The sequence below is a fragment of the Pseudonaja textilis genome, chromosome 10 (genome assembly GCF_049901715.1).
Source record: "Pseudonaja textilis isolate UNSWEBS1 chromosome 10, rPseTex1.2, whole genome shotgun sequence".
Classification (NCBI taxonomy): domain Eukaryota; kingdom Metazoa; phylum Chordata; class Lepidosauria; order Squamata; family Elapidae; genus Pseudonaja; species Pseudonaja textilis.
The window spans coordinates 11,279,717-11,537,352 of record NC_141999.1 but is presented as its reverse complement, the minus strand read 5'-3'; the positions used below and the strand labels follow the sequence as shown (position 1 = coordinate 11,537,352).

The following is a 257,636-nucleotide window of genomic DNA, read 5'->3' as shown; positions in this document are numbered from 1 at the left end:
AAACATGCATTCCATGCCATAATATGTATGACAAACAGGATTGTCGGGACAATGGCACCATGTCCAATGTTCTTCATAACTTACTTAATAAAACTTTTTGGGGGGAGAAATAGCGTGCTGCCTGGAATTCACATTAGGTTCCCCAGCCCCAAACCACAGCCAGATAATGCCTACTCACCCTGTCTTACTATCCCTGTTTATTTGTAATTTACTCCCTTGTTCTTGTTTATGTTCATACTTATACTTGTTACCATGCACACCTTTGACAGATAGATAGATAGATAGATAGATAGATAGATAGATAGATAGATAGATAGATAGATAGATAGATAGATCAAACAAGGTACTAATACCACTCTATAAAGCCTTAGTAAGACCACACCTAGAGTACTGCATCCAGTTTTGGTCACCACACTATAAAAAAGATGTTGAGACTCTAGAACAAAAGTACAGAGAAGAGCAACCAGGGTGATTAGGGGACTGGAGGCTAAAACATATGATGAACGGTTGCAGGAACTGGGCTTGGCTAGTCTAGGGAAGAGAAGACCAGGGGAGACAGGATAGCAGCCTTCCAATATTTGAGGGGCTGCCACAGAGAGGAGGGAGGGGGTCAAGCTATTTTCTAAAGCTCCTATAGGCCAGACAAGGAATAACGGATGGAAACTGAACAAGGAGAGATTCAACCTGGAAATAAGAAGAAACTTTCTGACAGTGAGAACCAGTGGTAAGGGTTCAAAATTTTTTACTACCAGTTCTGTAGGTGTGGCTTGGTGGCCGTGTCAGGGGAAGGATACTGTAAAATCTCCAGTCAGAGGTGGGATTTGCCGGTTCTCTGAACTACTCAAAATTTATACTACTGGTTCTCCAGAACTGGTCAGAACCTGCTGAATACCACCTCTGGTAAGAACAATCAACCAACAATCAACCTTCAGAAGTTGTGTGAGCGCCATCACTTGAGACTTTCAAGAGATTGGACTGCCATTGGACCACCATTCAGAAATGGTGTAGGGTCTCCTGCCTCCTGCAAGGGGTTGGACTAAATGACCTATAAGGTCCTTTCCAACTCTGATTATCTGTTATCTGTTAAGATGGATAAATGTTAAACTAAACCAAGGTAATGCAGACGTTGGGCTTGGGTGCCCAATGTAAGTGAGCCATGCCTTAAGTGAGGCTTCAGGCAGTGGCGGATTAAGGCTCACTGGTGCCCTAAGCACTGGCAAATCTTGGTGCCTCCCCCTGCTTTGTATATACTGTACAAATGAAGCCAAGCTTAGGCCACATAAAAGTTTTTGTAGTGCCCCCTTTGGGCCTGGTGCCCTGAGCATGGGCTTAGTCTGCTTAATACACCATTGGCTTCAGGGGTCTCGGAGAGCGGACTAAAGATGCGAGGGATGCCCACATTTTTTTTCCTTCAAGGGCTCTCTGAGAAAGGCATATTAGTTCTTCTTCCCGAGGATAAAAGGAACAGAATGTTCTATTTTTTAAAAAAATTTTAGGTCCGTCCGTCCGTCCTCCGCCTTTCCTCTATTCTGGAAAAGCAGGGCAGTTTAGTTGGGAATAGTGTCATCTTCAGAAGCACCCTGTAGTAGGTGGTAGGAAGTAAGAGTAGGACGATGTGGTTGTGGAAACTGGCTTTTCCTGTACGATTGTTTTTTTCGTTTAACAACAGGGAATTCGTAGGGAAAACAGCCAAGTCCTCAGTGTACCAGACATATAAAATTATGTGGAAGTGGTAGCATGGCTTCACCACAAAAATCTTAAGATCTCAGTTTCAAGGAAAGAGCTATTTTGTGCTTGGCTTGAAACATACAACAGGGGTAGGCGATTATGGCCCCTTTACCAACCTGTGGACTTCAACTCCCAGAATTCCTGAGCCAGCCTGGCTCACTTCATCTTTCTTTCAATTCCCAGACCTGTGAAGATGGTAAATGCAAGGATTGGTGATAAAGCTACTTGGCAGCATGCATTGCCTTCTGGGTGCTGGCATGGGAGCCACTGACCTATACCGTACTGTTCCTTGGGTGTATAGGTGGTGTTCTTATATACTGCCTAGAGCAGGGGTGTCAAACTCACATTGTCACGGCGATGGAGTGGTGGGATTCAAAATATTTTACTACTGGTTCTGTGGGGGTGGTTTGGTGGGTGTGATGTGGCTTGGTGGGCATGGCAGGGGAAGGATACTGTAAAATCCCGCTTCCCTCCCCACCCCACTAACCTGCTTTCCAGCTCAGTTCTCTTGTGTAGGGCAACAAAAGAAGACCCAGCCAATCAGCTGAGACTCAGGAGGCGGAGAAGAGATGGGGGCGGGGCCAGTCAGAGGTAGGATTTGCCAGTTCTCCCAACTACTCAAAATTTCCGCTGCCGGTTCTTTAGAACCGGTCAGAACCGGCTGAATACCACCATAGGGACTTTTTCCCCCTTCACTAAGCCAGGCGGAGGTGGGGCCAGCACGTGAGGCATCTGGGCCGCGAGTTTGACACCCCTGACCTGGAGTCTCTGAGACTGAGTAAATAAGAACACTGCAAAAGTTCATCCTTCTCCTTGGTGTTTAAGCTTTTCCCAAGCCGTAAGAGGCCATCTCAGAAGGCTCAGCCATCCTACAGCACTCCTCTCGCTCTCTCTCAAGAAAATTACAACCCTTTAAAAATAAATGAAGCTATTTTACCTGAGCTTTCAGAGCTCACCTGGCCCCTGTGATCAGCTCTATCCACTGAATCCTAATGCGCTATTGGGGACAGGATGCACTGCTAGGCTGCAGGGAACGTGACAGCAGTATATCAGTTTGTTAAAATGTCAAATGTTTTTTTCCTAACTTACCCAGAACTCATAGAGGAGGGGGATCATGGGTGGGCTTCAAAAATGTTAGCCACGGGTTCTCTTGCTGGGTGGGCGTGGCCATGGTGGGTGTGGCCTAGTCAGCCTCCTGCATGGGGATGGGGGGGCGTTCATGCCCTCCCCTGGCTCTGGAGGCTTCCCTTGAGCCTCCAGGAGGGCGAAAACGGCCTCCCTGGGTTCCAGAGGCTCTCTGGAAGCCAGAAACAGGCCCATTTCCGACCCTCCCAAACTTCTGGGAGGCCTGTTTTTGCCCTCCCGGAGCCTCTGCACTTACCTGCATCCAAAATGGGCCACGTGGGGACTCCCGGCTCCAGCCTCTGGGGAGGGTGCGTGTGTGTGTATGGTGTGTGGTGTGTGCATTCATCGTGGCCAGTGTCCCATAATGTGTTCCCGGTGGGGGCTGCGGGCGGCAAACTCCGGCCTTCTACCCAGCCGGCCCCGACTGACACTCCAGTCCCAATCTCTGTAAAGATTCCCCAATAAATGGTACCAAATGGCAAAAAAATTAGCTAGGGGCTCTCCCAAACCCCTGCGAACCCCCAGCAGCCCAGCCCTAGAAGGGGAGGAATTGAATATTTCCATAGCCTCACACACCTCCAATCTTGACTACAGCTCAACCACCATCAGGGTTTGGAGAGCTGTTTAGCTATGAGACTCAAGTCTCTTTGCTACACGAGAGCCAGGGACAATGAGATGGAAAACCACCATTCAAAAGTTCTGCCTGTAAATGGATGCACAATCATAACAATCAATTTGTTGCTTAATTCACTATGGATGGGTGACTTTCATACACCCGCTTATTCCTTCTTATGGGTCTTTTTATGTTGGATTTTGATTAGACCAGTGTTGCCTCAACTTCAGCAATCTAAAGATGTGTGGAACTTCAATTCCCAGAAGCTGTGCTGCCTGGGGAATTCTGGGACTTTAAATCCACGTATCTTCAAGCTGGTGAGGTTGAGAAACACTGGATTAGACTGTTCCTCAGAGATACAAGCCCTTCAAGCAGAGGAGACCCTCATCAACCACGCTGCATAGAAAAATCAGTTCAGGTAAAGAGAAAGCAAAAACATGCATAGAATCATTGGGTTAAATTGTTTTTACTATGACATTTTTTTCAATACAATAAAACAATGTTGTACCAGATGCTTGGCAGCCTTGGAAGTTTTTAAAAAAAATCACGTGCTGAAGTCTTGAGCTGATGCCTGCCCACATGTTATAATTTCCTAAGATTGGACACAATACAGTTGAGAAATTTTAATTTCTATTAATTCACCAGCTGCATGCCTAAGTTAGGGGAACAAATGCCAGTTTGAGAGCCCAATCTATACTTGCATTTGAATTCTGCATCTGGGGCTCCAACTTATTTGATCAACCTGGACGTTGGACTTTATTTACTTCACAAAACAATAGCCAGTGTTTCTCCACTTCAGCAACTTTAAGATGTATGGACTTCAACTCCCAGAATTCCCCAGCGAGCCAGCTTCCAGGCTCATGCTACACCCATCAAAGTCCATGCACATAGGATCATCCTTTTAATGCTAAGTTTGTATCCTGTTGGTTTAATTCAGTGGAATTCATGGAATGAATTAAGCCCAACAATTTCTACCTTCATACACATTCCTTCTACTGTCACACATGCCAAGTCACTTATGCTTCTGAATTAAGGCAGTGACTGCTCATCTGTAGTTTACTTAACTCTGGTTTCTAAAAAGCACATAGATACACAATTGGGTGTGCTCACACAATATATTCATATAAAATCACAGTCCACAGTTGTAAAATCACATTGGCTAGTTCGCATAGCCTGTAAGCCATAAGAGGAGTAAACCAGATCTCATCTTAGTATGCTTGTGAATCAAGCTGGTGAATTTCACACAGGCCCTGCGGAAAACATTGATATGTAGAAAGTCAAGCAGTTTGATCCCTATAATGACAAGTCAGATTCCTTTAGGATGCTCACGAGCAGGACTTAGTTTCAACCATCTGTCCTGTTGTTGATCCCTAATCAGAGATCTACCATTTCTGAAGGATAAAACTTTGCTGCAAGTGAACACTTGGGTGGACTATCCAGATTTCTGGTATCCCAAACAGTAAAGTCTTCCTTGCAGTTCTCCCAGGAATTGAAGATAAGGGAGTCAAGATTACACCTGCTTTTTCTTAACCTACTGCTATTCCACCTCTTCTATAAGATCATAATTATTGGCACACTATTGTTCTTCCTTCACATAATGTTCCATCTGTCTACGAAGAACAGGATTTCTGAACCTGAGCCACTAAGATGTATGACCAGAAATTTTCAGAATTCTGGCAACTGCTGTCCACACATCTTAAAATGGTCCAGGGTGAGAAACCCCTGGTCTAGAGTACAGAACAAATGACAAACCAAAGTCCCACTGTAACTAAGGAATCTGTTTCCTCCACAAACAATGTTGATAAGTGGTCTCGTTGGTATAGAACAAAATAAAATTCTCTTAGTTAAGTTTGACTGCCAGAATCCAGGACATCTATTCTTCTAGGAATCAAAATACTGTATTTGAAGACATCAGGGTTTTGACTTGCTTACATTTATAGAACTGGCACTAAAAGAATGCAATCGTTTGTCCCCAGTTAGTCAAACCTCCTAGAGAAATTCCTTGTGACTAGGAAAGGAAATTCCTTGAATCCGCACAGATTTTAATCTATAAGTTCTTTAAAATTTAGGTTTTTTTAATGGAAATGACATCTCCAAGCCACAGGCTTTGTTTGAAAAAAGATGCCATTGCAAAAAATTTACTGAAAACGATCTGAGGTCATATGTCCACTGATGAGATTTGTGTGATGCGGCGATCAGAATCCATTTCGTAACGATAGTGGTACTCCTCCATCAGATTCTGGCAAGCATCCCGTAGACCATTCATCCAGGTCTTGATGCCCTCACGATTCAGGTAAAGCACAAAGAGGAAGATGATGCCAATTATCCCCAGAACTATACCCAATGCAGCATATGAGGACTGAAGAACATTTTCACTGTGTTGACTGTAGTGGCACTCCAGATCTGCCCCCACTAGATCCACCAAGGAGGTGTTCTTCAGATCCTGGGGGAAAATGCAGGCTAGTTTTTCCACATCTGCTACTTGTCGGCTTTGGTTCAGCCAGTTGACCAGTTCTTCAATGTCACAATTGCATACAAAAGGGTTGTCTTTCAGAAAGAGGCTAAGGTGGGATTGTCTCTCCAAGGCAAATAAAGCTTCCCTCCTCAAAGTTTTCAAGGCGTTTGAGGTCAAATCAAGGTACTTGAGGTGAAGTCCAGAAAAGGTAGAGTTCTTAATATCTATCAAGGAATTGTTCCTCAAGTCTAAGTACTCAAGTTTAGGGAGGCTGGATAACATTCCAAGGGGCAAGTAGATGATCTTGTTGCTGGTGAGCTCGAGCTTGGAGAGCTTCTGGAAGCCCCCTTGGACAAGGGCAGCTGCCACCGGGTGGATGGCAGAGAAGTTGTACAGTGAGTGACTGAGATTCAGCTCCTGGATGGAATTGTTCCTAGCACTGAAAGCATCAGGATGGATGGTGACTAAGTGGTTATAGCTCAAGTCCAAGTAGCGCAGGTTCTGGAGATTGGAGAAGGCGTGGGACTCCACAGCATTAATCCTGGCAGGTGAAAAGGGACAACACAGGCATCATTCAAAAGTAACCTCATCTGAAATATATCTTGAAATAGTTCTTTAATCTTTTTACTGCTAGGTCCCCTTGTAAAACCGGTCAACAGGAAGGCGAAGGAACATTCCATAGAACTCAAAGGAGATCTCTGGCCTATCTAATTCAAAGGACCAGGCAGTGGCTAATCAGGAGAAAAATGTTGATTGACAGCTGATAACAAAGATGCAGTGCAGGCAGTTTTAATTTGTAGGGTTTTGCTGGGAAAAAGTGCAGGCTGCTTAAATTGCTTTCCTTCCTTGAGCTTATAAGCATCTGCAAGCCAGGGGGATTTTGAAGAGTTCACATAAAGAAAAGAGTAAAGCCCATTTATTTTCATCAGCATGGGGACATTGACCAGAAGGAATTAAGAAATTGACCAGATCAGGTTTTTCTGATAACATGAGGCATGGAATTACAATCAGAGAATTTGCAAAACACCAAGAGAACGTAGAAAACTGATGTTCATTCTCCTATTTGGTTTCTTCAAGGACTGACAGACAGGAAAACTACAGCGAAGGTCCAGGAATGACGCAATGAGGATTATAATTGTATAGCTGGACTACATAAAAATTGCACATTAGACCACACAGGGCTGAAAAATACCAAATTATTGGCAGTCCAGAAGGCTTGGCACATTTATGAAATGCAGGCCTCATGCTCATAATTTACATCAATGTTTTTCAAACTTGACAACTTTAAGATGTGTGGACTTCAACTCCCCAAATTCCAAATTCCCCCAGCATTTGGGAATAATACTTTAATCAAGATGCTTCATGCACAGCACAGGCCATGGAGTCAATCTAATTCTGATACAAAGGCAGCTTTCCATATATTTAAGATTCTGCCATTTGTATCTCAAGGCTTTGAGTACATTCAGTTACAGACACCAGGCTTAAACATCCTGCTTGACAGATAGATAGATAGATAGATACAGAGGTGGCATTCAGCAAGTTCTGGCCAGTTCTGGAGAACCAGTAGCGGAAATTTTGAGTAGTTCGGAGAACCGGCAAATCCCACCTTTGACTATGACAAATGCCCCCATCTATTCTCCACCTCCCAGGTCCCAGCTGATTGGCTAGGTCTTCTTTTGTTGCCCTGAACAGAACAATGGAGCTGGAAAGCAGGTTAGTGGGGTGGGGAGGGAATGGAGATTTTGCAGTATCCTTCCTCTGCCACGCCCACCAAGCCATGCCCACAGGATCAGTAGTAAAAAAATTGAATCCCACCACTGGATAGATAGGTGGATAGATAGGGAGAGAGAGAGAGATGCATTTACATGTGTACAGTATGCATTTTTCTTATACATTTCCTACATTTTATGTGTGTGTGTGTGTGTATTTTCCAAGTTTTCGGGTACTTGCATGTATGGTATTCAGCTTTGTTCGGGTATTTTCCCACATCATTATAGTTGTGCTTTTAAAGTTATAGCAACATTTCAGCAGAATCTCATCTGCTATCATCAGGCTTCTTTATTGTGTTCGAACACAATACAGAAGACGAACACAATACAGAAGCCTGATGATGGCAGATGAGATTCTGCTGAAATGTTGCTATAACTTTAAAAGCACAACTATAATGATGTGGGAAAATACCCGAACAAAGCTGAATACCATATATATATGTATATATGTATGTATGTATGTATGTATGTATGTATGTACGTACATACATACATACATACATATTATATTCTCTCTCTCTCTCTCTCTCTCTCTCTCTCTCCCCCTCCCCAATGGTCTCTCAACATTTGGGCAATTGGCAATTGGCATGCATTTATGATGGTCCCAGTGTCCTGATCTCCATTTGCAACTTTCTCAAGTGACTTTTCAACAAGAAAAGTCAACGGAGGAAACCAGATTCCTTTAACAAATGGGTGATTCACTTAAGAACCACAGCAAAAAAGGTCATTAAATTGGGCACGACTCACTTAACTGCCCCGCTTAGTGACAGAAGTTCCAGTCGGGTCTATCTAGGCCAACTTGTCACTACGGTCAACTCACCGCAGACAACTTACTGTGGGACAATTTGCCATGGCCAATCCAGAGGAACAAGTGTTACACTTAATATTGAAGAAATGGTCGGATATAATCATTAAAGAAAGGATGTCAAAGGAGGAACAACATGAAATGTGAATCTCAAACTAAAATTATTTTAAAAGTATTTTAAATAATTAAAATGAGTTGTTGAATTGTTCCATGGCAAGTTGTCCTGTAGTGATTTGGCCATGGTGACTTAGCTGTGGCGAGTTGTCCCATCCCATTCCAGTCCAACCCTTTAGCCTTCTTAAGCCAATAATAACAAGGGCGGCCCTGCCTCCTATCCTATCTGACTCTAGTTTCTCACCCATCAGGAAGCTTTACCTGTTGTTAGCCAAGGAGAGCGTGACCAGATTGTGGAGTCCTTGGAGATCCTGGATACCAACATGGGCAATTTGGTTGCCGGTTATAAAAAGGTTGCGGGTGTACCCAGGAATACCAGCTGGGATGGAGGTTAGTTCCTTTTGGACGCACTTCACTGTACGAGCTGGTTCAGAACATTCACAAGGAACAGGGCATGGATGGCAGGAAAGGGGTGCCAGAACCAAGGAAAGGAGGGTCCAACCACAGTAGAAGCCTCCAGGGGTCATTTCCAATAAATTCCAATTGTAGCAATTCCTGGATGACGAAGAAAAAGATGGTCGGAATCCATAAACAGAATCTATTACAAGATAGGGAAAGAATATAAGATAACTAGTTCTATAGCGGTGCTTCGCTATGAAACTATGTGGTTGGGCTTAGATTTTTTGGGAGGTAAAGAAGGAAAAGAAAATTCTGCCTCTGCCTACCAGCATCTATCGCTATTCATCTGGCTAGCGTCCTGTCAGTGTGTGAGAGAGTTGAAGGCTGTTTGGAAACTGAAAGACTATTTATTGTGTGAGCAAGGAGGCAGCAAGGAGCCTGGGCACGGCTTAGCTCAACTGTTCTGTACTAAAGCTGCTTGGTGCTGTGAAACTGAAACTCCTCTCCTCTGCTTCTGTTTTGCATTTGGAGCAGATTTCTTTTCAGGTGGAGAGAGGGAATAGATCTCCTTAGCATCAGAGCATGTTAATAATATCGGAAATACTAATGCTCTGATGGTCATTTTGAAAAATCCTTTCTTAGTGAGCACCTAGAAGCCAAGAGGAACATATGTGCCAAATTTCAAGTTTGTAGGCTTTACAGTTCTGGAGATTTTGTGAAGAAGCATGAGTGGTATTTCACTTTTATAAAGATAGATTTGACCTATTCCTTTTAAGTTACAGGATAGCAAATTTCAGTGGAATATTTAAGAATTTTGCAGTGGCAAGAACTGTTTTTTAGAGGGGAATAGCTTCCCCTTCTCTAGAAGTGTTCAGATAAACTGGACAACTCTCTGCAGGACTACTAAAATCTGAATTTCTGCCCTAAATAGGAGATTCCATTCAGTGGTTTGAAGTCCCCTTAAATCATGAAATCTAAGGAATTCTAACTACCGTTCTTCTTTCTCTTCCACAGTACGGAACCCAAAGACTTTCCATCCCAGCTAAAACTTTATTTACACAAACATTACAAAATCTTTAACTAAATTTTCCTAAGCTGTAAGTTTATCCATTTACATCAGTCTGAAAGAAGTTTATCTTTTGCAGTCTGGCCACCCTAAGCTCTCAGGCTTTGCACGCAATTCTCACACCCAACATTTCTGGTTCAATGAATCAGGTAGCATATGAGAACCAAGCCATTCCTCTATAGAGTCTTTGAAGAGCGTAGTATGGGTGAGGATAGAGCATGCCAACTTTCTCCAGTGCCAGCTTTCCAGCTGTGTGGAATTTCACTGTTAACATTTTTGACTGTCCAGTTAGTGAAATGTTGAGACTCTTGAGATGAGTGAGTGAAGTGGGAGACATTACTTTTTGTAGCTGCTTTAAAAAAAACCCACATCATTACCTTTTCCTCAAAAATAAAGTTCTGGCTTGTTCTCCCTTATGCATACGGGGAATATTTCATTGTAGTTGAATTGGGATGTCCATTCTGGAAAGTCAGAACTGGATTGTCTCATTTGCCTTCATTTTGGGATGGGAACTAATGGGAAGAGTCCAGGCTGGAGAAGACAAAGTAAATGAATTTGGAAGAGGGTTTACCTTACAATACCTCATAAATATAGATAAAAGGTAAGGTTTGAACTCTAACTCTATTTTAATCATTGAGATCCCGGCCTGTTCAAATATCGGTCATAAAGCAAAACTTCTCTTTTTTTTAAAACAGACTTTATAATAATTACTCGACTATCAAGATAATGGGAGAGTTTGACATTCCTCATCTTGGGGGTTTCCATCCACCACCACCCCACCTTGGCAATTGTCATCAATACACCTTTGGGCCACACCTGCTTACAGAATGAAGGGGGAAACGAGACAATCCAGTTCTAACTTTCTAGAACGGACATCCCATTTCGACGACAATGGAAGACAGTCCTGAAATATTTCCCATGGGCATTTGAACTCCTTGCAAGCAGAAAGCTAGCATAAGAGAAAACAAGTCAGAACTTATTTCTCAGGAAAAGTCTTTTTTTTTTTTAAAAAAAAAGCACCTATAAAAGATGATGTCCACTCATACATCTGAAGAGTCTCAACATTTCATTTTTAAACCCTATTCCTCAATTCCAGACCACCCCTTTTTGCCAGAGTGGATCCTGGAGAACCTTTTGTGAGAAAATTATTATTAGATTTCCATCCTATTGCAGTATCCTTAGTCCTCAAAAGGCACACACACAACAGGAAGATAACAGGCATAGAAATCATTATTCAATCAAGGTAATAAAAAGATAAGCAAGCACCCACCAGTGAAAAGCTATTGTTGCTGGTAAATCAGATTAAAAGCTGGACGTCTGTCTGCACATAAGGGGCTTCTCTCCATCTCTCCAGGCTGAAGTTAGCTGCCCGCTCGCCCCTCTGCCCTTTTTCACTGCCTCCCACCCACCCGCCCGACCAAATCTTTGGGGCCAAGCAGCCAATCAGAGGACAGGTCTGCCACCCCCACCCCACCCCGTCCCCAACCCAACCCTCAATGCAACCCCTCCCCAAAACGACCCCGTCTCCCCCTCTGCTTTTCACAAATGCACCCCACTAACGGCTTCTCCAGACGGCTGGACACCCGCACAAATCAAAAAGCGCCATTTCTTTAAAAAAAATGGGGCGGATGAGGGTGGGGGCACACGAAACTGAGGCAAACTTCTCCCGGAGGAGCGGCCGTGCTGCTTGCGTTCCTCCCTTCCCCACGGCCCCCGCCTTCCCAGCCCGGAAAACAAAAAGAGGGGGAAGATTAGTCCTTCCCCTTCTCCCTCCGCCGGGCCAGACAATGGGATGCGATGGTTCCGAGGGGCGAAGAGGGCAAAGCGGGGGGGGGTCCCGCCTCGTTTTCCCAGCCTTCCAGCCCGCCCCCTTAAAGACAGACCCGCCCGTCTGGCAGAGCTCGGGAGGCTCCTCCGCCCTCCCTCGCCCGTTTTAGTCTTCCCCTGCTCCTCCCTGCGCCGGGGGTCTTACTCGCCCCAGCAACAGCTGCCAAAAAAAAAAAAAAAAAAGTGAGGGGGGGGGATTTATATGGTTTCTTCCTCCCATCACATAACAGGGCAGCATCTTTCGCGAAGCTGCCCTCAGCTGGTACCCTCCAAACGCGATTGGTGGCGGTCCTTATCGTGCCCAGCAGCTCGCACATCTGGGGGAAAGGTGTCTGCTGCTTCTGGAGAGGAATTCTCCCCTTGGTCCTGTGGACAGCCATCAATCTGGAATGAGCTGCAGTTATTTTAAAGTTCTACAGAGGAATTAGTGAGTCTGCCCTCTGCACTTTTATAACTGTCTGGTTTGGCTCTGCAACAGACACAGACTTCAGAGGATAATTAGAACTGCAGAAAAAAAAACAATTGCTACCAACCTGCCTTCAATTGAAGACCTGTATACAGCAGGAGTCAAAAAGAGGGCTGTGAAAATATTCTAGTCATAAATTGTTTTAACTCCTTCGCTCAAAACAACACTATAGAGCACTGCACAACAGAACAACTAGGCACAAGGACAGTTCCCCCCCACCCCAATGCCATCACTCTGCTAAGCAACTAATTCCCACAATGCTGTCAAATTACTTAAGACTGCATTACTATTATTCTTCTCATCCTTCCTATTACCTATCTCTTCCCACTTATGACTATAACCGTGTTGCTTGTATCGTTACAATTTATATTGTTTTATTTGTTTCCTAGTATGATTTGATTGCTTATTAATAATCTATGACTATCACTAAGTGTTGTATCTTATGATTCTTTATTAATGTATTTAATTTTTTCCTTTATGTACACTGAGAGCTTATGCACAGAAGACAAATTCCTTGTGTGTCTAATCACACTTGGCCAATAAAGAATTCTATTCTATTCTATTCTATTCTATTCTATTCTATTCTATTCCATTCCATTCCATTCCTCTATTCCATTCTATTCTATTCTATTCTATTCTATTCCATTCCTCTATTCTATTCTATTCTATTCTATTCTATTCTATTCTAAAGCATCCATCTGAGGGTGGAAATTAAAGACTGGGTTGATTGATTTGATTCTCATTCATGCAATGTGTGTATCTGCCCATCTCAAACCAAAGACTCTGGGCAGGGGACAACTCCCCTACTCCCCACTAAATTGGTTAAAACACTATGCAAAAGAAAATAAAAGAAATTAAATACAAATAGCAGCTAAAAGATAAAATCTAACAGTGTCAACACAACTAGGAAAAGTGGCTCTTCATACAGTAGGGACCTCAGCCTGGGCACATAGCTAGGTGGTCTTCAAGACCTTTCTAAAGACTAGCAGGGTTGGGGGCAACCTAATCTCTGGAGGGCAAGAGAGAGAGTGGGAGCTACAGCAGAGAATTTCTCCTGGTCGCTGTTGTACAAGCTCACCTATTCTCCAGTTCTTCTTGACTGTCCATTGTGATTTGTGCCACTCTGCTCTTCATCGTCCCAGGTACAATGAGATTAAGGCCAAATTATTGGTGGTAGGTGAATTTAAGGGCTCTGATCTGGGGAAAAAACCCGAACACTTCTCTTGTAAGATCTGTTTCCAACCATCAGCAATCAAGTTGCTACTTTTGCCCTGCTGTCGTGTAAAACTTGGAAAGAACTACTTAAGTTCTTAACTGTTGCCTTAGCTTTATTTTGATGTTTTTTTTTATATGTACTCCTCCTTGTATTACTTTATTTTACAATGTTTTACTGTTTACTTTATTGCATTTTATGGCATATCTTATTGTATTATGTTTGATGTTATATCCTGTGGATACAACAATAAATTTATTTATGATGTCTCCAAAACAGCTAAAGGACATCAAGTTGCATTTTGTAGCTTTTCCCTTTTTCCAAAAAGTTAGGACATTCTCCCTTAAAATTTAGGCAAACCTTTTTTCTATTAAAAACTTCAACATCGTTTCATTTTTGAAAGGGGAAGGCACCCCTTCATTCTTATTTTAGAATTACAGAATAACAGAGTTGGGAGACAACTTGGAAGTCTTCTAGTCCAGGGATCTCCAACCTTGGCAACTTTAAGACTTGTGGACTTCAACTCCCAGGTTTGCTGGCTGAGGAACTCTGGGGGTTGAAGTCCACAAGTCTTAAAGTTGCCAAGGTTGGAGACCCCTGTATCTAGTCCAACCCCCTGGCTCAAGTAGGAGAGCCAATATCATTCTGGACAAACGGCTATCCAATCTCCTTCAATGCACCCCCAACTTCTGGAAGCAAGCTATTCCACTGACGGATTGTTCTCACTGACAGAAAAATTCTCCTTAATTCTAGGTTGGATGTCTCTTTGTTAACCTTCCATCCTTCTTGTCTTGCCCTCAGGTACTTTGAAGAATAGCCCCTCTTTTGTGACAGCCTTTCAAATATTGGAAGACTGCTACCAAGTCAACCCTAGTCCTTCCTTGTTAGACTAAACAAACATTTCCCACAAACATTCTCCGTACTGTTTAGCCTCCAGTCCCCTCATCATTTTTGTTGCTCTTCTCTGAACCCTTTCTAGTGTCTCAACATCGTTTTTGTATCCGTTCTATCTCTTTGCACACACTCCTTTCTGACTTTTCTTTCTCCAAGAAAAAATATACAGTTCTTATAAGCTAAATCCTAGATGTAAGCAAAGAGAGGATGCTTAAAGTTACATTTTGGAGAAAGAAAATATACCTAAACTGTCCACCTGGTCCCATTTATTTTGTGACATGCTATCTTGCAAATTTTGGTTTCTTTTTGAAGATACACCGGTAGAGGATAAAAACATTTCATTTCTGCACTTTTAAAGGCTAGCTTTGAACGCAGCTCCCTCCCCGCAAATATTATGCAGAGTTTTACAATCAGAACCAAATCTTGGTAGCCAAGATTAGAGAGCTGGCAAGGATGAAAGAAACATGAAGCAGGCGACTTGAGAGTTTGGAACATGTTATCTGATGAGCAGATGGGAAGCTCAAGCAAGAGGATAATTAAGCAATGCAGCTTTCCTTGGATAAACAACAGCGGAAGGAGAGAGCAAGAACGGGAAAGTGGCTAATGAAGCAAGGCAAGCTGTAAATCTTGGCATTCGTTTTCATAGCAGGCAAAATGTGTTTCTCTTTAGAAAGGACAACACTGTGCCTAAAAGGATTGACTTCCCGCACCTGTCTAGAAGTACTTAAATTGACAAGAATGGTGGATATAATCAGCCAGATGAAAGCTTCATAGTATATTCAAGTGTCCAATTTGTGACTGAATTCACACATAACGTAAAACCATAGTGAAAGTTTGACTTTGTTTCAGACTTAACACAATATTATCCTTCTCATCTTTCCTACTACCTTCCTCTATTGGTATCTTATGATTTATCACTTGTTTGTATCATGTGATTTATGGTTGTACCTTGGGATTTATGATCTATGATTGGTCACTTTGTTGTTTGTCTCAGTTGGTACACTGAGAGAGCTTATGCACCGGAGACAAATTCCTTGTGTGTCTAATCACACTTGGCCAATAAGGAATATTCCACTGTATGTCTCCAGCTATGGTGGTTTATAACATCATGCCTTTTGAAACTCGGCCATTGGTAGTTTTACTCAATAAACCATGGTTAAAGAAACCCCAGCTTCAGTGCTATAAGAAATCCAATGCATATATTGTGGGAGCTTCATCACTGGAGGCTTTCAAGAAGAGATTGGGCTGCCATTTGTCAGAAATGGTGCAGGGCAAGGATGTCAAACTTGTGTCATCATGGCATCGTCATGTGACGGATCAGGCTAAACTGGGCAGGGGTGGGGCCACCACATGACACATCCGGACCACAGGCTGTGAGTTTGACACCCCTGGTGTAGGGTCTTCTACTTGGGGGGTTGGACTAGATGACCTACAAGGTCCTTTCCAACTCTGATAATCTGTTATCTGATTTATATTCCAGGTTCTAAAACTGCTGGTGGTTTTGGATCTCTCTCTCTCTTAAGTCCATTTATGATGTCCATTTATGATGTCCGTTTGATTTGTATCTCTCTTTTATGTCTTATGGTTTTCTCATTTGCAATGTATAGCTGTGAAAGTTGGACCATAAGGAAGGCTGAGCACCAAAGAATGGAGGCCTTTGAACTCTGGTGCTGGAGAAGACTCCTGCGAGACCCTTGGACTGCAAGGTGATCAAACCAGTCAGTCCTAGAGGAAATCAACCCTGACTGCTGTTTAGAAGGTCAGGATCTGGCCTTCTAAAGAGGAAATTCAAAGACTTTGGCCACCTAATGAGAAGGAAAGACTCACTGGAGAAGAGCCTAAGGCTGGGAACGATTGAGAGCAAAACAAGAAGAAGGGGACAGCAGAGAAGGAGGTGGCTGGATGGAGTCACTGAAGCAATAGGTGTGAGCTTAAATGGACTCCAGAAGAGGACAGGAAGGCCTGGAGGAACGTTGTCCATGTGGTTGTGATGGGTCGGACACGACTTCTCAACTAACAACCAGAACAACTTATGTCCACACATGCATGTTTTGCTTGCTTGCTGTCTTGTAGCATTAGAATGAGTTGGACTCCCTGACCGCCTCTCTATTTGATCTTAGACTCTGTTCAAAAAAAAAAAAAGGGGGGGGTGGGAGCTACTTAGCAGAGCATCAGGCCACAGTGGGGGAGGTGAAGGCAGAAAGGAAAGGAAGATGAAGCAACTGAGACCGCTGTCATTTCAAAAGCCCCGGAGGCCCAACAGCTTAAGTGCAATTTGATATCATTGCGCCAGGAAGGCCTTTGATGGGGAGGAGGGGGGAAGAGATGGCTTGCAGAAGGAAAAAGACACCCTCCCCATCATCCAGCTGTGACCAACCCTCTCTTCCCACATCAAAGCATGCCTGGCAGCTGGATCCTGTGGGGACAGGCCTTCCTCCTTTGCAAACTCTTGCTTTCACAGGCTTTCCTGCTGGGTGGGTTCTTTCCCTGCCTTTCAGCCTCTCTTTCTGTCCTCCCGGAGAACCACATAGTTTCCCCCTAAATCCTGGAATGTTAATTCCCTGTTGCTGGGATCTCTTTCTTTGGCTCCCCGCTCCCCCTTCGCCCCCTCCCCTTTTTGGATAGAGAGAGGGCCCCAAGGCAATGGATCCTGCGGGAGGCAGGGAAGAGAAATGTCCAAGCCAAGGAGGATTAGGCAACCTCAGTGATTCCGATTAAAGGCCTGGTTTGTGCGCCTAACTATAGCGGGTGTTATTGACTCAGTCATAACCAAGTTGGTCTGCATCTCACGTTGAACACACTAAGATCCAATCCAACAACACACCTTGCAGCAGGGGTGTCCATCCTTGGCAACTAGAGGTGTTCCAATATCTCAGGGGCTGCCACAAAGAAGAGGAAGTCAAGCTATTCTCCAAAGCACTTGGTGGGAAACTAATCAAGGAGAGAAGCAACTTAGAACTAAGGAGAAATTTCCTGACAGTTAGAACAATTAATTAGTGGAACAACTTGCCTCCAGAAGTTGTGAATGCTCCAATATGGGCGTTTTTTAAAAAGATGTTGGATAACTATCGGTCTGAAGTGGTGTAGGGTTTCCTGCCTAAGCAGGGGGTTGGACTGGAAGACCTCCAAGGTCCCTTCCACCTCTGTTATTCTATTCTATTCTATTCTATTCTATTCTATTCTATTCTATTCTATTCTATTCTATTCTATTCACTTTAAGACCTGTGGACCTCAACTTCCAGAATTTCCCATGCTGGCTAGGAAATTCTAGGAGTTAAAACCCGCAGGTCTTAAAGTTGCCATAGTTAGACACCTTTGCCTTAGATTACCTATTGTGAAAGCTCAGGTATTGTATCAGTGAAATGTATTTCAAATAAGTCTGTGCACTCTGTGGAGTCTTAGAGACAGGGGAAGTCCTCCCCATTTCAGGCAGCACACCAATGTTGTCTCCACAAACCTTCTCCAGAAGGTAAAGAAATGGAACAGGCAATTTCTCCATTTATTTTTATATCAGAGATGAAGTAATTGAGCTTCCTGATCCACCTCTAATCCAAATACTAGACAGATCTAACCAATCAAGTCCAGCAAAGATATCTCTAATGAATAGCCTGTTGCTATAGGAAACACCTAGGTATCTGAGATTAGGTAAGCGTGCTGAGAAAAACTTCCCCCCAAAAAGGGGGAAGGAAAGGGAGAATAGGAAAACAGGATGACTTCCTCATTGTGAGAGTTTTGCCCATAATATTACAAAGTATAATATTTTAAAGATCGGCCTAAGGCAGTTTGCTAACCTTGCTTTTAAACCTGTTGAAAAAAAATTGACGAGAACTGCAGTTAAATCTTTCTTGAAGAATGGTTATCAGAAAAGATCCTTCAATCCACTCCAGAGGTATAAGTGCTGGGACACAGATTGATAAGGATGATAACAGCCTGCAGGCTATTCTGTTATACACCTGGTCCTTGACTTATAACCATCCATTCAGTGACGGTTTGAAATTACAACTTTACAATGAATTATAGGCCCATTTTATCACTTCCTGTAATACCGGAAAAAGTGACAAAATGGGCCTATAATTCGTCCTGAAAAGTCTTGCAGAGGCTTTTTGGAAGCCTCTGGGAGGCCAAAAAAGGCCTCAAACCAACTGAAAAAAATCAGCTGTGAGGCACGCTCATGCGCAGTGAAGGAAGTTTGCCTGCGGCTCGCGTGCCAGCACAAATGGTTCTGCATGCCACTTGTGGCACATGTGCCATAGGATCGCCACCACGGCCTTAGAGTCTTGTGAACGAATAAAGTGGAACAACAATTGACGGCCTCCTTTTACCGGTCCACAATAGAAAGCATCCTCACATATTGCATTACGGTGTGGTATGCTGGCTTGACAGCCACGGATAGAAGGACATTACAGAGGGGAGTGAGCACTGCACAAGACATTGTGGGCTGTTCCTTGATACCACTAGATGACATCGCTGGGGCTCACTGCCTTAGAAGAGTGAGGAAAATCTCGGGACAACTCACACCCTGGCCAGCACTTCTTCACTCTTCTACCATCGGGTAGAAGATATAGAAGCATAACCAGCCGCACCAACAGGATAAAGAACAGTTTCTACCCGTGGGCTGTCAGATTTCCAAATGGAAAATAATTTGATGTCAACAAAGTATGACAGACTTGCGGGGCCAACGCGTTGTACAACAAAGCCACATTGGGAAATAAGATTAGGGCTGGGGTTAGGGACTTCTGTCCTCACTGTGAGTTGTGTGTATGGGGGGATAGGGGTGCACGAAGGGAGGCTCAGCCAATCTCATTGTACACATGTTGTACTTTGACAATAAAGGTAATTAATTAATTCAGCTCCCTGCCCCCAGCAGATATTTGGTGCCCATTAAGAAAGACCAGGCAGTCTGTCTACAAAACAAAAGACCTTCAGCTCCAGGGTGATGGGATTGTCCTTCAGGGAGAAGCCATTCAGCCACAATAGGACCTGCACAACAAGCCCCTTCATGGCATCTTCAACCAAGCTTGACTCAGAAAACCTACAAGGTATGACCCCTACTAATAGTTTGCACAGGACCAGGAAGCTCAATGGCAGGAGAGGATGTAAATAACTCGCACTCCATGTGGTCAGCTACCCAGAATCGCAAGTCCTGCTTGGTGGTTCTGCTTTACCGTTAAACCATCTTTCCAAGCAGCCTCCCGTGTTTCCAGTCCCTTTCTCCTCCCTTGGAACTGAACCGGATGGATATTTGTTCCAACAATGTATTTACGATGGCTGCAGTATCCCAGAGATATGCCTATGTCTGTGCAAACTCTCAATCCTCCAGTTCATGATTGTGGCTTTTGTAAAAGGCAGCTGGACTTTCTTATGTTTTTTTTTCCTGAAAACGTTTTGCTTCTCATTCGAGAAGCTTCTTCGACTCTGTGATGAAGAAACATCTTGAATGAGAAGCCTAACGTTTTCAAAGAAAAAAAAATAATATCCTGTTGCCTTTTGGAAAACCACCTTTGAGATCTCAGGGACACGCGATTGCCATTTCCAACCTTCCCCCGATGACTCCCGACAAGCACAGTCAACGGGGGAATCCAGGTTTGCTTAATAACCCTATTATTCATTTGTATAGGGTAGTGACTTGCTAAACCATCCTGGCGAAAAGGTTGCAAAATTGGGGGTGACTCATTTAACCTCCTTGCCTAGCAATGGAAATCGTGGTCTCAATTAGGGTCATAAATTCACAGAAAAGGCCTCAGAAAGAATCCGAGGGAAGCCTCTGCAGAGGGATAAGGATGGGGAGCTGGGTGGGGTCTTCATCTAAATTCTTATCCAACAAAGGACTATAAAATAAGCAGGGCAATCCCAAATGCAGCCAAATATGTTTCCTGCATACCAAAGAAAATAATTAGTCTTACTAGTTTTTGTTTAAAAAAGGATTGCCATTTCTGGAACTCCGCTTTGAATTTCAGACTATCTTGTGGAACAGATGGTATGCTTGCTCATAAAAACCAGGTGAGGCTTCAGTCATAATGAGTTGTGATGTGGGAGGCATTTGATTAATGAATAATGTCACTGGCCACTATCTTGATTTTTTTTTTTAACCACACCTCGCACATACCCCTTGTTTAAGAAAATAAGGAAGCCAATTCATCACAGATAGTTTTAAGCCTTCCTTGCAAAGAGGGCTCCGTAATAGGGAATTATGATGAACATCTGCCTTTGATCTTTGGAACCAGATTATATTATAATGACATATCTAAAGCTCCAACCATACTTTTCAGGGGTGGGATTCAAATTTTTTAACAACCGGTTCTGTGAGTGTGGCTTAGTTGGTGGGTGTGGCTTGGTGGTCATGTGACTGGGTGGACATGGCTTGGTGGTCATGTTCTCGGCTGGAGGTGGCCAACTCAATATCACTCACATCTCCTCGCCTGGCCTCTCATGACTGTGGGGATGCTGCAACAGTCGCAAGTGTGAAAAATGGTCATAAGTCACTTTTTTCAGTGCCATTGTAACTTTGAAAGGTCACTCCACACAAGCAAAGTACCAGAGGGGAAAAAACTCCAGAGAAGTTCCTGAGACAGGAAGTCTAGTCCTGCCAAGAATGTAATAAGGGTTAACAGAGAGGCAGTTTCTGTAAGCAACACCAGAATGTTTCCCTCCTGCCTATCTTACAGAATTAGGCCAGTAATTTCTTCTAACAACCGGTTCTCCGAACTGCTCAGAATGTTAACAACTGGTTCTAGAGAATAGGTGCGAACTGGTAGAATCCCACCCCTGATACTTTTGTGTTCCTAATATACTAGATCTGTGTCATTCTTTCCCAGGGATGGGCTGCTGGGGATTCGCAGGGATTCGTAGAGGGCCCGTAGCTAAGATTCTGTGCAGTTCGGAGAACCCCTGACTCCCACTCCTGGATGGCCCTGCGCACCCCACCCCTCCCAAGAGTCCCCACGCGGCCTGTTTTGGATACAGGTAAGGGCAGGGCATGCGTGGAGGCTAGGGAGGGCGAAAACGGGCCTCCCGGAAGTTCAGGAAGGCTGGAAATGGGCCTGTTTCCAGCTTGCAGGGAGCCTTTGGAGCCCAGGGAGCAGAGGTGGTATTCAGCAGGTTCTGACCAATTCTGGAGAACCGGTAGTGGAAATTTTGAGTAGTTCGGAGAACCAGCAAATACCACCTCTGACTGGAGATTTTACAGTATCCTTCCCCTGCCACGCCCACCAAGCCACGCCCACAGAACCGGTAGTAAAAAAAAATTGAATTCCACCACTGCCAGGGAGGCTGTTTTCGTCCTCCCGACTCGAGGAAAGCCTCCAGAGCCCAGGGAGGGCAAAAATGCTCCCCCTCCTGCCATGGTGCAGGAGGCTGACTTGGCCACACCCGCATGGCGATGCCCACCGAGCAAGCCTTTGCTAAAAATTTTGAAGCCCACCCCTGTGACCTTCACCCCCCCCCCCATCCAAAATAGTTCTGCTTTCCTTTCCCAGTTAAAAAACGAAGGCAACTCAACGCTAGTCCCATTTCGCAGACAGGAAAACCCGAACAACCTGGCTGAGATCTCCCACACACAGTACAGTATTTCTGATCAAGCCCAAGCTGTCAGTTGGCTGTGGGCTTCTCAGCTTTTGGCTTGCCTCAGCTGAGATCAAAAGTCAGCGGTAATTGTCTAAGGACCCTCGTGTCAGCATGAACACAACCCAGACTTCATCATCAATCAAGGTTGTGACAGCAGAGGCTGGAGTGGTGGCAACAGACACCAGTCTCAGAGGGGGAGAGAGTGCTTGTGGGTCCAATGAGACAAAGCCTGAGAGGAATTTAATAAATGGAAGCCGCAGGGATTCGGGCTGGAGCTGCCAGCCAACTAATAGCAACCTGCTTTTAATTAGAGGACGTTCTCACGAAGTCAGCTCCTCCGATGGGGCCCTGGCGTTGATCAGTTGAGGAGTTCAAGAGAATCAACAGCAAAAATTGAAGTCCCAACTGCTCCGCCTGTAACTACAGAGACCAAGTCCTCTCCCCTTCCAAACTAAATGCAACCCTCTTTCCTATCCTGCCTCTGGAGAGGGAGGGAGGGAGGGAGGGGGAGAGAAAGAGAGAGAAACTCCTTGTAACTACATTTGTGATTTTCAAAAGTTCTTTCAAGAGGACAATGCATTCAGAATGGAGAGTGTTCTGACCCAAACCCTTTTCCAATAAAATAAACACGAACCAAAAGGAACAGAAACCTTTTAATGATTCTTACAAATCCCTGGTTAAAAAGCTGCTGCAAACTAGTTAACTTTGATAGGCACAAGCCTCGCCAAAACTGTGCAAGGCTGCCAAGAATAACAGATAAGAAATATTTTACAACACCAGAGTCTTCAAATACCAACTTAAGATACTGCAATGTACACGCAACTCGAGTTTCAAAACGTCTTTGCTTCCTACAAAGAACGTTCGCTTCACAGCTGGCTTTTATCTTCTTGAAGGGGCCATTACCTTGCAGCCTTACTCCCGAGTCGCCCGTGCTGTTGCAGCTGCTCTTTCCTACGAACAATCCTGTGCACATGTGCCCTTGGCACAGGCTCCTCGGGAACCTCCTCATTGCTGCTGCCAGCCCCCACAATCTCTGAAGACAGCAGTCTACTCCCTGATGGTCCTGGTCCCTCATCTGAGTCCTTGCTCTCTTCAGCCGTCCGCACCTGCTGCCAGCTAACCACAACAGAGAGTTAGATTTTACTCGCAAAGGAGAGTGGGTGCCAAAAATGCTTCCAAACCTGATCGTTTTTGGAAAGGAAATCCCCATTCAAAGCAGACCTAGCTTCAAGCTTTTACTTTCCCAGGATCACCTCCCTCTTGCTCGATTGCAGCTTCTTCTCCCTCATCCATTCCAGCATCAAAACTAGACAAGATTCAAAATGCTGATTGAAAGAGGGGAGATAGGTACACCCTGGCGGGACACCATTCAAAGCTCTGAATGACTGCCCACCATCAGTTTTACCCAGCTGTTGAATAGCATAACAATAGCTAAGGGATACCAATCCAATGACTTAAAGCAGGGGTCTTCAAACTTGAGAGCTTTAAGACTTGTGGAGTCTTTCAACTCCCAGAATTCCTCCTCCAGTCATGTTAGCTCAGGAATTCTGGGAGTTGAAGCCCACAAGTCTTAAACTTGCCAAGTTTGAAGACCCTTGACTTAAAACATTGAATTATAGTTCCCTCCAGCCCCAAGGACTGGAACCTTGCAAAACAGTGCTTCTCTATCCAACAGACATTATTGAATCAGAATAGAGGTGGAAGGGACCTTGGAGGTCTTCTAGTCCAACCCCCAGTCAAGCAGGAGACCCTGTGCCATTTCAGACAAGTGGCTGTCCAGTCTCTTCTTAAAAACCTCCAGTGATGAATCACCCACAACTTCTGGAGGCAAGTAGTTCCACTGGTTAATTGTTCTCACTGTCAGGAAGTTCCTCCTTAGTTCCAGGTTGCTTCTCTCCTTGATTAGTTTCCATCCATTGTTTCTTGTCCTGCCTAGAGGTGCTTAGGTAAATAAGTTGACCCCCCCCCCTCCCCTCGGCTTTGTGGAAACCTCTCAACTACTGGAATGCTGCTATCATGTCACATCTAGTCCTTCTTTTATCTAGGTCATGGCGTTGAAAGCAGGCAGAACAGAATTATCGGAGTTCCAACATAGTTTTGCCATAAATTATCTACCAAGGTAACACATCATCAAGAATCATAAGTTACAACTCTTAATAATAATCATAGGGTACAATAAGCAATCAAATCATACCAGGAAACAGTCAATAAAAATAGGATACAAGTGACAAGATTACAATCATACAGTCACAAGTGGGAGGGGATGGGTGATAAGGGGTGACAAAAAGTTTAATAGTAAGAGTAGTGCAGACTTTGTAAATAGTTGGACAGTGTTGAGGGAATTGTTTAGCAGAGTGATGGCTTTCGGGGAAAAAAACTCTCCTTGTGTCTAGTTGTTCTGGTGTGCAGTGCTCTATATATGTCCGGGATGTGAGGGGGCTGTAGATATTTTCACAGCCCTCTTTTTGACTTGTGCAGTATACAGGTCCTCGACTGAAGGCATGTTGGTAGTAATAGTTTTTTTTGCAGTCCTAATTATCCTCTGAAGTCTGTGTCTGTCCTGTTGGGTTGCAGAACCAAACCAGATAGTCCTAGAGGTGCAGATGACAGACTCAATAATTCCTCTGTAGAACTGGATCAGCAGCTCCTTGGGCAGTTTTGAGCTTTCTGAGTTGGCACAGAAAGAACATTCTTTGTTGTGCTTTTTGATGATGTTTGTGGAAAAGTACAATAATATATATATATATATATATATATATATAATTTTTATTGTGCTTTTCCACAAACATCATCTATATATACATCATCTATCTATCTATTCATACATATATATATATTCATATATATATATATATACACACACACACACATCTATACATATATATATACATCTATACATACATACATACATATATATATATATATATATATATATATATATATATATATATATATATATACACATACACACACACACACACACACACACACACACACACACACACATATATATATATATATTCATTCTTAAGTTTTCACAAGTACTTACATGTATGGTATTCAGCTTTGTTCGGGTATTTTCCCACGTCATTATAGTTGTGCTTTTAAAGTTGTAGCAACATTTCGGCAGAATCTCATCTGCAATTATCAAGCTTCTGTATTGTGTTCGAACACAGTACAGAAGACGAACACAATACAGAAACCTGATGATGGCAGATGAGATTCTGCCGAAACATGGCTACAACTTTAAAAGCACAACTATAATGACGTAGGAAAATACCCAAACTGACAGCAAACAACACTCATAGTAGCATTGATGATGTTACCTAATTTAGGTCAAGAGACCCAAGAGAGTCCCTTGCATGCTTCCATTTCTGCTGTAGAGTCTCAAGGAAAACCTCTTACGGGGAGATGGCTCCCACTGTGGTCCCCCAGGAATAACTCCCAGCTCCATCATCAGCATCTTGACTTAATTCTAAGCAGGTTATCACCAAATGAACGTTGAAGTTCCCATGGCAGGACGAGAGACGTGTGCCAGGATACAACTTCCCTTTGTCAACAGCACAAAAGCTGTCAACTCTCCTTTTGCTGAAAGGGGCCGCTCTCTTCCATCGATGTGGGTGTCTGCTGATTCAAGACAACACCTGAACACTGACTGCCATGCAGGACTGTCAGGCTTGTTCAGTTGTTGACATAATGAGGACATGGTCAAAATGGAGGGGGAAAAAAAAAAACCTTTCCTTGGACCAGTTAGTAGTTTAAAAATTCTTTATCATTATCGGAACAGAGCAGGTAAGTGGAACGAATGTATAATAATGGCTTAATTTAAAGACCTAAATGGGACCTGCAGCAAAATAATGCAGTGTAGAACCACCTTTTAGTGTACCGGTCAACTATCCTCTATTTTAGCAATCTCCATGCCCAATTCACTCTGTTTTTTGTACTCTGATCTGTAACAAACTATAATGTCCGATGATCAGGCATAGCCCCAACCACGTTTGTTTGGGGTTTTCTCCTTTCCTAAGTCATTTTCTTTACCGATAGTCTGTGTGATATCTCCCTTAGATGACTCCTCAGATTCTTCCTCGGAGATTGGCTCAAGGGAGGATGAGCTCATTCCTGGCCTGTCAGGAACTGGGTTAATTGATGACTCTGAACTGGCATGTCAAAAGAGATTTATGGGAACCTTTGGCTGGGGACAGCATGCAGGGACCGGTGGTCATTGAAGAGGAGCTGCCTTCCTTGGTGGATCCGAGAGCACACAGGGCAGAGAAGAGACAAGAGCGACAGAGATCTGCCAGATTATTCAGAAGGCCCCACCTGTCTTGATGGGTTAGGGTTAGGCATGTGGTGGGAGGCATTGCTGGGAACGTGTTTGGGTTTCTAGCTGTGTTTGTTCCTCATGCTTCCTGCTTGACTTTGTGGCTTGGAGACTCTGAACTACTCTTTCTGAGTGAGCTTGTGGGTGTATTTCAGTTTGGCCTGGTGGATTTAAGTTTGTTTGATGGACTTAATTGTTGGAGCGACTTTCTGTTGTTTTATGGACTGTTGGTTATTGCCTTGTGAACTAATCTTGGCCTGTTTATGGCGGGATTTATTTGGGACAGTTCTAAAGCTGGGGGAAGGGAATTGCTGGGGAACATTAAAAAAATATCTAAACCACATTTATGTGTGTGTGTAAACGAGTGGGGCAGCATAGTCCTTGATTTAAAACAGTTCATTTAGTAACCATTCAAAGTTACATCAGCACTGGAAAAAGTGACTTTGACCACTTTTCACACTTAAAACCATTTCACACTTTGACCACTTTTTACACTTAAGACCATCCCACATGATCAAAATTCAGACGCTTGGCAACTGACTCATAGTTATGACAGTTGCAGTGTCCTGGGGTCATGTGATCCCCTTTTGCAGACTTCTGACAAGCAGAGTCAGTGGAGAAGCCTGAGTCACTTAAACAACCATGTTACTAACTTAACATCTCTGGTGATTCACTTAACAACTGTGGCAAGGAAGATTGTAAAATGGGACAAAATTCACTTAGCAACTGCTCACGTAGGGACATAAATTTGGGGCTCAGTTGTGGTTGTAAGTCAAGGATTACCTTTATAAAGGTAGTTTGGATTTCTTCAAATTTCTGGCATTTGTTTGGCTGCATATGTTCCGGAGCAGGGGTCTCCAACCTTGACAACTTTATAGACTTGTGGACTTCAACTCCCAGAATTCCTGGCTGAGGAATTCTGGGAGTTGGAGTCCACAAGTCTTAAAGTTGCCAAGGTTGGAGACCCCTGCTCCAGAGGATGAAAGTCTCCATTTTGGAGAGGGAAGGAAAATTGTAATCCCACCCTATTTCTCTATCATACTCTCCAATTTCAGGAGGAGTAGAATAGCTAATGTGGCACTTTCAATACTTCTGTACAAAGGATTTACTTGTTCTTCTATCTTGCCTTTTCTTTGAGACTTAAGGCGGAATACATAGTACCCTTTCCTATAACTTTTCCCTCAACAACACTGTGAGGTGAATTAAACTGAGAAAATGGTCCAAAGTCAGCCATGGAACTGAGGGTGGATTTGAATCTCAGGCCTTCCCAGTGTGAATCTAATATCTGAACCACTGTATAAGCTGACTTTCAATTTCAGATATGTTTATTTATATTTTTATCTTGCTCTTATTTTTATAAATAACTCAAGGTGGCAAACATACCTACTACTCCTTTTGCCTCCTATTTTCCCACAACAACAACCTTGTGAGGTGTGTTGGACTGAGAGAGTGACTGGCCCCAAGTCACCCAATTGACTTTCATGTGTAAGGCAGGACTAGAACTCACAGTCTCCTGGTTTCTAGGCTGGTGCCTTAATCACTTACAAATCACTAACACAAAATATATTTGAGTCGCTCATTCTGAACGCAAACTTCTCTTCTTCCTGGAGGAAAAGAAAGAACAGCCTTTGCAGCTTGCTGGAATACAGAAATGCATTTATTTTTCACCATAATTGAGATTATGAAATTACAGCAGCAGACTTTGGTATTTACAAAGGAATCAAGCAACTGGACCAGAAGACCATCTAGGTAGACACCAGCAAAAGAAAGAAAGAACAGGCAAATTGATGGGAGTTTTACAGAGAAATCTATACAAAAGGCAAAATGGAAGGCAGTAACAACAACGAAACGATGTAATGGAAAAAAGTAAAGAATGAAAACTTTGGAAAGTACTTTGGACTTAACCAAATTCCTACAACTAAGATACTTCAAGGCAGATGTGAATGCAGAATACAGAATTCACAGATGATGTCACTAAATAGAGATCTGGGCATTTTACGCCCCCACCCCCACCCCGGGGCACATCCAACTCTTTGGCTGTCCCTGCCCAGTTCACTTGTGATTGCTGGAAATTAGAAATCAAATGTAAATAAGCGTAGGCCAAGCTTACTAAACAACTGCATCACTTTTATTTTGAAGGTGACTTTTTTTCCAATTTACATATGTGCCTGCATGCCTACGCACTTTCCCAGTAATGTGTTGGTCCTACTGGTTCCATGTTCCACAGCAGTCCCAGTTTCTCACATGGTCCCTTGGGAAAATAAGTTGCCCATCCTGACATACAGGGTTTCTCACTACACCTACTCAACCAAGTAGTAGTATTTTTTTTCTTTTTGTCCCCACAATGAAAGCTAGTCAGGGGACTGTCTGCAAACATGGCCAGACAGGCTCCAATCAAGATTTAAATCATCAAAATTCCTACCCAGAAGTGTGTTAATGAAGATTCTCGGCCATCCAAGCAAAGGTGTATGGAAACTGGACTAATTTTTTTGTTAGTTTTTTGTTGTTGTTGTTAATTTTTTTTGAGACGTTTTGCTGCTCATCCAAGCAGCTTCATCAGCTTTACGACTTCGACCCAGAAGTGCTTCCCATAGATGATTTTAAAACACAGTAAAGAACTGAAGTCATTAACGTAGATTCTGAAAGATGAACCTTTTCATGCGGCTGTTAAACAAGATGAAACAACGTAGGTTTGGCTGAAATATTCGAGATATGTTTGTGCAAAGGCTAGAAACTGCAACGGACTACTACAGCGTGTGCACTCCACTACCTGCCTGCCTCGCTTATGCCACATTTGTTCCAAGGTCCTGCAAACTTATTTTTGGCTTCCCCCAGTCTCTGGAACCCCAATAAAGCAGATTTGCAAATATAATGTAGGGTAAAGGCACCCCTAACCGGCGTTACCATAAAGGGTGTGGCTCAGTTTTTAGAAGTATTAGCAATTTGTAACAGAGAAACTACTTCCCATCCTAGTTCTACTGGCTAGGAATGCTAGGAAATCTCTGCTTGTCAAGTGAGCAAAATAGCAAAGCAAGCAGAATTGGCAGCCTTAGCTCTTCCATAGCTTTAAGTCTCCCCCCCTCTTCACTTCACCCTTTCCTCTGAGCCTCCCTACTGATCGATCATTCATTGGTAGGTTCACAAATATAGGCTTTTTTAAAAAAAAATCCTGTAAGGACCAAAATATTGGAAAGGGAGGGGAAGGAAGAGATGTTGAGAACAAGAGGAAAAAAAAATCACAGTCACCCTCTGTGATTTTTTTTTTTTTGGCTCCTCCAGCAAGCTTCGCATTTTGCTAACGCTTGTACAGTCATACGATGTCAGAAAAGCATTTTCTGTTTTGATTGAAAAGATGAGCTTAGATCAGTGCTATGATAGAAGGACAATTGGCTTTTTAAGTTCCAGGTCTGGGAAAAGCTTAGGTTTCCTGGAGCTTTTTTTCTTTTTGGCAAGTCACGGTGAGAGCGGGGGGAAGAAAAAAAATAAAAAGGAAAAAAAAAAGTTGACTAATGTGTGCGTTATTAATTCAGTCTATTATTTCCATAAGAACTAGAATCCCTACTGGGACGTAAGCGAAATAGCCCAGGAATAGCTTGATGGAACACCACAAGGTCTCACTTTGATGTAAGACCTTTGATCTCTAATCAGCCTACAGCTTATGGATCAGTTTTTCTACAGCTGCCATCATTCACGCTTGAAATGGCTGAATGCAACGAAGACCCCCAAGACCTGCTAAGCCACAGGTGCCTCTCTTGTACACAGCACGCATCTTTGGCACTGCAGCGGGAACAAAAGGAGGAAGGCTAGCAAGGGAGCAAGAAGGAGGGAAATGAAAGGAGGGAACGGCGGGTTGGGGCTTTGTGTTTTGTTTTTTTAGGTCACCTTCGGTTAAAAAGAAGAGGGTGTGCTCCCCCCCCCCCCTTTTTTTCCCACACAACAGGCAAGGAAGGCCATAATCCCAAATTAAATTAAAAATTCATCTGAGCAGCTATTTGCTCTTCCGATACCTGGCCACAGCAGGGAAAAAGCTGAGCCCTAAAGGAATGATTCATGTTTCCTACCAGCAGACATGACGCACGTATGGCTTCTCGCATCCAACCCTCGCTATAAAAGATGAATCGCTTTTAATGGCCGCGGGTTACGTTTCTAGTGACTTCTAAGGCACAGTATCCATAGATGAAGAACCCAGGTAGAGGGAGGGCTTTGGAAATTCTATAAGTCTATCAAAGGAATGAGGAAGTCTTACCAGGATTCTCGAGCCCAGCTCCTCAAAGACAGCAGCTTACATTCTTTAGCGGGTCTGTGACAAGGGGCAGTTTATAAGCTGACAAGAAAGTAACGAAGACCCATTGGGATCAACTGCCTTTCGAAGGCTGGTTCCTGTGAGACGAGACTTAAGACACATACAAACAAAGAGACAGACTTTCTGTGTGGTGGGTAAGAGGAAAATAACATTCGTCCTTAGTTAAACTCCTGTCTGCAGCAGAAGAAACTTAAAATTAACCTCCTCTCACGCAAAGCCCTGCATTCTGCCATTTTGAGGCCACCATAATCACTGGAAATCCCGTCATTCAGTGCAAACAAATATTACCCTATCCCAGGGTGGTGGCCACAGATAGCCACTTTTCATTTAGTGCCCATTAATCACCCCCCGGGGGGGGAAGATCAGAGAAAGTTACACCCTCCTTAAGACACCTCACCCAAGGTTAACGACACCCTCCGTTCATTGTCTTATCGACCCATACCCTATTTGGGATTTCCACGTGGGAACCTTTGGTCACAACCCCAAAACGTTCCGAGGCAAGTCGGTTGAAAGAAACCATCCTCATCGAAGCAAAGAATCCCAGGGGATAACAGCGGAGTTGTTATTACAAAATACAAAAGGAGTTCTTTTTCCCTTTTTTTTTTTCCTTTAGGGCTTCCACACCATGCAGCTCTCCGTGCCTTCCTGGGTTGAAAAACCAGGGATTCCACCGCTTGACTTCAAAGGGGACAAGGGGAGGGAGAGTGGGTGGGTGGGCGGGCGGACACACCAATGCCGTCCATCACCGCAAGTGAAGAGTCAAGATGACGATCAGGATAATCCCCAAAAAGAGGAAGAAGGGAAGCCAAGTCTTCACAAAGCCTCCTATGCTGTAGAAGAGAGAGAAAAAAGAGATTTCAGCCCATAACTCACTGAAGTGCAGCCACAGAGGACCAGGGATAGAAAGAGAAGGCAGCTGGCTGAGAATAAGCAGAACAGAGCAAAGGAAAGGAAAGGGACATATTAAGTCAGGGTGTCCAACCTTGGCAACTTTGAGAGCTTGCAGATCTCAATTCCCATAACTGGCAGAAGAATTCTGGGAGCTGAAGTCCACAAGTCTTAAAGTTGTCACGGTTGGACACCCCTGCATTAGGTCTATATCTCTTTCGGCAACCAAACCTAAGCACTATCTAACTGAATAATCCTGGTGGAGCCCTGTTTCTACCAACTTTTCTATCTCTGCCAAGTTTCATTTGCTAACTCTTTGGAAGAAATGCTGGCAAAGAACCATTCACACTCATGGTCCATAAGTAATAACAATTAATCCTTCATTCGTCTACTTTAACTGGCATATAGATAGTATAAAGTACGTGGCATGTTAAGAGCTGTAACCGCACAGATGCACAATCTGGGTGACGTACAGTAGATTTCCAAGGGTTTTTTTGACTCCCTGTTATTTTATAATCAAATGATATTCTGCCATCTGTCAATTTCACTGATAAAATTATGAATATTTCAACAAAGTGGAAATGGACCTTTCAAAGAAATAAGTATGCAATGTCTTTTTCACTCTGATATTTGATATAAGCTCCCAGAATGCTTTTTTTAAAAAATTATATTCTAGCTAGAGGAGTTGAGAATTTTATTAAGACAATGATTACTACTTTACAAGCCTGACAGTTGTCATCACTGCATTTTTGACAGGACTGTACTCTTTCACAGACTGTTTAGTAGCACAATGTAAAGCTATGTAATACTATTTAATACACGAACAGTATTAAATTAAATATTAATATTAAATAATAGTTATAATTTCTGGAATGATAACTATCTGGGTCAACAAGTCAATGGGTTGAGAAATGCTATTTTGTGAAAAGAGACTTATTTCTTCCTTCTATTGGCACCATTTTCTACATCATAATGAGCTAGCACAATGCATCTACAAACACTTAGGCCAGACACTGAAATAGCTTTCAGCAACCTGAGAATTTCAGCTCTTAAAAAACAGTGAAGTTACTAGCCCTTAAGGTTACTGACATAACAGTGTAAACCAGGGGTCTCCAACCTTGGCCGCTTAAAGACTTGTGGACTTCAACTCCCAGAGTTCTTGAAGTCCACAAGTCTTAAAATGGCCAAGGTTGAAGAACACCCTGGTGTAAGCAATGTCAGAAGACAAAAAATGTCAATTGCACTTGGTTTTGTGTAGCCTTCTGTCTTTCCACATTACTATAAGAATAAATTATGCAAATAGAGAAGCATTAGAGGCTTTTTAAAAAAAAAACATGCAGAAGTTCCTACTGGACTGTGTCTGCTAATCCTATACGTATAGCAGTACAAGAATAGGCATTCAATACAAGGACTTGCAACCTTGGGGTTGTACAAATAATTTGCAATGGGGAAAAGAATTCTACACCACAAGCATCAATGGATCTAAACTAAAGCATCTAGGCACAAGGGAAGCAAAAATGATCTGCATATTACATACATGAGATGTTTAAGGAAAACCCAACCCTTGATTAAAATGTTCTCTCTCTCTTTTTCTCAAAGACCACAAAAGCAACGGAGTTTTCTACTCACCTTACATACTTTCCATACAGCAAGGAGCAAAAACAAAGTTTGATCATATTCCAGGAAGTACTGTTGTCGTATCGCATGAGGTTTAAGGCTAGAGCTACGTGAGAATGGCAATTGTCACAACAGAGGTTATGCTATGAGAGAGAGAGAAAAATGGACAATTGAAGGTATTTCTACTTCAAATATCTTCTCTAGGCATAAACAGTGCTGGGAAAGAGAAGAGGTCCACAAACTTAAACTGAAAACTGCACTTTACTCACCATTCGGTGCTTATATTCCTCAGAGGCATCATTTACAGCGGTATCCCAAGCATTGGGGCCACAGGAATAGACTTTGTTGGGATCCAGCTTCCAGTATCTGACAGAAGGAGAAAAGGGCGAATCAAAATTATTTCCCCACTTTCATCAAATGGAACACACTCACCTTTCAAAAAGTTACTAAAGTATTGTTGTGTCAGACTTGGACAGTGAGGAGGTTGGGGAGGAACATGGGCCAGTCCTGGAGTCTGGGGAAGGCTCTGACAAGTGTTCTGTGTCAGAGGCAGGGATGGGGCCAGGCCTGTCCGACCGTTATCAGCTGCCTTCTGAGTCGGAGATCAGTGGGGCAGAAGAACAGCTGGAGCCTGTTTTCCCAGTGTGCGCATGCACAGAGCTGCCAGGAGAAGGGAACAGTTAAGGAACAAGGGTCGACTCGGGAGTAAGGGCACAGGTGGACTGTGAATGGCCCCACCCATAGGGAATAAAGAGGAGCGAAAGGGGAGTGGTGTTTGCAGGAGACGATTAGTTCAATTCATTAGGGTGAAGATCTGTTCCAGACTTCTTGCCAAGTAATTGCTGCTACAGTGTGGCGTTTGGAAGATATCAGCCTGGCAACTCTCCAAGCCTGATAAAGGTCTGTAGTTGTGAAATCTCATGAAAGACTGTTTGCTGGGACTTTGCTGGAGAGGAATTCACTTTAACCTAAATAAAAGGGGTTTTATCAGGACGAGGAGTTGGCTTCATGATCTTGGGAAGCCTAGGTCAGAAGTATTCAAATAACACAATTCCAAATACAGGTAGTCCTCAGCTTACAACCATTTGTTTAGTGACCATTCAAAGATACAACAGCACTGAGAAAAGGGACTTACGAGTGGCTTTCACCGTTACAACCGTTGCAGCCTCCCCATGGTCATGGGATCGAAGTTTGGACACTTAGCTACTGGCATGTACCGATGACGTTTGCGGTCACCTTCTGACAAGCAAAGTTCAATGGGGAAGCTGGATTCACTTAGCCATAGGGTTACTAATTTAACTGCAGTGATTCACTTAACAACTATGGCAAGAAAGGTCATAAAATGACATTTTTGCTCCTTAACATGCTCTACCTGGTATATGCATTTTTTGTTTTGCTGCATTATCTTCGCTGTATCATACATTGCTTTTTTCCCCTTCAGTAATAGCCAGAGACTGAGAATGAAAAACAAAGCACTGCAACATACAGACTCACATTTCTTAAGACAGCAACTGACAAAAATTTAAACTACTAAATTACAGTTTAGGAGGATGTCAGACATACACTGAGTAAACTAAACATGAAAAAGCTGTATATAATAGCAGAACAAACACTATGATATTTATATTGGTTGTCTGAAACAGTATCCTTCAATTGCTTTTACCATTTTAAATCACAGAGCCTGGTTGTTAGAGGCAACCCCTTAAAGATTGTTTTTAATCTAATAGGTTCCCTAGAACCCAAATCCCCTAGAAGCAAACTCAAGATTATTTCAGAGTTTATGCGCACAGAATGCTACTGTTCATTTCTTCTTCTTTTGTGACAATTTATGGTACTTTAAAATCTGCATTGTTTTGGTCCACACAAAAGAGTGGATGCAAGCAGGCAGGCAGGGCTAATACAAGAGAAGAGCCAACATTTGGATAGACAGAAGAGACACTTGAGATCACGAAGTACAGGTAACCACAGAAGCTCAGATGATTGTGAATACAAAGAGGTTTAATGCTATGCTGCCTTACTGGTGTACACTCCAACAGCCAACTGTAATCTGGTTATTTTTGTCTTCCTAACTGGAATATTTTAGTTTCATTTAGTTTTACTGTCATTGAAAGCATCTAGGCACAAGGGAAGCAAAAATGACCTGCATATTACATACATGAGATGTTTAAGGAAAACCCAACCCTTGATTAAAATGTTCTCTCTCTCTTTTACTCAAAGACCACAAAAGCAACGGGGTTTCCTACTCACCTTACATACTTTCCATACAGCAAGGAGCAAAAACAAAGTTTGATCATATTCCAGGACGTACTGTTGTCGTATCGCATGAGGTTTAAGGCTAGAGCTACATGAGAATGGCAATTGTCACAACAGAGGTTATGCTATGAGAGAGAGAGAGAGAAAAATGGACAATTGAAGGTATTTCTACTTCAAATATCTTCTCTAGGCATAAACAGTGCTGGGAAAGAGAAGAGGTCCACAAACTTAAACTGAAAACTGCACTTTACTCACCATTCGGTGCTTATATTCCTCAGAGGCATCATTTACAGCGGTATCCCAAGCATTGGGGCCACAGGAATAGACTTTGTTGGGATCCAGCTTCCAGTATCTGACAGAAGGAGAAAAGGGCGAATCAAAATTATTTCCCCACTTTCATCAAATGGAACACCCTCACCTTTCAAAAAGTTACTAAAGTATTGTTGTGTCAGACTTGGACAGTGAGGAGGTTGGGGAGGAACATGGGCCAGTCTTGAAGTCTGGGGAAGGCTCTGACAAGTGTTCTGTGTCAGAGGCAGGAATGGGGCCAGGCCTGTCTGACCGTTATCAGCTGCCTTCTGAGTCGGAGATCAGTGGGGCAGAAGAACAGCTGGAGCCTGTTTTCCCAGTGTGCGCATGCACAGAGCTGCCAGGAGAAGGGAACAGTTAAGGAACAAGGGTCGACTCGGGAGTAAGGGCACAGGTGGACTGTGAATGGCCCCACCCATAGGGAATAAAGAGGAGCGAAAGGGGAGTGGTGTTTGCAGGAGACGATTAGTTCAATTCATTAGGGTGAAGATCTGTTCCTGACTTCTTGCCGGGTAATTGCTGCTACAGTGTGGCGTTTGGAAGATATCAGCCTGGCAACTCTCCAAGCCTGATAAAGGTCTGTAGTTGTGAAATCTCATGAAAGACTGTTTGCTGGGACTTTGCTGGAGAGGAATTCACTTTAACCTAAATAAAAGGGGTTTTATCAGGACGAGGAGTTGGCTTCATGATCTTGGGAAGCCTAGGTCAGAAGTATTCAAATAACACAATTCCAAATACAGGTAGTCCTCAGCTTACAACCATTTGTTTAGTGACCATTCAAAGATACAACAGCACTGAGAAAAGGGACTTACGAGTGGCTTTCACCGTTACAACCGTTGCAGCCTCCCCATGGTCATGGGATCGAAGTTTGGACACTTAGCTACTGGCATGTACCGATGACGTTTGCGATCACCTTTGGTGACCTTCTGACAAGCAAAGTTCAATGGGGAAGCTGGATTCACTTAGCCATAGGGTTACTAATTTAACTGCAGTGATTCACTTAACAACTATGGCAAGAAAGGTCATAAAATGACATTTTTGCTCCTTAACATGCTCTACCTGGTATATGCATTTTTTGTTTTGCTGCATTATCTTCGCTGTATTATACATTGCTTTTTTCCCCTTCAGTAATAGCCAGAGACTGAGAATGAAAAACAAAGCACTGCAACATACAGACTCACATTTCTTAAGACAGCAACTGACAAAAATTTAAACTACTAAATTACAGTTTAGGAGGATGTCAGACATACACTGAGTAAACTAAACATGAAAAAGCTGTATATAATAGCAGAACAAACACTATGATATTTATATTGGTTGTCTGAAACAGTATCCTTCAATTGCTTTTACCATTTTAAATCACAGAGCCTGGTTGTTAGAGGCAACCCCTTAAAGATTGTTTTTAATCTAATAGGTTCCCTAGAACCCAAATCCCCTAGAAGCAAACTCAAGATTATTTCAGAGTTTATGCGCACAGAATGCTACTGTTCATTTCTTCTTCTTTTGTGACAATTTATGGTACTTTAAAATCTGCATTGTTTTGGTCCACACAAAAGAGTGGATGCAAGCAGGCAGGCAGGGCTAATACAAGAGAAGAGCCAACATTTGGATAGACAGAAGAGACACTTGAGATCACGAAGTACAGGTAACCACAGAAGCTCAGATGATTGTGAATACAAAGAGGTTTAATGCTATGCTGCCTTACTGGTGTACACTCCAACAGCCAACTGTAATCTGGTTATTTTTGTCTTCCTAACTGGAATATTTTAGTTTCATTTAGTTTACTGTCATTGCACCTCGTACAACGAAATGAAATGCGATCTTCAATGTGCATTATAACTATAAAAATAAAACACAAACACACATCCTTTGCATTCTGTACAATTGAATTGAAACCTATTATTACATTAATATTGCACTATACAGTAGAATTCAGTATAGTTACTGCCCTGGGATAGAAGCTGTTTTTCAGCCTATTTGTCCTTGTTTTTATTATCCTATTATTTATTATTATTCTATTATTTATTATCCTATAACCTATTACAGATATATGGTATCTATTGTTCTGTTTCAGCCACAAAAATACATTTGCAAATTAAAATGTGAAGTGGGAAATAACACTTACTTCACAGGCTTTCCAAAAGCCATGTTGTCTTCCTAAAGATAGGGAAGAGAGAGGAAAAAAAGCACATTTCAGTTATAAAATCAACTGTACTTGTGATAAAATTATTCTGCTTATGTCTTCCAAAATTAGCTGCTGTACTGACTTTATATTGACCATGTATATCACACTAAGCTACTGTTTAACCATAGTTTACTGAATATACTATACTTGGTGGAATCATAAAGTTTAGTTTATCAACTGCAAGAGTTAAAACAATATGCAGTGTCAAAACTCAAACAAAAATTCCAAATCCCAATTTGTCTTGGTGCTGAGAAAAAAGACACAATTAACTTCTTTAACCTTCCCTGGGTGAGGACTTAAGATTCCTCCCTCTCTGGTGTCCTCCACAACTATCAGGTGAGAATGTTGAAGAGTTGTACTCCCATACATCCAGAGGTACTAAGCTGAAAATGGCTGAATTTAAATCTTTTGTAATTTATCATCTAGAACAGGGTATCTCAACCTTGGCAGCTTGAAGATCTGTGAACTTCAGGGTGCCAACTAGGGAATTCTGGGAGTTGAAGTCCACAACTCTTAAAACTTGTCAATGTTGGAAAACCTTGTTGTAGAGTAACAAACTTCTACTTACAGAGACATAGTAAGGCCCTGCAAAATCTCGGATGACGCCTGCAGAAGTGCAAATGCCCATGTGGCCAATGATTGGGAAGAGCCATCTGTAGAAAGAAGAAAAGCATCAATCCTCACATTGAAAAAAAAGCTATTTTCAGGAATCTGTAGAACCAGTTGTCCATGGTCACACTGGATAGAACCAAAAACAGACAAAAAAATCAAAAGAAGTTAAATATATTTCCTCTTAACCAAGAATGTATCCTTCTATCTGCAAAACTATACCTCAACTCCCTTGCAAATCCTGCTCTCATTTATATATATATATATATATATATATATATATATATATATATATATATATATATATATATATATATATATATATATATATATATATATATATATTATATATGTTCTTTGGTTTTCTCCCGCGTAAGATTCAAGTATCTAGGCAACGTTTCGATGAAGTCTCATTCATCATCTTCAGGCTTCTGTCTGCGGCTCTGTGCTTCTCAGAGAACTTCATCGAAACGTTGCCTAGATACTTCGAATCTTACGCGGGAGAAAACCCGAACAACCAAAGATCCACATACAAATACCCGCGAGAACCTCAGAAAACATATATATATATAATTTATTTATTTATTTTCTGTATAAATATATAAAAACACACATAAGAATAGGATACTATTAGAAGTATGCTTCAAATCCTGCCACCTTAGATGCATTTTCTCATTTTTGTAGCAACAGCAGCAGCTATGCAAAGGTTAATTTTGATCAAAAACGTAGCTCTGAGAGACTTTCTACGGTTTTCCAAATCTAAATTTAAGTCCTTAGTCAATTAGCCATGTGTGCGTGTGTGTGTGTGTGTGTGTGTGTGTGTGTGTTTATGTGTGTGTAAAAGAAGAACTGGATGGAAGAAAACAAATCCATCTTCTCAGGTCCAAGTTGGAGCTCACCACCACCATGCTAAAGTCTAAGTACCTGAGCCGATAGAAATGCTCATGGCACCTAAGACATTTACAGGTAGTCCTCCACTTACGACCGCAATTGAACCCAACATTTCTGTTGTTAATTGAAACATTTAAGTGAATTTTGCCTCATTTTACAAACTTTCTTGCCATAGTTGTTAAGTGATCTGACCCAAGCCCTGTTCCAAGCAAAAACCAGAGATAAAAGCAAAACCTTTTTAATGATTCTCTGTGAATTCTATTCATTCACAGTAAAAACGCTATTAAAACTAATTGTCCTGGATAAGAACAAGCCTTGCCAAGGTTGTGCAAGACTGACAAGAACAACTAGATAAAAATTGCAAGGAAATATTCAAAACCAAAAGTCTCCAAACACAAACCAGGATAGTCTGAACGTCCACAAGGCTTGAAGTGCAAGAACTTCTTTGCTTCCTGCAAAGAGTGCCACCTCTGAGGGTTGGCTTTTATCCCTTAAGGGAGGGGCCATCACCTTACAGCCTTACTCCCGAGTCGCCCATGCAGCTGCAGCTGCTCTTTCCTTCGAGCAGCCCTGCGTGCATGCGCACTGGGCACAGGCTCCTCGGGGTCCTCTTCATCCCTGCTGCAGCCTCCACAGTCTCCAAAGGCAGCATTCCACTCCCTGATGGTCCTGGCCCCATCCCTGCATCACACGCAGGCTCCTCATCTGAGTCCTCACTCTCCGAGACCTTAGCTGTCCGCACCTGCTGCCAGCAAACCACAACTTCAGTGAATCACTGCAGTTCTTAAGATAGTCACACACTTGTGAACCTGGCTTCTCCATTGACGTTTCTTATTAGTAGGTGATCACATGACCCCAGGACACTGCCATGGTCATAAAGACGAGTCAGCTGCCAAGTGTTATTGAATTTTGACCATGGGGATGCCGCAATAGTCATAAGCGTGAAAAGCAGTTATAAGTCACTTTTTTTCTGTGCCACTGTTAACTCTGGTCACTAAATGAACTGTCATATCGAGGACTGTGCTCTGTATAAGCTAAAGAGGAACAGGACAAGAAAATCCTACTGGTGATGTTACCTAGACTGGTCACGTTCAGAAACTAAACTGAAAACAAGCTTGGAGAGCAAACCACACTGCAGAAATGTTTAGTTTAGTTTAGTTTATTGTCATTGCACCTCGTACAACGAAATCAAACACCATCTTCAGTGCACATCATGACCATGGAAATAAACACAAACACACATCCTTCACATTCCACACAGTGAACCGAATACCCCTGACACCGCACCAACACTGCACTATATAGTATAATTCAAAAGAGCTACTGCCCTGGGATAGAAGCTGTTTTTCAGCCTATTTGTCCTTGTTTTTATTATTGTCCTATACCGTCTGCCAGATGGTAATAGTTCAAAAAAAAAAAAGGGTGCGCAGGATGAGATGGATCTTTGAGAATGTTTTGAACTTTCTTGAGGCAACAGGAGCTCTAAAGCTCTTCCAAAGAGGGGAAAGGGCAACCCATGATCTTCTGGACAATGACGTTCATCCTCTGGAGTGCTTTCCTATCTGCCATTGTGCAATTGGCAAACCAAACAGAGGTGCAGTAAGTTAAGATACTCTCTATGGTGCAGCGGTAGAAGATTACCAACAGTTTTGCATTCAGTTTTTTTTTTTCAGGTAGTATAATCTCTGCTGGGCCCTTTTGAGCAGGGCTGCAATGTGGGCACCCCCAGGTCAGGTCCTCTTTTAGAGTAACACCCAGAAACTTAAAACTGGCCCCTTGCTCCATTCGGTCTCCCCATTGATAAGCAAGGGCTGGATGTCTGATCTGTTCCTTCTATATAGTCCATTATAATCTCCTTGTTCTTATTGGTGTTGAGGACCAAGTTATGGTCTCCACACCACCAAAGCAACCGGTCCACCTCATCTCGGTAGGCAGACTCATCCCCCACCCCATGAGTCCCATCACACGTTCATGCTGCAACCGAAGCACCAACACGGGAGGTGGGCTTGAGCTCGGAAGAGCCTGGGCTTGCACAACCACACAACCAATTAAACACGCAAAACAACAGCAACCATGAGAGGAGCGGTCGAGATTTCCCCCACCTTGTTTACGAACCGGTTGGATGGGGGCGCGCGCGCGCGCGAGAGAGAGAGGAAGACCGCGCCGGGGTCTCCTGCAAAAAGCAGCCGGAACTGTCGACTCCCCGACCCATCGTCCCCAACCCCTGCTCGCCGTGGGATCCCCTCTTCAGCCCTGCGCTGCCCCAGACTCACGTGAGAACGGGGATGGGCGTCCACACGACGCAGTAAGGGAAGCGGCTGCGTTCCGGATCCAGCGCCGCCCCAAGGGACCCGCCGACCCCCACCGCCACAGCACCGTGGAACTGCTTCATCTTCCCCCCCGCGGCCTCCTCTTCCTCCATCACCGGTAGGAGGGGGGGGGGGGAGGAGGAGGTGCCCTAAATGACATCACTTCCTGGAGACGGGCATCTCGCTTCCGGACAAGGGCGGGGCGGGGACGGCGCGGCCTTTGAGCTGGGTGTCGGGGACGGGGGGGGCGGGTACTTCCCCCCCCTCCCAAAAGGCGGCTGGAGTTTGCTTTTTGCTTGAAGACGTTTCGCTTCTCATCCCAGAAGCTGCTTCAGTTCTGTTCTAAAGTTCGGGTGGCGGGGAGTGGGTGGATGGGTGGACGGGCAGACAGACACACAGACAACTGGATGGATGGATGGATGGATGGATAGATAGATAGATGATAGATAGATAGATAGATTCATAATATGTCTTGGAGCATGTCGACTCGTGAAAAATTTGGAGAACTGTGTTAAATATACTGTAAATGGATGTTCAATATTTTTTAAAGAAGTTGCAGATAACGATGGGAAAATGGACAGAAGTAGACAGTAACATTTGTGTACAATGGTGAAGAATTTTAGGAAAGGGAAAGGTGGAGGCTAAATATATTTTGCTATGACTTCTGAGAATCTGATTTTGTCAATAGTGGCCATAAAAAACCTCCTTTATTTCTGAAATAAAATTGAAATTGAAAACTTTGAGTTTTATTCAGTACTTCATTAAGTTTGACTTGGCTCAAAAGTCAGCACTGCTGGTTTGAACACCCGATCAGACTTTTAGCAGCAGGTTGAATGGATTTGAAAAAAATTGAAAGCTAATTTTTTAGATGGCAGTATTGCTTTTTCTAAATGATTATTTGTGTGTGAAATATTACTGTCTGAGAAATCATTGCACAGTATCAGAAATGAATTTATGTTGTTAACCATCATCACATGTCCTAAAATAGCTTTTTCCATAAATTTGTCCCATCATTTCTTTTTAGAGCATCCAAGTTTGGGATTATCTCTGCATCTTGTGAAACCTGTGCCAGGATTTATATAGGCCTTACACTTTGATTCTCAAAATCTGATGGCCTGATCTCACATCATAGTCTCATCACTGGAGTCCCGTTTGTGAATAATACTGAAGGAGGGACTGCTGTAAACTGGATATCAGGTTGAACAAGTAAATAATCCTTAATATGCTAATCTTTCAATCAGCAGAGCTGTCAGAACAATAGAATATGTATCCTGGTTATTACAATTCTGGCCCCTTGTATGGAGAGGATTAAACTGGTTCATGTTAATCCCATGCACTTCAGTAAAACTCTGGCAGGTCACAAACAATTTCCAGTATTATTTAAGTTTGACCCTTTGAAGTTACAACCGCACTGAAAAATTGTCTTGTGACTGTTTTTACACTTACAACCATTGTTGCATCCCCATGGTCCTGTGATCAAAATTCAGAGGCTCATATTTTTGATGATTGCAGTGTCCTGGGATCACATGATCACCTTTTGCAACTTCCTGACAAGCAAAATCAATGGGGAAGTCAAATTCAAATAACTGTGTTCCTTACTTAACAAGTGCAGTGATTCACTCAACAACTGTGGCAGGAAAGGTTGTGGAATGGGGCAAAACTCACTTAGCAACTGTCTCACTTAGGGACAGAAATGTTGGGCTCAATTATGGTCATAAGAACTACCTGTAACACATTTTTTTTAAAGTTTGTAATCAAGAGCATGCCTTGAGGAATCATTCATCCATGTATGTATAAACATTCAGAGTTAATGTCCACAAATCTTTGCTTAATGCAGCTGCAAAACACAGACAGTGACTTACAACAGGTCAAACTATCCAGCCATGTAAATCACATCTATTTGCTCTTGACTGATATCATCTTTCCAAGTGTAAAAAAAGCAGAGATCTTTTTGCACCACTTATGTCTATTCCTATTAAATAAAAGCAACACCCGACTAAAACTAGGATATTCTGCATGTGGTGCCTACATTCTGTCACTGGATGGAAGTCATGTTTTGGTATAGCTATGAAGATACACCCACTGTTTCCATCCTAAATAGCAAAAACTGTAACCCAAAATTTCTTGCATGTGGCACAAAACATTAAAGAGGCATTAAGAAAAAAAGCTAATCAGTTGTCTGTGTGTATAATGTCCACAGATGTTATTCTGCCAACACGTAGTACAATCCAGTAGTATCTCACCAATACTGGTTTTAATAAGTATTTTCATCAATACGACTGAGAGTACATTCTAGTATTTTTTATTATGGCTAGTATAATTTTAGTAATATCTCACTGCTATTACCCCTATTACTTCACAACAAAGCTATTTGTATACCCGGGCACTCTTAAATACAGGTCCTCTGGTTTGTTTGCCTTATTGAGAATTCAAGTAACATGAACAAAAGACAATCAACTTCCATTACACTATTTATAGATTTATGCACAAATACTGTATATATGCGTGTGTAAACACAAGCTAAAATTAGGCTGTAGGAAGTGGTGTTCTGTAAACACATAGAACTTTAAATGTGCTTAGAAACTACTTCAAAGTACTGTGGGAAGTAACAGAGTCAAGCAAGCAAGCAAGCTGTACACGATGACCAGCTTGATACTACATAGCCTTTAGCCCCTTTGAATCACGTTTGGTTATTCCTGATAATCTGATCAATAGAAGTTGAAGGTATGGGGTTTTTTTAATAAAAAAGGAAGTAATGTAAGGTACAAGAGCTAATTTATACTATGCTTTTAATGTATAATCACATTCAAATTCACATGTCTCAACTAGAGAGGACCCAATACCTAATTATTTATTTCTAAATGATACATTTAGAAACTTTAAAAAGCCAATAAAAGGAAGACTTAACTTTCATAAACCTGGAACTGTATAGTTTTTAAGACTTTAGTGGTGGTGACTGATATAAACTCTTCTTGGGCAAGGAATACAATCAACAATTAAATTCTCTATTTTTTATATAGCACAGTTGCAGCTTTTAAATGGACAAGTAGAAATGAGGAATAAGTAAAAAATAAACTTTAAGGTTTATTTTTGCCAAACTGGAAGATTGGCCTTTAGCTAACATATATATTAAATCACCAATAATCTTTATAAAAGGCACAGTAGATAATCACCAGGTCCAAACTGTCTCAAAAATAGAAAGACACCAAAACTAGAACAAAGTAATGTTTAATTGCTTAATCCTTTCTCTTCCAGAAACCAGAAAACAGAAACATGCCACTCTGAATAACAACATCTAAACAGAAGACTAAGGCTGGTTGCGAACAGTGTTTCAGGAATAAAATCTTACTTGGAATGCCTGAAAAGTTATATAAAGCAACCATTTCACCAGCAACCCAAATTAAGACTTTTCTTTATAACTATTATATACTGGAGCGATTTCACTACTAATTATAAAAATAGCTTTGTTTTGGCTTTTTAAAAAAGTAGTAATTAGCCAAAAGGTAAAAGTAGTTCTCTCCCATACTCAGTAATGGGACACATGCCCAAATCTAACCATAACCGTTCCTCTTTGAGAATTTTCTACCCTCAGTTCTATATAATGATCCTTTTTTTCAGAAATAGAATGAATGAAAAGCATTCTGGAATATGGGGAATGAAGCATTCTAATATATGGAACTGTTTTTAGTCCACTCTTTCTGCCAAGGAGCCACCAGTTAAAACAAACAGAACTTGGTGCTTTAATATCAAAAGCTACACAGTGAAGCAAACGTTGATTCTTTTCACTAGAACAAAGTAGACAATGTGTGATGTAACCTTCCATCTAATTAAAGTTTCTTTTAATTCAAAATAATAAAAAGGAAGCAAGCAGGCTGCAAAGCAAAATACCAGACTTCAGCATCCTTTTTATTCGCAGCAATGTCGCAGGAACCTAAAAAAGTACTGTAGTGAAAACTGTAGGGAGCCTACAGGCATTGTGGAAACACAATGAAGAGGTCAGTGTTTTGCAATATGCCACTCTATTGCTGTAAATGTCTTCTTAACCATTTGTGACTTCCTTTGTTCTGGTGGCTGTTCTGTGAACTAACACTTTTACCAGGGTATCACTTTTATGAATATGGCTACAGCAGGGCCACGAAGGCAGATGTACACATTTTTTTAACACGGGTGTAACCCAAATCAAAGGGAAGCATTGGATAGAGAAATTTCAGGCTATCAAGACTTGTTCAAATAAGGCAGGTGTTAAGTGGGGGCTTGTGCACCCCAGTACTTCTCTCTACAACCTGTACGTAAAACACTTGTCTTCAAAATATAGAAAAATAAATTAGTTCTGAAGAACCCAGTTACACATAAAATTCATTCTTCTTGCTGCTTTGAATATTTCATACATCTAAAAACCACTGAGCAGGAAAGGAGCACAATAGTTTTGTTCCATGAACAATGGCAATTGGTTTTATAACTTTCCACCCCCAGCATTTTTCTAGGTCAGGAAAAGATCAATCCAACCTAGTGTCTTATTCTCTACAAGGGGTGGGGAGAAGCTATTGGTAGCCCTCTAATTATTGCTGAATTCCAATTCGCAGCAGAGATTAAACTAGCACAGCCATTATGGGGGATCATGGGAATTACATCAACAGCTGGAAATCACAGCTTTCTTATCCCTACACCTTGTAGGCTGGAGAAAATGCCTTACCAATGCAAGGTGATTGAATGAGCCAGTATGACACTGGTTGGCACTAGCAGGTATTTGGGAAGAGGAAAAAAACCTCAGGTTTCCTAAGGTGTGAATGGATTCCTCCCCTTCCAGATTAACAAAAGAATTGAGAGTAACCAAATGGGAATTGAAAGGATGCCGAAAACACTATAATGGGAAGAGATAATCTAGGGCAGTGTTGTTCAAACTTGCCAACTTTTATGATGCATGGACTTCAACTCTCAGAATTGCTAGGGAATTCTAGAAATTTAAATGCATACATCTTAAAGTTGCCAAATTTTAAAAAAACAACCCTGGTCTACACTGATTTTCTTGGGTTAGAAAGACCACTGCTAAATGTATACTGCAGGGTATTCTTTGGCCAGAATAAGCAAGCAGAAAGAGACCAAGGGAAAATGTTTTGTGGAACTACAGACAGGTATACAAATGATGTCACTTACATACCTACACCAGGCATCCTGATGTACTAATCATTTGCACAATCATAGTTCGTTATGGACATTACTGACGGGGATGGCGACTTCAGTCACACTTTCAGATTTCTAGCATACACATCATCATGCTAACTATGATTGTTAACCAAGATATTTGGGGAGAAAATCTGCTGTGATTTCTTAACTCCATTACGAATCAGTAGATGTAAACACAATACTACCTTGGTTTGCTTTCAGTTCCAACTGAATTAAGCCACCGAAAGCAGGAATGATCTCACTTGCCCCATCACCACTGCATCCCAAGTTGTGTAAGCAGCAGTACTGATGTCATTCTCTGTTCTAGAAAAACCCTTAATGACATAACGTGTTAAGGGCTGATTTTCCTAAAGATGAAAGTCCCACCCGACATACAGTTCCTCCCAAAAGATTTGGTTAAGATGTGCGCCTTTGCCATACATCTTTCCCACATTCACTCAAAGGAAAGAAGGCTACAACATGAAAAGAATCAGGAAATAGATGAGAAAGGAAGCTCCTATAGATTCTTTTAAGATTTAATGACAAAGAAAAGAATAAAAAGAATTGTGCAGTAGAGGTCACAGCAGCAATAAGGAAAGAGGCAGCTTTATCCCAAATTTTTGACCAGTTCATTATCCTATTGGTACTGTATAGCTTTGTTGAAGGTTGGTCTTCACTGGCAAGGACATTTTTCTTCTTCCAGAAAACGCTCCACTCCTTACCCACCGAGAGATGGGAACTTAGTTAATTAGGAGAAAGGGAAAATATGTTTTCCAAAAGCAACCACATCAGATAATTTTACTTGCTCACATTATATAAGATGCCAAGCTTCGTGTTGTAGCTTCCCACAAGTCTTCTCTTGGTTTCTTCTATATGCAGACAGATGGGAAGTATGAGGTACCAACCAGAGTGAGGCTCTCTGCCCAATGCCAACTTTCTGTACTTTCCTAACCATGTTCACTGAGGGAGCCCATGTATTAAGCGACCTTCGCGTGGTCGTGTTTTCGATGCGTGTACATGTTCACCAGCTGTAGTGTGGGGGTTGAATTACAAACTCGTGGCATGGCGGGCAAGCTGAGTTTCGGAGACAGAGATCGCAGCATTGAACATTATTCCATAATCCCTGCCCTAGTTTACATTTTATTGAGCTTTCACACAACCTCTCTGCAAAACACACTCATGTAGGCAATGCTTCCCACCATCCAGCCACACTGGATGAAGGGACAGGTTACCAGTTGTACACTGCTCACAGACAATGTGGAAAAGGAATCCCAGTTTCTGCTGGGAGGGCAAAACTCAACAGGCCACATTACCATGCTGCTTAATAGTAGAACAGGGAAAGGAAGAAATCGTAGCAGCAGTCAAAAACCCAGTCACTTCTGCCCTCGCTGGCATATCCCATTCTGTGCATAGTGTGAAACAGTGCAGTCCTTCCAAGTTCAAATGGAGCAAACTAGATTTCCCTTCAAACAAAACAAAAACAAAACAAAAAAAAATCCCCAAAAAATAAGGAAGGAGAGGCCATTCAGCTTTAGCTGGTCCGGCAGTGGACCTGATTCTCAGAGCTGTCTTCGTCATCCGAGCCTCCAGACCCACCACCAGTCATTCCTGTGATCCGGTAGCCCATGTTCATCAACATCACCTCCAAGGGATCCGCATTCATCCGCCTCTGGTTGGCTTGGGAAGCGCCTTCCATATCTTCGACCACTCGCCCGTTTAGTGCTTCGCTCTGTGAAACAAAACGGAAAGAGCAAAGCCCCCAAATTGACTATTTGATGGTTCCACTCACAAGTGCCTTTCTACACACCATTCAGATAGCCAACCTACAGCACAATAGGAGAAGCTTTCAAGACAAAAATTGGATTGTTTGACTTGGTGGTGTAGCATTGCAATGGTCATGGTTTAGAACTAAATTATAAGGAAATACAGAAGCAACAAAAGGAAATATTTATTTACCCAACATACAGTTATACTTGTTGCCATCAGAGGTGGTGATGGCCACTGATTTGGCAATTTAAAAAGCATCTGGGTAAATCTACAGAGGGTCAGAGCTAGCCATGATCTAGCCATGGTTCTGATGCTGCAGAATATATTTAGTTGGCTGCTGTAAAAACTAGAATGCTGGTCTGATCTAGTAAATCTATTTTTACATTTTTGTGGTGTATGGATTTGCACAGCCAATGGTGGTTAATTTAACACAGCAAACTAAATCCTTGTTTGTTTTAGTAGGGCATGTCAACCTAACAATACAGTTAGATAATGCTTCCCTCTACCAGATGGATAGCCAGGATTTATGCATAGTAGGCCTGTTATCCTCGAGCATGGAAATATCATTTAGAAATCACTCAGATAGCGGCTTTTAGTTCAAGATGCGGTAAAGGTTATTTCTGTGTCAATATATGCAAAGGGACTTGATGCTTTTTGAGCCTGATGAGGAAAACAGCTCCTTTCCCCATGTCACTAAAGAGTCAATATTAAAGCATACTTGCCCTAACAAGAACAAAAATCACTGTTTTGCTTAAAGTAAAAACAAACATTGTAATACCTGAAATAAAGTTGCTAGGTGTGTATAGGATATTCACTGGGTTGAATATTTTATACACAGATCCAATACTGCCCACAAAGCCATAACTATTCGGATTAGCAAGGTTTGGTCTAATGAAGGATAATATTTGTAGCTCAGGGTTGACATGAGGGGTCCTAGGTGATCTTGGAGCTTGCTTGTTTTTTTGCAGACATTTCATTACCCAAACTAGGTAACATCATCTGTGCTAGTAAGGTGGTGCAGTTTGCTGTCAGTTTATATTCTGGTGGCTTGCCTTGCCAGTGTTGGTGGGAGCAAGCAGCACCCAGATCAGCATAGATTAACATCAGACCAACAATCAAGTAAACCATACCCCAATCAAGGAACTGCCAAAGAGCCAACAGTAAACAGCCCACTTAAGACACCCCACCACCACTAACACTTACCTAATTTGGTTAATGAAACGTCTGCAAGAAAACGAACAAGCTCAGAGAGCACTAAGGACCCCTCAAGAATTGTCTATCAAGATACGTAGGAATCTTGCATTAGGAGATTTTTCACAATGATAGCCCATCATTCTACCACTTAGACTCCAGAAAGAAAAGCATATCAGGAACAAACCACCAAGTCCAGGAAAACTCCCAAATCCCAACCAGTAACACCACTCTATGAAGCATCGTTACAGGCGGTCCTTGATTAAAGACTGCTGATTTTATGACCGTTTGAAGTTTTGATGGCCATGGAATGGCTGTGTTAAGGCCAATACAGAACTTCCAGTCATTGTAAATGGCCACGCTGCCCGTCCAGTCTGTAGCCACACATCTGGCAGATCAGCTTTATGACCTGTTCTGGAATTCCACAATCATGTGATCATGACTTTTGTTGGCTTTTGCCATTTTTTTACTGGTTTCGGGGTGGCGGGGAGTGGAATACCCATTCAAATAAACAGGTTTGCTTAACAACCGTGGTGTTTATTTAACAACCACCATGAAAAAAGCCAGAAATTTGCTTCTGGTCATTTGGTTGCCTCAATTTATGATCATAGCTATTTATGACCATATTTCCGGGCTCAATTATGGTCATAAGTCAATTCCACGTAAAACGATTAAAAGAAGTAAATATTTAAGATACCTCTGAAAGTTTTGTTCTATTTCTAAGGGGGAAAACGGAGCATTTCAGAGCCCTGCCACTATAGCTGGCCATAAGCTTTTTCTTCTGTTGAGGAGGCTTCTTCAACTTGTTCAGAAGTTGAAAGCTTCCTCCGTTGCAGAATAGCACCAACCCTGATCCAAAAGGACCTCAGATTCCAACCCAGGTAGAACCCTCTGCCCCTGATCTTACTTCTGGCCTGGGATTCCAAAGCCGTACCACTGGATCGATGCCGCTGGTGGCCAGGAAGCAGTAGCTCGGGTGGGGCTGGAGGCAGTTCACAATCGACTCATCTCCCTGCAGCACTCGCACCAAGTTAGTTGTTTCTTTCTCCCAGATAAAGAAGGAACCATCGTCGGAGCCACTGATGATGTACTGAGCATTGCTAGAAGGAAACCAAAACGAGGATGTTTAGTGGTGGGTTACATTTACAGAAAGGTTCCCTCCTCCCCCGAACCATGACACTGAGTAGTACTAATTAACCAACACTTAAGACTTCTATACAACTTCGTATAGTGCTTTACTTAGAACAACTCTATTGTCACTTTGAATGTACACTAATCGGCACACATTAACATGAAATTTCGTGGCATACAGCCTGTGAAAAGCCCCCGGTAGATGGGAAGATGGCTGCCGTGTGACAGCCCCTTTTTAGTGAGCTCCTTATCCTGCTGTTATAGCTACTTTTATATGCCTGTAAGATAGTTTATTTTTATTTAACATTATCTATAAATTAGTTAAGTTAGGTTTTTTTTAATTAGGAGCAGTAATATTAGGTTTTTAGATTTAGGATTATATAGGATTTAAGGTTTTAAATTACAAGTTCTGGAACTTCTCAGCATTTCCCGATGCTGTGGGAGTATGTTTTTAAAAAAGCCCCGGAAGGAATTTGTGGAGACAGCAACACACCACACAAAAACCCAACGCCCCTACCATGCAGTGGTGGGATTCAGATTTTTTTTACTACCAGTTCTGTGGGTGTGGCTTGAGGGATGTTAGGTGTGGCAGGGAAAGGATACTGTAAAATCCCCATTCCTTCCCCACCCCACTAACCTGCTTTCCAGCTCCGTTCTCCTGTGCAGGGCAACCAAAGAAGACCCAGCTGATCAGCTGGGACTCGGGAGGCAGAGAATAGATGGGGGCGGGGTCAGTCAGAGGTGGGATTTGGTGGTTCTCTGAACTATTCAAAATTTCCGCTACCGGTTCTCCAGAACTGGTCAGAACCTGCTGAATATTACCTCAGCTGCCGTGGGTTCTTGAGAGGAGGCTCCCTACCTGCCGAAGAAGTTGGCCTCTTTGATATCCGTGGTGGTGTTGCAGTGGCCGCAGTATCTGAACTTGTAGTCATAGCTACGCTCCCTCAGCACCATTTCGTCCTCTGATATGGAATCCTTGCGGCCAGTTGCTCGCAGCCAGATGGGGCCACTCCCTTTCTTGTCTTCCCCTGGAGAAAATGAAATTGCTAAGTTACTTCTTTTTGGATCTTTGGGGAGATAACAACGAGGTGAGTTGCAGGAAAGTGATATGGGAGGCATTTTTTTTAAAAAAAATCTCTCTATATAAAAGTGAAATATCACTCACACATCATCACAAAATCTCCAGAAACGTAAAGCCTACAAACTTCTAATTTGGCACATATGTTCCTCTTGGCTTCTAGGTGCTAAAAAGGATTTTTTGAAATGACCATCAGAGAGTTAATATTTCCTATATTATTATTAACACGCTCTGATGCTAAGGAGTTCTACTCCCCCTCCCAACCTGAAAAGAAATCTGTTCCAAATGCAAAACACAAGCAGAGGAGAGGAAATTCACTTTCAGTTTCACAGCACCAAGCAGTTTTAATACAGAACTGTTGAGCTAAGCCACACCCAGGCTCCTTGCTGTTTCTTTCTTGCTCACACAGCAAATACTGTTTCAGTTTCCAAAAAGCCCTCAACTCTCTTACATGCTGACAGGATGTTAGCCAGATGAATACCGATGGATGCTGGTAGGCAGAGGCACAATTCCCCTCCCCTTATTTTCCTCCCCCCAAACTAAGCCCAATCACATAGTTTTGCAGCGAAGCATGGGTATGGAGCTAGTAAGTAATAATTGAAGAGACCTGCAAATAGCAAGAGAAAGAATGTGGTCAAATAAAGCACAGGTAGTCCTCGACTTACGACCACAATGGAGCCCAAAAATTCTGTTGTTAAGTGAGGCATTTGTTAAGTGCCCCAAGACCCTTCTTGCCTCAGTTGTTAAGTGAATCACTGTATTTAATAAAGTTAGTCACCCGGTTGTTAAGTATTTGTTTAAGTTGACCTCATTTGCCTAAGTATATCATTATGGAAAATTTATATTACCTGTTCATGCAAACAATGCCAATTTATGCAAATAATTCCTGCAGTTTTACAGTAGTGCAGAAGCTATCAGAATATCCAGATTTAATTCATTACAGGTAGACCTCAACGTACAACCACAATTGAGCCCAAAAAATTTTGTTGTTAAGTGAGGCATTTGTTAAGTGAGGCATTTGTTAAGTGCCCCACTTTATGACCTTTTCTTGCATCCGTTGTTAAGTGAATCGCTGCAGTTAATAGTTAGTCACCCAGTTGTTAAGTGAATGTGGCTTCCCCGTGGACTTTGCTTGTCAGAAGATCGCAAAAGAGGATCACGTAACTCTGGGACACAGCAACAGTCATAAATATGAACCAACTTGCCAAACATTTGAAATTTGATCACATGACCATGGGGATGCTGCAAAGGTGAAAAAACGGTCATAGGTCACTTTTTCAGTGCCATTGTAACTTTGAATGTCACTAAACGGACTGCTGTAAGTTGAGGACTACCTGTCATGGTTCCCAGGAATACTGCTAACCATTTCAAGACTCCGAGGTCTTGGCTTCTTCAACCATCCTGTTTATTGGGTACATCATATCGGCACGGTCAAAGGTGAAACCAACTGAGTAATTCCTGCCATGTTTTGTATAATTAAAGAATAGATCCTGGCCACCCCCACCCTTGTGTCACATTTCATGTTAGCCAAGCAAGCAGGTGATGAACTTCTCAGCACTCCTGTCAGCTTTGGAAGCCCTATTGACACCGGACGCTTCCACACTGCCACATTCTTGAGCCTGGGAAAATGGGAGAGGGGCAGTTTCTTGGAGTGTATGTGGCTAGACATAATAGCATTCTTCTTCTAAGTCAAGGTCATGTTATCTCTGCATCTGGGTGAGGGGGGCGTCTCAAATGGGGATGAATGCCGATGGGGACATGTGATGCGATGAAGGGTGCAGGGGGTGGATTTGTAGCTTTTACTTATTGCAAGGAAGCCTGGAACTTTCAGATTCTGGATTCCTCAGATGTGCCAGTTTATTATCCAAATAAAACAGAACTTTGGAGAAGATGTTTGTCTCGGAGTTATTTGTCAGCGTGGAGGTTTCCTGGAATGCTGACAACTCCCTCCTGCTGTTGCTAGGGCACATTGATCTGGCCTTGGTTCTCAGGAGCCTTATCTGTGTTATGTCTGGCACATTGGAGGAAAACATTCTACATTCCATAAGCCTCCCTCCCCCCTCATGAGTATGGCAACTAAGAAACGAAGCAAGAAAAATTACGGCTTTAGCTAGAGTTATTTTGAGAGTTGATACCAATAATCACGGGTGCAAAGCAACTGGAGCACCGCTTGAACACCATTGGCACTGGCAAATTCACCATTAGTCAATTGCAAAAGGCAGCTTTATTCAGCTCACATCCTTTGATGATACCGCTAACACCATGAAACACAACACCTGCTATTCCAGGTCCTTGGAAAGGACTTGATAGGTGGATAAAAATGCCAAATCCTGTCTGAACATCTGGTGGCTATGTGATGATCCAAAATAATTTCACAGGGACACTTTTCTATACCATCCTCTCTTTCCCAACTAATCTTGCAGACATGGAACAACATTTTGTAATATAGCAACTTCACTATAGCCATACAGTGAATTCAAGGCTGAAAAGGAGTGTGAATTTAGGTCTATCTGATCCTAACTATCACTATTCTCATCAGTTTCTTTTCCAAAGCTACACTCTAGGCTCACCGCACTAAATGATCAAACTGTTTTTCTTCCGATTTTTTCCCCCAGATTTAAATAGCTGATCCCCACTCACTAATGCTGCCCTGTAGCTTTCTTAGTCGCGGCATTTTTAAAAAAGATGTGTGGACTTATCCCTTTCACAGGGGTTATTTTTTCCCCTCCTAAAATGTTAAAAGCTAATACCATGGTACACACACCCTTGTGTCTCTTAAAAATCTGACCCTTTTAAGAACAATTGATTTTTTTTTCACACTTTGGGCAAGAGCTCAAGATTTGGTCTTTTTAATCCTCACCATTATCACTTTTGGAGAAAAGGGCAGCATTGATGTCCCGGTCCAAGGCATCGCAAGCGCTGCTGTGGGCTTGCTCGGGAAATTTTCCTTTGAAATCATCCAGACACTCCAGGGCTTCTGCTACATACTTCAGCTCAAAGAGGCAGCGGGCCAGGCGGAAGTGAGCCTTCAAGTGGCAAGGATTCAGGGAGATGGCCCTTAGGCAGTCTCGGAGCGCATCATAGTGATCTCCATCCCTGCAATCAATCAAATTGGGAATAGTGATGTTTATATTCTCTCACCAACCAAATACATATTTGCAAACTGTTGTAGGAAAGCGCCTCTGATCTATCCAGCTCAGCATCTGTCCAACTGATTAACAGAGGAACGAAAGGAGTCCTTGTGGAATTTACTCCGCTAGTCACTGGCTCTAGGGGGTGACGCTCATCTTTGTTTCAACATCATTGAGTCAACGCATTCAGAAGACATTTCGGCAGTCATGTGGCCAGCATGATGTCAGGGAGCGCTGTTTCCTCCCCACTTGAAGTGGTACCTATTTATCTACTTGCATTTGCATGCTTTTGAACTGCTAGGTGAGTAGGAGCTAGGCCAGAGCTGTCAAACTCCTGGCTCGCGGGCCAGATATGTCACACACTGGCCACGCCCATGCCCGGTTGAGCAAAGGGGGGAAAAGTCCCGATAGGTCATGTGACGACGCCAGGACATGAGTTTGACATCCTTGAGCTAGGGGAAGATGGCGCTCAGCCCATCGTGCAATGTTCAGGTCTTAAGCGCTGCATCTTAATTGTTGAGCCAACGCGCCTCCCAATTATTAGAAGCCAGCCAGTATTTCAGAATCCTATCTGGAAGACCCAGTGGATTGAATTATGGATTCCCTATGCCTAAATCACCAAGCAACACAGGAAACCGGATGAGATACAGTGGATGTCCAACTTCTCTCAGTAGAATTCTCTTGGGCTGATAGAAATCTTGTAGGAATGCAGAAATTAATATTTCCAATGCACAATGAATCCCCATCAAGCCCCTCTGATTGCAGACCAAACCAGAAAAGATTCCACAGACCTCTAAAGTTATACTGAGAGCCTCTTATGGAAAAACACGTCCACATAACCTGAGATCTAGAATCTGGATAGAATAAGTCTTGAAGTTCAGTGCCAATTGGCTAGAGAAGTTATTGCCAGGCCTCCCAGGAAGGGAGAGGTCACTTACCACTTGCGCTTCATGTAAGCCGCTGCTCGGTTCCCATAGAGCATGGCATTGTTGGGGGCTTTCTGGACAGCTCTGCTGTAGAGCTGGATGGCTTGAGTCCACTGCTGGCAAGCAAAAGCCTCATTGGCCTGCAGCTTAATCTTCTCGAGATAGGGAGGTAGCTCTACCTGTGGGCTGCAGAAACCAAGACTTGGTTCACACGTCATTCCAAACCATGTTGGCTTTAGCCACGGCTTATTCCATCAAGTATACCTAGCTAGATTGACATAACGCATTAAGCCAGATCAACCAATCAGGGTGCATACTTAAGTCCTAACAGACCTTGGCTGGAAAATGATGTTGTGGTGGGTTTAGGGGACATTTTTCTAGAGGGCCTTTAAAAAAAAAAAAAAGACAAATATTTTCATTTCAGACTGTGGCTTTCTAATATGGGGACTATGTATGTGCATGGAGGAAACTCAGCTTTTACAGTCCTCCCCCATCCCAAAATAATAGGGTTATACAACTGCTTCTTGCTAGATGAAACAATTCTTCCTGGTTCTGGCAACCAGCACAATTCCTAGCCGAGAAGTCTCTGCACGAACATTTCACCTAGGCAAGGAGGAAGGGACACAGCACTATATACTGTGGGCAGAAAAGGAAGAGACCTTACCTGACATGGGCTCGCCCCTCAGACAGCCGGAACCCATTGCTGTGGAGATGGATGCCATTTGACACGCCATTGGCCGACGTTTTCCCATTCTGCACCTCTGAGGGTCATAAAAATGAAGTCAGCTTCCATTTTTGTAGTTATGGCTTTAAACGCTGGTTTTATTGGAATGGTTTATTTAAGCTATTTTTACTGTGCTCTCACACGCCACTCTGAGCACTTCGGGGAAGCAAAGCAATATAGAAATAAAATGATAGAATCGTAAGGAGTGGAATAAGGCTGAACCAAGGGTAAACTGCAAGTGGCTGATAAGCATTCTTCTCTACAGTGCTGTTTTTCAATTTGGAGGAAATTAGCAACCTGGGAGAAGACCCAGCACTGCAAGCAAAAAAAATGCTTAATCATCCTGACATCTAATACTTTAAGAGATGGTAGACTAGGTAAGACTGGGTTAGGCAATGGCTAAATTGACCAGCGAAGATAGCTCTATGTTATTGGAATCCATCAACCTATCAATTTTACCTTGAATGCAATAACAGATTAACAGTTGGATTAACAGTTAACCTTGTGGATCATCTAGTCTAACCCCCCGCCCAAGCAGGAGACCCTACATCATTTCTGACAGATGGCAGTCCAATCTCTTCTTGAAAGTTTCCAGTGATGAAGCTCCCACTACTTCTGAAGGCAAGGTGTTCCATTGGTTGTTTGCTCTCACTGTCAGAAAATTTCTCCTTATTTCTAGGCTGAATCTCTCCTTATCGGTTTCCATCCATTATTCCTTCTCTGGCCTTCAGGTGGAAAATAGATTGACTCCCTTCCTCCTTTCTATGGCAGCTCCTCAAATATTGAAACACTGTTATCATGTCTCCCCTGGTCCTTCTCTTCGCTAAACTAGCCATGCCCAGTTACTACAACCGTTCATCGTATCTTTTAGCCTCCAATCTCCTGATCATCCTCGTTGTTCTTCTCTGCACTTTTGCTAGTCTCAACATCTTTTTTATAGTGTGGTGACCAAAACTGGATGCAGTATTCTAGATGTGGTCTTATTAAGGCTTCATAGAGCGGTATTAGTACCTCACTTGTTGGAGCTAGGATGTTATTGCCCTGTTCCTCAGTTGCAACTTTAGAAATACAACACCAAAATGTGTTTCCAAAATCTTAATTAGCAACCACAAGGACTTGAAATGGAAAAGAAGGGGCAAGCAAACAAAAATGTCTTGAAAAACAATGCAATGCACTATCTGCCTTTTAAGAAAAGTACAGCATTCTTACCCCCTGAAGTATGGCATTTTTTTGGCAGGAGAAAAGTGTATGGCCGCTGCTTATATGTCAGGTCGAATAAGTAAACCTAAAAAATCAAAGAAAGGCAATGAATTTACAAACTACATAGGAACAGTAAATTTTCAGCCAGAATTACTCACAAGAAAACTCTAACTTGTTGCTGATTAATATATGTAAGTCTAGCGAAAGCTATTCAGTTTTTTTGTAGGGCGAAGGAAAATGTGCGTTTAGAAAAAGTCTCCCGTTCTGATCGACAGTCTATGGTTCCTTGTTTGTTATCAATATTGGTGACATATTTACAAATACATCTTATTGCGAGTATATAATTACTACCTCTTTTACATTTTATGGTGTTTACTAATATATTTTCTATTTCTGTTCTGTCCAGTCATACCAGCATTCCCAGCTTCTATAATGCTCTGATGTTTCTTTTTCCTTAAGTGCTAAGGGTTTTTAAAAAACTTTTTTTTTCTTTTTCTTTCTCTGTGTTGTGTATGTGTTTGTTTGACATTTTAGTTGTATAATCAATAAAGTTTGTTTGTTTTTTAAAAAAAGAAAAAGTCTCCCATAAAATGGGATTCAAAACTGCATGAAAACAGCAGAAGATTTAGCTTCATCTAAACCTGGGAAAAATCAGTTTCAGTTCTTCGAAATCTAAAGAATGACTCATCTTTTGGCTGAGGAAGCAGCTCCAATGATCAGGGCAGACCAGGCTCCCAGTTTTTGGTATTAACGGCTTCCCACACCTCTCTGAAACTATATTCATGAGCAGAAGAATGGTTACCTAAGGCCAGTGGAGGAAGCTGGATTCGCTTAACAACTGACTGCATGATTCATCTAACAACTGCAGTCATTTGCTTAAGAACTGTGGCAAAAAAGTCATAAAATCAGGTACTATTCACTTAACTGCCTTGCCTAGCAACAGAAATGCTGGCCCCAACCGTGGTCATAAGTCAAGGACTACCTGTATGGAGTTGAGGCAAAAGATCTGCAGCCAAATCCTGATCTGGGGAACCTGATATAGACTGTGATAGAATTTCATAATCATTTATTTTCTGGCTAACTCTTTATAGACATTAATCGGCTTTTGCGTCTGCAGTAGCTATTACAGGAACAATTTATTTGAGAAAGCAACAATTACGGGGTGCAATATATGAAATTCAATACATTGGTGATGGGTGTGGGATGGCTAGAACAGCTTTGAAGCCATGGGGAATTTATAAATGGATTGAAGGCCATCTGAGGTTGACCATTTAAATATCCTGATAATATTTCACAATGACCGAATCAGCCTGAGTGCTGAAATCAGCTCAGTGAGATCCTGAAAGCAGAAGAAGATTAACAGAATAACAGAGTTGAAAGGGACCTTGGAGGTCTTCTAGTCCAACCCCCTGCTCAGGCAGGAGACCCTACACCATTTCAATCAAATGATTGTCCAATCTCTTCTTAAAAACCTCCAGTGATGGAGCACCCACAATTTCTGGAAGCACGTCATTCCGCTGATCAATTGTTCTAACTGTCAGGGAATTCCTCCTGAGTTCTAACTTGCTCCTCTCCTTGATTAGTTTCCATCCATTGTTTCTTACCCTGCCTTCAAGTGCTTTGGAGAATAGGTTGACACCCCACACCTCCCTTCTTTGTGGAAACCCTTTAGATATTGGAACCCTGCTAGATTACCTGCTCTCCTCCCATGTTGACCAAGAGCTCTGTACCATCTGGGCTGAAAGTGACATAAGTAGCTACCAAAACTCTCAGCCGGTTATTGTAGTCAGGTAATTTCACTGGAAGATGCCCTACAGGAAAAGAAAGAAAGAAAGAAAGAAGCAGTTAATAAATACATCTTGACAGAATGGACCCTGCTTTAGCTAAGCATTTGCAAGGAAATAGAAAAGCCTTTTTTTTAAAAAAAAAAAAGCTAGGTTCATTTATTGTGCAGATTCTACTTTCAGCAAAAAAGAGCCATCAACTACTTTGCAGCAGAAGCAATCAAGGGCTAAGGATCCCTCTTTACTCCACCCAAGTGCAAGTTAACTCAAATGTACTTTCATTTCTTCACCATTATAGGCTCCCCACCCAAATGAATTCTGTTGAATGCGCTAAAACCATCCCCTGGACAGGGCACCATCCAGAGATAATTTTACCTGCTACATAGTATTGAGCAGCGCCATCTGGGAGGGGTTTCTGTCGATCACAGAATGTATGGACGCCAGCTGCAGGGTTCTGTTTCATGGTTTTCCTAAGGCAAAATAGAGAGGAAAATTTATATTTGAACGTATTTGTCAACGTTCCAAATAATATATCATGCCATTCAATAAGAACTCCAAGGCAGAAACATTCCTCAAAGAACATCTTAATGGGACATATCAAATTGTCACAGACTTGGTGGAAAACCAGCTCTAAGTTCCCGCTGGTTTTACATCAAATTAAAAGTAAAACTTTGACACTTCCCTCCCCACTCCAGTCTCCAGTCACATGGTCCAATCAGCATGTAGTCCAGTTGCTAGGTGACCTCAGTCTCTGCCTTTCGAACACCTGCACCAATGTCCTTGACTCCCAGGGGAAAGAATTTTATTTAGACTACAACATCCCAGCTATCTCTACACCCCTCCCTGGCCCCTTTGCTCCCAGGCGGTGTCAGCCCTGAAGCAATGAGAAGAGAAACTTTACTAAAAAGAAAGGCACAAAAAGAAAATTAGTTAGGCCAACTTCAGGGTTGACAATATTTTCTTCTCAAGACATTTCTTCTTCTATTTATGAGGAGAAAAACTTATGACAGCCCAGGCATATTAGAGAGGTAAAGTTCAAATAGTTATGTCAACATACCGAAGAACTGGTAGATTTTGTAAATTTTACTGCAACATACAAAAGATTCATAGCATCTCAGACTACCAAACTGACCAGAGCAGAATATTTTTTGAACTGAACTTCATGACATCAAATATTATTTTGAACTACAAGAAGCTCTCGACCTACAATTGCTTCATTTAGCTAAAGTTCAAAGTTATGACAGTCTAAGAAAAAGTGATTTGCCATTTGTCCTCATCCTTGTGACAAGCGTATCATCTCTGCAGTCACATGATCACAATTCAGGTGCTTGGCAATTGACTTGCATTTACAACTGGTTTCAATGTCCTGTGGTCATGTGATTGTAATTCGCAACTTTCTTAGCCAGTTTCCAACAAAAAACATCAATTGTGGAAACTGGATTCACTTAATGATCATGGATATCTATCTACAAAGACACAAAATATGCACCCACGCAACCACCTAGAGATAGATGATATCTAAATTTAAAGAGAAGTAAATGCAGTCTTTTATCCCCTGCTTTTTTGCCCCTATTAACTGTCTATATTTTCTTCCAGCCATAAATGGGATATCTCTCACTGTTAGATAGTTAAAAAGAACTAAGACACGAGGGGTCCTTGGTGCTCTCTGAGACTGTTTATTTTCTTGCAGATGTTTCATTACCCAAAATTACCCTAGCACTGATAATGTTACCTAGTTTGGATCATGAAACATCTGAAGAAAACAAGCCAGCTCAGAGAGCACCAAGGACCCCTCATGTCAATCGTGAGCTACAAATATTCTCCTTTATTAGAACTATGACAATGTGGAATTTGAACGTGCTGCTTGTTAGATTACATTCAAACAAAAATGCTCCTTGTACCTCAGAAGTTAGCCCTCTTAAGTTATCAGTCTTCACTTCTGTTACCTGTGGTTGTGGATCATGCGTATGTCATAAATCCGGACAAAGGGCCCACTGGCTCCCACAGCGAGATAGTTATTATCCTGGGGATTGACTGTGAGACACTTTGCCTCCACAAGCTGCCCACAGTATTCAGTCAGGTCTATCAGAACTTCTGAGTGTTTGCTATTCTCTCGTAAGTCATACTGTCTAAATATAAATAAAAATAAGGAAGAACGAAAGTATTAGCAGGCCTTCAGAAATCAGAAGCAAGCAGCATCACCACACTTCAATCCCACCAAGGAAAAGTGAACTAAGTAATTATAAAATTATTAAAAATAAGCAATATATTAGTGGATTGCTCACTTCTAAATTCAATGAAATCATGCTTTACAGCAAGGGTCCCCAGCCCCCAGTCTGTGGACTGGCATCGGTCCACATCATGCCAGCAACTGCCACACAAACAAGCAAAGCCCCATCCGAGAGATGCAAGCAGCACACGAAATCACATCCCCCTCTGGTCCATGGATAAACCTCTCTCCACGGAATCAACCCCTGGTGCCCACAGTTTATTGGTTTGGCCATAACATTTTTACAAACACGGTAATTAAACAGAGCGGAACCCTAAGCTGTGTGTCAGCATTCCAAGTAAGGCACCCATTAGAAAACAAACTCTGAGGCACTAAAGTTCCTCAAAGAACAGTTTACTGGATACATCATATCTGTACAAATTGGTGAAAGTCGACTCTGAAGTTTCTTGTGGCTTTCACCTAATTAAAAGTAAAAGTTTTCCATCCCCCCAACCCCCAGTCATGCTGCCCAATCCAGCTGCTGGCCGGTTGCTAGATTACTTGCTCCTCCTCTGTCCAGCCACCTGTGAGAGTGTCCTTGGTTCTCACAGGAAAACTTTGTTTTGGCTACAAACCCCCATCTAATTATTTCCCCGCTCCCAGTGCTGTGTGGCAACACCGAAAGCCTCCGAGGTGGCTTCAGCCAGGCTCACTTCAGGGTGGGCACTGTGTGTTCACTCGGAACATCAGAGAAACCATACCTGATTAGCCCATCTTCTGCTGCGCTCCAGAAGGTGTTGGGCCACATCGGAGCTGTGGCAATACGCTTGACTCTGTTTTTGTGATCCCCAAACATATGGATCGTTTCTTTGACAGTCAAGTCGTGGACGTGCACTTTGGAATCCGCGGCCCCGGTAATAAGTATCCGGTCCTCTGCATGTGGCAAGAACTGTGGAAGAGTAAGCATGACATCTTTCATGGCAAGAAGGCCTTCCCCACCGACAGATAAAAAGACATCTTTGGAGGAACATGTCACTTAACAGCCACAGATTATTGGCTTTGTAGTCAAATATCTTACTCTTCCCAACCTTAACATTTAATCCTTGACACAACTATAGGTGGTCCTCAGCTTATGACCACAACTGAGTCCAACCTTTCTGTTTTTAAGCAAGGCAGTTGTTAATTGAACTTTGCCCCGTTTTACAATATTTTCGCAACAGCCGTGAAGTGAATTACCACAGTTATTGAGTTAACCATGTGGTTGTTAAGTGAATATGGCCTCCCCCGTTGACTTTGCCGGGCAGAAAGTTACAAAAGCTGGTCACATGACCCTGGGATGCTGCAACCATCATAAACATGAGCCAGTTGCCAAGCATCCAAATTTTGATCACGTGTAACTGAAAATGAAAAAATGGCCGTCCCTTTTTTTTAGTGCCGTTGCAACTTCAAACGGGGTCACTAAATGTCAAGGACTACCTGTACTTAGTATTTTACCACCTACTTCCAAATCCACCCACCTTGACAGAGAATATGTTTGCCGTATGCCCCGTGTGCATGGAAAGGAGTTTCTTATGGTGCAGAGGATCCCACACAATGGTGTGCTGGTCATCAGAGCCAGAGGCCAGCAGGCTGAAAAGTCAAGAGAGACACAAAAGCATACTAGGAAACAATTGCTATAAACTCACGTCTTTCTGCATTTGTTTGCAGAGATCTCATAGAGTCAAGGGGCAACCATCTCCTAGAGAGGCACTGTTTCCCAACCTGAGCCATGATACTCCAGCCAGCATTGAGATACATACCTGGAAAGGGCTAAGGTTGGGAAACAATGAAAGCAAGGGTCCCCAACCCCCAGGCTGGGGCCCACTACCGGACCACGGCCTATTTGGAATTGGGCCACATAAGAGGCCCAATGCATGCGCGCATGCAGCTCAACTTGCATGAGCGGCGGGCTGGTGCACACATACACAGCTGAGGTGGAGCAGTGGAGCTGTGCATGCATGTGTGTGCACACCGGCCCGTTGCTCACATGGCCCAGTTTCCCTCTCCCTCCCCCCCAGCTGGGCCATAAGCCACAAATGTAAGTTTCAGAGCACAGCAAAAAAACTCTCAAGGACCAGCTGTCAATTGTATTTGTAACTTTGTTCACCAGGAATCTATTAACAAAGCTGGTAAATCAACACTATACACCTCCAGGAAATGCTATTAGAAATTCTCCCCTGGGCTACATAGGTTTTCTACAGGCATTCATTGAAAGTGCCTACTCTTTCTTAAGGATACTTTCATATTCAGATTAAAGCCTGAATTAAACATAAGAGCCATCCTACTCTTGCCAGAACCCATAGGCTTTGCATTCTTCATGCAAAACGTTTCTTCAACCTTCAGCAGAGCCTCTGAATTATATTATGTAATCCTTGACACACGTGGTTATTGTATGAGATACTTAAAGTACGTTCTGCCTTACTGTGTGTTACTCTTCCTAAATGCTTGAACACAGAATTGGGTGAAGTAAAATTTAACAATGGTATTTTAAGGTCAGCCTTAGACTGAGAATAACTTTATTGTCAGTTTGAATGTACACTAATCGGCACACATTAAAATGAATTTTTGTTGTATACAGCTCTCAAAGGGTCACCACATCCAATATACATGACTAAATAAATAAATACAAAATTATGCATATACCCATATATATGGCACCGAAAAACAATTCAATCTAGTTCGGATGTATACATGTACATGGCGAGAAAAACAAATCTTGTGAGTTTACCAGATGGATGGCATTGGGAACAAAGCTGTTACAGAATTTGGTGGTCCTGCTAGACATACTTTGAAACCTCCTCCCGGAGGGGAGTAAGAGAAACAAACTAAGGTGGTCCAGCAATTCCCAGGCCCATCTCTTAGCTTTGGAGACAAATCTATTTTCAGAGACATACTTACTTTCCCTTTTCATTCCATTCAAGGCAGTTGACACAGCCAGCATGACCCTACCAAAATAAAAATAAAAATCAGAGCTTTACCAATTTCAGATTACGCACTCAGAAGGATAAAGAAAAATCTACCATATTCTGACATGTCCCATTTTTCTTGCTGTCTTAAGCTTTCCAGAACTTCTTCTGATCTGTGAACAGTGTTCTATTTTGCTTCCATTGCTAATCCTAAATGCATCCAAGCCTATGTGTTATCTTCTGAACAAATCCTCGAATATCATATTATTGAAATAATGTGACTTAATGTATGGGCAATGGGAAATGATCTCGGCTTACCCTGAGCTAAAGAGAGAAGAGACGAATTCTAGAGCACCTCCTGGTTTATTCAATGCTATTTTTTAATTGTATGATCAACAAACTCCATCCTTAATACTTATAATACCATTTTTGTAATAGTACTGCAAACAGGATGATACTTTAAACCTCGACTTAACACTAAAGCACGATTAATATAGAAAAAAAATACACACAGGTAGTCCTTGTCTTATAGCCATTTGTTACAACAGCACTGAAAAATTGATTTGTGACCCCTTTTCACGCTTATGACTGCTGCAGCATCCTCGTGGTCACATTTTTCAAAATTCAGATACTTGGCATGAATTTATGACAATTGCAATGTTCCAGGATCACGTGATTCACCTTTTGTGACCTTCTGACAAGCAAAGTCATTGGAAAAGGCAACAACCATATTACTAACTTAACAACTGCAGTAATTCACTTAACTGTGGCAGGAAAGGTCATAAAATGGGGCAAACCTCACTTAACTACAGTCTTGCTAGCAACAGAAATTTTGGGCTTAATTGTGGTTGTAAGTCAAGAACTACCTGCAATTTTACCCCTATACAGGGTTACCTACAAAGAGTTTGGTCAGTTGTGGAGGTCTTTCCAACCTAATAACTTCTAAATACTGATTGAAGCTCCCGTCATTCTCACTCCCACAGATCATAAGGACACCCAATTGCCTCCAGATTATCACAATATCTCAACAAAAGAGGGATAATTCAAAATAAATTAGATGATGATTACTCCTATTCCATTAGAATGATTTTTTGTTGTTATTTTTTCCCATCGGGGAAGGTATTTTTGATCTCAACATTTCGCCAGGAAGGTAAAAATATTGCATCCTGACCCAGCTTGTTCCAATTCCATTTTGAAATTGCTTCTATTCTTCCTGGATTCAGCACAGACCAAACTGGACAATGTTGTTGGCACATCTAAATGTGGCCCTAATAAACAACATGGCAATTACAGAATTCCCCATAACAACCTCAGGCCTAACAATCCAGTGACACTGAAGTTTGACAAGCTGCTAATTAAATTTTAAAAATGGTTGGGGGTTAGCAAGTTTTTCCTATTATCTTTTCAACCTGTTTAATATGCATGAAATACATAATAGGGGAAAATAAGGTAAAACAGCTTAGTAATAATTAACCTCCAGTAAGCTAGGAAATGCTTTACAAATAAGAAATTATTATAATTTTGCTACCATGACTATCCTCTACTTACTTGCAACTCTGCTTCCAAGCCCAGACGCTGAATGAATGGGTCAGTAACATGATAGTGTCGCTCAAAACTGAGGGCACCCTTTTCCTATAAACAATAGATTAAATACAATTAATGGAGAGGCCTTAATATTCTACATTCAACCATAATTTTTAGCGTAAGACATCATGAAGGAGAATAGATACTTCTGATCTCCAAATACGCATACAAAAATAATAATATCCAGGCCCATCTAACTTGCCTTTCCCTGATCTATTCTACTGACTGAATTTTTCCTGATATGCAACAATCAGAACTGGATGAAATATTCAAAATGAGAATAATCAATACAGACTTTAGTGAAGATAGATTTTCCACACAACAATTATCTTACTAGATTTATTATGGTCACCCAGTCAAAAAGACTCTGGATGGCTTTGATTTGGGAACCGGATTTTTATGAATGTAGCTTTAAACTGCATCTTAAAATATCAGTTTTTAAATACTGACATATTGATTCATATTCAGCTTGTTAACAAGTGAAATTGCAGAATCTTTTCTCATCTATTCAGGTGACCCTGATGATACAGATAAACCACCAAGTGGCTGCAACAACTCTCAGAAAGAGTGCTAATGACTAGATGACAGCAAGAAATATAAGTCCTTCCATTCTCCACCATTCATTCAGAACTGAAGAAGCTTCTTAGATGAGAAGTGAAATGTCTTCAAGCAAAAACAAAGAAACTCCAGTTGCCTTTTGAAAAAACATCTTAAGGATAACCATGACCTGCATGACTGAGACTCTCGTTTCCATCTTCCAGAGCATTAGTTATCCCTCCAATTCTGTGTCCTCTGCAAATTCCTTCCCACTCTTCAGAACTTCATCTATCTATTCATCTATCTCTAACTCTTCATCCAAGACATTTAAAATGTTGAACATTATGGACCTTAACCCTAAACAATGGGACACAACATTTGATGTCTTTTGCATTCTGATGAAGATAGATGAATAACATGGTTTTCTAACCAACTTAGGAAACATCTCATAGAAATGGCCACCCAGTCGGTGTTTAATGAGCTTGCAAATTAGAAGATCACAATAAGCAATAACCAATTGGTCAAGTCTCAGGACAAAACCAGGGAGAATAATTTGAGTGTATGATAGCAGAAGAGGATCAATAGAAAGGGTCTCCTGCTAACTGCTCAGTATTTCTAAAGATGCAGAGTGAGAAAAGGATGAATAAGGCTCAACAGCTTGTTCCATTCATCTTGGGCATGGCTTCTGGCAAAGACACAAAGCAGCCTCTGATGAAGAAGACACAAACAGACAGGAGCAACAAGAAAATTAGCCCCCAAGATGCCTCTCTAAAAGCTTTCCTCCTCCACTTCGGCTCACCCTCTAGCAAAACGCTGTTAATGACTCTTTAAGACAAGAAGTACCTTGAGCTGCCTGCTAATGAGGTCTCTAATAATATTTGCTTTTGCCATCTTTTCACAATAGGGCCTACGAAAGCAAGTTAGTGATGGTGTTGCTGTGAATCCAAGCATTCCAGCAGCGTTCGTGTCCATTGAGAAGGCATTGAAATTACCTGTAATTTGGAGAGAAGAGGGGGAGGAGAGAGGAGAAAGCTTTGAAATTATTTATACATAAAATTATGGAGCTGTTCCAGCTGAAAAAGGAAATTTTAATATGAGGTTTTCAAATATTTCCCTCAGTTGTTTGATTTCTAAAGTTACGTACATACATCCCTCTCCGCAGATGGAATCTAGGTCTAAATTCTTAAATATAGTTCTCAGTGGATTTTGAAAATACTCTCCCCCTGCCCAGTAGCTTTCAGAAATTTTAACTGATCACACAGGATCTCATTTTAAGACATCTACCAATTTTTAAGATAAACAGTTTATAGGGCGATTACAGGAACCATATATAATAAAAAGCATATGACTGTTATATGTACAATATAAACCACTTTGTAGCCAGGATTGTTTTTCCACCTAAGCTGCATTCAAAAATAAATAAGAATTTTCTTTCAATGTTTAGCAATAGCACAACAATGCAGAATGTCAATCGAATATAAGAAATCTTCAACATCAATGGTTAACAGACACCCAAGAAAACTCAGTTAGGTTTTAGTCCATTGCAAAGCTGCTCCCCAAAACATTATTGATATCAAAGAACATCATCCCATCCTGCCATAGGGACGTACAGCCGTTCAGCCATGCCGTACAGTTGATGAAATATTTGAGGACTTCTGAAATATTAAAGATGGAAACTTCTAACAACTACAGTGATGAAATTGGAAAGAGAGGTACATTTTGGAAGATGAAGGGTTATAATTATGGGTTGAATATTGGTGATCAGGAACTGATTGGGGTGTTGGTATTCTAACCCATCATAAAAGAACTTCAAGATAGGATCATTGGATAGGATATTTTATCCTCACAATGCTTTCAATGAGCCAGGTTATACTGGCAGTTCTTGACTTAAATGACTGTTCAAAGTTAAAACAGCACTTTAAAAAGTAATTTATCACCAATCTTCACAATCATTGCAGCATCCTTGGTCAATTAATCAAAATGTGGGTGTTTGGCAACTGCCATGTATTTAGAAGGATTGCAGTGTCCTGGGTCATCTGATCATGATGCGACCTTCCCAGAAAGCTGCCAAGCAAGCAAGGTAATGGGGAAAGCTGGATTTGCTTAGTGACCATATGATCCACTTAACAACCACAGTGATTTGCTTAACAACCTTGGGGGAAAGGGTCATAAAATCAAACCTGTCTGAATTAACGATTACTTTGCTTAGCCACAATTTTTTTTGTCCCAATCGTGGTCAGGAGTTGAGGATTATCTCTACTGATAAAAAGTACACAAATCAAATGCTGCTCTCTAAATTATATTTAAATTGAATAGTGCTGCTATTTAAGTATATGGCAGTAATCGTATTATTTAAGATGGAATTGATTAAAATAAATAGACCTTCATTGAAATTAAATTTTGGTTTTGGTTCTGCTCATTTTTCTTTATAATGTACCCTCTTTCTTACATATCATTCAAAGAGTCCATGCAGCTCTCAATCCAAAAAAGATCTGACTTTAGGAGATGTCACAAAATGTTTGGAAGGTAACTACAAATAAACTTTCTAGTACTGTACTTGCCTAGTATATAAGCAATTTAATATTTTATGTATCTAAGCTCAATTACAGAAGCTGTCTGTGATGGATTAGAAAACAATTCTGTAAAACTACTAAGTGTAGTTATGCTTCTATAGCTTAGCCTTGCCTGACAAAGTTATATTTCAGATAGGTAACTTAAGTTCCTAGAATCCAGAATCACTGTTGCTCAGAATTCTGGGAACTGAACTGTAGAGTTTTGGAGGATGACGAATGATGCAATAACTAATATAATTTGCTCCCAGAAGGAGTGATGATTAAATACAATCATTCTGAAAAATGATTTTCTGACAATTACTTGAAGGAATCATTTTTAAAATTTCCCTTCATATATGAAGTACAATGTAAAGCTATGAATGCTAAAAGTTGCTATTGCAATACAGAAAAAATAGGTTGGGACGTCTACGTTTTTAGAGCAACAAATGAAAATTTGGTTCTTAAGTCAATGTTGTGATCTGAGCTCAGAACGCCTATCATGGAACCCCATGATGGACCTCATGATATATTAAAAGATTTTCGATTCAATTTTCCCATTATAGATACCAGATACCGGCTCTCATATTTCTGATAAACAACATTGTTGGATGAGACATGGGGCTTGGATTATTAGGGAGAAAGAAATTTTTTTTTTTTTCTTTTTAAATAAATTCATTTTTCAACATGGAAATGTTTGTTAAATCTTAACAAAAAGTATCTAGAACAGAAAACGAAACTACAGAAATATAAGGACCAACACATAATTTAGGAATATGTATATAAATTTGTACCTTAAGGAGATCCAAAAGAAAGTTTAAGGATTCGGATAAAATGGGACACACATAGGTTGAGTCACAGTTTGTTGAGCAAGTCACAATTGGATGAGATCACACATGCAGACCAGAAATTATTAACAGTAATTACTGGGGGCATACAAGATTCTATACCCCAAATAAAACAACAACATACCATAGAATGGTCATCATAAATTCAGGCTGGACTCGATTTGAAAGTGAATATTTAGGTTTCTAGTAAAAAATTAATAGCAGCACTATTTTAAAATACAGGATACATGAATGTTAATAAAAAATACAGTAGCCTGTTTTGGATATGTGCACATGTTTAACATGGCACCAAGGCAAAATAAACCCAAAATGCATGGACATATTGATTTAAAAATGAAAATAACACAAAATCTAAATTAGAATAATACAGCAAAATAAATGTTTATCTCAGCAAAACAGCCAAGAGTTTTTGTTTCTGAGAAACTGCAACAAGTGAAGCTATTTAAAAATTTATGAACCCAACACTTTGGATAAATCCTTCCAAAGCTACTAATATACTAGCAAGACCCAGAATGATACAAACTGTATTCACACAACACCCTGAACTACAAAAAAATAACATCTTAGCTAGCATTGTGGCCAAACCCAGCCTTGTGTGATTAATTTATGTTTAAATATGTCATGCAAACTAAAAATCACTTCAAAAATAATTTCTCTAGTATGATAATTGATAGAAATTATAAGCCACTGAAAATTAATAGGCTAAGAAATGACATTAATCATTCAAACAGTAAATCAGGCTTTTCCATATATAACATCAATCTACAATCAGTATAACCTCACACCAACCCCCAAATCTAACAAACCATAATTAATTCCAGGCAATTTCAACCCAGCAACTGCTTTTAGGAAGAATTTGAGTCTCATTACTGTAAAGCAGGAAAAAAAAAACTGCAGTATGGAAACAAACTTGACAGATCAGTGCAAGGAATCCTGTACAGTAACAAGCAATAGGAAGTGAGCAACAGCTTGTGCCCATGCTCAGGGGATATTTCAGATTGCTGTTATTTTCATTCCACAGCACTCCTTCAGCCCAAAGATTGAGCCCACAAGAAACCTACACCAACAGCCAGCATGCAGACTAGGGGAAAGAAAAGCTCTTTCAAGAGAGAAAAGCAGGAGGTCGAGAAAGCAAAAGAGAAGTGGCTGGAGGGAGAGCTGTGGCGCCTTACGTGATCTGCTCTACTTCTCCCTTTCCACCCCGCAGAGTGCAATTTAAAGTACAAAAAGTCTTCTAAACTCCTCTGCCAGAAGTTTGTGCCTAGCAGAGGAAGTTTGGGCTCTCAAAGATGCTTCACACACAAGTATGAAGGGATCCTGACAGCATCTCCTTGGAAGATCAGGCGGGGCAGGCAGGGCAGGAGGCACCCATCCCCAAACTCTTGTTAGAGTTTGTGCCAGGCTGGCGGAAAAAAAGGGGGGCAAACTGGATGCACCCCCAGACTGGATGGGAAGATATTTCCCAAATTCTTTGGCAAGAGGAAAGCAGGTGCCCCCCAAAATCCATTCTCTCTTGGAGTGGACAAAGGGGGGAGCAGTGGCAGGTTTTTGGGGGAGGGCGGAGAGGGCAGATTCCCAGCCCAGCCACGATCCCTTTGGAATCTGCTGGAAGAGCCACGCCAAAAGAGGGCCAGGTTTTTTTGGGGGCACGAGATGGTAATGGGGGTCAAGAAACCAAGAGGTGCGGTTGGGTGGGGCGATCAGCATGGACGCCTCTGGAGGAAGGAGAGCCTTCCTCCTCCTCCTCTTCCTCCCCCCTATCGCTCCCCACCTGCAGAAGACCACCTCGCGCGCCCTCCCGGCCGTGGCTGATGGGATTTGGAGTCCAGGCAGCGGAAGGCGCCCGGGGTGGGAAGGGAGGTTCTGAAGGCAGGCTCCTCCGCGAAGGGACGGGCAGGAGAGCTCCGGGGTTACCTGTCAGGCCTCCTCAAGGCAGGCTCAGCAGCCGCAGCAGCCAGTGGACGAAGCCCCCGAACTTCCATGCAGGGGGCGGCCTGACCCCTGTGCCAGGGCAGGGGCCCCTCCAGGAGGTGAGAGAGTGGCTGGAAGGCCGCCTGAGCCGCTCGCCAGGCTGCGCAGCACCGCCCGGCCCGGCTGGGACCTGAGACCTCGGCGGCCCCCTCCTCTGTTTATCCTTTCCAGCTGTCTCGGGCTCAACCAAAGCCCCCAACGCCGCCTCCCCCTCCTTTTCTCCCTCCCTCCCCTTTCTCCACCGTTGCGCCCGGCAGTGCGCCTGCGCGACGCTAACTGCGCCACCAGCCCTCTATCTCAGCGCGGGCCCTTCCGCCGCGCGAGCGGCGCAGACACGCTCCGGGAATAAGCAACCCACCCTCTTTAACTCTCCACGCCTCATTGGCCGGGAAGGGAGCGACAGCTATCTCGCCCAAAGGGAACCCGCCAATTGGCGGGCGGCCCGGGCCAATCTACGCAGTTAGAGTAAGAGAAAGAGGGAGACGACACAGGGAACACAAGGGGGCGGGGTTATTACGGGTGGAGGGGGTGCTGGGAGTTGAAGTTTTCAAAGGGGCAATGGTCTCATTTGGCAAATTAGAGCCGTTTCTTGGACTTTTTGAACTCGGGACCCCTTCATACTTTTTAAAAATTTGGAGAACCCCAAAGAACTTCAGTTTGTATGGGTTATAACTTATATTTATCGATGTTTACTATATTAAAAATTAAAATTGATGCCGTCATAGAACATTTATTGAATCATGTAAAAAGAACAACCATTATTGTAAACATTCACTTAATTTTTAAAAGTTAATAAAAATACTATTGTTTTAAGAAATAAAAATAATTCAAATATGTTCAATATCTGGCAGATAATTTTGATTTTGTGGACCTCTTAAGATCTTTGGAGATCACCAGATGTCCTTGTATTACATACTATTGGAAGTTAGGAAGGCTACTATCGTTTATGTGGTGCTGGGGATGTCCCTTAAGTTGTATATGGTGCTTCCTGGGAAATTATTTCCTAATATCCATGCACAGAATTACAAAGTTTCAGACAGTGATTTTTTAAAATGGAATATTGCCCAGGAGGGGGATACAGAGAAGCGGTTGCTTTAGAAATATGGAAAATTACACCCTTAAGTTATAGGGATCCTTGCCATGATCCAAGCAAATGCCCAGTTAAACATAGAAGACCTGTCTGGGCAAACATATGATATGGGATTTCTACCACATCATTCTCAGATTAAACCAGGCTGGGGTGGGGGAGCTAATAACCCTGCAAAGGTGGGTTGTTTCAACATAGCTCATTGAACAAATCCCAGTTTTCTGAACAAATCGCAGTTCACACAATACACTAAGCCAGTGTTTCTTAACCTCAGCAACATTTAAGATCTGCAGTATGAATTCTGGGTGCAAATTCATACATGATGCAAAAGATATTGTAGACTAATATTATAATGAAACCAGAATTATTTTTATTGGTTACTTTATGGATGCTGAACTAGAATAGAAATTCAGGAAACTGTTATTGTACAGTATATGGTAACTGCAGCAAGATCATTGTATGCACAAAAATGAGTTCCCGTTCCAGTAACTTCCACAGTTGACCTTTGGAAAAACTGAATGTCTTTCTCTGCTGGCAGGTAAAAGCATCTCAGACTGTAACCTGAATGCACCATTTTTGAAGATAACCTTTTCTGTATACGAAAGTACATCTTACTTGGAGACTTTGGAGCTTTAGCAGTTTAGTTCCTCTGTTAATTTTTTTTTCTCTCCACATGGAGGCAGCCTCTGCAGAATGTTCCTTATTAGTTCTACCTCTCTCCAATTTTGCAAACTGTTATCTTTATAGCCCTGTGAAAAATGCAGCCAGGGTCCGAGTTGCAGTGATATGGCTGCTGCACGGTAGAATGTTGCAATGTCCATAGTTTTATCATTTTTCAGAGTTATTGGTTAGTTAGTCTTTGTATGTCTTGTGGGCAGTTTATACTGAATTTTTAAATTCATTTTCTCACTGTTCTGAAAGTTGAGAACTCACTACGGTTCAAGGAAGGATGCGTAAAAGTGTTTTTTAGAGACCAACCAGATATGAAACAAATGCCTAATTGAAACACATATCGGTCTCTTTCAAATTTATTAATAGTATAGGTGAGCGGAGGCAATTGTTGGGACTGCAACATCTGGGAAGAGAGGTTGTGAACTTAATCACATTGTATTCCACTTTAAGGTTCAGAGAACCTTGAAGAAAAAAAATGCAATTGCTACTATTTTCTTTTGTGGTCAATAAAAGCTTGCCCAATCCTGATGGAAACATTAGCCAACCTCAGCTGATTTTGATAGTACAATCTCTCATGAATACTTATCCTTGTAACACTATTAATGCCTTGTTTTGCATAAGGAAAGAAAAAAAAGATACTGTAGTGCCTTCTTAGGAGCTTACAAAGCACATCAGATAGATGATTCTCAGCAACTGACCATTCAACTGACTCTGAGCTTGGAGAAGCCCCTCATCTTCTGTTTTGTAATAATACTCCACACCCTATCATACTTTTCATAATTTGTTATATAATGATTTGAGTTAGAAACGTTGTGTAAATGTATTTGCAATAATGCTACAATACTTATAGTGTCCAGGGATCATGGAATCATTATTTGCAAACTTCCCAGCCAGTTTCCAACAAGCAAAGTCAGACACATCTGGAATTGCTTAATGATACATGATTCACTTAACAACTGCAGGGATTCGCTTAATAACTCTGGCAAAAAAGGACTTCACAACTGGCTCATTTAGCAACAGAAATTCTGGTCTCAATTGTGCTAAAAAATGGAGGACTATCTAGTTAGTCCTCAACTTACAACCACAATTGAGCCCCAAATTTCTTTCACCAAGTGAAACAGTTAAGTGTGCCAAAGCCATGGGAATTATGCAGTGTTGGTTTGACCTTTGACCATGCGAATATGATGTACCCAATAAAGAAGTTTTTTTTTTTTGAGGAAGCCAAGGCCTGGGTCTTGAGTTGATTGGGAGCATTACTCGGAACATGACAGGTAGTCCTCGACTTACAGCAATTCGTTTAGTGACCATGCCAGTTGCCAGTTCACATCTCACCTCAGGTTCAAGGTTGACTCAGCCTTCCATCCTTCTGAGGTGGGTAAAATGAGGACCCAGATTGTTGGGGGCAATACACTGACTCTGTAAACTGCTTAGGCAGGGCTGTAAAGCACGGTGAAGCAGTATCTCAAACTTGACAGCTTTAAGACTTGTGGACTTCAACTCCCAGAATTCCTCCTCCAGTCATGTTAGCTCAGGAATTCTGGGAGTTGAAGTCCACGAGTCTTAAACTTGCCAAGTTTGAAGACCCTCACGGTATACAATGAATGTATTTTTACAATGATAATGATCTATCACTATTGTATGTACACTGACAGCTTATGCATGGGAGACAAATTCCTTGAGTGTCTAATCACACCTGGGCAATAAAGAATTCTAATAAGTCTAAGTGCTACTGCTATAAGTCAGTTTTTTAGTGCTGTTGTAACTTGGAACGGTCACTAAACGAATGGATGTAAGTCGGGTACTATCACTACCCCAGCCCAACTGCTCCCTTCTAGAGACTATTGAAGAGGCCTCCTCCCCCGTCCTGGTCGTCGTCTGGATATCAGCATTCAGATTCGGTAGCTCCACTTAAGACGCGCTGAGGCGATTTCTCTTTGCCAGGCGGCCGGAGTGACCCGTCCGGCGCCCGCTATCGCGGCTTATTGCTCCCCCAACGCTTTTCAGCTGCCCTTGAAAGCGGCTGGCTAGAACGGGCGGTCTGAAAGCCTGGTGGGCCGAGACGTCTCCAGGCAGGCCGGGGACGTGGCTCCTCCGTCCTCCTTCGCTTGTCCGGTGGCTTGGCTGGCACCCAGCCCTCCTGGCCGGTTGCGACGCGGAGGCTCCCGTGTAGTGCTGCTTCCAGCCGGCGGAGGCTGCTGTGGCGGCGGAGGGAGGGAGGGAGGGAGGCGCGGCGTGGCGTCGTCGGCGCCCTCCTCTCCTCCTCTTCTCTCCCTCCGCTTCTCCCCGCGGTGTCCTTGTCTCGGCAGAGATCAGGCAAAGGCAGCGGGCGGGGTGGGAGAGAGAGAGGAAAAGAGCGTCCTCCGGCCGCGCGTTGGGAGCCACGGGGGAGGAGCAGCCGGGCCGGGCGGAGCTGCCCCGCTGCGGCGCACGAGGATCCGGAACAGGCTCAGCTTCCTTCTTCCCAGCTCTGGGGAGCCCAAGCCCTCCGTGCCTGCCGCCGCCTCCTCCTCCTCCTTCTCCTGCTGCTGCTGCTGGCCTGTCGGCTGCTCCTGGAGAAAGAAGCCATCCCGCCCGCGAGGCGCCTTCTCCTGCAGCCTGACTGGGAAGCGGCCTGACTGCGGTTGCCTGCTTTTTCTTCTCTTGCCTCTTCGGCTGTCCGGTTGCTCGCTCGTCCTCCTGCCCTTTCTTCCCTCCCTCCCCACCCGGCCGCTGCTGCCCGCTTCTCCCGGCCGGGTCTTCTGCTGCTGTTGCTGGTGGGGGGGGTCGGTCTCCAGCTCCCAGCCAAACAAACCCCCTGCGAACTGCCCCGCTCAGCTGTCCTTGGAGGTGGTGAGAGGTCCGTCCCAAGTTCAAGGCGCTCGCCTCTGGAAGGCGCATTTGGGCACCGGCTGAAGGATCGGTCTGCCTCGCGTTGCCTTGGCAGGTGAGGGGCGGTTGGCCGGCTGAGCGCCCGGGGCTCTGAACTCTCGTCCCCCTCGCCCCGCAGAGACGGGTCCCTAGGAAGGGAGGCGCAGCCGGGCGCGCCGTCCTAAGCCGGCCCTTCCCCTAGGATGAGCGCTTCGCCCGGTCAAGCGCCGCTTCGGGTGGATTTCTCCGGGCTCCGTTTCGTCGGTGGCCTCCATTGATTCCGCAGACACCCCCCTCCTCCAATGAAGCCTTGACCGCCAGGCAGGGTCGTCGGAAATCCACACCCCTCTTGGCCGCCTCCGGCTTTGCCCGGGAACGAGAGGAGCACCATGCCGGCGCAATGCCTGGGGACGGGGAGGCCCCGCTGCTCCTTCCGCGCGTTGCCTTTCCTCTTCGGCGCAGCTGCCCTGCTGGGCCTGCTGCCGGTGCTTCAGAGCTCCGGCTCGGATACTCCCATGGAGATCACTCGGCAGCCCAGCTTGGTGACCGAGGGCATCACCGCCTCTCCGCCGGTTCCCGCCGAGAGGCCCCCCGACGCCGGACACCCCAAGAATGTTTCCACCAGCGAGCACGGCAAGCACCGGAAAGTTTTCCCGGTTCTGGACCTTCAGTACAAAGAGGTGCACCTGCCCTTCGAGATCACGCTCTGGATCCTGCTCGCCTGCCTGATGAAACTAGGTAGGTTGGTTATGGGTGCCCACCGGCCTCTGGGGGTTGGTGTGTGTGTGTGTGAGAGAGAGAGAGACACAAAAGTTAAGGCGTGTAGGAAAAGAACTTCCTTTGCTCCAAGCTCTCCTTCCCTTTCTTAAATGCCTTCCTTTCTGTAGAGCCAGACAGAAAAGCTGCCCCCTTTCCTTGGGGAAAGGTGATACAGGTAGCCCTCAATTCACAGTCATTCATTTAGTGACCATTGGAAGTTACAGTGGCAGCGAAAAAAAGTGACCTTCCCACGGTCATGTGATCAAAATTCAGGGGTTTGGCATGGTTGCGGAATGGGGTGTGGGTGTGTGTCATGGGATTGCCATTTGCGACTGGCTGGCTTCGGACCAGCAAAGTTAATGAGGGAACTTAGATTTGCTTAATGACTGCACGATTCACTTAACAACTGCCATATTTACTTAATAATCCTGGCAAAAAAGGTTGTAAAATTGGGAGCAACTCACTTAACAACTGCCTTCCTTCCTGACACAAATTCCGATTGTGGCTGCAGATTGAGGACTACCTGGATGTTCCTCCAGAGATGCTATGTAGCCATATGATGCACATGGGTGCCCAGGAAATTACGGAAGGCAGCTTCCAACAATTTATGAGCCCTGGTGGCTCAGTGGTTAAAATGCAGGATTGCAAGCTCTCTCTACCCACAACCTGGAGTTTGATCCTCACCAGCTCAGGATTGACTCAGCCTTCCATCCTTCTGAGGTTGGTAAAATGAGGACTCAGATTGTTGGGGGCAAAAGGCTGATTCTTTAAAACACTTAGAGAGGGCCGTAAAAGGATGATGAAGTGGCATATACATTCTAAGTGTTATAGCTAGAGAAGAGGTGCAAGGATGAACAGAAAGGCAAATCAATGTGCTTTTGTCTCTTGGCATGTGCTCTGTATTACCTGACTCACAGCATTCTTGAGGGTCAGAAGCCACCCTGGGAATGGTCAAATAAATCGTGGTGCAATTATGATGCCCTCTGATGCACATAAAGGACAGGCAGAGTTTTGACTGCACCACCACCGTGACCTTCTATGTGTACAAAAAGTGTATTTCTGGAATGATACCTTGTTCGTTCAGGTTAATCTTGTAACTAAGTGTATTATGTGCCAAACGGCATATATAGAGATTATTCTGGTTTATTTTTGGAAATTTAAGTGGATCTGGAAGGAGACTGGTGAGCATGGGCTAAATTGTATTCTTCCACCATCTGTGTGTGATCTCCACTGGGACACAACTGAGTCTGCAGGAAAAAAAGTGTGTGTGTTTTTCCTTAGCAGTCAAGGTATATATTTAAAATAGGTGCCCCTCCCTATAGTTATGATCTCTTTCTCCAAACAGACATCCTGCTGGCTTCTTGGCTTTGTCCATGCTAACTGGATAATATTGGTGTCAGAATGCAACACACCTGGAAGACACCTGGAGGAAAGGTTGGCCTATTAGAATAGCTGGGCAGCCTTCTGTTGAGAACCCTCCAATACAAACCTATGGAGAACCAGGAATGTGAATTATAGATTTTGCTTTCTTGTCTGCCTTAGATCTTCATTTGACATCTTCGTTGACTAGGGTTTTTTTCATTGGAAGTTTCTGTAAGTGGTACTTCCCAAAACTACAGCTCTATTGCAGATACTTTGCCTGCAGAAGGTCCCATGTTTAATATCTGACATGACTAGCAGAGTCTGCTGCCCAAAATTCTGAAGTTGCTATGCTGATTCTGGCTTGATGGGCCACTGGTCTAATATAATACAAAAACTTCCTGCGTTCCTGAGAAACATATCAGGAATATTTCTGACCAGGTTTCTTTTAGGCAAGTAATATCCTGAACTTAGTCAAGAGAGGACACTGATGAGATTTAGGAAAAAAACATGTTCCATTGTCACACTTCCTTTATATTTGGCTTCTGAAGTTAGGTGAAATAGCTTTACTGGCTTTTCTTGATAGAGCAATAATATTTATACATCAAGGCACAGAAAGCCTATTGGATTTGGGAAAAGAACAGTACAACTGGTATAGAGAAATTCCCTTTTTTACACTCCATCAAAATTTGCCTTATAAATGGAAAACCTGTGCCAATTTGAGTAGGCTGCAAGCTGATCTTTGAAGATCTTGTTTATTACTTTTATGGAGGGCCTGTTTTGTATATCCTGGAATCTCATACATTTTTTTTTCTGTTTTAGACTGGACAGTAATTAATTAGAAGGCATACTTGCTAAAACAGATGGTGGTATTTAAGCCTGAGGAAGATAACCCTTGTGCGCAGTATTTTTGTTTAATAAGGAGGAAGGCAGGTTCTTTCTCCTGGATGAGAACACTGCACATTACTTCTGCTGTATTATTTTTGCACATTCCTGTTCACTGACCCATCCGCAACAAAATTAAGGAACTGGACTGTTGTGGGGAAGTGCTGTTGTGCAAGCAAGAAGAAACATTGTGGAAGAAGACAATGGCTTGTAACAAACTTTCTATTCCTAAATAAGTCTTCCCTGTGGATTTATGGCTCGTTACTTTGTAAAGGGCCTCCTTCAAATATTTATTTCTAAAGGGGAGTTTAATGTGGGAGGAAGGAAACAAGGAAACAAAATTGTGTTTGGCCTGGTCAGATGTTAAGGAGAAAGTTGAAATCTCTGCAGCTGAACTCTGCAAAGACTGAAATGAACCTGCCACTTGTAAAGGAACGGTGCTATTAGGGAATCTGGCAATGCAGTAGTTGCTTTACAAGCAAAGAGCCCTGTTTAATTCACAGTATTTCTGGATAGAACTGGGAAAAGAAAAACACTCCTCTGTGAAACCCCAGAATGCAGCTGCTACCTGTCCATGTGCAGGAAATTCCTTTTTATTTCAAGTTGGCGTCTTTCCATTCTTTGGAAATTCATACCATCTTCTTGTAATAGCCCTTTAAATCATAATAACTAGGTTTGCCTATCCTTCTAAGCCACTGTTTCTCAACCGTTAAGATTAACCCTTTAAGTGTGGACTTCAACTCCCAGAATTGCTAGGGAATTCCGGAAGTTGAAATATGTACATTTTAAATTTGCCATTTTGTCACATGCTTGGGTCAGAGAAACTACCGCTAAATGTACGCTGCAGGGTATTCTTTGGCCAGAATTACCAGGAAGGAAGAAACCAAGGAAAGATGTTTCGCGGGAATGGAATGGGACAACTTGCTGCAGCCAACTCCTGGGGTGTCATTCAGCAGGTTCTGACCAGTTCTGGAGAACCACTAGCGGAAATTTGGAGTAGTTTGGAGAACCAGCAAATCCCACCTCTGACTGGCCCTGCCCCCATCTATTCTCTGTCTTTGTCATTCATATTTCATTCTGTCCCTCCTTCGACATCCTTTCTTCAATGATTCTATTCCACTATTTCTTTGATATAAGTGTAACTCTTGTCCCATGGCGAGCTGGCCATAGCGAGTTGGCTGCAGCAAGTTTGCTGCAATGAGTTGGCTGTGGTGAGTTGGGGAACTATAGGCAGGTATGGGGTGGTTGTACAAATGATGTGATGTACATAATTGCAGCAGACATCCTGGGGTAATAATCACATCATTTGCACAAGAGGCACCTGTTGACATCATAGTTTGTTATGGACATTATTGGTGGGGACACTCAGATTTATACACACATACACACACACACACACACACACACACACAAAACATTTTGAATACAGTGTATTGTCAGGTATTGTCAGGGTATATCATTTATAGAAAAGCAAAGAAAGAACAGAAAGGAATATTAACAGATACTAATAACAATAGTAATAGTGTAACAGAATAGTTTTAACTAGAGCTCTCTTTATAATAGCTTATTTGTAATTCTGTTGGTTATATTGGCATATTTATAATTATTAACCATCTTTATTCATAAGCAATTTTCTTCATCTAATGTCTACTTCTTATCTCTAACCACTCGTAAAATCTATTCCATGTTAAGTAGTATTCTGTATCTTCTTTGTCCTTTATTTTTAATGTCAATCTATCCATCTCTGCACAGTCTAATATTTTACATCCTCACCTAATGGAGTGTTCTCATTTTTCCAGTATTGTGCAGATACAATCCTCGCTGCTGTCAATTTATGCAAAACCAGATATATAGTCCCTTTATCATAGCCCTCCAGCATTATACTCAACAAAAATGTTTCTTGTTTCAGATCTATATGTTGCTTGATCATAGTTTCCAACCATGTATGTATTTTCATTCCGATTTTTTCTTGCTTTCACTCAGATTTCCAATATGCACATCATGCTAACTATGGTTTGTTGACCAAGTCAACTGGTGAGAAAATCCACTATCATTTATTAAGTCAGCTACAGTACAAATTGGCGAATATGGACACAATATTAATTTGGTTTGTGTTTGCTGGGGAATTTTGTGGTTGGAGTCCACACATCTTAAAGTGGCTGAGATTAAGAAATACTGCTCTGAGATGAAGCCTAAGAATCCACTTCATTGTACACTGCTCAAAAAAAATAAAGGGAAACTTAAACAACACAATGTAACTCCAAGTCAATCACACTTCTGTGAAATCAAACTGTCCACTAGGTAGGAACACTGATTGACAATCAATTTCACATGCTGTTGTACAAATGGAATAGACAGCAGGTGGAAAGTATAGGCAGTTAGCAAGACATCCCCAATAAAGGAGTGGTTCTGCAGGTGGTGACCACAGATCACTTCTCAGTTCCTATGCTTTCTGGCTGATGGTTCGGTCACTTTTGAATGCTGGTGGTGCTTTCACTCTAGTGGTAGCATGAGACGGAGTCTACAACCCACACAAGCTCATCCAGGATGGCACATCAATACCAGCTGTGGCAAGAAGGTTTGCTGTGTCTATCAGTGTAGTGTCCAGAGCATGGAGGCGCTACCAGGAGACAGGCCAGTACATCAGGAGATATGGAGAAGGCCGTAGGAGGGCAACAACCCAGCATCAGGACTGCTACCTCCGCCTTTGTGCAAGGAGGGACAGGAGGAGCACTGCCAGAGCCCTGCAAAATGACCTCCAGCAGGCCACAAATGTGACGTGGCTGCTCAAACGGTCAGAAACAGACTCCATGAGGGTGGTATGAGGGCCTGACATCCACAGGTGGGGGTTGTGCTTACAGCCCAACACTGTGCAGGACGTTTGGCATTTGCCAGAGAACACCAAGATTGGCAAATTCACCACTGGCGCCCTGTGCTCTTCACAGATGAAAGCAGGTTCACATTGAGCACGTGACAGACGTGACAAGGTCTGGAGATGCCGTGGAGAACGTTTTGCTGCCTGAAACATCCTCCAGCATGACCGATTTGGCAGTGAGTCAGTAATGGTGTGGGGTGGCATTTCTTTAGGGGGCCGCACAGCCCTCCATGTGCTTGCCAGAGGTAGGCCGACTGCCACTCGGTATCGATATGAGATCCTCAGACCCCTTGTGAGACCATATGCTGGTGCGGTTGGCCCTGAGTGCCCCCTAATGCAAGACAATGCTAGACCTCATGTGGCTGGAGTGTGTCAGCAGTTCCTGCAAGACGAAGGCATTGATGCTATGGACTGGCCCGCTTGTTCCCCAGACCTGAATCCAATTGAGCACATCTGGGACATCATGTCTCGCTCCATCCACCAATGCCACATTGCACCACAGACTGTCCAGGAGTTGGGGGATGCTTTAGTCCAGGTGTGGGAGGAGATCCCTCAGGAGACCATCCGCCACCTCATCAGGAGCATGCCCAGGCATTGTAGGGAGGTCATACAGGCACGTGGAGGCCACACACACTACTGAGCCTCATTTTTACTTGTTTTAAGGACATTACATCAAAATTGGATCAGCCTGCAGTGTTTTTTTCCACTTTAATTTTGAGTTTAACTCCATATCCAGACCTCCATGGGTTGCTAAATTTTATTTCCATTGATAATTTTTGTGTGATTGTGTTGTCAGCACATTCAACTATGTAATGAACAAAGTATTTAATAAGAATATTTCATTCATTCAAATCTAGGATGTCTTATTTTTGTGTTCCCTTTATTTTTTTGAGCAGTGTATATAGAAGGCTATATGAAGTTGGTAGGCACCTTGCTGGTCTGGTCCAATGTGGTACATTGAGATAAAGTGCCTTCCTGTTTTTCTGAGCAACAGACCTCTGATGGCAAAATGTTTCTGTTGTAACTTGGAAACACCAAGGAATAATGCTGACATGCATTACTTGAAAAATCCCTCAAGAAAAATAAGCTAAAAGAGGGTTTAAAAAATCAGAAGGAGGCGATGCTAATTTTGACTATTGTGGTCCTTGGGGGTCTATGCCAAACAAGCGGAAGCATCTATTTCTCTGCGCTCCAGGAAAACTGCAACTCAGTTGCAACCAAAGGATGGGCCCCAGCAGGATTTATTAATAGGATTTATAGTTTATTGATCAATTTAGTGCTGAAGGACTCTAGCGAGTGTACGAAACATAATAACCACAGTAGCAATGTACTATAATTCAAAATCGTCATGTTTACTCAGGATTAAATAATTATTTTATAATAGCTTCTTGGCCTTTTGACTAAGGCCAAGTGTAGTATGATTCATCAACTGAATAGAGTTAAGTTCCTACAACATACTAAGCCAACAAAATTTTAAAAAGAACACCAAGATTAACATTCGCCAGGCTGCACATGTTGTGCTGTTACTGGTTAGGTAGCTGATTTGATCAGAATGTTGTCTGAATACAATCCCTGGGTAAACGAGCAGAGAGCTGTAGGGTTTTTCTGCTGTTGAGCCAAAGAACATTTCCCCTGCAGTATTTCAGCACTGTTTATTGATGGGCAACCTTGGACTTAGAAGGTGATGGATGAGAAAATGGAAAAAAACCATCTCTGTAGAAGTTGGTGGAAGTCAGGAGGAGGCCGTGAGGCTGCTGAGCTGTAGGTAAACAAGTGCCCAGTTCTAAGCATCTCTTTGATTCCTGCTATGTTTTGTGGTTGGCTTCCTGCCTGGCATTTTGGAAGACTGGCAAAATACTGTTTTTTATGCTAGCTGATGGAGGACAGAGGGAGAAAACCATGGGGAAAAAAAATCAAGGGAGGATCTCTAACTATGGTTGGATGGAGGGGTATTCGGTTACCCAACATTTAATTTCAGGTAAATGTGCCATGTCTGCCCTGTACAGACATAGGGTGGTTTCTGCAGAGAAGGTTGGTTGTTAAATTAAGTCTGTGTTGAGTCAAGCTTGACTCCTGGTTATTGCAGGACATGTCTTTGCGGCTCTCTTAAAAATACTAGGAAATAATGGGTTTATCTTTGCCTTATTTTGAGATGTTTTTTTTTTCAGGCTCCCTGGCCAGCCTTCTATGCACATGTTCACCAGCTCTCTAATTCAATGTACTTTTTGGAGATCTGTGCCTAATGCTGCAGCTGCTGCCAGTCAGTGAACTGACACTTGCAAACGATGATGCTAGTTTTATTCTTAACTTACTGCCCTTGTAAACTTCAAAGCAGAGGGGAGAATTTCAGTGAAACCCTAGGCATGGCTACTGTTGAAATATTGAGATAGTGAGACGGGTAGCATATACATTTAAAAATAAGGTACCTAATTTTAAGATAATAAAGTCTCTTTTAATTAATTAAACTTCAAAGTTCTTCTCAAGTGTCAAAAGTCATTTCAAAGGGGATGGAATATTGAGATCAGATTGGGGTTAACTGTAGGAGTGATGACTTACTAAGAACATGTCTTTTTTGTCTTCTTATATTTTTGGGCTTGTTTTATATTTTTGATATGGTCAAATGATATAATAATAATAATAATAATAATAATAATAATAATAATAATAATAATAATAATAATAAATTATTATTATTGTTGTTGTTGTTGCTTTCTTAGTTATGATTGATTCTGGTCCAATCTCTGCATACATATGTTGGCGAAAGCTACATTTTGGTGTAATAATGATCATTGATAGGGCACTTTTGATAGCTATAGTAGAGTAGGGTAGTGTTGTTGCAGCAGGTGTGGACAGCTGAGGTCTCTGAGAGCGAGGACTCAGATGAGCGGCCTGTGTGTGATGCAGGGATGGGGCCAGGACCATCAGGGAGTGGAGTGCTGCCTTCGAAGATTGTGGAGGCTGGCAGCAGTGATGCAGAGGTTCCCAAGGAGCTTGTTCCAAGTGCGTGCACATGCAGGGCTGCTTGAAGGAAAGAGCAGCTGCAGCAGCATGGATGACTTTGGAGTAAGGCTGCAAGGTAATGGCCCCTCCTTCAAGAGATAAAAGCCAGCTGAGAAACTGGAGTTCTTTGCAGGAAGCAAAAAAGTTTTTGCACTCAAGCCTTGTGGACGTTTGGAATATCTTGGTTGGTGTTTGGAGACTCTTTGTGTTTGAAATATTTCTTAGTAACTTTATCTAGTGTTCTTGGCAGCCTTGAACAACCTTGGGCAAGACTCGTTCTTATCAGAGACAATTAATTTGAAACAGTCTTTTAACCATGAAGGAACGGAATTCCTAAAGAATCATTAAAAGGTTTTTCTGTTACCTCTGTTTCATGTTTGTTTCCTTGGAACAAGGTTTGGGTCAGAACAGGTAGGGTAGAGTAGGATAGAATAGGGTAGGGTAGCCTAGCCTAGAATAGGAATAGGAATAGGAGTAGGAGTAGGAGTAGGAGTAGGAGAGGAGTAGAGTAGAGTAGAGTAGAGTAGAGTAGAGTAGAGTAGAGTAGAATAGAATAGAATAGAATAGAATAGAATTAGAAAATATGGAATCGAGTGGAATAGAATAGAATAAGAACAGGAATAAGAATAGGAATAGAATAGAATGAAATAGGAATAGAATAGAATAGAAATAGAATGTAGAATAGAATAGAATAGAATAGGAATAGAATAGGAATAGAACAGAACAGAACAGAACAGAACAGAACAGAATAGAATAGAATAGAATAGAATTCTTTATTGGCCAAGTGTGATCAGACACACAAGGAATTTGTCTCCAGGTTGTCCTCGACTGATAACCAAATTGTTTAGCAACCAAAGTTAACAGGGGAAGCCAGATTTGCTTACAACCACATGATTCACTTAACAGCTACACTGATTTGCTTAGCAAACGTGACAAAAGAATATTGTAAAATCAGGTAGAGCGTACACCAGGGCTCTGCTCTCTCACCACTGCTGTTCATTCTGGTGATGGACACAATTACACACGACCTGTACACGCCCGCCCCATGGACGCTGCTCTACGCCGATGATGTGTTCCTGGCTAACCTGTGCAAGGCTGAACTCGAGCACCCTAGTCCAACAGTGGCACGACCGCCTCGAGCAGTTCGGGCCCGGCTGAACCTAAAGAAGTCCGAATACCTGACCACTGACAATGAAAATGACAGGCTCCATCCACGTGAACGGGCAGGAGCTACCGCGCGCTCCACCTTCAAGTACCTGGGAACTATTCTTGGGGAAGAAGGCCTACTACAAACTGAGGTGGCAGCCAGGATCAACGCAGCGTGGGGCAAATGGAAGTCCGTCACGGGCGTCCTCTGTGACAAGAAGATGCCGATGCGCCTGAAGGCGAAAATCTATAACTCTGTGGTGCGCCCCGTGGCCATATACGGCGCAGAGTGCTGGCCGCACCAAAGAAGTTGAAAGCAGACTCCAGATAATGGAGATGCGAATGCTCCGATGGTCGGTAGGCCTCACCCTACTCGATCGCTGGCCAGGAACGAAGAAGTGCGTAGACGGTTCAACGCCGTGCCCATCCCCACGGTCATGAGGCAGTCCCGGCTACGATGGTTCGCCACGTGAGCCGCGCCAAGGAAGAATCTATCATCAAATCTGCAATGAAGGTGACTGTCGGAGGAGCGAGACCGCGTGGTAGACCTAAGCAACGCTGGATGGACACGATCAAGGCCGATCTAGAGATCGCGAAGGCAGACCCGACATACGTGGTAGACAGAGAGGTGTGGAAGCAGTACTTAAGGACATTAGCGGACCTCGCCCGAGCGCGAGACAAACGCTGAAGAAAAAGAAGAAGAAGAGGTAGAACAGCAACTTTGCTTACCAATGGAAAGTCCCAATTGTGATCATAAGTCAAGGGTTACCTGTGTTATGTCGTTATGCAGACATTTCTGATTTCTTACAAAAATGTTTAGGGGAACTAAGGCTTAGTGGCAGCCGAGTACTTGTTCAAAAAGCAAAACATTATGGGCTACATTTTGGGAATCAAGCAGTAAAGCAGATCTGGAGATGTTGAGAGCTTTCGCTTCTGATGTATTTCTTATATCATCCCAAATATTTCATTTTCTTTTTTAAATAGAACATTGGAAGAGTAAAGTAAAACAAATGCCAACACAAAAGGGAAGAAAATATATCATGGGTGGGTAGAAGATAAAACATCAGTAAATAAACATTATTTACAATTGCTGTAAATGTTTAAAATACATTGTTGCCTTATTTCAATAATTAATTATGTTTAGTTCTCTTGAAAGAGTTGCCAAAGTTGATAGCTGATTCAACAAGGTTTCAGAACTACTGTCCGCTGGGCTAAAACCTGCATGCAGAAGTCCTGGCATATTTTTTCATGCTATCTAAACTGGTATGATGAAAGGGGTATTTTTTTCCTCCCAGGAAAATTTAAAATGGATAGAATAAAGTTGTTTTTTTAATCATATGCCACAATAAAGCTGGTTCCTCCTCAATAGAATGAGAATAATCCTGCTATAATGTCCTTTCCCCTTCCTTCCTTCCTTCCTTCCTCCCTCTATCCCTCCCTCCCTTCCTTCCTTCCTTCCTTCCTTCCTTCCTTCCTTCCTTCCTTCAATTTATTTCTAATCCATGTTAGTTTTATACTCATTTAGTTCGGCTACAAATGTTTAATTCTCAGGAAAAGCTATCTCTGTACAGGTAGTCCTTGACTTACAACCATTCATTTAGTGACTGTTCAAAGATTCATATTTTATGACCGTTGCTATGTCCCAAAATCCGGTGATCACCTTTTGTGTCCTTCGAAGTCAATGAGGAAGCTAGATTCCCTCAACAACTGTTACTAACTTAAGAACTTTGGCAAGAAAGGTCATAAAATAGGGCAAAACTCACTTAGCAACTGCCTCGCTTAGCAACATAAATTTTGGGCTCAACTGTGGTTGTAAATTGAAGAATACCTGTACTTACTTTCTTAGTTTGATGTGGTTTTTTTTTAAATCAGAATACAAATTTAATCCATATAGTACTTACTTTAGAACACCCTTATCTGTGCATCGTGGTATATTTTTAAGGCCATGGTTTATCTTGCAGGTTTTGGAGATATGGGTTCTAATCTGCCCATTGACTTTAGTGGTACAGATTAAATTGTCTTACTCCAAACTGCAGAATGCAAGGTGAAATTCTCAAACATCTGTAGCAGCTGGTAGTGGAAAGCCTTGATAATGTATAATAAAGGTGTGGAGAACACAACTGTGATTCCAGGTGCTAGAAATGCCCCTGTATGATTCTGTACAATATTGGTGGGTGAGCAGACACCTATAGCTGGCAGTTTCAATTTCAGGACAGACCAAAATGGATAATTATTTAGGAGTGGTTTTCAGCCTTAGCTCAGAGATCTCAATTGCAGTGTGCAGACTAACAATTTAGTTCTCCTATATTCTAGTTGTCTCCCAAATAAATATATGGGTTGCTAAAATTGATCGTTGGATGGATGTACTGCTTCATCCTACTAATGTGAGGTAGACCCAGAAAAAGGGTTGATCCACGTTTCCAATTCTGCTCCTCCACCTCTATGTCTGGTTGTTTAACCATCACTGTATCTAAAATCTACAGTAATTGATGGGCAGTTCCAGACCAGTTCAAAATAACAGGGCATGCATGTGCCTTGTAAGTCTTTCACTCTTGAGTTGCTTACAGCATATTTTTCTCTGACTTCTGCTCATCATTCACAAATGAGCTGTTTTATGCAAGTCTTCCAACTGCCCTATATTTGCTTATTTCCATCAAACTGAAGGAAAGGATGAGGCATCATTATTTGAATGAACTTGTGTTTGAATCAGCAGGGTTGTTTTTAACATGTGTTCATCCGATACCGCACTCTGTGGTTAGGAATGATGTTTAAGTCAAACTTATGGTATATTTAATTTAATGTGTATGTGTGTGTGTGTGTATGCATGTATACGTATATGTATATGTGGATAGATAGATAGATAGATAGATAGATAGATAGATAGATAGATAGAGATACAGATACAGATAGACTGAAGCCAGCTATTTCAGAAATTAAGGGACACGTTCAATTAATTACTTAAAAAACTATTATTTTCTAAAACTTCTTCATTGGACTAATTGGTTTTCTAAGCTGGCACCTTTTTGTGCCAAAAAGCAGTTAAGAAAGGATAAGCCCTGTCCCCTGTTCTGTAGGCCTGTATGTATCTGGTTCCTGTTTTGCATTTAAAAATTTTTTTTTTATTATTATTCCTTTTGACCTCACATGAAAATTTATACTGCTAAAAGAAGCATAAACATTTCCATGGTTACTGTAGGGAAAAAAGAAAGTTATCCTAGGTGTCTAGAGCCTCCTTTTTAATTTATTGCCACGTGATTATTTTTTAGATCTGTCTTCATTGATGTAGGTAATTACTATATATGTAGTCCCAGTTAATTAGATATTAAACAGGTTTCAAGCTATAACAGGCTACAAATGCCTTTTTTCTACCTCTTCTATTAACATATACTTTGTACATTTAGGTTTATTTTCAGGAATATTGTCTTTCCATATTAAATATGAAAAATAATAAGGAAAAGCTCTCCTGTTGACTCTAACTGGCTACACCAAGATAATCTAGAAATCAAAACTCAAGAACACTCAGTATAAAGTTAAAAAAAAAAGGAAAGAGCATTATATTACTTTGGATGGGAAGCAAAATACAATTATATCCAAGCAGAGGTGGAGGAAATTGCCTGTTCCTTGAAACCCAGATAGTTTTAGTAGAAACTTGACCTGGGTGAGTTGCTTAACATTTGAATAGAAATAAGTGTTTTAAAAAGAAATCCTCACCACAATCTTGATTGACCATAGCAAAATTGGGCTTGGGTGTTGTATTACCAAAAAGAGTTCCTGTCAAGTTACATACAGATGATGCTCAGCTTATAACAATGGTTTAGCCACCATTAGAAGTTACAACTGCACTTAAAAAAGTGAGCTATGACCATTGCAGCAACCCCATAGTCATGTAATCAAAATTCAGGTGTTTGACAAAGGCATGTATTTACAATGGCCAAATGGACTGCTTTAATTAGAGATAGGTCATTGTCTAAATTTAGGGATGAACGGAGACAAGTATAGGTGTCCCAGGATAATGTTAAAGGGTCCAATCTGGGTTGCCCCCTGGGACCAGAAGTTGGTCCATATTCACTATTAGAATAAGACATCTTCCAATAGCAATATCACTTAGACTTATATACTGCTTCACAGTGCTTTATAGCCCTCTTTAAGCGGTTTAAGGAATCAGCCTATGGCCTCCGACAATCTGGGTCCCCATTTTATTGACCTCGGAGGGATGGATGGCAACCTTGAGCCGGTGAGAATCGAACTCCCGAACTGCTGGCAGTCGGCAGTCAGCAGGATTAGCCTGTAATACTGCATTCTAACCACTGCACCACCACGGCTCAGTAGAGGAAAGTGCCCTGAGGATGAGCTTCACCACAAATCCGAAAGCCCGGAAGACTAAACCTCTGGTTCCATTTGACTGAATCAGATTGGATCCTGCAAATGTAGTGATGATTGGAAAATCTTTATGGTCTTTTGCAGGAAACATAAAAAGTTATCAAATTGTTTTATCGGTGTTCACTTTTTGTACATCCTCTCCTGCTGGATCCTGATAGCACCTATTTATTTATTTATTTATTTATTTATTTACTGCCAACTGATGGGTGGATAATTTGGAGATTACTGCAATTTTTCTTAAAATTGCTGTTAATTTTTCTCAGGCTAAACCAAGGGCCATCCAGAGATAAAATTTTGAATATTACCCATTGCTCAGTAAGCGATGGCTGTCATAAGTCATTAGCCATCTGGTGTTTGACATTTGTCAAAGAGTCAGATATTAGACACAGAGCATCTCCAATGAAGAATGCTGTGGATTAAGATAGAACCCCATGCTTAGGTTTTTCCCCCTATTTTTTCATCCTTTTTCTTCCCATGTCAAAATATTGTGTTCATTTTTCTTTGTGGAAGGATGTTCCTATTTTCCAGTTTGCACTAACAATCCTCCACCATTTTCTTTCTCAGGGTGCACTGTCTTGAGCAAAAATACAATTTACTTACTTACAACCTTAACTTTAACTTTAGTAAGTAGTAATCAGGGTCCTTTACTTACAACCACAATTGAGCCCAACATTTTTGTTGCTAAGTGAGACAGTAAAGTGAATTTTGCCCATCGTATGACCTTTTTTGCCACAGCTGTTAATTGAATCACTGCAGTTGTTAAATTAGTAACAGGGTTAAGTGAATATGGCTTACAGTGGTGGGACTCATCTCTAGGGGGGATTAGTCTGCCTACCGAGATGTCCACCACATATGGTAATATGATCCGGGTGTCTGGTGTACAGAAACTAAAAGATATTGTACAAAAATACACACATGGTTGGAAAAGATGATAAAACACATAGATTTAAAACCTGAGATTTTTTCAGTGTGTGTGTGATTTTACCCGAAAAACTTTAGTAAATATATATATATTTAGTCATACATATATTAACAGCAGCTAGGATTGTATTTGCTTAAAGTTGGAAAAGTGAAAAGATTCCAATAGAGGAAGAGGTGATTATGAAAATATTGGAATGTGCAGAAATGAGTAGATTAACATTGGCAATTTAAAAACAAGAAGAAGCGGAATATTATATGATATGGGATTTATTTTATAAATGGTTGGAAAATAAAGTAAGAAGTTAATGAATATTGTCATAATGATTATATAAGGTTGACTAGTTTTTAATATGAATAATTATACTAAGAAATGTATACAAAATATAAATATTTGCACAAGATATATGTACCCAGTCGACACCCTGTATAACTGAAAGATGGATTTGTAGTTAAATAAAATAAAAAACATTTTGGAAAAAAAAAGAGTACAAAATAAACCTCTATCTGGCAAAAAAAGTGGCAAGGGAATATTCCCAGGCCCTCTGAGAGTCTGAAGGAAACCTTCCCCAATTTGGTTGGTACTCAAATGGAAGATACACGCTGTTGGTTAGACTGGGAAGTTGGAAGAACATCCCAAGCCAAAGCCGTGGCAAGCTTCTTCTGCAAAGCTGAATGAAACTTGACTCCAAGGGCCTCGGTATCTTTTTAGTTACCCTTCAGAAGGACCTTTTGGGGGGCCCTTTTAGCTTTGCCTTGTTTCTCTGCTAGGTTTCATATGATCAAGAACTGTCAGCTGAGATGCGTTTTTGGCTTAGATGTGACTGTAGTTCAGTAACGAGTAGTGAATTTTTCTCCACTATTTGGCTTTGCATCTCTTTTTTCTTTATAGTATCTTTATTAAAGTTCGGCATCACATATTGAAATACAAGCTAACATTAATGGAAAGGGGGAAGGGAATAAAAAGAACAAATTAAAAGTGAGAAAAAGTATAGATCAAAAAATTTATAATAGGAAAAGTCTCCAACTTTCTTTTATAACCGAGATAAAAGAATACAACCACCTCTCTCTCTAAATTTAATGTCAATCCATAAAATAACTTAAAATACTAATAATCAACATTCTAAAAAAACTCCAATATTCATAAAATATTCCTCCCTTATTTTTATCTACAACTAGCTCAATACCCGTGCTTTGCTATGAAACTATGTGGTCAGGTTTAGTTTTTGGGGAGGAAATAAGGGGGCAAAAATTCTGCCTCTGCCTACCAGCATCCATCGGTATCAGTGGTGGGATTCAATTTTTTTTACTACTGGTTCTGTGGGTGTGGCTTGGTGGGTGTGGCAGGGGAAGGAAATGTATAATCTCCAGTCAGAGGTGGTATTTGCGGGTTCTCCAAACTACTCAAAATTTCCGCTACCGGTTCTCCAGAACTAGTCAGAACCTGATGAATACCACCTCTGATCGGTATTCATCGGGCTAGTGTCCTGTCAGTGTGTGAGAGTTCAGGGCTGTTTGGAAACACATATTTGCTGTGTGAGCAAGGAGACAGCAAGGAGCCTGGGCACGGCTTAGCTCAACTGTTCTGTACTAAAGCTGCTTGGTGCTGTGAAACTGAAACTGAAATTCCCCTCCTCTGTATTTTGCATTTGGAACAGATTTCTTTTCAGATGGAGAGAGGGAGTAGAACTCCTTATCATCAGAGTGTGTTAATAATAATATATGAAATACTAATGCTCTGATGGTCATTTTGAAAAATCCTTTCTTAGTGAGCACCTAGAAACCAAGAGGAACATATGTGCCAAATTTCAAGTTTGTAGGCGTTACGGTTCTGGAGATTTTGTGATGATGGATGAGGGGTGTTTTGCTTTTATATATATATAATTAGCAATATAAATAACCTTATATTTAAAAAGTTAAAATATTTTTCTAGTTCAATCCATTGTAACCCTTGTTTATGTACCTCTTGAGTTCGTGACTGAACTGTCACTTAAAGGCTGACCTAGAAAATACTAAGTCTCTTGGGTGAGATTGCCTTTATATAATTTTGGCAAGCAAGATTAACTGTAGAACAATCGTGACTTATTATTTTGCAGTTGTTCTTGACAAAGGGTAACAGTTTGCTGATTCTTCTTTTCAGGCAGGTGGGCGAGTAGATAGGCTAGTCCCAGTTTCAAAATACTTATTGGCATTATTTTTTTAAGCCAGGATTGTCCAACCATGCCAACTTCAAGACTTGTAGACTTCAACTCCCAGAATTCCCCAGCTAGCAGGCAATTATTTTGCTTCAAGGTCATGTGACAAATCTTCTTAGTAAATCAGTTCATAACGCTTGGATTCAAAATAATAGCTAGGGAAGGTTTCCTGCTTCATTATTTATTTTGATTGGTCCTGAATCTTTGTGGATTTAATTTGAAAGAAGAGTGGTGGGTTCTAGGCTGGTAAGAGACCGAGACAATTTCCTCCTTATCCAAATTTTCTATTTCATGATGTTATATATCTCTTTTTTTGGTCCCATGACAGTCATTGTGAGACTGGTGTGAGAATAACTATCCCACAATGCAATTCCACATTACACATAGAGCGGAAAAACCCATTTGGACTCATTTATGGGAGTTGAAATCCACAAGCCTTCAAATTGCCAAGGTTGGACACCCCTGTGTTATAGGGGAGCTCAGTAGACAAATTTATTTTTGTAACGTGAGATAATTGTACTACAATTGTACTACAATGTATTACAGAAACGTCACTGGTTCCATTGCCTGTTTCTTGTAATGATATCCTACTTTTGATTGCTCTCTGAGGACTGATGCTTAACACAATGAAATCTTGGAGTCATGATCAACCTGGGAGTAGATATTTATTTCTTACTTGTCCAAATGTTATTATCCCATACTTCCTTAGTGAAATACACACTTTCTGTTGCTCTTAATTTTTTTTTGCTGGATTTTAACGTGGTAAAATGGTGGTTGCTCATCTGCGATGAGTTAGCTTTCCTCTCTTCTAGATGAGTAACTTGAAAAAAATCTTGGTTTGTGCTTCTTTATTTCCCCCTTTCCTTCCAGATCACTAATATGTCAAAAATGGGGCAAAGGTGTAGGACAATGTAGGTGAGGAATCCAATTCATTTACAAACCTTACTTCAAATAATTTGCATTGTTGAGTCCAAATATGTTTTCCTGCTCTGTGCAACATCTTGTGTAATGGGGTATTGCATTGTGGGACTGTTACTCTCATGTCATTCCTTCAGTTACTCTCATGGGACCAAAAAAGAGATATATGACATTATGAAATGGAAAATTTGGATAGGGAGGAAATTGCTCTGTTGTCACTTTAAAACCCACAGCTCTTCTTTGAAACTAAATCCAGGGAGATTCAGGACCAATGAAAATAAATAATAAAGTGAGAAACCTTTCCTAGTTATTATTTTTAATCCAGTGTTATAAACTGACTTATTAAGAAAATTTGTTGCATTATCCTGAAGTAACCTAATTGGATTACTTTTCTTTTATAAAATGTGAAATATGTCTCAGTCTGCTTTAATGAATATCATTAATTGATACAGAGTCTATCTGGAATCAATTGTTAGTAAAATAACATTTCCCCCCTCTTGGTTACACATTTCTTCAAGGACTACTGTAAGACATTTTCCATTTCATAGAGCATTCATAGCTTCGTAGAATCATAGGGCTGAAAGGGATCTTGGAGGTCTTCTAGACCAACCCCCTGCCCAAGGCAAAAGTTGTTATTCCATCCAATAGTTGTCCAATCTTTTCTTGATCGAGCACCCATAACTTCGGGAGGGAAGCCATTCTTTCCTACAAATGTTTCTGGTTCTCCTAACTCAAATTCACTTAGGAAGATAATTGAAACTTATTTTAACCCACCGTGATGATACCATCATATTGGGGAGCAGCAAAACGAATAGCTACATGGAACATGCAACGCTGCCTGCTTAAAACTTTCTTAATCCAAAAGGCAGCACTGTGTTCTCCCCAAAGTTAACTGCATTTATTCTGGTCTTTAACCTCCAAAGCACTTTTTTCACTGTATAAATTCCACTGTCTGTCTTCTTAGCATGCTTCTAACACAACAGATTGCATATTACCTCACTCAGGTATAAGTAATGAGCTTCAGCTGGAAGCTATCAACCAGCAATTTTCTACTAAAGTAATATCCACCCTCCCTTCGAGTTATGCTCAGTTATTTCACAAGCATGTTGTATCAGAATAATTTTAAGATGTATCAAGTGCTCCTTGACAGTTATCAAGTTATAAAAGAGACTGCAGTGTTGTAATGTATTTTTGGTGCCTATATTTTAAAGACGTATGCAAGGACTAGACTGAGTGTCTCAACAGGTAACCATAATTTAGGGAAACTAGTGAAGGAAAGAACTGAAGGGGACAAAGAACATCATGTCCTACCAAAAAAGCGAAGGCTGTAGCAAATTTTAAACTGAGGACTATATCGGTTTCCCAGCATCATGTTACATTTTTGTGCTATTCCTGCAGAGGTAGACATCTGAAAAACCTGAGTTATCTAATTTCCTATGTACCATGTTTTTATAAAAACATGATGGATGCAATTACAGACTGGAAAGAGTGCTGGAAAAGGGTTGAAAGCTTGTTATTGAGGTATAACACTAAATTCACACTGCCTTTGCTTGTAGTTTTGATCAACTGTCAGCTTATTGTCTAGTGGTGGACAAACTGTTGCTCATCTTAACCATAATTAGTGGAAATGAAAGACTAAGAAGAGCTTTGGTGGAGAATGCAAAATGTTTATCTAACCTTTTGTGGCACAATAGCTGATGAGTTGCATCCCTGAAGCTTGCAAGGACTTGAAATTTTCCGCAGTTCTCTCTCATGTACCTGCATTTAGGCCAAATGTCTATGGAGATTTTAAGCCATCCAGGTCATGGCTGTCCCAAAGATGCTTTTCTTCAAACGGCAACTGGACTTTCTTGGTTTTATTTTTTTTCCTCTTTGAAAACATTAAGTTCTTCACTTCTATCTTCCTCATCCGAGAAGCTTCTTCAATTTTAATTTCTCATCCAAGAAGCTTCTTCAGTTAACAACTGAAGAAGTTTGTTGGATGAAAACCAAAAGGATTTAAAGAGGAAAGCCCTCCCAAGAAAGTTCAGTTGCCTTTTCAAAAAAATCATCTTTGGGACTGTATTTAGGCCCTTACATGTTGATTATGTCCACAGACCTGGGGTGGGGTGGGGAATCGCAAAGGAATGGCAATCTGATGATGTGTTCATATCTGGGGGCCTCTCTTAACCTTTTCCATAATGACATTAATGTGGCTTTTTTTTTAAATGAATGTTTTTAAAATTGCTTTTTTATGGTCTGTTTGTATGTTGCCCAGAATCACATCACATGAGATGGGCAGCCACATAAATATAACAAATAGATAAATACATTTAGTTAATGGGCGGTAAATTCCATTATTTAAATATGCTTACTGTAGTAGGGACAAAACCACATAGAAGGCAAATCAAGCAATTCAGTTGATCTAGAACAGGGGTCTCCAAACTTGGGAAATTTAAGACTAGTGGACTAGTTAAGACTGTTAGCATGGCTGGCTAAGAAATTCTGGGAGTTGGAATCTACAAGTCTTAAACTTGCCAAGTTTGGAAAACCCAGATCTAGAAACTAAGTAGGATTGGTTATTTATTTATTTGTTTGTTTGGTTTGGTTTGGTTTGGTTTGGTTTGGTTTGGTTTGGTTTGGTTTGATTTGATTTGTCAATTGCTTACAAGATAATAAGTATAAGTAAAAACATAGTTATGAATACATGGATACATATAAGAAAAATAAAAGAAACAATAGGACAGGGACGGTAGTCACGTTGATGTGCTTATGCACGCCCCCTACAGACCTCTTAAGAAGGGGGTGAGGTCAATAGTAGACAGTTTAAGGTTAAAGTTTTGGGGGTTTATCTCTTGCATGGGGGAACTCCATGGATGTTTTATGGTTGTTGGCTTGTCTGGGTTAACAAAAAAGCAAATCCCTTTCCACATCTGCCAAGAAAGCCACATAGATACGTCCACTCAAGTTATCAAGAGTTGAACTCAATTTTAAGCCAACTTTACTTGCTTCTTCCTTTATTCTTTAAGTTCTATAGTCTTTAATTCTTTTATTTATTCTTTAAAAAGAATATTAATGTTTTTTTATTCCTTTATTCTTGAAAATGCCATCAGGGAATGGGCACAGGAAGAGGTGCCCATAGCAAGGCAGGTCTACAGTTAAGGAAAGATGAAATTCTACATAGTGATTCTAAAATAAAGTTTTCACTATAGGCTTCTAGTCGGTACTGTTTCTTTTTTAGAAGAATTCAACCAGTTCTGTAACAAACAAGTTTGTGAATGTAGACATTATAAATATCAAGATGTATATCAGTGTATTGTTGTCATGAATGGCTTGAATGCACTGAGGGAAAATATTTTTTTAAAAAAAAGAAAAAGTAAATAGGAGTAAAGAATGAATTGAAGGAGCTGGTTTGTAAACACTTATAATTCTTTGTCTCCCTAAGGTTTAATTTGTTTAAGGTGAAAGTTGCAATCCCATCAGAATCTTTACAGTGTAAATCTTATAGAGGTTTTTCCCCCCACCTTATCTTCTGTGCTTTTCTTACCAAGAAGGAAGTACTCCTGACTCCCAGTTCCAGTAATTAAAAGGAAAAACTTTTTAAAATGTTTTGAAATTTTAAAAATCAGTTGTGTTTGCAGATCTAGCATCCTAGGATAAATTAATGATTGTTTCTTTCATGAACTGTGGTTTTTGTTTTTGAAAAAAGGTATCAATTCATTGCTGCATCCTGTAAGAATCGACACCAGATTCCACAATTCCTTTTTTATTTGCTTACTCTTTTACTCTTGCATTTTGCACAAACCAGTGCAAAACTAGTTCCATTATCTTCAACTCATTTTTCAACAGTTAGTTTTAATCCTTGTCTTTTTTTTAAAAAAAAAGCTTTTAAATTCCACCAAATCCTTAATAAATAGAAACCACTTATTAAATCCAATCCTAGTTTTATTTATTTATTTACATTTAATATTCTGCTTCACTGTCCATTGGTGCATTTCAAACATTTTTACCACTGGTGGGCGTGGCTTGGTGGGCATGGCTTGGTGGGCTGTGTGCGTGCCCACAGTTTGCATGTATGTGCATGCCAAATGTGCACTTTGTGCAGGTGCAGAGGCTTTCCAGCTTGCCTCTTGCAATCCTGCACTTTCCCTGTTGCTTCAGCAGCTGCCATCAGGGGTGGGATTCTACAGGTTCTCACCTATTCGCTAGAACCGGTTGTTAACATTCTAAGTAGTTCGGAGAACCGGTTGTTAGAAGAAATTACTGGCCTAATCCTGTAAGGAAGGCAGGAAGGAAACATTCTGGTGTTGCTTACAGAAACTGCCTCTCCGTTAACTCTTATTACATTCTTGGCAGGACTAGACTTCCTGTCTCAGGAACCTCTCTGGAGTTTTTTCCCCTCCTTTGCTGGTACTTTGCTTGTGTGGAGTGACCATTTAAAGTTACAATGGCACTGAAAAAGGTGATTTGTCACCATTTTTCACACTTACAACTGTTGCAGCATCCCCACAGTCATGAGAGGCCAGGCAAGGATATGCATGCCTCGATGTGAGTGATATTGAGTTGGCCACACTCATCCAGTCAAATGACCAACAAGCCACACCCACCAACTAAGCCATGCCCACAGAACTGGTTGTTAACAAATTCGAATCCCCTCCCTGGCTGCCATGCTCTTCCGCTCAAAGCAGCTGTGCTCCAAAATCAGGAAATAAAGGTGAGTATGGGAGCCTGGATGGGTGGGTGGGCCCAACAGCAGAGTGTCGGAGAGAACCAATTCGGTCTCCGCTGCTCATTGGCGCTACCGACTCAGCAGAACCGGGCCGAACCGGTAGAATACCACCACTGCCACTGTCCTATATATACACCATAGGGTCAGAATCTGAGGGTCAGCTGACAAATGGAAATGACAGAAAAAAATTAAACATGGTCTGTATGTCAATTCCAACAAAGAAGAGAGCCAAAGGATCTTTGGTGTTAAGAAGTTAAGGAATGCCTCCCAAAGTCTCATCTCAAGGTCAAGGTTATGGGAGAATAAAACCAGATTGTATTTGTTCATTTATTTATTTAAAACTTTCGTGTAGCCGCCCATCTTTTGACGAACACTTGAGCATTTCTTCTGCAAATCTTTTTTTGCAGGAAATCAATTATATTATTTGCTTGACTTACGGAGACATACTTGTATGTCCTGCATTTTAATGCAGTAAGTTAGTTAGATAATTTTAGATCTTTGGAGCAAAGGAGCATATTTAGATGTAACGTGTATTAATGTATTTCACATACAGGTAGTGCTTGACTTACAACAGTTCGCTTAGTTCTGACCATTACAACAGCACTGAAAAAGTGATTTATGACCAATTTTCACACTTATGACCCTTGCAACATCTCCAGGGTCACATAGTCAAAATTCAGATGCTTGGCAACTGGTTCATACTTATGACGGTTGCAGTGTCCTGGGGGTGGTGGTCATGTGGTCTCCTTTTGCACCCTTCTGACAAGCAAAGTCAATGGGGAAACCAGATTCACTTAACCAGGTTACTAACTAAACAACTTTAGTAAAACACTTAACAACTGCGGCAAGGAAGGTTGTAAAATGGAGCAAAATCCACTTAAAAATTGTCTTGCTTAGCAACAGAAATTTTGGGCTCCATTGTGGTCATAAGTAGAGAAAAACCCGTACTTCAAAATGTGATAAATCAAAACCAAAAAACAGGCACGAATTACCATATGTGGTGAACTTGTGCAAAAGCAGTGGTTAGAAACGATGATAGGAAAACGTGTATATTTTAACAGAATGTTTTCTATTAAGTATAGCACCAGAAAAAAATGATAAACAAAATACATATTTAATATTGCATGTTTTAACAGCAGGGAGGATTATATTTGCCCAATATTCGAAAAATGAAGAAATACCACGAGACGAAGCAATAATTAGGAAAATACTGGATTGTGCAGAAATGGACAAACTCACATTGAAGATTAAACAGAAATAAAATACAGAATATTACCAAACATGGAACTGATTCTACCAGTGGTTGGAAAAAAGGGGTGGAGATTAAGAGTGTAATCTGTACTGCTAAGCAAATAAAATAACCCAGACAACACTATGTTTATTAAGCACTTACAAAATATAAACAATAGAAAATTAATAAAACTTTATTTTTTAAAAATGTGATAAATCAATTTTGCTGCAGTTGGTCAAGACTTCCTGTTTTGTATATTGTGTAACGCTCAAAGTCTTTCCTGATGCATCACCTCCTACAGAACTGGGAATCACTAGTAAGAAACTACTGGAAAGAAACTTTACCCTACAGGTTGTTGGCTGTCAGCCATTAATTATTCTTAAAATGGAATGCAAAACATTTGCCTAAGGATAAGATAGTATCGAGAACCAGTTTGGTCTAGTGCAGAGTTCTCCAAACGTGGCAACTTTAAGACTTATGGACTTCAACTTCCAGAATTCTCCAATTCTGGGAGTTGAAGTCCACAAGTCTTAAAGTTGCCAGGTTTGGGGGCCCCTGGTCTAGTGATTAAGTAAGGCAGCAGGCTAGAAACTGAGACACAGTGAGTTTTAGTCTCGCCTTAGGCAGGGAGTCAGCTGGTTGACCTTGGGCCAGTTGCTCTCAGCTCTAGAAAGAAGATTCTAAGCTCACAAAACTTCTGAAGAACCTCCCCAAGAAAACTGGAGAGACATGTCCAGGCAGATGCCAGGAGTTAAGACTAACTTAAAGGCACGTGAACAAAAAATAAATAGTGTCAGAGACACTGGTAACTGTGGTGCTGGTTTAGAAAGGGAAGTTATGAGTTCTATGGTGTTTGACAATGAACAAAAACCACTGAAACTGCTTATACATGTATTAAAATGTGTAATATTACAATGTGGCGTTTTTTAAAAAGTGGTTCTGAGTCTATCATTCCTGTGCCTTGGATTTTGTCAATAGTTATGTTTAATTGCATAATGTAATCCTGTGCGTATCTGACAGTACCAAAGCAGCTCAAGAAAAAGAAAACAATGTAAAAAGCCACCTTTCTTTCATTTGAGCGCTAGGTTTGCTGGTAGCTACTTTGCGAGGGGCGAAGCCTCTTCTTCCCTTTTAAGAGTTCTGTATATATAATAATCAATCAACATTCAGTTATCCTTGATGGAAAGTGCTATTTTGTATGTTTCTGTCGTAAGGCAGGAAGTGACAAGTTGAAAAGGTCTGAAAACGAAGGCGACATTGGATTAACTGGTTTGGAGCGAAACAAATTTGTAATCAGATGTAAAGTGAAAAATGATTTCTCCACTGTTCAAAGAACTTCAAATTAGGAACATGGAACGTCAGTGGTTTAACCATTATAGCTGTTATATAATGCTTATGGTGTTGAACAGTATAATAGCCTTAAACTCAAAGTAAGATTCTTCTCTGTGGATTTGTCAAATTCAGAGCTTTTGGGTCCCACTATTTGTTCATCTAGCCTGGCATTGTGTGTCCAACTAGCAGCTGATTTTCAGAATTTCACATAAAAAGCTTTCTTACTCCTTGTTTTGGCCATTCAAAATGAGAAACCAATCGGATTTGAACTGGGGAGATTTGCATGTACAACAGAATCTCTGGCTATAAACTCAGATAGCTGATAATGTTAGAGTTGGAAGGGACCTTATAGGTCATCTAGTCCAACCCCCCACCCAAGCAGGAGACCCTACACCATTTCTGACAAATGGCAGTCCAATCTCTTCTTGAAGGTCTCAAGTGGTGGCGCTCCCACAACTTCCGAGGGTAACTTCTATTCCACTGGTTGATTGTTTCCTCTGTCAGAAAGTTTCTCCTTATTTCCAGGTTCAATCTCTCCTTGTTCAGTTTCCATCCATTATACCTTGTCTGGCCTACAACTCCATGGGCCATGATCTGGCAGGCTAGTCCTGGACAGAACAAGCAGGTTACTAACTTGTTATGTGTGATGAAGAGCAGTTCTGGAGCATGTTGGAATAAGGTAATTATGCTGGGTCTTCTAGTTCTTCCTTCAAGTAATAGTATCTAAAGGAACTGCCAAAAAGGGATGCACAGTTAGGTTTTATTATGTTGCAATAATTCATGTACCTTGTTCTGACATCCAGAAGGATGATCTTGGAAAGGAACTTGATCCAACTTGCCATGGCTACTAGTGAGCAACATTCACTTAGCCAAGGATGATAGATCAGAACAGTGTGTCTCAACTTTGGTAGCTTGCAGATGTGTGGACTTCAACTCCCAGAATTCCCCAGCCACCTATTAGAATACTGAGAAACACTGGAAGAGAAGGTGGAGGAAGTCATGGCCTGTGGCTTGATGGATTGGTTTGGAATCTGTCCTTGGAAATTGCTGCTATGTGATTCAAATGCTTAACAAATGTCCCAGTTGAAATGCTGATGGAAATCAAATATTTATGTATAACCACTTGAGCCTGTCATTTTGTGTTGTTGCTGATAATCCATTTCCTAGACCAGGGGTCTTCAAACTTGACAGCTTTAAGTTTTGTGGACTTCAACTCCCAGAATTCCTCCTCCAGTCATGTTAGCTCAGGAATTCTGGGGGTTGAAGTCCACAAGTCTTAAACTTGCCCAGTTTGAAGACCCTTGTCCTAGACAATGCTATCCAGGCTGCCAGGGAAGGTAAGCATGTGTTGAAAGAAGTGAAGCTTTTGGGGTGTTTGTGGAATCCTGGTTTGCTTGGCCCATGCTTTAGACCAGAGGTCTCCAAACTTGGCAACTTTAAGACTTGTAGACCAATTCCCAGAATTCCCCAGCCTACACGCATTCAATTCTGGAAGTGGGAAGCCCACACACCTTAAAGTTGCCAAGCTTGAAAAATACTGCACTAGAATTGGATCCCTCTGTTCTTTTCCCAGAGAGATTATTATAAAACAGCATAACTCACTCACAGACATGTGTTTTGAATGTCAAAACATTTCATGTCCAGGCCCTCATTATTTTTAGCTAGGTACTGGCCAGCACAAAAGCAGCTAACCAGATATTCTGCTGGGTTGTTTTTTTTTCTTAACCAATCCTTATTTGCTCCAAGTGGCAGAATCCTTGTACAAAATATTAAAAGTTCTGTCCAAAACATTTTGAAGGATCCCAGGTTGCGTACAGTACGGCTGCTGTGAGAGCAGGCGTTGTTAAAGATAGTCATTCTGGACCAAATGGAGAAATAGCATCACCTGATCTCCGACAAACCTCCTATGTCCCCTCCCAGCCCAAAAATAATTTTTAGGATTCTGCATGCTTTGAAAATAATTCTGAATAAGTGCTTCAGAAAATTTTTCTCCTGCGTCATTATTTTTGAAGTGCACCCACTTCTCTAAAAAGCATTTCCTTTTATAGCGACTATTTGCGAGTGATTGTGGTTTTCCATCAAAAGCCAACTCCCAACTCTCTCTAAACAGACTTGTTCAATATATTAAATTAGAGTGTAAAAGTAGTCCTCAACTTACAACCGTTTGTTTAGTGAATGAAGTTATATGGTCAATGAAAGAAGGGATGTATGATCGTTTTTCACACCTAAGACCATTGGGGCATCCCCAATGGTCACATGATCAAAATTCAGAAGCTTGGCAACTGACTCATATCTATGACGATTGGAGTGTCCTGAGGTCCTGCAATTCCCTTTTGCAACCTTCTGATAAACAAAGTCCATGACAGAGAAGACCAACCAGGACAATTAGGGGACTGGAAACTAAAATACATGAAGAATGGTTATAGGAAGTGGGCATGGCTAGTCTAGTGAAGAGAAGGACCAGGGGAGACAGGATAGCAGTGCCCCAATATTTGAGGGGCTGCCACAGAGAGGAGTGGGTGGAGTCAAGCTATTTTCTAAAGCACCCGAAGGCCAGACAGGGAATAATGGATGGAAACTGAACAAGCAGAGAATCAACTTGGAAATAAAGAGAAACTTTCTGACAGTGAGAACAATCAACCCATGGAACAAGTTGTAGGAATGCCATCACTTGAGCCTTTCAAGAAGAGATTGGACTCCCATTTGTGCGAAATGATGTAGGGTCTCCTGCTTGGGCGGGGGGTTGGACTAGATGACCTACGAGGTCCCTTCCAACTCTGATTATCTGTTATCTGTTATGAGGAAGCCAGATTGGCTTAACACCCACGTGACTAATTTAACAATTACAGTGATTCACTGAACAACCTGGCAAGAGAGATCGTAAAATGGGGCAAAACTCGCTTAATAAATGTTTCACTTCACAAGAGGAATTTGGGACTCCATTGTGGTTGTAAGTTGACCACAACTTATTTTTTTGTATGAATATAAAACCAGTCACTTTTACTGAGGGTGGATGCTGCTTTGAGTTATGCAAGGTTTCTAGCGTTGTCTAGAACAGGGGTCTCCAACTTTAAGATTTGTGGGGTCTTAAAGTTGCCAAGGTTGGAGACCCCCTGGTCTAAAACCCATGTAAACAAGGAGCTACTTTCTTAGTCAGGAGCCTCTGTGACGCAGTGGTTAAGATTGCAGTACTGCAGTATTTCTGCAGTCAGCTGCCTACAGTTTGGCAGTTCAAATCCCACCAGGCTCAAGGTTGACTCAGCCCTTCCATCCTTCCGAGGTGGGTAAAATGAGGACCCAAATTGTTGGGGCAATAGGCTGACTCTGTAAACCGCTTAGAGAGGGCTGTAAAGCGGTATATGAGTCTAAGTGCTATTGCTATTATCCTGGAATCCGCAGGTGTGAGTTTTTCTCTTCTACTTCAGTCCTGTCCTTCCCCCACTTCTGTTGGCCAAGTTGCTAGGAGATGAGGAGGATTGAATGCCAAGCCTTCCAAGGTCGATTATAGTGAAATGACCCAAGATCTATTTCAGTGGTAAGATGGCAGAGTTCTAGATTCAGTTGGCTCCTAAAGAAATGCTGTTAGAGATAAGGCCTCTTTATCTGCCATCTTGAGAGTTCCTGGGACTTTCCTGCATGCAAGCGCACGTCCACATGTACACATAGTAATACATAGATGCTTAGCACGCTATTCTCTTTCAGGATACCAATGTTAGGCAGGGGCGCCTATGGTGTGTGTGTGTGAAACCAGTAAGATGATGGTGCATATAAAAGAAGAGCAGATCTACAGTTGCTTGGTTGTGGTCCTGTTTGCCTTCCCCTTTCCTGACTGTAGACAGGGAAGTCTGTAGGCACCATTTTGCCTACCTCTGTTTTATTCAGTTGTTCTCCACGGGGAAATGTTCTCTGGTAGAAAAGAAAAGATTGGAAGTACAGTATATTGTCCTATAAATCTCTTTCATCAGCCCCTTTGCTATTATTTGCTCTCTTATCAGGATGTTCCTTTCCTTATACTTGCTGGGGAAACACAATTGCTCAGAGAGTCTAATTTACTCTCTACGGTTACTGCCAATGCCAGAAGTATTTCTCATTTTCAGTGGGGGACAGGCATAATTCATTTCAAGTTGCAGAAAGAATTTTAAGGAGCAGAGATTCTTAGCAGTAAAATCCTTCCTTCCTTCCTTCCTCCTCCTTCCTTCCTTCCTTCCTTTTTTTTTTTTTGCTTTTGCACAAAGGCATGAGATGGTCATTGCTGTATCAGGCCTAATTCTTTTCTAAAAATCCTGATAGTCCTTGACTTACAACAGTTTATTTAGTGACTGTTCAAAGTTATAACAGCACTGAAAAAAGTGACCTATGATTGTTTTCACTCTTATGATCACTGCCACATCCCTACTGTCATGTGATCAAAATTCAGAAGCATCAGAATTACAGGTCGTCCTCAAATGGGGACCAGAATCTCTGTTGCTTAGTTGGGTGGTTATTAATGAGTCATGTCTTATTTTACCAGCTTTTTTGCCATGGTCTGCATTGGCAACTTTAAAATGGGTGGACTTCAACTCCCAGAATTCCCCAGGCAGCATGGTTTAAAGATGCCAAGATTGAGAGGCATTGATTAATAGAGTTCTTTCTCTTGTATAGATTTTTTTTAACGGACATAACATTTGTTGCCTTCAGTCTACGCTCAAGTCCGTTTTATAGAGCAGACCAATAAGCCAGTCTTTGTTGCCTTGACTTCTTATCTCTTTCTGGTTTCTGTTGACATAAGGCAGGAACAACCAAGGCAAATCGGTGGGTGTGTTACATTTTTTTGAATGCGCAAATATTTGTGGAAGAGACTGAAATGGGGCTCTGTGGGGGAGCAGCTGCCTGGCCTGCCAGTTTGACTGGGGAAAGGTTAAACCTGTCTTAAGAACAGGACGCTTTTTAAACCAGGTAGCAGGTGTGTAAATTAGGTCTGAGTTCTTGCAACTGGTGCAGTTCAGCCTGCCACGTGCTTCACAAGGTTAATTCTACAGGAGATGTATAGACGAGCAATCCAATTTCTATATATTAGCAAACTCATCCTTGCTCAGTCTATTTGGGGCAACATCAGACCTATTTCTGGATTTACTTCGTTGAGTACAGAAGGAGCCACAGACAGGCTCTGGAAATTTAGCATCATTAGCAAGCTGCTTTTATGTGCCTGGGATTGAATTTGTACCACCTTCTCCAGATTTTTTTTCCAGGATTTGTTCTGTTCTTTGGTTGCCTCCAGCAGTTTGTGCTATTGCAGTGATGGCTAACCTTTTCGTTGCTGCGTACTGAAAGTGCGTGTGTATGCATGCATGCCTGCACCCATAATGCAATGCATGTCGACTCCCCTGCCCGACCCCTGACCCCCTGTGCATGCGCACGCATCTCCTGCATGCAGCCCACCCTCCATGCATGGGTGCCAGATACTGGCTGGCGGGAGGCGCGCGTATGCACAGTGGAACTGAGCTGGGGTGATGGCTCGCATGCCAGCAGAGATGGCTCTGTGTGCCACTTCTGGCACGCGTGCCATAGATTCACCATCACAGTTCTAGGGGGTCTCCCTGATTTCTGTTTCGCCCTCTCTTCCTCCTCCTCCTTCATAATATTAAAACAAAATACTTAAGAACTCTTATCTGAAATACTGTCCCATTAAGTCTGGAGATATAATATGGCTGCCGAAATTGAAACATTCATAAGCAGTATTTTGATAGCTTCCCCTTTGGAATCTTTTCTATTAGAATGTGAATCATTAGCATATTATATCTAATTAGATGTTGGAATGCAGTGGTGGGCTTCAAAATTTTTTACTACTGGTTCTGTGGGCGTGGGGTGGTGGGCATGACATGGCTTGGTGGGTGTGGCAGGGGAAGGATACTGCAAAATCCCCATTCCCTCCCCACCCCACTAACCTGCTTTCCAGCTCCGTTCTCCTGTGCAGGGCAACAAGAGGAGACCCAGCCAGTCAGCTGGGACTTGGGAGGCAGAGAATAGATGCGGGAGGGGCCAATCAGAGGCGGTATTTGCTGGTTCTCCGAACTACTCAGAATTTCCACTACCAGTTCTCCAGAACTGTTCAGAACCTGTTGAATACCACCTCTGGTTGGAAGCATCTATAACGTGTCCTACCTAAAATCAGAATAAGGAAGCATTTTATTTTATTCTCTTCAGATGCTACCCAACCCCAAACTGACTCTGATCTGATTATCAGTTCTTTTATAGCACATTGTGACTCCTGTTATCTTCAGATAGGTTTGGGAAGAGGGATCCTTGGTGCTGTCTGAGTTGGGTTGTTTTCTTGCAAGCGTTTTATTATCCAAACTAGTTTTAACATCAACAGCTGACTGACATCATCTGCAAAAGAACAACCCAGCTCAGTGAGTATCAAGGACCCCTCATTTCAACCCTGAGCTACAAATATTCTCCTTTATAAGATTCGAAGAGAGTGGATAACAAAAGCTTATCTTTTTTTTTTAAGGGTTTTTTAAAAGTCTCTTGATTTTTTTTAGGCTGTAGCATTTTCCTTACAAAATAAACTTTATTTGACTTTAGAGTCAGCATTTGAAAGCAAACCTGGTTCCCTGTGATATTGGACTGGACTGTTAAGCTAAGGAAGCATTTCTCAAACTTGGCCATTTTAAGATGCATAGACTGGAGAATTCTGGGAATTGAAGTCTGCCCATCTTATAAGTAGCCAAGTATAGACTTGTCCCACTAACCACATATAATGCTAAATATTTATTATTTAGTATAATAATCAATAATGGTGTGGTTCATACGTTCCATTAAATGGAAAGTAAGCAAGCTTCAATGTTACAGTTTCATGCTGTTTAAAAAAGTTTGACACTTCCTTTAAAAAAGTTTTTAATGAATGGTCATGTTGTATGTATCATTAGGTTGCTTCCCACCCGCCCCCTTACTCCCAGGACATCTCATTTTTCTCAAATGGAGTGCACTGCAGCAACTATCGCTATTAACCCGTAGATATTCTTTCAACGCTAAGACAAAATTTTATTTGCTTCTGCAGCAAGAAGTTCATGCTGTATTTTGACCTTGGCTACTCCATCACTTCTGGCCTTGGCTTTGATGAAACATATTCTCTATTTTTCCTCCCATTCTTATGAGGAAAGGGAGATTTAATCCTTACCACTTTTTTTGTCAATGCCTTTTTCTTGTCCCTCCAAATTCCTGAACAGCTTCAATGGGATAAGACATTTTTGGCTTGCGAAGCATAAACAGGCGTCTCTTCAGCTGCCCAACCAAATGGAGCATCGTGTTTTCCTTGGCAGCCAGCACAAGATACTTTTGAAAGGAGATGAACTAAAAATGGAGCAATGTATTTGCTATTGCAAGCGGTTATTAACATTTCAGGCCATGGGAATTTCCTCTAATTGACAAGAGTTTGCAAGTCAATGATCTGTCTCTCTGAAACCAATCTACAGGCAGTCCTTGACTTACAACAGTTAATTTAGTGACCGTTTGAAATTACAGTGGCACTGACAAACCATTTTTCACACGCTTGACCATTGCTGCATCCTGTGGTCATGTGATTTACATCTGGATGCTTGACAACGGGTTCATATTTATGACGATTGCAGTGTCCCAGGATCATATGATCATCTTTTGTGAGCTTCTGGCAAGCAAAGTCAACGGGAAAGCCAGATTTACTTAATAATCGGGTCACTAATTTAACAACTGCAGTGATTCACCTAACAAATGTGGCAAGAAAACTTGTAAAATGGGGCAAAACTCACATTAGCAAATTTCTCACTTAGCAACATAAATTTTGGGCTCAGTTGTGGTCGTAAGTCTAGGACTACCCGTATTACTGTAGTGTGATGCTGAAATTGATCACTGGTTCCCTGTTCTTTCTGCCCAAATTTTTTTAAAGAGAGCTTGGTACCAAATATAGATCTGCATTTTCTCTCACGCTCCTCTAAATTGTGCTCAGATTCTCTTCCCTTTCACACAGTCACTGGCTTTGGCAAAGCTGCTGTACAACCTTCCGTAACTTCAAGGGGAATAAAAACTCAAAGTCCAGTTGCCTTTTGAAAAAGCAACTTGTGCACAACCATGACCTGGATGACTGAGAGCCTCCACGGACAACCTTCCATAACTGTTCCCAAAGTCACTTCTTTGCATCCTTAGTGCACCCTCCAATAGGACGGAACCAAAACTGGAGGCACCTGGAAGTTGCTCCATCCTCAGTCTTCACCTGAAGGAGAGGAGGAATTCTGGAAATGGGACAAAAGTGGGAAGATAATCTCCTCCTCCCTTTTAATTATTGATAAGCAATATTTACTGAAGGAAGTAGCAGGCTAATAGCAAAAGATTTCAGCAACTGCTATGATTCAGGAACAAACCCTAGATAAAGACACAATATTCAAACCTTCTTGTTTCATTGCCTTCTCTTCCTACTTAATGGACTATTTTACCTCCTTCTGTTGAGTGAGCTGGTCATCCATATATTGTTTCGTATAAACCCTTTTTGTTCTTTCCATTTCTCTTTCTGAGAATCTCATGGTTCTACCCAACCACAGTATTCTTAGTCTTCCCTTTCCATCTATTCCCTTCTCTTCATACAATGGTTTTGTAGCTGGATCCTCGTTCATTTTCTCTGGGTAACCAAAGTATTTTTTTTTGCCTCTGTCACTCCTTGTAATGCTACGTGGGAGGAACCTTGGGAGGCAGGAAGAAGATTCACAGCCTAGACAATTGTCAGCTGCCACCTTAAGCTTGGTGTGCTTTGCTATTAGGCGGTGAGAGATTTCCATGAACTGGGGAGGGGAAATGAAGGGGGCAATTGAAAGTAGAGGCTATACATCCTTGAGGCACTGCTTCAAGGTCATCCAGCTGGAAGAAGAGGGGAGTCGCATTCCAACCTGCACTTGAGCTGACCATTATGAAAATATATTTACATGAACTTGATTGGTTACACTGTGGTGAGCAATGAGAAACAGATAACAGGGGTGGGGAGTAGAACAGGGATTTGGGCCTTTCAGTTCTGGCTATGCTGCAATTCACTTAATCACTAATAAAACTAACTTTCTCAACCAATGGAGCCAAGGATCATTTCTACGTAGAGGTTTAAGTCGTGGCAGGTTTGACAACAATGGTCTAATGGAGGGATGGTGTCTCAGAAGGGACTTTGGTCTTTGGGAGTAAGCAAAGTCCCCTTGGGGTTGAGCTGAGAAGTCTTGGTGATTTCTTGGACAAAGGTGGCTTTTGGGGGTCCACTTTCTGGTCTAGCCTGCAGTGTTGATTGTCTCCCATTCAGCTCCTAGCCAGGCTCAACCTAGTTTCTGTTTTGGTGTGAGTCTGAGTGTGTCCAGGCATACAAGGTCCTAGCAACTGCTAGACTACAGCAAGGCACTACATGCTGGTGTACTAACCACATGCTGGTGTACTAACCACCCCTGCACTCCTATCAAGCAAGGCAATTCTCCTACACCACAGCTGGTATCTGTAGATATAACTATTTATTACTATTTGGGAGGAAAGCAAAGTGAAGGCCCCAATGAAATGTATCTGTTGAAGCAGATTAGCTCCCTGGCTTTTAATTATGCACCAGAAAAGTATAGATTCCATTGTGCTTACACAGAGGAGTTTTTCCCTATAATTTTGCATAATTAAAAATCAAGCCTATTGTATTTTGCTTGGTCTATGGGCATAATTGCCACTTCTGGATTTTACTGTTATTCATTCCTAGAGAGCGGTTGGGTTTGTTACTGCCTAGGCTTCTTCACTTAGATTTCAGTGGGACTCATTTCTTGCTCAAAGGCAGCCCAGCTGATTTAAAGGCTGGGAGCAAAGCGTTTCTTTAAAGAGAGAAAACTAACAGTATGAGAACTTTTTAATTTATAGGACAGGTAAGCCAGTGAAGGGGCATATGAGACAATATAAAGCATTATATGTGGACTGAAAAAAAGAGTTTGGGATGTTGTTTCTTTTCCTTATAATATTAATGTTCTGAGAACATCCAATTAAATAGGTATATAAGAAGAAGGTATGGTACTTTCATATGGTACTGTATTTCAACCTTCATGATTTCCAGATGTGTGAAGTTCAACTCCCAAGGTTTTCAGCAGGGGCTTGCTGGATAGGGCATTCTGGGAGTTGAAGACCTTGGATCAGGATGTGATCAAGATTGAGAAACAATGAACATGGGATGGAGGGTGAGAAACCTATATGACTTTTAAAGGAAGATAATACAAATTCTTGAAGATGAGTGGTAATGATGGTCATATTGTAGGAGAAGGAATGGCAGAACCTAGAGGTGGAGTGAAAAGAGAGATAAACCTAGAACCCCCAATATAATCACAAATTAACTAAATACAACACACACACACACACCCCAGTGCATTGATCTTTATGTATTTCTACCTAGGTGTTGACTGTTAGTTGAGAAGATTCCTATGCATAGGCCTTAGTAATACATCAGTTTAATTGAGTCTTTACTGTGGAGCTGGTCTTTTGCATCTGACACATATGTTCTCATATATTCTAACCAATGGGGAAGTCATACATATCATGGGATTAATTATGGGGAACTCAAACAATTAAGTTCTGTCATGTTTATGTCTTACTTGACAACTATTTCAGCAGTGACTATCCAAAAATGTAAAGATGAGGCTCTGAAGTTTTTAACTTCTAATATTTTTAATCTGTTCTTCCAAGATTCTGACTTTTTAATGCTGCTGCAAGCAATTAATTATTTAATTTTAGGCTCCATTCTTGTGTGCAATAAAGTCTAATCTAACCAAACCACATCTGACAGTCTTCTGCCAACTCAAGCCAAGTCCTGAACAAGAGATTAAATGTCTGGACCGCTATGATTTATCACTGAGCCAACCTGGGATAGACACCATACCCTGAGCTATCAAAGGTGCCATTCCTATGCTTTGTTGGATTAAATTTTAGCTGTTCACCTTATGTTTTGTATGGATATAGCTAACATAACTGGTTTTTTGTAATATTTATATATAGTTTTTTCTGTTTTTATGTCTAATTGTATACTTTCCAGTGGTTGTATGAGAGAGATGAGGAGTCCCTAACTATAGATGAGAGAGATAGAGACAGAGACAGAGACAGAGAGAGATAGAGACACAAATGGGACAGATAGATGATAGAAGATAGATAGCTGATGTAGCTAGCTTCATCATATGATGAACAGGTAAGGGAACTACTGCTCGTAGCAGAATACCTTATGCCACCAGACTTGAAATTTTAGACCTAGACAACCTAGAACTATGTCACCTTCAGTTCAATCTAAGTATAGTATATAAAATTATATATTGCAATGTCCTACCTATCAATGAGTACTTCAGCTTCAACCAAAACAACACAGGAGCACTAAATAGATACAAACTAAAGATAAAACGCACCAAACTTGATTGCAGGAAAAACGACTTCAGCAACAGAGTGGTCAATGTCTGGAATACTCTACCTGACTCTCTGGTTTCTTCCCCAAACCCCAAAAACTTTAACCTTAGACTGTCTACTATTAACCTCACCCCTTTCCTAAGAGGTCTGTAGGGGGCGTGCATAAGCGCACCAAAACTTGCCTACCGTCCCTGTCCTATTGTTTCTTTTTTTTTCTTATTCGTATCCATTTCATGTATTTATAACCATGTTTATACTTATATCTGTTATCTAATAATTGTTTGACAAAATAAATAAATAAATAAATAATACAAAAACCCTAGGTATGTTTAATCTAACAAAGATAAGGCTTAGGGGAGATAGCAGTCTTCCAATATTTGAAGGACTGTCTCAGGATAGAGGGTGTCAGTTTATTCTCTATAAGACCTGAAAGCAGGACAAGAAGCTTGTCAGAGAAGATCCAAGCTGGAAAGAAGGAGGAATTTTCGGATAGTGAAAACAATTAATCAACGCAATAGCCTACTTCCCTGACTTGTTACCAATCACTGGAGGTTTTCCAAAAATTGGCATTTGACTGGGATGGTGTAAAGCTGCTGCCTTGAGCAGGAGGTTGGACTAGACTAGTGGTCGCCAACCAGTGGGCTGGGGACCACTGGTAGTCTGCGAGAAAATTTTGGTGGTCCACAGAGAAATGTCACCACCCTCCCAAAGCACGCCCCTCTAAGCAATTAATGTGGAGTGTGAAGGATATGTGTTTGTGTTTATTTTCATGGTCATGATGTGCACTGAAGATGGTGTTTGATTTCGTTGTACGAGGTGCAATGACAATAAAGTAAACTAACTAATCCAGGCTGTGCAGGAACACAAGACTGGCCACCCACATGGCCCACAGGAACACAAGGCTTGCGTCACTTGCATTGGAACAACCCGAGGTAGTGAGAGGAGGGGGGAAAGGGTGGAGGGGGGGGAACTTGCCCCACTTGCCCCACGCGCCTGGCCTGGCCTGGCCACCAGGCTGCTTCTTTCTGCTTCTTTCTTTTTCTGCTTTTGGCTGCATGCAAGGAAAGCAGCAAAAGTTTTTCTTTCTCTCCCCCAAACTCCACCAGAAATGAGTCTTTGGGAACTCTGCAAGGCATTCTGCTCCAAGAGGCTGCGCCGGCACGGACAAGTCTCACAAAGACTCATTTCTGGTGGAGTTTGGGAGAGGGAAAGAAAGACTTCTGCTGCTTCTGCTGCTTTCCTTGCATGAAGCCAAAAGAGTCAGAGTCAGTCTCAGTCTCTCTCTCTTTCTCTCTGTTTCTCCCCCTGAGAACAGAGTTGGAGACAGTATCCTGCAATCCCAAGTAAAGAATGATTGATTGGTAGGAAAACAGGGTGGGGAATTTTCCTGCAGACTTTTTGGGGGATTTTCCCAGAGTCTCTGGATTTAAAATTATGAGTTTGGAGGTCCAAAAAGTTGGTGACCCCTGGACTAGATGACCTCCAAAGTCCCTTCCAGCCTTATGAATAGATGGATGGGTGGATGGGTGAACAGGCAGGCAGGCAGGTGGGCTGATCCTTAGATTGATGAATGGATGATGAGTGGATGAATGGAAGGTGGATTCTTGATTTGGAATGACGTCAAAATGAATCCAGCCTTTTGGAGTTCAACTCAAGCTATGCAAAGATCCAAACATTACTTGGGGAAAGATGTGGGTGGATAGGCTCTCTGCAGCTGACAAAGGAAACAAGGAAATTGATGTTGTTTAGGGAAACGGGCTAACAAAGTTTCTGTTTGCTTTAAGGAACTAGGATTTTAAAGCAAGATTGCACTATTTGAGACAAGTTTAAGTCTCCAATATAGCAAATTAGTTATTTAGAAAGCTACACCATAGTTTTCTTAACTTAATATTTTCAACGTTCTGAACGTTTCTAGTACTTTTAATTACCATGTAATTTAATTTTTCTGTGTTGGTTTTCTCAGTTTATTCGTTTTCAATTTTCAAGGGTCCAAAGACTCTTTGACAGCCTTGGAAGAATTACGTGGTGGGTACCAGCTGCTTATTCTTCTGCTTGAAAAACCATAATTACTCCATGACTCATTCCTTGTGTTTAGGCCTATAAATACTATTCAGTGCTAATAAGATGTGAAATTCAAAATACCCAGCCTGGGATGCTCAGAATTCTTGCTTTATACCAGTGAACACAGTCCGAATGCTACAGTTGCGCCGTGACCGGGTTGCTTCGTCAAATCATGATCTGCAGTGCAAACTCTACGTCATTATTAATTAACTCAGAAGGAAGAGAAAGCTGTAAAATGAAGAGGAAAAAAAAAAGAAAGGGAAAGAGGGAGAAGAAATTAATGTCAATTCATAAAATATTTCTATGGTCTTTTTAGAGTTGCCAACAGAAAGGGAGAATATGAATTACGGTACACTCAGGGGGTGGCGGGGAAAACCAGGGTCAAGGGTGACAGTGAATGATGTGTTTCAGAGTTGGCTACACCCAGGCAGTGCCGGACAGTTTAACTCCCAATAAATCCTTTTTAAGTTTTGGAAGTTTGTCTCAGGACTCATGATTTAAATGGGGGTAACTGCCATAATCCTGACAGCTAGGTTGTATCAGCCTTGTCAACGAGCCCAAGGATTTTTAAAATGGTCAGGAATGTGTAGAGTTATTCAATTGTCATTCTTAATCGTTTCTCGCCTCATGCTATTTTCTTTTCACTGCAAGACAGGAGCCTATGCTCAAATCTTTGGGCCCCCTCTAGGATGTCAAATCATATTTGCCCCCCCCCTCCCCCCGACCACCCCTGGGTTCCATACCGTCCCCTGCCCAAAAGCTAGCTTCAGTGGTTGAACTTGAAGCTGAGGAAGGAATGCTAGTAGGTGTTTACATGGAGAAAAGAGACTGCTGTGCCTTAGGTCCAAGCCACCAGTAAGGTCTTCCATCACTGTGTATAATCCGCACTTACACTATAACTTTTTGCAGTTAGTCTTTATTGGTCTATCATTTTATACAGCCTGTAGCTAGTTGCTTTCCCAGTAAGGCTAAAGTTAAACAGCTGTCCAGGGGCTTAAAATGTAACAATCAGCAAAGGAAGAGAGTAATAAAACTTGGCATCAAAAGATGAGTCTGGAAATCAGGATGAATTTTTTTTTTTTTTAGGGAAACATTTTTTAAAAAGGTCTCCGGAACTGAAGTTAAGAAAAGCAACTCAGGATTTAACTTAAAAAGCCAGAGGAGAAGAGGGAGGGAGGGAGGGAGGGAAGGAAGGAAGGAAGGAAGGAAGGAAGGAAGGAAGGAAGGAAGGGGATACACAGTATGTGTGTGTGAGAGAGAGGGGGAAGAGGGAGAGATGTATATTGTTGATCTGCTAGCAATCCAGATAAATAAATCATGAAAAGCAAAGTGGAAATAATAAGAGAGGAGTTCTTATAGTATTTATGGGTTATGTCGTTACTTGGATTGCAATAGTTGGTGCTCTCTGTTTATTACAAGAGTTTAACCAGGACTATTTTTGGAATGAAAACAAGCTAGCAATAGGGTGCTAGAAGGGGTAGTTATATCAAAACCCAGTAGATCTAGGAGTCTTTCCACTTTCTAGATACATCTTTTAAATATATTTGAACTACTTTTCTTACATTTTTTCTGTAGATCCAGTGGAAGGAAGGAAGATAAATTAAACGAAAGCTGGCTATCTTTGGATTTAAATTTTAATAAATGTTCCCCTATGCAGCAGGGCAGATCCTCCCTGCCATGGTTGCCAGCTGTTTTCATATTATTTTACCCTTTTTAAGCTGCTCTGTAGCACCACGAAAAAGTTTCTAAAGAGCAGGGGAGCATCTGAAAGCTGCGGAAGAAGGTTCCCTTGGTTACCGTAAGAAGCCAATGACGTGGGAAATGCACCAGAGTCTTGGCTTCAGAATGAAATGTCTGCCTCCCCAGATGGGAAAAAGATGCGTATAAGTTCCTGCTGCTGTTGGGAGTGTTTATTATTCTGCCTTTACAATCTGGAGGCACTTTCGAACGGTCCTCTTTTGAAACAAACCTCGTGAGTTGCCCCTCCCAACCTCTAGATCAGGGGTCTCCAACCTTGGGAACTTTAAGCCTAGCGGACTTCAATTCCCAGAATTCTGGGAATTGAATTGTGGGAATTGAAGTCCGCTTGGCTTAAAGTTGCCAAGGTCGGAGACCCCTGCTCCAGATGTTTTCCTCTGACCCTTTGCCCATGCTGGCTGGAATCCAGGGAGCTGAAGCCTAAAACATCTGGAAGGTTCCAAATTGAGAAGGACAATCTCGTGTGAATTTCAGGGTTGGTTCTTTTTTCTCAGAGAAGGGTGTGCATGTTGGTATGGGTGTGGGTATTTGTCATGTTTTAAAGCCTCCATCCATTTTGTTGTTACTTGCTTTATAATAATAGGATCACATGTCAATGAAGCAAAACTCAGAATGAATAGGCCACCGTCTAAAATGCAATAGAGCAATTAAAAATAGGTACAATCAATATTTTAAAACTTCAGGGCACCGAGTGAGGAGAATGGTTAGTTCCTGACAGAACAATTAAATCAGTGGAACAACTTGCCTCTAGAAACTGTGAATAGCAATAGCAATAGCCCTTAGATTTATATGCTGCTTCACAGTGGTTTACAGCCCCCTCTAAGCGGTTTATAGAGTCAGCCTATTACCCCCAACAATCTAGGTCCTCATTTTACCGACTGTGGAAGGATTGAAGGCTGAGTCAACCTTGAGCCTGGTGAGATTCGAACTGCCAAACTGCAGTCAGCCGGCAGTCAGCAGAAGGAGCCTGCAGTACTGCACTCTAACCACTGCGCCACCAGAGCTCATATGTACAACTAGATGAACTAATTGTACTTTGTTGTGAGGCTACATTAACAGAATTTTACAAGTTCTGAAATCTCATGCCGTCTCCTTGATGGATGCAGAGAACTTTAAGGAGGTGGGATTCCATTCTAAGTTTCGTTCTTTGTCCATTATACAGCTGTGGGCTATGCCCTCTCTTATCTGACCTTCCCTAGGCATCATCTCCTCCCTCTGTCTCCCAAGGTCATCCAGGTAGCCCTCAGCTAACAGCCATTCATTTAGTGAGCAAACTTACAACGGCACTGAAAAAGTAATTTACGACCATTTCTAACACTTATAACCATCACGTGATCAAAAATTCGGGATGCTTGGCAACTGCTTCATATGTCAGGATTCCAGCAGTCGCTCTAATTGAATCATGATTCTCGAGCCAAACTTCAAAAAACTTCAAAGACTTCATTAGAGGCGACATACTGGCACTGCCTTGTATGAAGCCAACTCTGGCATACGTTATTTACAGTCCCCTGTGACCTTGTTCCCCCCTCCCTCCTGGGTGTCTCATAAACCAGATTCTCCAGTTGAGCACATTCACGGGCTGGGTGTGATCATTCACATTCTCCAATTAAATGTATTTGAAGACAAAAACTCTGATATTTTAGTTACAATCTTTTAAAGATAAGAGTTGCAATGTGCTTCCGCTCTGCTCTTCCAGATTCCCCACCCCCCCATCTTTTTTAGCAACTACTAAAACAGGCATAGGGATGTTTTATGAGTTGACATCATATTTATGACAGTTGCAGTGTCCTAGGCTGATCTGATCCCCTTTTGTGACCTTCTGACCAGCGAAGTCAACAGGGAAGCCAGATTCACTTAACAACTGTATGACTCGCTTAACAACAGCAGTGATTCACTTAACCCTGTGGCAAGAAAGGACAAAAAAAATGGGCAATACCTATTTCACCACTACCTTGTTTAGCAACATAAATTTTGGGCTCAGCTGTGGTCTTAAGTCGAGGACTACCTGGACTCAGATAGCATTACATGCAGCCACTGTTTTCGCAAGACAGTTCGCTCTCATTTATTCATTCCACTTCATTTTGAGCTGAGCTTTATGGTTTGGGGAACCCTGAAGTAACGAGTGCCAAGTGGCTTGTGTCCCGGGCATGGCTCTTATATATAGTTATCAAAAGGCGATCAAAAACAGTCTATTTGTTTTTAGAGGTTAAGAATTTTCCTACCTGTTCACTTCTAGCTGAAAGATGCTCTCTGCAGCAGAAAGGGTGGCTTTATAAGCCTGATTTTTAGTTACAGACCTTGTAGTCTAATTGCCTGGCTTGACAATTTATGACTCATTACTGTTTGGCTGTCTGACCAACGTTTTGAATAATGTTCCAAGTTGCATCCTGCTATCCATTATAAAACAATAGAAGATGCAAATTGAATGAGTCTTCTGAATTTCGTCAAGATCCAAGATGCAATGAAAAGCGTTCTCCCTCTGGATGTATTTTTAGAACTTTCACAAAAAAATAAAATAAACCATAATAATAATTTTGAATGTTATGTTCATTAGGTATTCCCTCCAAATGGATCTTTGGCAGCTCATGGGGACAGAGTGAGAAACGTAATGGCTAGGTGTGAGTCTAATTCACGCTTGATTCTCTGCCTTTTGTGATTGGGAAGTGATTTCTTCGCAGTCTTTGGCAGCCTAAAGAACATGCAAATCTGCAGGCAATCGATGAGCATTAGAGGATCTTTATATCAACCACCAAATTCCATCTGTTTTTACTTGGCTTCATTTGGCAAAAAATAGGAAGTGCTACAGAGGTGGTATTCAGCAGGTTCTGACCAGTTCTGGAGAACCGGTGGCAGAAATTTTGAGTAGTTACCACCTCTGTCTGGCCCCGCCCCCATCTATTCTCTGCCTCCCATTGAGTCCCAGCTGATCGGCTGGGTCTTCTTTGGTTGCCCTGCACAGGAGAACGGAGCTGGAAAGCAGGTTAGTGGGGTGGGGAGGGAAGGGGGATTTTGCAGTAGATCTTTCCCCTGCCATGCCCAGCAAGCCACACCATGCCTACCAAGCCACACCATGCCTACCAAGCCACACCACACCTACCAAGCCACACCACACCCACCAAGCCACACCACACCCACCAAGCCAAGTCCACAGAACCAGTAGTAAATTTTTTTGAATCCCACCACTGAAGTGCTAGCAAGGCTACCAAGGGGGCACAATGGCTCAATGGTTAAGATGTTGATCTTGTCAGCTGGAAGGCTGACAGCCTGAGTTTGAGACCTGAGTGCCACATAACTAGATGAGCTCCCGTTAACGTGACTCAGCTCGTCCCCACCTCGCAGTTCGAAAGCATGCAAATGCGAGTAGACAAATAGGTACCACTTCGGTGGGAGGGGAATAGTGTTCTGTGTGCCTCGGCATGTATTCATGCTGACCACATAACCACAGAAGCATCTTCAGCCCCACTCTTAGAGTGGGACACAGCTGGACAGGGGAAACCTTGACCAGTATCCTTACTGGCAAGGTCCATATTAAAATCGGTAGTAATTTGAAAGGGGATAGACACCTATTGCTTGGTCTGCAGATTTTTTTTTCATGCAAACTGGGAACCAACTTCATTGTGCAATTTTCTATATAAATCTCTACAGCCCGTGTTTCTCAACCCTGGCAACTTTAAGATATGAGAACTTCAACTCCCAGAATTCCCCATTTCAGCCTTGCTGGGGGTTGACGTCCACCTATCTTGAAGCTGCCAAGGTTGAAAAAACCCTGATGTAGGCCATAAAGTCCAGTCTCCTATTCGGTGCAGGAATGTACATTAAAGCATTTCAACCCATGAATCATAAGATTCCTGTCCATGCTGTTTCATACCCTAGATTGGAGGGGGAAATGAATTAACTGATTAACAGATTATCAGAGTTAGAAGGGGCCTTGTAGGTCATCTAGTCCAACCCCCCAGGAGGAGGGGGGACCCTACACCAGGGGTCCCTACACCAGGAGACAGGAGACCCTACAGCAGGAGACCCTACACCAGGGGTCTCCAACCTTGGCAACTTTAAGATTTATGGACTTCAACTCCCAGAATTCCTCAGCCAGCAAAGCTGGCTGAGGAATTCTGGGAGTTGAAGTCCACAAATCTTAAAGTTGCCAAGGTTGGAGACCCCTGCCCTACACCATTTCTGACAGATGGGAGTCCAGTCTCTTCTTGAAAGCCTCCAGTGATGATGCTCCCACAACTTCCGAGGGCAACTTCTGTTCCATGGGTAGATTATTCTCAGTATCAGAGTATTTTTCTTTATTTCTAGGTTGAATCTCTCCTTGTTCAGTTTCCATCCATTATTCCTTGCCTGGCCTTCAGGTGCTTTGGAAAATAGCTTGACCCCCCTCCTCTCTGTGGCAGCCCCTCAAATAGCAGCCCCACTGCTATCATGTCTCCCCTGGTCCTTCTCTTCACAAGACTAGCCATGCCCAGTTTCTGTAACCGTTTATCATATGTTTTAGCCTCCAATCCCCTAATCATCTTGGTTGCTCTTCTCTGCATTCTTTCTAGAGTATCAACATCTTTTTTTATAGACAGGTGACCAAAACTGGATGCAGTATTCTAGGTGTGGCCTTATTAAGGCTTTATAGCGTGGTATTAGTACCTCACTCAATCCCTCTGCTGTATCCCCCTCTAAATGCAATTTAGGATTGCATTGGCATTTTTGGCTGCTTCTGCACACTGCTGGCTCATACTTAACTGATTGTCCACTAAGACTCAAAGATCCCTCTCACAGTTTACTGCTATTTAAGCCTGGTTTCACCCAGTCTATATGTGTCCTTTTGGGTTTTCCTGCCTAAATGTGAAACTTTACTTTTCTCTACATTGAATTTCATTTTTGATTTGGTGAATTGATCCAATGGTACCCAATCTTCTTTAGTATAGATGATACTAGTATAGATCAGTACTTCTCTACTCTGGCTGGCTTGCTGGAGAAATTTGGGAGTTAAAGTCCCCTCGTCTTAAAATTGCCAGGGTTGAGAAACACGGCTCTACATTCAGCGAATGGGGAAAAATAGAAATTAGAAACAGGTATTTCTATCCCTTTCAGCGATTGCCGGTTTAATATTGTTGTGGTGCAGGATATGCATGCTCTCTCTCCCAGCTGCAGCAGGCTGCTGACTCATCATTTTGTCCTTAGATGACCCCACCAGTTTCTTCTCTGCTGTATGTGAGGCTGTGGGGAGGAGGAGAATAAGATGGAAACAAAAGTGGAATGTCATTATGAAGAAGTCAAGCTTAAGGCTTCTGCATCCAGAGCGTTTGGAATTCGACTAGACATTTGTCATTCCTGGGACTTGTGGGTTTTTTTTGTTTTTGTTTTTTCTGCAGTGCGCAAGAGTTGCATCGTCCCAGCTGGCGGTGTTGCTAGAAATATTGGAGAAAGGCTGAATTCTATAAGCTGTGGCTATGACACAACTGAGCATATGTGTATTTTCATATTTAGTCTACTTTTGGGCATTGTAAGTTACAATGATACCAGGATGAAAATGATGAATACCTGCTCTAAAATAATCTCCAGAACCCCTGCAAAAACTAGCGGTTCAGACCAGCTTGAAATAATAAATAGACTGCTTTAAATAATACAACGGGAGAAGATGCTTCTTGAGTTTTCTGGGTCAGCACTTATGCAAGAATTACAAAGCTGGAACATATCCAATCCATGGTTGTCTGGTTTCTTCTAAAATATCTCAACTGAGGGAGGAGCTATGCACCATTTCTTTTGGTAATGATCCCATTGTTGAAAGTCTATGGAGATTCTCAGTCATCCAGGTTGTCCCAAAGGTGCTTTTTCAGGAGGCAACTGGACTTTCTGGTTTTTTTCTTTGAATGAGATTGAAGGATGAACACCTTTCAAATGGTGCGGGAATAGGAATGGATTTCCAGAAAAATTGCATACTACAAGATCCATTTGCACTATTCAGGTGACCTTGAGGACACGGATAAACCTCCAAGTGCCTCAACAACTCTCTAAAAGGATGCAAATGACCAGCCGTCTGCAAGGAATATAAATCCTTCCATACCTCACTATCCTGTCAGAGCTGAAGAAGCTTCTTGGATGAGAAGCGAAATGTCTTCAAAGAAAAAACAAGAAAGTTCAGATGCCTCCTGAAAAAAGCACCTTTGGGATCCCATTGTTGAATTGCTGTGACTTGCGTGAGGAACCCACCCACCCACCCCACCCCACCTGTTCAGGATTTGATCACTTCATTTTGCCAACGGTTAATTGAAATCGATCATCTGAGTAATCAGATAGTCTTTGCTCAATGACCACAGTTGGGATGATGTCACCATCCCAATTGTGATAAGTTAAAAAGTGATAAGTCGTAGTTCATAAATCACAAGATACAATCATAAACATAAGATACAAACAACAATTGATAAATCTTACCAATAGGACAAGGTAGTAGGAAAGAATAGAGGTGAGAAAGTTGAGAAGATGAGAAGGATAAGAAGGTGACAAGGATACCAACAAGACAGCCTGCTACATATGTTTAGGCATAAGACAGTGCTGTAGGAGTTAGGTGTTTAGCAGAGTGATAGCACAGGGAAAAACTATCTTTGTGTCTAGCTGTTTTGGTGTGCAATGCCCTATAGCAGCATCTTAGGAGGACAAATTGAAACTGTTTATGTCCAGGGTGTGAGGGGTCTGTAGATATTTTCTCAGCCCTCTTTCTGGCTCGTCAGTAGTCCTTAGTGGAAGGCAGGCTGGTTGCAATTGTTTTTTCTGCAGTCCTAACTATCTGTTGAAGTCTGTACCCATCCTATTTGGTTACTGTGCCAATACAGCTATTAAGCAAGACAACATGTGACTGTGATAGACTTACAACCCCATTTCCGCCACAATTGTTAAGAAAAAGCTGTAGGGCCATATCTTTTTTTGAGAAGGCATCTTTTATTTCCTTTATGCCATCAAATGATCACACAGATTGCCATCAACTTGATGGCCTTCATCTTATCGAAGTTTTGTCTGACACCCAAGAAGCATTTTGCATGATATCAGCTTTGTTATGATGCCGTTAGTGTGGATATTTGCGTAGCTGGTTGCACATATTGAACCAGGGGTGTGAAACTCCCATCTTTATGGCATCATCACATGACGTATCGTGACTTTTTTTTCCTTTTGCGAAACTGGCCGTGGGCATGACCACCACATGATGCATCTGGCCTGCGGGCCATGAGTTTGACAGCCCTGTACTAAACAATTGCATTTTGGTGATCTATTTTTTAGCTCAACAGGTTCCACTTAAAACAGATGGTCTCTTGTGCCCAGAAGTTCAGCATGGAAGATTGAAGCAACTGAAGTGTTTATTAAAAATGGCTGCTTCTTATGAAAAAAGTTTCTTTGCAAGAGAATTAAAGATACAACATGCTGTGCTTACCATCATTTTCGTCCCTAAACAAAATACCAAATTGTATTTTGAGAAATGTAAAAAATTGATAACTGGGGTTATGGAAGGGAGGAAAGGGCTGGAATCAAGTGTCTCTGGGAGGTTGAACAACTAGCCTTGAGGTGCATCCAGAACAAACTTAAACTAAATACACTAAAACCGTAGAAATGGTGGTAGACTTTAGGAGAAACTCTCCTGTCTCTCATCTGCACCTCTAGAACTGTCTGGTTTGGTTCTGCAATCAAACAAGACAGACACAGACTTCAGAGGGTAATTAGAACTGCAGAAAAAACAATTGCTACCAATCTGCTTTTCACTGAGGACCTGTATACTGCACGAGTCAAAAAGAGGGCTGTGAAAATATCTACAGACCCCTCACATCCTGAACATAAATTGTCTCAACTTCTACCCTCAAAATGATGCTATAGGGCACTGCACACCAGAACAACTGGACACAAGGACAGTTTTTTCCTGAATGCCATCACTCTGCTAAACAAATAATTCCCACAACACTATCAAATTATTCGCTAAGACTGTATTACTATTCTCATCCTTCCTAGTACCTATCTCTTTCCACTTATGACTATAACCGTGTTGCTTGTATCTTTACAATTTATACTGTTTTATTTGTTTCCTAGTATGATTTGATTGCTAATCTAACCTAATAGTGTTGTATTTTATGATTCTTGATGAATGTATTTTATTTTTTCTTTACGTACACTGAGAGCTTATGCACCAAAGACAAATTCCTTGTGTGTCCAATCACACTTGGCCAATCAAGAATTCTATAAAGAATTCTATAAAACATTAAAACGAGAATGGTTCCTATCTGGGATTTAACAACTTCATTTTATCTCACCTCCAAAAATTGGCCAGCATTATGCTATCCCTGAATGCGTTCAGTCCTCTTGCTTTTTTTCTGGAAATTGCTCTCATGTTTAAGAGCAGACACCCCCCCCAAAAAAATAAAAAAATGTTTGGTTCATTTTTGCAGGATCAGGTTCCTCCCAGACTGCTGATCACTGTCTGTTGGAGGGGATGATGTAGTTTTGGGCTACCTCACCATGCCAAGCCCAGACTGGAAATAAGGAAATAATGATACATATGACATTAAATAAGGAAGAGCAGTCAATAATTAAACTCTGCCAGGTTTCTCCTCTCATTCAAGTCTACTTCTGGATGTGATACAAGATGGGAATTAAATTGGAGAGGAGATGTGGTAGGAAAGATGCAGATTCATTACAGATAAACCGTTCTAGCTGTTCAATTTCACAAACCTAATAAGACGAGCTAAGTTATCTGGAATTTCCTCCAGGGTATATACATGTAACATTGCAGCTAATGACTTAAGAATATCTTCATGGTAACGTTCCCACTTTGCATAATCTAGGCTGATCACAGAATCCAATGTATTCTGCTGCCGAAATCAGGTTGTCCTGGAGCCAAAATGTGCAACTGTGTTTCTTTAAAGGACCAAGTCTTGTTTCAGGATCCTTCAGTCTTTCACACCCAGGTTCTAGGAGGTGGTGTAATAAGGCCTCCTTGGTGCTCTTCGGGCTTGGTTGTTTTCTTGCAGACATTTCATTACCAAACCAGGTAACATCATAGATGATGTAAATTTAGTTTCTTGGCCAAACTGTAGAACTGGAACATACAAAGGATGCAGCTTTACTAAAGCTACTAAAATCTTGACCGTGTTGCTTTTGTCTCTACTTACAGGATTCCACGTGATTCCAACCATTTCCAACATAGTTCCTGAGAGCTGCTTACTCATTGTCGTAGGACTGCTGGTTGGTGGGCTCATTAAAGCCGTGGGAGAAACCCCTCCAGTCCTAAATTCCAAAGTCTTCTTCCTCTTCCTTCTCCCACCCATCATCCTGGATGCTGGTTACTTCTTGCCCTTGCGCCAGTTCACTGAGAATATGGGCACCATCTTGATTTTTGCAGTGATCGGGACGTTATGGAATGCTTTCTTCGTAGGGGCACTGATGTACGCCGTCTGCCAGATAGGTGGCCCTCTTTTATCAGACATTGGCCTCTTGTACAACCTGCTCTTTGGCAGCATCATCTCGGCGGTGGACCCTGTGGCTGTGCTGGCTGTCTTTGAGGAGATTCACATCAATGAACTTTTGCACATCTTGGTGTTTGGTGAATCGTTGCTGAATGATGCCGTTACTGTGGTAGGTAGAGTGCAGCTTTGGCAGAGATGGCTTTGTCATGGAATAAAAAAAGTCTTTGTGGATTTAGGGCAGAGGTCTCCAAACTTGGCAACTTGAAGTTTTGTGGACTTCAACTCCCAGAATTCTTCCCACAAGTCTTCAAGTTGTCAAGTTTGGAGACCCTTGATTTAGAGCACAAGGCAGCAAAGGAGGAGGAGACAGAAAATATCTTGTGCACGATTCAACACAATGTCCATACTCCCAAGGAAACACACTGCATGCAGATATCGATGATATAGGTATTATTAGCTGAGAGATTTCTTGTCTCCACAAGGGATCAGCTGATGCCAAGGGAACCTCAAAGGAAGGATCACTTTGCCTTTTGATTTCTTAGCATCCCTAGATTCTTAGCTTCTCTTAGTCAGAAATATCCTGTGTCTGCTCGGGATGAACTGAACATTCATTTGACAGACATCTACTTCTTGTCTTCCTAAATATCAGCCCAGGGATAGAAAACCGAATTTGTCTGCAGAAGATCACAGATAAATAGGGGAAAGTCCTTTTTCTTCTTCTCCTGAAATGTGAGAAATGCCAATTTAATATGAGCTGTACCTTATTTAAGAGAGACAGTTTATTGTAGTGGTTAAGGCCCTATACTAGAAGCAAGGAGACCATAAGTTCTAGTTGCTAACATTGGATTCGGCTGTTGGCCTTGTAGCACAGTACATGCATTGCATTCCATCAGTTTGTAGATTTAATTTATTTAATTTAAGAGTTTCAGATAAGTGGGTTAAAAAGGTCCTTTCTAAAGCTTAGAATGTCAACCAAAAAATACTTCTTTGGTCTTTTTGGTTGCCAGCAGAAAGGCAGTGGAGAGTAGTGCATTCCTGAAATGCGTCAGATAATTGCTAGGCATCCCGAAGCTGTTGGCGGGCAAGATTATTACTGGAGAGCATAATGGATGACTCTTGGCTATGGATGTGTCCCATTGGAGAATATACATCCAGGGGGTGGGGGGAAGACCAGGGTCAAGAGGGAAATGAATGATGTGTCTTAGTGTCAGCTGCACCCAGGTAATGCGGACATGGTCACTCCTAATCATTTTTGTTTTTACCCTGAGAGATGCGGCTAGAGACTTATGATTTGAATGGGGGTGGTTTGTTGGAGCCCTGACACAGAGGACCTGCTTCCAGCCACTGTTGACGGTACTGAAGTAGTTGGACCAACAGATTGGCCTGAATATGGGGATTCATTCACTGTAGTCACGGCTAATGGACTTCATAATACATCGGTTGAAAAGTTACTGCCCTTTTTAAAAATTAAAGCATTCATTCCAGCCTCTTAATCAGAGATTCCCCGAGTGCCTAGCAATATTTATCCAAAATCCAATAGAAAACGATAAAGCCCTAAACATAATTTGGAACAAATGAAACTAAAATAGCTAATGGGCCACTAAAAAAAGCCTTCCAGGACATCAACAGATACGTAGCAACTGGAAAAAGACACAAAGGCTTTCTGAAGGTGAAGCCTGCTAAATGTCAGAAACCAAAGGCAGTGTTTGGACAAAATCTATTAACTTCATGAAACATACTCATGCATTTGTTTTTAAATTTACTGCATTATTTTTCAGGTCGTCTAATACCTTATTTATTTAAAACAACGTAGTCCTCGAACATGATAATTCATTTAGTCATTCATTCAGTGTCATTTTTCAGTGTCATTCATTCAAACTTATGACACTGAAAAAAGTAACTTACAACAGGTACTCATACTTAAAACCACTGCAGTATCCCCATGGTCACAGGATCAAGATTCAGGTGTTTGGCAATTGGTACATATTTACCAGGATTGCAGAGTCCCAGAGTCAGGTGACCATCATTTGCCATTATTTCATTTTCATTTCATTTTTTTATTTTATTTTTTAAATTTGTGGTGCCTCCTATCTCATCTGGAGATGACTAGACAGCTTACAAAACATTAAAAACAGATACACTTTAAAATGATAAAACAATAACTAACAATACTAATGATAATTTACAAGCACAAAGTACATGGGGAGAGGTGGGTCTTAATCCGGTAGCCTCCTCCAGAGTGGTGCCCCTTCCCATAGAGGCCCCCGGCCAACTGGTAGAGCCAGGTCTTCAGGTCAGGAGGGTGGGTGCGGATCTCATCTGGAGGGTTTGCCCTAGTTGACAGTGAAAAATAAGGGGACGGGGTGGCTCAGTGGCTAAGATGCTGAGCTTGTCAATCAGAAAGGTTGGCAGTTCGGCGGTTTGAATTCCTAGCGCTGTGTGATGGAGTGAGCTCCCATTACTTGTTGCAGCTTTTGCCAAGCTAGCAGTTTGAAAGCATGTAAAAAATGCAAGTAGAAAAATAGGGACCCCTTTGGTAGGAAGGGAACAGCATTTCATGCGCCTTCGGCATTTAGTCATGCCAGCCACATGACCACAGAGATGTCTTCGGACAGCACTGGCTCTTCAGCTTTGTAATGGAGATGAGCCCTCTAGAGCCGGAAACAACTAGCATGTATGGGTGAGGGGAACCTTTACCTTCACCTTTTACAGTTAAAAAATTGGCAGGTTTATCTTCGATTTCACAGCTCTGTGAGCAACTCAGAACAGATTGGAAAATGTCAGCGTTGGTTGAAGTAATTCTGAGTTATGAATGGAAGGATAGAGAAGGCCAGCCTCCCAGTCAAGGGAAATTGGCAAATCAGTACTGTGGCAAGATGTAGACAACTTAGCAGCAACAATCAATTATGTGATTATTTGTATAAAGCAAGGGCCCTGTTGGAATGGCTTGAAAATAAATTGGTTGATTAACACTTGAATTGATTGGTGGTGGTTTGTTGTCCGTGGGACAGTTAACAAATTATTGAGAGTTGGAATGCCAATTGTTTGTCCTCTGTAGCTCTCTTGTTAGATCTTCTGAGGTCCAGTTCTCTGCTATTTTGGAAATAGGGCAAGCCCTATTATTAGAGAGAGTGTTACCTCCAACAGCAGATACCAAAGGATGAAGGAGGATTGTGAAGTATGGAAGGACAATGCTATGTTGTGCTTCATGGACTTTCCTTACCAACCCTTAGAGGTAGACTGGACAAGGAGCATCAGCTATGAGTATTAACACTACTACCTTTATTCTAAAATTATAGTAACAGTATCTCGCAAGTCTGGAAGGACATCACTGTCCTTCACCTTTACAAGCCAGAAACTAGGGAATGTCTCTTCTGAGACATTTGCCATGCCCTGTTGCTTCCGTGGACTAAGGTGCCTCTTATAGGATCACTGAAGAATTGATGCTTTTGAATTGTGGAGTGCTGGAGAAGACCTTTGAGAGTCTCTTTCGACTGCAAGGAGATCAAATCAGTTGATCCTAAAGGAGATCAACCCTGACTGTTCTTTGGAAGGACAGATACGGAAGCTGAAACTCAAATTACTTTGGCCACGTAATGAGATGAGAAGACTCTGATGTTGGGAAAGGCGAAAGGAGAAGGGGATGGCAGAGGATGAGATGGATAGATAGTGTCATCGATGCCATGAGCATGAAGATGGGCAAATTCTGGGAGACTGTGGAGGACCTGAGAGCCTAGTATCTATGGTCCTCAGGTAGCGAAGAGTCAGACAGAGTGACTGAACAACAGCAACAAACATGACATTGCCTAGTCCCGTGATGGCGAACCTATGGTACATGTGCCACAGGTGGCATGCAGAGCCATTTGTGCCGGCACGCGAGCTGCAGGCACACTTACCTCACTGCACACGCTTGTGCTTCACAGCTGATTTTTGGCCGGTTTGAGGCCTTTTCGGCCTCCCAGAGGCTTAAAGAAGGCTTCTGCAGGCTTTGCAGGCTGAAAACTAGCCCCGTTTCATCACTTCCTGTTTTTCCGACAATACCGGAAGTGATGAAACGGGGCTAGTTTTCGGCCTGCAAAGCCTGCAGAAGCCTGCAAAAGGCTTCCTCAAGCCTCTGGGAGGCTGAAAAAGGCCTCAAACCAGCCAAAAATCAGCTGTGAGGTGCAGTGCAGGTAAGGGCGGTGGGGTGGGTGGGTGGGTGGGTGGGGATTGCATGTACGTGCATAGGGTGTGTGTGTGTGCATTGCCTTCTGGGTGCTGGCATGCGAGCACACAAATGCAAGCATGCTCACAATTTTTGGCACAGGAGCTCAAAAAGGTTAGCCACCACTGGCCTAGTCTATGACTTTTTCTGATTCTCAAGAACACTCTTACAGAATATTACAGTCCTGAGATTTAAACTAGGCTGTTTCCTCATTGGCAGGAAATATTACCCAAGCATTTATACTGAAGAAAGAGTCATCTCCTGCAGAGGAAGTGACATTTTGTCATCCCTCCTGGGTAGAAAACTGTCTTAGAGTTCTGCTCAAACATTATTCTGCAAAGATGGCATCAGAACTGCCATCTCATGCCTGCGCTTTGCATTCACTAGCTGCCAGTGTGCCGTGAACTATGGGGGGGGGAGCTGGAAGGGGGGAGGAAGCTAATGACTCATCGTACCTTCTAGAGATACAACTTCAAGGTCAGACAGCTAGGAAAGGCATGCACCTCCTCACCACCTACTCAACAGTTGAAGAGACCATTCCCAAAACATTTTATTTGAGGGGGATTGGACAATGAGGGATCAACAATGGGAAGGGACAAAGGGGAAAAAGTTAACCGGGAAAGTTTGGCATGTGAACTTCAGTTCTGGCTTTGCTGTACTGTAAACCACAATGCCCCTGTCGGAGTCAAAGTCCAAGGAGGAAGATGAACAGCTGACAGAGAGTGGGAGTGTGGCTCCCTTGGCCGTAGAGGAGGCTATGGAAGGGCAAAGTCTGGCTGGGCAGAGCAGGGAAGAGATAGAACAAGGGAGAGATAGAACAAGGGAGAGGGAGTTCAGAGGAACACCCAGGCCCACCTCCTCTTCATCCTAGGGCACACAGGAAGGAACGGAGAATAGAACAATGTGGATTGCATGGCTTCCGGGGCAGGAAAGGGCCCTGATTACCTTCATTAGCCACACCTGGGAATGAAAGCTTAAAAGAACTGAATGCTGACTGCGGCAGCTGCTGGGAGTGAACATGACTTTGTCCTGTGTTGTCTTTGCTTATCCGACATCTCCCCAACCTTGTGAGTTTTGTCATGCCTGCATGTCTGGAATTCTTGCTCCTGCCCTGCCAAACTAACTACCTCATTTTGGCTTGAGTGGACTTATAATTACAGTTTGTGTTGACCATGTTTTGGACTTGATTTGTTGTAGTCAAAGGCTGTTCCTGGGAGAGTTTTTCTCCAGCCAGAAGGTAACCTGGACATTGGGGGCAAAGTTGGAGCTAATAAAGGGACTCTTATTGATTATCTGGCTGTGTTGCCTTTGTGCCATGCCCCGGGTCATCACACTTTGAGACTGATGTCAGGACAACTGAATGGAATTGAGAGTTGTTCTTGCTTAAGGGACTAAGTTGGGGCAGGACTGACAGATGGTTTGCAGGCAGGGTGTAATATATGCAAATGGCTTTGAGACAGGGCCACCAAGGAAACAGATAAAAGGCAGTTTAGCCCACAATAGGTGCGGGAGAGGCTCAGAAAAGACCCTTCTTAGGTTGGAGGCTGTAAAGGGAACCAGGAGGGAAGAAAAGCACTTTGAGACTTGCAAGATTCTGCTAATGTAACCTTACAATAAAGTAGATGTCAGCCCGGAAACCATTTTGGAAAATCTTCAGGGCTGCCACAGCAAGGCCGGTTGCAGCTGTGGGAAAATGAAGGGGGAGGTCGAAATAACATTCTTGCCCATGGGAGCCAAGGATATCCCCAGCAGGTGCTTGGAAGGCGTGGGCCTGAGACAGCCGGAGGAGGACTGTGACCTGATTGGGCCATGAGATGGATGTGTGACCTGGGGGGCATGAACTTTGGGTTTTGATTTGGGTGGAGAAAACCTCAGGTCCTTCAGAGTCAGGTTTTCACCAGCTGTGCCCATATGGCATTCCTTATTAAATTTAACTTTGAGGAAACTCCAGGCCTCAGAGTTTTGATTTCATTAGTGCGAGCCCTGACAGTAGAATTAGCTCATCTGATCACGTTTCCTGTCTGGTCTACCACATACAGCTTACACAGCAACCCTTGAAGTAGACTTCGTCTTCTGCCCACTCTATCTCATGCAGAGTATTACTGCAAATGATCATAACTTGTAGGAATGTTACCTATAGTAACATGCATAGAAAAAGAAAAATCTGGGAAGGGATTTTCTTGCACACCCATTTATATTCTAAGTTGCATTTTCTGGGGAATCTGCTATGGCTTAATGTAAGAGATCTGCTCTGCTTTCGGTTCCTAACACAAGGAAGGTCTCTGTGATGATCCAGGGTGGGTGTCAGCCTTCGAGATCTTCCTCCTTTCCTTTGCTTCTTTCTGGCTGCCATGAGTAACGGGGGTGGTGGTGGAAAGTGTTGAAAGAGTTAATAACTGATATTGTATAACCTGGGGTTTCTCATTCCTGCTTAGCTTTCTCTTCTCTGCGCAACTGCAACCCTTTATCTGAGTAAGACAAGGTCAACTAATCATCACCACCTGGAGATGTCCGCATGATGTAGTTCACAACTTTTAATTGGAAGAATCGTTTGAACTGTTGGGGAGGGGAAAATTTCACTCCCTTGATATATGTGATGTGCGTGCCTAATTACCCAGATTCAGAATTTTCTTGTTGTTACCAGTAACTTCCAGTAAAAGACATCTTTTATCTAATTACAAGAATCTAAGTATTTCTTTCCTGGATTTAGAACGGAGCAGCAGCTGACAGTGGGATACAAAACAAACACTGTCACAGAAAACAGATGAAGCCCCTTTTATTCTTTCACTTTGCTTCCAAGCTGCGAATATCCTTGACGGAAGACAAAAAACTCCCACACAAACAGTTACACGAAGAAGGAAAAAAGCAACAGGCAAGATAAGTGATGGAGGACGTCCACAGATAACACACACTGGGAAGGACGCCAAACTCAGAGAGAAACTATAGAGATATTTCCACGCTTTGTTTCCAGCAGGTCCAAACTCTTATTCAGTTGTCACAGCTGCAGCCCATGAAGAGGATCAAGGCCCTCTCCTCCCAAGTAGACCACGTCTCTCCTTTATCCTCTCCTCCCTGCGTGCCCTAGGATGGATAGGGGATGGGCCTGGGTCCTCCTCTGACTGCCCAGCCAACCTCTGCCCTTCCCCAGCCTCCTCCACAACCTCTGGAGCCACACTTCCAATCACTGTCAGCCATTCCTCCTCTCCCTCAGAATCAGTCTCCACCAGGGGCTTGACAGTCTCTCCTTCCTTCCTCATCAGGAGGTATTTGAAAGAGCAGAAAGGATGGAGTGGAAAAACTGGCTTTAACCATGTTATTTTATTTATAGCTGGGACAACGAAAGGGCATGAAGGAGCAACTAATTTGTGCAAAGTCATGATTGCTACATGGTCCAAGAAGGTCTCTGTAAATTCAGAGAGATGCCAAAATGATATACGTCTCTCCTCTTTTGTCCAGTTTTCTTCTGTTCAGTTCGAACTAACCTCTGTAGTGAGTAAAGTCTCCTGACGCTTGAAAAGTTGGACTTGGCCAGTGCTCTGCCCGAGGGCAGCATTTCTATTTCTGAGCTGCTACCTTTTGATGTCAGAGAACGAGGACTAAAGGAAAACCTTGATGGACCTACCTGATTGGTCAAGCATTTTCTTCCCATTAAATCTGGTGACTTTGAGATCTGGTTGACATATTCTCTGGAAAAATGAGGACCGTATTTGGCTGGTGCAAAATGCATGAATTTCATTTACAGGTAGTCCTCAGCTTACAGCCTTGAAAAAAGTGGCATGACCATTTTTACGACCATTGCAGTATCCCATTCCCCATGGTCAAGTGATCCAAATTTGGATGCTTGGCTCATATTTATGTTGGTTGCAGTGCCCTTGGGTCAGGTGATCGACTTTTGTGATCTAACAAGCAAAGTCCACAGGGAGGTCAGATTCACTTAAGAGCGGTGTTATTAACTTCACAGCTGCAGTGATTCGTTTAACAACCGTGGCAGGAAAGGTTCTAAAATGGGGCAAAAACTCACTCAACAAGTGTCTTGCTTAGCAGCAGACATTTTGGGCTCAATATGGGTCATAAGTCAAAGGCTACCTGTGTTTTTGAACATGCCTCTTGGCCACTCTGAGTCCTTATAGCAGTTTGCAAAACCAGATGTGATAACAGTATTCTGCAGTCCAACACAATAAAAAGAATGAAAACAATGACCAAGCAGAGGGGAGCACCAAAACGTTGAACTTATTTCGGGTGTTGTTTTGGGGGTCAGTACTGATCCCCAAGGATTTATAATAAGGAGGAGCTTTCTGACAATGAGAACAATCAACCCATGGAACAGTAGTTGCCTTCGGAAGTTGTGGGAGCTTCAGCACTGGAGGCTTTCAAGAAGGGATTGGACTGCCATTTGTCAGAAATGGTGGAAGGTCTCCTGCTTGGGCAGGAGGTTGGACTAGATGACCTACAAGGTCCCTTCCAACTCTGTTAATCTTTCTGTTAAAACTCAATCTTGTCTAGCCTTGTGTGGACTTCAGCTTCCGTAATTTCCTAACCAGCATGATCTTGCTAGGAATTCTGGGTGTTGGAATCCATCATTGGGGAAATTGTCATCTATCTAGATTCCAGAAGATGCCTTGGATTATCTCACTAAGTGATTAAGATGCAGTGAAGCTATTAACCTTATATCATCTTCTGCCATAAAGCACCATGACGCTTAAAAACAATTGCAGAAACACCCAATGCTGTTCCTTTCTTCTCCAATGCTGTTCTGTCTCTTGGCCTGCCCTGAATTTATGCTCCCCCAGCAGGAAAGTGGATGCCGCAGACATGAGCCAACACATATTGGATCTTGCACAATCTTGCTTTCATTTTTGATGTCCATTCTCCACACACACACACCCGCAGCGTGAGAGGGAGAGGATGCAGTGTCCTGACCACATCAAAGTCTCAAAGAAAAAGACCCAGGCTCCTGATAGCTGGACCAGTTTCAGGTTATAATTGGCTAAGACAAGGAAGGCTTTCATTAGTCTTTTTCAAAAGGAAGTCTAGAGTTGTTGGAAATTGGGCAGGGTATCAATATAATTTATTGTTGTCCGTTGCACAGTCAGCCAGATGTTTAGACTGGATTTGGCATTTTTATCCACCTCTCAAATATTTCCCAAAGATCTGGGATAGGTAGGAGTTGTTTGATGGTGTTAAAGGTACTGTTGCAAGCTGTAAACTCTTCCGGGGAAAGCTGCCTTTTGCAAGTGATTTTGTTAATGCCAATGGTGCTTCAGAAGTGTTGGAATTGCATGCAAGGTACCTATTTTTGGTACTATCTTTGCTTTCTTTTGCTCTTGTTGTCATTTTCACCAGTTTAGCCTGCTTTCTCCAGATCCTGCAATATTCTCTATTCAGATTGAGGAGTGCTTGGTGCTCTCTGAGCTTGCTTGTTTTTTTTGCAGTTTCCCCCCACCAAAAAAAAAGTTTTCCCCAAAAACTTTAACCTTGGACTGTCAACTATTGACCTCAACCCTTTCTTAAGAGGTCTGCATAAGCGCACCAACGTGCCTACCGTCCCTGTCCTATTGTTTCTTTTATTTTTTCTTAGATGTACCCATTTCATATATTCATAACTATGTATATACTTATAACTATTATCTTGTAAGCGATTGACAAATCAAAATAAACAAATAAATAAAACATTTCATTACCCAAGCAAGATATCATCATCGGTGCTATTCAGATTATCTTTATAATTGGCTGCAGATATTTAGACTGGATTTGGCATTTTTAATCCAGCCATCGAGCTCTTCCCAAGGACATAGGATAGGCAGATGTTGTTCTTTGATGGTCTTAAAAGCTGTTCCAAGTAAAGCTGCCTTTTGCAATTGACCGATGGTGATTTTTGCCAATGCCAATGGGGTTCAAATGGTGCTCCAGACATTTTGGAGGTGGTATTTATTGATATCATCTTTGCTTTCTTTTGCCATAGACGTTCTACTTCTATTTGCAGGTCTTTGTGTTTAGGTCTGCAACTCCTGAAATCCCCCACCATCCCAGCACACATTAAAGGTAAAGGTTGGTGAAAGCCAGGTTATATTAGGTCTTCATTCCGTCATCTAGTTCTTAACGGCAAACAATGTTGGTTAAAAAAATAAAAATGTCTATCAAGCACAGATCTATATAGCAATGCAGAAATGATTGGACATTTCCTTCTTCCAAGATGCAGAGAGTATTGCATAGGAAATAAGTGGCTAATGAGTCTTTTTGTTTTAGCACTTTTGGTTGTGTTTACTAGAGAATTAGTAATTGGAGGAAAGGAAGGGAGGGGATCCTTTTATTCGCTTTCATACATCTTGGCCAGGGAAAACTCCCTTGCGGAGGGGTGGGGGTCAGTGGTGGGATTCAAAAAACTTTACTACCGGTTCCGTGGGTGTGGCTTGGTGGGCGTGGCTTGGTGGGTGTGGCAGGGGAAGGATACTGTACAATCTCCATTCTCTTCCCACTCCTGCAGGAAGGTTACTGCAAAATCCCCCTTTCCTCCCCACCCTACTAACCTGCTTTCTAGCTCCGTTCTCCTGTTCAGGGCAACCAGAGAAGACCCAGCCGATCAGCTGGGACTCAATGGGAGGCAGAGAATAGATGGGACGGGCAGTGGTGAGATTCAATTTTTTTTACTACCGATTCTGTGGGCGTGTCTTGATGGGTGTGGCTTAATGGGCATGGCAGGGAAGGATACTGTAAAATCTCCATTCCCTCCCCACTCCTGGGGGAAGGTTACTGCAAAGTCCCCATTCCCTCCTCACCCCAGTAACCTGCTTTCCAGCTCCGTTCTCCTGTGCAGGGCAACCAGAGAAGACCCAGCCGATCAGCTGGGACTTGGGAGGCGGAGAAGAGATGGGGGCGGGGCCAGTCAGAGGCGGTATTTGCTGGTTCTCCGAACTACTCAAAATTTCCACCACTGGTTCTCCAGAATTGGTCTGAACCTGCTGAATACCCACCTCTGCTGGGGGTAAACCACAATCACGGATTATGTTGGGAAATTCCCATCCAGGCAGGAGGAGGGATCAAGCTGGGAGTTAGCCTTGTAGGATTGTCCCTCTCTCTCAAGTTCCGTGAAACCTTATTTGTTTGTTCCCAAGGGAAGGCAGTCAGCCTGGGGAGATTCTTGTACCACAGGTAGAACGTCATAAACTGGTCAACTTGAACCATTTACGTGTGGATCCGGTGGCTTTCACCTAATCGTTTCATCTCGTATGATCAAAATTGAGACGCGTGGCAGCCACCTCATATTTATGATGGTTGAAGTGTCATGCGATCCCCTTTTGCGACCTTCTGACAAGCAAAGTCAATGGAGAAAACAGATTCACTTAACAACCAGTTTACTAGCCTATCGACTGCAGCAATTCACTTAACAACTGTGGCAAGAAAAGTCGTAAAACCGGACAAAACTCACTTAACAAATGTCTCACTTAACAACAGAAATTGTTGGGTCGTAAATTGAGGACTCCCTATATATGGTCCTCTCAGTAAATAACTTAGGTTCCTAAGAGAGAAGGCAAAGGGACTTTAAGCGATTCCGTTTGCCTAATGGGAAATTGGTACCAGGGGGTGCATTAATGCAGAATAGAAGATCAGTAAGTACTGCAGCTTGAAGAAATGTGTATGATTATCCTTTTTTTTAAAAAAAAAAGTATTTTAAAAATATATTGTTGTGAAACTTTATATTGTTGTGAAACTTGCAATATAAACTGTAAGAGCCGTGATGGCACAGTGGTTAGAATGCACTATTGCAGGCTAATCCTGCCCATTGCCAGAAGTTCGATCCTGACCGGCTCAAGGTTGGCTCAGCCTTCCATCCTTCCGAGGTGGGTAAAATGAGGACCCAGATTGTTGGGGGCAAGAGGCTGACTCTGCAAACCACTTGGAGAGGGCTGTAAAGCACTGTGAAGCAGTATGTAAGTCTAAGTACTGTAGCTATTCCTTCCTTATCTTCTTTCCTTATCTTCCTTCCTTCCTCCTCCCCTTCCTTCCTTCCTTCCTTCCTTCCTTCCTTCCTTCCTTCCCCTCCCTCCCTCCCTCCCTCCCTCCCTCCTTCCTTCCTTCCTTCCTTCCTTCCTTCCTTCCTTCCTTCCTTCCTTCCTTCCTTCCTTGAGCCATGGTGGTGCAGTGGTTATAATACAGAACTGCAGAGTGCTTCCACTTGCCAGCTGCCTGCAATTTGGCAGTTCGAATCTCACCAGAGGCTCAAGGTTGACTCAGCCCTTCCGTCCTTCTGAAGTGGGTAAAATGAGGACCCAGATTGTTGGGGGCAAGAGGCTGATTCTGTAAACCGCTTGGAGAGGGCTGTAAGGCACTATAAAGAGGTATGTAAGTGCTATTGCTGTAACTTGTAAGTATACATATATACAAGTATAAAAAAGTAAAAACTTTGAGAACTGGAAAGCCATTGAAAATGGAAGAGGAGGTATATCAGTATGGGAAGAAGAAACCAGGGGAGCTATTGTGCCTGAAATTTCAGTGAAAGGATTCACCAGGGAGCAAATTTTTGACTATACTCCGCACCAGCCTCTCTAAATAAAATAACATTCCGTACAAACTTTAGTAGCAGAGATTTCTCTCAGTGGCTGAATATGTTTGGAAATACATTTAGATGGCTATGTTCAAACAGGAGGCTAAAAATAATTGTACAGTATTTTAAATGTTAGTGCGGTGTTCTATTCTTAGCCAGTTTTGTTTTATATCAAAAGCAGAGGGGGCAGGGGGAAGCAAAAATAAAGCACCCAGTTAGAGCAACTGATATGCATGGAAGCCCTTGGTAATGAGTACCCGGCAACATGGTGGCATCTAAGTTAAAAAAAAAAAAAAAGCCTTAAGGCTGAACTGAGTTTGTATTTCAATAGAAGACAACCAGGGAAGACATCTCAGGACTGTAAGTTAGACAGTTAATAAACCATCACTTGATTAAACGAGAAATAAATGCCAAACCCTTATCAGCTGCTCTTCTTCTATGAGACATTTGGCTCTAAACTTCACTTAAACTTAAGATTTGAGACCGATTTTACTGACCACCCTCTGAAATTATTACAATTGGAGTGGTGTGAAGGCTTACAGATGGAGCTCTCGCTTCACAATCAGGAGGCTGTGAGTTCAATCCTAGGTAGAGGCAGATATTTCTTCTCTGGACACAGTGAGAATATATCTGCTGGGGGTGGGTGGGGGTGGAAACTCCGCATTTTTGACAGGAAGGGCATCCGTCCAGTAAACACTCAGCTCTATTCAGTTGCCAAGACTGCAGCCCGCAAGGGATTATATAGAGCCGTTAAATGAAGATGTTGACCTTGATTTACAATTGAAGTATACCTTCAGTTAAAACCCATGTCTCCATTTGAAATGCAACAGAACTCGGCTCAGATCACAGTGTGGAAGCCAGTATACGAGAGAGAGAAAGAAATTGGGCAGAACTGATCCTTGCTGGCTCCCTTAACTGTACCGGATAGCCCTCAACTTACAACAATTTGTTCGGTGATACAAATGGCAATGAAAAAGTGACTTATGACCGTTTTCCACCCTTATGACCGTTGCAGCATCCACACTATCAAAACTCAGGTGCTTGGCAACTGGTTCATATTCATGACGGTTGTAATGACCTGGGGTCAGGCCAGTGGTGGTATGCTACCGGTTTGGACTGGTTCAGCAGAACCGGTAGTAAAAAAAAAAGCCTCCCACAATCAGTTGAGAGGAGGAAAAAAAGACAAGGATCAGCTGAGAGGAGAAAGAAAGGAACAGGGCAGGATTGGCCCCCCTACCCCCCCTGCGCTTTTCTCTTCTTTATCCCCTCAGCTGATGTGGGGAAAGCTGCTCACGCATTAGGTGCGCGCGCACACACGCGCCATCCCCAAACCAGTAGCAGAACAGGTAGGATCCTATTGCTGGTGATCACCCTTTCGTGACCTTCTGACAAGCAAAATCAAGAGGAAAGCCAGATTGATTTAACAACAATGTTACTAATGTGAAAACTGTGACGATTCACTTAACAACTCTGGCAACAAAGATGGTAAAGTGGGGCGAAACTCAGTTCAGTCCCTTAGCAACAGAAATTTTGGATTCAAGGGTGGTCATAAGTTGAGGAGTACCTGGGTAGTTGGACGGAAAAGACTGGTCCTAAATGGAGATGGTGATCCTGCCATTTTACTGGTCCTTCTGAGCATTGAAGGTTTGGGTGTTTTAGCCAAAGAGGCCAGCTTGGTGCATGGTTTGCTGTGCTGATTCTCAGAGACCAGTTATAACCAGCTTGTACTCAACAGGACAAATGCTGGAGATTAAAAAAAACAAAACCTATGTTCCCCTTTGATCCTTCCCTTTCAACTCCTTTTAACAACCCCATAATCTCTTATAGCAGGGGTTCCCAACCTGGGGTGCGAGACGATATTCCAGGGGGTGCAAGAAAAGTCCAGATAATTTTTATTTATTCTTATTTTTATTTATTTATTGATTGATTATGCAATGGATTAATTTTGTTTTCATTTTAGAGTTAAGTATTGTTATTTAGTGGCCGTCACATACATAGCTCAAAAGATTCAATCCTACCATATATTTAACGCGATGAGTAGTTCCTAAAGTCTAAACTTCAGGGGGTGCAAGGTTCGAGTGAAATTTCTTTAGGGGTGCGGGGCAAAAAACCCGTTGGGAACCACTGCCTTACAGGGTGGAGTCTGGGCAACTGAACAGAACTGAATGTTTATTGGCCGGATGCCCTACCTGTCGCCAGTGTGGAGTTATATTCACAGATATATTCTCAACGAGCCCAGAGAGAGAAATTTCTGCCTCTACCTAGGATTGAACTCACAGCCTCCTGATTGTGAGGCAAGAGCTCCACCTCTAGGCCACCACACCATTCTTCCCCCTTCCCTTTGTGGGATAGTAATTCCCTTTCATGTTGGCACTCCTATTGGCAACCTTTCTCTGATCACTGCCTCGGTGGGCTGAGACAGCTTTTCTCTCCCTCCTTTGTGTCTCCCCAGGTTCTTTACCACCTTTTCGAAGAGTTTGCCAACTATGAAAAAGTCACCCTCACGGACATCGTCCTGGGCTTCCTGAGCTTCTTTGTGGTGGCCCTGGGGGGCGTCTTTGTCGGGGTTGTCTACGGCATCATCGGAGCCTTCACCTCCCGCTTCACCTCCCACATCCGGGTCATCGAACCTCTTTTCGTCTTTCTGTACAGTTACATGGCATATCTGTCTGCAGAGGTCTTCCACCTGTCAGGCATCATGGCGTAAGTATTAGACTGGGATGGGGGCAAGCAGTGCCCTTCAGACATTTAGGACTGGACCTCTCATCAGCCCCAGTTAGCAGAGGAGTTTGGAAAGGACTGTAGGAGTTGTAGTCCATTCATCTGAGGGGAACTGGGTTGTCTGTCCCTGCTGTAGCACTATAATGAGTTCATGGACATTCGTGGTAGCATCTAGTAATCCCCCAAAACCACAATGGAAGACCACAAGGACACACCAGAGCTGTAGGCTAGCTAGACTGCAAACTTGAAAAAAAAAAAAAACATCCTGCAAACCATTTTTGTTTTGTTGCTATGTCCATGAAGTTCCTAGTTGAGTTGAAGTTGACTTTAGATCATAACCTTTAGAGCAGGGGTCTCCAAACTTGGCAACTTTGAGACTTGTGGACTTCAATTCCCAGAATTCCCCAGCCAGCTGCAAGTCTTAAAGTTGCCAATTTTGGAGCACCCTGCTTTAGATCACAGGCAGATGACTTATTTTAAGTATTTATTAAATGTATTTGTTAGAATTACAACCTCTCTTTCCTCCAAGAACTTGATTTGCATTTGTGCATTCTCACCTGAAAAATGGCTGAAAACGCCCCCCCCAAATGGTGTAAAAACAGCCTGGAAAATAGCCTGGAAAACAGGCCAAAAAATAAGTGGGGGCAGGGCCAGCCAGTGTTGGGATTTGCCAGTTTGCCAAACTGCGTAGAATCTTAACTACCAGTTCGCTGGAACCAGTGCGAACCGGATGCAGCCCATCTCTGCTTTAATATAATTAAACAACAGCATCTGCCTATCCCACTCTCCTGGGGAAGACTCAATAGGTGGACAGAAATGCCACAAAAATTCTTGGCCTTCTTTGTTCTTCGTGCCTCCTATTTTGTGTCCTGATCTTACTGAGTTCCTGTCTCTGTCTGTCTCTCTGTCTGTCTGTCTGTCTGTCTGTCCGTCTGTCTGTCTCTCTCATTTTTGTTATTAGCCATTTGAAAGAAGAAATAACGAGCAAATAGATAAAGGACTATAAGATAAATAAACACAATTTAAACACAGCCCAGAAATAGTACATCCTTAGGTAAGGAGCAAGTGAAGAATAGATTAAATTGTTTGAAAAGATTAAAAGTTGTTTTTTAAGCTCTAAGCTAAAGGAACATATGGGTGTCTAGGCTGGGTGTGAAGCCTTGGGAAGGTCACTTCCTCTAGCAGTATATTTTACTCTTGCATAGGGGTTAGAGAGGAAGGATGTCTCCCACTTATATTCACACGTAGGCGGTTCCTGATTGCCAAGGACAACCAAAGAATGCTTAACACAAGATTTTATATTAGGGCTCATTTTTGAGTGATGTAGATAGCTCCTACAAGCATTCCTCTCTCCATCTTTTCCTTCCAAGTGTGATCATCTGGTGGAACGGAGTATCTTCCCAGGAGGATCAGGGATGCTGCTGGCCTCTTCAGTCTTCCCATAGCTCATTTCTCTTTTTCTTGCAGGCTGATTGCTGCAGGGGTGGTGATGCGCCCTTATGTGGAGGCCAATATCTCCCACAAGTCCCACACAACCATCAAATATTTCCTGAAGATGTGGAGCAGTGTCAGCGAGACCCTTATCTTCATCTTCCTTGGTGTCTCCACTGTGGCCGGGAAGCACCACTGGAACTGGGCCTTCGTCATTTGCACCCTGTTTTTCTGCTTGATCGCCAGGGTTTTAGGTCTGGACATGTTGCTCAAATGGGAAATAGGGCAGGGGTGATCATTGAAAGTTACTGGTTATGCTCTTTAAAGCCTTATGTGGCTTGAGGCCAAGGTTCCTTGAAGAACCACCTCTCCTTTGTTAGCATCTACCCAGCCCACTAAAGTGTGATTGTGGGTCCTTTTTTTGACACCCCTGGTATAGGGTCTCCTACTTCAGAAGAGTGTTAGGCTAGAAGACCTTCAGGGTTCCTTCCATCTCTATTAGTCTATGTCAGTGATGGCTAACCTTTTTGAGCTCCTGTGCCAAAAATTGTGTGCGCACTGTCGCTTGCGTGCTGGTGTGCCAGCACCCAGAAGGCAATGCACCTCCCCCGCATGTGCACACAATTCCCGCCCCCGTTGCCGCTGCCATCCCCCACCCCCTTAACTGCACTGCGCCTCACAGCTGATTTTCGGCCTCCCAGAGGCTTGAAAAAAGCCTCTGCAGGCTTTGCAGGATGAATAATAGGCCTGTTTTATCACTTTGTCACAGCTGCAGCCCATGAAGAGGATCAAGTCCCTCTCCTCCTGAGTAGATCATGTTTTACCCTGATCCTCTCCTCCTTGTGTGGCCTAGGATGGATAGGGGATGGGCCTTGGTCCTCTTCTGACTGCCCAGCCAACCTCTGCCCTTCCCCAGGCTCCTCCACAACCTCTGGAGCCATACTTCCACTCCCTGTCAGCTGTTCCTCCTCTCCCTCAGAGTCAGACTCCACCAGGGGCATGACAGTATGAGAGTAGCCCTTGGCAAGATAGGTGGCAAATAAATTTAACCAACCAACCAACCAAACAAACAAACAAACAAATGTTAGGTTTTGCATGCTGTGCATGTGGGGGCCACTAACCTTCTACCCGATCAGTGTAAATGCCCTGTGTGAACAGTGTGATTTGAAACCCTGAAAAAACGAAAACCAAGAGCTCTGTATGTGTCAACAGTGCCATTAGGTAACCTTTGCCTCTCCGTCTTTTCAATCTGTGTTCAGGTGTGCTGGGGTTGACATGGTTCATCAACAAATTTCGCATTGTGAAGTTGAGCCCGAAGGATCAGTTCATCATTGCCTACGGTGGCCTGCGGGGGGCCATCGCCTTCTCTCTCGGCTACCTCCTGGATTATAAGCATTTCCCAATGCGAGACATGTTTCTTACAGCGATCATCACAGTCATATTCTTCACAGTCTTTGTGCAGGTAGATCTGAGTATCCCCTCCCCTTCCCCATCCCTCCTGGCAACCTTCACAATTTGGTCCAAAACCTCCCATCTGGATTTCTGAGTGCCCCTCCCGAGGAAATAAAATATGTGCTTTCTCCCTTTCCCTTCCCTCTTCATTTATTAAAAATCAAGGGGACTCTGGTAGCACCTTTTCTGACTGACACATTTTACAGAAAGGCATGGTTTCATGAGCTGGTCCTCATTTCCATCAGATGCATCGAGTGACTGGGCTGATGTAGGATTTAAATTGGCAGAAAATGGAATGGAAGACAGGATGATTATGCAGATTATACAGGAGACAGATTTCTGGCGTCCCATTAATTAACCCTAACCAATCCTCATCTCATATATAAATCCTAGATCAGTCAAGCTACTTACACACGTTGATAAAGTGAGCTTGAGCTCACAAAAGTGTGTGCCTTTATTTATTAAATGTATAGGCTGCTCATCCCAGTTAAGACACTGAGCTTGTCAGCTGGAAAGCTGACAGTTTAGGTTCAAGACTCAACGCTCCATGACAGGGTGAGCTCCCGTTACTCGCTCCAGCTCCTGCCAACCTAGCAGTTCAAAACCATGCAAATGTGAGTAGATTTATAGGTGCTACTTCAGTGGGAAAGTAACAGTACTTTTGTCACACGCTCTACACCGTGTGATACTGTGGCGTGATGTCAGTGCTCTTTGGACAGTGCTGGCTCAATGGCCTAGAATTGGAGATGAACACCCCGCCCCCCCAAAGATGGCTACAACTAGTGGAGTAAAATCCGCAGGGAAACCTTTGCCTTACTTCTTGCCATCATGCAAGGTGGCTTACAGCAAAATAAAACGACAATGTAAAGCATGAAATGGATATATTAACATTAAAGTTAACAAAGATCATTAAGGAAGGAATCAATTAAACAATGGGGTAGAGATGGAATCTCCTCTTAACCCAGGAACCACTTCCACTATGGATCCCAGGCCATTGGCAGAACCAGGTTTTAAGGACCTTTGAATAAAATGTGTTAGAAAATGTACCACCAGGGTCCTTTGGATTTAGGACTACTCTGTCCTCCTACAGTGTCATAAATATATGGAGTCAAGTTTCCTTGACTCCTGAGACTCCTAAGAAGGTGTCTTTGTGACTTTCCTAGCAATAGTAGGGAAGTGGCTTGCCATTGCCCTCTGCTGGGATATTGCTTGAACTGTTCAGTTTATGGGCCTGGGATTTCCTGATGGGTTCCTTTCCAAGTGTTAGACGGGTCTCATCCAAGATCAGCTAATGTCAGTTGGGTAGAGCCACCTAGCTGTGCTCTCAGTAAAGAATGTTTCTGGGATTCACTGCATTAATTACACTTTCTGGCATTCATGCTTTGTATATTTATGTGTATAGCTCTTTACAGGTACTTGTAAAATGCAATATGGATTAAATATAATGAAACGTCAGAAATTACCTGGAAGTGAATGGATGATTGGATGATTTTGAGGTCATATTCACCTCACTTAACAGGCTGATTTCTAGAACCCAGGTGTCAAACTCGCCACGTCACGTTGTCATCATGTGATGTTTGTTTTTCTCCTTCACGGAGCTGGCGTGGCCTGTATTTCTATTCATCTGCCTGTGGACAGAGTTTGATACCTCTGTTCTAGAAGGAGGGAGCCTCATTTGAGCAAAGACTTGCAAAGATTTACATCATGTTCCACCAGATCTCTAGTATGTTCCAAGAATGACCCACTGATCCTCAGTGATTCTTGGAATAGGACGGGGGCCTCCAAACTTTGCAATTTTAAGACTTGTGAAAGAACTAAAATTCAACTTCCAGAAAAACATGACTGGCTGGGGAATTCCGGGAGTTGAAATCCACAGTTGCCTAGTTTGGAGACCCCCCCCCGGAATGAGAGAAGAGGGGAGCTGTCTGTCAAGCTCAGCCACTGTTACAGAGGTGGGGCTAGCAAAGTGTTTGGGAAGAGCATTTGGGAAGGAAAATGAAAAATGAACTGACTTTGGGTATGGCTGGTGGAATTTAACCTGCCTTGTCTATCTGCAGGGCATGACCATCCGCCCTCTGGTGGATCTTCTGGCGGTGAAAAAGAAGCAGGAGACCAAGAGGTCCATTAACGAGGAAATTCACACTCAGGTGATGGGTTTTTTCTAGCTGCCACAAAGCGTCTCTGTGGCGTGTGGGTGTGTCGGTGCAACTGTAACCAGTTGTGTTGATATTCTTCACATCTGCAAAATGTAATTTTAAATATTAAAATCTGCAAATTGCATCTGCAAAATGTAATTTTAAATATTAAAATCTGTAAATTGCATATGCAAAATGTAATTTTAAATATTAAAATCTGTAAATTGCATATGCAAAATGTAATTTTAAATATTAAAATCTGTAAATTGCATCTGCAAAATGTAATTTTAAATATTAAATTAGGAAGGCAATGTTTTCGACATCGTCTTTCACAATATTCAACGTTGCAAAGATTATTATTTTTTTTACAAATAGTCCTCAACTTACAACCACAATTGGAATTTTACAATCATTTTTACCATGGTCATTAAGTGAATCACCACAGTCTTTAAGTGAATCACATGATGGTTAAGCAGATCCAGCTTCCCCAATTGACTGCTTCCCAGATCTAAATCACTGAAGACAAGATGCTGCAATTGATGTAAATGTGATCTGGTTGCCACGTGCTTGAATTGCAATCATGTGAACATGGGGGTTGCATGATGGTTGTGACTTCAAGGACTGGTCGTAAGCCACTTTTCCCGAGCTGGTTGTAACTTTGAATCATACTAAAATGAACAACAGTCCAAAGCAGGATTTAATAATAAAGCAAGGACTCTGCTGCCACCTATGGGAGAACCTTGGCAGTGCAACTTAAATGAAATGTCTTGTGCTTTTAATTGAGCCTTCCCCAACCTGGTGCCCTTAAGATAGTAGTCTTACTGGATAGAGCGGAGGAAAGTTAGTGAGTTCCCCAACTAAAGGACCTCCGGGAGATAGCAACATATAATCACAGCAAATGAACTGTCCTGGAGGAGGCTTTGTATTTTTATTCTGGCTGTTCTGGTTTAGGGTTAGTCATATGATAAAAATAGGCTTCTCATTGGAGAGAGAAGGTTAACTACAGGTAGTCTTCAACTTATAATATTTTTTGTTTAATGACCATGGGGGTGCAGTGGTTAGAAGGTAGTACTGCAGGCTACTTCTGCTGGCTGCCAGCAGTTTGGCAGTTCAGATCTCATCGTCTCAAGGTTGGCTCAGCCTCCCATCCTTCCGAGGTTGGTAAAATGAGGACCCAGATTGTTAGGGGCAATAGGCTGATTCTGTTTAACTGCTTAGAGAGGGCTGCAAAGCCATGTGAAGCAGTATATTTGTTGCTATTGCTATTCAAAGTTACAACAGCACTGAAAAAACTGACTTACGACCGTGGTTTTTTTTTTTACACTTAAAGCCATTGCACCATCCCCATGGTCACATGATCAAAATTTGGATGCTTGGCAACTGGCCTGTATTTATGACAGTTGCAGTGTCCTGGGGTCATGTGATCCCCTTTTGCAACCTTCTGACTACTACTTCTTGTGCCATATCCATCATCAGATGTTGATGAACCTTCTAACAAGCAAAGTCAACGGGGAAACCAGATTTAACAATGGTTGCAAGAAAGGTCATAAATCATGTTACAACTGCCTTGCTTAGCAATAGGGCTCAGCTGTGGTCTTAAGTTGAGGACTACCCATATTTAGGTGCCATCAAGTTGGCACTCAACTCCTGTTTGATTACTGTGTGGGATTCTTGACTATCCTTTTCTTATAGCTGGGAACTCTAAAGGGATAGTTCTGTAATTTGATAGATTCCACCCATCCAATGTCAATGTTCCAAGCAAGGCACCCAAAGAAATCAGAACTCCAAGGCAAGAACGTTCCCCAGAGAACGTGTTTATTGGACACATCATATCAGCACAGCCAGTGAAAACCAACTTTCGAATGCGCTGAAATGGACAAGCTAACGATGATATTAAAAGAGAAAGAAGAGAAAGAGTACTATAAGATATGGAATATTTGGTATGAGTGGTTAGAAAGAAGGTGCAAAGGCATCAATTGACATCAAAAATGAGAAAGTATTAATTAAAAATGTATCTATGTATACAGATGTCATATAGTATAGAAATAAGAATATAAGTGAATAACAATGGAGAAGTAATTGATATTATTTTAGACGTTATCTATTAGTGTTAACACCATTATGGAATCGTTGTAAAAAGTGGAAATTGTTTTTTTTTAATGTTGAAATGTTGAATAAATAAAAAAGAAAAGACCCCCAACTCTAAAAGTTTCCCGTGGTCACCATGCAATTAAAAGAGCAAACGTTTCTCTCCCCAGGTGTCACATTGTACAATCAAAGCAGTTGGTGGGTTTCCTCAATCATTTCTTCTCCTCCTCCAACTGCCACCTGTTGGGATGACCTTGGTTTTCACGGGAGAGGTTTTTTTTTTGCCTACCAGATGGTCTAACTATTTCCCCCTCATCCTTCCCCGCAGTGAATGGCAACTATGAAGCAGCACAAAATGGCTTCAGCCAGGTTCGATTCAGAGTTGACATCCACCGTATCTCTTGTTTATTCCTTGTGCTTTCCTTAACCTTGCCAAAACAATTCTTTCTAGTCCATTATCCATTATATCCCATCCCTCAAATATGTGGGTTCACAGCTTTATGCGGTCCAGAATTAACTTTGTCTCAGAATTCATGGTATTCACACTCTTTTTTTTCCTACTTGCGATTGGAAGGTGTCGTTCTTCTCAAGAGACGGCAGTGTTCAATAAATGAATCTTTCTTCCTTTTGAAATAGTTTCTGGATCATCTCTTGACGGGGATTGAGGATATATGCGGCCACTATGGACATCACCACTGGAAGGACAAGTAAGTGTTACCAAAGCAGAAGAAACAAAGAAAACCATTGTTGAAATACTTACTCATTTTGATGCCTTTGTACATGTTTGTTTTCTCAATCAGTTCTTAGTTAATTGTTTTGAAAATTCATAACAATAATGTCTACTTTGGCGGACCTGGTGTGCTATGGCGCATGGAGTCACAAAGAATCAGTCTTTTCTGACCCAAACTCTTTTCCAATAAAACAAACACGAACCAAAGGGAACAGAAACCTTTTAATGATTCTTATGAATCACCAGTTAAAAGGCTGCTGCAAACTAATTAACTTTGATAAGCACGAGCCTTGCCAAAACTGTGCGAGGCTGTCAAGAATAACAGATAAGGTTACCTAGAAATATTTTACAACACAAGAGTCTTCAAATACCAGCTAAGATACTGCAATGTCCACGAGGCTCGAGTTTCAAAACGTGTTTGCTTCCTGCAAAGAACGTCCCATTCACAGCTGGCTTTTATCTTCTTGAAGGAGGGGCCATTACCTTGCAGCCTTACTCCCGAGTCGCCCGTGCTGCTGCAGCTGCTCTTTCCTGTGAGCAGCCCTGTGCGCACATGCATTTGGCACAGGCTCCTCGGGAACCTCCTCATCGCTGCTGCCAGCCCCCACAATCTCTGAAGGCAGCAGCCCACTTCCTGATGGTCCTGGCCCCTCATCTGAGTCCTCGCTCTCCTCAGCCATCCACACTTGCTGCCAGCTAACTACAACATAGACATGATTTAGCAACTGAACAAAATGTCTACTTTTGGAGGGAAGAATCACTTCGGGTAACAACAGGAATCATTTTTAATTGCTTGTGTAAAACAATTGTGTGATTTTTAAAAAGAGGGGGGAAGCATCTAACCCAGGGGTCCCCACTTGTAGACTTGTGGACTTCAACTCCCAGAAGTCTTAAAGTTGCCAAGTTTGGAGACCTCTGATCTAGCCTATCATTATTATTATTATTATTTTGCTTCTAAGTAAACACAAGAAAATAAATTCAGCAACCTGGACTACAGGTAGTCCTTGATCTGCAACCATCCATTTAGTGACAGTTTGAAGTTAGAACGATGCTGACAAAGTGGTATTTTTTCCCCACTTTAGACCATTGCAGCATCGCATGCAGCATCATGTGATCAAAATTCGGACACTTGGCAAATATCGTGGGGTTAGTTTTTGCGACCTTCTGACAAGCAAAGTCAGTGGGGAAGCAAGATTCACTTAACAACCATGTTACTAACAGCAACGGCAGTGATTCCCTTAAGATCTGTAGCAAGAAGGGCTGTAAAATGAGGCAAAACTCACTTAACCACTGTCTCATTTAGCAGTGGAAAATTGCTGTTCAATTGTGATCGTAAGTCAAGAATTACTTGACTTACACTGTATACCAGGGGTCTTCAAACTTGACAGCTTTTAGACTTGTGGACTTCAACTTCCTGAGTACCCCCTCCAGTCATGTTAGGTCAGGAATTCTGGGAGTTGAAGTCCACAAGTCTTAAAGTTGCCAAGGTTGGAGACCCCTGGTATATCACATCTTATAAGTCAAAGCTTTGGGACCGTTTACAGTGGTTAGAGTACAGTACTGCAGGCTACTTCTGCTGGCTGCCGGCTTCCCTGCAATTTGGCAGTTCAAATCCCACCAGGCTCAAGGCTGACTCAGCCATCCATCCTTCCGAGGTGGGTAAAATGAGGATCCAGATTACTGGGGGCAGTATGGTGACTCTGTAAAACTGCTTAGAGAGGGCTGTGAAGCACTGTGAAGTGGTATATAAGTCTAAGTGCTATTGCTATCTTCCATTCTCCTCCTCCCACCAATCATGCCCCTGTTGTATGATTCCTCCAAAGGCTAAATCGTTTCAACAAGAAATACGTGAAGAAGTGCCTGATTGCTGGGGAAAGATCCAAAGAGCCCCAGTTGATTGCCTTCTATCATAAGATGGAGATGAAGCAAGCAATTGAGCTGGTGGAAAGTGGAGGGATGGGCAAGATCCCCTCAGCCGTCTCCACCGTTTCGATGCAGTAAGTAGCAGTGGGAAATCATGGCAGGAGGACTCTGATTGATTAAGGTCGCCCTTGACTTCTGACTGTCTCATTTAGCAACCGTTGAGAAGAAATTTCCTGACAGTTAGAACAATTAATCAGTGGAACAATTTATCTCCAGAAGTTATAAATGTTCCAACACTGGAAGTTTTTAAGAAGAGATTAGACAGCACTTTGTCTGAAGTGGTGTGTAGGGTTTCCTGCCTAAGCAAGGGGTTGGACTAGAAGACCTCCAAGGTTCAGGTTCCTTCCAATCCTATCCTATCCTATCCTATCCTATCCTATCCTATCCTATCCTATTGTAACTGCATTGGGCTGGGTTGAGGAAAAAGGGACCAGTTTAAAGGAGTTTTCACAGTTGAGGGTGAACCTGGCCCTTAATGAAGCTGCACTGACCGTACAACTTGGCCTCTTTCCCCAACAAATGCACCCCTGGAATTTGGTGACATGAGGGTCTCACCTAGGGAGAAAAGACCCCTTCCAAGCAGCCAAAGCAATGCCCTGGGTCCTTTCAACCCATCCTTCTCCTTACGCCAGTATTCTATTCTATTCTATTCTATTCTATTCTATTCTATTCTATTCTATTCTATTCTATTCTATTCTATTCTATTCTATTCTATTCTAATCCTATCCCATACCATACCATTCTATATTTTCTATTCTATATTTTCTTTTCTTTTATGTTCTATTCTATTCTACATTTTCTATTCTGTTCCATTCCATTCCATCCCATCCCATCCCATCCCATCCCATCCCATCCCATCCTATTCTATTCTATTCTATTCTATTCTATTCTATTCTATTCTATTCTATTCTATTCCATTCCATTCCATTCCATTCCATTCCATTCCATTCCATCCCATCCCATCCCATCCCATCCCATTCCATTCCATTCCATTCCATTCTATATTTTCTATTCTATATTTTTTTCTTTTCTATTCTATATTTTCTTTTCTTTTTTATTCTATTCTACTTTTTCTATTCTGTCCTGTCCTATCCTATCCTATCATTTTGAAGTCACAATGATATAAGACAAAACTTTGGGATCAATCCTCCATTTACGACCGTTGCAGCATCCGGAGGGCGTGTGATAACTATTCCCCTTGTTCACAACCGGCTTGCAACAAGCAGAATTAATAGAGAAGGGGGAGGTAAAATGGTAAGTTGTGGTCACATGATGTTTTGCTTTACAACTGAAGGGGAAGTGAGGTCATAAGCCTGTCGTGCTCACACGGCTTTCCACTTAGTAACTGAATAATCCCAAAAGTGGACGCGTAGTGAGAACTATCTGTAACGGGAAAAGATTCGTTCTTAATTGTTGTGTCTTTGTGCACGTTTGGTTCTGTCCAAAGAATCTGGAGCTCCTACTTAGAGAGCCTTTCCCACTGGCTCTTCCCCAAGACAGGAACCAACTTCTTTTCATCTTGCAGGAATATCAATCCGAAAACTTTGCCGATAGAACGGATTTTGCCAGCTCTGTCCAAGGACAAAGAGGAGGAGATTCGAAAGATCCTGCGGAACAACTTGCAAAAAACCAGGCAGAGAGTAAGTGCAAGGGCCTTTTTCCAGCAATTTTTTTTTAAAAAATTGCAGTAAATTCTCTCTTCCTGTGCTTTCTTCATTCCCGCTTTAAATCTTCCACTCAAGCAGAACCATAGTTCAGTCATGAAGAGAGATCATTGTTAATGACTTCTTGATGGGTGTTACAAGCATTTGTAAGGCTGCATGTAGAATATAGAATTCTTTGTTGAGTACTAATTTAGTAAGTATGAATGGACGCACAAGGAATTTGTCGTAGGTGCATAAGCTCTCAGTGTACCTAAAAATACATTCATCAAGAATCATAAGATACACCACTTAGTGATAGTTATAGAATACAAAATAAGCAATCAAATTCATACTGGAAACGAAATGAAACAATATAAATTGTAAGGATACAAGCAACAAGGTCATAGTCATAAGTAGAAGGAGATAGTTAATAGGAAGGATGAGAAGAAGAATAGTAATGCAGTCTTAGTAAATAGTTTGACAGTGTTGTGGGAATTAGTTGTTTAGCAGAACGATGGTGTTCAGGGGGGGAAACATACTTTTTAAACAGGCGGTGAGCATCTGCTTCTCAGTCTAATCTCTTCTGCTTTCCATTTCAGTTGCGGTCATATAATCGACACACCTTGGTCGCAGATCCTTATGAAGAAGCCTGGAACCAGATGTTGCTGAGAAGACAGAAGGCTCGGCAGCTGGAACAGAAGGTGGAGAGGCGGGAAGGTGGAATCTGGGGAAGGTGGGAGAAGGGACCTTGTGAGGTTCTATCTAGACCCTCTAGAAAGGGTCTTCAGTGACTGGCAACTCTTGAGGCTACTTCAAGACCCATCTTTGTCGATGAGCTAAATTTTTCAAAAGTGATGATCAAATCACGTCATTCATAATAAGCTCATTTGTACACAGAGAAACACAATAGCACAGATAAATACATATATACATACACTGAGATGTGCATGCACACACACACACACACACACACACACACACACACACTTTTCAAACGACTCCCTCTATCTTGCCTCTTCTAAATTGAAGTTAATGCAGATAAAAGGTGCTCCAGAAATTTGAACTGGGCTGAATCTCCCCAAAGCGGGACTTTTTTTAAAAAAAAAACACGTGCCTGTGTGTTTCTGATTCCAGATGAACAACTACCTGACGGTGCCAACACATAAAATAGATTCACCAACCATGTCAAGGGCACGCATTGGTTCAGGTAAGTGGAAAGATTAAGACTTTGGACCCAACACCTCTACCTCAATTTTTCATGTCCCACAGGTTTATTTTAATGTAAAGAATAGGGAATTTTTTTTATCTCCATCTTCCAGGATAGGTAATGGCATGGAGTTATAGCTCAGCAATATTTTGAAGCTGTGGGTAGGTCTGGTGGAATCTCCAGCTAAAGCGGAGGGAGTGGGGAGTTGATGAGACTGATGTGCTGGGTGTCCCTGTATGGGAGGAAGTGATGGATATCTGCTTCCCCCCACAAAAAAAGATCCCTGATATGTGATTATCCCCATGGAGTTAAAAGACTGGGGAGATTCTTCTAAATAAACAAGTAGCAATAAAGAAACTTTCTGATCAGCTCACGCTATTGTTCTAGTTCTTTGTGCCTCACAGTGATTAGTATGACATTGTAAGTTAGGAAAATGATTTTCCTGCTAGATTGGAGCAGAGAAAATTGCGGAGTGATGCAGTGGCCTAGAGGTGGAGCTCTCACCTCACAATCAGGAGGCTGTGAGTTCAATCCTAGGTAGAGGCAGATATTTCTCTCTCTGGGCACAAGGAGAATATATCTGCTGAACAAAGCTCTGTACTGGCAACAGGAAAGGCATCCAGCCATTAAAACACTCTGCTAGCTCCATTCAGTTGCTCAGACTTCACCCCGCAAGGGATTTATGGGGTCGTTCAATGAAGATGATGATTGGAGCAGAGAAAAGTGGCTCTTTCCTTCAACCCCACGTATCTTTGCTTTCTTTTGTAGACCCTCTTGCTTATGACCCGAAGCCGGATTCTGAGAACGTGCCCATCATCACCATTGACCCGGCATCCCCCCAGTCGCCGGAGTCGGTTGACTTGGTGAACGAGACCCTGAAAGGGATGCACCACCTTCCGCCTTCCCCGGAGGAGGACGAAGATGAGGAGGGGCTGATAATGAAGGTCAAAGAGCCGTCTTCTCCAGGCACAGATGACGTCTTCACTCCTGGGACAGGCGACAGTCCCAGCAACCAACGGATTATGAGATGCCTGAGTGATCCAGGGCCTCGGCCAGATCCTAACGAGGGCGAGCCCTTTATCCCCAAAGGGCAGTGAGCCCGGATATGCACTACTAGACCTAGCCTGTAGGGGAGGCTCTTGCACTCATGTGCAGATTACACACACCCAGTTATGCCAAACTCTATTTCTTTGTGTCTTTCTCTTCTCTGTCTCCTTCTGTTCAGTGTGGGAGCTTTGCTAGAAGGTAGCAGAGAGCATCTCAATGGAACATACCTTGTGACCAGAGGCAATAGATCTAGAATTAACTCAGATTCCATATCCCAGTCTGGGAATGCTAGTCATTCTAGTCATGCTCTGACTACTGTTGCCTTTCCCACTGGCAACTGCACCTTCTCGTTTCCTTCAGAGAAACGTCTTTGCTATAATTCCCTCCTCCCAGTTTTGAAACTGTTCTGACCCAAACCTTGTTCCAAGGAAACAAACACCAAACAGAGATAAAAGCAAAACCTTTTAATGCTTCTCTGCGAATTCCGTTAATTCATGGTTAAAAGGCTATTAAAACTAATTGTCTCTGACAAGAAGGAGCCTTGCCAAGGTTGTGCAAGGCGGCCAAAAGCACTAGATTAAGTTGTCAAGAAATATTCCAAACAAAAAAATCTTCAAACACAAAACAAGATATTTCGAATGTCAACAAGGCTTGAAGTGCAAGAACTTCTTTGCTTCCTGCAAAGAACTCCGGTCTCTCAGGCTGGCTTTTATCTGAGGGGCCATTACCTTGCAGCCTTACTCCCGAGTTGCCCATGCTGCTGCAGCTGCTCTTTCCTATGAGCAGCCCTGCATGCGCACGCACTGGGCACAGGCTCCTCGGGGTCCTCTTCATCACTTCTGCCAGCCTCCACAATTTCCGAAGGCAGCACTCCACTCCCCGATGGTCCTGGCCCCATCCCTGCATCACACGCAGGCCCCTCATCTGAGTCCTCTCTCTCTGAGACCTCAGTTGTCCCACACCTGCTGCTGGCGAACCACAACAGAAAAAACACCAGTAGAGTTGAGTACCTTTGGGTGCTCAGATCGATCTATCAGTTGGTGCTGCAGGAAGTCCTGCATAGCTCTTGGATGATCATAGGTACACGTGTCTAAGATGAAAAATAAAATAGCATTCTGAAAGTTTCCATCCTCAGATGTAATGCCATGTTTCCTCTTATCTTTTCTTCTAAGCAGTAGAGTTTATGAGTTTCTTTTTGTGGGCTTCTTTTTAAATCCCATAAGCCATAGATCATTGTTCTCAATTATTGGCGTCCCAAATTTAGCATCGCAGATTTTGCCTTATTTTATGCTTTTGTAATGGTTTTTTTAAAAAAATTTATTTAATACAAATGATGAGCAGGTTAACCATAACCAAAGATTGCTCTTGTACCCATTTTGAATCTATGGCTAAGGAGATATGGGCACATGATGTCCAACTCTCCATTTAGCTCAGGGGTGTCCAACCTTGGCAACTTTAAGACTTGTGGACTTCAACTCCCAGAATTCCTCAGCCAATTCTGGGAGTTGAAGTCCACAAGTCTTAAAGTTGCCAAGGTTGGACACTCCTGATTTAGCTGATTGGGTCATTGGCCACCCAAACAAGAAGGTCCTGTAAATGGATTGGGCCACTGTTCTCCCAGGGAATTATAGCATTGCAGTCCAGCACGTCTGGAGGGTGCCAATGGTTGAAGATCCCTCCCAGGTGTGTCCTTTTTGCTGACTCACTCCTCATAGTCCTTGCCTGAAGCGGGGAGATGTGTTCACACAGCCCACGTGCAACTCCAAAGGCATGTTTTGACCAAAGATGAATATCTGGTTGTACATATAGGATTGCTTTATTTATTTATTTTCTTTTTCTTTTTAGTTTTTAACAATAGAGTAATCCTTTCTTGAAGAGATTCTAAATTCCGTGGAAGACAGTAGGATATTGGTGAGGAACTATCCTACTACTATCTGGAGATAGTGATAATTTGCTTCTGACACAGGTTCCCCACCCCCCCCTTTTGTCTTAAAAGCTTCAATTTTTCCCTGCCTGTCAGTTGAGAGCATGAAACAATAGTGGTATTAGGGGACTGGTTTGAGCCTTACCATCTAGCAATATTTGGCATAGAGAAGATGAGATGCTACCCAGTCTTCTCTCCTTTTTTATCAATACCCATCTCATTCCCCATCCTTCTCTTTTCTGGTCCTCGGTGCTACCTGGGTTTATTCTGCTCTCCATCCAGTCTTCATTCTCCATAATTGATTAGTTTTATTCCATAATGGACATCTTCTTTCCAGAAGGTGGCCTTCTAATCAATAAAAGGTAATCCTTGACTTACATCTGTTGTAGGTGGAGATCTAACCAGAATACAGCTGGGAGAGACCTTGGAGGTCTTTTAATCCAATCTACTGATCAAGGGGGAGACCCTACACCATTTCAGACAAGTGACTGTCCACTCTCCTTATCATTTCTGTCTCCATCTGGGTTTCTGAGAATTCAGTCTCTGTCTTTCCTCTTCCCCTCCTTTTAAATCATGTTTGAATTGTGCTATGGTTATTTCAGAGTCAGGAATAAATACGTTAATGCTTGTATGTAATAGCAAGGCTTACGTTTCTGGAGGAATCAGGTTTTCATATCAGGGTCTCGGCTGCTACAGACAGATGAAGTGGCCCGCCGAGGAAGCAGCTTCTTTTGAGTCCTTTGCAATGAGGAGGAGGAGGAGGAGGATGGAGGGGATGAATGCTGGTTCCTGCTTCATTCCTGTTTTGTTTTAGCCTAAAATGTAAAATTTGAATGAGACTGTAATCAGACTGGGCCCTACCACTTTGAGATCGCAGGGAGGGGAAACGTTGGCACAATAGAATGCTTCCCTGCATAGAGAATAAAAGTTCTGCGTGTAGAAAATCCCTACGTTGGGAAAGGAAGTTCTTCTGGCCTTGCTTTCTTCCAAGAACACGCAAGATGTTTAATTAATTCCATGGAAAAGCAATTAATAATGCCCCTTTCCATAATCAGCCAACTTGATTATGGTGTGCAGTGACCTTGACTACAATCTGCCACTTCTTTATTGTGGCTCTTAGCCAAAGATAACCTTCCTTGTTCAGGGTTTTACAGAGTCCCTGTTGCTTAGACCAGAAGAAGTAGAGAGTGGGTAAGTCCAGGAAAGAGGCGGATTGTAACACCTGTTTCTGCTTTCTCCAACATGGTGCTCACCAGATGTTTGAGTCCAACACCTCTCAGCCTCAGCTCTAGGACAAAATACAGACAAGAGGAGTGGTCCAAAACATCTGGAGGCTCTAGGATTGGGGAGTATTGCCGTTTCTACTATATGAGCCGTGGAGACACAGTGGTTAGAGTGTAGTACTGCAACCTCCTCCTGCTGACTGCAAATTTGGCAGTTCAAATCTCACCAGGCTCAAGGTTGACTCAGCCTTCCATCCTTCCGAGGTGGGTAAAATGAGGACCCCAAATTGTTGGGGGCAGTACCCTGTAAACCCCTTAGATAGGGCTGTAAAGCACTGTAAAGTGTATATAAGTCTTAAGTGCTATTGCTAACTCTGGATAGGGAGGTGTAACACAGCTCTTCAAAGGGTGCAGGACCCCAAATCCTCTTTGGTATAGGGCTAGCGTCCTGCCCTGCTTTCATCTCTCTGTCCAGTTATTCCAAAGCGAGAACAAGTCGCCTGCTGATTTGTTTGTGAAGAGTGTGTACATCAAGGGTCTCCAAACTTGGCGAGTTTCAGACTTGTGGACTTCAACTCCCAGAATCCCTGAGCTAACATGACTGGAGGAGGAATCCTGTTAGTTGAAGTCCACAAGTCTTTAAAGCTGTCAAGTTTGAAGACCTCTGGTCTACATTGAAACTTCTGGTGAGGGAGGGGGGCGTATACGAAGTCAGTGCATCTTTGGTATCCGTTCTCCACAGTGGATACCAACTTATTGTTGAGCCTGATTGAAAGCTTTGTCAAGGATTGTGCCCTGAGCCATGCTAGTGCCTGCTGATTTTTTTTCAGTAGTACATAGCCGTCCCTTCCTTCCTCCTCTTCTGGCCTACTCTATACCCTCCTTACCCCACCCCCTACCATGAAGGGGGCGTTTCCTCCCTCTGCCCCCTGTGCTGTGCCTTTTTTAGCCATACAGTGTCTGCCTGTGGAAAATGGTGTCGTGCAATTTTTGCCTGTTTGTCTGGCCACCATCTGGGCCCCTCTGGGAGGGCTCCTTGCACGTCCCGTGCACCCCTCCATCCAAACAGCAACGAGCTCCCGTCTCTCTCTCTCTCTCCAACCCCCTAGTGCACTCACCTCCTTCCTCTGGGCTGGAAGACCTTTGCACAGGACAGGTGTGGGCGGGTGAGTGGGTGGTGGCAAAAAGAGAGTCCAGCCCGCTTGCTTTTCACAGTTCTGTATTCTCAACTTAAGCTGGGCTTTTGCCTCTTGTTCTCTGCTTCAGGCCAAGCGGGAACCAGTGGCCTTCAGTAGCCTCTATGTGCTTTCATGTACAAATACGGTCTCGGCTAGGAGCCGTTTAAAGCAATGAATCTATTGTATAAAATATTGTGTAAAGAGAGTCTTTTTACATAAATATTCTAATAAATGAATGTTTTAATTTTTAATGGCCTGGGGTGAATCTCTCTTTCTCTCTCTCTCTCTCTTTTTCTCCCCTCCCCCTCTTTTCCCCAAAGTTCTTGCTCTGGGTTCTGTCAAAGCACATGGGAATAATCAGGAGTGGGATTCAAATTTTTTAACAACCAGTTCTGTGGGCGTGGCTTAGGTGGTGGTCATGTGACTGGGTGGACATGGCTTGGTGGTCATGTTATTGGCTGGGTGTGGCCAACTCAATATCACTCACATCGAGGCACGCATCTCCTCGCCTGGCCTCTCATGACTGTGGGGATGCTGCAACAGTCGTAAGTGTGAAAAATGGTCATAGGTCACTTTTTTCAGTGCCATTGTAACTTTGAATGGTCACTCCACACAAGCAAAGTACCAGCAAAGGAGGGGGAAAAAACTCCAGAGAGGTTCCTGAGACAGGAAGTCTAGTCCTGCCAAGAATGTAATAAGGGTTAATGGAGAGGCAGTTTCTGTAAGCAACACCAGAATGTTTCCTTCCTGCCTTCCTTACAGGATTAGGCCAGTAATTTCTTCTAACAACCAGTTCTCCGAACTGCTTAGAGTGTTAACAACCGGTTCTAGCGAATAGGTGCGAACTGGTAGAATCCCACCCCTGGGAATAATGTACAAAACTGGGGATAGGGATTGTTTTTGGACTGAAGATTATTTGGATTGGCAAGGGAACAGCTGTGAGGCCAAGTTTTCAGATTGGGTTCTCACCTCCCAATGTATTAGTCTACAATGTACACCAGGGGTCTTCAAACTTGACAGTATTTTCCATGTTTTTGAATAGCTTCTAATGGTGAGTCTCAGAGCATTGTAAGCAGCTGGTCTTGGTCTGTGCAACAATCCATTACGCCAGAGGTCTCCAACCTTGGCAACTTTAAGACTTGTGGACTTCAACTCACAGAAACCTGGGAGTTGAAGTCCACAAGTCTAAAGTTGCCAAGTTTGGGGATCCCTGCATTAAGCTAAGAAGCAGATAAAAACTGTGTGGCCCTTGGAGATCTCTGAGCTTGCTTGTTTTCTTGCAGACATTTCATTGCCAAACTAAGGTAACATCATCAATGCTATCAAGCCAACAAAGTGCAGGTTAATGCAATGTGTAAACTGAACACACACACAATTATGTGCCATAAAGTTAGTGTCAACTCTTAGCAACCACTTAGATTTTTCCCCATAATGATCAGCCCCTAAATTGGTCCTATATAGATCATCCATCTATTGCTACTCTTAATAGACCTTCCCTGTAGCTACTGGTCTTCCCTTTCCCTTTCTTTCACAGATTTATATAGCTGCCCAACTCATACATGTTGATTCCAGGTGGCATGGAATATTAAAAATCTGCAATTAAAATTCTGTTCTGATTCCACCAACATATCTTGGCGTTCCTTGGATAAACCAGTTCCTTATTCCCTGAGCTTCACGCACCTTATGCAATCATAAACATCTTTAATGTGTCAAAGGTCTCTAAAATGATGTTCCTGAGATACACCTACAAACCTGGCCTTCAATAAATAGGTTAAAAATCTTAACAACATGATATGTGAATCTATCCATTGTCAAACATCAATCATCACCATCTTTCTTTAATATAGTCTAAGACCAGAACTACATAAGTTAAAATAACTCAAGTACAATCCAAAAATATAAAACCGAAAGTTTAATACCTAATATATTTCTACTGATAAATCTGAATATATCTTGCTCAGATTTTAATGCTGCTCTTCTACCATACCACCAAATAAATTATAATTTCTATGAACACTAGGCGGCAATCTTCTCCATTTAATTATTCCTGCAAATTTCTATTGGAAGAGTTGTGTTGAATCTTTGTACTTGTATTTGTCTAGTTTACCAGTCTGTGGTCATTGTGATCACCCCAATACTGTAGCACTCATGTTCTTCAATTTACTGGTCTGAAGTGATATATATCTCTATGATCCTGTGAATAAATCTGCAAAATCTAATGAGGACAAACTGATAGCCTTTAACCTCCATTTACATTTGTCTGATCCTTTAACTCACTGAAGATAATCCACTTTTTTGTTTGTGATGTACAAAGGGAAGAGGGTGACTTTTGTTTGTTTTTTTAAAAAAACAACTTTGCAAAGTTCACAAACTTCCTCATAAATAGGGAGAGAGGATTAAAATGATTTTTGAGCCAGGAGAAAGCCAAAGTGATATATTTTTGTGTTGGAAAGAGAAGAGTTGTGAACACTTGGATCCTACAATTCTACATCTTAGTCCAGGGGTCTCCAACCTTGGCAACTTTAAGCCTGGCTGACTTCAAGTCCCAGAATTCTCGAGACATAGAATAATGTGATGACTTGGCCTGATACAGCCTTTCCCAGCCTAATCCTTTTCTCCTGTATCACTAATTTATTTATTTGTTATGCATGTGTATCCTACCTTTAGTATTTTTACAAATAACTCAAGGTAGCAAACATAGCCAACACACCTTCCTCTTATATTCCCCACAACAAGAACAACCGTATTAGGGTTAGGTTGGGTTGACAGAGAGTGACTTGCCCAGAATCACATCTCCTTTTCAGCAAGCAAGACTCAAGACCATCATCCAACACATGTCTTCACTTTTCTACTGTTTTTTTCCACCAAAGGTTCATTCACACATTAAGCTTTTCTTGGGCTGTTTATTTACCCACTTATTTCCCCCCATATATATATATATATATTAATTACTTCAGCAAATTTAATTCCTCTAGCCCAGTGGTGGCTAATCTTTTTGGGCTCCTGTGCCAAAAATTGTGCATGTGCTTGCACGCTCGCACTTGCGTGCCAGCACCCAGAAGGCAATGCGCCCCCTCACACCCTCTATGCATGCGTGCATAATCCCCGCCCACCCACCCACGCTGCCCGCTTACCTGCACTATGCATCACGGCTGATTTTTGGCCGGTTTGAGGCCTTTTTCGGCTTCCCAAAGGCTTGAGGAAGGCTTCTAGAGGCTTTGCAGGCCAAAAACCAGCCCCGTTTTGTCACTTCTGGTATTTTCAGAAAAACAGGAAGTGATGAAATGGGGCTAGTTTTCAGCCTGCAGAAGCCTGCAGAAGCCTTCTTCAAGCCTCTGGGAAGCCAAAAAAGGCCTCAAACCGGCCCAAAATCAGCTGTGAGGCGCACACATGCCCAGTGAGGTAAGTCTGCCTGCAGCTTGGTGCTGACACAAATGGCTCTGCGTGCCACCTGTGGCATGTGTGCCATAGGTTTGCCATCATGGCTCTAGCCCCTTTCTGCAGGTACCCAGGCTCATTCTCACTACACAGACATTCTCCGGGTATCTCAATGTCTGTCATTCTGGACGTCGTTACAGTCTTGCCTAGCTACCTGTTGTAATAATTTAAATTCTGTCTTTTGGATTTTGTAAGCCGCCCAGAGTCTATGTGGAGTGAGCAGCCATCATAAATGTAATAATAAATAAATCCATCCATCACCATTGCCATCATCCCAGCTGGAATGACTAATGGTAACACATGAATCACCGGTCTCTGTTTTTGTTGGGAAAGGAGTTCACTTCAAGCCAAGGCGCATGGCTTCTGCTCATTTGTCCCATGTGCCACCGATTTGGAAAGCCGTCAAGGCAGACTTGAAATCTGCCTGATCCCCAAACTTATGTTGGGGCTTGATTTTGCTGCTGTCAGCAATTGACTCACCGATTCAGGGAGCCACTCAGCCTTTTCCAGATTACCATCCAGCGACTCAGTGAGGTATGAAGACAGCAGATGGCATTGTGTTACAGCCAATTTACATGTTAAGAAAGAGGGAATTCAAACCACTCAAGGTAGAGGAGTGTCACATCAGAACTTGGCAACTGCTTTTTGCAAACCTGGCAACTCCAGGTATATATGGAAAGTTTGCAGGTAAGGATGAAACATGGGTAAATAATGTCCTCAAGGCCAGACAAGGAATAATGGATGGAAACTGAACAAGGAGAGGTTTAACCTGGAAATAAGGAGAAATTTTCTGGCAGTAAGAACTATCAACCAATGGAACAGAAGTTGCCCTCGGAAGTTGTGGGAGCGCCATCATTTCAGACTTTCAAGAAGAAATTGGACATCTGTTAGAAATGGTGTATGGTCTCCTGCTTGTGCAGCGGGTTGGACTAGATGACCTACAAGGTCCCTTCCAACTCTGGTTATCTGTTATCTATCTACATACAGGGAGTTTTTAATGTAAGATTTCCTTTTGTTGCTTTATTCCAGGCGTCAGCATGGTTTTTTTAAATTATTTATTTGATTTGTCAATCGCTTACAAGATAATAGTTATAATGTGTATGAATACAGGAAATAGGTACAAATAAATGGGGACAACAGGACAGGGACGGTAGGCACGATTGTGCCCTTATGCCTTTTGGAATGGCCTTCCTATTTATGGAAAGGGACCATCAATGTCTGTTTTGCTGAGGGGGCTCTCCCAGTTGAGCAGTTGTCATTGTCTTCTGCTTTCTGGTTGTAGGTTTCAACATTTAGGGCTGGCTGAGTTGATGGTCCTTGGGGTGCAACGATGGGCAGCTTCAGGCCTTTTATAAGACCTGCTTTGCTGGCAAATGAGCTGGCAGAAAACGTGCTGGTTCTCTGCTACGCTACATGAGGAGCTCACAAAGAAAGTGAGTGAGAGCATTTAACCAACTAATGGTATACATTATACCAAATACGGGAGTCAGCTTGGTGTGGTGGTTAAGACATCAGTTCTAGTCCTGCCTCAGATACAAAGCCAGTTGGCTGACCTTGGGCCAGTTGCATTCTCTTAGCCCAAGGAAAGAGGCAATGGTAAACCACTTCTGAAAAACCTTGCCAAGAAAATTACAGGGACTTTCCCAGGCAATTTTTAAGAACAGGACGTGATTGAATGAAAGAAGAAAAAAGTGGACCAAATATCCATTAAAAACTTTTTTTTCTTAGAGAAAGGTTCATTGACCTGCTTCACTTTATTTGTGTCGTCTTCAGTTTCCTTCCCTTCATTGTTGCATTTTTTTTAAAAAAAGAACCCTTGTTTGTTCTCAAGTGGGGCAGAGATAGAAACTCTGGAATCTGACCAGAACTGGATCTTATTTGATCAACAGCTCCTGAATGAGTTGACAGCTAAGCCAGAATACCTGATGCTAGCAGAACATGGCTTGTGAATGGCATGCAGAAAGCCTCACCCAACTAGTAGCTGACCACAGAGGAGTTATCCTGATCAAAGCTACAGATATCCAGACTTTTCAATTTACTGTTTATGATGCCAACACTTTTTGTGATCTTTCTCTTTGGCTGAGTTGACATTAGATGCCTCTGTTCATTTCAACCACAGTTCATTCAGAGAACCTGGTATTCAGGCTTCATGCATCATACCCCAAAATAAACTAGCCAGAAACTGAGTTTGCATAACCAAATGGATTAAAAATGGCTGGCTAATTGGTAGTTCTGGGCATTGGGAAAATTCAGCATTTAAACCACTGTAAGAGAAGATAACAGCCATAATTTGTTTACTAAAGTTCAAATTAAGAGAGAATATATGCTGAAGATATAGGAGGTAGCTAAGATTAAATAAGGTTCAAAGTATGTTTACAAAATGTGATACAAAATTGGTCTTGTGTTACATAGATATACTATATGCAGACACCAAATAAAAATACTGGCTAATAAATTAAATCCATACAACGTAAAACATAATATTTTAATCATTAAGAGAAACATCTGTTCTTACTTCAACTGTCTCTGTCTACATTCTCTTTCTTGATTACAGAAGAATCTTGAGAAATAATTGTGTATACGTGTGTGTATTTAACTATAGGCTGGGTGCACCCATCATTTAAATGTATTTAAGCTTGACCAGACATGACCAGACCTGGTTCACAGTAAGCCATGACTTACTTAACCAGTTTTGACTAACTGCAACAGGTAACCTCACAAACACCTTAACCCAGAACTAAACAAGGGACACCATTAACTAGCATTAAACATAATCCCAGTCATGGAGCTGTATTGAAACTACAGATTTAACCTCGTTATTAGGTTGGCTCACTACACTGAACCGAAAACTGACCATTGGATACACAACATATGAAGGTAAGGCATACACAAACAAAAAAAATGAAAATGAAGGTTATAATTAATCAAGCTTAGTAAGATGTACGTGTGCAGCTTCTAAGTACATAACAAACTAAGCTGGTTAAACATGTGTGCATGCAGACCTACAGTAGAAATCACTGAGTATGCATCTACATTCACACATTCACTGGAGAATTTACAGAGATTGCCTTGAGAAGGAATGTAGTGGTTAACAAACATCAATAAAATCCAGGTGAGAAAGAAGGCGTTAGAAAGAAACTTAAAGTGACTCCACCTTGACTCTCTCTGATATAAGAGGAGAGAAGGGGAAATGGCATCAGGATTTCAGGTTTTTGATACCATGGGTAACCATCAACTTACCCCCACAATTGAGCCCAAAATTCCAGTTGCTAAGCAACACATTATTAAGTGAGTTTTGTCCCCTTTGACGACCTTTCTTGCCACCATTGTTAAATGAATCATTGGGGTGGTTAAGTTAGTAACTTGTTAGGTGAATCTGGCTTCCGCATTGACTTTTCTTGTCCGAAGGTTGCAAAAAGTTATCCCCTGACCCTGAGATGCTGCAACCGTTGTAAATAGGAGTCAGTTGCCTGAATTTGGATCTTGTGACTATGGGGGATGCCTCAATGATTCTGTGAAAAATGGTCATAAATCAGTTTTTTCAGTGCTGTTGTCTTGAACAATCTTCTTCCTGACCCAGCGACCTCAAAGCTACACATTACACTGACCATAATAACATTTGCTTATGCCTTGGTATGTTGGCTGAAAAGCTTCCGACTATGGTTGACAAAGAATGATTTGTCAACTATCAAATGTTGTGTGAACCTGGTCATTTGTGATTTATTCAACAAACTTGGGGGATAACAACCAATGTTCCTGGGGAATTTAAAGGGCTCTAAAATTATGGATTCATCTTCTGATAAACTCCTCTTCTAATGAGTCCAGCAGGGCCATAACCCTTGAGGCCGACATGTCAGGAGGACACCTTGTTAGATTAGCCAGGTGTAGGACTCTGGGAAAATGATTCTGGAAATCAACAGCAACTCCTGAGCTCTAACAAGCTGCTCCAGGCCACAATCATCTTTGCTAACTTCACTTCCCAGGAATACCTATCACACCTGTGTAATTTCAGTACCCAAATTTATGATGCTTCCTGAAGCAGCCAAACAGGAGTAGTTGAAGGAAAGGCACTGAGCCTTGAAAGGTGTGAACATAATATTAATGCTATGCTCCTTAATTATAATAATTGACCAAAGCAAGGATAAGAAGTATGGTGAATTCCTTTTTAATAGGAGAAGAACTTCTGTTCCCAGAGAGATGGAGTGACAAAATTGTGTCTTGGGCTAGGATGTTTTAATTGAATGTCCTCCTTTGCCCTGTTTCCCAGGGCAAGAAGGATGCACAAGTTGGACTGGTATGAAGACCAGCAAACTAAGTAGAGTGAAAGGATGGTTAATAAAACCACTTTTATGTGCTTTAGTTGGTTAACTGGGTGCCATGGAGTCGCTCTCAACCTCTGGTGACTGCAGAGGCAAATATTTGTCATCTGGATTTGATTCTTCTAACAACTTGTGGCTCTTCCAAATTCATTCCAATATGAATTTCTTCTATTCCATCTTTCTACCCCACAGTATTCGTTACTGGTAGTCCTCGATGTATGACCACAATGGAGCCCCAAATTTAGGTTGCTAAGAGAGACAGCTGTCAAGTGAGTTTTGCCCCATTTTGCAACCTTTTGTGCCACTGTTATTTTTGCAACGCTTCTCACCACATTTCCTAAACGAATCCCTGTGGTTTTTAAATCAGTAACCTGGTTGTTAAGTGAATCTGGCTTCCCCATTAAGTTTGCTTGTCAGAAGGTCGCAAAAGGGAATCACATGACCCTGGGACACTGCAGCCGTCATTAATATGAGTCAGTTGCCAAGCATCCTGAATGTTGATCACGTGGGCCATGGGGAATGGTCGTAAGTGTGAAAAATGGTCATAAACAGGGGTGGGATTCAGCCGGTTCGGCCTGGTTCGGGCGAACCGGATGTTAAATTTACATTTGGTTTGACAAATCGGTACTTGAATCTGCCAGGTGGCCCCGCACACCCTACCCCACCCCTCCTAGGAGTCTTCAGGTGGCCCGTTTTGGATGCAGGTAAATGTAGGGTCTGTGCAGAGGCTCTGGGGGGCAAAACCCAGGCCTCCCGGAAGTTCTGGAAGTCCGGAAATGTGCCTGTTTCTGGCCTCTGGAGGGTCTCCGGAGCCCAGGGGAGGCCTCTTTCACCCTCAGGACTCTGGGGAGGGCAAAAACCAGCCCTCTCAGAAGTTCTAGTAGGCCACGCCCACCATGATCACGCCCACCCAACAACTGGGTAGAGAACCAGTTGCTGGGATTTTTGAATCCCACCCCTAGTCATAAGTCTCTTTTTTCATGGCTCTTGTAACTTTGAATGGTCACTGTTGTAAGTTGAGGATTAACTGTACTGACTTAGGAGGGGGAAGAAGAGGGCTTAGATAATATATCATGGGTAGAGCTGGCTTTTCTAATTTGTGAATTGCTCCTGGTTCAAAACTACGACCAAAGCCAAAAACAAAAATCCAAGTGTTGCAAGGAAACGGCAGAGGCAAGCGTTGGCCCACCGTCTTGATTCAAATTTACATTAGCATAAGGAACTCTCACACCTGTTGCATTCAGTTGCTGTCTCTGTCCGCTATCTGGGTGAACGGTCTCATCTCACCTGGCCTGGAATGAACTCCTGCCCCCCAAAAGTGGGGCAAGGACAACTCTGCCCAAAGTCAGCACTTTCTCATCAGGGTTCTTATCCCAAGGACTTCGCTGTTATCAGAAAGGAAAACTGGGACAACAGGAGCTGAAGGTTTGCTTAGGCCTTCAAAGAGTGCCAGGCAGTTCTCCTGACTTTCTACACAACCCCTTCTTAGTCAATCTGATAAAGGACAGTTTGCATGAGACCAGGTTTTCTCAAAGAGAAAAGAATTTGGATGCAAAATCACGGAGCATTCTAGCTGTCATGATATAGTTAACTGGCTTGTGAATGGAGTTAAGGGTAGACTATTTAGGGGTCAGCTGTGGGATGCAAGTACGCCTTGACGGACAACTCCAATAGCCGAAATCTCCGTTGCAAAGCGAGATGGTTGTGAAGTGAGTTTTGCCCCCTTTTACGACCTTTCTTGCTGCAGTTGTTAAATGAATCACTGCAGGTGTTCAGCTCATCCAGGGCTCCTCCAACTCGGCAACTTTAAGACTTGTGGACTTCAACTCCCAGAATTCCTGAGCTAACATGACTGGAGGAGGAGGAATCCTGGGAGTTGAAGTCCACAAGTCTTAAAGTTGCCAAGTTTGGAGACCTCTGAGTTAGTCAAACATTGTTAAGTGAATCTGGTGTCAACTCATAAAACATTTCTATGGTCTCTTTAGAGTTGCCAACAAAAAGGGAGGCGGGAAAGGGGGTTTGAAAGAGCAGTGTGGCAGCTTGGAAATCGAAAGTGCATTCCATAAATAGTTTTCAAAGATAGTGACTAGGTGACTGAAGTTTCTGCCGGGCAAAATTCTAATTGGAGAACATGATTGATGACTCTTGGCTATGGATGTGTCCCCGTTGGAGAATATGAATTATGATACACCCAGGGGGTGGGGGAAAACCAGGGTCAAGTGTGAGAGTGTGTGTCTGAGAGTCGGCTCCACCTAGGCAATGCTGCATCTTTTAACTCCCAATAAATCCTTTTGGAGTTTTGGAAGTTTGGCTCAAGACTCATGATTGAATTGGGGGTAACTGCCGGAATCCTGACAGCTGGCTTGTCAGAAGGTAGAAATAAGGGGAATCGCATGACCTCAGGACGCACCAACTGTCATAAATACCTGTGTCCATATTCTGATCATGTGACCATGGGCATGCTGCAATGGTCATGAGGGTGAAAAATGGTCGTAAATAATTTCCTCTCCCCTGCAAATGTTGCTGTAACTTCTGTCACTAAACGGAGGGTTGTAAGTTGCGGGTCATAAATACAAACCAGTTGCCAACAGTCCGAATTTCAATCACATGACCATGGGGCTACTGCAATATCACTTTTTTTCAGTGCTGTTGTGATTTCAAACAGTCACTAAATGAGTAGTTGTGAGTCAAGGACTACTTGTATAGAATCTTGCTGTGAGTTCGGGTGGCTTGTTCAAGCCTCTAGAAAAAGTGCAGAGAAGAGCAACCAGGATGATTAGGGGACTTGAGGCTAAAACATATGAAGAACGGTTACAGGAACTGGGCTTGGCTAGTCTAGTGAAGAGAAGGACCAGGGGAGACATGCTCCAATATTTGAGGAGCTGCCACAGAGAGGAAGAGGGTCAAGCTATTTTCTTTTTTAAAAAAGTTTTTTTATTAATTACACATTAAAATATGGGACACAGTGTGATCCTCCTGGTGTCATCTTTGCCATGCATCAGTGGTGGTATTCTACTGGTTCGGCCCGGTTCTGCTGAGCCAGTAGTGCCGATGAGCAGCCGAGACCGAACCGCTTTTCTCTATCGCTCTGCTGTTGGGCCCACCCGCTTACCTGGGCTCCCATACTCACTTTATCCTCTGCTTTTGGTGCCGTGCGGCAGCTGTTAAAGTGACCGGGAGTGGGCAGGCTTGCAGGAGGTGAGTTGAAATGCCTCTGCACCTGTGCAAAGTGTGCGTTTCACGCACACACACAAAGTGTGTGCACAAGTACAAAGCCCACTCACCAAGTCACGTCCACCGAACCGGTGGTAAAAATATTTGAATCCCACCACTGCCATATATATAAAGTATACGATACATATCTTATACATATTTATGTAGTTAGCTTATCCAATATATACATTTACAATATCTTCCATGTTATTAGTTTTATATCCATCGTATTGTCCATCATATTCCGTTGTAATTACACTTATAACCTCAATTTTCCATTCTACAAATCCTGGTTAATTTTTATTCTGGGTCCCTCCTTTTTGTTCTTTGCATTGATGGAATTTATTCCATATCTCATGATATTCTATCCTGCCTTTATTTTTCAATTCCAAAATCAGTCTATCCATTTCTGCACATATCAGCATTTTCTTTATCACTTCACCTTCTACGGGGATTTCTCTATTTTTCCATTGTTGAGCAAAAACCATTCTTGCTGCCCTAATAATATGTAATATTTAATAGGTCACCTCTTTACTATATCTCTCGTTTGTAATTCCTAGTAGGAAGAGTTCTGGTTTGTATTCTATTTTTTTGTCCAATCATCTCTTCCAACCAGTCTGAATCTTTCGCCAAAACTCCTTTGTTTTTTGTTTTTTTACAAGACCACCACATATGATAATAATATGTGGGTGCCTGGTTCTTAATTACATTTCCAACAGTTTGGTGATAAATTTCTAAACATTTTGGCTAGCCTTGCTGTTTTCAAAGGCACCTGAAGGCCAGACAAGGAATAACAGATGGAAACTGAGCAAGGAGAGATTCAACCTAGAAACAAGGAGAATTTTTCTGACAGTGAGAACAATCAACCAATGGAACCAATGGAAGTTGCTTTTGGAAGTTGTGGGAGCTTCATCACTGGAGGCTTTCAAGAAGAGATTGGACTGCCATTTGTCAGAAATAGTCTGCTGCTTGGGCAAGGGGGTTGGACTAGATGACCTACAAAGTCCCTTCCAACTCTGTTAATCTAATCGAATCTCTCCAATGTCAACTGCACCAAGAAAACACAAGAGAGGGAATAAACAGAAGGTTAGCCCTGTTTTTGTTCATTTCAGACCTTGGAACAGGCCCCTTGTAGCAGCTCCTTCTCTGAGTACATCTTACTTTTCAAAGCACAAAACAGGCAGGGGTGGAGTCCATGTGAGGATAGGGGAGCTTCTCCTGACTTTGTAGAAGCGAAGTGATTCTGGTTGGGTTACTGCAGACTTTTGTTTTAATTGTGTCTTTTTTTTTCTTCCTTCCCCCGACTGCACAAAAGAAACCCACAAAATACAAAAGGAAGCAACAGCTTCCAAGCCACCTTTGTGGTGGCTGGGCTTCCTGTAAAGATGATTGTTCTGTTTGAGCAGGAAATCCCTCATCATCTATCTACCCCTCAGGCCATGGGAGTGAATGCTTGTCCTGGCTTAGTGGTGGTCTGGGTTGGTGGTGGTGTGTAAACACGGCCATTTTGTGTTGAGGTGGCCAAGCCAGTGGCCTGCATGGTCTGCCTCCGTGGGCCCAATCCCCTGGCTTCTTGGATGTTAAAGATCAAGACAATTCCCATTTTCCTTTCCTTTCCTTCACCATCACTTCCATCTTTCTCCTATTGCTTTCTCCTGCTGAGGATGCTTCCCACTTACACCAAACAGCTCCTTCTGAGCAGGCTTTCGAGAGCCCACATCATTGCTTCCCTGCAGTGGATTATATGTACTTGGGTTCTCTGCATGGTCTCTGATTGAGAAGTTATCAAGATACCCAAGAGAAGCAACAGCACAAGAAAGAGAGGGAGGGGGAGAAAGAGAGGGAGGGAGGGAGGGAAGTAAGTAAATAAGTAAGTAAGTTATTAAGGATAATAGGTTATCCGATTCATTAATATGAGAATCTGTGTGTAACAGGAAAAATCATTGTCACCAAGCTGTCTGGTGATCTTGGTCTTAAGAAAATATCCAAAAAAGTCTTTGCTTATTTCAGGCAGTAATTCCCCTTTTCTAATTTGGATCAAGTAAGAGAGAAGGAAGCAGTGGTGGGATTCATTTTTTTTTTTTACTACCGGTTCTGTGGGCGTGGCTTGGTGGGCGTGGCAGGGGAAGGATACTGCAAAATCCCCATTCCGTCCCCACCCCACTAACCTGCTTTCCAGCTCCGTTCTCCTGTGCAGGGCAACCAGAGAAGACCCAACCAATCAGCTGGGACTCAGGAGGCGGAGAATCGATGAGGGTGGGGCTAGTCAGAGGTGGGATTTGCTGGTTCTCCAAACTATTCAAAATTTCCTCTACTGGTTCTCCAGAACTGGTCAGAACCTGCTGAATGCCACCTCTGGAAGGAAGACTAGTATCATGTTAGTTCTGTCCTTAACTTCCATAACTATCTTCATTAGCTATCACTCTTCATTGGAAAAAGTGTACAAGACCCAGAAGGCCCCGGACAGGTTCACCTCTGCAAAACCAAATCCTAATATCAGAACCCTAAAGCCTGGCTGCATTGCAACGAACCTAGTAATAAATCCCACAGTTTCTGATATTGAACCCAAACGCATCCTTTGGATTTTGACTGCTGGGGCACAGCTTCAAGCCCCTAAATCAGACCACAATTTTGCTTTTGCTATTATGGGTATCTTCTATAATTCAAAGCATGGGTTGGACCTGTATGCTTGCATTTAATTTAATTCCGTGTATTGAGGACTTTTTAAAACCAGAGTGTGAACTGCATGGGGAAACCTAAGTCATTCATTCTCCGTAGCCTTTGCACTTTCCATAAAATGTATGAAAAGAGCTTCTATCATTTTCAGAGTAAACTTGGATGTGGTCTTATTTGTCAATGACTAAACCCTGGGAAGAATTTAGAGGGCCCCTGACCTATGGTATCCTATCTTACCAGCTCCTGTTTTTTTAGACATGGTAAGGGCAATGCCTTGTTTAAACACAGGAAACTGCTGGTCTCATATTTAATTTGGCTTGGCAGGGCATGGTGACGTACAAAAGTGATTAGTAATCAGAGTGAGGCTGATCGCCGTTGGATTAGAAAGCTGGAAAAGATGGTTACTTGGTCTCTTTTATTGCAGGCCAAATTATCCAGCCAACAACTTTAAAATAGACATCTCCATTTCTTCTGTCGCTGTTCCTTTGCTTCGGTAAGAGCCCCTTTGTAATAATTCTTCAAGGATGGGTGAGTTCAGGAGAATTGCAGATGGAAGTGACATGCTGCGAAATATGATGTGGTCACTTTTGATTTGCAAGCAGTCGATTGGTGGTCCCCAGCAGCCACCAGGTAGTAGTCCTTTTGTAACCACGGGTGTGATTTCTGGAGAGGCAGGACTGCTGATATGATGACTTTGGCCTTCTGCATCATGCATGAAGGGAACTAGAGAATGTTCCTTGGTTGATGATAATGTTATCTATTCAGTCATATCTGACTCTTGACGATGCTATGGGCCAGGTCTCTCCCACATCTTCCAATCTTGCATTCCTTCTTTGAGTTGTTCTGTGCTCTGGCTGGTGTCAGCGTTGATGGTGTTTAGCCATCATGTTCTTTGGTGGCCTGGTTTCCTTTTACCACTAATTCTTCCTAAAATAATTGCTTCCTCCAGTGAATTCCACCGCCTGACATGGCCTAAATAAGTTCCTTTGTAATGTTGAATCATTCCGACAGTATTTGTGATAGCATAGTCTTCCTCATCCTGGTGACTCCCAGATTGGTAGGGCAACTTGACTGTTGTTAGTTAAGGATTTTGGAAATTACATTTCAAACTATTTGGAGAGCGCAATCATTCTTACAGCAGCATTTTCATGGGTTCTGCTTTATGTATGAAGTTTTCATTTAAAAGAGCAGTCATATTTTCCTCCCCAACTCTTAAATAAAATAAAATAGTTCAGTCCTTTGACCCTTAAAGCTCATCCACTACCCAATTGTTCTTCAATGTTATGCATCTCCAAATGTTACCAATATATATCACACAAATTCAGCTTCAACCACAATAACACGTGGACAAAGAATAGATACAAACTCAAAGTAAACTGCTCCAAGCTCTATTGCAGAAAATACCACTTCAGCAACAGAGAGGTCAATGCCTGGAACTCACTACCTGACTCTGTTGTTACATCCTAAAACCCCCAAAACGTTAACCTTAAACTGTCTACCGTGGACTTCACTCTATTCCTAAGAGGTCTGTAGGGGTGTGTGCATAAGCACACCAGTGTGCCTACCATCCCTGCCCTACTGTTCCTATTTATTCATACTCATTTATTATGTATATACTTATACCAGTTTATACTTAGATGCTTATATGCTATGTTCATACTTATACTTGCTTTCTCATACATGCTTGACAAACCAAACTAAGTAAAATAAAATAAATACAATACATTCATTTTGCAGATTAACAGCCCCATAAGGATGTGAGTTGTTAAAGGCTAGGGAAACAGTGGATCTAGACTGATTATCCTGCTATAGGAGAGATGAGATTCTTGGGACTGTCAGAGAGTATTGAACTACAATTCCCAGAGTCCCCCTCCTTTGACCTTCCTGGACTTATAATTTGAGTGGCAGATCACTGCACATACTAAGCATAGAGTTCTCTTGGGATAGGGTGCCTTTGAAGTGTTCATAGCCTTTGCTTTCTTTCCAGGTCTGAGAAAGAGCAACCAGCTCCAAGTCACTTAGTTGGCTCCAAGCCTAAAGTGGGATTACAACTCACAATCTCCCAGTTTCTCGGCCAATGTCTCAACAACTGCAGCAAGCTGTCTCTTTTAGTTGGTGTAGATCAGTGTTGGGATTCAATTTTTTTTTACTACCTGTTCTGTGGGCATGGCTTGGTGGGCATGGCAGGGGAAGGATACTGTAAAATTTCCAATCAGAGGGGGTATTTGATGGTTCTCCGAACTACTCACAATTTCCACTACTGGGACTTCCGGTGGCACTTCCATAGAGGAAGGACAGAGACGGCGATCATACATGACTTTGTTCCATGCTTACCCTGTTGGAAGGGACCCTATGGGACTGGAACCATCAGACCCACCTTGGAGGGGTGGGGGAAGAGGGGGACACTGCTAGCTGGGTTGTGGGGAGCCACATCTCTCCTCCCTGGCTTGGTATACTCCCCTGGAAGATAGGGATAAGCGGCAGTTTTAATGGCTGCCCTGAAGATGGGAAGCTATCGGGACTTAAGTGTGTGCTGGAGCAATGAAGTGGTGAGCGTCGTGTAACCAGATAAGAGAAGCTGAACTTTTTGTTTTAATATCCCCAAAAAGCAGAAAGAAAGATTCCTCACTAGAGAGTATAACAGCGGCGAAAGGAAAACAAGAGGACAACATAAGGTAAATAAAAAACTGGACTACAAAAAAGCTAAAATGAAATTAAAGATGGAATTGGGAATAATATACAGAAACTGGCATTAATTAAGCATTGAATAAAATGCTGAACTTGCTTGGAATTGATTATACTTAAAAAAAAAAGCCAATGGTTGAAATGGTTGAAAATTAATGTTAATATAATTGAAAAAAGGGAAAAAAAGAACTTAGAAAGATGGAAGTGATATAGAGCTCCATCTAATGGTACAAGACATTTTTTCCTGGATGACTTCATGGAAAATTACTGGCCTTTTAAATGCGTGAATAGGAAAAGATACGAAATAAAAGACTTTAACATAACATGAACCCCGGAAACTTAAAAGAGAAAGGGGGAGATTTCAGCAAGAGGATGAACAAAGGCAATAACTTGGGACTGTTGGGGGTTGACTGTGCAAAGGAAATAGAAGGACCAACAAGGAAAAGAGAAAGAAATGGAGTCTCTTGGCAAGGATTACATAAAGAATAACTCAACGGATTACAAAAATGGAAGAAGCAAGCAAAGAATTCAAGTTAGACCTGTAAACGGTGAAAGAAATGTTAAAAGAAACAAGGGGACTATTGGACATACTAGCAGCAAAATTTATAGCAGAACAAAGAAACCCGAGAGAGGAGGAGCCAAAGGAAGAAGAAAACAGCCCGGATGGACATGAAGATCCAGAGACATTGCCAAAAGACATAAAAGGAATTAAAACTAAGACATTGGTGACAGAGATAATAAATAAAAGAGAAAGCGTTCCCAAGAGTAAGCAAAAGAAGAAAAAGCTGTACAAACTGAAACAACTGTAAAAGTCTGACTCACAGACGAACACAATACAGAAGCCTGATGATGGTAGATGAGATTCTGCTGAAACGTTGCTACAACTTTAAAAGCACAACTATAATGACGTGGGAAAATACCCAAACAAAGCTGAATAACACACATACATACATACATATTTTCTTACATTTTCGTGGGCACTTACATGTATGGTATTCAGCTTCCCACATCATTATAGTTGTGCTTTTAAAGTTGTAGCAACGTTTCAGCAGAATCTCATCTACCATCATCAGGCTTCTGTATTGTGTTCAACGAACACAACGTTGCTACAACTTTAAAAGCACAACTATAATGACGTGGGAAAATACCCAAACAAAGCTGAACACACACACACACACACACACACACACACACACACATATATATATATTCTGAGGTTTTTGCGGGTATTTGTATGTGGATCTTTGGTTATTTGGGTTTTCTCCCGCGTAGAATTGGAAGTATCTAGGCGACGTTTCAATGAAGTCTCATTCATCATCTTCAGGCTTGTGTCTTCAGGCTTGTGCTTCTCAGAGTAATGTGAGCTTGCAGCTGCTTCTTCCTTTTAACTGCTAGTGGGGTGTGACTTGATTGGGTGGGGGCTTGGCTGTGTTCTGATTGGGTGGGGGTGTGTTCTCATTGGTAGGGGGTTTGGCTGTGTTCTGATTGGTTGGGGGGGTTGGCCATGTTCTGATTGGCTGGGGGTGTGTTCTGTTCAGGTGGGGGCTTGGTTGTGCTCAGGTTAGTCTTAGTTGCTGGGGGATTTGAGCTGGTGAGCTGTGATCCTGCTGTTTGGCTTCACGTTCATGGTCGTGCCACATTTTCATGCTGGGCGTCAGTTCGCTTCATGTGTGGGTCAGAGGGGTTTGAAGCAGGTAGTGATGCAGCTGTGGTACGGCTTCTGGTCCGTGGTCGTGTCTCATCTTCTGTGTGGGTGTGAGTCTGCTTTCTACGTGGAAGTGTGGTGGTAGCATCTTGTGTGGCCCTCGTGCATGTGGGTCTGGTGTCATTCTTCATGTTAGGTACTCGTTTGTTCATGAGGGCGAGTTTCCAAATGGCTGGTAGGAGGGAGGTATCATCTCATTTATTCATGCTGTGTGGGCATTTTTCTATCTCTATTGCTTTTCTGATTATTCTGTTGTTGAAGTGTTCGGTTTTGGCGATAGTTCTGGTATTTTTAAAGTCAATCTCATGTCCTGTGGCTTTGAGGTGTTGGACCAGGGAAGAGGTCGGTTCTTCCTTTTTGATTGAGTTCTTGTGTTCTTGAATGCGTGCACTTATTCTTCTGTTAGTTTGTCCGATGTATGTGGTGGGGCAGGCGGTGCAAGGGATTTCGTATACTCCTTGGTTTTCTAACTCGATTTTGTCTTTAGGGTTTCTTAGGATGGTGGATATTTTTCTGTTTGTGCAAAATGCTGTTTTGATGTTGTGTTTTTGGAGGATCTTGCTGATTTTGTCTGTAGTGCCTTTTATATATGGGAGGAGGGCTTTGCTGTTCTCTTGTTCTCTGTCTTGGATTTTGGTTGGGGTTTCTTTTTGGATTAAGTGGGTAATCTTCTTTCTTTGGAATCCATTGGCTGTTAATACGTTAGTGAGAGTGTGTAGTTCGGTTTTTAGGTGTTGTTCATCAGCTAAGCATTTTGTTCTGGATATGAGTGACTCGGCTACAGAATTGATATGTGCTGGGTGGTGGTGTGAGAGTGCATGTAGATAGCGGTTTGTATGTGTTTTGTTCTGGTAGATGGTGTGTCCTAGGGAGCCATTGGATTTTTTGTATACTAAGACATCTAGGAAGGGAATAACCAAAAGATCGATCGATCTATCTATCTATCTATCTATCTATCTATCTATCTATCATCTATCTATCTATCTATCTATCTATCTATGTATTTCTTAAGTTTTCGCGGGTACTTACATGTATGGTATTCAGCTTTGTTCGGGTATTTTCCCACGTCATTATAGTTGTGCTTTTAAAGTTGTAGCAACGTTTCGGCAGAATCTCATCTGCCATCATCAGGCTTCTGTATAGTGTTCATGAACACTACACACACACGCACACACGCACACACATATATATACTGCATATATATTCATTCTAAATTATGCTAATGACTATTTAAATGATATTAGGAAAACAGAATATGATGATTTGGGTGAAATTATGGTATTCAAAAAATGTGAATAAGGGTTATACAAATGCTACAGGTTGAAATTGGTCAAAGGGAAGTAAAAGGGGAAATTAACTCTGTTTTTACCTTTTTTTTCTTTGTAGTATACATGAAATAGAAAATGCAATTGATTATTCAAAGGATATGAGAAAATAGAAAATATAATGAAATAGAAAGGATTATGTGGGAAAGTAAAATATTTATAATGAATGTATTATATTATAATCAAAAGCAGGAGAATAAAAATTTATTAAAACTATATAGGTAAATTTTGGCTAAGTGGAAACAAAGGGGAAAAATTGAAATGATTATATGAATATCTCTGGAATATATATAAGATATATTGCAGATGGGGGGGATGTACCATGTGGATCCTAAATGTATCAATCTTATTTTACTTTTACTCGTGTTTTTTTATTGACTGCCGAATTATATATTGGTCTTGAGAAAGTTATATATGATAACAATACATAATGTAACATAAAGTAGGTGGTAAGCTGAAAATGGAAATAATAGGGGATAAAGAAATGAAAATAGATGTGAGGATGAAATGATTTTGATATTGAATTAATGTACTGAAATATGAAGGGGAAATTTATTTAAAGATTAGTTGAATGGATAATAATTTGAGGTGATATTAATTAAGAAAGTTGAAAATGTAACCATGACTATGTATAAATATTGTAATCTGGAATCACGTTGCTCACGTGAAGAGATGTGTAAAAAAATAAATAAATCCACTACCGGTTCTCCAGAACTGGTCACAACCTGCTGAATACCACCTCTGGTGTAGATCAGAGGTCTCCAAACTTGGCCACTTTAAGACTTGTGGACTTCAACTCCCCAAATTCTGGGAGTTGAATCCACAAGTCTTAAAGTTGCCAAGTTTGGGACCCCTGGTATAGACTTTGCCAAGGTTTAGAGTGCTTACAGTATAATAAAAACCTAATCTATTATTTCCTTTATGGGCCAGTATATTACATAAACCTAGAAAAGAGGAGAATTCAAGAAACAATCACGATATCTACCTATAAAACATGGGCCTGCACATGTGTGGTCTGTTGGCTTTTTTCCAACTATAGGGTGTTCCATAAAGGCTGATTAAGCAGAATTAAAATGCTACTATGGTTAGTTGCAGTCTGTGAGTCACTGATGGTACTAAGTCTTCACTGATAGAGACCGTGATCCTTTCTGGTAGCCTGGCTTTCACGAGAGCTTCTCTTTCCCAATCTCCCAGATTTCGGCACCCTTCTCTTTCCTTAGCAATGTGCCCTGGCAGCTGAGTTCAAGGTGAGCTGCTATATTTGCGGAGCAAGGACCCCGAAAAATTTCCATCCGTGGAAACTTGCTGAGGCTGCTGGAAATCCGTGCCCTTTCTGGGCACGATATGCAGGCAGACTGTGGAAAGCAACGCCCCTGGGTAGCTCTCGCCTAGGCTGTTTGCTCTCAACCTGTCAAAGGGTCACAGCATGTTTGCCTGACTTTGGAACCATCGAGGTCGTAAAAATGTCCTTTCACCCCATTTCCCTTCAGGAAAGGCTGATGAGACCCCAATGCTGGCTTCCCTACGGATGCACCAGCCTTGTAACAGAACAAATCCCATGAATTAAGGCAAGTGTGTGTGTGTGTGTGTGTGTGTGTGTGTGATAATGTGTGTGTAAAAGATAAAGTTGCAGGATCCAGGACCAGATCTTTAGTCTTCCAAGCTTTTAGACTTGTGCTGGAGCCCATTTCTCAGGGAATTTCTCTCTCTCCAGAACGTCCCAGTCAGAGGTGGGTATTCAGCAGGTTCTGACCAGTTCTGGAGAACTGGTAGTGGAAATTTTTAGTAGTTTGGAGAACCAGCAAATACCACCTCTGACTGGCCCCATCCCCACCTATTCTCTGCCTCCCGAGTCCCAGCTGATTGGCTGGCTCTTCTTTGGTTGCCCTGCACAGGAGAATGGAGCTGCAAAGCAGGTTAGTGGGGTGGGGAGGGAATGGAGATTTTGCAGTATCCTTCCCCTGCCACGCCCACAGAACCAGTAGTAAAAATTTTTTGAATCCCACCACTGGTCCCAGTGATTGACTCTGGTTCTGGGATCGACTCAGATTGGATCCTGCAGAACAAATCCTGGACAGTACTGAGCACCTTCAGCTCTAAAAACCTTCTCCTCCCTGACTTGCTGCTTGAAATTGTCAGATCATGATAATATTTTATTGACTTGCTGTGAAGCCTTAGTACAGGGGTGTCAAACTCAAATTTCATTGAGGGCTGCATCAGGGCTGTGGTTGACCTTGGGGGGGGGTGTTGGGGGGCATGGCTGACTGGGTAGGTGTGGCCAACTGGATGGGCGTGGCCAGCTTGATGCCACTCACTGGGCGTAGCCAACTGGGTGAGCGTGGCCAGCTTGACGCCGCTCCCCAAACTCCCTGTTTCCTCTTTGCATTGGGTAGACTGGGCCGAAGCGATGCGGGATGGCCCCTGTTGTGGTTCACTGGCAGCAGGTGCAGATGGCTGAGGTCTCGGAGAGTGAGGACTCAGATGAGGGGCCTGCGTGTAATGCAGGGATGGGGCCAGGACCATCAGGGAGTGAAATGCTGCCTTTGGAGATTGTGGAGGCTGGCAGCAGTGATGAAGAGGTCCCTGAGGAGCCCGTGCCCAGTGCGCATGCACGCAGGGCTGCTCGAAGAGCAACTGCAGCAGCACGAGCGACTTGGGAGTAAGGCTGCAAGGTAATGGCCCCTCCCTGAAGAGATAAAAGCCAGCTGAGAAATTGGAGTTCTTTGCAGGAAGCAAAGAAGTTTTTGCACTCAAGCCTTGTTGACATTCAAAATATCTTTGTTTGTGTTTGCAGACTTTTTGTTTGGAATATTTCTTGACAACTTAATCTAGTGCTTTTGGCTGCCTTGCACAACCTTGGCAAGGCTCCTTCTTGTCAGAGACAATTAGTTTTAATAGCCTTTTAACCATGAATTAACGGAATTCGCAGAGAAGCATTAAAAGGATTTGCTTTTATCTCTGTTTGGTGTTTGTTTCCTTGGAACAAAGTTTGGGTCAGAACAGCCCCTTAGATTTTTCAGGACAGCCCGCAGGCCTTTTGTTTGACATTCCTGCCTTAGAAGAATAGTTAATAGATCAGAGTTGAATTGTGGAGTCTGGTAACATAATGTCCGCAAGCAAACAAGAATGCTCAGAGAACACCAAGGACTCATATTTACAGCTTCTACAATGCATTCCAATCACATACATACATGCAATTTTCAAATGAGCTGTTTTATTGGGATAAAAAAACTATACATGTAGTCTTTAAGTTACAATCACAACTGGGATCAGCATTTCTGTTGCTAAGCAAGGTAGACATTGAGTGAGTCACACTTGATTTTTTTAAACCTTTTTTGGCTTGGTTGTTAGGTGAATTGCTGCAATTGTTAAGTGAGCCATAACGTTGTTAAACAAATCTGGCTTTTAATCTGGTTAACCTGGATCAGATTACTACATCTATAGGTAGCCTAAGAGTCAACTCATTGCTATGGTTCAAATTGTACTGTCCTATATAAAAAAGTAAATAAATCTAGCCTCTCCAAATCTAACCACGAGATGGCAGCAAAGACATGCTTTCTAGCTCTTTTCTGCCATCTAGTGATTATCCAGTTTGTGCAGAAGCATCTGGTGGCTCTAACAATTATTATTTGTGTCACTTTTCTATGGATGGAAAATTCGTGCTTGCTCAGATCATAAGGTGCATACGGACGGTGGCTTTGTAAGGATTAATGAAGGAAAACAGATGCCATTCAAGAATAGTTGTGGGAATGTATACAATAATGGTAATTTGGGAATGATCTTGGAGGACAGAGGAAGAACCACAGTCAAGGGGACCAAGTGAATAAGAGGGGTATAATGGTACAGGTAGTCCTCAACTTACCACAGTTCATTTAATGACCATTCAAAGTTACAACAGCACTGAAAAAAGTGACTTATGATCAGGGGTGGGATTCAAATTTTTAACAACTGGTTCTGTGGACGTGGCTTAGGTGCTGGGTGTGGCTTGGTGGTCATGTTATTCGCTGGGCATGGCCAACTCAGTATCACTCACATTGAGGCATGCATCTCCTCGCCTGGCCCCTTGTGACTGTGGGGATGCTGCAATAGTCGTAAGTGTGAAAAATGGTCATAAGTCACTTTTTTCAGTGCCATTGTAACTTTGAATGGTCACTCAAGCAAAGTACCAGCAAAGGAGGGGAAAAAAAACTCCGAGACATTCCTGAGACAGGAAGTCTAGTCCTGGCCAGAATGTAATAAGGGTTAACGAAGAGGCAGTTTCTGTAAGCAACACCAGAATGTTTCCTTCCTGCCTTCCTTACAGGATTAGGCCAGTAATTTCTTCTAACAACCGGTTCTCCGAACTGCTAAGAATGTTAACAACCGGTTCTAGCGAATAGGTGCAAACTGGAAGAATTCCACCTTTGCTTATGATCATTTTTCATATTTTTGACCATTGCAGCATTTCTATAGTCGTGTGATCAACATTTAGATGCTTGGTAACTGACTCATAGTTATGACCATTGCTGTGTCTCGGGGGTCATGTGATCACCTTTTGTGATTTACTGACAAGCAAACTCAGTGGGGAAGCCAGATTCACTTAACCACCGTGAGCAACTGCAGTGATTCACTGAACAACTGTGGCAAGAAAGGTCATAAAATGGGACAAAGCTCACTTAACAAATGTCTCACTTAACAACAGAAACTTTGGGCTCCATTGCGGTCATAAGTCGAGGACTATGGGAGATGGAGGGAAGAGATGCTGCCTAGGGAATAGTCAGATAAAAGACAGCATAGCCCATAACTGCGTAGTGGATACAGAAGGAGGCTTAGGAGAGATTCCTCCCGCTAATTTCTTGAGCTGTACAGGTGACAGCTGGAGAATTTTCTTTCAGAATTGCAAGACTCTTTTAACAAAGTAGGATCTGGTCATGTTTCCTGTCTAGTCTATTTGGCAAGGCTGACAGAGGTAGCTTAGTCCACAGAAGGAATGTGGGTGTAGCAAACACTTCAGAAGGGACCCTCCCTAGGTTTTGGGGCTGTAAATGTGATGGGAGAGAAATGTACTTTTAAAATTGTAAAGTTCTGTTAATGGAAGCTTCCATTAAAGAAGAATTAGTAGTTCAACTGGGTGTGCTTTCTGTCTGGACTTCTTCGCAAGGCTGACATCAGCTGTCAGCTCTCAAGGTAAACCAGACTGGAAACATAACTACATGAGGTAATTCCACTTTACTGTAAGTCCTCATTAAGAGATTCTTGTAAATCTGAAATTACAAATTTCCCATTGCCACTTTTAACACTTGATCAATTAAGGCAGGTACCTCCTAAGTTCTTCCTCACTGCTAAGTCCTTATGGGGGCTCCCCCTTCTCTCATTTCCTGGTCGCACAAACTCTGCTCACAGCCTGGAGTTGGATCCTGACCAGCTCAAGGTTGACTCAGTCCTATGTCCTTCCGAGGTCAGTAAAATGAGGGACCAGATTGTTGGGGGCAATATGCTGACATTGTAAATGGCCCAGAGAGTGTTGTAAAATGCTGTGGGGTGGTATATTAGTTTAAGTACTGTTGCTATTCCTACTGTCTTTCCCCCAAAATAAGACCAGGTCTTGTATTAATTTTTACTCCAAAAGATGCATTAGGACTTATTTTCCAATTAGGTCTTATTTTCAGGGAAATGGGGTACTAAATGAATCTGTCTGGCTGAGGATCTTAATTGGGGCTTATTTGGGGGGGGGGGGTAAGGCTTATATTACGAGCAACCTGAAAAAATCGTGCTAGGGCTTATTTTCCAGTTTGGTCTTATTTTCAGGGAAACTTGGTAGTTAGCATCTCTTTCTCTTATCCCCAAAGTCTCCCACACATTCCATCACCTCAATCTGGCAAGTCTGAAAGCATAGACTAAGGAGAGTCCTACTTTCTTCCCATCCACTATTAAAAATACGACTACAGAAAGAGAAAGCAATGTTTCTTTGTTTAATTAATGAATATGACCACCTCTTTTGTGAATGCATCTCTGAGGGGGGAGGCTAACAACACATCAAAACAGTTATTTTACGTATGATGAAAACATGACAAACAGAAGTAAACATATATACACACAACCCACGTAATTATATACAAAATTTCTACGGGAGGTATGGCAGCAGCGGTGGGATTCTAGCGGTTTGGCCCAGTTTGGGCAAATCAGTAGTAAAAAATGATACCGTTCGACTGGACTGGTAGTAAAAAAACAGCCACTGGTTTGGCTGAACCGGTATTTCTTTTTTTCTTCTTCCTCCCAACGATCAGCTGTTTCGATGATCAGCTGTGCTGGGATTTATTTTATTTATTTATTTATTTTTATTTATCAATTGCTTACAAGATAATAGGTATAAGTAAAAACAGTTATGAATACATGGATACATATCAGAAAAATAAAAAAATATATAAAAGAAACAACAGGACAGGGACAGTAGGCACGTTGGTGCGCTTATGGACGCCCCCCTACAGACCTCTTAGGAAAGGGGTGAGGTCAATAGTAGACAGTCTAAGGTTAAAGTTTTGGGGGTTTGGGGAAGAAACCACAGTGTCAGGTAGAGTATTCCAGGCACTGACCCCTCTGTTGCTGAAGTCGTATTTCCTGCAATCAAGTTTGGTGCGATTAACCTTGAGTTTGTACCTATTGTTTGCTCTTGTATTGTTATGGTTGAAGCTGAAGTATTCATTGACAGGTAGGACACTGCAATGTATGATTTTATATACTATACTTAGAGCGGACTGAAGGCGGCGTAGTTCTGGGTTTTCTAGGTCTAGAATTTCGAGTCTGGTGGCATAAGGTATTCCCTCTTGCTGTCTTACTGCTTTGCCCAAGCGGCTTCCCTGAGGCCCAGAGGGCAAAAAAGGGCGCAGGGGGAGTTCTGTACAAAAAAGCCACGCCCACCCAGTCACATGGCCAATCCCACCTAGCCACTTCCACCTCGCTACGTCCACAGAACTGGTAGTAAAAATATTTGCATCCCACCCCTGTATGGCAGCAACCTCAGGATGGGATGCCCAATTCAGCTATCCAGGTGATCACCTCTGGGATTGCTTCATGCAGATCTTCCAGGGAATTGGAGAATGCACATCGTGGGCAGTCTTGCACAATATGTTTAACAGTTTGCATAGCAAAGTCGCAATAAGGGGAATCTTTCTAGCCCCACTGATACAAGGAAGAGGCACTTCTTCCTATGTCACATCTAATTTTGGAGCATTTATAACTTCTGGAGGCAAGTTGTTCCACTGATTAATTGTTCTAACTGTCAGGAAATGTCTCCTTAGTTCTAAGTTGCTTCTCTCCTTGATTAGTTTCCACCCTTTGCTTCTTGTCCTGCCCTCAGGTGCTTTGAAGAATAGCTTGACTCTCTCTTCTTTCTGGCAGCTCCTGAGATATTGGAACACTGCTATCTTGTCATTCCTAGTCCTTCTTTTCATTAAACTAGACAGATTACAATTAAGATAGTGGATTGGGTAGAAACCCCTTGGGAGAGAGGGGTTCTGCCAATAACCCAAATAAGGTTGGCAGATATACCTGCAAAGAGTTTGGAATTCCCTAGTAGGGCTGGGAAGATACCTAGTTAAAACCCTGTAGAAGCACGATGACTCATTGCATGGAGCAGTTCGAAGTTCCTTCCCAACCTCTGGTGGGCCGATGAATGTCCGTTGCCTTATGCAACTTTAGCTGCGCAACATGTTAACAGCCTGAATTTCTCTCTCCCAACTATGTCAACACTTATTGTCAGAAAGCTGGAGAAATTTGGGATGACTGTTCTCAGGTTCTCCCTTCCTCAGCAGAATTGTGCTTTTCTGACAGTCCATCAAAAAACAGTTGGGTGGCTGCCCATAAGGTGATTTAAGTGGTGATCACTCTGGAAAGGATGATCTCCTTCAGCCTTCCAATCTCAGGTCATTGCCAGGGAAAGCAAGGGATTTCCACAGGCTGGCAAGCAGACTTAAATCCTGATGTGCTAAGATTAAAAAGTGTGCAGAATACACGTGTGTACTTGTGCATACTTGAAGATACACACTCTTTGGGGGAGACCTTATTTTATTTATTTAGAAAGAAACACAGTGGTACTGTTCTATATTAACATTCTCCAAATCCTGAAATCCGATTGGTCCACACGGACCACAACCTGATTGGCTAACTGAGCGGCCGTGATTGGTGCGCTAAGAATCTACCGCGATTGGCCGAGCTGATCGCGGGAGATTCAATGCGATGTCATTGGCCGCCGAGCCGCGAGCCGGCTCTATATGAAGAGCCGCTGCGAGCTGCATCTTTGTTCAGAACTTAATTCTCAATAAAGAGCTGATTGTTCACTTGGAGTCTGGCGTCTCAATGAACCCGATCTACCCAATCTAACAGGTACAACTCTAAATAATAAAGGAAAACAGGTTATAAGCAAAAGTAAAAAAAAAAAATGAAGAACAAGAAAAGAGAAAAAACATTATAGCCAGGGCGTTCATCTCTAGGTCATGTTAAACAAAACATAAACATTTCCAATTAAAAAAAAACTATTGTCGTAAAATATCACCAAATCTGCAAAGTGAAAGGGAAACATATTGTGTCATTTTCTTGATTTGCAGAAAACATTGCTGTTTCAAAAACGGATAGATTACACATGTCTTGAATCTGATCTTTACCATCTAACATAATAGCACATTTCCAATTTCTAACAAATGGCGCCAGGCAAAACGCTGGATTCCTTTGGATGACATGTATTTCCATTAAATGCAGTTAAGGGTACAATTGATCTACTAAGTCCCTGGTCCTTTCTCATTGTTCTCGCGCTTACTTATTAAGTCAGTTTTAGCTGCTTCATTGACGCAACTTGATAACAACTTTGAAAGTCTCTCAGAGGCTACACCCATATGTGACTTTGCTTGTACACCTGCAGTAAACTACTATATGAGATGAGATGCTGCAACTCTACATGCCGGTTGCCAAGGAGCCACATTTTGATCATGTGATTATGGGGATGCTGCAACAGTCATAACTGTGAGGATTGGTCATAAGTCACTTTTTTGAGTGCAGCTATAACCTTGGACAGTCGTTTAACAAGTGGTTGTAACCAGAGATGGTATTCAACAGGTTCTGACCAGTTCTGGAGAACCGGTAGCGGAAATTTGGAGTAGTTCGGAGAACTGACAAATACCGCCTCTGACTGGCCCCGCCCCCATCTATCCTCTGCCTCCCATTGAGTCCCAGCTGATTGGCTGGGTCTTCTTTGGTTGCCCTGCACAGGAGAACGGAGCTGGAAAGCAGGTTAGTGGGATGGGGAGGGAATGGGGATTTTGCAGTATCCTTCCCCTGCCACGCCCACCAAGCCACGCCCATAAAACCAGTAGTAAAATTTTTTGAATCCCACCACTGGTTGTAACTCGAGGACAATCTGTATGTAATAACTTCATCAACACAATTTCATGAATTGATCAGCAGAGTAGTTTGTCTGGGCTAGGATAACTCACGAATCCTGTTGGCTTCCGGGAGGCTACTGTAAACACAGCCATGAGTGCAAGAACAGAAAAGTGAGGAAAGGATGATGCTGAAAGTCATACAGGTGTCCTATGTCACTGCACCAGCATAGTAATGCTCTGCTTACAAACTCCATCCGGGTAGACAGGTGTGACCTTCTGCAAGGCAAAGAAAATAAGTGAGAGACAGGCATATTTCCAGTGACCTGTGCAGGTTGCCAGGGAGATAATACACAAGTCCGTGTTCTTAAGTCAAATGCGTCAAGTTTTACAGGAGGGGGAGTATAGAAATCACTTCCCTCTTCCCTTACCTAAGGAACTACTACATTCCTTGGAGGGACAGCCAAAATAGGTCACTCAGCTGAACGAATCCGCACGTCACTGACAATTTTAATCCATGCACACATCGCATGGATTAAATAGTGGTTTTCCCAATAAAGGTGTTTTACCTTTCATTCATTCCCCTAAATTTGGCGTTTTTGAGAAGACTCACTAAGAAAGTTAATTTAAAAAAAAAAACATTTAAAGGGGACAGTGCAAATTGAAACAGTATAAATTAGACATGGGGAAAAATTATATAATTTTGCAGTTTCCTCCAATTCATGTCCAATTCAATTTTGTTAGCAATGAAACTGTTCTTAGAGTCTTTTATAAAATCAATGTCTGCAAGAATGAACGTATGCATGAAAGGAACTCACAAGGTACACAACACTGGGGGAAACTATGTGCAAAGCTAATGCAAGTTATGATGGTTGCAGTGTCCCAGGGGGGTTGCGACTTTCTGACAAGCAAAGTCAATGAGGAAGCCAGATTCACTTAACAACCTGTGTTACTAACTTAACAACTGCAGCAGTTCACTTAACAATTGTGGCAAAAGATGTCATAAAATGGGGCAAAGCTCACTTAAAAACTTAACATCAGAAATGTTGGTTAAGAATTACCTGCATTAAGTTTGATTACAAATTTCACATATTTGCAAAACTTGGAAATTGAGAAGAACCAAACCAATGGTTAGATTCTTTTTTTTTTTAATACCGGTTCTGTGGGAGTGGTTTTTGGGGCATGGCTTAGTGGGCGTGGCAAGGGAAGATACTGCCAAATCCCCATTCCCTCCTCACCCCACTAACTTGCTTTCCACCTCTGTTCTCCTGTGCAGGGCAACCAAAGAAGACCCAGCTGATCAGCTGGGACTCGGGAGGCAGAGAATAGATGGGGGCAGGGCCACTCAGAGGTGGGATTTGCCGGTTCTTCGAACTACTCAAAATTTCCACTACTGGTTCTCCAGAACTGGTCAGAACTCTGATTATCTGTTTTTTGTTAAGTGCTTATCACCAAATATGGGAGACTCATCCTTTCTGTTCAATAAAAGACTTGGTGTTGAGTTGGAATGTCCTGAAATCAGGGTTCAGTGTGATCCAAGTTGATGGAAGACAGTTTCTTGTTTGAATTCCCCCCCACATCTGTTTGTGAGTATGGACAAGAGAGTCCTTATCTCCACAGACTGATCATCTACAACAGGATTGTCAAACTCAAGGCCTGCGGGCTGGATCCAGCCTGCAGGGTGCTTAGATCTAGCCCACAGGGCCACCCTGGAAACAGCAAAGGATTGGCCCGTGGTGCCTCTGCCAACGAAAACAGAATTGAAGTCCACAAGTCTGTATGGCCCTCCCAGGCTCTGTTTTCGACTGCGACCGGCCTCCTGCAGCCCTCTGCCAGTGAAAGCAGAGGCTCTGTGCAGGAGGCCACCGTGGCTGAAAATGGAGTCTTAATGAGTGACATCGAGCTGGTCCCGCCCCGCCCTGCGCCCCCCAAGGTCAAACACAACCCTGATGCGGCCCTCAATGAAATCAAGTTTGACACCCCTGTTCCACAAAGTCAATTCTCTCAAACTTAGGGGACAGTCAATTCACTGATGTCTCCAGTCTAGTACGATCAACTCTGTACAATAGACTTAGGGGTGGGTTTTCCCCCCAGTATCGCAACTAGCAATACAGAGATAAGATATATGTTTTCATTCCTGCACAGAGCAAAATAAAATCATACACCCAAATCTGTGCTTCTTCAAATCCATGTTGCAATTTACAGTTCCCAGAAAGTTCTTGCAAAACATCTGCATAAGGATGAAATAAATAAAAACCTTGTGTTTGATGCGACTGTGGTAAAAGATGAGAGGATGAGAAAGCTGTCTATGTGTAAGGAACAGCTTAGAAGATTGATACACACTGCCAAGTTTTAGGTAGATTCTTGTTTTCTGGTTGCTCGTTGATGCAGAAACAGAGATTGCACATAACCTAAGCAATGGAAAAATGAAATGCTCTTAATCTGTTTGTACTGTGACGGGGGAGAAGCTGAAACCCTAATGTTCATTATCTTGGGCGTGTACAAATGCAGTGCCAAAATGTCTCTGAATGTTATCAGCATTCAAAATTGTGACTGCCCATATTTATAATGCGATAGTATAATGAGATGTTCTAAATGAGTCTCCTCTTAAGTGTTTTGGCAACAGGTAGATTATATATGAAACATATATTGGATGAGCTATCATTGCAATAGTTTCTACTGGAACTCTAATGTAATTATATGAGCACCATTTCTAACCAATAGATGGTGGCATTCCATATTCTTCATGCATAAACCAGGTTCTTATTACTGTCCTGTTTGGAAGAAAGTTTCTGAAAAGATTGCATCCATGCTGAAAGTTATGTTATCCCAATAATTTGGGAGTTTATTCATGTTTTCCAGCAAAGCTCCGTTTTACTCTTCCAGTTCATCTCTTGGATCTTTCACACTTAGGTGACAGATCTCCTAAATAAGTGCCCCAAATAGACGCATTGATTTGGCTTATCTAAAGTCCAATTTGCTTCTAATTGTTTTAAGTCTGAGTTTTGAGTGGTTGGATTCATGCTTCTTAAATGCGGTTTGCTGAATAAACTCTAGTGGGCATTACTACTGGGAGGTGATCATAGCTTTTTTTTCTTTTTGACTTTGAAATGGACATCCCTAAAAATGGCTAATTTAAGACCATTGTTGGTAGAGTGAAAGTCAAGCAAATCTCATTGTGAATTGTGAATGGCTACTAAGCCTCTGCAAATGTTTACCCAAGACATTTGCTACCTGAAGTGGAACACAAATTGTGACAGTCATATCATAACTAGTGTGACATTAACATTCATGTTGTAGTTAATAGAAATGCTATGCCTATCCACCTAATTCTTCTTAAGGTTTTTGTTTTAATCCTTCAAAAAGCAAGGCTGAACATACCCTGCATGCAACAGAATTGTCACGGAGTCACAGACTTCATTTGACTCTTGAATCTACCACAGTTTCATGAAATGTGGGTAGGGCATGATGGAAGCTCTTCCATCAGATAAGGAGGCTTATCAAAGTATCTCCAGTCTATTCTTTCTCAAGCGTGCTTTATTCTTTGATCTGCTGTGCCATTTAATTTGATTTGTGTGGGCAGAACAGCAATTCCCAGTCTAAAAAGAGTACTCCTAAGCAGTGTTTTCTCCTGGGACTTCTTAGAGTTGGGTGCATTCTCCTAGACTTCTACCTTTTTGACTAGACAGGAAGCTCTCCAACTTTGGGAGCTAATCTTGAGGATAAGCGATCCTGTTTAGTGAAACTAACAGTCAGAAGTTTCTGTCTTTCAGCCTGGACTCATATCTACAAAGTGGGTCTAGTAGTACAGATCTATTTGTACTTTGAAAACTGATCCATAAACACATCTTGGTTGCTAAAGTCTGGATGACCACTAGATGGCCTCAAAGGGATATATCAGTCTGCCATCTCCAGACTGTCTGGATTTTTGCTGCCCCCAAATGACAGCTTAACCATAAATCGTAGAAGTTAGTTTTACAATCCAAAATAAATCAGAAGTCCTTTACTGATAGCAGCTTTCCTGAAGACAATCAGTGGTAGGATTCAAAATTTTTACTACTGGTTCTGTGGGCGTGGCTTGGTGGGCGTGGCTTGGTATGCGTGGCAGGGTAAGGATACTGCAAAATCCCCATTCCCTCCTCACCCAACTAACCTGCTTTCCAGCTCTGTTCTCCTGTGCAGGGCAACCAAAACTTGGGAGGCAGAGAATGGATGGGGGCGGGCCCAGTCAGAGGTGGCATTTGTCGGTTCTCCAGAACTGGTCAGAACCTGCTGAATATCACCTCTGCTGAATATCACAATGGTTGGAGTAGAAAGCCAAGACTGGCTAATCAATGTGCTTCCAAGCAGTTTTTCCCTTACCCAAAGCAATATTGAGCAAAGGCATATAAATTTCTGGTCAAATATTCGCAAGTAACAATTGGCTTTTGCTACAGTTGTTATGAATAGTTAGCTGAAAAACAAATAGGTCTTTCAAAAAGACCTAAACGCTCTTATTATTGTCAAAAACAGCTGGGTCTCATTCTCAGGACCTAGAATGAAAATGTCACTGTACAGTTATACCTCAGTATCAATGTTTTTAATGAAATTCAGTTCTGGAACTTCTACAGGACATTCCTACTTTTATGAGTATTGACGTCCGAGATCTAAAGCTTCCCAAAAATTGAAGACCATTTGAGCTGCTGCCTGAAAAGGAGGGGAAAAGCTTTTGTATCTCCTTCCTGATATTTTTTTTTAAGGAATTCCAGCCCATTAAAGCCAACCAGAGAGAAAAATTCCACCGCACCATCTGCAAGACTGTTGTAGATCACATGTCATTTTAGAAGTCTGATGCTAGATTTCCCATTCCAGAGAGCGTTGATTTCAGAGGAAGTAATTTGAATAAATCTACAGGCTTTGTGCAATGTGCGAGCTTCATGATAATGTGATTTTGTTTTGTTTTGGCTTGGCATGTGGTAGGAACCCAGTCACTGGTATTTATAACTCATCTTAGTGGAATGTGTAAACTCAGCCATTTTAGCTCAAACGAGCCCTGGAAGGACTGAGAAATACAGAGCTTGGTTTTCATTATTCTAGCAGCAGCATTCCCAAGCTGGTTAAATGGGCCTAATTCATACCAAATACAGTATAACAGAGTTGGAAGGGATCTTGAGGTCTTTTAAGTCCAATCCCCTGCTTGAGCAGGAGACCCTATGGTATTCTGGACAAATGGCTGCCTAATATCTTCTTTAAAAACCTCCAGTGGTGGAGCAGCCACAACTTCTGTAGGCAAGTCATTCCATTGGTTAATTGTTGTCACCATCAGGAAATTTCTCTTTAATACTAGCGTTGGAAGAAATATCCATCTGGTTCACTTCCAAGCCGGGAGACAAAATGGAGGCTGGGGGCTGATTGGAAAGAGGGTTTAATGATGGAAGAGAACCAAGCACATGATTCTCTGGTGCAGCCGACCACATGGAGTTGAGAGCGGGTGGCTTTTATACCTTCTCTTGGGCTTTGAACTTGAGCTTCCTGTTCCTGTGCAAGAGCATGTATTCTATTGGCTGCTGTCAGACTCCCATGGGGCCATGTGTGGTTATGTTTGTCTGAGATTAAGTTTGGTTGAAGTTTTCTGGGTGATGCAATGTGCTTAGGAGATTTTGCAATGCGGCGAGCTCTGCTGCTAGATAATCCTATTATCTCCTGGAGAGTCATGTCTTAACCCCATCATGCTGGAGCTGAAGGTCTTTTGACTTGTAGATAGGATGGCCCAGTCTTTCTTAATGGGCACCAAATATCTGCTGGAAGCAGGGAGCTGGGGCTGAGTTTTTGTCTAAGATTTCTATTCCTCTTTTAGAGGAAATATAATGTTCTGCCTTTTTAATTTTTTCTCAAAATATTTCATTCTTCTAGGAGAGGCGACTTCCCTCACTAGGTTGAATCTCTCTTTGATAAGCTTCAACACATTACTTCTTGTCCTGCCTTAAGCTGCTTTGGCAAATACGTTGACCCCCTTTTCTTTGTGCCAGCCCCTTAGATATTGGAAGAATGCTATCGTGTCACCCTTAATCTTTCTCTCTGTTGAACTGGACGAGACAACTAGATAAATTCCCACAACTCCTCCTTGTATGTTTTAGCCTCCACTAGTCCCCTAATTATATTTGTTGCTCTTCTCTGCACTCTTTCTAGAATCTCTTTGTTCTGAACCCCATTCTTATGAATCTGAATAAGGTGAACCTATCTGAAATGCAAAAATTCAGACAGCCATTATATACCTACCAGAGTTAGCTACGTTTAACTCTTTGGTGCCATTTCAATCTTTTCGGGTAAGGTGTGATAATTCTCCTTTTAAATGCTTGTAGAGTTCCAATTCAGGAAATATAAATTTCCCCAAAAACTCCACTCCTCTTCCAACCTATGAATCCTATAAAGATCAGGAAATGGCCTAGTTCACACATTATGCTAAACCACAGTTTGTTGGTGACATTTACACATAATGATCATCCTTAAACCATAGTTAAAGACCTCAGTGGCTGGGTTGACAGAACAAATGGAACCATGGTTTGTATTATTCATTATTTATTGAATGAACCACAATGGGCTGGCTTCACACAATATGCTAAATTGAAACCAAATAAACCATGCTGTAATTTAGCCCAATCTGACAATCTAATCATAACTGTTACTGGTTATATATACAGTATTGTGCAAAATCACAATGTTTGTGTCATTGTTTTGGCCCAGTATGAAATTAAACTCCAACAACAATTCCCAATTAGCATAGCCATACTGTATGAGTTTATCTACATCAATCATGTACTGCGGTATTTCATCCGATTCCAGGTGATTCAAGAGAGCTGTAATAGGATACCATCTGAAGATATTAGGTTGGGGAAGTCTGAGCTAAATAATGACCAAATGACGTGACCATCCTTGGTTCCAAACCAACTGACACACGTCATTTCTTCTATTAATATCTTTTAAACTACTCAGACTGGAGACCATCGATTCTATGTTCATCAGTGTTTGGTATTACCTTTGCCAAGGTCAACCGCACTGTAACAGGGGTGGGTAACTATAGCAACTTTACAACCTGTGGACTTCAACTCCCAGAATTCCTGCACAGCTGGCTCAAGGATTCTGGGAGTTGAAGTCCACATGTCATAAACTTGCCACAGTTGTCCGTCCCTGTGCAACAATAACCACTGAAAGTGCTAGTCAATCTTGTCCTTATTTTCCCTTTTGGACTAACTGATCTATGAGAATCAAAGGCTGATTGTGGGTTATTTTGTTGACAGCCCACATTCTTGCCATGTGGTCTATGTGGGCCTGGTTACGGAGTGGTGGTGCAAGCAACCATTCCAGCCAGTTATTTGAATGGCACCTGGCAAAGGAAGCTTTCTGAAGCCTATTTCTATTGGCAGTTACTCAAGCCTGAGGATCAGCTAAGATGTCTACTGTTATTTGTTCTCAAGAGACCACTTCTTTGTAATAGATGCAACTTTGTTTCTATAGTTGATTAACTGCCAGTTTGGGGATCATGTTAATCCTCTTATATAAGCAAATATCAACAAGAGAGTTCCTTCTGTCCATTGCTACCTCAAGAGGTACATTGTTTCATGCACAGTTTTGGCATTTGCATCCCAGGTGCCTTTGTCATCTGAAGTGAGGCCAGGGGTGGTAAGAAGCAGAACCACAGGAAGACACCCTTGTCAGGCATTGACCCTAAAGGAAAATTTCATCTCATGTGTGCAGATCAGTTGCCATGAGAGGTGTGTGTGTGTGTGTATGTGTGTGTGTCCATTCAAAACCCATCACCATGATCTGGTCAGCTACAAACTCAATTTCCACCTCACGCTCCCCCCAATACTCCCTGACACCCCAACCTTATAGTTCCAGATGTACTGTTGGTTTACAACTTCTGACCATTTTATTTTTTTAAAAAAACTATGTGGAATCCATAGGTATTCCCCCCCCCTCCCCCCCATAGCGGGTGGGAATAGGATGATGACGCAGATTAGTGAATTTGCAGAATTGCAGTTCTGCGTTTAGTATTTTGCCCTATAAGGATCTGTAAAAAAGAGTCAACCACGAGCCGGGCAAGGATAGCAATAGTGGATGACAGTGGTAGCATTAATAAATGCACAACTGATATCTATGAACAGGATTTTGTCCACAGCTGATAGCTTTTTCCATTGCCCTGTCCTCCCTCCAGGACTCTCTGCAGGAGGAACACAAAGGTTAAAATAAGGTAACCAATCGTCCTCCTTTAGGGAGTACAGTCCTTCTTTTGTACGTTCTGTCCTCTCTCGAAAAGTGTCCTCCTACATGTCCTCCTTTTTGATATTTGAAGACTAATCTGTAAGTCTCTGTATTTGATCGATGCTGATCCGATCCGATCTGTGTGATGTGACATATTTGTATTTGACATGATGATTCGTCAAGGCTCGGTACAGTGTGGAGAGACATGATTATGAGACGCATGCGCTCTGCACAGGAGAACTGTTGAGGGTGCATCACCTGTAAAGTCATGGAATCAATTATTAACCAATCCATCATCCTCCACTTAGAAACAAACAACCTACTCTCTAATAAACAATTTGGTTTCAGGAAAAAACTATCATGTAATCTGCAACTCTTACACTGCAAAAACATATGGACTACACAATTCGATCAGGGCAAAGCAATAGACACAATCTACATAGACTTCTGTAAAGCCTTTGATTCAGTGGTACACAACAAACTACTCCTAAAACTAAAATCTTACGGTATCTCTGGACACCTGCATAACTGGATAGAAGCATTCCTGTCAAACAGACAACAAATGGTCAAAATTGGGAGCGTCCTATCAAATTCTGTACCTGTAAACAGTGGTGTCCCCCGAGACAGTGTTCTAGGACCAACTCTTTTCATATTCTACATAAATGATCTCTATGATCATATCAAGAGCAACTGCATTCTCTTCGCTGATGATGTAAAGCTATTCAACATCACAGACAATACTGCTACCCTTCAAAAAGACCTCGACTATGTATCAGAATGGTCAAACAAATGGCAACTTCAAATCTCAACAAATAAATGCTCTGTCCTACATATTGGCAAAAAAAACATCAGAAAATAAAATACAGGCTGAATAGTCAAGACCTTGTTGATGATCCTAACTCTGTCAAGGATCTTGGAGTACTCATCTCTAATGACCTAAGTGCTAGAGCCCACTGTAACTACATAGCCAAAAAGGGGTTAAGAGTTGTTCACCTAATCTTACGTAGCTTTTTCTCTGGCAATATTACACTAATAACTAGAGTATACAAAACATTTGCTGGACCAATACTCGAATACAACTCATCAGTCAGGAACCCACATTATGTATCTGATATTAACACAGTTGAGAAAGTCCAGAAATATTTCACAAGAAGAGTTCTCCACTCCTCTACTCGTTGCAGAATATCTTATGCCACCAGACTCGAAATTCTAGACCTAGAAAACCTACAACTATGCCACCTTCGGTCCGATCTAAGTATAGTATATAAAATCATACATTGCAATGTCCTACCTGTCAATGAATAGTTCAGCTTCAACCATAACAACACAAGAGCACACAATAGATACAAACTCAAGGTTAATCGCACCAAACTTGATTGCAGGAAATACGACTTCAGCAACAGAGGGGTCAATGTCTGGAATACTCTACCTGACTCTGTGGTTTCTTCCCCAAACTCCCAAAACTTTAACCTTAGACTGTCTACTATTGACCTCACCCCTTTCCTAAGAGGTCTGTAGGGGGGCGTGCATAAGCGCACCAACGTGCCTACTGTCCCTGTCCTGTTGTTTCTTTTATTTTTTTTTATTTTTCTTATATGTATCCATGTTTTTACTTATACCTATTATCTTGTAAGCAATTGACAAAAATAAAATAAAATAAATAAAAAGTGGCTTTGTATACTTCTTACCGAAACACGACACGACAGTTTATAATACAGTGTATTCTGTATTATTGTTGCAATGAATAAAATGTTTATTTTATTTACGATATTTTTTTTCTTCAATTTATTTTGTCCTCCTTCTCATTGTAAAAAAGTTGGTCACCTTAGTTAAAATGGTGCCACAACCACAGAAAAAAGGGGGGTGGAGTTTTGATTGTAAAGTTGAGGTTACTAGCTTTTTGACTTCCCTCCTTTGGATACTCACGTCTCCCTTTGAACCTTCTGCCTAGAAAAATGCTTAACTTTTTATGCTACACGCCTGAAGATCAAGAGAGTTAGATAGTTGTACAAAATTATGGGTTGCCTCACTTTGCTGGATAAATTTGGCTTCCGCTGTCTTTTTCAAATTAACGTTTAGACTACTGATTACTGTCTCTACCCCCAGGAATATTTATTGTTGTCCAGGATGACAAAAAACCCATTATTCATTAAGGCAACCAGCCATAAATAAATAGAATACCTTCCAACCTGTACCAACTTTCTTCTAACTATCCTAAAATTTTCTTTGAGAAAGGATTGTTTTTTTCTGTATTCTTTTCCCAGTACTATTAAATGTCTTTTCAACTTCTTGAGGTGGCCTTTCCTGAGTGTCTATTTTTGTTGTAATACTATATTAAGGATGCTGGTGCTATTGTCATTTCTTTTTTGTTATGAGGCTTTGCAGATTCCTGCATATCTACCTCTTTCTAAGATTGGAAAAAAGTTTCATGGGAATAGCTTTTTTATGATTTTTGCCTGTGATTTTGAGATTCCTTTAGAGACTTGGGCAGCCAAGGAGATTGCTGGAGAGATAACTGTGGAATAAAAATTAGGATCTACTCTTGGCTATCCTAGGAATAAGGGGAAAAAATTCCAGAGCTCGTGAGAATTTTACCCCTATTTTTTCTGCACTAAAAAACATGGGAACCAATTTCTTTGCCATCAAAAAAGAATGAGAATGGCCTCCCAAAATGCAGAAGAAAGCTCTGGCATATTTATCTCCCCCCCGCCCCCCGCCCCCAGGCAAATTCCAAATGGCCAGCAGGCAAACATTTCAGGAGGAATAATAGAGAATAGCTGAGACCATGGACTTGAATCAAGCTTGGAGCCAGAAAGAAAGCCTTCATTTATTAATGATGGTTTCCACAAAGACTTGTCCGAGGCAAAGGGTCTTTGCGCTGCCAGGTTCGTGTCAAGTCTAATAAACCCTGTGCAACACTTAATTAGTCACAAAAGGCAAGTAGGAAATGAGTAGTCCGCAAAACAACCCAGACATCCTTAAAAAGACACAAGCGTAGCAGGAAGTGACCTGACAAACCTGATAGGTAACTTACCTGGATGAGCAAACACTGCATTTGTTTAACCTTTGACAAGCCTGAGAATTGCTCTGAAGAAGATCTGATTCTCCTCCCTAAGAACTGAATCCGCAAAAGAGCACACACCTGTTCCGAAGCTTATTCTGATATCCGCAATTCAATCATAGACTGGAGTGAGGTTAACTACTCAAGGGATTAGCTTGCAGAGCAGGCATGCCCCAGGTGGAACTGTACTGGCCTAGCCAGCGATTAACCAGGATCCTTTTCTTCCAACAATGTTGGTGAGGAGAGCAACAGGAAGTGTATGATTACATTGGTAAACAGAGCAATGGGGAAGTTAAGGTGCTGGGCTAGGATGGATAGATTTGGGTTCAAGTCTCCTCTCAGCCATGGAAACTCACTGGCTGGGTGGTTTTGGGTCAGTCACTCTCTCAGCCCAGCCTACCTTACACAATAGGATAAATTCAGGCACCCACACTGTGCCACAAATCGCATTATGGATTAGTACGATGTGGTTTTTTTCCCCCCTCATTTAAGATAAGCTACAATGGTCTGTTCAACAACAAAGGAAGAAGCAGTCAAATATATTGTAGGCTAACACTTGGTTGAGTGTCAGTCACAATAGCCTGACTCCAATGTAATACTAACCTATACATTATGGCTTGTAAGATACAGGAACCAGGTTCACACACCTGGCTAATCTATAATGTAGTTTGATTGGTTTTAAGGTGGCACACTGTCAAACCACATGTAATAGGCAAACCAAAGAACAAAGATTAACATATATTAAAAATTTGTCTTTAATGTCAGAGAATTTGAATTGAAGAATTCCTGACCATGAATTTGGCCCTGCCCTGCCCTTTTTCTTTTTCTTTAAATTTTCTTTATATATTTTCTCTGTGTATACAATAAGTGCTTGGTGAACAGCGTACTGCCTGAGTCACTTTGTTTACACAACAATATTAAAGTCCTAGTTTCTATCTCTATTATCCAACCATTGATAAAAGAAGTCCCACGTTCAAAAATATTCTGTGTCTTCTTTTTCTTTTAGTTCTGACCTGACATTTTTCTGATAGCGATCTGAAAAAAATAAAAGGTTGGGCATGTCTGTTTGCTGTGTTCCAAATCTAACCTCTTTAAACTTTTAAAAGGCTAAACCTGCAGCACAACAAACTTGCAGAACGGAGACAAAAAGAAAAGAATCCAGGAAGGAGAGAGGGTGGTACAGTAGAAGACTAGAAGCAATGTTTCTCAACCGTGTCCAGTTTAAAATGTGTGGACTTCAATTCCCAGAATTCCCCAGCCAGCATGTGAAGCAAAAATGCATATATCTTAAAATTAATATGGTTGAGAAACACCAGACGGTATGTGTACAGATTAAAATAGCAGGTGGAACGTTCAGGAATGTAGGAGGCATGCAAGTAAGGTTTGGGCAGGTAAAAAAAAAAAGAACGGCAAAAGATTTGGAATGTGAAGATAAACCCTTATTGAGTGGGGTGGGGAAAAACCTTCCTTAGGCCCCACCGGTCTAATATTCCTCTATTGCCATCTGCCAAGAAGCAGCTCATCCATCCTTAAAGCCTGGGTAATTATTAGCAAATCTGGAATGAAGCATCAGCATTAATTCCGAGCTGCTGGTCTGAGTGGGTCAATTTGGATATTTACTTTCATTTGAAAGGCATATTGGATGTGTTAGCTAGCAGAACAAACAAATACATGCTGAACAGATGAACCAAAGGGAAGGTGGAAAATGTGGTTCAGTATTTTAGCAGAAGTTTAATTAGACCTGGATACAATACATGTCTCTATATTGGAAAAGCAAGCACAAAGAAGCCAGCTAATATGCTGGTTTATTCTGGAAGGTTTTCAAAGAGTTGAGTCATTCTCTCTTGTTGGGTTCTTCGCTATGTTCAGTGCTGTTACAGAAACATCCATTGTCCTCTTTCAAAATTTCCTCCACACTTTCCAGATGTGCTCATGTCTTGGATTATAGTTCCCAGAATTCCAAGCCAAAGTGTAATCGAGAACATCTGGAGGGTATAATGTTAGATTGGAGAAAGTTAGGCGATACTAATCACTCATTGGTGTTCTTTGCGTTCTTTGTACATCTCCATAAATCATGCTTTCACGCATACAGTAAAGCTGAAAGCCTAGTTAAGGAATCCAGAGTGATTTGGTCCAGTTTATGAAATCTGGTACCCACTCTTGAAAACATTATCTTTCAAACCACCTGGTTTTGACAACTTCCATCCAATCTTCAATTTTGCCTTTCTGGATAAAACATTTGATAGAATAGTTGAATTTCTGCTACAAAGGATTTAAAGTCAGGATGCAAACCAGGAGTGGGATTCTACCAGTTCGGACTGGTTCGGATTGGTTCAGGTGAACCCCTTGTTCTGATGATCAGCTGGCTCCAAACCGGTTTGTTGTGACGAACATGTGGGCCCAGCCATGCTGTTTCCTGTCCTTTATATCCTTTGTTTAGAGCACAGCTGATTCAAACGGCAGGGTGGTTTGCCGCTCCTCAGCTGTTTCAGTCCCAGAGGCTGCCGTTGAAAGTAAAATGTAGAGCATGCGCTTGGTGCACGATCACCAAACTGGTTGTTATACTGGTGGAATCCCACCCCTGGCTCAGACACAGGCATAGATACTGGACTGCATTGGTCACGTGTCAGGATCTGGATGGAGAGAGGTAGTTCACATTTTTTGGGCAGTGTGTGATACCTTCAATCATGGCATTCAGGCTGTCTGAGAGCTTTGGGACACTTAAAGGTCCACCCCATGAGAGATTAAAAGAATGGAGATGGGATGGAGAGCCTCGATGGCGCAGTGGTTAGAGTGCAGTACTGCAGGCTCCTTCTGCTGACTGCCAGCTGCCTGCAATTTGGCAGATTGAATCTCACCAGGCTTAAGGTTGACTCAGCTTCCCATCCTTCTGAGGTGAGTAAAATGAGGAGTCTAAACTGCTTAGAGGGGGATGTAAAGCACTATAAAGCAGTATATAAGTCTAAGTGCTACTGCCATGGAATGGAATGGAGTGGAGTGGAGGGAGGAGGTGGATCCTCAGGAAGGAGGTGCTGCAGTCCTGAAGAGTAAGAGGCAACTCAGCCAAGATATCATGTGCGAGAGAAAGAGAGTGAAGACAACTCCTCCCTGATAGTTCACAGAATATATTGTAGATGCAGACAGTAGGGGACTCAGTCTGGCAAGATTTGGTCTGTAGGTGTGAAACAATAAAGAACTCTGTTTGCAAGTATTGCCAGGTGTCATTCTTAGTTTGGGGCCTGATTTGAGGCTCAGAAGTATTCCTTCTCAAAGGCAGCACCAACACTATGGAAGAGTTTACTTCCTGAGATTCATTTGGTTGAATATAAGTACAAATGCACAGAGAACTATACAAAATACATCATATATTATCAAGGGAAGCATCAGCATATGTGTGGGGACAAACGAACTGAGTTCAACAAGGAAACCGCTGTGTGCTAAAAGCTGTTCCCCAGCCTGCTGGTCTTAGACTGCAGGCACCTGAATCTCCTCCCAGATGGAAGAAGAATAAACAGTTTGTGGGCTGGATGGAAGGGGTCCTTAATGATGCTGCGGGCTTTACGCAGACATCGTTTCCTCTGAATGGCAGGAAGTGGAATCCCTATAATGGCAGGAAGTGGAATCCCTATAATGCCTTGGGTAGTTTTCACTACCCTCTGTAATGCCTTTTTTTCTTTTATAGTGCAATTTCCATACTAAACTGAGATACAGCTAGTTAAGATGCTCTTGACTGAGCAGCGGTAGAAATTAGTCAGAATAGCTGAGGGGAGGTGATTCTTCCTCAGTAATCTCAGGAAGAAGAGGCTCTGGTGAGCTTTCTTAATCAGACTAGCGATGTTAATCTGCCAGGACAAGTCCTCAGAGAGGTGGATCCCCAGGAACTTGAAGCTGGTGACACATTCTACCATTCTCCCGTTGATGTATATAGGAGAGTGTGTGCGACCATTCTTTTTCCTGAAGTCCACAATGAGCTCTTTGGTCTTGTTAGTATTAAGTAATATGGAAATATACATTTCCCCACCACCACCCAAGGATTTTCATCCTGATTATGTTTTTAGGTTAAAGATCTGGTGTATGTAGTGGTGAAGGTGCTGGAGTTGGAGGAAAGAGACCCAGGTTCTAATTCTTCTTTAGGCCTGGAAACTGGCGGGGTGATTTGGGGCCGGCCGGTCCCTCCCTTTCAGCCCTATCAGCATCTGTCTTTGAGACAAGCCAGCTGAAAACCCTTCCTCAGTTGGGTAGTTTTGCTACGTACGTGAACTGCAGTGGGAGTACAATTCAAAATAAGCAGTCCTTGTAACTAAGCAGAACAAATGCTAGGAACAACAACATGTGTTTTTAAGTTAATGGGATTTTTGTGGATTGGAGTGTGTGTGAAGAATGTTTAGATGTTTATGTTTGTTGCATTTCACTGTCATCAACTCCCTTGAGTCTCTGTGATTGGGTATATTCAAAGCGTTGTAATGTTTTTCTTTCTTTCTTTCTTTCTTTCTTTCTTTCTTTCTTTCTTTCTTTCTTTCTTTCTTTCTTTCTTTCTTTCTTTCTTTCTTTCTTTCTTTCTTCTTCTTTCGTCTTCTTTTCCCCATCTCCTCCTCCTCCTCCCTGACATAGATATTTTAAAACAAGAAATCCATTCCTGTACCCTTATTGCTTTTATAAGAAGTCTACTGCGACTAATATAGCCACTGTTACTACACCGCTCAAAAAAATAAAGGGAACACTTAAACAATGCAAGGTAACTCCAAGTCAATCACACTTCTGTGAAATCAAACTGTCCACTTAGGTAGTTACACTGATTGACAATCAATTTCACATGCTGTTGTGCAAATGGAATAGACAACAGGTGGAAAGCATAGGCAGTTAGCAAGACATCCCCAATAAAGGAGTGGTTTTGCAGATGGTGACCACAGACCACTTCTCAGTTCCTATGCTTTCTGGCTGATGGTTTGGTCACTTTTGAATGCTGGCGGTGCTTTCACTCTAGTGGTAGCATGAGACGGAGTCTACAACATACACAAGTGGCTCAGGTAGTGCAGCTAATCAAGGATGGCACATCAATACCAGCTGTGGCAAGAAGGTTTGCTGTGTCTTTCAGCGTAGTGTTCAGAGCATGGAGGCGCTACCAGGAGACAGGCCAGTAGAGCAGGAGACGTGGAGGAGGCCATAGGGGGGCAACAAGCCAGCATCAGGAACGCTACCGCCATCTTTGTGCAAGGAGGGACAGGAGGAGCACTGCCAGAGCCCTGAAACAAAATGACCTCCAGCAGACCACAAAAGTGCATGTGGCTGCTCAAATGGTCAGAAACAGACTCCATGAGGGTGGTATGAGGGCCCAATGTCCACAGGTGGGGGTTGTCCTTACGTTTGGCATTTTCCAGAGAACACCAAGATTGGCAAATTCGCCACTGGAGCCCTGTGCTCTTCACAGATGAAAGCAGGTTCACACTGAGCACATGTGACAGACATAACAGGGTCTGGAGACACCATGGAGAACATTCTGCTGCCTGCAACATCCTCCAACATGACCGGTTTGGCAGTGGGTCAGTAATGGTGTGGGGTGGCATTTCTTTAGGTGGCTGCACAGCCCTCCATGTGCTTGCCAGAGGTAGCCTGACTGCCATTAGGTACCGAGATGAGATCCTCAGACCCCTCGTGAGACCATATGCTGGTGCGGTTAGCCCTGGGTTCCTCCTAATGCACGACAATGCTAGACCTCATGTGGCTGGAGTGTGTCAGCAGCTCCTGCAAGACAAAGGCATTGATGCTATGGACTGGCCCGCCCTTTCCCCAGACCTGAATCCAATTGAGCACATCTGGGACATCATGTCTCGCTCCATCCACCAATGCCATGTTGCACCACACACTGTCCAGGAGTTGGGGGATGCTTTAGTCCAGGTGTGGGAGGAGATCCCTCAGGAGACCATCCGCCACCTCATCAGGAGCATGCCCAGGCATTGTAGGGAGGTCATACAGGCATGTGGAGGCCATACACACTACTGAGCCTCATTTTGACTTGTTTTAAGGACATTATATCAAAGTTGGATCAGCCTATAGTGTTTTTTTCCACTTTAATTTTGAGTGTAACTCTATATCCAGACCTCCATGGGTTGCTAAATTTTATTTCCATTGATAATTTTTGTGTGATTTTGTTATCAGCACATTCAACTATGTAATGAACAAAGTATTTAATAAGAATATTTCATTCATTCAGATCTAGGATGTCTTATTTTTGTGTTCCCTTTATTTTTTTGAGCATTGTATTATAGCCATCAGGTGATCTCCAATTTGTAGTTGGAAGTGATAAGAATAATACATCCTTTACTACTCTACCATCGGCCATGGAACCAACCAGCGGTCTTATGCCTTTTATCCTTTTTCATATGGATATTACAGTGTCAGTGTACTCTCCGCTGCCTTCATATGCACATCTTGGGAAAAGTTTAAATATAATCCACTGCAGCCCTTCTTCCCAACCTTGGTAACCATGCTGGCTGGGGAATACTGGGAGATGAAGTCCACATATCTTAAAGTTGCCAAGGTTGAGAAATATTGTACTACAATATCCTCCATTTATGTCGAACATTAGTAATCTTTGGGTTGCTGGAGGGCCTATTTAATATTTTTTTGATGAGTGAAACTTTAGAGCAAGGGTCCCCAAACTTGGCAACTTTAAGACTTGTGGCCTTCAACTCCCAGAATTCTCCAGCCAAACAGGCTGGAGAATTCTGAGAATTGAAGTCCACAAATCTTAAAGTTGCCAAGTTTGGAGACCTCTGCTTTCGAGTATGTATCTGAAGCACTGTTGGACAGAGGCTCTGATGGAGTGGACAATGTGTTCATGTCATTTGTATCAATGGAACCAGGATTGGGGGGTATTCTACCTCTGGTTTAGAGAATTCTTTAATTTAAAATATTTGCACCCTGATTTTCTATTTAAGAACAGAGCAGGATTTAAAATGCAATATTCAAAGCAACACATAAGCCTTTCTTTACTTATATTACTGTTTTTACAGTTTCCAAATCTGATGGTACAGTTAAACAGATCCAGTTTGGAAGCTTACACGAGAAATCATAAAATATTGTTTTAAGAAGTATAACACCTCTACTATGTAATATGTATGTATGTATGTATGTATGTATGTATATGTGTGTGTGTGTGTGTGTGTGTGTGTGTGTGTGTGTTTTCTTAAGTTTTCGCGGGTACTTACATGTATGGTATTCAGCTTTGTTTGGGTATTTTCCCACATCATTATAGTTGTGCTTTAAAAGTTGTAGCAACGTTTCGGCAGAATCTCATCTGCCATCATCAGGCTTCTGTATTGTGTTTGTCTGTGAGTCAGACTTTTTTTTTTTAAGCAAATTTTATTAATTTTACAAAACAATATACAAACAAACAAAACATAAAATATGATGACATAAGAAATCTTTTTCTAAAAAAAACCAATACAACATCTTATTTAAAGACAGAATTATTCCAAGTTATCATATTTCCATAAAAACACAATTTAGTATATATATTTACCTTATTTGTTCATCTTCATATCTTATCCTGAACTTCTCTTTATTACTCCCAGACAGTTGTTTCAGTTTTAAATTTGGGGATAGCCTATTGCTGTGCCAGAATGGTTTTTTCTTCATCCTGATTGGTTGGGAGTCTTGGTCTGTATTAATTGGTCTTGGAGTTTGCTGTGTTCTGCTTGATTGGTGTTTCTAATATCTTCTGTCTGTTTTGTGGCTTTTTTTGTGTCTTGATTGGCTGGCAACATTGTGTTCCTGTATTGGAGGCCTTTAGTGCAGCTTGGCTCCGAGTAAATGGATGGCTATCATTCGTTAGGAAGCTAGGTTTCATCTGGGTGCCTGGTTGGGGTGTGTTTGAGCTGGAGGTATCAGGGGGGATCTGTTTGTGCCCAGGTGTTTGCCTGGCTAGTGGTGTGGAGATTTTTTTGTTTGTGAGTGCAGGCTTCCAAATAATTGACAGTCTGGTGGAATCATCTCTTCTATTCATGCTTTCAGGTCTTTTTTCAATCTCTATGGCTTCTCTGATAATTCTGTGGCTGGGGTTTTCTATAGTGGCTAGGGTTTTGGTGCCATTGAAGTTGATGCTATGACCTGTGGCTTTCATGTGTTGGACTAGTAAGGAAGTGTGTTCCAGCTTTTTTACTGCATTTTTGTGTTCATCCAGGCGGGTACTTATTCTTCTATTGGTCTGTCCAATGTATGCACAGGGGACTTCGTATATGCCTTGGTTTTCCAGGTCAGTTTTATCTTTGGGGTTTCTAAGGATGGCTGCTCTTTTTCTGTCTGTTTTGAAGGCAGTCTTGATGTGATGCCTGTGTAGTATCTTACTGATTTTGTCTGTAGTACCTCTTATGTAGGGCAGGACAGCTGTTCCATAGGTCTGTTCATCTTCTAGGTCTCCATTATGTCTCAGTGTGTTTTTGTGGATCAAGCTGGTGATTTTGCTTTTGTGGAAGCCGTTGGCTGTCAATACTTTAGTCAGGGTGCATAGTTCAGTCTTTATGTATGTCTTGTCTGCCAGGCGTTTGATTCTAGCAATTAGTGTTTTGGCCACGAAGTTTATCTGTGCTGGGTGGTGGTGGGATTGGGCGTTGCGGTAGCGGTTGGGGTGTGTGCTGTTTAGGTGTGTTAGGAAATTGTTTAGGTTTTCTTTTCCATGGGGCCAAATCACAAATGTGTCATCGATGTATCTTAACCATAGTTTGGGTTTGTGGGTGGCATTAGCCAGGGCTCTGGATTCCTAACACACCTAAACAGCACACACCCCAAAATCAAGTTCACCATGGAAACGGAAACAAACAAACAACTACGATTCCTAGATGTACTAATCTACAAAAACAACAGATGGCACACTAGGACACACCATATACCAGAAGAAACACACACACACACACACACACACATATATATATATACACGAACATACAGATGAACACAATACAGAAGCCTGATGATGGCAGATGAGATTCTGCCAAAACGTTGCTACAACTTTAAAACCACAACTACAATGATGTGGGAAAATACCCGAACAAAACTGAATAACATACATACATACATACATACATACATACTCACACACACACACACATACACACACACAACATAGATCTGTTAAATATACTGTACCTGAAATTTTTATACTCCAGGAGCAGTTATTTAGATTTGCCTTGCTACGAGTAAACATTTGACTTAGCAGTAAGAAGATGAAGAATTGGCTTATTTTGGGTTTGCTGGTGCAATTCAGTGTTATAAGATAATTGTAAGCTAAGTGATATTTTCCTGTTCTACCTTCCTCCCCCAAAGTCTGGAAATTCACTCTCAGGCATCGGTTAAACAATGCAAGGCAATCTGCAGGAAAATCAAAAAAAGTTAGGATGATTACCTCAACCTGTAGATCAAACTCCCATCCACTTTAAGGTGTGTCCTACGTAAAAATAGGCAGGGCTTTGATAGCATCTTGACCCACAAATGCTCTTGCTGAAGTATGTGGAAAATCTACACGTCTCTCCATACAGATGTGAGATTACCTTCCGTTCTGAAACCAAGCCAGTTCCTACTGTACAATTCTCTATCTGGGACCCATTCTCCCCATCTAGTTCTACCTTATGCGGTTATGCAACTCCAAATCCCTCTAGTCCATCCTCAGAACACACCAGTAGTCTTGCTCTGTGAGTCTCATGTGCCTTATCATGTCTGGAATCGACTGAACTGGTAGTAAAAAAAAAAAAAAAAAAGGATAAGCTGAGAGGAGAACGAAGAGAAAAGCACAGGATCGGCCCTGCCACCTGCCCCTGCGCTTTTCTCTTCTTTCTCCTCTCAGCTGATTGGAACTGCAGGCCTCAGCTGGTGGGGGGAAAACTGCACTTAGCCCCTTAGGTGCACGTGCATTAGGTGCGTGAGCATGCGTGCACGATCACCGGACCAGTAGTGGAACATGTAGGATCCCACTGCTGACAAGAGCCAACCTGTCCAGACAGTGTTGAGAATACCATTCTGCCGAGACCAGATGATCAGAGAGCTTCCCATTTATGGTTTCTGAGATATCTCCCCAAACTTTCAGGACCATCTGGACATTATCAGTGTCTTTATCTCTTCTCTTCTGTGCAGGGGTGGGATTCTACAGGTTCGCACCTATTCGCTAGAACTGGTTGTTAACATTCTAAGCAATTCGGAGAACCGGTTGTTAGAAGAACATACTCTATGTTTTCATACTCTACATAAATTTTCGTACTCTACATAAATGATCTCTGTGATCATATCAAGAGCAACTATGTTCTCTTCGCTGATGATGTAAAGCTATTCAACACCACAGACAATACTGCTACTCTTCAAAAAAAAAACCTTGACTATGTATCAGAATGGTCAAGCAAATGGCAACTTCAAATCTCAACAAATAAATGCTCTGTCCTACATATTGGCAAAAAAATTCAACAAATAAAATACAGGCTGAATAGTCAAGACCCTGTTGACGATCCAAACTCTGTCAAGGATCTTGGAGTACTCATCTCTAATGACCTAAGTGCTAGAGCCCACTGTAACTACATAGTCAAATAGGCATTAAGAGTTCTTCACCTAATCTTACGTAGTTTTTTCTCTGGTAATATTACACTAATAACTAGAGCATACAAAACATTTGTCAAACCAATACTCGAATACAACTCATCAGTCAGGAATCCACATTATGTATCTGATATTAACACAGTTGAGAAAGTCCAGAAATATTTCACAAGAAGAGTTCTCCACTCCTCTACTCGTTGCAGAATATCTTATGCCACCAGACTCGAAATTCTAGACCTAGAAAACCTACAACTATGCCACCTTCGGTCTGATCTAAGTATAGTATATAAAATCATACATTGCAATGTCCTACCTGTCAATGAATACTTCAGCTTCAACCATAACAACACAAGAGCACACAATAGATACAAACTCAAAATAAAATGCATCAAACTTGATTGCAGGAAATACGACTTCAGCAACAGAGTGGTCAATGTTTGGAATACTCTACCTTTGTGGTTCTTCCCCAAACCCCCAAAACTTTAACCTTAGACTGTCTACTATTAACCTCACCCCTTTCCTAAGAGGTCTGTAGGGGGGCATGCATAAGCGCACCGGCGTGCCTACTGTCCCTTGTCCTATTGTTTCTTTTATTTTTTTATTCTTCTTAAATGTATCCATGTATTCATAACTATGTTTTTACTTATACCTATTATCTTGTACGCAAATGACAAAAATAAATAAAAATAAAGAAATTACTGGCCTAATCCTGTAAGGAAGGCAGGAAGGAAACATTCTGGTGTTGCTTACAGAAAGGGCCTCTCCGTTAACCCTTATTACATTCTTGGCAGGACTGGACTTCCTGTCTCAGGAACTTCTCTGGAGTTTTTTTTCTCTTCCTTTGCTGGTACTTTACTTTTGTGGAGTGATTATTCAAAGTTACAATGGCACTGAAAAAAGTGACATAACCATTTTTCACACTTATGAGTATTGCAGCATCCCCACAGTCACGAGAGGCCAGGCGAGGAGATGCATGCCTTGATGTGAGTGATGTTGAGTTGGCTATGCCCAGCCAGTCACATTACCAGCAAGCCACGCCCACAGAACTGGTTGTTAAAAAAATTGAATCCCACCCCTACTTCTGTGTGGAGATGCAGAGATGGGATGGGCAGAAAAAGCAAATAGCTGTTCTTTGCTCTGAGTGCTTAAACAGAATAAATAACAGAGTAACAGATGTGGAAGGGACCAGCCAGTATGCTTGGAGACCAACTAGATCTCTTTGCTAGTTGTCAGGCCAGAAGTGATAGACTGTTATTTTGGTCTGGCAATTGCAAGGTAGCCTCCCTCACAGAAAGAGACAGGGAAGTCCAAGTGGAAGATGAATCGGAGATGGGTGGAGAAGGTAAAGTTTTGCAACTTCATGGGATTGAGGAATGGAGGCCTGAAGAATCTACTGACTCAGCTCTTCTTGTCCTGGGTTTTCTCTGCTTGCATTTCATAGGTCTGCCTGCCTGCCTGTGGAGCCTTCAAGAAAAAGTGACAGTCCTCCTATTCAGCCAGCCCATGTATGTACAAAGGCTGGAACTCATCAGTGGATTTGCCATGGCTTAAAAGTCCCAGCTTACAAGTTGGACCCCGGCCTCTGTGAAAAAAAGTTATCTGAGTTTTCATTTGGAAAAATGAAGTTCAGAAATTGTCCCAACCTGAAACAACGCAAATGCGTACAAACGAACGCTTCCATCCCCACTCCACCCTATGCCACGATCTATTCATTCCTGTTTGTTTCATTGCAGGGTGGAGGCCGACTGACAAGACTCATTCCCAGCAGGTGTCACTGTGGGTTGTGTGAAACAGCTCACACCGAGGCGTGTTGTTCCACCAGGCTATATCATTTGCCTGCATTTTTTAATGACAGCTTGCCTGGCTCCAGCCCCTTTCATCTTGGGATTGTAAAGCATGTTACAAGGTCTCATTAAGTCTCACTACACCCCATGTGAGGTAGATGTTAAGTATTATTAATTGCATTGTATACAGAGCAAAACTGAAGCATGAAGCCGTCAAACAACTTGCCTCTAGTTACAGAGGAAGTCTGTGACAAAGCCATTACAAGAATCCAAGCAATGGCTCACCACTCCTTTTTAGCTTTTACCATTCCAAAAACCACCGGCACATCAAAGCAACAATCTTGTTATCTTTGGTGATGCACTGTTGTTTGTTTAAGCCACTTCTTTTTCTTCCGTCTAACATAGGGACATGCTACACCAGCTTAGCTTACCATCCAACTTTCTACAGCAGAATTCGGCATCTGATATAAGCCTAGAGCAAGGTTTCTCAACCTTAGAAACTTTAAAATATATGGACTTCAACTCCCACAATTCTCTAGCCAGTCATTCCAGGAACAGAAGTCCATACATCAAGGGTCTTCAATCTTGGCAAGTTTAAGACTTGTGGACTTCAACTCCCAGAATTCCTGAGCTAACATGACTGGAGGAGGAATTCTGGGAGTTGAAGTCCACAAGTCTTCAAGCTGTCAAGGTTGAAGACCCCTGCCATACATCTTTAAAACTCCTAAGGTGGAGAAACATTGGCCTAGTGCAGGGGTCCCCAAACTTGGCCACTTTAAGACTTGTGGACTTCAACTCCCAGAATTCCTCCTCCAGTCATGTTAACTCAGGAATTCTGGGAGTTGAAGTCCGCAAGTCTTAAACTTGCTAAGTTTGAAGAGCCTTGGTTTAGATATTCTGCTTGTACGTTGTTCTTTCTAGGGTGCAGTGCATCTGGAATTCTAGTCAAGTTGAAGAGTTGAAGAATCCAGTGACTAGCTTCCTGATGAACAAAATGCTTAAGCAGAATCAGAGGTTTAATATCACCCATGACATTAAGTCAAAATGGGGTTCGCTTATTTGTGTCTCAGCATGGCATACGGATAAAGGAAACTAGTTAAGCAAGTTAGCTTAACAAGTGAGGGCAATGTGTGACTAAAACTTTGATTTGATACACTGCTAAACCAGGATTTTAATCTGTGGTTTGTTGCATCATGGTCTGGCTTGAATATACCAGGAAGCTGTATCTGGATGTGCTCGTGCTAATCCCAAATCATACAGATCATGTTATGGTTCAGCATAATGTTTGAATCCAGTTACTCGGATCAGATCTTTATTATGGTCACAGACCAGCATAAGGAGAATTGGGGTAGAGTCAATACATCCAATTATTGGTTGCATTATGACGTAGCATTGTTTTTTCATTACAAGCACTGGTTTGTCTCTTGGTGTTGACATGTCATATTTCCATGTTTGCTTCCAATGAACCAGTTTCAGTTAAATGTTATCTTTGAAACTTGAAACTCTCATTAATTTTAACCACAGCTAATAAAAACAATATCCTTCTGTAAGCCACAGCAAGGAGTTGCTTTGCTTCATTAAGACTCCAGCTAAACTGTCACATCTTTGGTGAGGTGATTAAAAAAAAGAACCGTGGACATTTCCAATATCTTTTTTGTGGCCACGTTAAAAGATAAAATGGAAGAAAAAAATGGGCTGCATCAGGCAATGATTCTGTGTCATGCAGCACTTTGGTCTCACCCTTCTGGGAAGCTAAGAAAAGATCATTAACCTGTACAAACTTGCCAAGATATTTGGCATTCAGGAGACGGCTACAAAAGTTGTTAGTTCTAGACCACCATTGCAATTATTAAACAGAAACCATGATGCCTTTAAGCATTTCTCTTTGCCAACAATACCTACATCTTTTCTAGTGAGTTTCATGGTTTAGGTAAGCACTGTGTGAATATATAATACTTCCTGTTGCCTCTTGGTGCAGTCAGAATCCTGGGATAAACAGCACTTTTTAAGAAAGAGGGTGAGAAGGAAATAGATCCTTTTTTTCTGTCACTTTTTTCCACATAATGCATTGTCTTGTTGTGTTTTGTTTTATATTTTACATTTATTTTATTATTTTGTTTATTTTATTTTTTATTATTTTATTTTATTATTTTATTTTATTTATTTGCCACCCATCTCGCTGTGGAGGTACTCTGAGTAGCTCACAATAATAAAACGGGGGGAAATGATAAAAAAATGTAAAACTAACAATAGTAAAGGAATGATATAATAAAAAGGGACACTTTTATTTCACTTAGCGTCATCTTTTACATCACAGACACAATTTGATGTAACAGGCTTTTTTAGGTATTAAAAAGTCTAGTTCATTGTTCCATTCAAATTTGGTCATTAGATAAATGCCTAATTGTTAACAATTAGCCAAATGAATTTAAAGATACTTAAAAACTCAATTCTGTTTTGGTGACAACAGAACACAGCCTCCAATATCTTCATTTGAACTTAAAAGAACAGTTACCAATGTTGATTGCAAATGGCACTTATTTATTTACTGAATGGTGAACAAATTTTCTGCGGTCATCAGCTGTGAAGAAATGACTACAAAACAAGCTTCACCCACAATATGAAAGAACACAAAAGAAAACCAACAAGGTGTCAGAAACAAACAAAATAAAACAATTGCTTAGGGAAAAAAACATTAAGAGACTCAATTTCCCTGGAAGCCGGAAACAAATTTTATCCAGTGTGTAAATATAACATCATCAGGTGAATGTATCTTGGGAGAAAGTTCCAGAATTCGGATAATAAAATAGAAGAAGCCTCTATTTCAGATTTGACCTTTTTTTTGCTTTTATGTAAAGCTTAGTCTTGGCATCTGATCCAAACTACAGTGACATGGCATATTTGACAAGGGAATTATGTCAGATTTAATTCCCACCCACCCCCATACGATTGTCTATAATCATAGGGGATGCATGTCACAATGATATTACAAGTGTCATAACTTCATTGTCTTCATTGTTGTGGAATTGGTGTCGGTTGCATGACTGACCTCATGCCTAGATGTCAATTCTTCCTTTATGAAGAAACCCATGGAATATTTCAACCCTGTCAATGAATTCTACTGCTGTTCCCAACCATGTTCAACCAACCTTGTATTTGAAAGAACATAGAACACAGAATCCTGGGGCTAGAAGGGACCTTGGAGATCTTCTAGTCCAACCCTCTGCTCAAGGCAAGAGACCTTATACCCGTGATGGCAAACCTATGGCATGTGTGCCACAAGTGGCACATAGAGCCATTTGTGCCGGCACGCAAGCCACAGGCAAACTTACCTCACTGCGCATGTGCGCACCTCACAGCTGATTTTTTTTTCCAGTTGGTTTGAGGCCTTTTTTGGCCTCCCAGAGGCTTGGAAAAAGCCTCTGCAAGGCTTTTCAGACCAAATTATAGGCCTGTTTGGTCACTTCCTGAAATACCAGAAGTGATGAAATGGGCCTATAATTCAGCCTGAAAAGTCTTGCCAGAGGCTTTTTCCAAGCCTCTGGGAGGCCGAAAAAGGCCTCAAACCAGCCAAAAAATCAGCTGTGAGGCGCAGTGCAGGTAAGGGGGTAGCAGGAGGGGGGAATTGTGCGTGCCTGTGCAGGGGGCGTAGGGAGGGGGGGCACGCATTGCATTCTGGGTGCTGGCACGCAAGTGCATGCACACTGGTGCACACACAATTTTGGGCCCAGGAGCCCAAAAAGGTTAGCCACCACTGCCTTATACCATCCCGATCAAATGGCTTTCCAGTCTGATTTTGAAAACCTCCAGTGATGGAGCACCCACAACTCTGGGAGGCAAGCAGTCCCATTGATTAATTATTCTGACTTTCAGGATATTTTTCCTTCGTTCTAGGTTGGATCTCTCTTTAACCAGCTTCCACCCATCACTTCCTTGTCCTGCCCCCTGGTGCTTTGGAGAATAAGCCAACTTTCTCTTCTCTGGGACAGCCCCTCAAGTACTGGAAGACAGTTATCATTTGATTACTTCAAATCAGTGCTTTTGAGGGGAGCTTGGGTTTCATAACTTGCAGGCATATAGCTCCTCACAACAGCTGATTTTTAGGGGGAAAGGCAGAATAGCGTCTTTATCGCTATTACTCATTAAACCACCATCATACAACGTTCTAGATAAGGTTAAAATGGAGAGGATGGTTTGTGGGTCAATGTATTGTAGGAAATGAAGCCACTGTTTTTGTATTTATTTGAATCAGACCATTATCCTATGTCATAATATTATTTAGTTGTTGGAGGGCAAAAGTGCTATGTAAATTCAGTATTTTGTTAACAGGGCTGGGTTTTGCATGCCGTGTGAACACCCTGCTTCCAATTAATCAATAAAATACTAAGGGGCTCGACTAGAAGACCTCCAAGGTCCCTTCCAGCTCTATTCTAATTCTAATTCCAGGAAGCATATATGCTGTCCTGATGAGACAATTCCAAAGATCAAAGGCTTTGCAAAAGCTAGCATCTGCTTCATTTTAAACCCTAGAATTTGGTTCATTTTAAACCCTAGTAGAGAGAGAATGGTCCTTGATCACAGTTTAGCAAGATATTTTAGGCCTTGGTGGGAGCTACATTTTCAGCACTGCTGGACACGGCATTCCTTAAGAGTTCATTGTCCAAAATTAGAAACAGAATTTCAAATAGGTTCTGTGAGGACAGGATGACCTTAGATAGAATGGCAGGTGGTATTTCCTGGCTCCACACTCTGTTCCCATCATTGCCTTTTTGTAGTTCTTGTCCTGTTCACTCAGCAAAGTTTCCTCTCTGATCTCAGATAGAAATGCTAACTTCTCCCCCTCAGTGCCAGAAAATACAGGCAGCAGAATCATATTGCAGTATAAGATGCTATTGTTTTATTGTGCCAATAATGAACACTATAGAGAACGTTGCCAACAAAAGTGCGTATAGTCACGGCTATGGTTTTCCCAGATGCAATATATGGCTGTGAAATTTGGACCATAAAGAAAGATTGAGTGCCAAATAATTGAGGCCTTTGAACTCTACTGCTGGAGAAGACTCCTGGGAGTCCCTTGGACAGCAAGGCCATCCATCCGGTCAGTCCTAGAGGAGATCAACCCTGACTGCTCTTTAGGAGGCCAGATCCTGAAGAGGAAACTCAAAGACTTTGGCCACCTGGTGAGAAGGAAGGAGGAATCACTGAAGAAGAGCCTAATGCTGGGAACAATTGAAGGCAAGAGAAGAAGGGGACAGAGAATGAGGTGGCTGGATGGAGTCACTGAAGCAGTTGGCGTGAGTTTAAATGGACTCCGGGGGACGGTAGAGGACAGGAAGGCTTGGAGGAACGTTGTCCACGGGGTTGGGATGGGCTGGACACGACTTTGCAACTAACAACAATAGAGATTGTAGACACCATTTTTGGTCATCCACATTTTAAAATCCCCAGAAGAGGAGAAGTAGATTATTGGGAATAAAAATGTCTTTTTTTGAAGGTTTTTTGTTTTTTAAAAAATACGTTTAGGTATTTAACAGTGTGTATTTAACACACTGGTTCTGTAGAACAGAATTAGCTCTGCTCGTTTCTTGGCACCTCACTTTTTTTTTTTTTAAAGCAGGAAGCAGGATCCTCAGCTTCATTCCTAGAGAGTTGCCATTGAATAAAATGAATGATTTACGGATAGAAGGACGAGGATGTACATCAAACAAATGTCAAAATGACTACCAAAGGTTGTCAGAATTACTATCAGGATTGGATGGTGGTTTCCTACTATTCTGAAACAAAAAAGACACGGAAGCAATAATATAAGCCCTAGAAATAGGCATCATATATCTATGGAAATAAATAATTAGTAGTCCCTATGTTCTCAAAGGGAGAACACTGAATCAATGTATACTCATGCACAAAATGCCCTTGCCCTCTCTGAAGCAGTGCTGTCTGGATTGTGCCCTCTTTGCATCCATTCAGAAATATTCAGGAAGGAGAGGATGGGGAGGGAGAGGAGAGAGGGGGGTGGAGAGGGAGAGAGATTTGCAATATTTTAAACAAAACTCCAAAATATCTGTGTTTATCTAACTTGAGTGTTCCCAGGTGCTTGGTATAGATAGAAAATTTTATAGCTCCTTCTTTCACACAAGTTTTATACTTAACTCAGACTTACATGGGTAGCCTTTCCTGACCATCCTATGGACAGAGACTTCAGAAAACAAAGGCCAATCAGAGAAAATAGTCTTACCTCCATGAAGAAACAGGTGAAGCTCAAGCGATGCACCTTCCTAGCTAAACATTAACAACACATGGACTCAAACTCAGAATGGAAGAGGCACAATTGTAATTGGCATTAATGCAATGAGGATTACCATTCTAACATTCTATTTGGTGTTATATTTGGTAGTTTGCATCATTCTTGTTCAAACAAGAAGGCCCTTTAGAGAAGACCTATAGGAACGGTGGCTTTAAAAAAAAAGTTAAAAAAATCAAAATAATTTTTTAAATTATATGGTTTATGTTTAATTGCAAAGCGTCAAAGAAATGTATTGAAGCATCTTGGAGTAGAGAAACTTTTGATATACATTATAGGCAATCAGCCTGCATAATCATAATTTCATAGGGCATGGGCTTGAGGACTAGCACATTAAGCATATAAGATCAATCACAGCCACCAGAATAGCCTTTGCGCAGGTATGGAAAACACCAAATACCCCCAATGAAGAACTAATAATACACAAAGTAACAGAAAGTGCTGAGATGAATAGGCTAACAACGAAATTGAAAGAAAAAGACGATTCTGAATTCTTTACAATTTGGAACAATTGGTATAAATGGCTAATAAACAGAACCAAGAAGATTTTGTACCTATACCCGAACTTCCACAAGAGAAACCCAACATTCAGTCCTTGGGTGAATGGATAACCCAACTCCAGCTTACCTGGCCAGTTACCCGTGAAGCACTGGATGATGCTCATCAAGCTCATAAGAAATATGCAGATAAAAAGAGAGCTCCACAGAAACAATATCAAGTGGGGGACAAAGTTTTCTTGTCCACTAGATATTTGCAAACCACACAAAAGTCAAAAAAAAACCTGGGACCTAAATATGTTGGACCTTTTCCAATTGAACGGATTGTGAATCTCGTGGGGAAACTGTCGGGATTAGATTTATAAATACTTTAGGAGCTGCATCACTTTAGATTCAATCTCAAAGTACTTCAGAGACCATGGAATAAAAGCAGTGGCCTGCCACTGTTTAAAGCAGTTGCAAAAGGGCACAATCTCCGGAAAAGGTGCAAGCATTAAGGAGTTATAAACAAAAAAAACCGTACTCCTCGACTTACTACCACAATTGAGTCCCACTGTCAGCTTTGGAAGCCATATTAGCACCAGACGCTTCCACACTGCCACATTCTTGAGTCTGGGAAAATGGGAGGGGGGAATTTCTTGGAGCGTCTGTGGCTAGATACAACAGCATTCTTCTTCTAAGTCAAGGTCATGTTATTTCTGCACCCGGCAGAGAACTGGTTGAGGGGACATCTCAAGGTGGGACGGATGGTGATTGGGGCATGTGATGCAATGAAGGGTGCAGGAGGTGGATTTGTAATATTTTACTTATTGAAGGGAAACCCAGAACTTTCATATTCGGGATTTCCCAGATGTGCCAGTTTACTATTCTAATAAAAGGAACCTTTGAGAAGATGCCTGTCTCGGAGTTATTGATTGGAGTTGAGGTTTTCTGGAATGCTGACCCCCCCATATTTCTGTTGCTAAGCGAGACAATTGTTAAATGCATTTTATTTTATGACCTTTATCTATTTATCTATCTATCTATCTAAAATTTTTATGTTTTATTTTAACAACAAATCCATCCATTTAAACAGTGGGTCAACTGGGTACATATCTTGTGCAATTGTAATTACAATTACAGTTATAATTAATTCAAATTTCTTACTATGATGTCAATGACTATATCCTTACTTCCAACTACTATACCTAGTTAATCTTATCATTATCCATCTTTGTTTTCCAACCATTGATAAAATAAATCATATCATATAATATTCAGTTTGTTCTTTTTCTTTAATTGCCAAGGTTCATCTATTCATTTCTGCACATTCTAATATTTTCTTAATCACATTCTCTTCTGTTGGAATCTTTTTGCCCTTCCAGTTTTTGCAAATACTATCTAGCTGCGGTTAATACACGAATAATGACATATGCATTTTCTTTACTGTAAGTTTCAGGTATCGTACCCTATTTTATGATCTTTCTGGCCAGGGTTGTTAAGTGAAACACTGCAGTTGTTAAATTAGCAATATTTTTGTAAGAGTGAATCTGTCTCTCTTACTGACTTGGTTTTTCAGAAGGTCACAAAAGGTGATCCCATGACCCCGGGGTACTGCAACCATCATAAATACATGTGTCCATATTTCGATCACATGACTATGGGCATACTGCAATGGTCATAAGTGTGAACAATGGTCATATTTTTTTTCCCAATGTTGTCACTAAATGAATGGTTGTTAAGTTGAGGTCTACTCGTACTACCTTTACACTCAGAAGTGACTTCTGGACACATCATCCTAAAGTGTTGCATGATTGTGATCCTAAACTTCATTGCAATAAGCTAAATTCTTTTTTTTTTGTAAAGATTTTTTATTTTTAACAACATAAACAAACACAAAACGACAAATAAAACCTTCTTTCAATTGTATAGTATGTCAGTTGGTACATATTTCTTGTGTACATTATTTTTTACTAAGGGTTGTGTGGGCGTGCCTTGTGGGCATGGCTTGGCGGGCAAGGCAGGGAAAGGATACTGTAAAATCCCCATTCCGTCCCCACCCCACTAACCTGCTTTCCAGCTCCGTTCTCCTGTGCAGGCCAATAAAAGAAGACCCAGCCGATCAGTTGGGACTCGGGAGGCAGAGAAGAGATAGGGGCGGGGACAGTCAGAGGTGGTATTAGCTGGTTCTCCGAACCACTCAAAATTTCTGCTACCAGTTCTCCAGAACCAGAACCTGCTGAATACCACCTCTGCCTTAATCGTTGCATCAAACTGGCTCCCTTGCAATTAGTAATTGTGATGAATTTATTTTGGTGTGTCTTGATGCTGCTGCTATCATTGATACATTTAAATAATGCCCTTCAATAAATATTAATCACTGGTTTGGTTTCTATAGAACAGGATTGCTTTCTGAAGCTGCTAATTAGCTATATCTTATGCAAGACCCAAACATTTCCCAAGGACTTTGTTGTAGACCTTAATTCTCCATTCAATTTACTGTCCTTGTGTCTTTAATCTGTCCAGGCACAGCTGACTTTCAGCCTCTTTGTAGATCAACTCTCTTCATTCCTTCCAAGGTTTCACCATATCACTGAACTTTTCCAGCTTTAAAACACTTCTCTTGCTTGATGGCATCAGTCCAGTGTCCATCCTTTGCCAGCCTCGTTTTCTAGCACCCCCAGCCATTCCTAGCATAATAGATGTTTTGAAGGAATTGGATCACATGACTTGACCAAAATAAGATATGACACAACATAACCAGAATGGGAATCGCAGGTCACATTAAGGCATGAAGAAAGCCTGTTAAAAGTAACTAACATTAGCCTGTGATGCAAAAGCAGCCTGTAGTTTGATAATAAGCATCTTAAATGGGTTATGTGAACGAAGTCTTAGATAAGGATCCTTTAAATCCTTCCCCCAGAGTCCTTCAAATCTGCTGCCCTTTAAAACTTCAGCATAAATAGTAGACGGTCCTCCTTCCAACTTTCCCCTTGAAGTCCTCCTTGTTATGGACATAATACCCTGGACATAATACCAGAACACCTCCAAAAGTTATCACTGAGTTAATCATGCTAGATTAGTGTTTCTCAAACTTGGTAACCTTAGGATGTGTGGACTTCAACTCCCAGAATTCTCCAGCCAACCATACTCCTTGGCCTCTTGGATGGCCATTTATTCAGAAACTGGTCTGAGGCAAACTAATGGTTTCTCATTGATACTTGAGGGGCTGCCACAGAGAGGACGGTGGGTCAACCTATTTTCCAAAGCACCCGAAGGCCAGGCAAGGAATAATGGATGGAAACTGAACAAGGAGAGATTCAACCTGGAAATAAGAAGTTTTCTGACAGTGAGAGCAATCAATCAATGGAAGAGAAGTTGCCTTCAGAAGTTGTGGGAGCTTCATCACTGAAGGCTTTCAAAAAGAGACTGGATGGCCATCTGTCAGAAATGGTGTAGGGTCTCCTACTTGGGCGGGGGGTTAGACTAGATGACCTACAAGGTCCCTTCCAATTCTGTTAGTCTGTTAATACTGCTCACCCAAAAGCTTAAGCCACAAACCAGATTCATACCTCACATTGACCCTAAGTAAGATTCGCACGTTCAGGGCTTAGTTTATGGTATTTACCTATGTGACAGAGACCCTATACAAACCCAGCCAGTGGGAATTTTTCAAATGATGGCTTCTTTGTTTCGTGTGAAGCCAGTCATACCATGTTTTATTTAGCTCAGCTTAGTCAATGATATGAATCAAGTCACCGTGGTTTACAAATCAGAGCACCCAGCCCTTCTGACTCAGTGAATAAAAAAAGCCTGGTTTGGATATGATATATGATTTCAGAGTCATATAAATAGGTGGGGTTCTCCCATTGCATTGTATTATATTTCTTTGGTATGGGCCTTCAAATGTTCTATGAACGTAGCCGTTGTAAACCATGGCTTAAAATGTAGGAGCTCTGCCAACTATGGTTTTCCTAATAAACCATACAACCCTGATCTTCTCATCTCCAGGCTACGTTTAATCTAGTCCAAATATTCCTGAAAGGGCCGCATTCACAGGACCTTCTGTTTCAAGCCCCTTTTAAGACAGTGAACCTGGGAGCCAAATGCTTACTTCAGTTCTCGAAATGATTTGTTTTCTTTTGTTGTTTCCTATCTTTTGAAATAAACACCCAGGGAGTGGGATTTTTCTAGACCAGAGAACCCAAAAAGTTTAAAAAATCATTTAAGATTTTCCTGTAATGAATAAGGCTAAGTATCAGTCTTTGTGATTATTTAAATTGCTGAAGTCTCCTTTGGATGGGAATTCCTTGGGTGTATGGAGCAAAGGCAACTACTGTTATTACCCAAATCTACCACTGGATATGTGACAGTTTGTTCACACTTCTAAAAAATATTTCCACAAGGCACTAATCTAGAGATAGCAGTATCTGTGCGGTTGGGAATCCACAAGTTGTGGGAGCTTCGTCACTGAAGGCTTTCAAGAAGAGACTGGACTGCCATCTGTCAGAAATGATAACAGATAACAGATAATCAGAGTTGGAAGGGAGCTTCTAGATCATCTAGTCCATCCCCCCCGCCCAAGCAGGAAACCCTGCCTACACCATTTCTGACAAATGGCAGTCCAGTCTCTTCTTGAAAGTCTCAAGTGATGGCGCTCCCACAACTTCCGAAGGCAGCTTCTGTTCCATTGGCTGATTGTTCTCACTGTCAGAAAGTTTCTCCTTATTTCCAGGTTGAATCTCTCCTTGTTCGATTTCCATCCATTATTCCTTATCTGGCCTACAGGCGCTTTAGAAAATAGTTTGCCCCTTCCTCCCTGTGGCAGCCCCTCAAATATTGAAACACTGCTATCATGTCTCCCCTGGTCCTTCTCTTTACTAAACTAGCCATGCCCAGTTCCTGTAACCATTCTTCATATGTTTTAGTCTCCAGTCCCCTAATCATCCTGGTTGCTCTTCTCTGTACTTTTTTTAGAGTCTCAACATCTTTTTTTATAACGTGGTGACCGAAACTGGAGGCAGTATTCTAGGTGTGGTCTTACTAAGGCTTTATAGAATGGTATTAGTACTTCCTTTGATCTTGATTGTATCCCTCTGTTAATACAATTTAGGATTGCATTAGCTTTTTTGGCTGCTGCTGCACACTGCTGGCTCATATTTAGCTGCTGTAGGTCTCCTGCCTGGGCAGAGGGTTGGACTAGATCAGGGGTCTTCAAATCTGGCAACTTTAAGACTTGTGGACTTAAATTCCCATAATTCCTCCTCCAATCATGTTAGCTCAGGAATTCTGGGAGTTGAAGTCCTCCAGGCAAAGTGGCCAAGGTTGGAGACCCCTGGACTAGATGACCTACAAGGTCCCTTCCAACTCTGTTAATCTGTTAAACTCAGCCTCCCAACTACCTGGGGAGCTGTAGGAGACCATCTATGGAGGGTCTGATATCAGAAGGGGCACAATAATTATTGTCAGATCAGTGGAAAAGGGAGCAATAGCCCTCCCAACCCCAACCGTAATCTTGTTCCCCAAGCAGCCTGAAATCAAGTTGTCATATTCAGCTATTTTTTTGTTGCTGAATTTTGATAGTATAATCTGATCACACTATTCCAGAGCGGAACAGTGACCAGTGAAGTCTTAATGTTTCATCTAGCTTTAGTGGTACAGATACTCCATGACTTATAACCATTCATTTAGTGACCGTTCACTGCAAGAGCAGTGAAAATGTACGACTGGCTTTTTTTACGCTCATTATCACCACTGAAGCATCCCAAAGGCCATGTGATCAAAATTCAGTGCTTGGCAACTGGCATGTATTTATGACAGTTTCAGAGTCCTGGGATCATGGGATCACCATTTGCAATCTTCCCCAGCTGGCTTCTGACTAACAAAGTCAATGGCAGAATCCAGTTTGGCTTAATGATTGCACGATCCACTTAATTGTGGATATTTGCTTCACAACTGTAGCAAAAAAAAAAAAAGGTCATAAAAGGAGACACTTCACATAACAAATGCCTGGCTTATCAACATAAATTCTGAGCTCCATTGTGGTCGTAAGACAAGGACTACCTGTACCTATCACCTGTACAACTCAGCACTTGCTTCCTTCAGCTATCTAAGAACTGAAGCTGTGCTTCATCCCAAACACCTATGCCTTAATGGGGATGAAACTGCAGCATGTGCACATCTGGGAATTTTTGACTGCATATTCTGCAAGCCTGGAAACGTGCCTTCTTTGTCTTGCCACACGTACAAATTTTATTGCAGAAGGCAATGAGTACCTGGGTATTGTTGCAGTCTGCTTCCAAACGCTGAGTGTATTAATGGCGTGCGTTTCTTGATGAAGCTAATTAAGGGTTCCATTATAGCAGGAAGCTCCTTGTGCAAGTCTGATGTTGACATTGATAGAATCAGTATATCCTGCTCATCCTTCTGTCAAAAGCACTAAGTGAAGAGATGTGGGTTTTATGAGGAGATCCACTGAACCAATGAAAGACCATGAGCCACTGAAAGCAACGCAATGGTTAAGAGTAAGGACAAGAAATCTGGTGACCTCTTCATACTTGAGACTTTAATTCCCACCACTCTCAGGTAGCATGAAACTGATAAAGAATTGTTCAAAACATCTTGAGGCTGCCAGGTTCAATATAGTTGGATTAGGGTGTGGGAACTGGATTGGAAAGGTAAGGATTATAAATTACGCACAGTCACAAAGCTTATTGAAAAGCTTCAAATTAACAATGTTCTCCTAGTGTAATCACTCTCAGATAGTTGTGGTGAGGATAACATGGCTGGGAGCAGAATGAATAACCTATTGCATTTTGGGTGTAGTTGGAGTGTACAAATGCAATAAAAAATTCAAGAGTGTGACTTTTTATTTTTTTATTTTATTTTATTTGTCAATTGCTTACATGATAATAGGTATAAGTATAAACATAGTTATGAATACATGGATACATATAAGAAAAATAAAAGAAACAATAAGACAGGGACGGTAGGCACGTTGGTGCGCTTATGCACGCCCTGTTCACACAATACACAAAAGCACCAATTTGCTTTTTGCTTGTTAAAAAAAGCACAATTGGCTGGATTTGCACTAGATGGCTTTAACCAGGCATTCTGTTTTTCAAACCATAATGGCATTTTGGCTTAATGTATGAACCTACCATGTTATGGCTTATTTTTTTGTTTTAATCCAAAAAAAAGGTTACGTTTTTGGCAGCCAGGTACTACGTTCAACATTCATTACTGCCAAGGAGCACTTTATGTAAGTTGATGGGGCTGGAATTTTCCATTTTATTCAGAGTGTGTGCATTTTGTAGGGAATTCCTCCCCCACTCTTTTTTTTCCCCTCCTAACTCTATAGCTTCCATGGTTTCCAATCTCAAAATGGCAGGAAACTGTACCATCCAGTATTAAAAATCACCTTGCCAAAATCAACAGCAAAATTGGAATCAGCATTAGACCTGTCAATAAAAGAATGAAGATCTGGATAGGACCTTATGGTTACAAGTTGTCCATCTGTATTTTATGCTAAGATTTTCAACATATGTAAAACGAAGTATTAGAGAATACAAAATAATGGCCAAGGAGGAGACTGGACTAAACCATTCTGGACAAATGGCTATCCAATCTCTTCTTAAAAACCTCCAGTGATGGACCACCCACAACTTCTGAAGTGGTTCCACAGATGAATTGTTCTCATTGTCAGGATGAATGTCTCTATTGGCTGGAGATGATGGGGATGATGGTCTTGTAAGGTGAGAATATAAGAGACAGCATTCCTTGGTCATTCAGAATGTGCCACTGGCAAGATTGAGGTAGGTTGTTTTAAGGTGACTGGCCCTTTTTCTCCAGAGCGTCTCCTGCTTTGTGGCTTCTACCTTATTCTGATCTTCCCTTTTTCAGTTAATTATAGTACGTGATTAGGGTATCTCTTAATTGGCTTCTCTTTGAGTAGCCTCATAGCTGGAAGTCCTACTGTATGCTTCCAGACGTCACATGTCCTCAGAAGCTTTCTTTGATGTCATCAGATTTCTAGTGATTTAAACAGCTGCATGGGTTCAAGCTAATCATACACACTTGTGTCATAATCTCCACTCTTCTTATATGTTGTTGGGTCCTGCTTATAGCTCCGCTTTGAGAAAACCTTTGAGAGAGGAGAGTACGATTGCTAGTACAATGGAGGAATTATGAATCCTACTGTGACTTGCCCCAAGAGCTGTGGTGACACAGTGGCTAGAATGCCGTATTGCAGACTAAATTCAGCTCACTGCCAGGAGTTCGATCCTCACAGGCTCCAGGTTGACTCAGCCTTCCATCTTTCCGAGGTCGGTAAAATGAGGATCCAGATTGTTGGGGGCAATAGGTTGACTCTGTAAACTGCTTAGAGAGGGCTGTAATGCTGGCTACCTGTCACGGTTCCAAGCCAAGCCAGCAAAAGAAGAGGCCACACTGTGAGCGGAATGAATCTCTTTACTGGAGTCTCAGCTTGGCACGTGGTGAACAATACCAGTAAAAAGGGTTTCTAGTCAGCATTACTGGCTTCTGCAAGCCAGCTATACGGACTCAGCATGCCCCACTCTTCTCTTCCCGTTTGCTCCCAGCTGTCTCCAGCAAGTACTTTTTTGGCCCGGCTCCAGCAAGTACCCTTCGAGCCCAGTTGCTCCCTGGCCAGCTCCAGCAAGTACTCTTCAGGCCTGGGTGGCTTCTGAACCAACCGCAGATGGCTTGCCTTCCTGGCTCCTCTCCAGTGGTGGGATTAAAAAATTTTTTTACTACTGGGTTCTGTGGGCATGGCTTGGTGAGGCGTAGCATGGCTTGGTGGGCGTAGCAGGGGAAGGATACTGTACAATCTCCATTCCCTCCCAGTCCCCACCTCACTAACCTGCTTTCCAGCTCCGTTCTCCTGTGTAGGGCAACCAAAGGAGACCCAGCCGATCAGCTGGGACTCGGGAGGCAGGGAATAGAGGGGGTTGGCAGGGCCAGTCAGAGGTGGGATTTGCCAGTTCTCCAAACTACTCAAAATGTCCGCTACCAGTTCTCCAGAACTGTTCAGAACCTGCTGAATACCACCTCTGCTCCTCTTCCAGTATGAGTCCCATCACCCAACACCCATCTGTGCCCCATGCACCCCCTCCCCCTGTGCGTGTGTGGCAACTCCAAAACAGTGTATTTAGCAATTTTGAACGGTGAGCTGTCTTGGACATTGACAAGGACTATGAAGCAGCTTATAAGTCTAAGTGCTATTGCTTTTGCTATCTGTCAGGCATAAAGAATCAGGACCATCCATTAGATTGCAGAATAGAAGATTTATTCAAGTCTATACACAAGAACCTACTCATCTAAAGTTCAACACTAATTTGGCACCAGATAAGGGTCAGCAGGAGGGGTTGGGCTTGGACTGTTTGTAGGAACGTAATGATTCTAAGCTGATGACATGCCTAACTCTGCCCCCCCCCCACCTCTGCCTCTCTTTTCCTACAACATTGTTGCTATGCTGTGGAAACGACTGTTGAGGTTATGCTCCAGAAGTCAAGAACTGAAGAGGAAGAATCAGATCACTGCAATTGATTATCCTCATGCATTTTTTTTAAAGACAAAAGGCGCAAACATGGTACACAAGGATCTCTTAATTGATAGGCCAAGCAATCTATCAGAGAGCACTGTCATGTAAATCAGTGGTCCTCAACCAGCTTGGTAGCCCGGCAGGAGTGGAGACTGGATAGTTCCTTGTGAGTAGTAGGCCGGGTGTGCGTGTGCAACTCCATTTGTGTGACCAGCAGGTGCATGAATGCACTGCTCGCAAAAGGGAGTTTTGTATGTAAGGAAAAGGAAAAACCACTTCCGGTTGCACAAGGGAAGCTTCATGCACAAGATGGCCACCACTTGAGCGAGGGGAGCTTCGTGCGTGAGGGAAAATGGCTGCTATTTGTGTGAGGGAAGTTTCACATGTAAATGCAAGACAACCCATGTTCGCACAAGGGAAGTTTTGCGCACATACATAATATACCACTTTATAATGCCTTGGTAAGGCCACACTTGGAATATTGCATTCAGTTTTGGTCGCCACAATGTAAAAAGGATGTTGAGACTCTAGAAAGAGTGCAGAGAAGAACAACAAAGACAATTAGGGGCCTGGAGCCTAAAACATAAAGAACGGTTGCAAGAACTGGGTATGTCTAGTTTAATGAAAAGAAGGACTAGGGGAGACATGATAGCAGTGTTCTAATATCTCAGGGACTGCCACAAAGAAGAGGGAGTCAAGCTATTCTCCAAAGCACCTGAGGGCAGGACAAGAAGCAATGAGTGAAGACTAATCAAGGAGAGAAGCAACTTAGAACTAAGGAGAAATTTCCTGACAGTTAGAACAATTAATCAGTGGAACAACTTGCCTCCAGAAGTTGTGAATGCTCCAACACTGGAAGTTTTTAAAACAATGTTGGATAACCATTTGTCTGAAGTGGTGTAGGGTTTCCTGCCTAGGCAGGGGGTTGGACTAGAAGACCTCCAAGGTCCTTTCCAACTCTGTCATTCTATTCCATTCTACATGCACCTGTTCCACCACCTGCACGGCCTGGTTCAAAACACATTGTGGCCCAATAGTGGGCCATGGACCCCTAATTAAATGGTTTCAACATACCTGTCTATTAGTTCAATTTTCTTTTCTATTTCCTCAATCCACTCTTAAATAGAGAAGTAGCTCAGAAGGAAATGAAAGATGCAGAAGATAATCGGAATAATTCCTAATGGCTAAACCTTTCAGGGGCTAAATTCATCTAACACTTTTTGTTTCAGTGTGTTTTGCAATCCTAGCCATTTTGCCTAGTGCACACTGACCTATAATCTAACCAAATTGCCCGAATCCATTCCACTACCTGTAAAGTCACAAAACCAACCCCGCAAATATTAAAACTAACCAAGCTTAGCATGTAGAACAAATACACTTGTCAAATGTGTGACTCATGTACCGGTTGTTAGGGAACACTGAATAAACAGAATTATTTCTACAAATAATGAAGGTATGATAACCAACATCTAAAAGAAAATAAATTGCCACTAGATCATTGTTTGCTTAATCTTGGTTTAGTAGACAAAATGTGGGCTATAGAAAGCAATTTTACTTAAAATAAATGCAAACATACCAACAGAGGTTGAACTAAGAGTACCATGTGATGTAAATGTACTATTAGATTTGTAAACTCATCTGATAAGGTATATCTTGTGAAGTTTGTGAACTCAGTGCCGGAATGGATGTTTTTATGGTGGGCAAATTTTGAATGAAGGATGCAAGTTGGTTGAAACTTGGAATACAGCTATTAACTCTGGGAGACCTAACCCACAATTTGTAGTTGCACTTGAGTTGACGAAATCTACTTTCCAAAGTGTCTTGCTTGTATATTTAATTATAAAGCCAGAGCATCAAAGACACAGTCAGTCCAAATTAGTATCACATAACAAAGAAACAATGCTTTGCAATTTTGCCTTTCCTTTTTCATTTGGGAAAAAACAAGGAATATATTACAGAAAAGCTTGGGTGTTTCTGCCCTAGTTTGCTAGATAAAACTGAAAACATGCTAAAAATACCATAAAGGCAAGGTTCACAAAACACATGATGTCAAAGCCTAATTACATTATGACTTTAACTCTGTTTAAACCCCAGGAGCAACTCTCAAATCAAGGGAAGTTTTTATCTTCATCATATTGTTTCTATTTTGCCAGTATTGTGTACGAATACTGATAAAGCTAGACAATCAGATAGAGTTGACTACTCTAGCCAGAAAAGAGAATATAGGTACAGGTAGTCCTCAACTTACAACAGTTCACTTAGTGGCTGTTCAAAGTTACAACAGCCCGGAAAAAGTGACTTATGACCGTTTTTCACATTATGACCGTTTTTCACACTTATGACTGTTGCAGCATCCCCATGGTCTCATGATTTACATTCAAGATGCTTGACAACTGACTCACATTTATGACAATTGCAGTATCCCAGGATCATATGATCACCAAGAAAAGTCAAGGGGAAAACCAAGGTCACTTAACAACCATGTTACTAATATAACGACTGGAGTGGTTCACTTAACAAAGGTGGCAAGAAAAGTCGTAAAATAGAGCAAAACTCACTTTCACACATTTCTCACTTAGCAACAGAAATGTTAGGCTCAATTGTGATTGTAAGTTGTGGATTGCCTGTAGTCCTCAACTTACAACCATTTAATTAGTGATTGTTCGAATGGGAAAAAGTGACTTGTGACCAGTTTTCACACTGGGATCACTGCACTGTGATGGTCACGTGATCAAAATCCACACTATCCCAGGGTCATGTGTTCACCATTTGTAACTGTTTCCCAGCTGGCTTCCGACAAGCAAAGTCAATGTGGGAAACCAGATTTGCTTAACAACCACATGTCTCAGTTAACAGCTGCTTCACTTAACTACTGTGGCAAAAAGATCATAAAGTGGGGTGCAACCAGAGGTGGTATTCAGCAGTTTCTGACCAGTTCTGGAGAACTGGTAGCGGAAATTTTGAGTAGTTCGCAGAACCGGCAAATATCGCCTCTGAGTGGCCCCGCCCCCATCTCTTCTCCGCCTCCCGAGTCCCAGCTGATTGGCTGGCTCTTTTTTGGTTGCCCTGCACAGGAGAACGGAGCTGGAAAACAGGTTAGTGGGTTGAGGAGAGAATGGGGATTTTGCAGTAACCTTCCCCCAGGAATGGGGAGGAAATGGAGAGTTTACAGTATCCTTCCCCTGCCACGCCCACCAAGCCACGCCCACAGAACCAGTAGTAAAGAAATTTGAATCCCACCACTGGGTGCAACTCTCACTTAATAACTGTCTTGCTTAGCAAACACAAACGTTGGACTTAATTGTGGTCGTAAGTCAAGATCTACCTGTGTGCATATTAAGGGACAAAGAAGAGGATAAAAGGAGAAAGAGATTAGGGTAAAATTGATGGCTGGTAATTTATACAGACAGGTCCAGCTGTAAAATTAGAAAGATGCTCTCACTCTATAATGGGGAAATCTGTGCCAGGAAAGCTGTGGAATTACACTGTCATCCAGGCATGCATTGTGCGTAAACTCTACCAAAGGCAGTGCTGTTCCTCCTGAGGGATATTCTTCTTTAACACGGATACAGACTGGACAGCTTTTCAAAGACAGAGCTGTTCTTTGTGCAGGAAGACATGTATCTATTCTAAAATAGGAAGAAATATACAGGGGTAAATGTAAACCAGTGTGAAGAGCTTTGACATTACGCAGCAAGCAGCTGTGGTAAACAGCCAGCACAGTGTATTTAAATCATTCCACTAAAATGCAACATATCATTATGACATCCCTGGAAACCACAGGTTTAAAAAAGGAACTTCCTGGGTTGCTAGCTATTTACAGTCAAGGAACAAATGATCCAGGTTTTGCTATGTTCTTTTACAAACACATCACTATAAAAACCTGCCTACACAAGTTTTTCTGCAGAATTAGCAAACCTCTCCACAGCATATCCTATTCACGCCCCTCCAATGCTAAGTAATTAACTAAGGTGGACATTTCTTTGTTCTTCTTCAATCTTTTTGTTCAATTATTCTCAAGCCTAGGATTGTCTGTTTTTCTCACATGGCGGTTAAGGGATTCTGGAATCTCACACTTGGACTGCAACTTCATCGGCCCACCTAGGAATGGCACGAGAACTCGTAATCTGCACCAAAAAATAATAATAAAACCAACGCAAAGTTGTCAGATAAGCTAAAATGCGTCCAAATTTCTCTCTCTATCTCCATTATACGGTAAAATGAGGAGGCATTTGATATCAAAGTTGGGAGATCCAAAGAATGTTCCGAGATCCCCAGAATGTCTTCATCGCTGGCCGTTTTAACTTGAAGCTTTAGGGAGTTAGATTTCCTAATCACTGTTATACTCAACAGTTAATTAGTCAAATTGTGCTGCCTATTCTCTGAAGATTCAGTCTCCACTTTCACAACAAAAAGGTGTAGTCTCTTTCTTCCATCACCAAACTTCAGTCAACATGGAAAATCCAAGGTAGGACCTGTGTTGATCTTCTTCCATTAATTACGCTAGGAGACATGAATGACCTGATGAACAATTGCAGAGCAACATACTTCATAGTCGCATTATGTCAGTACCGCTAATGGATAGTCCTCGACTTACATCCATAATTGGAGCTGGAATTTATGTTGCGAAGCAAGGTTTTTGTTAAGTGAGTTACGCCTGATTTTATGACTTTTTGTCACCGTTGTTAAGTGAATCATTGCAGTTCTTAAGTCAATCATGCCATCATTAAGCAAACTTGGATTCCCCCATGGATTTTGCTTGTTGGAAGCCGGACCAGGAAGGTTGCAAATGGTGCTCATGTGACTCGAGGATGGTTGCTGGAGTACCCAAGTTTTGATTCTGTGACTCTGGGTATGCTGTGATGGTTATAAGTGTGAGGACCAGTTGTAAAGTATGAGGACCGGTAGTAAATCACCTCTTTTGGTGCTCTTGTACCAAACAAACTGTTGCTAAATGAATTATTATAAACCAAGGACTACTTGTATTCTCAAAGTAATTATTATGAAAAACAAATAAGATTGCCCCCTTAGCATAAAAGGGTTGGAAGGGATCTCAGATTTATCTAGGTAGCGCAGCTCTTGACACGCATAAACCATGGTCAATTTTTCCTCCTCTTTTTTGGTTGCCATTTTGCATATTTCCAAAGAACCTCACTTGGAGGGTCCTTTTATTCAAATGTTTTCCAGTATTGTGGATAAAGGCAAGAGGTTCAACTCTGCTATCCACCCTTAATGTGTGTTTGTGCCTAAACCTGATTCATCTTCTCCCAATCCAAAGATCTTTCCAGATCACTGATTCATTTTCCCAAACAGATTGGAGGATAGGAAAGGGCAAAAAAATGAAGCATTGAACCCATTCCTCCTTAAATTTCTAACCTGCAAGCTTATTCACTTAACAACAATTGAAAAACATGAAAATAGCCTCAGCCATGTTCAAGGCAGGGGATTTGGTTTTGAGAATCCTGCGGTTCTCATACATGCAAAAGTTAGGACAAAAATGATGAGGGATGATGACTCCAGAGGACAAAATTGAGGATGTGCCCAGTCCACAAAATGTCAGTTCTTTGATGGAGGCAAGGAAATGGAATAAGACAGAACAGAGCATACAAAATAAACTGGTTAATCCAACTTACAGACTGCTTCAGTCACAATCTGCAACAAAGCAGTTTTAGAATTCCTAAAATATACAAGACACCAAAATGAAAATAAAAAATAATAATATAACCCACATTAGAGAAACAGCAAAGCCCATTACAAAAATCACCTTGGTTTACCAAGGGAGCTGGATGTCCTAGTCCTAATGAAGAAGCCATTTTCAACCCAGTTTTTCTTACTGCATTATTTCACTTCAATTTCACTTACAGACACTTGTAAAGAAAACTTTCTTAGCTCTCTGTTGTTAGAAAAAATGTCAAGATGCCCTCGGTTTTTCTCAGCGTGCCTTCCACATTAGAGAACATTTTATATACAGTATAAGGGTTCGTGTCCCCTCAAATCTTGGCATTGAAATTGGCAATGCTCATTTTCAATAAAAAGAAGACATTCAATGCTTCCGAGCCTGCTCCGTAATGTTCTAGGCCCACAAACTGAACGTCCAACAGGAACAAACAGGTTCAGAGTCCCATTTCTGCCAGTGCAGTCAGATAACAGATAATCAGAGTTGGAAGGGGCCTTGTAGGTCATCTAGTTCCCTCCCCGCCCAAGCAGGAGACCCTACACCATTTCTGACAAATGGCAGTCCAATCTCTTCTTGAAAGTCTCAACTGATGATGCTCCCACATCAGGGCAACTTCTGTTCCATTGGTTGATTGTTCTCATGGTCAGAAAGTTTCTCCTTATTTCCAGGTTAAATCTCTGCTTGTTCACTTTCCATCCATTATTCCAGTCACTACATCACTGCAACCTTAGCTGCCAAAAGAAAGTACAGCACCTGGTCCCCCAAGATTGCTCTTTCCTTGTCTTAGAAAGACCTTAAATTTGCATTTATATTCCAAATGACAAATATAGTACCAATAAAGGAGAATATTTGTAGCTCAGGGTTGAAATGAGGGGACCTCGGCGCCCTCTGAGTTTGGTTGTTTTCTTGCAGATGCTACATTATCCAAACGAGGTAACAATATCAGCCCATGAATGGATAGAGATGGAGCAGAATAAAATGTAATGAGAATTGGTGGTTTTCTTGCAGATGTTTTATTACCCAAACTAGATACTAGCACTGGTGATGTTACCTAGTTTGGGTAATCAAACACCTGCAAGAAAACAAACCAAGCTCAGAGAGTACCAAGGACCCCTCACGGTACAGCTGTTTATATAATACTTGTACTATATTGTATTATTACTTGTATAATAATACTTCAGTTGTTTGGCGTATAGAATGTTGAGTACCAAAAAAAAGATCCTTACTGTCCTTGAAGGCAACACTAGAGCAAAACTCTTAGCTCTTAAGTTCATTATCACTTATATGGTTGATACACCAGAGGTGGCATTCAGCAGGTTCTGACCAGTTCTGGAGAACTGGTAGCGGAAATTTTGAGTAGTTTGGAATACCACCTCTGAGTGGCCCCGCCCGCATCTATTCTCTGCCTCCCGATCAGCTGGGTCTTCTTTTGTTGCCCCGCAGAAGAGAATGGAGCTGGAAAGCAGGTTAGTGGAGTGGGGAGGGAATTGGGACTTTGCAGTATCCTTCCTCTGCCACGCCCACCAAGCCACACCCACAGAACCAGTAGTAAAAAAATTCTGAATCCCACCACTGTGCTACACTAAGTATCTACATGGACAAGCCAAGTGGTCTGGCTGTGCCTCAGAAGGACTGGTTCACACAAATTACTAAATCAGGGGTTTCTAACCTTGGCAATTTTAAGTCTTGTGGACTTCAACTTCCGGAATTCTGGAAGTTGAAGTCCACAAGTCTTAAAGTTGCCAAGACTGGAGACCCCTGTACTAAACTATATGATGAGCTAGGCAGAAGAAAGCAAATATCATTTCTCCCCCAAGGGCTACTGAGGCCTGATGCGATAAACTCATAGAGGGGAGTAATGTTTTCAGACAGTTCTTGGCTTTTCGGATCTTTGCAGGTTGTAATGCTCGTACTTTGTGTTTTTGGAGGGACCTAAAACCAGGAAAGATCATACAAAAAAAAATTGGCAGTTTTGCCACCAAATCTTGGCAGTCTGGTGTGAGAATGCTCTAGAAACTTTACAAATGAGGCTGTGACTGCATGTTGTCCAGCTTCTGAGTATTTGTCTGAAACATGGACTTGGAGCTTTCAGGTTGTCAAGACCAACTAGCTGAGGAATTACAAGCACTTAATGTTGACAGTTCAACAAACAACAACAGTTCAACAGGAGTTCATTAACTCTGTTCAGAGCAGCAGGCTGATTGCCACCATGCCATTGAATTCAAGGAAAAGCTACTCATGTAAAAGTAGAGCTGAACAATATAAGATGTATAAAAGAGTCTTCGCAAAAGCATTGCAAAAATAGAAGCACCACAGGGAAGTCAAAGGACAGGGGAGAAATGTACCATGCCATTGGTTGAGTTGAGTTCATGCCAAGGTACACATTCAACTATAATTCTGAAAGAATGAAGGTTAAGAGATAAGAAAGATCATATTCTGTAAGATATACATACTCAATCCTGGGCATAACAAGCTCTTATTTTCCCAGCAGAATGGGCACTATGATTGTCCTGGCTCAGTGCCTGGAAGGAAAGCCAGGTCTTTTGTGATTCTATAAAAGCCAAATAGGGTCAGGGCCAGCCAAACCTCCAGTGAGGGGGGGGGGACGGGGGACTAATTCCAAAGGACAGGTGCAACAGCAGAAAAGGCACATCGGGGTCTCATTAGAATAATACTGCTTGGGGGACTGGCGCATGCTCACCCTGTACAATCTAATGGAATGGACCAAAATAACCAGAGATAGGCAGTGTCCCAAATAACCCAGGTCTGTCCCATGCAAGCACTATAAGTTATAAACAATACTTTGACTTGCATCTGGAAGTCTATACAGAGCCAGTAGAGCTTATGGAATAGAGGTGTTAATAGGTGTACTGATGTTTGCCCATTACTACTCAAATGCCACTTGCAGATCTTCAAGGGCAGTTCCATGTACAGTATACTGCAGAATAAAAATGAAAGATAACCAAGAATACGAGCAATTATGAGCAGGTCCTTTTAACCCAGAAGGAGATGCAAGATGGAGCCATGAACTGCCTCCTAATCAAGTAAGCTCAAGTAGACCTCCAGATTATCTGCAGTTCTGAGTGGGCAAGTAAAACCTCACCTAGTTTTAAATACAGAAAATCTTCAGATTTGGCCCAGTTGCTTGGTCTTCCTAGGGTTAAAAGCATTAAATTTACTGAAATTAACCAGCTCAACAATGTTTACCTTTAGCTCAGATTGTGTCCAGTAGGTATGGAGGGGGAAAGATATGGAATTATTATTGTTTCAATTCATCAGAATTGATTTAAGAAATCATAGTTACATTTTAATGTTTCTCTTACAGGTTCACCAGCACAATATTAGCTGTAACAGGGAGTTGCAGCATTCCCTCACACTTCATATGCATTTGCAGTATAACCATACATCTTTAATTTACACCAAGGGTCTTCAAACTTGGGCAAGTTTAAGACTTATGGACTTCAACTCCCAAAATTCCTGAGCTAACAAGACTGCAGGAGGAATTCAGGGAGTTGAAGTCCACAAGGCTTAAAGCTATCAAGTGTAGAGACCCCTGATTTACACAGTCAGTTCTTTTTTTTTCTTTCTGTTTACAATAATACGCTACATAAAATTTCAGGAAAATTATCCATATCTCACCAATATACTTTATCTCATCCAATCTGCCCAAAGACCAATCTGATTCAAGATCATGGCTTGTTTCCCATATTACGTTTTCAATACTTGATTGAATTCTGAAAAAATAAAAAGACAAGAGTTCTTTTAAACGTATGTTCAGTATTGTCCCATGCTTTGGTCCGCTCCCTTCATTTATATATAAACGAAACATTACACATACATAATATATATATATATTACAAGGACATCTCACGGTTCATCAATTTCAGCACAGCGGACAAGAATCAACCAACATCGCCTTGCTTTTAGGCAAGGCTGCCTTTCACAAGCTCCAAATCCCTGATAGCCAATCACGGGCAGGATTCCCTTTGACGTCTGAGCGGCCAAACGCCTTCTCCCATCATCTCCCCTTCATTCCAACTCCAACTCCTCCTCTTCCCCGCCCATCCCCAGTCTGGTAACCAAAGGGGTGGGTCGCCGTCCCGAACTCCGCGCCGCGCCCTCCTTTCTCACCCAATGGCAATCACCCCGAACTTCTAAAGCTCGTCAACGATTGGTTCTCCAACCCGAGCCAATCGCGTCGTCCCGCCGCCGTGATATATAAACCAATGCTGGGGCTGAGGTCCCCGCAGTGCTGAAGCGTTGCAGGCGCGGAGTGAGAGGAGGGGACGGGTGGAAGGAAGGGAACTTGGCTCTTGCACGCGCCGAGGTTACGCCTTCCCTTTCCCCGCCCCCTCCGGTCCCTCAGACCGATTTCTTTCCTCGGGTGGTTTCCCCCCCCCTTCCCCGCCCTTTCTTCTCCTTCTGGAATTTTCCTCCGTTTTTGAGGGGGGGGCTGAAGAGGTTTCCTCAGCTGCCCGACCCGTTTGTGTTTTATTTCGGTTCGTGTATCCGCCTTCCTTCTCTACTTCCCCCCCACCCACACACCCCCTTCCCTCCCTTTCTTGTCTCCCTCGGGAAGAGCCCCTCACGATGCGCACGACGGAGACGGAGACGGGGGCGGCGGGCACGGCCGCCGCGAGCTCGGGGAAAGCGCCGCCGACCGCGCCGACTGACGGGGATGGGCGCTTCAGCGTCCTCAGCTGGGAGCAGGTGCAGCGGCTGGACCACATCCTGGAGGAAGCCGTCCCCATCCACGGCCGCGGCAACTTCCCCACCTTGTCAGTGCGGCCCCGCAGGATCGTGCAGGTGCGTGCGTGGTGGGGGGGGGGAGGCACGCGGGTAGCGGGGGGAAACCTACCCCGAAGCCCGTTTGGGGATCCCGGGGTGGGGCGAAGTTACCTCAGGGATGCAGCCTGCTTTTTGGGCGGAGTGGTGGGGTGTCCGTGTCCGTGTGGAGACGCCTGTCCTTCGGCGCCGGGAAGTGGGATGGTCGCGGGGAGGCCAGGCCAGCGGGGGGAAATGTGTCAGTTGTTCGGAATGCGCACAACATACCAAGGGCTTCCTCAAATTAAGAGCCCGGTTTCCTCGGGAATTAAAGGGCCGCCCGCCGCCCGGCAGGATCCGCAGCTGGATAAGCCACTGCACGTATTTTAGTGGAGGAGCCACCACCTTTATTGAGAGGATGCTCCAGGTCAGGGTGGCAATTGCTCAAGCTTATGTGGGTTAAAAGTACCGAAGCTTCCCTCAAAGCCTATCTGGGCGGTGCGGAGGGGGGGGGAGGGAAAGAAGGCTGGAGAGTCAAATCGAATAGGAGGCTGTTAAAATTGACTTTAAAAAAAAAATCAAAACTTGGAGGTAAGGCCCATTATAAGGAGAGAGGATTGCATCTGGTGGAAGCTTCCCCCGAGAGCCGCAGTCTCATCAAGGGAATATATTTTGCCCCTGAATTTATTTGGAATTATTTCGGTGCTTTAAGATATCAACCCCAGGTAAACTCCAGAGTTATATAGTGTCAAGGCGAGATGTAGGTTAATTGCTCTCACAATTTTGGGCATTGTTTTTTTTTAAATGGGTTCCACTCTGCCAGCTTTTTATTCTCTTGATAGTTTTTTTTTTTAATTTATTCAAATAACTCTGTAGTGAAAGATTTTAAAATATAGTAAAGGAACTACCAGGGTAGCTATAGAGCACTTAAAGCAACATTTGGCCACCATCTACCCAATCCCACCCCACCGGATTTGACATAGTGTACATTCTTAGAAGGCCAGTCCTTTTCTTAAATGATCTTTATAAGGCTTCCTATAATGCTCTATTAATTAAATTAGCTCTACATCCTCATTCCTATGAACTTTAATCTTCTGTGGTAAATGAAGGTGCACTTTTTTGCTGAATGAATAGCTCAGTTGTAGGTTAACTAGATTATCTGTAGATGGCAGACTATAGTTTAATGCTCAGTAACCATTCATATGCGTATCCAGGTCAAAGATCTAGTTTATTTCTGGCTGATAAATTTTGTGCATCCAAACTCTTGGATTAATTTTTGACTTACTATATTGTGGAAATGCAGAAAATGGTAACTATATTGACTGTTGTGTTTAAGCAATAATATAAGGTGAATAACAGGCTTTCAGTTATGTTACACCAGTGTGATACTTTTTTTTCTGAACTGCAGTTTTCAGGTTCTTGAGACACAGCTAAAAGTTAAATTATTCATTAGCATTATTTTGCCTAGGAAGGGGTAAAGCTGTATGCAATATTAATATAAAAGTAAACTACCCACTGGATGGCTGCTGTAGTGGCTGTATTATGAAGTGAAAAATGTTATAATCCCAAACAAAATGGGATTTGGAAGAAGGTATCTTTGAGATTTATTCTGGGATGCAGTGGGGTAATCATTTAGGTCTTCTGTGTCAAAAAAGAGTTATATGTTATTTTCTTAGATCATGTTTTAATATGTGAAGTTGCTTGTAGTTCAGAATAGTTTATGCCAGGGGTCCCCAAACTTGGCAACTTTAAGACTTGTGGACTTCGACTCCCATAATTCTCCAGTCAGCATAGCTGGAGTTGAAGTCCACAAGTCTTAAGGTTGCCAAGTTTGAAAACCTCTGGTTTATACCACACTATTTGTAGACGTTTAAGATGCCACAAGGCTTTTCAGTGCATTAGTTCTCAACAGTGACCTTTAGATAAATTAGTTGCCAGGTAATGTTTCCACACATAGATTACCTAGGCCATGGGACATTTGGAGCAGAATGGTGTGTTGATTTGTGAAGAACTTAATGAAGCAGTAGAACTGCAACTCCTGATAATCAAAGACGCTTAAGAAAGATATGACTGCAATTAGTTTGGAAGGAGAGGAAAAAGTCATTTCTATTATACAGTATAGATAGAGTGCATAGAAATTATTTAATACACTCCATTTCCATTCATTTTGAGGGGTAGAAATCACTGGTATCTTTATGTGCCCTATTTAGAAGACAGTCCTGACCTAAACAGAGCTGTACAGCACTTAAAATGGGTGGAGTTAAATATATGCAAGTTCCAATAATTGGTGTCTAGAAGCAATGAGAATTCTTAGATGAAGCGTTGGGTTTGTGAACATTGATATAAATGGGTTATACATGAAGAACTGAACATTTTGGAGAATGGACCTTTTAGTCCCTTGGTTCCAAGCCTTTCATAAGTGACTAGAGTTAACTTAGGTTAACTAAGACAATCACCGGGTTAAAAACATCTGTCTTGCAGATAACCTATACTTACAAATGGGTTTCCTATTACTAAAAATGGCAGATAGTATTCTCTTTCCTTAAGTTGACAAACCACTGAAGCTTCTTGTTTTTAATATACAAACTGTTTTCAGCGGCTCATTAAAAACATAGCAATCTTCAGCAGTTTATCATCTCTAGGAAGGAGAAAGCTGTCCACCATTAGTTTCTTGGCATTAGCTGTGTTTTTGGGAGCTTACACTCAGAACATTTTGAAGATGTAAGTTGCCAATTTTTGCTCCAACTCTGTTAGTGCCTAGGAATTTTCATTGAAAATTGAATTTGGGGAAATGCTACAAGGGAAGCATAGGGTGCTAAGCAAGTCACTGTATCCCTTTGCATTGACTATGTTTAGGGCTGCTGAAAGCTATGGTTGGTAGGCCCCAACTTCCCCCACTGGTGATATGCCAATTCTAAACTACATGAAACTTTTGGGTCAACAAAACTAATAGAATGTCAAAGGTATGGAACTAAGAGACATGCTACTATACATCTTGGATGGAATTGTGCTTTAATAATGATTACTGATTGGTCTTTAGTGGGAGGAATCTAGATAGTATAAGTTTTTAAAGCAGTATCCATGTTGAAGCCTGTGAGTGGCTGAGTTTCTACACAATTCTAAATCATAATCCATAGTTAATGAACCAAAGTTGCTATGTTCACATCTGTTGTACCAAAAAGATTGATTGGATGGATTATGTGCTGTCAAATTGGTGATGACTGTTAACAATCATAGATTTTCTCCAAGAAAGGCATGTTTTATTATAGCCAATATGAGATTCTGATTCAAACTGTGTGTTAAGGCATAATATGGTTTATTTTTATTATAGGTAGACTTGTTCTAAACACCAGTTTAGTTTTGTGTAAAGAGTTGTATAATACATCTCTTTAATGTATTGGTGTTTTGAAATAAGTGTTGCCTTTCACACTGCTCAACATACTAATTCATTAGTAACAAGTAACAGTGCCTACACCAAAATCAAACCATATCTCGGCATATTTTGTGAGCCTTGCCATTTTATTAAGCTGCATTATGTGATTTCTTTTGGTTTATATTGTATAAGTACTGCTTGTTAACTATGATTTATTTTTTTAGAATGTGTGAATGAAGCCACTCTGTAGCATGCCTGAGCCATTGTTTTCCAACAGTCAGCTAGACATAGGTGAGGATTGTACTAGATTCCCCACTACAATTCTACAGAGTTTTTCCCTCCCTTTCAGCAAAAGTGAAAGAGAACAGTGTGTTCTCACATTTGGCTGCAACAATCCTGAGTTAAAAAAAAAAAAAGTTGCAATCCGTTTATGCTGTGTTGGCAAACTCATGGAAAAAAGAATGAAAAAGAGGCAAATGCCCGCTCTTGAAAGTAGTAGGCTTTCTTGTGGATTTTTTAAAAGCAGGAATGCAATCAAAGTTAAATTCCTGCCAATCAATTGTGCCCATAGAAAGGGTGGCCTAAGCTTTTCTAAGTTGTCGGTACAGATCAACTGTTCAGAAGCTTCTAACCTTTTTGGAAGGGCTTCACAGACCTTGTGGAGAAGTGTGCCTTGCTTTTCTTTTTTAATAAATAAACTTTATTGATTTTACAATTAAAATAAATGAACAACACACACACAGAGAAGGAAGAAAAAAACGATTAAACAATTTCATCATCGATAATTTGTGGTTCCTTATTTATATCATTATTTTGTGCCATATTTACAATTAGTTTTTAGTGTGAATGTATAATTACTACGATTATAGCTTATCCTCCTTTACGATTTATTATATAATCTATCTTCGGTCTATCCATTTGTACCAACAGTTCCAACTCTTATAGTACTCTGATGTTTCTTTATCTTTTAGTGCTAGAGTTAATTTATCCACTTCTGCACAACTTGATATTTTCTGGATAATCATTGCTTCTGGTGGAGTGTAAGGTTGTTTCCAGCATTGTGCAAAGTTCCATCTTTCTTTTTGCACTTCCAGCATTTCAGGCTCATGTTGGGGAACATCTTCGCTAGTCTCGAAGGTGGAAGATGCCATCTATAAAACATTTTATGGGCATTTTCTTTGTATGTTGCCAATTTTGTAATTTTATTATTTCTGTTCCAGATCTTCTCCCATTCTAATAAAATAATGGTGCGACCTATATTCCTATTCCAAGCTATCGTATTACCTTTAACTATTTCTTCCTCTAATTCTATCTCTAATAAATAGTTATAAAATTTTGTTATATTTTTTTTTATCTGGGCCTAATAGAATTTTGTCTAGTTGTTGTGGTTTAATATAGATTCCGAATTCTTTCTTATCCTGTCTTTTCTGCACTTGGAGATATGGCCACCGGTCAATTTGTAGCCCTTGTTCCTGAAAGTCTTGCCACGATTTCAGATTTCCTTGTGTATCCAATAAATCTTTACATTTTATCATCTTATTGATATCCAAATTGTTCGGGTGAATTGTTGAGATCCAGATCGGGATCTTTAAATAATGTTTTTTCCTTATTTTATTCCAATTGGCCAGTAGGGAATCTCTAATTAAATGTCTATGGAAATATTTCTGTTTGATTTTCCCCGTATCCCATAGGAAGGCAATGCCACTGTAAATCATGGCCTTCTAAAACTAGTATTCTTTTATTAGATAAATTCACCCATTCTTTCAGCTATACTAAGGAAGCTGCACTATGATATATCTCCCAATTTGGCAGCGCCATATCCCGCCTGCTCTTCATATCTTGCATTGCTTTTAAGTTTATTCTTGGTTTTTTTCCTTGCCAAATAAATTTTACAATTGTCCTATTAAATTCCACGAACTAGTTTTTGTGAATTTTAATTGGTATTGTCTGAAATAGATGAATTTTGGGAGGATAGTCATTTTCATAGTAGCAATCCTCCCTAATAAAGAAAGTTACAGTTTAACTCATATCTCTAGATCTTTCGTTACCTGTTGCAATAGTTTATCGTAATTATTTTCCATTAACGTCTTAAATTGTGCTGTCAGCCATATTCCTAAGTATTTGATTTTCTTTGCCACTTGTAGTCCCATCACCTTTTCTAATTCTAATTTCTGTTTTTCTGTTAAATTTTTGGTTGTGAATTTAGTTTTCTTTCTACTAATTTTAAGTCCTGCAACTGTTCCAGATTGTTCTAACTCATTCATCAGTTCTTGTCCTCTTTCTATTGGATCCTCAATAAAAAAAAAAATAATCATCTGCAAATGATATGTGCCTTGCTTTTCTTGTAGTCAGCTATTTCAGGTCACCTTTCCATTCCAAAGAGTTCAGTGCTTGCTAATTCGTGTGTGAAGGCTAGTGCTGCAGATGTATTGGAAGATAGAAATCCCTACCAGCTGTGTTTTCAAATGCTGAAATGCAAATACTTGGATTCTTGTGGGACCTGAGTAAAACGAGCCTCTAACAATGAGAACATGTTGATCCTTTTGCAACATGCTATAAGGGATATAACCAGTTACAAGAATCATTTCCCAGAATATTAACTACATTCTTCCTCTTCCATACTGCTCTTGCTCATCTTTCTCCTTTTCCTCATAGGTAGATCTATGATGTAGCTTTCAATCTTAATTTGTAAGACAGCTCATTTGAGACCCCAAAGTATTTTTGCACCAGAAAAATATTGTGAGGCTTAGTCAAGCTTTTGGGAAGGGTGGCACAAATGTAAAATATTATGAGGAACAAATTAGCTAATTCTTGGAGTTCATAATTAATACAGTTGATGAAGCTATTTAAAATTGTATGTTGCATTCTGACCTGACTAACTTGCATGGCGGTTGGCCTCTCACTTGGTATTCTGCAATCTGCTTATTTAGAGCTTGGAATCTGCTAGCAGAAAATAAATCTGCTGATGAAGGTGGTGTCTGGTCTTTTGACCTTGGCTGTATGCCATGAGGGTTTAGGATTCTCTAGTTAGATGTGAAAGTTAGTCTTTTTCACTATAAAATGAAAAAAAAAAACCACACCCAGTGAAAGGTTCTCTAGTCATCAATGACCGGTGTATATGTAAATTTTATATAGGGAATTTGGTAAAGTTATGTACATTTATTTCTAAATGTTGGTTCTTTAGTAGGAAACCTTTGGCCAGTAAAACTGAAAAAGAATGTCTAGGATTTAGGAAGTAAGAAAAACCTGGATAATGGTACACATCCAGTGATATTAATGGTAGATAAGAAAAGATGCTGTAGCAGCCTTCCCCAGTCTGAGCATCCTGCAAATCAGTGGTGGGTTTCAATATTTTTTACTACCAGTTCTGTGGGCGTGGTTTGGTGGGTGTGGCAGGGGAAGGATATTGCAAAATCCCCATTCCCTTCCCACCCCACTAACCTGCTTTCCAGGTCCGTTCTCCTGTGCAGGGGCAACCAAAGAAGACCTAGCCGATCAGCTGGGACTCAGGGTAGAGAATAGGTGGGGACGGGGCCAGTCAGAGGTGCTATTTGCCGGTTCTCCAAACTACTCAACATTTCCACTACCGATTCTCCAGAACTGGTCAGAACGTGTTGAATACCACTTTTGCTGCAAATGTGCAGACTTCCATTCAAAATGTTAACAATTAGTAGGGAAGACTGGTCTACTGAACCTACTGTATAATCCACTTCGATGGACTATCATACTACTGTACAGGTAATCCTTGACTTATAACCATTCATTTAGTGACCATTTGAAATTACAACAGCACTGAAAAAAAGTGAACATTTATGAACATTTTTCACACAACTATTGCTGCATCTCTGTGGTCACATGATCAAAATTCAGGTACTTGTCAACCAGCCTGTATTTCTGATTGTTGCAGTTTCCTAGAGTCATGTGATCATTATTTGCGACCTTCCCAGCCAGCTTCCTGACAAGCAAGGTCAATGGGGGAAGCCAGATTTTCTTAATAACCATGTGATTCACTTAACAACTGCAAATTCATTTAGCAACCATGGCAAAAAGATTGTAAAATGAGCACAATTCATTTAGCAACTGTTTTGCTTAGCAACAAACATTTTGGGCTCAATTGTGGTTGTAAGTCAAGAACTACATTTAATTTTGTCTGATAATTTAGTGCTTACTTTCCCAAAGCCCCTGGCTGAACATCATAGGTTTATATATCAGTTACATTTCTGTGGGCTGCTTAACTTGCAGATGAAAGTATAGTGTGAAAGAACCCTAAAGAAGGGAATAGCATAAAGCTGGTTTGGGAGATGGGTGAAGTAGTCGTCTTGGGAGCAGAATTTCCATTGTTAAGCTAGATAATTGTTAAGTGAGTTGCTCCTGATTTTATTACTTTTTCACCATAGTTATTAATGAATCATTGCAGTTGTTAAGTGAATCACACGCTCAGTAAGTGAATCTGACTTCTCCCAATGCCTGCTTGCCAGAAGGTTGCAAATGACAATCACATGACCCCAGGATGCTGCAACTGTAGAAAATGCATGCTGGTTGGCAAGCACCCAGTTTTTCATCACTCGACTGGGGGTGCTGCAGCAGTTGTAAGTGTGAGGACCATTTGTAAGTCATTTTCTTCAGTGCCATTGTAACTTCAGATGATTACTGAACAAATGGTTGTAAATCGAGGACTACCTTTAATGAAGGCACTGTTCACAGTTAAATTGATATAACTTTGTCAATATAAAAGGGAACATGGCAGCCACTTTACATTAGTTGATGTCATCATTTTTAACATCTCCAGCATACGTCAGCTTCTTTTTGTTCCTTTTCAGTCGTACTTGGGTTAATGAAAAATGTTACAGGCATAATAGGTTCAAAGCAACTTGCTCTCCATTTCATTCACGGGCTTGGACTTTTCTGGAAGGTAAAATTGTAAATGTCATTGCTGAGGATAGGATGGGTTTTAATGTGCTTATTAGAACTGGGAATATACAATGTAATCTGAGAGAACAACAACCTGGAGAAGATTATTGTTTGCTTGATCACAGTTCAGTTGAACCTTTACATTGACTTTAGAACACCCAACCCTTTATAGCCTTTAGTATTTGCTTCAAGTGTATCCTGTCTTGGCAGGAAGTGAGTCTCAGTTCATTTGGATCACTGAATGGGGCTTGTGCTTTGCTTTAGCCTAATAGATATATAATTTGGCATCGCTTTAATGCCTGTCATTTCATATATATAGCTGGTCCAAATTTTCTTTAACAAGGTTTGTGATTGCATGATTTGAAGATTCTTTGATTTTATTCCAGCATTGTAACCATTACACCACATGGTCTTGCAGATGATACCTCTTTACCTAGAGGTTACATAACTTTGTGGTATAATACAAATCTATGTTCATTAACAGTTTGAAATACTCTTTCTATACTTCATTGGAAGTAGACCTCCATGGGTACACAGGGACACAAATTTATATTTGATGCTTGTAATCTCTGCCCAGTGAGAAGCTGGACTAACTGCTTCCAGTACAGTCCATTTGCCCTTAAATAGCCTGCTCGGCTCAGTGTGTCATCACTGCCACAAATTACTAAGGATTTGTTTGTCTATAAAGTAGCAACACTGCTTAGTAGGCACTAATGTTGTGCCAAAAAGCTGCTTGCATATTCATTTTATATGGGAGGTGGCTTCATTCCTCTGTAATGACTCAGATGTAACAAGGCACATTGGGTTCTATTTTTTTTAAAGCATTGAACAAAACTTGCTGCCTTTCACTACAGTAATTGCCAGGAGCTGAAGTGTTTCCATGGGAAGTACATGTTTGTACTCACATAATGTATTATATGAAAATTACATATTCTGTACTAATTGTATTGCAGAACTCTAAATTAGGGCAGTTCTTAACATACAGAGATTTTCCGGTTCTATCTTTTGAATTGCATACTTCAACTGTAAAATGTGTGCATGAAAAATATATCTAGATTTAAATCCATCCTTAGACATGGGAAGTTATTAGCTGTTATTAAGAATCACTGCATCTTGACCTCACCCCTTTCCTAAGAGGTCTGTAGGGGGCGTGCATAAGCGCACCAACATGCCTACTGTCCCTGTCCTGTTGTTTTGTTTTGTTTTTTCTTATTTGTATCCATGTATTCATAACTATGTTTTTACTTATACCTATTATCTTGTAAGCAATTGACAAAAATAAATAAATAAATAAATAAAAATAAATCTTAAGTCTAGTTTATCCTACTTAGTTATACTTTTGGGAGAAATTGCACACAGAAGTAAGTGCTACGTGTGTTGCCTTGAGCTTCTGGAGAGAAAATGAGTTAGGAATTCAATAAATAAAAACATTTGTGTTAGTGTTTTTGTGCTAGTTTTATACTTGCTTCAGTCATTAATTAGACATTGTCTTTTATTGTAAACCGCCCAGTCACTTAGGTGAGATGGGCAGTGTGGAAAACTGATGAATGAATAAATAGGCACTGCAGAACTTGAAATTCTGAAAAGGAGAATCACGGCGGCCTGGCAATTCTAGTATACCCATCGCTTTACTCTCTGAACACAGAAGCCAAGCTAATAAGAGATGTTTCAAAAAAAAAAAAAAACGCCAGTCAAGAGACAGAAACTTCTTGATACTACCAAAGCAGGCTGAATCCCTCTTAATAGGGCATTCTGTCCAGGAGGAGGTTTGACATGATATGGAAGAAAAAAGAACATTCCATGTTTTTTAGAATACAGCATTCTGTTTCTAGATTTTTAATTTTCAGCTTCCTTACAGATTACCTAAATCTGTATTCTGAAATGTGCAGCCATAAAATTTCTTAAAGCAAAAATTAAGAATAAGACTGGCATATTATTGCACAGATTTAGTCCTGTATTTGACTAGCTAAACAGAGTAGTCAATCTTACTCAAGCACTGGGTGTTGTCCAATCTGTGCCATTCCATTTTAAATTACCTGGTGAACTGTCTTTGGATTATGAAGCAATATTTTTGATGGTTAAAGGCTGGCTACCAGCACCTGAGGTTTGAGCAGTCTTTTTCTGAATTTTTCCATTGGCAATGGAATTATGAAGAATACAGAGATGCGTACAGGGCTCAAGTAGTTGTATATAGCTATGACTATAGGGTGGGTGTGATATGGAACATGTAACAGCCAGTATAAAAGGCTTGGCTGGCAAAGCATGGAAAAATGCTGATTTGGCATGAAGGTATTTCAGAGGACAAGCGGTAGCATGTGGGATATGGGTTTGGCTGGTGATTAATTGAATTTTGTAGGGTGTAGGACAGCAGTTGGAGATAGCATTGATGCTGATGAAGAGGTTTTAAAAGGTAAGATGTCGAACAGTGACAGATTGGACTGAGGTTTTCAGCTGAGAGATTCTAATTTTCTCTCTCAAACATAAATAGTACTGTCCAAATAAATATGGTGCAGTCTTTGTATATATGCTGCTTAGGAGTTTTACCATTTTAAATGTGACGCCTTGAAGAGATTATACACTGGTACAGTATGTAAAGTTATAGCTTTAACAACAAATGACTATAGCAACAATGGCACTCAAGGTGTCAAGGTAGCTTTTTAAAACCAATACAGAAAGGAAGGATATAATTCACTTTTCCCCTCCTTCAGTCCCTGGATGCAAATATGAACAAATCTGCGCCCTCTTGACATTTTTATATAACCTGCTTGGTCACCCTGCACAACTGAAATAAATTCTGCAATGCAGTTCAAAAAATTTTCTTGATCAGATAACTTTTGGAAGTATCTCCATTAATCAGTGGGATTGAAATATTCTGATAGAAAAGCACATTCTTCTTTTTTGAGTGAGTTGTTAAACAAATAATATGTGTAAAAGTAATAGGTTGTTTTTGCAAAGACTTATAGGCTTGGTTTAATTCTGTTTTAGTTATTCAATTATACTACACAAGGACACCAACAAATTAGCCAGGATCTGCATTCTGATTTAGCTGGAGTAGTCCACAGGTATTTATGTACACACAAACTTGATCAGCAATATTAGAAAAATTGATGAGGAACTCCCAATGCATTCCATAGTACCTGACCAATTAATTGAATGAAATGTGTCTTGTTTCAAGTCCTTGAAACAAGACACAGATTTTCCCCAAAAATCTCACAACTTTGCGCAGAACAATGCTGTTATAACATGCAAAAAGACAAGTGTTCTTAAAGGGAAATGAGAGCTAGTCTTTTTATACCTCTAAAACCATAAAATTATTGAATGGCATATAGCCATTCATTGTACTGTAAACAGAAATGATTGATCTGACCAGAAAATATTAGTCAGTGCTAAATACAGAGTTCACCAGTCTTGAGCACATAACCTAAAAAGGCAGTTAGTGTTCTAATGCCTGGTGTGTCTTGCCTCTAAACCAAAAGAGGTAAGGAATATTTAATGTGCCTATTCTGCAAGATGGCTAATGATACACTGTAGCTATACAAATTGACCAGTATTCTCAGTAAACAGCCGGCTTCTATAAGCTTTATTCTTCTAATATTAAATTATCCAGCTTGCAACTGTGTGTTAGTTGTGAAACAGGAAAAAAAAAACCCGAGGACATTTAAACCAATTTTTCTTTCTTAAATTTGTATAGTTGCTATATAATCTTGTTTTTCTTCAGATTGTACAAGTAGATATCGTACTAAGAATAAAACAGTAGCTTGGTATTCATTCACTTTCTTGAACACCATTAAAACCTCCAACCTTACCAGAAAGCTAATGACTAGTTTTGGTAGAATAAAATCTTCATGCTCTGGGGTTTTGGCAGCCTGAAATTCTATATCTTAACGTATTTTTTTCCTAACTGAGTGTAACATATGCTTTCATTATGTGTCTCTGTCTGAAGCCTGCTTCTGACATTGTGGCCTGGCTTAGTCCTGATGACTAAGATGCCACTTATGTGTATCAGTTTCTCCTTTAGTATAGCCATCTGAATATCTCGTATATCTTTTGTGAATGTCCTCTGAAGTAATGGTAATTGATTTTGGAAGAAAACTAAAAGTTTTCTGGGTGGGTGGGTGTGATCTCAACCCTATATAATAATTTCATTTGTACTTACAGCCTGAGTTGCATTTACATTTGAACAAATTTGCAGATGCATGATAGTTGAACTTAAATATTTTACAAGGTGTCTAAAGCTGTATAGTTGTAGGTCCATAGAGGAGCAGATTTTCTTTGTCTTTAAACCTTGGCAATCTGGAATATCACTCACCAGCTTTTTTTTAACTAACATCAAACTTATTTTGCATTTCAAACTACAACTTCAAATTTATATCTACCATTTGCGTTACAATTTTCTGTATTGTCTCTAAAAATACCAGGGACCTATTCATATATTTCAAATTTCCCAGCCTGCAGTCTGTTACATTTCCCATTGAAACTGAAAGTCATAGGAGAATTCCTGGCTTGGAAAGTAAAGGTGATAAGAAAAGGCCCAAATATTTAATTTGAACCTGTCAGGGCAAATGCCACTTTAAGATGGAAGAACAACAAAGTATGTGGAAAGTCTGATCATTTGTAACTATGCATAATGAAATGAGGACCAAAACCTGAAGTCTACTTAAGTTCAACCTAGATGTCACGCCAAACATTAAATAAAAAGGTGGTCTGCACATTATTGGTATAGCTCGTTATTAATCCCTATCTCTTAATACTATTCCTGTTTACAATTTCTTCACCTGAGCTGCTATTTACCCCATAAAACAAGCGTGCAAACAGTGATACAACAGTAATTATATTCAGCTGGGCTCATAGGAATGTCTCACATTTGGCTTTTTACACTGTGCTTTTTGGCTTGATTTTCTGTATTGTCTAAAAATACCAGGGACCTATTCACATATTTCAAATTTCCCAGCCTGCGGTCTGCTACATTTCCCATTGAAACTGCTTTCCACGCCGTTAGTCACTGTCAACTCATACCAATTTGCCTCTCCTTGCTTTGCAGGTGGTTCGTAGTCGTCTACAAAAGCAGGGCATCACTGTCCACAATGTGAGGTTGAATGGCTCAGCAGCTAGCCACGTGTTGCACCAGGACAGCGGTCTGGGGTATAAAGATCTGGATCTCATTTTTGGCGTTGATCTGAAAAGCGAGGATATTTTCCAGCTGGTAAAAGATGTAGTGATGGATTGTCTCCTGGATTTCCTCCCAGAAGGGGTAAACAAAGATAAGATCACTCCCATGACTCTGAAGGAAGCCTATGTGCAGAAGTTGGTGAAAGTGTGCAATGAAACTGACCGCTGGAGCCTTATATCATTGTCAAACAACAGTGGGAAAAATGTGGAACTCAAATTTGTAGACTCTCTCCGGCGGCAGTTCGAGTTCAGCGTTGATTCTTTCCAAATCATATTAGACTCACTATTGCTCTTTGGCGAGTGCTCAGAGAATCCAATGTCTGCAAACTTCCACCCTACTGTCACTGGGGAGAGTATGTATGGGGACTTTGAGGAGGCGATTGATCACCTGAGGAACCGAATTATAGCTACGAGGAATCCAGAGGAAATCAGAGGAGGGGGGCTTCTGAAGTACTGCAACCTCCTCGTGAGGGGATTTCAAGCTAAATCAGAAGTTGACATGAAAGCCTTGCAGAGATACATGTGTTCGAGGTTTTTTATAGACTTTCCTGACATTGGGGAACAGCAACGAAAGTTGGAGTCTTACCTCCAAAGTCACTTTGTAGGGATGGAAAGCAAAAGGTATGACTGCCTGATGACCTTACACAGAGTGGTAAATGAGAGTACGGTGTGCCTGATGGGACATGAAAGAAGACAGACGCTGAACCTCATTGCCATGTTGGCCCTCCGGGTCCTGGCTGAGCGGAACATAATTCCAACTGTCACAAACGTGACTTGTTATTACCAGCCAGCACCATACATCAGTGAAATAAACGTCAACTATTACGTAACCCACATGCAACCTCTTCTGCCTTGCAGTCACTCCTACCCAACGTGGCTCCCCTGCAACTGAATGCTGACTAAAGCTCCAGTCTTTGTCTTCTCAAGGAGCAGAGGCTTTGTGTTCAGAAGAAAAGGAAAAGAAAATGAAAAAAAAAGGTCTCTTGCTCTGAGTATCTTGCTCCTGCATTGGAACTATAAGTCTACTTAATCGTGGGAAATTGTGCAGTGATATGTCTAATTACCAGATATGTTTACAGGAAGAAAATGCTTGAGTTAATGTATAAGGTGGGTGGGAAGGATTAGGTTAAAAGCAGAACTGCACTACCTTAAATGCAAGCTGATTTTTTTTCTTTCTTAGTGCAAAGAAGCATTATGGGCTGTGCAGACTCTATTTTTTTCCTGAACATATTTCAAAGTGGTTAATTCCTCTTAAGGGACCAAAGAAATCTTATACAAGTGCCTGCAACCAAAAAAGAAACACTGTAATTTTTTTTTGTAGTGGCAGAAATCTATATTGACAGCTTAATTATGAATGTTTGCCAGGAAATTTTGATTTTAGGATCACACATTCACTTCTGTCAAGGGAACTGAGGTAAGGCAGAGGGTTTCTATATCAGCCACTGTCACATGGCTTGCTATCTGATAGACCAGCAGCATTGCTTAACAGTTGGAGCAGAACTGGGATGAGGAACTAAATGGGGGTTCAGTTCATAATGATAGAAAATTTCTAATGAGATGGATTATGTGCCCTCATTGCAAAGGCTACCAGAGGAAATAAGAACTATCCTGAATTATTATTCAACTTAATGTGCAGTGCCAAAACCCTAACACATTAATTCCTCTTAAAGGAAAGTCTATAGATCAGTATTTTGCTGTGTGTATCAATATATCTTTTTTCATGCAAGGAGCAAGTTGTTCCTAGGCTTTAATAGCCTCTATGACTGTCAATGGTATTAGAGTAAAAATGAGCTGGACCAAAAACATAAAAAGGTACATGCATAGCCTTTGTCCTGGTTAACAAAAAGAACCAGTTAGTCCTTGGCCCCAAAGCCCTCAGCTTTCTGTCTAATCGCCCACTACAGTATCTTGAGAATTATGCTTCTCTTCCTGTTGGGTGTCTGTGACCATCTACTTGATTCCACGTTAGACTAAGGAAACATTTTAACACTACTTGTAATGGCCGTGCAAAACTTTATGGTCTTAATTTGACAAGGTATCAGTCATGTATTGAATCAAGTCATCAAATTGAAGACTAGTTTCGATGCATTGAATCAGATGAAGCGATGCAATTTAGATGACTCTTGTTTGAATTGAATTTACAAATTGGATTAACATAATTCACCTGTTTGAATTGCCAATTCAAATCTGATTTTTTTAAAAAATACCTTTGGATCGAATCTGATTTGCACAGGGCCCATTGCCTTGCTTTTGCTTGTAACATTTTGATGTAGAGAAAATTCCTCATGTGTTGCGCTTGCTACAGTAGAATAAGTTAGAGAAGAGAGAGCTGTAGACAGCTGTACACAAGAAATTGTTGATGTCTTGTCAAATTAGGTTTTGAAATAATTATTTACCCAGCACAATAATTCTTCCTATAATAATTTTTTGGGATTGCATAGAAATTTTACAACATATCAGTTCAGATTAGTTTATACTTTTTAGGAAGCTGAGGCAGCAAATACTTTGGCTGTTGGACATGCCTGCTCTGTAAGGGATACACAAAAATGCTCCATGGTGTATCTTTGAAGGTTGACTTATTTGCTAATCTGTTTTCTTTGCAATCAAAACTGTACCTTGTTGGAGCAGACTAAAAAAGAAAAAAAAGAAATAAAATTTACTTGGATTGTGTCTAGCTAAACACCCTGCCTCTTCCTGAGAGACAATGAGCTGAGATGGTAAGGCAGTTTTTAACATCTGTTGACTAATTAACCAATACCTATCACAACTTCACCCATTTTGGTATTTCTACAAGTTCTACAAGCTAAGAGAAACTTCTCATTTCTGATAAATCCAGTGCTGTGTAAATAGAGTTCTTGAATATATAAGGTGGCTTTAGATGATCTCTATACTGGTGAAGTCTTCCATATTCTGCAATGAACATGGCTGCAATGCCTGATGGTTAAGGGGGCTGGGGTTGGCTTCCTCTGCCACTTGAAGGAAGACTTTGCTTTTCCAGACTGTCTCCTTTGACAACCATTTGATAATTCACATTTACAAGGAGAGAAATGGGTTTGCACTAAAACCGCACAGCTGGCTGCCAGCAATGTTTTTAGCTACAATGATGGGTGAAAATTTAAATAGTAAAAATTGCCTCTTTTTTTTAAAAAAAAAACAGATCAATGCTGTGTTGGGGTGGGGGGAGTTCTCCCATGAAATCAAGGGCTTGCTGGATGCTTCTTTTTAAAGCACTTTTTGCTGTATGGGGATGTGTGGTGAAATATAAGTAGAGGCTGCACCAGATATATCTGCTGTGATACTGCTGTTTTCCTTGTGTGCATGAGAATATCCTGAAGAGTTTGACACTATTAATGGCACTTCTAGACTTGTGTTTGAATGTGTTCTGCAGCTATCAAATCTGTCATGCAATAAGCCTGACATACGAACTTTGGATTCTTTAGAATCTGTCACCATAAATAAATACAATGTATTGAACTCTATTGGATTTATTTTACTTAACCATACAAGGTACCATAGTTTTAGTTTCTAATCCTCAATTCTCTCTTCAAACAAATTTGATCTAAGTGAGTCTTCCCCAACCTGTACATTCTAGATAAACTGGACTACAAGGAGAGGCTGTTTTAGGCCACCCAAATTAAAAGGCTTCAGGAATAAAGGCGGCTTCCAAACTGCTATCCTTTCTCCTTCTAAGGGCATAATTGGCTTTTGCAGAGTAGGTAAAAGGAAGTACGCCATCCTGAAGTTTCATTGCAGTCTTCTGCCTTCTAACTTTGCTGATTGTATCTTCTCCTGTTGATTGGATGATACTGTCCCAGTTTATATATGGTACAATCTGAGACAGGGCTACCACTCTAGGGTGCCAAAAGGAAAAACAAAAAGGATAGGGAACATTTCTATGCAGAAGTCACCTCATTTCTGCCAAGATACAAAATGATTCACATCTTCCTAATGCAACAGCATTTCAGTATATATTTAAATTACCTTTCAAAACAGTTCTAGATGGAGAGCGCAAAGAAGAGACTCATAGGTACATGGGATTTATGCACTGCCTTCCCTGCCAGGCCTTTGTTAGCTGCTTACTATGCTCTTCTTTCTAGAGTAAATGGAGAGTGTTGAACTGAGGTTTGGGACGCTATATTTCCAAGTAACCTATGTATA

General features: G+C 41.9%; 5 protein-coding genes across 6 annotated transcripts; 2 read left to right on the top strand and 3 right to left on the bottom strand.

Moving 5' to 3' along the window:
- Positions 1–3,916: 3,916 nt before the first annotated feature.
- On the bottom strand, positions 3,917–11,802 carry LOC113437499 (trophoblast glycoprotein-like). The gene is made up of 3 exons (XM_087939705.1): positions 11,345–11,802; positions 8,871–9,164; positions 3,917–6,462 (listed from the first exon to the last, which is right to left on the bottom strand). Exons 2-3 carry the CDS (start codon positions 9,134–9,136, stop codon positions 5,625–5,627), a joined length of 1,104 nt encoding a protein of 367 aa, XP_087795831.1. The 5' UTR covers positions 9,137–9,164; positions 11,345–11,802; the 3' UTR covers positions 3,917–5,624.
- A 19,460-nt stretch (positions 11,803–31,262) lies between these two features.
- TMEM222 (transmembrane protein 222) lies at positions 31,263–41,911 on the bottom strand. The gene is made up of 6 exons (XM_026702524.2): positions 41,687–41,911; positions 38,482–38,566; positions 37,854–37,885; positions 35,675–35,771; positions 35,414–35,544; positions 31,263–31,491 (listed from the first exon to the last, which is right to left on the bottom strand). Exons 1-6 carry the CDS (start codon positions 41,833–41,835, stop codon positions 31,404–31,406), a joined length of 582 nt encoding a protein of 193 aa, XP_026558309.1. The 5' UTR covers positions 41,836–41,911; the 3' UTR covers positions 31,263–31,403.
- A 3,023-nt stretch (positions 41,912–44,934) lies between these two features.
- Positions 44,935–72,790, bottom strand: WDTC1 (WD and tetratricopeptide repeats 1). The gene is made up of 16 exons (XM_026702525.2): positions 72,404–72,790; positions 67,936–68,084; positions 66,520–66,603; positions 64,964–65,010; positions 63,544–63,655; positions 62,788–62,975; positions 61,764–61,946; positions 60,193–60,287; positions 59,729–59,844; positions 58,043–58,118; positions 56,774–56,870; positions 56,122–56,295; positions 54,913–55,148; positions 51,834–52,002; positions 50,751–50,943; positions 44,935–48,614 (listed from the first exon to the last, which is right to left on the bottom strand). Exons 2-16 carry the CDS (start codon positions 68,062–68,064, stop codon positions 48,417–48,419), a joined length of 2,097 nt encoding a protein of 698 aa, XP_026558310.1. The 5' UTR covers positions 68,065–68,084; positions 72,404–72,790; the 3' UTR covers positions 44,935–48,416.
- Positions 72,791–76,416: 3,626 nt separating this feature from the next.
- On the top strand, positions 76,417–157,678 carry SLC9A1 (solute carrier family 9 member A1). Its single transcript, XM_026702526.2, has 12 exons — positions 76,417–77,804; positions 127,134–127,594; positions 142,624–142,874; positions 144,360–144,577; positions 145,583–145,785; positions 147,833–147,922; positions 150,635–150,705; positions 152,552–152,725; positions 154,177–154,291; positions 154,894–154,995; positions 155,429–155,501; positions 156,270–157,678. The coding sequence occupies exons 1-12, from the start codon at positions 77,456–77,458 to the stop codon at positions 156,596–156,598; spliced, it is 2,436 nt and encodes an 811-aa protein (XP_026558311.1). The 5' UTR covers positions 76,417–77,455; the 3' UTR covers positions 156,599–157,678.
- An 81,831-nt stretch (positions 157,679–239,509) lies between these two features.
- TENT5B (terminal nucleotidyltransferase 5B) lies at positions 239,510–256,617 on the top strand. Of its 2 annotated transcripts, none has more exons than XM_026702527.2 (2): positions 239,510–240,067; positions 253,351–256,617. In XM_026702527.2, exons 1-2 carry the CDS (start codon positions 239,852–239,854, stop codon positions 254,368–254,370), a joined length of 1,236 nt encoding a protein of 411 aa, XP_026558312.1. In that variant the 5' UTR covers positions 239,510–239,851; the 3' UTR covers positions 254,371–256,617. The 2 variants fall into 2 exon arrangements, with proteins under 2 accessions (XP_026558312.1, XP_087795816.1); XM_087939690.1 differs by lacking the exon at positions 239,510–240,067 and adding an exon at positions 242,887–242,988.
- Positions 256,618–257,636: the final 1,019 nt, after the last annotated feature.

What these genes read in the sequence shown, in the direction of transcription:
- TENT5B (XM_026702527.2), top strand. Translation starts at nt 239,852, where the DNA reads ATGCGCACGACGGAGACGGAGACGGGGGCGGCGGGCACGGCCGCCGCG. An exon ending in GGCCCCGCAGGATCGTGCAG is followed by an intron (nt 240,068 to 253,350) that starts GTGCGTGCGTGG and finishes CTTGCTTTGCAG; the next exon opens with GTGGTTCGTAGTCGTCTACA.
- WDTC1 (XM_026702525.2), bottom strand. Translation starts at nt 68,064, where the DNA reads ATGGACACGAACGCTGCTGGAATGCTTGGATTCACAGCAACACCATCA. An exon ending in GAATGGAATGAAAAGGGAAA is followed by an intron (nt 63,656 to 64,963) that starts GTAAGTATGTCT and finishes TTGACTTTTCAG; the next exon opens with CCTGCTGGCCTCTGGCTCTG. An exon ending in TTTCTCCAAAAGTGATAATG is followed by an intron (nt 52,003 to 54,912) that starts GTGAGGATTAAA and finishes CATTTTCTCCAG; the next exon opens with GGGAAGACAAGAAAGGGAGT.
- TMEM222 (XM_026702524.2), bottom strand. Translation starts at nt 41,835, where the DNA reads ATGGAGGAAGAGGAGGCCGCGGGGGGGAAGATGAAGCAGTTCCACGGT. An exon ending in CAGGGCCTTACTATGTCTCT is followed by an intron (nt 37,886 to 38,481) that starts GTAAGTAGAAGT and finishes CCCTATCTTTAG; the next exon opens with GAAGACAACATGGCTTTTGG. An exon ending in CTGTATGGAAAGTATGTAAG is followed by an intron (nt 31,492 to 35,413) that starts GTGAGTAGGAAA and finishes TCTCTTCTACAG; the next exon opens with CATAGGAGGCTTTGTGAAGA.
- SLC9A1 (XM_026702526.2), top strand. Translation starts at nt 77,456, where the DNA reads ATGCCGGCGCAATGCCTGGGGACGGGGAGGCCCCGCTGCTCCTTCCGC. An exon ending in CACCTGTCAGGCATCATGGC is followed by an intron (nt 142,875 to 144,359) that starts GTAAGTATTAGA and finishes TTTTTCTTGCAG; the next exon opens with GCTGATTGCTGCAGGGGTGG. An exon ending in GTCTCCACCGTTTCGATGCA is followed by an intron (nt 152,726 to 154,176) that starts GTAAGTAGCAGT and finishes TTCATCTTGCAG; the next exon opens with GAATATCAATCCGAAAACTT.
- LOC113437499 (XM_087939705.1), bottom strand. Translation starts at nt 9,136, where the DNA reads ATGACCCCTGGAGGCTTCTACTGTGGTTGGACCCTCCTTTCCTTGGTT. An exon ending in CTCTCCTTGGCTAACAACAG is followed by an intron (nt 6,463 to 8,870) that starts GTAAAGCTTCCT and finishes TTCACCTGCCAG; the next exon opens with GATTAATGCTGTGGAGTCCC.